Genomic DNA, 260,669 nt, shown 5'->3' with positions numbered 1-260,669 from the left:
AGTGGATCATATCAGAATTATACAAAATTAAAAAATCAACTTGTTTATATCTTACTGGATCATACATGAATTCAGGAGGAGCTTCCTTGAATAAGAGAGAAGATTTGTCTTTGAGAAACTGACAGCTATTTATTCTCCTCTCTTTTTTTCTTGTAAGCATCTAAATTTTATCTATCTCTCTGAAATTTAGCTCTGAGTTTAGATTAGTGCTGCCCACCAACCCTCTCAGGCCTCTCTTCAAGTTCAAAACAACTCTACTTTTGATGATGATCTTCAGTACAAATCTAATTTTCTCTTTTTGCTCTTTTTGCTCTTTTCATATTTGTTATTTTTAGTAGATGAATTGAATGTATGGTTGTTTATAAGGATGAAACGTGTGTTTGTTGTTTTTTCCCACAGTGAGTACACCAGCTCACTTTTGTTTCTGTTTGGCTTGCCCAGTTGAAACATGACCCCGTTACTTTTCAAAAAAAGCATCTTCAAAGTGCTTCTCTCCTTCAAATTTTGAACATTACCATAATGTTATGTTACAGTCCCAACCCAACCCATCCCTTTCTTGCTTATTTCAGTCCTGTGATGTTCCCTAGGGGCCAAATGAAGTTCTCTTTTGAATGTGTATGTATTTGGAATGGTTATTGGAAATAGCACTTCTAGAAAAAGAAAACACACACACACAAGAAAAGTGCTTCTTTAATATGCTAACACTGGTGATTCTTTTTTTTAATTAGTTAAAAGGATTAATAGTATGCTATTAGGTCAAGGAGAAACGGGTAGAAAGTGAAAGAAAAGGAAATAAGGTAGTTTAGTTTAATTAGTGCAAATATGTGATTGTATGTGATAGGAGAAATATTTGATTGTATGTATATTTATGGTTGCATAAAATGAATTAATAGGAAATGGAGGAATGTAGTGGAGTGGAGTGGACAAGCTGGTCAAATATTCCCATTTTAGTAGGAAATGGGAAGAACAAAGCATGTTTTTTTTAACTTTATTTGTTTGGAAAAGGGGTTATCAAGAAGTCTCATGAGTGGATCAACCTGCATATGCATGGGTTGATCTCTTTTCTTCCCGCTCCCTTTAACCTACTGTTATCATTAGATACCATTTTGCGCATAGCTAGCGAATAAAACACTTTTACCTCTCCGAAAAGATCACAGGTTCAATCAAACTACACGACTCATGAAAAAACAAGTAAGTGCTTGGAATTAATTAGATCATGATATTTTGAGTTCTTACCAATTCCTTTCTAATGAGCAATCGATGAATTAGAATTTAAGTTTAAGCTTGCCACCCCTCCCAATAAACACTTTAGAAAGAAAAAAAAGTGTCAAATGGGATGAGAAAATGAAAGTGTTTTAAGGCGTGAGGGAATATGTTTGGATCGTGGCATGCGAAGTTTATCTCCTCGAATAATGAGAGAGAGCGCGCGAGAATACTTTTGAACTTTTTATGAAAAGGGTGTTTTGTATTTCTCTAGATGATATTGTTTGTTGAATGAGGAGAAGGGGAACATTGACTCATGACTATAAAGGGAGAAGAGAGTGAAGGAAAGAAAAAAGAGTAATTATATAGGCAAAAGCCCTAGGACTGTGTCTCCTTGGTGCAGGGCCAAAGGCTGGTCTCTCTTTATAGCATGGGCCTTCATCTCCCATATACCCTTTCTTTCATTTGCTTCCAACTTGCTGTCTATAGGCTCTCTTTTTTCTTTTTCCTTTTTTTTTTTTTCCTTCCATTGCTCAATCAATCAAAATCGACGAAACTCACCGATCAAACATGGTTTTGTTTTTTTTAGTACAACTATTAGAGGTGTGAGGACTCCAAAGATATATGTCAAATATCGCTGAGCTAAAGCTACTGTTGACGATGTTTTTGGTGGATTCAGTTGGATAAAACATAATAAGTTAAAAATAGCCACAGTCGATTAGATTGTGATAACTAGGTTTCGTTGATTTTGATTAGTTTTTGTTTGTTGGTGTCGCATTATTCTTAATCTTCTTAAATATAGATAGATGAGTGAAAGCTAGTTTTTGGTGAAATTTTGGTTAAAAAATCAATTTACTTAGACCTCCAACTATGCGCTGAAATGAAGAAATTCTAACTTCGAAAGATTGTGAAAGGTGATGAAGATTTATTAGAGAGAATATAATATTGAAGTGCATGCGCAAATTAAAGAACTTTATTTTTGGTAGGTTTAGTGGGAAGGCTTTTGCAAAAATTTCAAAGTTGTGACACAATCAAGACCATATAGCCAAGCTATATATGATTATTTACATCTAAATCATTGCATATAAAATAATGTATGTCATTTTTATGAGCACTATTTTTAAAGTTTAGTTTCTGACCCCATTTCATCTCTATTTGTCGGTAAAACAGAAGGAAAGAAAATGTTCCAAAAGAGATCAACTCTCTAAATCATTATTTCCCCCAAAAAATTGAGTACTTTTAAAAAAAAAATTGATTCGACAAGTCAGCAGTTAAACACAATTACATAATGTGCCTTTTTTTTATTTTTTAGTTTTGAGAGATTATTAATTCCACGTGGCCGCAATATTTAGTAGATTAGTTGTTTTAACGTTATAGTTATAGATCTACCAACATGCTACATCAATATTTCATTCAGAAAAATAGTTAGATCCAAGAACCTAAGGTGTACTCAACATCGTTAAATTTTTTTCTTCCCAACATGAGCTTAGCTCAACATTGTTGTCACCTATTTTCAACCATGAGGTAATTGTGAGTTCAAATCTTCCGTCCCATTTGTATTTAAAAAAAAAAAAACAACAACATCACTCTTTTTAGAAAAATAATGTGAGTTGTCAATTTTCAATAGTTGTCAAAATAAGTAATAACTACGAGTGTAATTCACTAATATGTAAATAAAGTTTTCCAAATTTGAGAACCAAATTGATACAATAAGCGAGATAAACAAAAAAACCAAAATTTTTTCTTAGAAGGGAATCTAGTTATCAAATAGAGATTTTCTGATATCGCGAGACTCGATTCTTAATAATGAAGTATAGGGTAAGAAAACGGATTTAAAAATTCCTCTAGGGTCGGGACCGGAGACTACAACACCCCACCTCAATGCCATCTCTAAACCCTAAATATGACAAAAACATGTAAGATGAACAAGTTGAAATTAAATATATATGGAAAAAGGAGAAAAATAAAGTTATATTATAGATGATGAAAAGGGGATTTTTTGCATAAATTATTGAGGGAATCCAAACAAGAAGAGTGGAGTGGAGTATGGAGTGGGAGAGGGCAGGCAAAAGGGTCCCAAAGCCTGCAATCTTGAGAACCAAAAAGCTTGACATTAAAAGAAACTCTACTTTGTTTTTTGAAACATGGATTGTGATCACATTATTTCCACTTTTAATTTCTTCTCGGTGTTTATAAATGGACAAACGAGAATGAATTTTTAATATATGAACCACAGATTAGGATGAAGAGGAGGAGAAGAAGAAGATTCGGAGATAAAAAAGAAAAAAAAGAGCGATGTTGGTGTAGTTCAATCTGAAGGCCGAGTTTTGTTTTCGACCTAAAATTCTGTCTCTGATTGAGCCGCGCCAATATCACTTCATTATTCCTTCAATCTTTGCCATCTTCGCTCTCTTTATTTGGATCTCTCTTGAGATATATGCTGTTTGTTTTCTGTTTTTACTGTGCGTTAAATATTGTGCATTATGCATGGCAATGTTGTAATTTTTTTACGCTAAACTGCTTTCACTCTCCCTACTTCCAACCAAAATTACGATTGCCGAGTAATTTTTACAAGGAGAGAGACAAAATTTTGTATTCTAATTAACTATATATATAATTGTTTATTTTGAAACTTTTCAGGATTAGAGAAAATTTCTTTAAGCAAAAGCATCACCTTTTTCAGAATGTCAGACAGAGACAATGGGGAAGAAAAATGATGGCTGTTGGTGGCAACAAAGAGATCATATATACATATGTATATATATCACATATCATCAGGCGGCGCCCGGAAGTCCCCCACGGTGGCTCCGCCACAAGCACCAATGCTTAGTATCAAGTGATCTCCCATGCATTTCTCTCTTTTTTCTTTTTTTTTAGTATAACATGTTGGGGTGGGATTCGAACTCACACCCTCTTGGTTGAAGGTATATGTCAATTATCGTTGAGTTATGTTCACTTTGGCTCTCATGCATTGCTTTGCTTTTAAGATACCGTATAATATTTATTCCAACTATAAATATCATTTTCCAACCATTCCATTATTAATATAGGTGTTATCTTGGGTTGGTCCATTAGTTTAAAGGAACAAAGTAGAAGGATTGAGTTCAAATCATAGTGGCCGTTTATCTAGGATTTAATATGTTACAACTTTCCTTAGTAACCAAATATAGTAGGATTAGACAATTATCCCGTGAGATTAGCAAGAACTATGCACAAACTGACCCGAATACTCACAGTTATCAAAAGTAAAATTATTAATATATTTTAGTTAAATTGATAAATGGTGATGAATATTGAATAGTACTTAAGTATACTTTTTTTTTTTAGTACAAGTACTTAGGTATACTTACCGATTAAAAAAATATCATTTACTAACTATACTATTAGAAATGTGACAGTTATATATATATATATTTGTTTGAAAAAAAAAATCTCTCTACTTAAGTATTATTCGATTGTAAAACTCTCTTATGCTGTACCACTCCATGGGATGATTGGTTGATTTTTCAATATTTCGAAAGTATATACTCCTCCACTCACCGTTTGACACATCATTAAATAATATTTTATTCATTATGTATTATTTAATTCATTATGTATATCCTTATAGTATTATAAAATTTCCCCATTGACCTAGAGGCTTTTTTTTTTTTTTGGATAGAATCTGTGGTGATCATGGGAAAAAAAATCGAATAAGAACTTTTCTATTAGCTACCACTAAAAATTTAATAATCACCTTTTTTTTTTTTAGAAATATGCGTGTATATGTTTATCCATCCCCTTATTTTGGTTCACAAGTTTACATATCCATGTAAAAAGTTAAAAAGTTAAAAGTTAAACCTGATAATTTATTTGTTTAAGATAAATGGATATCTATTTCTCTAAGACATGGCCTTAAAAAGAAGAAATAAATTCAACCCATGTGACTAAATTCTAGCAAACTTTATGTTGGTCGTATGTTTACTAAATTCTAGCAAACTACGTGGATTTAGAATCAACAAATAACACTATAAGAAAATGTGTCTATTGCAGCAGGTAAACTGTCGCTGTAACATGTTACGACTGTATCAAAATCACCATCATAGAAGTCAAAAAAATGAGCGAGAGATCACGATATGTATCTCAAATTTGTATCCAATGGTTATTAGACCGGAGCAAACAATTTTGCTTGTCCATCAAACGGTTTATTAATGTAGCAACCTCAAAACGATGTAGTCCCAACCATCAAAACTTTGGTATCCAGTTGAAGAGAAAAGAGTAACATAATAAATGAGAAAAAACTTTGCAAAGAAAAAAAAAATAGTAAATGAGAAGAACCCGAGATTGATTGTAGATGATAGCCAGAAATATAAACCTATGGTCACAAGAAGCAGAATGGCCGATAATTTCAAACTCAGAGCAACTTTGTCATTCTTGAGGCTGCCAAATAATGATTTCTTAAGATTTCATTTATCAAAATAACAATAGAAAAACAGCCATATAATGAAATTCAAATGTTCCAAGTTGATGGTTAGCTTTCTAAGAAGAAGAATTTCATGTACCTTTCTTCATCCACCTCTACTTTCTGCTCTGAAGAACTCCAAGAATCAAAGTTCTTACAGCAGCCTACGACCAATCATCAATGTCGATGAATGACTCCGACATTCATGGGGGAGGTTCTAATGTTTTTCGGTTGAGTATATGTTAGCTGATGAAGTCCTTCCGGTTTCTTTTTTCGTCGACCTTGTTGCGACAAGCGAGAATGATATGTTAGGATGGCAAGGTCAGAAAGGTCCTGTAGCGGAACGAGAACCTTCACAACTTCATCCATGGTGGGGCGAGATTTTGGATCTCTACTGATGCAGTGAGAAGCTAGACGAGAAACTTTTTGAACCGCTTGCATGGAGTAGTTGAGCTCCAAGCGAGGGTCTATTATATGGTAAAGCTTCCTTTTGTCATCTAAATATGGCCTGGCCCATGACACTAGGTTCTGCTCTCCACTTGGACGTTTCTTGTCCATTGATCTCCTCCCCGTTAAAATCTCTAGTAGCACGACCCCAAAGCTATAGACGTCACTCTTCGATGTCAAGTGACCTGAAAAATAATTAGGAGCCAAAGAAAATACTCATAATGTCATAATCAATACAGTTAGAAGTATATAATAAGGGTGTTTTTCGAAGTGCTTTCAACAGGATTAAAAGAACATTTCTAAGAAAGAACCCGTAGAGTACTTAAAATTCAAGTGCTCGACTAGGAAGCACTCCAAAAAAGTGCTTTTAGTAGTGTAAAACCAAACATCAACTAGTACGTTGGTACTTTATACTTGAGTATTTATAACTCATGAAAAGGGAAAACTTTTGCTAAAAGCTCCAAGAGCACTCCAAAACACATCCTGAATGCTTTATCCACATCAAAGATTCATTTTATAACAATCCATTTCATTTAACTGTATTCTTATGTCTTGTTCACTATTTCTTTTCCCCTTTCTTTCTATTTTATTAATAAATTGACAAATCAAATTAAGTTCTTAGTTGTTTCATAATTCAATTTCTAATGAGATTTCCTTACCAGTCATTAGATACTCTGGTGCAGCATAGCCATATGTTCCAACTACTCTGGTGGAAACATGTGTTTTGTCTCCCTGAGGCCCAGCCTTTGCCAAACCAAAATCCGAAAGCTTGGCATTGTACTCCTGCAAGATTTTTCATGGTAAGATATATTACGCGGTTATCCAAAAGACTCGATTTTACCAGTAACGTAATGTTGATAAGTACCGTATCAAGCAATATGTTTGATGTCTTGAAATCTCTATAAATGACAGGTTCTGGACCATTGTGGAGGAAGGCCAAGCCTTTGGCTGCGGCAAGTGCAATTTTAATCCTATTTGACCATGGAAGAGGTATTGTCCCTTCAAAAGTTGTCAACACTATCAGCAATTTTTCTTTGAACAAATATGTAAAACACAGAACAAATATGTAAAACACAGTATCACAACATTCTACATGATCCAATCTAGCATATAAGAGAATAATCTCTACAAATATCCAACTATAGTCTTTATTACTATTAAAAAAATGCAGTAAGAATACCAGAGACCATTCTTAATTTATGGACTAATGTCATGTTTTTGGAGGATGCTTAAGTAGTTTTGTCATGACTAAAATGGAAGTGATTTATCTGTGCTTTTGGAAAAGGTCAAATGCACTTAAAAGTTGTTAGGTGAGACCCACTAGTGTCTTAAACCAAGTGGCCATTTAGAGAAGGGCTTCAAAGTGCTTTTAATTTAGAGTTTAGAATCAAATATCAAAATAATTTATCGTTAAGTACGAGTAAGCAAGCAAGTTATTAGCAAACTAACTGAAACCAACTAACAACTAAAAGCCAGCGAGCAGCAAAAACAGAATTACAAAATTACTCTCCTAATTACACTTAAATCACTACACAACCCAACTTACTCAGCTCTTTAGATAAACAAATAATTATCCTCAATTACTCTGTCATGTCACATATTTAGATTCATTCCTAATAAAAAAAGTTTAAATACTATTTTGGTCTCTATACGTTTAGATTTAGTTTAATTTGTTCCTTGTACTTTCAAAATGTCTATTTTTGGTCATTCTACTTCTAACTTTTATTCATTTTAGTTCTGGTACTTTTAAAAAGTGACTATTTTGATCCCTATTCGTAGAATTTTAGCACAAATTTTATACATGATAAAAACTCTTTAATACAAATTTATGAATCTATTTCAAAAAATTTAATGAGTTAAGTCTCATGCTAAAATTTTGATCGAAACAAATAAGATAAAAATGAAAATAAAGGAACAAAATAGTCTTTTAAAAGTGTAGAGACACCAAAACGAAAGTTCCACCAAAATAAATATTTTGAAAGTACAAGGACAAAAATGAAAACCAAAGCCGAAATAACAGGGACCCAAATAGTATATAAACCAATCACGAAAGATAAATAATCATAATGGTGATAAAGTTTAAACAGTAGCTGAATTCCACAATCTTCTCATAAAAAACTACACTTTTGGTGAGATTACGATAGCTTCCAACCACCATTTCTACAAAAACCACTAGAGAGGAATGAACAGTAAAAAAGGAAAATGAAGAGAAAAGTTTCTTTTGTAATTTCTCAAAAAAGGTAGGTAAAAGTAGGGAGAGATTTTACTGTTGTTCCAATAAATTTGTCCAAAGGACAACATCTCCATATGCCATAATTACAAGGTTAAAAGTGGATGTGTTGGTCTGAAAAAGAAGCAGTAATGCAAGAGGACAAAAGAAAGAAAAAAAAAGACTAGTAAAGATCCCACTTACTTCTGAAAAGATGGTTTTCAAGACTACCACGCGTCATAAATTCATATACAAGAAGCCTCTGATCATCTTCAATACAGTATCCAATAAGCTTAACAAGATTGGGATGGTGAAGCTGTCCAAGAAAGCTAACCTCAGCCTGCATTAATGGAGATTTATATCTATGAGTGTCCAAGCCAGTTTACAAACACCGTAAACTGAACTTATATCAATATATTTACATAATCATTGCTAACATGTGTTCTTCCTTTGATCGATGATACATGTGTTAACTAGTTGAGATTTGCTCTAGTTGGCACTCATCTATCCTCTTTTAAAATAAAATATGCTAAAATCATATCCTCTTTTAGAATAGTAGAGATTTATATTCGTGAGTGTTTGAGCCCATTTACGAGTACCTATGTTAGAAAAACAAAAATCATACCCATTCATCTACATAATCATTGCTAACATATCTTTTTTCAGAATAAAATATACTAAGATCAATCATTTGATTCCGAGTTTATAGACCATTTTGGAATTTCATGAGTTGATATTCATGCCTTTAGTTAATTTCCCTACTAATCAAAAGTTTCCATTTTTATCTTTAGACAGTCTCTAGTATCCTACCATTAAATCCTCTTTTCTTTATGGTTTGGGCATAATTTCGATTTCATCATTATGGTTTAGAAGTTTTAATTCAATAATTATGATTCGAGCAATTTAAAAAGGCTTCAATTTAGTCTCTATACTTTAGTCAAATCTCATCATCCTTATCGAGTGATAATGAGTTGATATTCTCTACTTCCTTAGTGTACAAGTAAAACATAGAAAAAATATATGAGTTTTCAGTGGGTAGGAAGTGGTTTAGGGATGATTTTGTGAATTTGTGAGGTTTAACGATAATAGGCATCAAATTGCAACTAGAGACTAAATTCAAACTTTTAGACCTACAGTGATCACGTTGAAATTAAGCTTGACCAACCCATATAGACCAAATTACAATTTAACTTAAAATTAAAATATTGTAATTAGCTCAAAGCAGGAAATAATTGAAAGATGAAACTGAAGAAAAAACATAAAAAGAAAAAAAAAAAAAAAAGGAAGAAGTTCAAATGCGAACCTCCCATTCTCTGTGCCCTTGTAGACCATCGGGTTTCAAGCTTTTGACGGCCACTGTGATTCCGGATCCAGGTTTGGCCGGCCCCGTCCCGTTCTCTTCTATCCATCCTTTGAAAACGAACCCGAACCCTCCTTCTCCGAGAATGCTGTCCGGTCGGAAATTTCCGGTCGCTGATCTTAGCTCCTGAAATGAAAATTTTAGAAGCTGCCGTTTACCTCTGTCCTCCAACGGCAGCGGCGGAGCACCGTCGAAGGATAGCCGAGCTTCGGCCGGGGCGCAAAAATCTCGGTTGCTGGCGTTTAGGTACCGCGTTTCGGTAGCTGTAAATGCAACGCAAGAATGACTAGTGTAAATTTATGTTATAAAGTACCAATAAAGACTAAAATAGCTATTTTTTTTTTGTTAATCCGGACATTTTAAAAATATACGGACGAAAATAAATTAAAGTTGAAACAATATAATCAAAATGAATCAAATCATACATTAAAATATCAAAATGGTATTTTAACAAATTATTTATTGATTGATTAACAATATTAAGTATGATGTGGGGTGAGTATTTCAACCTCGAATCGAAGATATATTCTATCTAGATGAACTATGTTAGCTATTACACTTATTGATTTTTTTTCTTTTTTTGTATAACAATTGAAAGTGTGGAAATTCGGACTCATAATTTATAGATAAAAAATAAGTGTCAATTACTACTAAACTTACCTGAACTCATGTTGGTTGCTACACTTAGTATAAAACAATTCAATTAGTGTAGAACAGTTAAGTTAGTACTATACTAATTGAATTATTTAAAGATTACATTGTTGGGATGATTTTAAGTAAATTAAAAAATTTTGTGGTACAAACATGAAGTGATTGAGTTAGCAGAAGAATTTCATTCAAGAATCAATATAAAAATATTTTCAAAGTATAAAGACTAGATTAGTCAACTTCATATTATACATTTATTTAAATTCGTATCAATTTAAGCATATCTTACTCAAAAAAAATAAAAAATAAAATAAAAGAGAAAGAAACGCATGAATTCCCACCCACCTTTGTTATATTAAAAAAAAATGCCAAATGAATAATTTAACCTATGCTGAGAAAAGAACACCGAAATTGTAACATCAAAATAGAAAGATTCACCCTAAATAACACTTTGACTAACAACATTTATGATGAGAATACAAACATCCATTAAAAAGTTGTATAAATTTTAGGTATATATGATCAAAGAACAGTATCTACACAACTACAGAGTTCCAAAAAATGTTGCAGCCTTGGCTCAGAATCTAGAGAGAGAGAGAGAATCATAGAATTTCAGTGTAGCAGCTTTAGATCAGAATCCAGACACACAGAATTAATTTTCTGAAAACTGAGATTTTCTGAAAATTCGATATATATACCTATAATCTTCTAATTTTACGAATCCTTCTACTATAATCTCTAATGTCAGACCCAAAAAAAAAAAAAAGAATAGTACTCTGTTTTCTGCCACCATTACAGAGCAAACCCAGAGAAAGAACTCTTCCTAAAAAAAACCCAACAAAAAAAAATCAAAAATCCATTTTTCCCATCATTCCCCCAGAATCCACACCTCCCCAATCAATAAAACCAAGAGAAAAAACAGAAAACAGTGGAATTTAAAAAAAGAAAAAAAAAAGAAAAAGAAAACAGAGCATTCTGAAAAGTAGGGAAAATTTGAAGTGGAAGTGTACCTGCATCGTATACTAAGGTAGCGCGAGGAATGGAGTGTTTGGAAGAAGCAGAGGATTTGGCATCTGAAACGCTGCGTTTAAGGACGCTCCAGCAGCCGCAGTTTTCGTCCATGGCCGTGCCTCTGATCTCTTCCTTAGAGGAAGCTCCTCTCATGGAGAGTGGCTATGGCGAAAGTGGAGACAGAGAAAAATGGGGGAATTTTAGATTTTTCTTTATTTATTTATTTATTATTATTGTTTTTCTTTTTATTTTCTCTCTTTTGGTGTTGGTGATTGCAGGCATCATCATCACCATCATCACAATTTGTGTACAAAAAGAACTTTTTTGGCCACCACTCCCTTTTTACTCTCTCTCTCTCTCTCTCTCTCTTTCTCACTCAATTTTGCCTTTGATATAATTGTTGAAATTTAGGCATATTCTTACAAATATAAATGCTAGAAAAAGATTGATTCACTCGGTTTAATTTATTGAAATTTGTGAATTTGGAGAGATTTTTACTGTATTCTTTTCAAATTTGTTGGTTGAAATTAATGGAAGGATGTAACTAAAGTTGAACAAGTGAAAAAAATTATCGGTACGTCATCTAAGTCTAAGGATTAATTTGATGAAATTGAAAATTAAAAGTAAAATTTGATTAAGCTTTTCGAGTTGGATGAATGGGCTCGAAAAGTGTTTAGGGCGTAGGTGCGGCACAAAAGGCTAAACATGTTAAGTATATGAGTCTAAGCCAGAGGGTTTTGAAAAAAATTGTGCGGGAAGTGAGTTTTAAAAAACTATTTAAACTTATGGGTTTGTCGAATAAATCCTAGACTTACAAATCTACTAAATAAATGATCTTAAATTAAACTCACCCAAATTCAAACCTCACGCGGAACACACGTTTAACATATTATGATTTTTGGGGTTGTGACACCTAGCATGAAGTAACCTAGTTAGTTATTTTGTATTCTCTTAAATTTGAAAACAACGAACTCATGCTTTTATCAATATGAGCTTAATTCGGCGCTAATTAGTATTATCTCTAGCTAAGAAGTAATAAGTTCGAATTTCCCACTCTCATCTAGTTTACTCAAGAAAAGAAGGCTTTTGAACAGTTTACATACATTTTCCATGGTATTAATATATATACCCAATTGCCCCCATTAATACTTTGGTTGGTTACGTACTCAAAAAAGGAAAAATAAATAAATACTTTGGTTGGTTACCAAACACGAGAATGAGATTTGTATACACAATAATCCAACGTATTTGATTTTCAATTTGGCTATGTTGTATTAATAATCAATCTTTCCCAAAGCAAACATAAATCAACACTAATTAGTATACACCTCCCATCAAGATGTTGTGAGTTCAAATCTCCTCCCAACCTGTTGTACTAAAAAAACAATTAATATCAATTTTAATTAGGTAACAAATTTATACTCTATAATGTTCAATATTTCTGAAATATATAAATTGGTTTAATGCCGCTAAATTGAACCTAACTCAACTAATTAAGTCAACTATCTTCAATCAAGAAGCTGTAAATTAAAAAAAAAAAATAACATTTGCTACAAAATAAATCAGAATTCTTGTGTTTGAACTGGACCAATGGTACAAATCATTCATGTAAATTATATTAAGATGCCATTGGTGGATGGGACAATTGCCCTGAAAGAATGTATTTTGATTGATGTGAAGTTGCTTGTTGACTATGCCTTCCACCACCTTAAATTTAGTGTATCTATAGTTACCCAAACCAATTAAATCAAGATTTTTGAATAATTTCATTTGTTCCTTCATACCCTTAAACAATTATATCAATATTAACATAAAATTATAGTCGATTCGATCAAATAATTTCAAATTAATTTGTCGAGTAAATTAAGAAAATTAATATACATAGTGCCTTGATGATCTGAGACACAATAGTTTTTTTCTTTGCCTATATTTAAAATATTTATTTGTGTATTGTCACTCTCTAAATCTATATTTTTCAATTCTGAATTTTAGGTCAAAACACTCCCTCTCCAAGCATTTAATTTGGGCTGGGCTTCTAGAAAGGAGCTCTAATTTGGGTTGGGCCTAAAGTCATTCCAGTCATCCCTTGAGGCCCAAATCACAAAAGCTTCATTAATATTCATTTAAATATGAGTAGAAAAAAAAAACCTGTCATATTTGACAATATAGCAAAAGATTTTCTAATTTTACAAACATCATAAAATTTTTTAAATCAAAATTTTGGTTTTGTTTGTTATTTCAATTTTTTCCGATATTATGTATATCAATTATACTGATATAACTGTATACATAATATTAGTTATATTAAAATATAATTGATACACTTCATTTTTTGTTGTTGTCAAAACGAACCTAACTTAGCGGTAATTGACAATTGAAACTAAATTTATATTTTTTACTATATTCATAAAAAATAAAAAGGTTGTTAGCTATATCTGCAATTAACTAGTAAGCCTTTAAATATTAAAAAATAACGGAATTAGAAAAATAGAATTTATTATTAATTTAATTAGTTTACGTATTCCTTTTTTATACCGATAGGGAAGAACGTACGTTCAGACTCGGGCAACAATATCCAGAATGTTAGAACCAATAAGAAGCGAACACGTGTCAAGCACAGGAGAAATTTCAAAACTTTCCTTCTTGCCGTTCGTACGACGTGTCGTTTTTTGAGTTGTCCGTTCTTTTTCTCCAGCACCTTACCTGATCGCGGAGAATATGCACCCCAAGATCGCACTCTTCGCAGCCATGAACGAGGAGGAGCCCAATTCTCAGAGCTTCGGATGCTAAAATTCCTCTCTTCCCGGAGAGAGAACGTGACAACGAAAGCCCTAATTCGATTTCGTATCTCGGAGGCAGAAATCCCAAGAAATTGAATTTTCAGTCTGTTGATTTGTTTATGGTCGCTGAAATCGAGAGGCGTCTGGACTAACCCCGATCGTTTCTCTGCTTTTTTTTTCCTCCGATTTTGCTAGATTGATATTTCTGAGTTTTATTGAATTGGAATTGTTGGCCATGTTTTGGTTTGGATCCGATCGAATTGCTGCATGAATTGGACGGAAGGTTTGGTTGCGGATCGAGCGCTTAGAGAGTAGAGGAAGCAGAGCAGCGGCGCTGAAACATGTCTGCCATAGTGTGCGGGAAGAGATCCTTATTTGAAGACCTGCCTACACCTCCCGTCTCTAAGAGAATTCGTTGTTCATCTTCTTCGCCTGTGCGGTTTTCGCCTCCGAGGTCATCGAATCAGTCTACTTTTCCTTTCCCCCCGACGTCCTCCTCACAGTCGGCTCATTTAGTCGATTATCTTAGTGCCATTTTTCCTGACATGGATAAACAGGTCTGTTCTGATAAGAACCTCTCTTCTAATGAGGAAATATGAATTCCAAATGCTTTAAGCATTTCACGCACTTTATTGATTTGAAATATCACGACTCTTGTTCGTTATGAATATAAAAATGAATGATGCAAATACTGTGAAGACATTTCTGATGAGGGATTTTTTACCCCCTTTTTAATTAAATGGAGTGTATACTTGAACACGTACCTAATTGCTTGGAAACTGAAATTCTAGCTTCTGGAGAGAGCACTTGAAGAATGTGGTGATGATCTAGATTTAGCCATCAGAAGTTTGAACCAGCTTCATTTGGGGTTCAATGACAGAAACTTGGGAAGTGCTTCAAACAGCGCCGACATAGCTTTGGAAGCAAATGTTCTACCTCGACCAGAAGGTTTGTATTTGATATCTATTGAACTTCATATTGGACTTAGTAATTATATTCTCGATGCTTGAAATTGGTTTATAGGGAATATTTTCTATTGTACAACCTTGACGTATTTGGAAGTGTTATATTTACTTGATAAACCTCTTGTGCATACAGACTCTGTACTTCTCATAGGAAAGGAATAATTGGGATTCATTATGCGAGTTCATAAAAAGGATGTTTGGGCTTATAGGTTAGATTTACGTTACCAAAATTTAGAAGTGAAACTTACATTTGGTATGTGAATTTGCTTGTAATGGGTTTATTAATTTTATAAACTACAAGCTCACCAATTCTATAGGCTGCATAAACTCAGTATACATAAATACAAATTTATGAAATTCATCTTTTATGCTGTATATTAACTTTTATGAAAACATAGGTTACATAAACCCAAGCTTCTATATCAAATTCATTTACACAATCCAAATATAGATTATACAAGTTTAAGTGTTCCAGTTCTAAGCTCCGTCAAATAAAATCTTATTAAAACCATGAACCAAAACCTCCTTAGATTGTGTATTTTTTTTTGTTTCACATTTCTCAGTACAGCTAGCTAGGTTTGTCTCATTCACTACAAAATCTGGATTTTTGCAAAATCTTTTAACTCTTTTCAATTTGAACCTTTGAAATTATTTTTATACTGCTTGCTTCATCAACTTGACCTGGATTACCAAATAGTGGTTCCATCCAAATTGATAACTAACTAGAAGGGAATTGCTGGGCAAAATGAGTGATCTTTTATTTCATTACCTGAAAATCCATGATATTAAAATTTTGGGCAAGTTAAGCATTTTTAGGTCGTTAGCACATTGACCGGGAGAAAGTCCAAGTTACTCGATTAAGTCAGCTTGGATTGGCATCACAGAGTGCCTAGGATCAACCTTGGTGATGTCGTATTGTCGTGTAGGCTTTCTCAGTTCTGACGATGTGATACATCGAAGATTTTTGTTTAAGCTCCTCTTTGGCAGAGGCAGATTCTTTCAATTGGAATAAGAACAGTACCAACATCATTCATGCAAAATTTCCTTTGATTTTTTTCTGGTGGAAGTTAGTTTGCTGTTGGGATGTATTTATCTCGAGCTTTATCTACAAATTGATTTTTATTTAATGTCCCATTGTTTATAATTTCAGTGGATTGGAGCACTTTTTTGTAACTTCCTTTTGCTCTTTGTCTTGGTTTTTCTACCCCCCACCCCTGTGCACTCATCTGCCTGTGATGAAGAGTACACTGTAGTGTAGTATTACCCCTTTGTCGATCTTTTGATTGCTTGTTTAACGAGAAGAAATGTTTTCTTTTCATATTTGTGCCTTTTGTAATTGATTTTTTTAATTTTTTTTAGAGATACTGAGACATTAATTTAGAAATAGTGTCTCTTGGCTCATAACCTAACCGTTTGCTTGGCTGCTTTTATGTAGGCTACAAGACACCTTCAATTTAAACTATAACCTAAACAATCGAAAAAAAATCTATATAAGCGGTTGCAGATATCTTCTGGTCCTCAAATTGGAATCTTCTGTACATTGTAAACAGATTATTAATGACAACAGTTTGAACTTTTTCCTCAGAAGAAATTCCAACAGTTTGAATTATACTTGCAAGTTTTCATCTTTAGGCCTCTGGTGCCCTTGGATCCACTTGTTAACTTGTCAGTTACATCTTGTGAATTTTATCTTTTTGTATAAAATGAAGCAGAAGCACAAGGAGAAGCTGCAATTGCTGGGGATGCAACAGCTTCTGAGAACCTTCCCACAAATGGGGCAGAATGGGTGGAACTCTTTGTCAGAGAAATGACAAGTGCCTCAAACATGGATGATGCACGAAGCCGTGCTTCCAGAGTTCTTGAGGTTCTGGAAAAGTCCATCTGTGCCCGTGCAAATACAGACGCAGCAAAAAATTTTCATCAGGTTTCCAAATGGTTACATTTCTGCCATTTTTTCCAATATTCTGCCACTAACTTTTTGCGGTTTTATCGTAGTTCTTATTTCGTTTACCTAATTCTCTAGGAAAACAAGATGCTTAGGGAACAAGTGGAAGCACTTATTCAAGAAAACACTATTCTCAAAAGAGCTGTCTCCATTCAGCATGAACGTCAGAAAGAATATGAAGGCAGGAACCAGGAGTTGCAACATCTTAAAGAATTAGTGTCTCAATATCAAGAGCAGTTGAAAACCCTAGAGGTTGGTTCCATAAATTCTCTAACCTGTTTTCATTCAAGCCCATTTCAGGGAAAAAGTTTACTGTTCGTTTTTAAACGCCATCATAAGAGGGTTTCTTTTTTCCAACCCCAAGAAAATATTCCAAGTCACACTCATAAAATCCTTCATATCATTAACATACTAATTTCTGTAGTGTGATATCCCTTGCATCTTTTAATGGAACTACCAGGTGAACAACTATGCACTCACAGTGCATCTCAAGCAAGCTCAACAAAGCAGCTCCATTCCAGGGCGTTTCCACCCTGATGTTTTCTAGTCAAGAATTGCTAGGTCGAAGCCGTGGCGAACTCGATCCTCACAAGACTTCTGTCCAATAAAAATAGTAAGATAATCGATTTGAACTTCAATCAGTAACATGTTTGTGGGTTCCACTTCTTATCTAGAAGGTATAAAAAGAGTAAAGGCATTTACTTCTCCATCCATCTGCACAGGGATTAATTCTATTCTCTCTTCTTCTTCTCTCTTTTTTTCCCTTTTTCCCGCTATTTCTGTCCTATTTTTGGACTGAATTTGATTCTCATAGATATTTTTATGTCCCATTTCCTGATTATAGTTCAAAACTGATTGGAATATAGAGAATAACACTCCAAAAAGATGAATGAAAAGTTGTACTACTTTCTTTCATATGCTTGTCTAAATATCTACTTTTCCGATTCCGAATTCTAGTTTGAAATATGCTCTTCCCACCTCCTAATGATAACAATGCATCTAGTTCATTCCTTTTCAACCAAATATGCTCTACTATGCCCAGGATCTATTAAATTCTGAGCATCACATGACCATAGTCCCTCTGATGAGTGCTTTTCATAAAACACAAGAGTGATCTTTATGCCATGCTTCATCATTGGGTTTTTGCCTTTTAACTGTATACAGCAACCTTCTGATGCTTGCTTGTAAAAGAAATTCTCCTGGGAAAAGCTTCTTCACAGCACCGCGATCTCGGTGGAGATAGATTTTCAACAGCGGTCTGGCGTTTTTGCTTTGAAACTGCAAGGTAAATAACTTCATGTTAGATTGTTTAACTAGCAAAGTTGATCTAAGATTTTATTTTGGGTTCGACTTTTCCTTTTTAAAAGAGAGTTGCAATGCCCCAATTGAATGAAGAACATCTCTGGAAGTGAATACAATTCTTAGATAGACATGAAAAATAGTGGCCAATATTTAATCTGCTCAATTTTATTTGATTTTGCTAAGAGTTTTTTAAACAATGAAATTATTTGTATCGAAAATCTTATTATTATTTTTTGTCTCAGTTAAAAAACAGTGAGTGTAGATTCAAACCTTCAATCTTTTGGTTGAGAATGTATGTCTTATCATCTTAGATGCTCGAGTCGGTAAGAGAGAGAGAGAGGGAGATATTTTAGACGCTGATTTAATAAACGGATTTTTCTATCTTTATATTTGGTATACCAACCCTTTGACTTGACATGTGAAGTTTATATAATATGAAACGACGAAGTTTGGAATAACTGAAAAAGATGCCCCAAAACTGAAACTTAAATAATGATGATGATATTATGATGGAACTGTAACATAATATGAAAAGACAAAATCAAATTGCGATATAGAAATTTCTTGATTTCGTCGGATGACGAATACAAGAAATGGAATACTCTTCAGTTTTTTGAAAAATAAGTTCTTTACATTTTCTGTTTAGAAAATTTATAAAATAGTGTAGTCAACAGCTTTAGCTGACGGCAAATTTTGTTTTGTTTTGTTTTGTTTTTTTTTTTTAAAGTTGAATCATTTGTGGAGGTAGAGTTTCAAATTCTCAAGATTAGGTCGTTTTAAAAAATTTTCTTTTTTAGTATGACAAGTGGCGTTGCATAGATTAGAATTCATGACGATCATATACAGATATCAATTACTATTGAGTTCACGTTGGTAAAAAAAAAAAGTTATTGGATATGACGAAAGGTAATAAAAGGTTAAACTTTCAAAATAATTTTCTCCCTTGTAAGGTATGAATAATAAATGTAAGATATATACATCTTACCGATTTGAGCTTGATTAAGACTTATATCTTCAATTAAAATGGTAGAAATTTGAATACATATTATTTGAACTAATATTGCAAACCAATATGAATAAAATATATCAATATTACAATGTAATAAACTAAATAAATAAAAAGAACTCACAACCCAATAAACTAAATAAAATATATCAACATTACAAAAGTACAAAAAAGACATTTTTCCGTTGAAAAAATCAATAGAAAAGAAAGAAAAAGACTATTAATACTTTTTAAAATAACTAATACATTTTCTATTCGTGGACATCCAAATAGCCATTAAAAGCTATTTCTTGCAACTATACTAACTATACTATACTTTTCTAGTAAACATTATTGACATTGGAGATAAAAAGTGACAAGTTTCTTCATCTACCTAACTATGTTGGTTCTTTTCAAAAAAAAAAAAAAGTCAAAATATCTATAAATTGTATTTATCGACAATAATAGTACTATGCTATAGGTTCAAATCATGGTGGCTGCATGCTTAGAAATTAATATTCTATAGGTTTCCTTGACAACTAAATATAATAGAGTTCGGAAGAATTTGTAAATAACTATAACAAAGTAGCATATAGAAAGAGTGTTTTGCCCACATAAATTTAATTCAACGATAAATTTTTTTTTTTTAGTACAACATGTCGAGGAGAGATTCGAACTCACAACTTTATAGTTTGAGGTATATGTCAATTATCGCTGAATTATGCTCGCTTTGACAATTCAATGGTAATTAACACCTTTCTCTCTCGTCAAAACATCATGTGTTTGAATTAGGAAGAGAGTATTTTTCTCAACCTATTACCAAAATAGGCATTGAAGACAACAATTTTGCTTTAATTGAGTTATAAATTCAATTTGGTATATATTAAAAAAAAAAAATTTCTTTTTGTGTAAATTCCTAAAAAGACATGGCTCAAGCTCCCTATCTACAATCGAGTCTTTCTTCCTTCTTCCATAAATGAAATCTGAAGCCAAAATCATACATCACCTCAACAATCTTCTTCACTTCTGAGAGGCAAAATTTCCATAAACCCATTTGCACAAAACTTCTATATCATTGGTAAAAATCCCCATTTATACAATTAGTTTCACAAAAACAAATTTCATAGAGAACAAAACACAACCATTACTCCTAAAAATCAGTAGAAAACTAGCCTGTTTTAGAGAGAGAGAGATTCAAGATTTTGGGAAAATGGAAGTTCCAGTTCCCCCATTTCTCATCATCCTCTTAAACTCCTCAAAATTGACCATTCCATCTCCATCCAAATCCACTTTCCTGATCATCTCCCTGCAATTCTCAGCCATTTTCCCTTCCTTGAGCCCCAAACATGACAGAACCAATCCCAATTCCTCCACAGAAATCACCCCATCTTTGTCCTTATCAAACACTCCAAAAGCCTCTCTCAGTTCCTCATCATCATCTTCTTCTTCCTCCTCTTTCTCCTTCCTCAATTTCTCCGCCAGAACACAGAACTCCTCGAAATCGATCAGCCCATCTCCATTTTCGTCCACCCCTTCGAACAATTCCTCTGCCTCCCTCTCTGCGATCCAGTTTCTCAGCGATTCCGTCAGCTCCTTTCTGGTTATGTAGCCGTCGTTGTTCTTGTCAAATGTCCGGAATATCTTCCTCAGCTCCGTCGGCGGCTGTGGGGGGGCGACGGCGGCGGCGACGGCGGCGGGCTTTGTAGGGCTCTGTTTGAGCCAGGCGGAGAATCGCTTGGTGGGGAAATACACGAGGAAATTGACGAGGCCTGCAACGAACAAAACTGCCAATAACAGAATGTTCATCATGGATTGCGATTCCATTGTTGGAGAAGAAAATGGAGAGAGAATTGATTGAGATTGGGGAAATTTGTTGGGTTGGGTTGGAGGAGAGGGTTTTAAAGGCGGGGACTGGAAGAAAAACTTGAAGAAAACGCGGTTTTGAATCTGCTTTTTGGATCCCACAAACCGCGTGGCGTGTATTTTTTTTAAAGCTCCATTTTCGCTCAACATTTTGAAAAAAGGTTCTTCACTTCTTCTTCGCCTTTGGTGTCATTGTGTGAGCGTGCTGCTTTGCTTTATCATGCCGTTTGCATTTGCCCAAGTCTTTAAATATGAAAATGATACCCTCACCTCAACAAAATATCATTATTTGGTCCGTCCGAACCCGAACCCGAAACCGAATCTGGCTTAGTAGATATGACATCTATTACTCTTTTTTTAAGGTTAAAGGTTCGATCTCCCACTTTACATCCGTGAAACTAGAGGAGAAAAAAATCACCGTTGAACTTGGTTGGGTAGTTGAGACATTCGTATAATTTCCTCTAGGAGAGTTTAGGAGGAACAAATTTCCACTCTATGTTTAGTTTTAATTAATAAATGAGTAATTTTTAGTATGTGAGCTAATGAGCTAACATGAACATGAGTAAGAGTTGCATAGAATTGACTGAAAGGGTTATTGGATGGATAGACGGATATTGGTTAGCAAAAATAGGGAATGGGAAAGACTCAAATGATTATTTTGTTAAAGTTGAGGGATTGAAATAGATATTTTAAAAGTTTAGAAACACGAAGGATTGTTTTATAAAGCTTGAGAATCAAATTTATGAGATCCAAACCTATAACAGAAAAGCTCATGGACCCGAAAAATAAGGGTTTTTAGTACAACAATAGGTAACGGTGTGGATTCAAATCCACGAATTTTTGGTCGAATATATATGACTTAACGAGTTGAATTATGTTGGGTTTGACAAACCCAAAAGACATTTGTATTCAGTTTTGATTTAAAGCATAGAATGTAACTAAGTAGTTGGGTGATGTTATCAAATAATTACGGTCAACTACTTTCCTTTACTTAGTTTTTCTCATTAGATAGATGAAAAAAAAATTCTTCAAATAGTTGATTTTTTCCTAAAAATAGATCTAAAATAATACTAAAATGGAAATAAGGAAGACTGAATATAACATATTTACCAAGTCTTATATTTATGTATGGATGCAAAGTATTGACTAATTTAGATGCCTTTCATTGTCTTTATAATATATGTTGAAAGGGAAGCCTAACTAAAAATTAATTTCTTACAACTAATATGTGTATATATTAGTGCCATTTGGAAGCATGTGGTGTTTGAGTGTACTTAGAGGTGAGATTAAGGCTAGACTTGGAAAACAAAATGATTTATTTTCTTATTTTACACCCGATCAGTATCCCACCCCACTACACTCCTTCCATTTACGAAGTGAATTATAACTATTTATTGAGAGTGTGAGAAAGAGATGTTTAGGTGCGAGATCAAATCAAGTCCGTTCGATCCATTTGAACCAGTTGTATAGATTGGTTTGATTTTTTAAGTTATAAAATTGACAAATAGTTGGTTGATTTAATTTAGATAGATTTTATCCATTTTTATCAGGGATGATTTTTCTAATTAACTCTTTTTGGAAGAGAAAAAAAGAAAAGTAAAGAAAGTAGAATCAACCTTTTTATAATCAATTAAACTAAATATAATGGATTTTTTTTTTTGGTGGGGAGATTTGGGAAAATTGATTCCAAAAACACCCATTTATATATTTTGTCTAGCTAGTTGTAGTTGCCTTTTTTTATAATTAATTTTTGGGAGGATATTCTAAACCACATATATATATATCTATACTATATTAAAAGGTAGGACGTAGGAAAAACATTTTTGGACACTTTTGCCCTTTACTAAATTTACAAATTACAAATTATACCATTAATATATTATTACAAATATTAAATTAATTATTAATTATTAATTATCCATACTATAAATACATGAAATATAAAAGGTTGGAATGCAACAAGTTTTCCAACAACATAAAATTAATTTTTTCTTTAATTAAAATTCATACTAGAATTTCAAGAGTTTTAGAATTTGAAAAGCTTTTGTAACGTTTTATCCTCTACTACTATAAAAATAGGTTTCTTCTACATGTTTTTCACAAGTTTCAATACTTTTTTAATCTTAGTTCCTTCAAACATCTCTCAAAGATGATTCAATCATGAAAACATCTCGAGATATTTGTGACATATTCATCAAGTTGCAAGGGAGGCATATGTTGAATCTACATATCTCGAATACTAGGTTTGTGACATTACCATTCCACAATTTTACAAAGTTGAATAATAGTATATGTCAAGCAATCTTCAAGAATGAGCATATTTACTCTAAAAGATGAGTGTATAGTAAGTATTTGGATTTTTTTTTTGTTACTATTGTTATTTTTCTAATTAGTGTGTTTTTTATTTGGAATGTTTCATTTTTTTAGCAATTTTATTTAGTTTAGTTTAGGATTTAGATTTTTCTTTTTGTTACTAATGTTTTTTTTATTGTTTAGTGTACTTTTTTTTATTTGGAATGTTTCTTTTTTGAGCAATTTTATTTAGAATATTTGTTTAAAATATAGATAATTACAAGCTCATGTTCTTATTGTTGAAAAAAAAAAACAATCATAGAAGTCAATACATAAAAAAATGTTTAATTAATAAATTAATTATAAACAATAATTTGTATAGAATCTTAAAAGGTGGAATATAAAACTTTTGGTCAATATAATTTGATGAATTTTTCTTTAATAATTTTAAAAATTAAATCAATAAAATAATTTATATTTAGTTAAAAAATTCAACATATATAACAAAATGTCAGCTCTAAACAAATATTTAATAAACAAACAAAATATTAAAAAAATAAAATAAAGGACCCTTAGGTTGAAATAATTTAAAAATAAAAATATTAAAATACCTATTTACTTTTCTATTAATATATAATTTTTTCCTTTACTTTTAATTTATTTATTTACAAAATATATCATTAACAATTAGATATAAATAGTATATTTAAAAAAAATTATAAATAGTACATTTTATTATTAGTAATTAGATGTCAATAATAATAAATATATATAAAAATTAATCTTAATTATTTTTAAAAATAATTATACTTAAAATATTTTACGTGAAATTATATAAAATTTAAGTTACCTTATAATTAAAAAAAAGTTGTACGTACATTGCACGTGGTAATACACTAGTATATATATATTCTAGATAGGATTTAAGATTCTAAACTTTTACTTCTTTTTTTTTCTTTTGGTGGAGAACATGTCTATCCTTTTTTATTCTTTAAGCATCTCATTCTTGGTTTTTTTTCCTCTACAAATCTAGAGATTGCTCAAGAGGAGTGAAACATGATAAAAAGAAATCTAATGAGAAAGGTTTACAACATATATTGAAATTTGGGTTCAAACAAAATATTTGAATTTATAAGGACCAAAATGAAATAGGATGGATAGTTCGAGAGCAGTAGTAATAATAATAATTTGCTAACAAATTATAAAGTTTTCTCCAAACATGATTTGATTTTTTTATGTATTTGTTTTTGAAAAGGAATATTACTTCTTGTTGTATTCTATGCTCTTGGCCACACGAGTCAAAATAGTTCTCCAAAAGTCTTTCTCCTACTCTACTCTTGGGATTGATTCTTTGTCCATTTAAAAAGGTCTCAAATGATTTTTGATTGAATAAATACATGACCATACAATAAATAAGAGTATACACTACAAAAAATTTTTATTTCTGGCGATTAAGATTTTCTTGATGCAAGACATTTCATCGAAAAAATTTAAGAACTGCCGACAGATATGAAATTTTATTGGCAGTTCTACTTTTTTGAATATAGGGGTGAGAATTAAAACTCAAGATCACAGATGTCTAAACTTGTTGAATTAATTTATGCTTAGGTTGCCGGTATCAAACTTTTGTGTGCGTGTTTTTAAGAAATTATAACACTTGTGTCATACTTTATTTATGTTTGGGCCTTTGGCCCATGGGCTTTTAGTATTGGTTTCTATTATTTTCAGATCAAAAGCCCTAATCCAACAAACGCAAACAATTTTGGGCTTCACTTGTAAATAATTCTCTCCATTTAATATGTTACAAAAAAAAACTCAAAACAAAAAAAGAAGAAAGAAAAAGAATATCGATTGGGGCAATGGAAGATATATCAGAAAAATAATTGTAAAAAGATAATTATATCAAGATTATAGACCAACCAATATTAACCACTTATTTAACTTTTAAGATTTAATTTTATGAAATGGAGAGGTTAAAATCAAAACTAATTACAATGTACAAGGATAAAAAGATCCCTTTTTTTTTTTTTTTTTTTTTTACAAAATAAGTGTATAACCCATTAAAATTCTAGGAAAAATAAATTACCCCAACGTTAAAAATTATAAATAAAATATATTATTGGGTGACAGCACACGAAAGTGACCGTCCAACGCTGCAACACCGTCCCCGTTCAACGTACAACTCCAATTATTCCGTCCAGGCTTTTATCACATGCACGCTCCATATACCACCTTATCGTGTTCCCTCTCGTTAAATTATAAGTTTAATCTCTTAAATTTTAACATCATGCCACACTAGTTAAATTATTAAACTTCTAATTTTATATCTAATCAAATTTTAAACTTGAGGTCTTTGAATAATTCTTTAATATTGTTGTCTCTACGTGATTGTAAAATTGGCTACCAACGAATTAAAATAACCTCTAATGTGCATTGGAAAGTTTTCTATTGTTGTTTTAGTGTTAATGTGACATGACAACTGATAATTTGACGTGACATGATAAAGTAGGTCCATTAAGTAAAATGAGATTGAATGGACTAAAAAATTTTGTGGGGTTTTTTAGCTGGATGGTATCCACCATAATGCCAAATCATTCTCACTCTTGTCAGTCTAATCGAAATACCACGTTTTTTAAGTAATAAATTGAAAATTAATAATAGACCGACACAACCACTAGATATGAAGAGTTAAAATTTTAATTTGTCGATATAAGGATAGTCCAATGATAAGTGATGCCTACTTTTTATTTCGAGGGTGGAGATTCTTTGAATCCCATCCTTTTTTTTAACTAAAAAAACTAAATTTTATTTAAATAAAAATAAAAAATAAACCCGGTGGTAATAAAGAGCAGCCCAAAGTGTATGTGGGCCAGAAAATGGACTGGTGGTAAATGGGCCCTCAAATGTGGGCTGGAAGGTGGCCCATGACGTGGATTTTTAGCGCCTACTGTGAGATGTGAAAGAAGCGACACAAAGATTTGTCACCTTCTGGTTTTGGCCTTTCTGTGCTGCAAATAATGCACATGCACCTCTGTTTTTTTTTTTCTCTTCATTCTTTTTCTTTCTTTTTAATAACTCTCTCTCTCCAAAATTGAAAAGAATATATTTAAATCTGAATATTTAAAAATTACTTTATTTGTATTTTAAAATAAAATGTTGTTTCAGATACCCTTCTGAATTCTCAATCGAAAAAGAGGTTGAGAATACATTCTTTAAATTTTTTGAGGATAAATTATTGGACTTGTTTTGGTAACAGTACTATTTCGTTTTGGTTGGAGATTCTTTAAACAATCTTTTTTTCTATACATTTTGGAACAAATGAAAAATGAAAAAGAAACTTGTTTTGGCGGTTGTAAAAATTTCTATACAATTTTGAAAATATTTTCAAAAAAAGAAAAATAAGAAACATAATTAGTTGCAACATAAAAATTAGAAACAAGAACATTATCATACGAGCCCTATATTATAGCTATCCTCCTAAATTCTTCTCTTTTTTACATCTAACGATATAAAACCGTCAGCTATATTGTGCCAATCCCAAATAATTTTTGATGATTGAAAATCTACTCTACTTTTTGGTAATTATAAAGGGTCAATAATAATTTTAATTACATAAAGTTCTAGACATAAGAGGGCGTAAAAAAAAAAAAAGTCAAAATAGTTAAATGAAATAGAAAAAAGAATTCAAATGGAATAATTAGAAACAAGAGTAAAATGCTATTCCCAAAAATAATTCTATGGAAATGATGGAAATTCATGTCCTTGTCCAATGATTATTATATTTGAGGTGGACCTTGCCTTGCAAGAACACAATCCACAAATTTCCCTATTGTAAAAATATACATAAAATTGTAATAATTCATTGATATTTTTTCTTTTTTATAAGTATTTGTTTGGGAGAATTATTCTTCAAGTGGATACAATTTCCTCTAATTACTTGGGAGAACCTTTATGAAACTAAAAAAATATGTAAAATATATACACACTGTGCAAAAGATGTCCAAAATTTAAAAATATTTCATTTTGGTAGGTTCTTTGGAGTGAACAATGTCATTTTCATTCTTTAATTTTTAGCATATTCCATCCTTTTTATTTATTTATTTTAGTATTATTTTTTTACCCTATCTGAGTTTTCTGGAGAAATTTCTAGTGATCTCGAACAGATTGCAACATTAGAAGATGGGTGCATTCTTCAGTACTTTACATTTAAATATTTAATTATCATTCCAACCATTTGAATAAAAAAAAGAATTTAAAGTGGCAAGCCAATGAAAATTATTTATTATTTAAAGTCTGTTTAATCATCATTTTATTATTTAAAATAATAAAATGAAATATTATCATTTTATTTCTTGTTTTCGAAAATTAAGTTAGTAAAATACTACCTCCATTTATGTATTTACAAAATCTAATCTAAATTTTGAAAGAAAAAAAAGTTATAAGAATTTTTGTTTTTGTTTTTTTAACTTAACTAAAAATCTTAAGTGCATTTTTAAAAAGTACAAACACGTATAAACAAACCAGCATAATTTTAAAAAATAGAATAATCATCAAATAGAACTCTAATATTTAATATCGTAATGATAGAGATTATAGAGAATAAGTTTCCTTACGGGATGAAATAGTGACAAAAATATCAGTATTGTGTGTTGTTCCGTCCAAACAACGAAAATCGATTATAAACCCTAATGATGATGTGATGATGTTGTAAAATATTGTAACGTGGAGAAAGGGGTACAATTCCATGTTACGTGATGTATCTTATCCCATGGCCAAAACACTATCAATTTGATAAATAATCATGTTTCCACCAATGAAAATTCCCCTCTTTCTCTCTCCCCCATCAAATCACATATTCAATACAATGATTATTGAACGTCTATATATTTAAAATTGTGTTGAAACCAGCATAACTCCGTGTTAACAGGTATTTATTATTTTCTCGAAGCTGTAAACTCTCATATTTTAAATTTATTGTACTAAAAGAAATTGTATATTTCTATAAAAACTTGTATTTCAACGCTTCGTTCGTTTTGTTAATACTTTTAAAATGTTAATTTTGATGATTGTATTTTCAAGTTCGATTTATTTTGATATGTGTATTTATACAACGTTCATTTTCGTCTATGTACTTTTAAGAAATTATTATTTGGGTCCTTATTTGCAAAAGTTTAACACAAATTCTATATACCATAGAAACTCTTTAATATAAATTTATGGACGAGACAAAAAATAAATGAAGGGATTCAAATTGTCATTTTTTAAAAGTACAATAACCAAAACAAAGACTTTAAAAGTACATGAAAAAAATGACAAAAATTTAAAATATAGAGACCAAAATGGACGTTTTGAAAGTGCCAAGAATTAATATGAAAAAAGAAGTACCAAATCAATGTTTAAACATCTTTTTAAGTATATACGAAAAGCAAGCACTCACTCGAGTAAGTTTAAGTGCTTTTCATTTAATTTTATGAGACACATCTAATCCAATCAATCTTTATTTTTTCAAGTACAACATTTAGGGGTGGAAGATCGAACTCACACCCTCTTGATTGAAAATTATGTTCATTATCACAATCTTTATTGTCAGAGAACTCTGCAAGATTTTAATAGTTTAAGTAAGATAGATCCCACAAGATTTTGAACTATCCGTAGATTAGAAACTTGTAAAATTAATTTCTTAATAGTGCATAGGGATTTTATTCACTAATATGTTAAGTCACCCAAAAAAAACTTCATATTATCAATATATTATAAAATCACGTTTATGCAATTGATATATATGAAACTCAAAAAGAGGTATAATGTCTTTAATTATTTTTTCTAAAAATGTGAAACAGGTCCAAAAAACTAGGGTTAACCGAGAATAAATGAGTTAAAATCTCATAATGGTCTCCTACTTTAGAAATTAATTTATATGCATTTTTCAGCATCAAATGTTGTAGGATTAGACGACTACCCGACCATGAGATTAGTCGAGATGCGTGCAAGCCGACTCGAACACTCATGATTTTTATTTTCTTTCTATCAATCAATTTAAGACGCGTAGGTCTAACAAGTTGTACCTCTTTATTACGTGTCATTGAAAAATTCAACAAATTTGATTTTAGGGTTAAAAGGGTCACATCACCTTTTCTTGAATTTTTTTTTTTTTTTGAAGAGTGGATTATTTTTATCTGTGTATTGCTTTCGTTTTTTATTTATTTCACTATACTATATATATAACACCCAAAAAAAACTTGCCAACGTTGAATAATAGTTAAGATTTATATATATTTTTTTCTATAGATTGAAGATTCAAATTGTAAAAGCTTTCTCAATAGTTTCATGTATTAATCTAATTCCCTCATTTTATAAGAGTGAACTCACAAAAAATACTGAGGAGATGTTTTATTTCACTTTAAGAATTAGATTTTGTTTATTCTAGATTATAAATTGCTAATCTACCAGCTACCATCAAAATATATGCTACACAAATTCAAACTTTTTCAACCTAGACTTAATTAGAGTTAAACTATCAGTCAAACACCAACATGAACGTAGCTCACGAACCATCATAGATTTAGCTACGATGACATGATAATTTGGATCATAAATGTGTTCACGTCTAGCTAAGACTAATATTTATTTATCATATATATATATATATATATATCGAGTTGAGTGCACCTTATTCATTCATGGCCCCAAAGGTAAAATGGGTTTCAAAATTGGACTCTTATGAAATAAATTGGATATATATACACCAAATATTATCAATTTTGGAAGTGGTTGGATGTTCTTTTACAAGTATGGAATGAGGAGTTTACATATACACACACATACCAAAATACAAGATTTTGGAATAGGATCATTTTGGATCTGTGCTGCCCAGATGGAATAATTTGGCCATACACAAAAATGACATTAAAATAAAGATGAGATTTGAGGGTTCACATGTTAGCATGTGGGCAAAAAGATGGGTTTTTTATTTTGTTTTATTTTTATTTTCTTACCATTTTCTTGTCTCTACGAGAGTAAAATAGAGTTATAATTTTTAGAGTAATATTTAGTTGCTTATGTGTGCTGACTACCAATAAAATTTCGAGATATATTGATTGTAATCAAGGTTCCTTTTCATCCCATTTGGATTCGGTTGCTCGTTTGAAAGTTTTGGACTCTGATACTATATTATTATTCATGGGGTTCCATCTCAAAACTAATTGACAATGAGAGTAGCCCATGTCTATTACAAGCGTAAGGTCAATTTTCTTTTCAATGTGGAATCCTTAACTGATGTGGATGCTACCGTAAATGCCGTAAGCATCTATTTACCTTTGTTTGATTTGATGTATAGACAAACCCTACCCCTCCTGAAAAGCAAAGAAAAACAATGAAAAATTTCTAATCCTTTTGATAACGTTTTCATTTGTTCTGAAATCTACTTCCAGAAACGTTTTAAAAACCCTAGCCCAATTCTAAAATCTAAAAAACTAAAAACAAAAATTGAAAAAACAAAAGTTATTTTAAAAGTGAAAAAACCCTATCATATTTTGAGATCTCTCTCACACCTCCTCTCTATAAAGCTGGCAAGCAAATGGTGTAATTTGGTAGGAGTGGTCCATATGGAATATCCTTTAATTTCTATGGGCTTTTTTTTACCCATTTTCCATCACCCTTCTTCCCTTTCCCTCTCTCTCTCTCTCTCTCTCTTTACAATGACACTATTCATGTTGTGCATGAGAGAGAATGGGAGAGATCTGAGATGTGAAATTTTTGTGTTGAGGTTCTAGCCATGCTTTTCCACAGCTTTCTTGAACTTTCTTCTCTGTTTTTTTTGTGATCTTCATGTTCTCAATCATTTCTCTGAAAATCTCTCCTTGAGATTGCAAAAGGAAAAAAACCCTTTGGAAGTTCAAGAAAGCTGTGGGAGAACATGGCATTTCTAGGCCTTTTATTGGTTCCTCCTCCATTGTTTGGGAAAGTTCAGTTTGCAGACAAAAAGGTATCTCCAATTCCACTTCTTTGGTGAGTAGAATTTAGATTTTGGTTACCCTTTTGCTGAATTATTCTCTCTCTCTAGGGTTCATGTGGGAAAAATCATGTTGTTATAATTTAGAAGCTTTTATCTTGAATTGGTGCTAAGATCATTTTTCATGGGAAAATTCTCATAATTTGTCTAGAAATATTAACTTCTGTTTTCTTTAAGATCTGAGTTTTCTGAGAATTTGGATAGTGAGATGGATTTATTTTCATCAAAGAAGAGAGACCCATAAGCTCTTAAAGTGAGAGAAAATTATTACTCTTAAAGTGAGAGAAAATTATTAATATTCATAGTATTTCATCTTATAACCAATAATTGACACTAAGAGAAGTAGTCCACTTATATTATAAACCAAAATTAGGTCCTTTATGAAAATTAAATTGCCTATCGAAAGTTTGAATCCAAGTATGATTTCTTGCCTATATTGAAGAATAAGTCCATTCAATGAATTGCAACCATACATGTCTTGGTTAAATTTTCATCTAACAAGTTAAATTTCGACACTGATTTTCAGACGAGAAGTTTGGTTCTGACCAAGATTAAGCTATACCGACCCGCAAATACGCTCTTGACAAGCATAGAAGAGAGATTCGAATGCATCAAATTGAGAATTTTTTCTTTTTCAAATTTGGTTGGAGGTTTTTTTTGTTTGAAAAAAAAAAGATGAAGCATTTTATTGAATGAGAATGGTGGGTTTGAGAGAAGATTCCTCACCTTTCCTTTTTATCATCAATGATGAATTCATTTCATTTTTCTTCATTAATCCCTATTGGCTCTTTTTGTTTTTTTGGTTTCCCATCTCCTACAATTCTGTGAAAAACGTTAAATTTTGTCCCTTTCTTACATCATTTTTTTAACCACTCCCTGTCTTTCTGACTTCATCTCTCTCCTCTCTCTCTCTCTTGTACAAATCAAAGCCTTAAATGCTACAAAAGAAAAAGAAAAAGAACATGTCACTGTCTCTGATTCTGCATTTATGACCTGTTTGTGTGCGCTTTAAGTAAATAATTCCAAGCTTTGTATTGCAGAGAGAATGTAAAATGGAAGACAGCAGCATTTATTTATGTTAGCTTTTGGAGAACTCAAACTTGGGTGTGTTGGATTGGATGTAGGTTTTATTATGTTCTTTCTTTGGAATAACCCATAATGATTATCAAAAAGTTTAGATCATGAGATCATCATTCACAACACATCTAATTATTGTGTGCTTTGATTTAGTAGATCTTCATCAAAGTTGTAAAAGGTCTGTTTCATATGTTTTGGGACGGGGAAAAATCGATTTTTACCTTAAACTTTTGACGGGGTGTATGAATTTTAACCCAAACTCTTGATTTCATCGATTCAAAATCTTAGATTCTTAAAAAAAAACAGGAGGCTTTCAAGAAAAACACTCCAATCGAGAGAAATGGTAACAATATCATAATTACAAAAATTGGGGAATATATATATATATATATTTTATATCGGTGAGTGTTCGGGCCAGCTACGCGCATCTCGAATAATCTCACGGGACAACCGCCTCACCCTAAAGTTGGGGAATTTTGAAGACCAAAGAGATGCGCAGATCTTTATATCATCCCAAAGACTGAACAGCGATTGTTGCACTCTAGCCAAATGTTCCATAAAATAGCACCAATATCATTGCTTGATAATACATGGCGTTGCCGTGTTAGTGGGGAAGAGAGACTCTCACATACGAAGTGATAAAAATTTAGAAAAATGCTGATGCTAGAGATGTATTTTTGTTGAAATTTGTGAGTTTTTGAAAGTTTATTCAAAATTAGATTTTGTTTCTTCATAGAAGTTAGTGAGTTTCAGGAGGTTTTTATTTTTCTAATTTTTTTGTGTGTTAAAAGCATAAGAGGACGATGAATGTAGCGCAGAAATGGAACTTAAAGGTAAAGATTGTAACACTTTAAATTTAAAGTTTAATGCGATGGAATTGAAAATTCATGATGAAAATTGATACACACGGTCAGTTTAGAGATAATTAATTGATTTTTTTTCCTTTTATTTATGAAAACAGTTGTGTTTGTTCGAGTGGTAAACTAAACTAATACAGGTTTGTTGTCTCTAATTATAAATATATGCTTCCCAAGCTTATCAATACTTCAAACTTGCAATTGTATTTTGTTTATTTGTATCTTGTGAACTACTTTAAGTTTTAATTTAATTATAATACAAATTTGTTGTCTTTAATTTAATTTAAAACTTTGTGCCAAAGCGAGCATAGCTCAACGATAATTGGATCCTTCCCCTAGAGTTCTTGTAATAATTATTGAGTAATAAAAGTTCCATGTTACGAGTAAAAGATAAAGAAATGACATCTCTCTTTATTGGATTCTTTAGCTTTTTGGTATCTTATTTTGGCCTATTTTGATGATATTTCCTCACATTCGAAAGGATCAAACATTTTACTATTTATAAAATGGAAAGAAATGATCAAACATTTTATGCGTGATCGAATATATATGAAAAATAATATGTTATTATGAAACAAGGTTTTTAAAGGTTATTATTTTGGGAGCTTGGCTTTACCCAAAAAAAAAAAAAAAAAAAAAAAAAACTTCCAAAAGCCATTTTAAAGAAATTTAGTTAGATGACATATAAATAAGGTTTATCGTATCAATTATTTACCTAGAAACAATTTCTATTAATAAGGGTTATCTGGTCGGAACAATATATAATTTAAAAAAAAAAACGAGATTTCTAAAATATAGTCCGTTTTATTATGGAGTTTCATCTCAAAACCAATTGGATGCAAAGTAACCCACTTATATTATAAACTCTTGTTGGGTCCCTTATTGCGTGAGATCCTTAGCATAGCGAAGATGGGTAAAAAAAAAAGAATTAACTTCATATGGTACCAACTATATAGGCAAAATTTAGAAAAAGTCCCATCTTTCCATCACTTTATGCTAGGTAAATAATTCTCTCCACATGGACAACCTAATTGGTAAAAAGCCAGTTGGTGCAAGTCAAAGTTCAAATTTCTCCACTCCCAATTATTTTTATATGAAAAAAAAAACTAGGTACTATTTGAGGGGAGGAATTAATTAATAGACTGTGCCATAAAATTTTGAAAAAGAAAAATGAATAATAATAGAGAGACCTTAGGCAAATGTAACACAAAATTTAATGTGATGAAAAGTTAGGTGCACCAGACATATATATAAAAGTTTGAAGAAGATATATGATGAACATATACTGAAGAGAGAGAGGGAAAAAATTCATTACCATATGCTTCATGTTGAAGCTTTTGGGACATTTTTGGGTCTCTTTTTTTCACTCTTTAAATTATTCCAACTATGGGTTTTTATTAATTTCTCTCTCTCTCTCTCTCTTAACTTTTAATTTTTTTTTTTTTTTTTGAAATTAAGTGGTAGGTAGAGAGACAAACTTTTGGAGAATAATGGCTTACTTTTCAAATAATTGTGTAGTACCCTAAGATGGATGGGCAATCAGAGTGGGGCTTAGCTCACAAAAACAAGACAACATATAAAAGATAAATTAATATATCCTTTCCTCTCCAATGGGTGGGAAGGCTTAACTTTTTGTGGTCAAAATACAATTTTTTTTTTCAAGGAAGGGTAAGAGAGGGAAAACAATATTTTAGGGTTTCCTTGAAAATCCCTTAAAAAGCAAAGAATGGAGTCTTCCATTCATTCTAGAGAGAGGGAAGAGATCCAAGTGTTGTTTGGCTTAGAGACTTTATTAAACTCAATATTTAAAGCTAGACCAAGATCATATGTAACTTTTACTTCCTTTAAATATAACACTAGTAATCAAATTCCAATAGTTTTGTGAAGTTGAGATTCATTTTGAGGTGTAATGTTATATGAGCTATTCTTTGGAACATCTGATTGGAGCGAAACAACCGCACCTTAAATTCTCATACATCTCAAGGACGGTTGCTGCACTTTAGTAGTTTTTGTTATCCAATCTGTTTTGTAATTATGATATTGCTACCATTTCTTTTAGTTGGATTGTCTTTATCCGATCAACCTCTTTTTGTTTTATATGTTTCTCACATGCTCGTTAATGAAATGATATCTCTTTTCTAATATTTCAGCAAAATCTCATATTATACCTTTAGAAAACCTATGGTTATTTCTTCATTGAAGGAATTTTATTAGAGAGGGGGCGTTCTAAAAATTCTAAGGGAAAGAAAAATGCAAAATCTTAAGTATTTTATATATACTTCTCAAATATTTGAGTTAAAGACGAACTAATGAGAGGGCATGCAGTTACTAGCTCCCTCTCATTCCTTCATCACCCCGCTCTAAAGTAGGGTACTTGAACATTAATTATATTGAATCGTGACGTTTTTGACAAAAGAGTAAATCGACGAAAATGTTACTACATGTACAAAATGCATATAATCCAAGCAATCAAGAGACAAAATGGTGCAAGTTGGACAACCAAGCCCTCACTCTAACTGTGAAAAAAATCCCTTGTTGCTTCTCTAATAGTACTTCTCACCCATGTGTTGGACTGAAACAATTGCATGGTCAAGTCGCTATTGGTACTTGAATTTTTACATACAAAACTCTCTCTTGTTTTTTGTCACACACACAAAATTTATATATATATGTGTGTGTGTAATACCCTCTGTGTCTTCATTGATCATCTGATGTGAAAGTTGGGAAATTTGTTGGCCAAACTGTTGTTGGTACTAAAAGTAAGAGAGAAGAATAATAATTGTTCTTACCCAAACTGACCCTTCTCACTGCAACCCTACAAAGATATGTAATCATCAACTCAATTTCACACTTGTTTTTGTTTGAAATTGTGTGTAATTTTTGTGGTATTTTTTTGAATTGGGAGGGTGAGAAGGAGAGCCGTTCATATTTACTTTTATACCTATTTCGTTTCAGTCGTCTATGTTTTCATCCTTATTAAAGCTCCCATGAAAAAAAGTCTTTTCAATCCCGATCGTTGATTTTTCTCCTTGTTCATTTAAGCAAGAGTTTAAATTTGTAAGGAAATTAAACTCGATGTTAAGGATCCCACGTTGAAATGATAAAGAACGACCTAGAGTTTATAATAGACATGAACTACTAATCTTATTGTAAATTGATTTTGAGATGAAACCCATGAATATTAATATGGTATAGTAGCCAAAAAGCTCAAGCGATGATCTGATCTAAAAATGGGATCCTGTCAAGATCGATGAAAAAAAAGAGTCACGATATTAAGGTGGCATATTAAGATTCCACGTTGAAAAAAGAAAGGACCTAGAGTTTATAATAGGTATGATCTACTTTTCTGTTTGCCGGTTTTAATATGAAACTGGCTTGAAGAATTTTGTTTGGTAGATTTTTATTGTATGTGATTTGGTGTGAAAAAATGGAAGGAAATAGAAGATTCTCTCCCAAGAGAGAAACAACCTTCGACGCAAATTAAAACAGTTTCCTAATTTCCTTCCTTCCTTTATTTACTCCTTTTGGGAGCTTTGAGATCACTGCCTAACATCTTGGCTCTTCAATTTGACTCTTTTGGATGAACAATCATTAAAAAAAAAAAAGTAAGATAAGAAAGATTGATTTGACATCAAATATGAAGAATTTTACTTATTATGTTTGACGCCTAGAATAAAAAGTGATATAAAGAATGATTTTATTTTGATCGAGAACTATTAATATGAATATATCTTAGTTTCTAAAATATATATATATATATATATATATATATATATATATATATATATTTATATAAGAGCGATACACCGTTCATTCAAAAAGTATGTGAGAAACATACAGGGAGATTAAGATAAAATACTCCAATTCAAAGAGGATGAAAATTATGTCATAATTACAAAAGAAAGTTGATTTCATGGATCAAGAAGAGGCAACTGTTTTTATGTCCTCCCACATATTTGCTATTAATTAAGGATGAATAAATCATCACAATTACGACAGTGCATGGGTTCAAACATAAAACCTCATGCTCTGATAATATGTTAAAGATCAATAAACCACTACTCAACTCAAAAGCTTAAGTTGATTGGATAAGTTTAATTCATTTATGAGTATCTCAACATTTGCCATTGTTCTAGAAATGTCTGTGAATAGACAATTATTTCTTTCCAGCTAAATATACCACCAAAGGATCGAGCAAAAATCATTACACCAAAGATATTTAATAACCAATTTTCTCCTTCTATTGCACGATCCAATCTTTTGCCTTTTTTTTTCATTTCTTAAAAAAAAATCAGAAACTATTCTCAAATTATTAATCCTAAAAAGTCACAAGATACATGCCTGATAAGTAGTTGTTTCTATCCCAAAAAAGAGAGTATTCCTCGAATGCAAAGTTTCAAAGCTCCTTTGAAAAAAAAAAAGAAAAAATCAAAATTGAACAGTCAATTAATATCTAAAACTCAGTTCTCTTCACGGCCACATTTGGGTAAAATATGAAAAATTATTGAATGAAACTGATCGTTACAAATAAAATAATATTATTAGTAGACTCTATAATATATAGTAATATATGTTAATTTATATAAACTACTAGCCACATTATGCTAGTAATTTTCATTCTAATTGATATGGGTCATGAAAAAGCACACTCGACCCCGAAATAAAGTCTTTTAATACCTTAAATTTCATACTAGTATCTTAAAAGAAAAAATGGAAAAAAAAAAGCTAAAGAAAAAGTTACAGATTACATAAATCGTGGATAATTTAATAAAGAAAACAGTTTTTTTTTTTAAATATTTATGAAAAACAAAAGGAGAAAAAAAAAAGACAGTAAATTAAATAGGACTGTGACTTGTTGCTACTTTATAGAGAGCTACATTTATATACAAAAGGATATAGTACAAGTACAGATAATATTAGCTCTACATATATTATATATCTTATAACATAAAATCAAAAGCCATACTTTTCCAATTCATCAATGCATAACTTTCTTCTTTCTTCTTCCTTCTTCTGTTTGTTTGTTTGTAGCCTGCAAATTGTGAAGGAACCCTACACATGGGGAAGCAGCAAAATAATAATAATAAATAATAAAAATTACATAGAAATGGAGAGGGGGACAAGAATATTCTAGTGAATTTATGTTTTTATTTTCATGATAATGGTTTCAAAAGTAAAGGAAACTATTTAATTAACTATAGACATTAAAAAAAGGAAAAAAAAAAACCCAAATTGACAGCTATTTGTGGGTGTTTCTCTGTTTGTTTTCAAGCATATACACAATAAGATTCAATAAATAAATAAAAATAGAACTTTGAAATCATGTTCCAATTCCATTATTAGGGTTTGCAACATTTTCTTGTTGTAATGTGATAATTCACATTGGAAATTCAAGGGGAGGAGAAAAAAAAATACCCTCCATTGATATGGGTTTTGGAAGCTATATCGGATTTAGATGGTACTCATTCTAATTACTAGATTCAAAAGGCTATTTGGTGTCGTTACCTCTCCGATATCAGGGTAATTTAATGTTCCGTCACCTGCCATCATTATAGTAGGCCACACTATCCCAAAGTTAAAAAATACCAAAGAAAATTGGAAAGAATATGAAGGGTTATACCGCAAATTATAAATTGATGATAATTCAGAGGTCGAGGAAGAAGTTTAATGGTGAATGGTGAATGGTGATCCTTTTATTGTATCTTCCCACAGCTTTATTGAACTGCAGCCATTGAAATTCAGAGCAAGAAAAAAAAATACCTTTTTTTTCCCTTCTGCGAGAGAGAAGAAGATGATGCAGTTCAAGAAAGCCGTGGAAGAATACAAAGAGGATCATATATATGAATGGATCATTATTTTTCAGAGCTCTTCTAGAGAAGCCTTCAACAACCAAAACCTGTTTGGCTGAAGAGAAAACGAGAGAAAATGGGAGGGAAAGTGATGGAAAATGAGTGTGGTTATGGGAGATGAAGGGCTGGTTATATAGCAAAATTTGAAGGATTTGAAGGGTTTTTGCTTTCTTCCCTTTTCCTTTGCTTTCTTCCCTTTTCATTTGGTCACCAATCCCTATTAGAATAATGGAATTGAGAGAGGAGAGAGAAATTCGTCAAGTTTTGTAAAAAAAAGAAATACTTGTGCACATTGTTCGTCTCGATGTGACCTATTTTATTTGTTTCAAAAAATTTAGTAGATTTAGTTATATGAGTTAAATAAGCAATATAAAAAAAATTTGTACTCTTTTTTATAACTATTTCGTTTTCTGATTTTTAAAATTAAGTTTAAAAATATTAATTTCACCCGTGTATACACTTGTTTGTTATATATAACTTTTATAAATATTTTCAATATCTAAGTTGAATTTACGAACGGTTTAATTTTGTTTTTGAAATTTGGCTAAGAATTCAAATGACCCCTGAAAATTAATAATAACAAACATAATTTTTAAAAACAGAAAACTAAGAACAAGATAGTTATCAAAGAGCACTTTAAGTCCGTTTGATAACGTTTTCATTTCTTATTTGTTATTTCATTTTTTTTAAAGAAAAGTAACTATTTCTTGTTTTTTTTTTCTATTAAAAAAAGGAAAAACTTGATTTTGTTGGAAACATAAACAAGAAATTTTTTTCAAAATTTTTAAAATAAGAAGCATAAATAGTTGTCAAACACTTAAATTTCTAATAAAACAAAAAAGTAAAAAACGAAAACGTTAACTAACGGGCTCTTGACTACCGGTTCACGAGCAATGATCCATGGTTCGATTTCACCAAGGGGTTAACTTTTTTGAAGTTCCACATTCCCATTTAAATGCTGACTTTGTAATTTGCTCCAAAATTTAATTATTATGGGAAGAAAAAAATAAGAAAGAAATGCGAGAAATTTAAGAAAAAGGTCATAAATGTACGTGCGGTTGGGATCTGACGGCAATGGTGGGCAGCACAGTTGGCCCTATTGGCTAGATCTGTCCCCTCTTCATTTCTCCCAAAAAAAAAAAAAAAAAACTCAAGCTGTATTTCAATAGTAAACCTACACACAAATATATATTCATTCAATAAATAATGCCTTAAATTATAGTATTTTGTTACCCATATTTTCAACATTACATTTATTTAGTCCGTATAACTTTGGTCCATAAGCCATAATGTAAGCAATATATGTGATGATATCCAATTTTCTTGAAGTTTGAATCAGAATATAAGCATATAGCTTATTGATGATTTGATAGGCAGTTGGACGTATTAGAAATAAATGTATCAGGTCAACCTGAACCTAGTTCAATGACTTAAGTCACTTATCTCTAACCCCACATATTGTATTAAAAAAATAAATGAATAGATGTGTCAGATATGATTCAGACTAATACATGGATTGATTATGATGTTGAAAATATATCCGACCGAGGACGAGAAACTTTGACGGCTCGTTCAATAGTTTGGTGCCCTTTCTCCAAAGATACACAAATTACGCATCAGTTTGAATATATCTTAATAGATAGGATACTCATCTATTACCTTCTTAGAGGCGTCCATGTTTATTAAACTTAGAGAAAAAGCTACACAATTCTCTCCACATATATCATCTTTTATAAGTCATTTGCAAGCTTCGCTTGTGTGTGCTTGATGTTGAAAAAGAAACACAATTATTTTTCTACATATAGCTTTAATTTCTTCTCTTCTTTTTAGTATTAGTATTAGTAGAGTAAAAAATTTTATTATGGACGGACAAAATTTTACCTGCTAACTTTTTATATATAATTTTTCTATCCTAAAAATTAATTAGGACAGGAACGTGTAATTATAAAAATCTTTAAGTATTTTATATTTACGATAAATTAAGAGAATAGCTAGGTACGACCAAAAATTTTAAATGGTTAAAAGTTTGTAGACTAGAAATCATGCTTTCACATGTATAACAATTTTTCCCCTTTTATTTTATAGTCTATCTTTTTTAGAAAAATATTGAAATCATAGCTAAATTTTAAAAATTTAAAAATAATTTTCAAAAGTTAATCGGTTGTTTTTGAAATTTGACTGACTGAATATTTAATAAATTGAAAATTCAGACAAAAAGTTATTAATAAATTAGATGACGTCTCATTTTGAAGATTGAAAATTAAAAACAAAATTGCTATAATTTTTATGTATTTCCGATACCAAATATTGTAGGGTCAAATGGTTGTCCTATGAGATTAGTCAAAGTGCCTATAAACTAGTTCGGACACTCACGAATATTAAAAAAACAAAAAGACAAAATTATTATAATAGACAGATTAAACTATTTCCAAACTTTTGAATTTCTTATCAACATAGTTATGAGAAAGGAAGGTGAATTCATTGAATTGGTTGGCATTCATTAATTTATAATATATTCCCATACTTTCACTAACCCATGTGTGCTAGGGTGTCAACTCTTTTATTTTACTTTTAATTTTTATTAACTGATTTCAACATATATAAAAATGGTTATTAGAAAATTAATGAAAATTGACCAAAGTTATTATTATTATTATTATTATTATTATTTAAATAAACTTTATTGAGGAAAATTAGCTAGATAGAAGCCATGTAAGGTTATATGGACGAAAAAAAGGTAGCTAAAACCCTAATATCTGAAATCCAGATTTCAATTTGATTTCCCATTGAATTTCTCCATTGATAAGGTTAATTTCTTACCGAGAATTCGACGGAAGAACAACATTATCTAATTCCAAAACATTTGGACAATCAAATTCCATCATGAATCGCAAAAATTGACCAATGTTATTGGATGTAGGTTTTTTCTTTCTTTCTTTCTTTTTTTTTTTTTGCCAAAATGTAATTGAAATTGATCCCAAAATAGCATCTAAGGACTCTTGTATAACGTGTTATATATTGCTTTTTATTTACTGTTTTTCATTTTTCATTTTTTGTTTTAATAAAGGAAAACAAGAACTGTCTTTGACCACGGTTTCTTCTTCTTGTTTTTTTTTTCTTTTTTTGAAAATAAAAATAAAAGTATATCTAGTAACCTTTCCTTCTTTTTTGTTTCTCCCCATTTTTAAATAAAAAAAGTTTGAAAATTGACTTTTTATATTAGATTTTCAAAATTCTACATTTTATTGTTTTTAAAAATATTTATTATACATTTAAGTCAAGAAGGAAAAAATACTACTTTCAAAAGTTACAAATATACATGCTTCAAAAAAATTGAAAAAGAGAACAAGAAATAAGAAAACGATGTTATACCAAACGGACCCTAAAAATTTTGAATATAATGCTATTTGTTATCGACGTTATGAAAATGGGTTCAATCTCAAAATAGTGTTTATAAATTTTTTTAATTTTTTTTATATTCGTGAGTGTCCAAACAAGCAAACTTGTAAGTCGACTAATCTTACGGGACAACTATCCCATCCTAAAGAAACTGCTAGAATATAAATCTTATGTATGTGGTCACCACGGTTTGAACCCTTCTTTCAAATTCTTTAGAATTTACCTCGGCTCATTTGAACCAATAGACTAATTCAGGATGGTTTGTGTTTTCGAAACTTTCGGACTCTAATCTATTTAACTATAGTAATCAGGTCCAAATCAATGTATATTTAATTATGGTAGGATCAATTAATTTTAAGACCCGAAAAAATATGAAATAGATATTTAACATTAAAAAAAAAGTAGAGAATGATATTTTTTTTTGTATCGCACTATTATTTTGTTATTTCTAAATTTAGGAATATGTCCTATCTCAATGACATCATAATATATTAACAACTTATTTCTATTGGGAAATTTTATCACAAAAAAAAAAGAATTTTGGAAGAAAAGAAAAATCAGAAAATGCTTAGAAAGTATATAGAATAGGGGCCTAAGGAGTGAGAGTGATAATTATTTTAAGTTACCAAAAAAAAAAAGAAGAACATGACAGCCAGCCATCCCCAAAGTTTTAGTGAGAGAAAATTCATTACTAATATCTTTTATAATTTATTTTTTATTTACCATTTTTGTTGGAGTAAAATCTTAATTCAATATGTTTATATTTTATTACTTGAAGAACATATGAATATAGGAGGAATAATTTCTTCTTCAAAGTATTATAATTTATAGAAATATTGGTGCAATATAATGTCAAAATATGAATACAAATACACTATTAAATGATTTAGATGAACCTAAGGTCTCTAACATTTTTTATAACAATTATCTTTTATTTCGCTTTTGTATTTCTAAAAATACTTTTGGTAACCATATTTCAAAAAAAAAAAAATCAAAATAAAATTTATCAACAAACCAGTAATCTTTTTAAAAAGCTTCTATGATTCTTCTTAGAATATAATAAACACAAATATAAATCATTTACATGTCCACAATATTTTTATGCTAAAATACAATTTAAAGTCTTAACTTAAAAAAAATGTAAATCTTTTAATTAGTTGAAGCATATATTCTCGATCAAGATGTAATGAATTCGAATCTCTCTTCTCACATGCTGTTGTATAAAAAAATAACATAATTCATTTAATTATCTATTGATATCTATATTAAAATTATAAATCTTAAATAATTAAAAAAAGAGTCATGTAATTCTTTTCTATTAATATCTGGTCTCGAATCGAAATTACATTTTTTCCCAACACTAAGAATCTAATTAGAAACGAGAGGATAAATATTAAAGACCATAACAATATATTCTAACTTATGTTACTATTTACAGGTTCGATATTTTCATCCACATCGATATTTAATTCGATTATAGCATCGGAGACATATGCACGGAAATGCATGTGTACTCGTTTTTCAGCATGCCAGTGACATTTTTCTCACCACTTTTTCATCCTACCCGACAAGATTGAAAGAGTTGTTTGTGTCTCTTTTGATTTAACCCATAATTTTGTCTCTCAAACCCACCATTTCTCTACTACTATTTTTCCCCCACTGTCGGGTTTGATGATTAATTAATTCAATTGTTTGAGATCAATTCCCATTGGTTTTTTAATATTACCTTAAAAAGTTTATAATGTTTTCATGGGATCGAGATTCATGCAGTCCAATGAAAAAATGGCAGCTCAAATTTATGGATTTTATAACAATTACACTCGAAAGAAGTTTTTTTTTTTAATGTATTTTTGACATTAGCGCCAGATCTAATAAGGGAATTTTTCTACTTGGTACTATATTTAATTTACATTAAATAAAAAAGCTTAAATTAATTACATGTTTTCTTTAGTATTGAATTTCAAACTCAGGATAATAACATTATAAATGTTTTGTTTATGGCCTATTTAATATTGTTTCTTGTTTTTTTTTTGTTTTTTTAATAAATAGAAAATAAAATTGTATTTGTTAATTGTTTCTTGATTATTGTTCCTTTTTTTAAATGAAAAGATAAACAGAAACATGTTTGATAATCATTTTTTTTAATTGGAAATGTTACTAACACTTATGTTTCTCAATAAAATTAAAATGAGAAATAAGAAACGAAAATGTTACCAAATGAACCAACGTTACATCGAAGAATAAATGGAGAGAAAATAAGAAAAAGTAAGTTTTGAGAAATATTGGACAAACTTATTTTTGCTTATTTTTTTGTTCTAAAACAGTTTTATATTTTAGTTGTCAAACTTACTATAACTCCACTGTTAATGATATTCAATGATCAAAAGATTAGGCATTTGAATAAAAAAAAGTCAATAAGGAAGAAGGATTTGATCGACCTTTAAAAAAGTAAATAATACCTTAACTAATTAAACTATGCTTGTGTTCGTTATCACAAACATATATTAAAGATAAAGTTATCCTAATCTATTGTAAAACTTGAAATTGCAGACTGAGCAAAGGTATTGCACCGGTTAAAAATGAGAAAGATCCCCTTGAAATGACATCTCAATTGTGCCCAAATGCCATTGGAGCACTCTCTGATATGACTACAAAAGCAACGAATTTCTCAACTATCAATCTCCTACTCCATCATTAGTTTATTAATGACAATATTTATATAGTATATGAAATGCATTGGGTATGGTATAAAAAGCAATAACTAAAAGTAGTTGTTAAACAAAACTTTTTATCGTAACTAATGTTCATGTTTCCATGATTAAGAGACCCCTGCGTTTAAGTTCAAATTTTCACTTTCATATTTGTGACGTGATGTTCTGAAAAAAAAAAGAAAAAAAAACATACTAATTCAATGGTTATTTTAATTGTGTTCGAAAGAGTGCAAATGGAAATGTAAATGAAGAAAAACATGATAAAAGTGAAATAATATGTAAAATATGAATAATAATGTCAATCCCGACCTATCTAAGTAGTTAGATATATGTAATTCGAATATGCATCTCTAATCAGAAAGGTAATATTAAAAAATAGTTTAGAGTAACTCACCATATGGGATGAATTTAAAAAATAATATAATTTTAAAAACGAACGTATATATCCAAACTAATTGACAAAAATAAAATAGTTTATGGTCAAAGTAAAAAATCGCACACCTTCAACATGATTTAAGGGGCCACGTATGATCTAACATGTAAAGTGTAGAGGTGAGCCAACATGTAAATTGTATGCAATTTAAGTGAAATCGCATACAAATACATGATTAATTTTTCCTCTTAAATTTTCATTTTATTTATTTCGATTTGGGACCACACTACACATGAGTTCGGTCAACGCATAGATTACACTAGATAAATCATGTTCATTGTTAGTTTCAACCGCATATGCCGTAAATTGTTTGCTCCTCAAATCGCCTTATTATGAACGCGATTTACATCAAAATCATATCCAATATAGGCAATTTACGGTAGCTACCCCATTTTCAAAAATGGTTTAAAACTCTCTGTAATTTATTTATAACGAAAGATTTTAAAAATCTCCCATCACAAATACACCATTTTTATAATTTTATTTTAATTTTTAAAAATAAAAAGCAAAGTTTGTTGGGCCTATTTATAAGTCCATCGCTTGTGGGCTCGACCTTTTTTGTGATCTAAAACTTAAAAATTAAACAAAAAAAAAAGTCTATATAATATTTATAATTAAAAAAAAAACAAATTGGACCCCAAAGAAAGAGTCCAATACGCCCCAATGCCAAAGGTACTGTCTTGATTTCGATTTTCCTTCCTTATCCCTTCTCCTTCGGTCCACTTAGCTCAAGCCCAATCTCTCTCTCTCTCTCTCTCTCTCTCTCTCTACGTCCCTTGTAAAACCCTAGATCTGAATCCATCGCCGGCCTGAAGCGCGGTCGCCGGGCTTCCGACGCTCCTCGCAGACTCCTCGTCTTCGTTTCTCTCCGTCTGAATTTCGGGTAAATTTTCTTCTTCCCTTGTCCTGTCGCTTGAGTTTTCTAAAATTTCGTCTGGGAGGGCCGGGATGAATCGAGGGCATTTTCCCCGTTTTCTTCGTTTTCTCTGCCTTTCGTTTTGTCGGGCAAACTGTATCTACATCGTTTCCTTTGTGTTTGTAGAAATTTGGTTGTTTCGGTGTTGATTTTGGGTTTGCGCGTTAGTTCGTAATGGTTTGTTTCATTATTTCGAATTCTGGATGGCTCTCCCGACTCTCTGTTCGTGGTATGATCTGGATTGTTTTTCTCGGCAGTGGATTTTCCTTTGATTCTGGGCTGTTTGCTAGAATCCTGTGAAGCCCAAAGTTCGATCGAACCAAACCCTAGATCGTAATTTGGATGACCTTTTTAGCCCGTCGAAGAAATTCTCGGAACCAAACCAAAAAAAAAGAAAAAAGAACCCTCATTTTGAGCTGTTCGGACCCATGTGGGCTCCACGGTGGGCAGGTGGAGTTGAGTGGCACTTGATTTGAAATTGTTAAAAATGGATCTTATTATCAGTTGTATGAAATTGGCCCGTTTAAGCTTTGTTCCATCTAAAATTGACACGTCATCTTCACTGGGGCCCAGACCCACTTGATGGCCCATTCTGAACCAAGTTCGTTCTTTTGCTTATATATTACACGACATCATTCCACCCATGCCAAATAAAATCAAAGTTTCTTACAAACTGAAATTTGTCATTTTTTCTTTTACAATTTGAAAAATGGTTGATTTCATTAAAGTAATGTGAAGTCTGCCTTTGTCAGCTGCATCGTTATCTTGCGGCTTCTAAATATAGTGGAGGGAGTCTTGATGGGATTCCCTTTTCTTAGTGCCACCCGACAAACTTTTCATAATGGGGTTTATCTATTTCATCTCGGGCTTCATTTTTTTAGTGGGATTTGAAACCAACCTTGATGAACCTATTTAGTCTGTTTAGAGGATGGCATGCTTGAATTGGATGATATATATTTTAAAAATTCTATAGAATCTATAGTAATCTTGATTTAAGCTTATGATGCCTGCCGTACGATTATTTATTTGGCTTAGACATAACTGGAGAAGTTTATTTGACTTTGCTTTATAGGAGACGGTGGTTTTCTTTCGTTCCTATTCCTTTGCTTGATATCTGTGAGAGGTTTTTTTTGGCTATGCGTGTTGGGTTCCAAGTTGACATTGATTGCTGTTGTTTGTACATTGATAATGTTGGTAGATGGATAATCTTTTTCTTTTCGTATGATTTGAATCTATGTGTTGCTGAAAATCGTTGAGTTCATATACATTGTAATTAAGTGAAGATAGTGCAAATTTGTTCTATCTTTGCGTATTATGTGAAAGAAAACCTTCCTTTGTTTTTCTTTTCTGTTCATTGAAAACTATTTCTTTTGAAGTTTTACTGCAGACTCATTGAGGCTTAAAATATTTTTTGGTCGTATGGAGAGGATGGTTTTGTTAAACCTAAGTCACATTCTCAGATGCATGCACGTTTTGTTTAACATTTCTTTGTAATAGATTGCAAGTAAAATTAAAATAAATTTTATAGAACTATATGTTTTGTTTTGTTTCCTTTAAGCCTTCTTCACTTTTTCAACCCCAAGTGACTTTTATATCTTTTCGGTACTGTTTTCCTAGATTCATCCAGAGGTTTAATTCACTGCTTATATAATTTTCTCGTAAAAAATTCTCCCGTCTGTGAGTGTGATGTGATATTGATATCTTGTATTATTTTCAAATGCAAGTAACCTCAAGGTCGATGCTATGTTTTAGTCAAACTAATTAATATCTTGTTGTTTGTACTCATTTGAAACTAAAAAGCTTCTGTACTCTGTTACCTCTGCTTTCCTGCCTGTTAGTTAATCTATCAGTATTTATGCTTTCCCGTGATCTCCAGCAGGAATTTTGCCACATCCTTTACTGTCTAAGTTTAGATGGTTACTATGTAGCAGGAATTATTTCTCCAAGTTGTAATGGAAACGCCTCATGAAATGATGTTAACTCCCTATGTGGAAAAGACGCCAAACTCTGATGAATATGGTGCGCTGACCAACACCGAAACACAGCCTAACAAAAGGAGGAAAAAGAAGTCCATAGTCTGGGAGCACTTCACTATAGAAACTGTAAGTGCTGGATGTAGAAGGGCATACTGCAAGCAGTGCAAGCAGAGTTTTGCATATAGTACGGGCTCGAAAGTAGCCGGTACCAGCCACCTTAAAAGGCATATTGCCAAGGGAATATGTGCTGCACTTTTACGCAATCAGGACAAAAGTCAGTTGACGCCGTCTACACCAGCTTCCAAAGGGAGTGATCCACCAAAAAGACGCTATAGAAGCCCCAACTCGTCTTACATCATGTTTGATCAGGAACGATGCTGCAACGAGTTCACTCGGATGGTTATAATGCATGATTACCAACCCAATATGGTCGAGCATCCGAGCTTTCTGTCTTTTATACAGAGTATTCAACCGCGATTTAACATGATGGATTTCAACCATTTCCAAGGGGATTGCATTGGAACCTACCTATCCGAAAAGCAAAATGTCATCAAATTCATTGAGAGTATCCCAGGACGTATTTGTCTTTCCCTGGACATGTGGACATCAAGTACAACGGTTGGTTATGCTGTAATAACAGGACACTTTGTTGATAGCGATTGGAAGCTGCACAGGCGGATTCTCAGCGTGGTCATGGAATCATGTCCTAATTCTGATACAGCTCTCAGTCATGCAGTTTCAGAATGTCTCTCTGATTGGAATTTAGAAGGTAAACTATTTTCTCTCACCTTTAATCACCCTGTCACTGAGTCTGCACTTGGAAATTTGAGGCCTCTGCTTGCTATCAAAAACTCCCTTATCCTTAATGGCCAATTTTTGGTTAGTAATTGCATAGCACGTACGTTAAGCAGCATTGCAAACGATGTGTTAGCAGCGGGATCGGATCTAGTTAAGAAAATTCGGGACTGCGTAAAGAATGTAAAGTTGTCTGGGTCCAACGAGGCAAAGTTTCTTGAGCTTAAAGAACAGCTTCAGGTCCCAACAGAGAGAAGCCTGTGCTTGGACGACCTAACACAATGGAACACGACTTATCTAATGCTGATTGCTGCATTCGAGTTGAAAGAAGTGTTTTCGTGCATGGATAATTCTGATCCTGATTACAAAGAAGTGCCGACAAGGGACGATTGGAGGCAAGTTGAGACTCTTTGTACATGTTTGAAAGTACTCTTTGATGCTGCAAGCATTCTCAGCACCGTAGACAACCCAACAGTGATTACCTTTTTTCACGAAGTATGGAGGATTCACTTGGAGCTTGCCCGTGCACTCACCAGCGAAGACCCGTTCACCTGCAGCCTCTCGCAAATGATGCAAGAAAAGATTGACAAATATTGGAAGGATTGCGGCCTGATTTTGGCTGCAGCTGTAGTTATGGATCCTCGGTTCAAGATGAAACTTGTAGAGTTCAGTTTCAATAAACTGTATGGCGAAGAAGCTCCTGCATATATTAAGATTGTCGACGATGGGATCCATGAGCTATTCCACGAGTACATCACACTTCCGTTGCCTCTAACACCGACTTATGCCGAAGAAGGAAATGGGGGAAGCAACATTAAGTCAGAAGGATCCCAGAGTGGAAGTCTTCTTTCTGCCAATGGACTCACAGATTTTGATGTCTACATTATGGAGACCTCAAGCCAACAAATGAAATCCGAACTCGATCAGTACTTGGCCGAGTCTCTGCTGCCCCGCGTTCAGGACTTCGACTTGTTAGGGTGGTGGAAGCAAAACAAGATGAAGTATCCAACTCTTTCGACAATGGCTCGTGATATCTTATCAGTACCAGTTTGTACCCTCCCCCCTGAATCCATATTTGACATGGAGGTTAAAGAGATGGATTCATTTCGGAGCTCATTGCGACCAGCTACTGTCGAAGCAATTATATGTACACGGGACTGGCTGCAATGTGGATTTGCAGAAGTTTCAAATGCACTTGTAAAAATGGAATATTAGAGAGTAGGCCTTAGTATCTTGTGTATTTTATAGGCTGTGGAATCATATATATACTCTTAGTCGCCATTAACATAGCAGCTTCCTTCTTCTGCACTCTAATTTTCTACAGATGGAATTAAGGTTGAAGAGAGATTGGTCAAGATGGTGAAATGCTTCTCAACGATCAAATGTTCTCTTGATGTTCTTTTCTTGAGCTGATTGGTTGTTGAATTGCTGCTGATAATTTCCCCCATTAAAAGTGATCTCGTAAAGTTGATGGAAAAGATTTTTTTGTACATGTTTTTTTTTTTCAATCTCATTCATAATGTTTTATAGGTTTTAATTTTAAAAGTTCCAATCTTCAATGCGGTGGTTAGTTTTTAGATTTATTTTTCATGTGACTTGGTTTACAATCGTTAACATTTTCTTTCCTTCTCTTTTTTGAGTTTAACGATCGAGAGTATGTACAAGGTGGGACCAACCACACTAATATTCCGACGCTCAAATTAGTAATTATTTGACATAAAGCTTTTAGAACGAGGTATTTGGTCTCACCTTTCAATTTGGTTATCAATCTTTTTTATCCTTATATCAAAATTTTCAATTAGATCACTCCCCCTGTAACAAAAAGTTATAAAACATTAAATTACTACTTTATTAATATATTTAGACATATAAACCTACCATTAGGTTGTATGATAGAGAGAGAAAAAACCTACCACAATGCTTGACACATGAAACATAATTCGTCCCTCAGTACAATTGAACGAGTTGATTAACAAAATTTATTTTTTAAATCGGTTATCCATGTGATATGCGAACATGTCCAAATATATTAATTAAACAATAATAGTAGATTAGCTTTATATTAACAAATCTTAACTTTTCTTTTTTAATGTAAGAATAGAATTTTTAATTCGTCAATGGTAAAATTGAAAATTTTTAAGATTTTTAAGATAAAATTTTCAAGTACCATTAATTCTATTATTTAGTCTAGTAAATATAAAGGTGAAGGACTTCATACTGCAAAAGGAAAAACTCTGCTTTCTCTCCCTCGCCCACCGGCCACCGCTTGCCGCCGCCGTCTTAGCCGGAAGTCAGCCGGGGAGCGGCAGATCATAGCAGAGCTGCGGTTTGCTCTCTATCTCCTCATCTCACAGAAGCCAACAGGAGCTGCAGGTCTGTGGTTTTTTCTTCGCCTTCTTCTTCCCTATAATACCCTTTCTTTGCCTTTTGTAAATTTCAATCTTCGTCTTCCGATACATTGTTGGGAGTGAATGCTTGTAATTTGTTTTTAAATTGTTCGGATTGGAAAATCAATCCCGCGGTGTTTTATTGCCCTTCCTAACGTAGCCATTCCACCATTAGAGCTTTTGGGTGTAAATAGCGAATTTGCTTTGAAAATCTGTAAAACCTTATTAGGGCTGGTGAAAGGTCATTTGTGCAAATGAATAGAGTAAAGAGCTCAGCGGAAATGAGTTCATTTCAGATTATGGCGGCCATGAGAGTAGTCTTCCGTGTAAACTGATGAAAAAAGAGTAATGGGACTTAGGAAATGGGTCAAATTCCATGATGCGAGACCTTGGACATTAAAATCTTTTGAATTCTCTTAGCAACCAAATATTGCAAATATTGTAGGATCAGAAAGTTATGGTGTGAGATCAGTTGAGCTGCTTTCGAGATCATCTGGACACTTACAAGTATCAAAATATGAATATAGAGAATGTAATTCTTTGTACATGAGCAACTTAGTTATCCCATTTCTACCGGTGACATCCGCTTGACACTTATATTTGCTTCACATGGTAGAAAGGATTGTTCTGGGTCAGTGTCAATGTTATTTGAAAGTTGGAGTTTATCTTTTTCTGATGACGTAGTTATCCTATGAAAGAAATTTCCAATACTCCACCCATTTTTTCTACTATGAATTGACGTAATGTTTTTTTTCTCACTAACGAAATACTCAGAAAATTGTGGATACAATGAATCTGTCTCCATTCAGGCTTGATATTGATGAGCTGATCACTGAATATGCTGAGGTAGCTCTTAACCACTTCGAAATTTTGTTGAATTCCTCTTTGTGCTAACTTGAATATTGAAAGATGTTAGTTTTTGAATCTCTAACCCATGGGTACAGGGTGGATATACATCTTTTGCGGATATGAAAAATGTATGGACTGGAAGAAAATTCACTTACATATTTGAGGCTGCTCCTTCCAACTTAGCATTCTTTATGCAGTCGATGTATGCGCAATCAATTGGTAGGCTCTAGCATAATCAACTTGGTCATTTATACATTAACTTGTTGGAAAATTGGCTGTTTCTTCTAAATTATGATGAACAAAGCTCTTTACTTCAATTTGTTGTTTTTCTTGAGGTGAAAGTTTCTACTATGTGTTACTAAGAAGAATCTTAACACTTCCTTTTACAGGCCACATGGTCGGTACTGCTTCTTTGTCACGCAGACTAGGTGGTTTTTATTGCCTTTACTGCCTTTACGAAACACAACCGTTTAAGCCCCCTTATAAAATCTACCTATCTATAGGTATGATTTTTCTAAATCAATATATATGTAAATTTTGCCTATTTCTTCTTTGGTTATTGGTTATTTTACTGCTCTCCCACATTTATAGGAGAGTTCTATAGGTATGATTTTTCAAAATCAATATATATGTAAATTTTGCCTATTTCTTCTTTGGTTATTGGTTATTTTACTGCTCTCCCACATTTATAGGAGAGTTGAAGAAACTGAAGGAACTTGTTGTTGATGCAAAAGAAAAGAATGTAAAAGTGGCATCTGCTGTGGCGAAAAGAATGTTAGAAAAGAACATGTTCCTCTTTGGGTCTGTGGACATGAATGAGAGCTCTGCTTTGGAAACTGTGAATCAACTCACAGAATTGCAAAATGCCCGCATTCAAGTCGCCTATAATAAGTATGTTAGACAAACCGATGATTGCTCTTTTTATTTGAGATATATTGTATTTTTCATGATATCTTTATAGCACTTCATCTCATTAATCCTCGATTTCTACTTTTGTCTAGGTTATTTTCGGATACCCCAATAGAAGATTATATCCATATGGACTTGGTAAGTGAAAAGTATAGAAATTTATGGCCCATTTAATGACGTCCTTGTTTCTTGTTTCTCATTTCCTCTCTTTTGTTCATCGTTTCCTTGTTTTTAATTAAGGAAACATAACTATGTTTAATAGGTGTTTCTTGTTCCTTGTTCTTTTTTTTTTCAAACATGTTTGGTAACCATTTCTTGTTTTCTTCTTCTCTAAAATTTGAGATTAAAAGAAGTAAAAGTTTTATATGAAATTTAATATTTCAAATTAAATATTTAAAACTTTTATGCTATATTTATTGTGTATTTTAAAATAAAAATGATAAATAATGCTTTTATCTATGTTTGGAAAAAAGATGAAAATAACAACAAGAAACTTGATTTTGTTGTTTCTAAAATTTCTACACAGTTTTGGAAAAGTTTCTTAAAAATAAGAAACGAGAAACATGAACGTTATTAAATGCTTATGTTTCTCAAACATTGGAAACGAAAAACAAGAAACAAAAAATAGGAACGTTACTAAACGGGTCTTTAGCTGCTTTGTTTCTGAACCACTAAATTTTAGTACTCGTTTAACTTACTTTGCGAACGCTCTATTATTCTATCTTTCTCTTTGAATTTTTCTTAACCTCATTAATACAGGGGATGGAAGTTGGTTTGAATGTATTAAAAAAGATGTCAACAGATTATTCAGAGGCTAAGAAGCTTGCATTATATGGTAATTTCTATCATCCCAATCTGTTGTCTCTCTATTGTCTGTTCTTTATGATCTTTGATGTAGATACTTCTTTCTGTATAAGTTTAACTCATTTTTTCCTCTGCCTTCTCCGTCTTGGCACCTAATTTATTTCTAAAGAAGCAAGTGACATCCTGGACGTCCAGGACATAAAGCACATATCAGAAGATGATAGATTGATTGGAGATACAGTAGAACAGATTGCTGAGAACTGGAATGTTCAAAGAGGAGTTTTTTATGAACAAACCGGACTTGACCGTCAGCTTGTTCCAGTCGAAGCACACAAAGAGAATCAGTTACTAGTACATCATGCCGATGAAAATTTTGACAAGGAACTTGAAAGAATGCTAACCGATATTTAATGAGGTACATGATCCTGTCTAATTCTTGCTTTGTCTGCTCGGTTTTCGAATTGCCAAATCTTGTTGCCTGATTTTCTGTAAGGAGCGTTATGACATTTAACTAGCTGAAGTCGCTAGACATCCGAAAGGGAGACAAAGACTTAACTCACGGTTCTTTTCAATGGGGAAGGCCAAAGTTAAGCCTTCTAAGCCACAGTGAATGTAGCACCATATGAATTACATCAAATGGCTTTGCTGGCCTATTTATCTTGAAATGCCTCTTAACTTTGGTCACTCCTTTGTGCATCTTCAAATACTTCTCTCCTGAGATAGCCTTCAAGATTGTTTTTATTTCTGTTATTTTTTGAACAGGTATCTGCACTGAAAACTGACTCCAATCTAGAACATCGCTGAATGGTAACGAATAATTATCGGAAATGATCACCGGAACACAACCACCATAAATGGCTTCCACCACCCTTGGGCTCGCCACTTCGTAGCCACTAGGGCAGAGGCAAAACTTGCTTTCTCCAATCAATTTGGTGTAGTTTTGAGTCTTTGGAAGGTACTCGTGAACTTGAACTTCTTTGTCTTTGTCCTTCCAATGCTGGATCAATACCTTCCTGATGTATCCATGAGCTCCTCCGGCGAAGAAAGCTAGAATTGGGCGGCGCTCTGGAGGCTGGCCTAAGTCTGGCGGCCCTAAAGTTCCGGGATGGATGTTAATTTCCGGGAGCGGAATGTCTAGGTTGGGACGAAAGCCTTCTGTGATGTTTGCATTGCATATTATCCTGATGAAGTTCTTGAACAGTTGAGGGTTGGCATCTGAGACATCTGGTGCCTTGAAATCACCATTAGAAGTTTAGAGGAGGAAGCATTTGAATAAAAAGTTGGCAATCTTAGAAACGAAAGACTTGGTAAATAGAATCTTACCCAATCATGACATGAAACCATAAAATGATCAGCGCCGCTGCTTCGATTCCAATATGGATACCTGTTGGCAACAAGCTTAACGTAATCAGTCGTAACGCGGTGCAGGCGATCGCGACTGTAGTCAGCAGGAGAGGTGATTGGTCTGTAAATGAAATGGATGATGTTGGTTATGCTCAAAGGAAGCAGAAATGCATGAGCTTGATCAGGATGGCTGGCTCTGAAGGGGCTCTTGCTGCAATCTAACTCATCTATGAATTGACCTTCAATGGCATATATGCTATTCAATGGACCGTCATGGACCAGAGGCTGTTCACCTTCTCTATAACTCCACACCTTGAACCTTTTAACCATCTCTATGTGGCTTCTGCAAAACACTTGGGAATAAATTGTAAGCATATTGTCCGATAACGATTTTGTTTTTTCGTTTTTATAAAGAAGATAGTTCGGTAATTTGTTTGTTTCTTTTCTTTTTCCAATCTTTTAAGAAATGTGTTTGAAGTTCTAGCCAATATTAAATGTTAGTAGCAAACAAGCCCAACAGTCGAACTCTAAAGCTGTTTGTTCTTTTTTCAGTTGGGAAACTCAACTGATGAAAAGCATAAGCATTCCTGTAGATGGAGCCTCTGGGAATGTAAGTTTCTTTCTTCTCTGAGGTGAAGTTTTTCCACAGAACTGCATTTCGGATCGATGCTCGAGCTTCAGCCAAACTTGCTTCAATCATCCTCAAGCTCGTTTTACTCTTCTGCTCCAAACAAAAACCGAAAAACTTGAAAAAAACCAACAAAAACAAAAAGCAATGAAAAGAATAACCTTGTTTTGCATGCTTACTTTGACAGCAGTAGCTTTCATGGGCTTGTTGCTTTCTCTCGTGGAGGTTATGGGAAGCAGAGAGGCAGCAAGTGGGAAAGCTTCAGTTGCTTGTGACAGTTCCAACAATGGCGGAAGAGAGAGAAACAGAATAAGAAAGAGAAGAAGAAGAAGGCTTGCTGGAAGTAACAAGCAAGGGAGATGGCATTTGAAGCTTGCCATGGCTGAATTAACTTCAAGCTCTCTCTCTCTTAAGCTTTTTCCTTTTCAAGTGCCTCAGGAAAGAGAAACTGAAGAGATTGCCAGTTGAAAAAAAGGTTTGATTTTCTTCCTTCCTCCAAAATCGATGTGATTTATTATTCAAAGTGTGATTAATTAATGCATTTAGATGAATGATATGGAGAAATCTGAAGAAATTGTTGCTTGGAAAGTGTGATGCTTGTAGACAACGATAACCCTCTTTCAGATTTCTTGAGCTTACAAATTCCATATAGTTTGAATATGTTTACAAATTTAGTCCTTTTTTAACCAACCCTGCATTTGACTCTTATTCATTTACCTTATAATAATATGTTTACATTGTCAAGTATTTGAAGTCATCTACGACACTTCAAAACAGATTGAGAGATCCTAACAAGATCATTTTCATTTTTCTTTTTCTTACCAGTAACAATTTAGATATAACAAATTAATGATGAGCGGTTATAAACTGTTTTTTCAATGACCTATAATAAATTCACATGATCTTAACTATTGACACTCTATGGTCAAGAGGTCATGAGTTTGAATTTTATGCTCCAATTGTTGTATTAAAAAAAATGAAGTGCTAAAGTCCAAGGATTAGAATTAATATTCTAAAAGTTAAAGGACCAAGATAGTAAATTTTGTCAACCATGTAAAAAGATGAAAATTCAAGTAAAGTAGAATAAAATTAGAGGATTTGTAGCTATTTTAGACGAAGTTAATGATTAATCGATTGATTAAGAAAATTGAAGCATTGACTTGAAAGAAATTAATTTCTTCAGCACCTTTATGTATTGAATATATATATTTTGTTGTTTGAAGCACAATATTTCATGTGGAATTGAAGTTAGGATCTTGGATCACACACTTTAATTGAAGTTCAAGCATTGTATAGAGATCCACAAAATTCTAGAGAGAGAAATCTAAGTGAATACAAACTTTGGAAATCACCATTTTTGTGAAAAATGTGATTTCTTTTCTTTTGATCTATACATTCTTAATTTTTCATTCATATATTTGAACAAAAATAAACTCATATAAAAAATAAATCCATAGTAGTTTATCTCTGGCTACTATATTCGGCACTATGATAATTTTTCTCATTTATTTAGCAAACGATTAATTGGTATATTATTCCAACACTAAACCAAATCCAAAGAATGAAAAAGGGGAAAATCAAAGCAAAAGATGAGTCGCTTCTAGAAAATATCTAAGATACTCTTCGCTGTTTATTTTTAAAAAATTATTTCTCGAACTAAATATTTTTTTCTAAAGAAATTTTTAATTATTTATTTATTTTCTGATGATAAAACTTCATTAACATGGTTTAATCCATTCCCCATCTCTCTTATATATATATATATATATATATATATATATATATATATATATATTTTTTTTTTTTTTTTTTTTTTTGAGTGGGTAGGTAAAAAAGTGAGACAGAACGGAGAAATGGGACGTGGTGTGTATTCCCCACACTATTTAGGCGCCTACAAGTAAAATGGACATCTCTTAGTCCCATGCCAAAATTCTATATCACATCTTCACTTTCTTAGTCGCTGCCGGCGTAGAGATAAAAGGAGTTATTTATCTCATGTCAAAAATAAAGAATATTTTATTTTTTTGAGTTCGAATATCTACGGTGGAAATTCAAACTTTGGATATTTTTATCGAGAATATATGCCTGATTAACTCTGTTCAGGTTAGCTCCAAACATATGATTAGATGTTCTGATCGTTTCTAAGCTAGTGGTTGTTCATCACTTGCTTTTTCGAGCCAAGCATCAATCCTTGTGTTAGAGCATTTCCTGAGTTAGAGCTATTTCCGATTCTGCTGCGCTAGAAGAATTTTCTCTTCAGGCAGAATTTGATTCTCAACCTTTTCCATCTGCTCTTCTCCAACAATGGATGCAGACTTAGAATGTAATCTGGCATGAAGTCGTGCCGAGTCAATACGCCAACCACGGGTGATCTCTGCAATGAGGTAGACAAGTTAGCATTGACATGAACTTCACGAGCCAAAAATCGTTCTTAAAATCGGAACTTTCAAAAGAGCGAATAGAAAACTTCAGGTTGAGAAAGTTACTCACTCCGGGGATCTTAGGTATCACTAGCATATGTCTTAAACCAGTTTCCCGAAAAATTTCAAGAGCCTTTGCTAATGACATTGTCTCTAGAACGGTACAAGGTGAAGTGTTGGTGAAGGGATGTAGATCAATGAACATCTCCATCTCCTCATCAGTCAATTGTACATCTTCTATCCTAGCAACGTCACCCGAATCCATCTTTGCAAAATCGTCAACTGAGAATAGCTTAAAGGCATCATCGCGTTCTTGTGCTGGTGCAGGAGCAGAAAAGAAAGCTTTCTTCTTTAACAACATAATAAGATGAGCTCTAAGAATTAGGCCATATAAAATAGGGAATTCAGAGAAAGGAGGCTCGTCAATGACAGGGAATCCGTGATGGCTCGTCCATTTGAGAACACTTACCACATTACGAACCTTCTCAATGCCATGTAATAGTTGTAGTGGACTCGTTAACACATCGGCGACAGTCAACTGCCTCATGTATGGCTCAACATGGCCTTCTAGATAAGGAAATCCTTTTGCTTTCATGATCGAGTTATATATATTACTGTTGAAAGCATCAGCTACAGTCTTGGAAACAAGGAGAACCAGCATTACCAAAGGCAGCAACAACAAATTATTGGTCAATTCAAGCATAATAACACAGAGAGAAACTGTTGTCCTCATCGACCCCCCGAGAAATGAAGCGGCACCCAAGATGGCGAAGAAGCCATGACTGAGGTTTGTGTATCGGCCGACAACCATTCCAACGAAACGTCCATAAGAAGCTCCAGTCACAATAACAGGGACAAAAAGACCAGCAGGAGCAACTATTCCATAACTGAGAATGCTCAAGGAAAAGCAGGTAATGAAAAATGTGAGCATTGATGAGAATTGAAACTCAGAGTCTGTGTCTTTGCTAAAGAGATTTTTTATGGCATCATCATTGGTGTTGAATATGAGACTTGCAAGATCATTGTAGTGACTGGGAGAACACTGAAACTTCTTGAAGTTTCCAGATCGGCCTATCGTAGGACAAATTTCTCGAGCACTCGATGGGCACGGTTGGCATGATGCGGACCACGGTAATCCAAAGAGAAGACAGGATGTGAAAATTGAGACAGAGCAAGCCAAAAGAATTTTGTAAACAATGCCTCTCCTGGAGATGGGTTCACAGTATAAGCTACATTCCAAGCTTATTATAAGACTCTGTAACATTTATAAAGGAGAAAATGGGGAACTCACTCGTGTATGAGATTGTAAACTCGAAGAACTTTGTTCAAAAGAAAATTATATAAGCTTCCAAGTATGCCCCCAAGAAAAGCAAGGGCAAGCACAGGAGGTAGATCACCAAGGTGATATGCAGGAAAGTCTGAGTAGGTATCAAATATTATAAGCCCCCCTTTACCAAATAATCCACATAAGCCATTCAAACAAAAATCAATCAGAGTACGTAATATCACAGCGACTATAGCCGTTGTGAAAAACGATCGCCACAGAAGGGCACTTCTCCACCTGTTACAACAGTCAACCCGAGGAGGTCGTTCAAATACACTAACACAGCATTCACAGCTACTAAGATTCAGAATGTATGCAGTTCAAATCACTACAAAGAAATAGATAATGATGCTAATGATGCAATAGCAGACTTATATAACAACATATTTATTCTGCCTGTGGCCATCACTTCTTCTATAATTGTCGGATGTTTTGAAGAAAGCTGGACATCAGATTTGGGTCAAAAGATTGAAAAGTAAGAATATTTGATCATACAGAAATTTCAAATTTAAAAGGGTTATATTCTTTTCCTTTTTTTTTTTTGGATAACAGGGTATCTTCTTGCATTCTGCCCACACTGAGGCAACACTCACCCAAAGATTAGAACTAGGAGACAACAAAGATTTTTAAATTATAAAGTTTTTGTTAGGCCTCCAATTACGACGGTATATTCTAGGAAGGGAGGAAAAGGGGTAGAGAAGCTGAGTTAAGTGGGACGTGAGGAAATTTTGTTAGAGGGGTGGGCCTAAGTTAGTTAGATAGGTGTTATAGTAAATAGTAGTATACGGTATATGAAGGTTGGAACGTGTGAGGTAAAGGTATCTTTTGTCTGCTTCTGTTAGGATATAGTGTGGATAGGATAGAGAGCTCTTGAAATCTCTATTGGCGCTTATAATTCCTCCTTGAACATAATAATATAATCGAAGTTCTATCAGTTTTCCAATTGAGCTTTGAACCTAAGAACTTAAAAGGGTATCTTCCAACATTCCAATAACTTGGAGGGTTATGTCCTTGTTAGTATAATAAACCTTTAACATGGTTATTGCAAATGCGACCCGCTAGTTCAGTTGACAAGGGTTTGGGGTCTCTTGGTCATACTAGTTTACAGGTCTCAAGTTTGAACCTTCTAGTGAGTTTATTGATGTCTCCTGAATTCGGGCTTTAGGGCAGGTGCGGATGCCTCTTGGTACAGGGGAGCAAAGCTCCAATATCCAGTTATTAAAAAAATGGTTATATCAAATGTGAAATTGTTGAGCTATTTCATGATAGAACATGCCTTTTTGACATTAGAAGAAGACCATGAATGTGAAAACAATACAACAAATAACTGAAAAGATGTGATTCCGTTGATATTCAATCAATTAAGGTGGAGGGAAAGCATGGAAAACTAAAGGGATCAAGGAAAATACCCAGCCATTAAACATACCAAGATGCCATCTCTTCAAAAGCAAACAGCACACCACCAACAGGAGCACGAAAAGCAGCAGCTATTCCAGCAGCAGCTCCACATGTTACAAGATCCCGCCGATCTCGATCATTCTTGAGATGGTGTAGCCATCTCCATGTTAAACCAAATACTTTGAAACCACCCTGACCTACCAAGGATGCAACACATGCCCCTGTGTGTACCATAGGTCCAGCTTTTCCAACGATCAAAGATGACGACACAATAGAAATGCTGCCAATAATCTGCAATCAGACCGTTATATGACTCCGGCTTCAAGAGGAAGATCACAGCATACCAAACTAGGGTATTTTAAGCCCTCAATGCCCAACTATTTTACATGTAGCAAGGTTTTTAAGGCTTCGGGATCCAAAGGTACCACAAAAGATGTCCTCAAACTAGGCATCCAGTTCTAACTTGAGTAGGGAATGAAGTTGAAAGGCAGCATAAGTGATAAAAGTAACCTACACTATATTGGCGTATCAAAGACTTTGATTAATCTACTAGCGGTTTGTTTTATTTTAATGAAGCCCCTAAAAGAATAGGCTTCCCACTGCTGATCAGTTTTAAAGAGGGAAATAAATCTGCATCTCTTCGATACGTCATGCCAAAAAAGTTTACAAAAGAGAAACCACCCCCGATTACTAGGTTCTTTGTTAAAAGGGCGTTGAGAGAATAACTTCAGAACTACATGGAATGATCAACAGATTCTCTAAAAATGGCAACAAAATGAGAAACATATTAAAACCAAAAATGTAATGTTAATCTACAGAACTGAAGAGAAAAAGGGGCATTTCGCATCTCAAAGCAAAGGAGCAACTCTACAACTAAAAAGTAGATGCACTGAAGAAATTAGATACAGAATTCTGGAACTCGAGAAAAGCTGTACAAGGAACTATATTACCTTCACCAACAGCGTCCGGGGCGATAATATCCCAGGGGCGTCCACGCCGTTCAAATAAGCCTTTACTTCTGGTATACCTGAGCCGGCTGCTTGGGGGCAGATGAATGCCGTAATGACAGATGCGAACAGGGTGAGAACTAAATTGGAAAAAGAGAAAACAAGAAAAGCCGTCCAATACCTGAAAGAACAGTTTTTCTTCCTCTTAACACAGTTTTCTTTCAAAACTAGAGCTTGATTTCAATAAAACTTCTGTTCAGAAACCAAAACTCTCTTCTTAGTAACATCAATCATATTCCTACATTAACCAAATTCCACCAAAACAGACAGAAGACTGGAAGATTTCAATTTTCAATCAACAGAAGCACAGAAGAAGACTGGAAGATTTCAATTTTCAATCAACAGAAGCACAGAAGAAGAAAAGGGAAGTCGGTACCTCCCCTCAAGCATCATATTTGAAGTGACCACAAACTTCTTCCCTGCAATATTCTCCACCGCCAGGTTGTTGAAAAAACCAACAAGTCCCATAATTAGACCAATCAAGAAGCATGACAGCCACTTCACAACCAAGTATTGAAATATCTGGAAATCCCCGCGACTTCTCCAATCTTGCATAAAGAACTCGTTATCAAAAATCCTGAAACAAACAAGACATCGTGAACTCATTTCAGAAACCCCACATCATTGGAAGAGGCAAAACCCCCAGAAGGGGGAATCAAAAGCAATCGCCCAAAAATGGAGGAAAACCAACCAAACTCACTTATACTCCTGATCAAACCCATGAAACAGAATACAAACCCCCAAAGGGGGAAAGAAGAAAACACAAACAAATAACTCAACTCACTCGTAATCAAGGCTCTCAATGGGGCAGACATTAGCACCAACAATGGCGACCTGTGAGGAAGAATTAGCAAGTGGCTTCTGAGGAGCGAGCAGGGAAGTGACAATGGACTCCTCGTCGCCATTGGAGGAGCCGGCGGGTGCCATGGCTATGGACTTCCTCTATTTTTCTGCAGAAGCGTCTCGTTTTGTGATTCTGACACAGAAACGTATTTTTATGAGATGGGTTTGCATTGATTGGAGGAATTCTTGTGGCATCGGTAATTATATCGTATTAATGGTGCAAAACCCAAAACTTTCCCAACTTGTCATTTCCCCATCCCATCTATTTTTTCCTATTCAATACATTTGAGAGAGAGAAGAACAGAACTGAAAAGTTTTCCAAGCGATATACAAAATACAAATATCTCCCAATTTTCTCCCCTCTACTTTCTCATTTGGAGGGAGGAACAGCAGAATGACAAAAACAAAGTTGGAATTTTTTTAAAAAGCAGAAATTTTCTGTACACATTCATCATCTTTGGATAGTCTGCCCTCTCGTTTTGAATGAAGTAGAGAAGTGATTACGAAAAAACTGAGTATTTAGCATTTATAAGTAATTTTTTTGGCTTAAATAAGCAGGTAATTTCTACAAAGTACAAACTAATTTGCATTGTGTATTACAAAAAAGAAAAAAATATATATATTTTACTTTTTGTGTTTGTTGTATTCCTTTTGGCTCTCGGTGGCCTTCACTTTTTCTCTGAAAAAGATATAACAGATACAGTCATTGTCTAGTGGGCGCTTGGAAGATGATGTCCATTGTATTTCAAACAAATCCTCTAAAAATGGCAAAAAATTACCAACAATGGTGAAATGTGTTTTAGATTTTCTTCTTTTTTATATATGATTGAGAGTTATGGTTGGCAGCAACTTTCTTTGGTAAGTTGGGATTAGGCCCCAAAATTTATTTCATGTTACCGAAGGTATATAATAGTTTTTTCTTGGGTTAAACTTTCGATACATAGTTAAGGTTAAATTATTTACACGAGATGTGATTCTAAACTTTCAAATTAATTAGTTTGAGTAGGAGATACGAATGACAATGATTTTTAAAAATTGAAAGACAAAAGTGTTGTTGTGCATCTGGTTAGACATTCGAAAGCAATATTTCAAGGAGAAACAAACGTTTTTTTAATACAACATGTGGGAGTAGGGATCGAACTCACAACCTTTTGATTGGAAATATATATCAATTACGACTAAGCTAGGCTCGTTTTAACATAAACAAGCACTTAAAGAGTGAAGGTCCATCCGTCCCTCTACGTGGGATGAAAATAAATATAATATGCTATCAAATTGCTACGGAACTTGATCTAATGTTGATTTTTTTTTGTCAATATCCCCTTATAATCAACCGCTTCACTAATGTTAATTGTGCTGTCATTGCTAATTAATTGTACATTTAAAATTTTTAATTACAATTTATTGATCATCAAATTTGAGTAGAGTTGATAATTGTCATATATCGAGACTGTGAGTTCAATCTTCCACCCCACATATAATGGGAAGAAATTAAATAAGCATTGTGATTGTCAAAAAGCAATTACAAAAATAGACGCAATCACTCTAAATTAAATTATATAGATATGATGTGAAGATTAAAGTTAAAATTGTACAGGTAGGTTTATTTCAAAAATTTTGATCTAAGAATGAGAGGATTCAAACACTCGATTGATACTTTAACGAGTTACCACTACTAATAAGGTTGACATAAACTTTGTTATAGATTTTATAGCTTTTTTGACCATTTGCTTGAGAGATTTTCGTACAACTATTTGTAGAAAACATCCGGAGGTTATTACAGAAAAAAACACACACACAAATAGATAAAAAAAAAAAAACAAAATTAAAAATAACTTTGATATAGAGTTAAGGTATGAGAGGGATGAAGTGTTAGGGGTCAAAATTAGTATAAACATGTCGCCCTCCCTCGTAGAGGCGTATGAGAAGTTTGATTGGCGAAAAATTTGCTAACATTCGGAGAAAGACTCTACTAAAGAGGATCTTTTAATTGTCGGTGGAAAACTAACAAACGACAAGTACGATCATCATTATAATATTAGAGGTGTTTTTCCTAATGTTTCCAAGGTAGAGTCCCACATCGTTAAAAGTACATAATCTCTGACATTCTACTTAAGTTCGGCTTAACATTAATTTGGACTAAGTATTAACTCAAATTGCATAGTATGTGTGATCGAGCACCATCTTGGTACAAGATTCTACTTGTAAGTTGTCAGTCAAACCCATATAAGATTTCATGTTAGTTACCTACCAACACATCATTTACGATGGTCTAATGGGTCTGCCCTTCTCGTGAATAATCATGGGCTACAAATAAAATTATGGAGGGTTTTCTTTTCTTTCTGGTTTGTCTAAAGAACAAAGGAGGTTAATTAAGTTATTGTACACATGGAATAAAATTTTGGGAAAATAATTTAATTAAAAAGTATATTGTTATTATTACATTTCCCATTAAATTGTTAAAGGAAAAAAAAAAGCAAAAAATATTGAATTTCTAGGTGAAAAATAATTCAACTGCCGTACCGGCTACCGCGTTAAAATATAAATAATAACGCTTTCCACCTGCAGCCAACGTGGCGGCGCCCACCAGCTTCCAGCTTTTATACAAACTCTATTTATTTATTTTATTTATTGTAAACATTACATGTGTGGCAAAAAAATAAAATAAAATATTACATGTGTGATTAAACCCATCAAACCAAATATAATCCAAAAAATCTATTTTCAATTAAATAATTGTGAGTTTCAATATTCCTTTTTTTAATATTACTATTTTAAATTTATTTCAAAAATGTGATTAAGGACCCAGCTGAGAAAATGATCTTTTGATATATTTGGTATTATTTTTCTCCTCTTATTCTTTTTATTTATTTATTTGAATATTTTTATTTATTCATTGGTTATTTTGATTATAAAATATCTTCACCTCCAATTTTCATCGTTTATTATTATTTTTCTTAATCTCACTAATATCGAACACTTTCCTTAAAAAAAATAGTTTAAAAAACACCCAAATATTGAAGATTAATGTGAACATTTTTAAACAATAAAAATTAAATTTAAAAAATATCAGACTAAACACATATATCTAGCCTATAGTTCATTTAATATATACACGTAAATCTCACTTTTTTTTTAATTGAATATAAACAAAACACGTAAAAGAAGTAAGAAATCCTAGTTTTTCAATGTGTTCATTCAAATTTTAGAAATAATACTTTTAATCACAACATTCTAAAATTTAGGCTTATTTTAGCAACGAAATTTGATTTTTTTTAAATTTTATTTCAAGAGAACAAATTTAACTTTGCCTTTTCTCTTTTTTTTTCCTGCTTTAATTTATTTTCTTCATTTCTAAGTTCCAACCTGAACCAACCACTCGAGCGGGACAAGGACATTGACTTCTCCATTGGTCTCACCAAGAAAAGATAATACCAAACTTGTAATATATATTAAAAATTTATATAATGTGTATATATATATCGGACGTCTCGTGTGTCGGACTATCTAGATTTTTTAGCGAAGTTAGGTCAATTCCAAGATGCCAAACCCTACAACTGATGAGAAGGCCCTATATAGGAATGGATGGTGATGAAGGTAACTAGAGGATGCGGCCGGTTACTAAGAACTGCAACGTTTAAAGGTTCCCTCAAATATAAAATATTACCTAACTAGAGGGAAGGTTATAAAAAATAATACCTTTTGAAAAATAGCCAAAAATATCAAATATTGTGATAGTGACTAATTTACGGTCATGATCCAATTCTTAGTTTTATTTATGACAGAGATGCCCTTGAAACCAAATGGCCAAAACTATAGTACGATTTTACATTTTATTTGAGACAGATATACCCTCAAACAAAAAGTTCATATACTAGCTTGATTTTAGGAACTTTCTAAGCTAACTTATACCTAAAAAACAAAAAACATAGATAATAGTTTAAGGAAACCAAATATACAGGATATTAAGGAAAAATAATGGTTGAGGTAATAATATAGATTATTAAGATAACAGTACGTATATACCTCATATAAATAGAAAAATGCATTGTTTTATATAAAAATGGACAATAGATATCCAAAGACTCTAACAAAAATAATAGAAAAAAAATTATATTTATTATGGAATAGAAACAACTAAATTTTAAATAATAATTAAAAGAAAAGTTACTAATTATTGTTAAAAGAAATAACTAATTTCATGTATGAACGGAGGGGATGTGGGAGGGGTATTTCCATAATTTTTGTAAATAAATATTGGTCATTATTGAGAATTATAAAACTTACCATCATTTTTTATTACCTTATTCTATATACGTAGCCATTACTCAGAATTTCAGAATTTCCAGAGCTTTGGTGTAGCCCAAAAAATCAATAACCATAATTGAACATACTTATTTTATGGGCTTCAAGAAATGGGTCGCCTTAAAATATAATAAATGGGCCTCAACTTGTTATTTATTGGGCCCAAATTCAAAATTTAAGATCACCGCACCCAATAATACCCCATATTATGAATTATGCGATGATAGATCGTAAATAGCGGTAATTAGTATATTTTCTTTTAATTGTAATATGCAATAGTTAATGTGCTTAATCATATTTATTTTAATTATATCTGATTGTTAATTTGGTGAAGACATTTTAATTATTTTAAAAATGTCAAGTAATTCACATAACCGTTTATTTGGAAGATAATCACTTTTTAAATAATTTATAGTGACCATCATGTAACAATCGAGCCAATATCCCATTCAACTAATAAGGCACTCGTGTCGTAATAATAAAAATAATAATAAAATAAAGAATTTGTCATGGTATATATCTTTTCATATGCGCGATGTGTCAAGTTGAGCCACTTCAATTAAATGGAATATCTCAGTGATCCTACCTTTATGATTCTTTATCTCTAGTTTAGAGTTATAAAGTTATGCTAAGGTGTGTACGATGCTTCCCAACCACTTAAGAAAACGCTCAATGAATGACCAAATTCATACTAGTCTCCACATCCAACATTATTTCAAGTGAAGATATAGGAATGACAAATCAATTTCATAGCACGTTTCAAATGTGGCAAAATTACCTCTCAACTATAAATAGCATGTCTCAAATCTCACTCATACTCTCTCTATTGGATGACTAGGAGACTATATGTCACTATTCATCTTTACTCCCCATAAAGAAAAAAAGAAGCCTAAAGTTAGGTCTCTTTCCTCTTTAAGTTTGTTTGATATGTACCAACGTGAATATGGCCTCCACCAGACAGACACAACACTTTAGTTAGTACACGGAAGTGTATACCATGATTATTCTGATGTGAAAATCTCAAGTGCGATTCTGTCGAGTGGCAGTAAGGGAGACTTATCTAAGGATGCACCACTCTAATCACCTAGTCAAGTGCTACATAGGGAGGTATTTGAATTTCCATGAACTTTGCCATATGGACTCGTCTAATCACCAACTATTTTTTCAAGACAAGAAGCCTTTTTAATAGGTTAAGGATTCCTACTCCATAATTTAGGACCTTAAATGTCCTATGTTATGTACCCTACTCAAATAATCTTGTTAGCTTCCCATTAAAAACACGCTCCTTTCCAACATCACCTTATACTATCTTACCAAGTTACTAACTTTTTTTGATATAACAAATGTGTGGTGAAAACTTAAATATGCTGCCATTTGATTGAAAATATATGGTTTAATCAATTAAATTATGTTTAGGTTGGCATTAAATCACTAACTTTATCGCTGTAATCAAAACCACATTACCGACTCCTAATGTCTTGGTCTATTTTATTTGCTTAACCATTTAATGAATTAACCTATCCAAACCCTTTTCATTAATAATTGATATTTTTAAGAAAATAAATGGAGAAATAAATATCTAACAAAAAAGTCAACATAAACTAATATAATTTCTCCACAAATAAAAGCTCCAGTTGACTTTTGTAGTCCAAATTACTTCTTAAATACTCAAGCTTTTACGTTTTTGTTTAATCGTTTGATTAACTATTCATCACCAAATCATTTTAGTACACAAACATTTAGCAAGATCCCCTTTTTATTGTGTTTTTTATTTTCCATACCTTTATTTGAGTTCGTGTTGAAAAAAAAAAAAAGGAAAAAAAGAAAAATGAAGAACCCAACAATTTATTAACAATGATTTAGCAGGAGAGAGATCCAATCCCGACGTTTTCGTGTCGGCACGGCAACGCGGTTTAATCGGCTGCCGGAATAGCGACACTCGTAAAGCACACTCTCTAGCGATTCGTCCGTCCAATTCCAGCTCGATTTCATCGACCACGCTCCAATTTCAGCCCCAAAATCATTTATAACTTGTTCAATAATCTTCCCACCTCTTCAATTCCCTCTTTCTCTCTTTCAATCCGTAATTCCGTATGTGTAATTTTGTGGGTTTTTGGTTCTTTGTCTTCTTGTTCCCCCATCGCGTTTTGAGCCCATAAAGTTCCCGTTCCCAAATCCTGATCCTTTGCCCCAAATGGCGTTTGTTCTTGGTCTTGTGCTCGGGATAGTGGTTGGGCTAGCTCTCGTCGTTGGATTTGTGAAGTCCGAGAATGCCCGGTCGAAGCGCCGGTCGGATCTTGCTGCTACGATCTCTGCTTTGGCCAGAATGACAGTGGAAGATTCGAGAAAGATCTTGCCCCCTCAGTATTATCCCACTTGGGTCGTCTTTTCCCAGAGCCAAAAGTTGAGTTTTCTTCTCACTTTTTCCTCTTATGGATGAAGGAGCAACTTAGTTTTCCTGTTCATGGTGGATTGACATTGGTTCCGTTGCTTCATTTTGCAGTTGACTTGGCTGAATCAGCATCTTACCAAGATATGGCCGTATGTTAATGAGGTAGATTTTTTTCATTTTTTTTTTCTGGGTTTTACTGTAATTGTCTGTTCTTGACGTGTTGGGTCTCCTTCTTAAGTTCACCTTATTAATTTTGTGCTATAGGCAGCTTCTGATCTGATAAAGGCTTCGGTAGAGCCTGTTCTTGAACGATACAGGCCTATCATACTGTCATCACTCAAGTTTTCCAGATTCACCCTTGGCACTGTGGCTCCACAATTCACAGGTTTGTTCAAGTTGGACATGAGGGAATTGATGATTATGTAGTTTGTAAACTTGGTTTTCTCTTTTTTTGCATGATATTCATTCCATTGGGTCGCTTTCTTTATTGTAATACACTTGCATTTCTATTAAATAACAAAGCTCGTGGGTGTACAGGGACTGGTATTTCAGCTTTTTGAGTATTGATGGAATAGTATAACTGGAGTCAAATCGTTACAGACTGACAAGGATCTTGCAAATTTTACGTTTCATATCTATGTACAAGTTTAGCATATCTTAAGGAATGCCCAGGTGATAAGAGCTAGGGATTGAAAAGACCCAAATCGTGATCAAGTCTCTAACTTTAGAAACTTAATAATTTAAAATCATTGTTGTCTCTTGAAACTGTAGTGGGTGGACAAATCCTTCCTAGAGATATTAGTTGGGCTGGTTTAAAAAGGCTAGCATATTGTCTCAAATGAAAATATATTTCTTTTCTATCTCCTGTTTTTTTTTTCTTTTCAAACTTTCCCTCCAAGTAATATTATCTGTTCTAAAGTTCATCTGAAGTTCTTATTGTCTTATTCTACTTGGCAGGAATTTCTATAATTGAAGATGGGGGAGCCGATGGTATCACCATGGAGTTGGAAATGCAGTGGGATGGTAATCAAAGTATAATACTTGACATAAAGACTAGACTCGGTGTTGCACTACCAGTACAGGTATTTTGAGCCTATTGTCCTTACTATTCATTACTCTTTAGCTTATTGGTTGAACAATGTCTACAGTCATTCCTCGGTCTATCATGATACAAGGAACTCTGAAGAAATTGTGGAATGAAAGGGGCTCCTGTGTAGGAATTCACTTTATACTTCCTAGTTTGCCTTTTAGAGTGGAGAATGACACATGTGAAACAACTTATTCCATCCTTGAAATAATATTGTTGCATTTGTTATTTCTCTACTCTGTCCAGGTGAAAAACATTGGATTCACAGGTGTTTTCAGGTTGATATTCAAGCCTCTGGTCGATGAATTTCCATGCTTTGGTGCTGTTTGTTTTTCTTTGCGGCAAAAGGTACCGCATAAATTTCTATTAGTAATTGAGCAAAAAAATCCTCGCTCATTATCAAGCAGCAAATATGATGAAACATTAACTATTTCTTAACAGAAAAAGTTGGACTTTACACTTAAAGTTGTTGGGGGGGACATATCGGCAATACCTGGGCTATACAGTTCAATTGAGGTGTGACCATTCTTCATCATTATATTCACTGTTTTCTCTTCGCATGCGAATGTTATATTGTACTCTTACAGATTGTCCACAGAGAATCAAGTTTCAGATTTCATTTGGAGCTAGATCTAACAGTAAGGTTTCTATGTTGTAACATAGGGAACAATTCGAGATGCCGTTGAGGACTCTATTACATGGCCTGTTAGGAAAGTTATCCCTATTTTGCCTGGAGATTACAGGTATGACTTTGGGAAATGATCTTGTGGCCTTTCCTCGCGACACTGGACTTGCATTTTTAAACTTGATGGTCAACTTTTATTGTTTCAGTGACCTGGAATTGAAACCCGTTGGGATATTGGAGGTGAAACTTGTGCAGGCAAAAGAGTTAACAAATAAAGATATGATTGGAAAATCAGATCCCTATGCTGTGTTATATATACGGCCTCTACGCGACCGAATGAAAACCAGCAAAATAATTGTGAGTCATATTACTCCTCTTTTGCTTCATCCTCTTTGGTCTCTTGGATATAATGTAAACTTCAACTGTTTCTTCTTTAGAACAATGACTTGAATCCAATATGGAACGAGCACTTTGAGTTTGTCGTTGAAGATGAATCCACACAACAATTGGTCGTGAAAATTTATGATGATGAAGGACTTCAGGCTTCTGAGCTCATAGGATGTGCTCAGATACGGTTAAGCGAACTTCAGCCCGGTAAAGTGAAGGATGTGTGGTTGAAGCTGGTTAAAGATCTGGAGGTTTACAGAGATAATAAGAACAGGGGGCAGGTAACAATACCGTTAAGACTTAATCCCACCCAATTTCCCCATCTATTCTATAGTTTTGGTTTAGCCTGAGGATCTAGTCTAAGCCGTAGAACCGAACCCATAGCCGTTCGTGGAAAACAATTGAAATTACTCGTTAAATGAATGTTTTGATTATTTGTGTCAATATCATTTATTTGTATGGGCAATTTCTGTTGTCTATTTCTAAGTGAGTCCATACTCATCCTCTTCATACTAGCTTTCTTGGATTATCTATGTTCAAAGTTCATATTGGTCATACCTCCATTAAGATTTTCGACATATCGTTTTCCCACCTAATACATGTCAGAGTAGATCGTAACGGTCTAAAGCAATCCCACGGTTCTGCTGAGAGGACTTCCTATTTCTCTGTGTGATATGTGCATTCCTTTTGTAACTTTCTGTTGAATGTATTTATTAGGTGCACTTGGAGCTTCTGTACTGTCCTTTCGGTATGGAAAACGGCTTTACAAATCCATTTGCCTCCGATTCCTCGATGACTTCCTTGGAGAGTGTACTTAAAAATCGGGTGAACGGAACAGAAACTACTGAAAATGAACAAGCTGTCACACAGAAGAGGAGAGAGGTTATTATTAGAGGAGTACTTTCTGTCACAGTAATATCTGCTGAAGACTTGCCTGCTACAGATCTGGTAGGGAAGTCTGACCCATATGTTGTACTCAGCATGAAAAAATCAGAAATGAAGAACAAAACAAGGGTAAGACTCCAGTGCCCGAAACTAATATCTACCGCGGTTTTTCTAACGAATGGATTTAAAAGAATGCCTGCTCTTCTTCCTTAATCCTGAGTTTCATTTTTCAGGTTGTGAATGAGAGCTTGAATCCCATATGGAATCAAACTTTTGACTTTGTTGTTGAAGATGGATTACATGATATGCTAATTATTGAAGTCTGGGATCACGACACTTTCGGAAAGGTAAGGCATCGCTCTATTAAAATCGGTTGGTTTTTCCATCTTGTTTCGAGCTGGAATCTAGTTGTGACTAGCTTGATAGAACATGTGCAGACGTTTTTTGCACGTCTAGAATTTCTAACTCGGTTTATATCCCGTGTCTTTTGACATGTAAAGCTTATTCTTGCCATTTCCTGTCAACAATATTCGAAATATAAAATGAGCTAGCTCTACTTCTTCATGTTATAGCGATCTCCACGTCGATGTATCTTACCATTGCAGCAATCTCAATAAGATAATACGACGCATCTAACATTGATTTCTTGAATCATTTAGGATTATATGGGGAGATGCATCCTGACACTTACAAGAGTAATACTAGAAGGGGAATACAAGGAATCGTTCGAACTCGACGGGGCCAAGTCAGGACGATTAAATTTACACCTCAAATGGATGCCACAGCCAATCTACCGTGATTCCTGAGCAGATCCCGGTACGGTAAGGCTGCAACTTGAGGATGTACAATACCTACTTCTGTGAACTGAATAATGAGTCTCACACCTTTTATATGTGAGAGAAACACCTGAAGAGTGAAGATTGTATATAAATGTTCCATACACATTGGGACTATGTAGACCACAAAGTTGTGAAGAGAAGGAATTACAAGCCAGATGAAAGAAATGGCCAAAGCTTTGGCTTCCTTAGATATTTATGGTATTTATGGTAGAACCTGAAACTGAAAGTCCTTTTTGTTGCAAATTCTGAAATGTTTTGATGTGGCTTATATTTGGTTTAGTAGTTTGAAATATCTAATTCTTTCTGAATCTAAGTTTTAATGTTACCAAGGGACTCAAATTACGACTTAGATTGAGTCCTGAACTTTGATATATAGCAATTTACTCTTATGTAATTTAAAATTTCTAACTTAGTTATATATGTATTAACAAACTACAAAGTTGTTGCGTAATAAAAATTGTCATTTAACTTTGATGAAATTTTTCACGGTAAAAATTCAAATTATAAATTCCAGAGACTAAATTACCTATCTAAAAGTATAGGAATACAATCATTACAGACTAAGATGATTAAATCGTTATTTTAATAAAATACTAATCAGATTTATTTGTTTCAACCATAAATGCAGTATTAGGCAATAATTTATTGATAGCAGAAGAGTTAATAATGATATATAATTAATTAATCAAAATTTGATTTTACTAAATCCATGATTAAAAATACTTATTTTACTACATTACCGCACAACTTTTTCTAACATTCAAATCAGTAGAGAACTTCTGCAACTCCTTTGATTAATGTGGGGCTATGTAAAAGAATCATACCAGCATTGTGATTCAGAGGCATTATGTCCTTGTGAATCAACTTTTCCCTTCTGATTCAGGTCTTCAAGATTGCTATAAGACACCAAAATCTATCAATCTTAGAAAGGAAAAAGTTCAAAAAATACAAAATTGGAATTTATTCTGGAAGTTTAAGAACAAAATCTAACTTCACCTATCGCTGTACAATTATCAACTCAAATTTTCCCCCAAGTATACAAACCTCTCTCAAGAACCGTTCGGCGGAAACGCCTGGCTCTGCTAGCAATCAGTAATGTACTTCTCTGGGAAAGCAATGGAATACAGACACAAGGAAAATTAATCATATTTGGGTCTCTGTGTGAACTGAAGACCAGTTGTTTTCAGTTCCAGGTTGCAGAGAAGTCATCTTTGAGTTCAAAATCAGCACAGATCATCCGAAACTACAGCGTTTCAATTTCCTTTCTACGCAGAAGGGCTCTGAAAATTGTAAAAGCAGAAACCAAGGCGATCTGCAAATGCTCACAGCTACTTGATTTTATGCAGATCTGACCCATTTTACGTGTATTTAAGTTGGCATTAACTGATACTCTCAAGCTTCGGCTAAGCCGAAACTCAGACCCGACGTTGCCACCCAAGATCATTTCCTTGTTGAAAGAGAGGACAGTCATTGTTAGACTGACATGGTCATCCCTCACTGGGTAGTCTCTACCCCTTAAAGTAGCTTCAATGCTCCCACCATATGCCACTTGACCTGGTCCTTCGATGCGACCTGCAGTTGCTACAAACTTCACTCTCTTACCTATATGTACGGTATCTTCAAGCTTGGCACCATAATAACAATTTCTCTTGAAAGATGTCATAGAAACTCCAATTTCAGGATGGTTATGCTTGATGCTCCTCAGCCTAGCATTGCTATGAACAGTGTACATCCTATCTGCACCAGAAGATTGAACATCTAGACCTAAAGTATAAGAAGATCCCCTGGAATCAATGTAAGAAGCAGCACACTCGGATTGAATGTTAAATACATGCTTATCCATGCTTAGCTGTCCAGTGATCGAGGTATAAACATTTTTGTTCATCTCCATGGCCGTTTCCAAATTTATCCCATCGAAGCCTACATCATGATCCCATCCTTGTGGGTCAAGAACAGGTCTGACAATCCACTGATCATCAGTTGCAATGCAACGATATCTGTGAGCAGGACAATCCGGGTCAAAACTGGGTGGAACAGCCATATCTGGTAACAGAACAGCCTCCGCCTCCGGAAATGCCTGCGAACCACCATTGTTATCATTGTGCACCAGATCTTTATCTTTTAAAAGCTTAATCTCCCTCCGCCTTTGATACTCTTCTCTCAACTGTTTCTTTAAATATAGTGTTTCCCTGTATTCCAGCTCATCGAGGTATTCCTTTTTCTGTGAGCTTGACAATTTCTCGAATTGGGATTTTGTCAGGATGCGAATAGAAGGTAGATCATCATACTCATCTTCTTCATTGTTACCAAGTAGAATAGCTTCAATGTCATAGTCCGCACCAGATGGACTAGACGTACCTCGGTGCTTTAGAATAGATGAGAGTAAGTGGGGAAGTGAAGGCAGCCGGGTATTAGCCAATGGCCCTAGCTCAATGCAATTTTGAAATCTCAATAGGGTACTAATGCTGCCCAAAACTTTAGTACAAATGCACAATAACAAGAAATGTGATCTCCAGACCTGTCCATTTGGTAAAACTTTTTCCCCCATAACATTTTTCTTACACTGAGGATGATTCTCAACCAAAAGAACGGGATTTTCAAGTCTCGAGTCAGACAATGCATGGTGTATATTTTGCTGCAAAAGCTCTGAGCAATGGGCGACATATGATTCAAAGGAGACAGGATATCCATCAGGTCCTTCCGGAAGAGCTGAGGAACAATGGGTCAAGACAAGGATGGTGTTAAACCAAATTGCAGAACCAAAGACCTCATTTATTAGCTTCATCAAAAGGTAATCAGCATGATTCTTATTTATGAGGTCAAGGCGTTCAAAGTACAGAACAATATCTGGTGGGGATTTCCTTATATATCTCTTCACAGAAAACATAATTTTCTTGTTTCTCTTCATACTCCCTGACGAGGATTGTGAAAAACCAGGGGTATCAATGATGGAGACTTTAATCCCATTAATTGTTCCCACAATCTCCTGAATACGATCAGTTGCAGGTTGAAATGCATTAGTTGCAGTTTTTGCTTGATCGAAGAGGGAATTTATCGTAGCACTCTTACCAACTCCTGTTTTTCCCAGTACAAGTATTCTAAATGCGAAGTTTGATTCTTGTATCCCAGCTGCTTCTTGTTCAGCTGCTATTGCTCTGGCTTTACCCCTTTCAAGGTTTACTCTTTTGAGATCCGATTCCCCTACCTGTATCAAAGTTGCTAGATGTATTCGATACAGAACCTTTTCCACTAGCAAATTGTTCTGTGTCTGTCCAATTCGCTGTAGAAGCCGAAAGAATTGAACTTGGAGGTCCTCAATCTTTGTCAACACATCCATCTTCGCCTTGTTAGAGCTATGTTGAGATTGGGGTGAATCTCCACTAGGAACCGGCTCCAGGGACAAATCATGTTGATTTTCCAAATGCCCACTGGAGACTGATGTATGAGGGCCACTAGGTGCTACAGCAGTGGTTGCATGTGCAACTACAGAAGAAAATAAGTTGTTATAGAATATACTTAGTTTGAGAACAAACCAAAAAGATTTAGAACAAAATTAACATTTTTGGTAAAATTACAATTTTAGTCATTTGAATTTTTATAATTGTATATAATAGGTCTTTGGTCTAATAGATTTCTAAATTTTCAATATTGTATCCAATGGATCTTTGAACTTTAAAAAAGTGGTAGATTTCTAAACTTAAACGACGTTGTACTGATTAGACATTTTTAATAATTCAAGAACTATTTGGCATCTAATATATTGGTAGGTTCAGACATTTTTAATAATTCAAGAACTATTTGGCATCTAATATATTGGTAGGTTCCTGAACTATATTGTACCAACTTTGAAAGTTCAAGGACTAAACTTTCAGTATTGTATCCAATAGATCCCAAACCTTAAAAAAGTGGTAGGTTCATGAACTTCAATTTTGTACAGATTAGACATTTTTTATAATTCAAGAACTATTTTGTGTATAAGTAGATTCCTAAATTCTAAAATATATCTGATAGGTCACACCTATTAGACACAAAATTTAAAGATCAAAGACCTACTAGACACCTTTTTTAATGTTTAAGGATCTATTAGCCACAACATTAAACGTATAGAGATATATCAAGCACATTTTTAAATTCAAGATTCTAAAACTCTGAAAATTCAAGGGCCAAGCTTATAATCCAATCTTTTTTTTTTTTTATAACTCGGTCCTAGGACCCTACTTCTTGCATTATGCTAACGCCTCATCCTTCAAATCTCGGGGAGGCTTCACCCTCTCCTGAGCTAGTTCTTAGAGGCAATAAAGACTTCATAAAGTTCTCTATCCGAAGCTTGAACCCAAATCCTTGAGAGGGCCTCCAAACATCCTGTACTCTTTCCACTGAGACCCTCTGGGTATATAATTCAACAGATAAAATGAGATACAACTTTTGTGAAGGAGTTTGAATTCCGGTTCCAGAAAAACGTCATAGACTTAAAGCTTTTAATCTATTATAATAATCGATTATGAAATCTATGAAAAGTGAAAGGACATAGAGCATCAATCCTTCACGAAAACAATAACCCTTCAAAGTTTAGAGCGACAACTGACAATGAATATTTTTATGCATAAGCATCCTTAAAAGAGATGTCCTGTTGAATAAGTAAACCAAACAAATTATAAATTTTCTTAAAGTCTGCCAACAAAAGATGCAGGAAAAATAGAATCTAGAACCAAGGCAAAAATCTTCATGTATACAGATATTTACCTTGATCATCTTGGTCTTCATCCATGTGTTCCTTGACTTCCTCACCAAAGAAACTGTCACTCCCCAGTAATGGTCTAGATGAAACCACCGACTTGGATACCAATTGAGAAAATAACCAGTCTCTAACACCCTTCATTCTGCCTGCAAAACATTGAAAAGATATGGATAAAAACACTTAAAACTTCCATATTTCCTACAGCGATAGTAACTGAAAATACTATAGTTCACGTGCCTGATCAATTGATCACATCCACCAGGTACATTAAAATGGGAAGCAAAATATTTATGAACTTATTCGTATAAAATGGCTTGGTTTCCTTGGGCAGGTCCAATCTTGTAAGGTACTTGTTGATTTCAAGCACAAAATCCAATTTTCATACCACATTGCAAGTGACCTAAAAAGGTGCTTAACTAGGTAAAACTTGATAAACAATCAATTCTCCTACTTCGAGTATGTTCTCACAATTTTCACAAAACATACAGGTTTTCACCAAGCAATTTCGAATCAACCTTGAATTAATGTGGAGGTCTGGAACATCCATGTTTCCTTCAATCAACTTCAAAAGTACATCCACCCTTTTCCATATCTTCCAAGTTCCCATAGAAATCATCAAAAAAAATTTCCTACCACAAATAAGAAGTGATACGAGAGAGTTCAGAGGATCTACAATCCACTTGAAGGAAATTCAGTACAAAGAGACCAAATACGTATTATATCCTCTTTTAATCCAAGACATCATGAAGCAAGACGACACCAGGGACTCCTCCAAACAGGACCAATAACAACTCTGCGGAGACGACTCAACATTAAGCGAGAGAGAAGACTCGGCATTTTCCCATAAACAAGCAGTTCTCTAACTATTACCACAATTCTCATTCTTTTTATCTTTCCTCACCCTCTATCCATGCTTCCAAGCTCATACAACACCATAAAGTATCTCCTAAACTGCAACCTAAATCCAGTTCTACTAAACTAGATACTCACCACCCTAAGATTTTTCTGCGAGAACAAAGAACATAAATTCAGCTATAAAGTGAAAGAAACAGATAAATTCCTACCTCGCATAAGAAATCTCTACTGAAACCAACCCGAATTCAATCAAACAAATCCTCGACGGAAATATATCATCAGCTTCACTTCTCCGAGAACCAAAATTGGACCAAGATTACAGTTACGTCCCGGCAATTAGAGAATTTGCCATCGGAAATCGGCCAAGGTTCCGGCGAATTGCGATTCCGATTCACGGGTGTGGTGATGATAACGAAGAGCGGGCAATTGCGAGGGCTAAGGCGAGAGAAAAGGGATAAGACAGAAACACAAATTTGGAAACGAAATGAAACTCGAAGCACAAGAGAGCCAACGTGGGAAATGCTACTCTACGGTAAAGACCATTATAGTGTAACCGTTAAACACGCCACGTGACCATTTTTGCATCTAACGGACGCGATGCTGCGAGTGCATATGGTTGAAATGATCCTGGCTCTACATGATAGATGTGAGGAAGGGTAAGGAATTGACACGTGGTAGAAGGAGAGAGGTTGATGCGATATGAGGCATCCATCTCACTTAATGACAAATAATTAATATGAACCAAAGTAGATGTTTATATTGACAAATATTTGAAAAAAATTGATTCTCAAATTTATTTTTTTGGTGTAATAAATATTGAGAGCGGAGATTTAAACCTCCCACTCCAAAGAAAATAGTTATATGCTTAAGTTATGCTCATGATATTGGTAATTATCAAATTCTTTTGTAGGAATCATAGCGAACCATGAAAATTTTGTTAGTAAATATCATAATATCGTAGCTTTCGTATCATTGAGGTATATCGTCCAATAATTTTTAATACTATAGCAGTACTTTATTATAATTTTTTAGTTTAACTATGTGAAGGTGAAGATTCAAACCACTAACTTCTAGATCGAAAATATATGTTTTAACCAGTTGAGTTATGTTCATATTAACAGTAACATACATTAATATTGAACCATTACGATGAAAACTTCCTTATCAAGGCCGCCATTGTTATGGTTGGATTTTGTTCTCTTTGTTATTTTTTGAAGGATTTTCCATTGTTTGAACTTTATTTTTTACTTTCCCCTCTCATTCTTATTGTGCTTCTCACATTTGCTTTTTAGTGGGCTCCATGTGATTTGTTATTTTGGTCTTTCACTCTTTTTCATTAGTGTCTATTTCAATGTTATTTTAAGTTTAATTTCTTGTTGTTTGAGTGTATTATAGGAAGATGGGAGTGTTTTGGTTCAATTTCTTCCCTTCTTTCAGTTGGGTATCATATTCATTACAACAAATTTGGCTATGAGCAATGTTTTATGAAAATTGAACAAACTTATTAACCATTTCAAATAGATGCGCTCTATTTTTTTTAAAACTAAAATGAGAATAATTTATTACTACTTATTTGAACTATTTGTTAGGTATCTCACCAATTTAAATACCAAAATTATCATAGGTGGGCTTTGGACCCGCCACGTGTGGACCACTCACCCGAGAACATGTATTTGAGTTTCAGCTCAGTTACGTCAAGGATGAAGTGAAATTGGCATAATCGTATGCCACCAACCTAAAAGATAACACAGTTCAGACCCGACTTGGGAAAGGGATACTCCAGCAAAAAATCCATTGAAAAATTCACTCGTGGCAAAGTTGTACTTCTCAAAACTCCTCTATAAAATGTGAAGTCCCACACTTCTAAAAGTACGTAATCTCTATACAACCTATCTAAACTCGACTCAATAGTAACTCAAAATAAATACTAACTTAAGCTTTGGAGTGTACGAGTCGAGCACTATATGCACTAAATACTTTCTTAAAACGAAACATGCCTAAAATTATCTACGAAGAAATACTCGAACATAGTTGCTCTAGAAAAATTCAATTTTAACATCGAAACACAATCATAAGAACCGACACTCACAAAAATCAGAAGCATTGTTTAGTAGGAGATGCATTTGCTTTGCTCTCAGCCATGACAGATGGCCTTTACTATGGTTAGAAATATTCAAAAAAAGATGTCCAAATTTTCTTCAATAATAGAAATTAAACACCATTTTTATAATGTATATTGTATATTTTTGTCAAATTTGCAGTGCTGCTAAAGAAATATGCTGGGCAAAATGGACAAAATTTGGACTTGCAGAAGTTCCTTGGCTTTGTTGGATTCTTTGTTTTCTCGCCCTATGGTGGCTAGGTGAGGAAACCGAAACACATTTTCGGGTAATTGGTTTTTTAGGAGCTATTTAATAAGGGTCCATTTCTTGTTTCTCGTTTTTAATTTCATTAAGAAATCTAAGCATTTGACAACTATTTATATTTTTTGTTTCTCAAGGTTTTGCAATATGGGATCTAGACCCTTTTCGCATTAAAAATGATCAATCAACTCAATCTGAACTGTCTAGATTATGAATATTATGAATTGTAATCAATATAAGTTTTTTTGTTTTTTGTTTTTGTTTTTGCAGTGTGGCCATTGACAGGTTTAGGCACAGAACCCAAGTTTGCAGTTCCCAAATCAGGCAAAGTGGTGGAAGCCATTGTTGCCAATTGCTTCCTTGGAAATTTTGTTGCTGATTACTTCTGGTATGATAGAGAGAGAGAAGAGAGAGAGAAGTCATCTTCAAAAAGTAAAGCTTGAATTTTACAGGGCATTGGGAGCCATTTGGACCAGCTCTGGTGGCTGCATTAGGTTCTTCACTCACCATTCCAATTGCAATGTTCACTGATATGATCATCCATGGCCGCCATTATTCTCTGCTTTACATTCTTGGATCCATTGAGGCAAATATCCAATCTCATTTTCTCCCATCCTTTATATTTAACCACATCACTGTTTGTTAACAATGGTATAGAAGTGTTCGTGTTGGTCACATTTGCGCAAATCGAGCACAATGAATAGCTAAAATTACATCGCTCGTGAAGGATTGATGGTTAGTTGTAGGGGTGAACAAATAAATCCAAAAAACCAACCGAGACAGACCAAACCACCGTTCCTCTCTCCTTTCTTCCTTTCCCTCTACTTCTCGAATTTTTTTTTCTCCCCCTTCCCTCTCCCAAGCTTTGCTGTTCGGCCAACACAGCATCTCTTCCTCTGACATTCACCAAAAACCGATCACAAACCAACCGACCATCTAACAAACAGGTCAATACAAAGCTTAAAATATTTCGAGTTTTCTACCGACCATCTAACAAACAGGTCAATACAAAGCTTAAAATATTTTGAGTTTTCTACCGACCGATGTTTCACCCCTGGTTAGTTGTTCTTCAAAATAGTTCTAGAAGTCCATTTTCACAAATTGTTTTCAAGAACGGTTAAATTTACAGCACACTGTTTCTACTCCGAACTCCAAACAAAGCTTTTTTAACTTTGCAACTTGGTCACCTCCGTTCTAAAAATATGTGAAAATGGTCGAGACTTTTTCAATTCTGTTCGTACAAATTGCTCTGAAAGAATGTAATATTCTCTCTTTTTTTTCAGGTTTTTGCAGGGTTCATAGTTGCCAACCTATCAGATTGGCTGACACCAAAGTTGAAATTGATATTCAGCAGAGCCCAGAAGTAACATTAGGAAGGGTGGATAGCAAAATTTTGGATATGTATACCAAAAAGTTAAGGCAGAGGAGGCTGCTGCTAAAAAAACACTTTCTTCACCAATAGCAAAATTTTATTTACCTACAACTTAATGATAACATTTTGCATACAAATTTCAACAGAGTCAGACTAAAAAAACATACATCTATTTAGATCAGTTCGGATGTTTGTTTTTCTCATAATTAGAATGTATATAACTTATCCCCACTCTAGTTTTGACCAATATAACTTGATCATTAACCCTGTCCATTCTCATTTTGGGCAGACTCGGTAAATAGATTAATAAGGGGGGAGGAGGGGAGGGGGGGTTTAGAGAGTGTGTCAAAGGAGACTAAAATTCAGTATAAATCACGTGTAATAAAAAAAGGCTGAAGCAGCCTGCCATTGTACCTGTTGCTGCACCAAATCCAAAAGGAGCAGCAGCCCCATGTGTTGCAGTTTCATGTTTGAATTAATAGGTGGTTCCACCAAAAAAAATCGATGGATAGATTTCAAAATCAGAAATCCGGGGGAGATGAAGAACCCACCCGGAACATATGGATATCTAGAGAGAGAGAGAGAGAGAGAGAGAGAGAGAGAGACAGCTCTAGAATTAGATTTTTCATACCTCTTCATAATATGTAGAGAGAGATCAGTTAATCTGCTGAGCCACAACTCCAAGTACTAAAACTCCATCCCAAGCCACCAACATTGCTTGAATAGGTAGGAAGCGATGAAAAGGAGTTAAAAAAGTATCAGAGAAGTTCCCTTCAAAAGGAACCTGAGTCTGCCTTCATGAGTAAATCTCACAATTACCATCCCCGAAAAGTGTTGGCTCGCCTATATCTTTGACTACAATGTGCAGGCACTCATAGTTCAGCTTGTTACTGACAAACAACAGCAATTACTGGCTTCCATGGCAAACAAAATATCGATGAAATTGATTGAGCATCAACCGATTTTGTCCTGTAATCAAGTTTCCCATCTAACGAAACGTTATGAAGCACTCTGTTTCTCACTTGCTTTGTAATAGAGCATCTTCTGCACATAAAACATCATGTATCCTTGTGCAGCCCTAACAATATTTTCATTGACTTGGGTAATCCAAGCGTCATCACACTTGTACCATTGATTACTCAGCCGCAAGTAGGTCACGTAATGACCGGCGTCCAATTTACCTTTGTGAGTGATGACAGCAAACAACTCAAACTCCGACGATGACTCATTGCAAGCATCTTGTTCATCTCCATCAAAAGGGAAAATCCTATTCCCAAATCGACTTCTCAAAATAGAAGATGAGAGATAGGGTGCCATGTCTAAAGAAAATGGAAACTGCAAATATCGGTCCACCTTCCTCGACATTTTCCGAACCGAAGAATGCTCAAATCTTTTAATGTGGAAACAAGAAACTAACGGAAGCTTTCTTATGGACATCTGTTTGAGAGATTCCTGCCGCACCTGACACTGTTGGCAGAAGAATTTCTGGTCGGACCCAAGTTTTTCGGGCCTAGTGAATTGGTCCAAGCAACCCACCAGGGAAGATATCCTGTGGTTTTGGCTTGAGTTCACACAATCTGCCTCACCATTGCAAGAAAGATTGGACCTTGTGGCTGCCATCTTTGCAGAACCCCCTAGATTTGGTTCCAAATCCAAAGAGATGTCTACACATGGATCATAGGTTGTCGATGTGAAACCACAAGCCATACACATGACATCAGACCGCAATATGCCGGAAAATACTCTATGAGCAATACAACAGTCTCCATTACCTGCACTGGAAAAGAGACAGGGATAAGTTATTCAATACTAAAGAAAAATGACATTCTAAAATCACAATTATTCTAATCCACCAAAATGAAAACTTAACAATTAAATGTATGCTAAAACTAAATCCAGAAGAAAATGGCAAATAAGTTTGTTCCAAGTAACCTTAACATCCAACCTTAATGTCAATAGTGGAGATCTGTTAAGGAAATTTTCCAGGATCCAGTGATTAAGCATTATCAAGAAAGTTGAGAGATGGTAGAAGGTGACAAGTTCATTAATTACCCTATGACTAAAAGGTTAGCAGGATCTTTCACCAACTGATTATGGAATGACCACTTCTTAACAAAAACATTTCCTCATGAGTAGGTTCACAATTTTCAATGTGGTTAATAATGCACCTTGGACTAAAGAAAGGGAGTTTTTTAACATGAAAAATATGAGAGGTGGATGATCCTACTTGTAACTCATAACCAAGTTGGTTGAGAAATAGTTGACTTACAAGTGAGAAGTAGAAAATACCATCAAGCCAGCAGGTTGAGTTTGGAAATTAGCCCTAAATCTTTGAGCACTTGTCAACTCCTAGAGCAATAGCAAGATTCCTAGACTCAAATCCTGCAGTTCCAACTTTATACACGTCACTATGAATTTATCTTGGCTTGGGAAAAAACACAAACTAATACACAGAAAATAAGGCGCTTTTTAAAAATCAGTCTAAGCGGATTGTCTTTTGTAAATGCAATGCAGCAAATTTCATTCACATTATATGCCTTGGGGTTATCCACCGACTGTTGGGGCTTTTCAAGTGAAAAATTAAAATACCCACTTTAGAAGCTGAGGATTTTCCCCCACCCAAATGTGACAACTTATGTTAGTGGTGAATTGGAGATGTACCAAGCTATTTAACAATGCAGAGTGATTGACCAGCCTTTACATGAAGAACTTATACAACTACAAAAATTTTCAGCTTCAGTTCATCTATGTGAATGTCTGGGAAGCCTAAATTCTAAATTAGAGCAATTAAGTGAAGATGGTCAAATGGCAGAACTGGATAAGCCAAATGGTCAAAGTGCCTGGAGATTATTAGTCTTTGGTCAGATGTCAAAAACAAGTGTTGAAGCACCAAAATCAGTTGAATTTCATTAATAGTAAAAGGACAAGAATATGGAACTCACAACTCAGTAACAAAGAAGCACACTTCTAGAAAGCGTTAAAAAAGACATACATTACACCTAAACTTCATGTGTAGCATTTCGTGCAATAACACTGTGTCCGAGAAATGCCTAAACATAAAATCCAAGCGCATAATACCAGTACTGGACCATGATATGACCAGTCATGTTTAGAAAATTCCACAAATAAATTGGTGATGCCAAGAACTAAATCTAAATATGACTCTGCTCTTTGACTTCCAACAAGCAACCAGTGCAAACATGGAAAACGGGAAACAATAACAAAAGGGGAGAAAGGAGAGAAAGAAAAGGTAAACATCACATGCACATTGTTTGAAAAAGATCTGAAAGCAAACAGAGCATTGGAAAGCAAGCAAGAATTTACCTTGACTGTAAGGTTTGCGCCGATCTTTGTCCACCTTTTCGTGGATGCCTTCAAGAATAGAGATGAAAAATTCATGAGCATCTTGTTGTTCATAACTTGCAAGGTTTGCAGCATGTTGCCACCAACTGTAATAAGACATAGATTTAGTGGGTCGGGAAAAAAAATGAAAGAATCATCTTTAGAAGGGAAATGACAAAAACAAATCAGTAGAAAGCAGAGAGCAAGGATACAAGTAGCGATCGAAATTGCAGAATCAAACATTCTACGAAAAAAGGAAATCGGAATCTTAATATCCATCGATTAAAAACCTGAATAAAAATTTTGCCGGGCTGTAAGGCGTCCGATCACCCGAGAAGACAGCAGAAAACATCGCATCCAGATCACAAGCTAGACAGATGCGCGAATTTTTACTGCCATTTCCATCATTAGAGTTGGAATTTTTATTGCCGACATTGACATTTCTCTGACAAAAATACCGATTATGTCGATCACTCAAGAAAAAGTTCCTCAATGGCGGAGTATGCAGCAATGCTTGCAAAACCGAATTCATAAAACACGTATTCCCCAAGTTGTTCAATCCCCGCAACCCCGAAGGCATCTCGGATTCGGATCCCATATTGGAATTGGCACCGTCAAGTGGACTCGAATTCGCACCCATCAAAACCCGTTCCCTCAGATCCGGTGTCCAGGGCTGGTAATCAACTCTACGCCGTTTCCTCAGATTCTCCGGCGGGAGCAGAGGCTGCGGCGGCGCTCCACTGGAAGACACCACATTTCCGCCGAGAGTCGAGGCGGTCGTTTGGGCCAACACGACGGCGGCGTCGAAGTCACGGTCGTAGACCTGGTCCCGGCAGGCGCAGCAGAAGAGCTCGGCACGGTCGACGTCGACGGCGATCTCGTGGCCGGGCGGCATTGATTCGGCGTGGGCGGCAGCGTGGGAGTGTGAGGGAGGCGCGTGGCATGACACAGCGGCGCACGTGACACAGGCGTAGAGCCTGGGAAGGGCGGAGTCGCCGCAGAAGCTGCATCGGGGTACCTCGTCGGGATCGCGGCGGATGGCGGCGCGGCCTCCGGGAGGCTTGACGCGGAGACAATCCTGGAGAAGGCGGAAGGATTTGGAGCCGTTGCGGGAGCGGAAGTCGGCGAGGTGGGGGCAGGAGGGGGGAAAGATCTGGGCGTTGAATGGGAGGTGGCGGTGGTGGTGGCGGTGGTGGTGGTGGTGGTGGTGGTGGTGGTGGATGTTGGACGACATGGGAGGAAGGTGAAAGCGATGGCGAATGGGTGAGAAGCGGAGATGATGATGATGATGGTGTAAGCCCTAGATTTCATAGACATAACCTTCATGGATTTCGGATATCAACGGCTCAGATTCGACAATGGCCACTGAGAGACCATGGTTCGCAATCAGGATGTGCCTTTTTTTTTTTTCTTTTTTTCTCTCCGTCACTTCTTCACCTTCTTCTTCTTCTTCCCAATTCTCATCTTCTTTACTTTATTTTCTTTGAAAAGAAAACATAAATATTCAAAATTTCTTTTCAAACAATGTTTTGGACAAGAATACATGTAATTTAATTATGTTTAAGTTCGCGGAAATTTATTAGTTTAGTTTCTTTCCAAGATCTAAAATGTTGCATTTTGTGAAATATTAGAGGCCAAAATATTATCATTAAAACAAGAGTAGAGTGAAGCTATAAGACTATACAAGTACAAAAAGAAATAAAAAAAAAAATTTCCTTGCAAAATAATAGGTTAAATACTATTTTAATTATTGTAATTTCAAATTTGGTTAATTTTCCATTTTTGTTGAGTTTAGTCCCTATAATTTCAAAAGTATGTTTTGGTCTCTTATTACTTTAATCTAATTTATAAAATTTTAACACAAATTTTATATAAATATTAAATTTTGTAATACAAATTTATGACTGTATTTTGAAAAAAATAAAGTGAAGTGCCGTGCTAAAATTTTGATTGAAATAAATGAGAATGAGGGGACCAAAATAGCCGTTGTGCAAAGATCAAAACTAAAGATGGACAAATACAAACAAAATTTCAAAGTATAGGAATAAAAGTAGACATTTTGAAAATATAAGAGTATTTAAACTAAAAGAATAATAGTTGGCCATTAGTTTAAAGCTTATAATAGGGTAGTGCCCTAATTTAAAAGACTTGTTTGAGTTTATAATATTCCCGCCCCCATTGCATTTTGTATCAAAAAAAGTATCTGCCCATATTTCAAAATTAATTACAATCCATCTCTTATTTAAACAGTCAATATACTTTTTTTTTTTTTTAATATGGTTGGGGAGAGAAAATACAGTCTTCCCAAACAGATTCTATATGATTAAATCACGTAGTCAAATATATTATAGTTATTATAATGTAATTATTCAAATCCTTTCTATCAAAGTTTGAGTTGACAAAAAAAAAAAAAGGTTTGAGTTGACAAAATCCACCAAGAAAATTATCTAAATTGGCATAATCAATAGAAATGTTCATAAAGTCCATTATGGGAATATTTTGCTGCTACACAGCAAACACCATAGAAAAATATATAATCAAGTTATTAAAGTATATACTATTCTTAATTTCCTCAGTAGTATTTGAAATTTGAAAAACTCACCTCTAAAGTATCAAAACCTTTCATCAAAAACATTAGGGTATACAAAATTTTTAAGTTTAAATATTATTTTAGTAAATATACTTTTGACACAATTTCTATACTATAAAAACCCTTTAATATAAATTGATGATTACATTTAAAGAAATTTAATAAGTAAAGTGTCATACTTAAGTAATTGTTGAAATAAATAAGATAAAAAATAAAAATTAAAAGACCAAAATAATCGCTCCTTAGAAGTATAATGATCCATTTCAAAAATACTTTAACTAAAATGAATAAAAGTTGAAAGTAGAAAGATTAAAATAGACATTTTGAAAATATATAGACCAAAATGAACCAAAGTCAAAATTAACAAAACCAAAATAATATTTAAACTAAAAAATTGTGGCATCATATTTAAATGTATTTTTCTACAAATCAGGCTTTCTGGATATTAAGTATCCAAATTACTCTGTTTGGGAAAAAAAGATTGAAAATTTGCACCTTAACAGTAAAAACTAAAATTTTAAAATTTTACAGAGAACTTGAGAAATGGAATGTAAAAAGAAAACAACCAATCATAGAGGGGCTGGAACTGGAAGCATCGACCATGATTCTGCCCAATGGTTCATGATTTTGTACTTGCTGTCTGCTTCTGTGCGCGACAATGGATCAAATGTCTTATGACTTTATCAGACGGTACAGGAACATAATCATAATACAACCATACCTGAATGAACTTTGAATATGCTTTCCTTCCCCTCTCCCCAATCTTTTCCTCCTTGAAACTTGAAGGTCCCTTCTTCACCATGCGAACCTTCAAATATAAGAAGCCAAAAGAAAAAATAATGGACATAAGAAGGACATGATACATGAATCACAAGTTTACAATATGGGGGTTGGGGAGAAGGGATCAGGCCGGGATCATCACAGGGTGAGAAACCCTCAGGGCGGGTCAATCTCATTCTGATTCCCATGTTGATTTGACGAAAATGAGCATTTCTCCAGAGTATGCAGGTAGAGATGATGGTGAGCAATTATAACAAAGCTATTGAATATCAGAAAGTAGGTAAATTTTAGTCCTCAGATCTCAAAGATATAAATTAAATACACATCCATAAACCTAAAGATGGTTTTTCTGTGTGCATGTGAAGCAACAGCAAATCAATTCGAAGGTTCAGATCTCTTTGATTAATAGAATAGAATGAGAAAGAGAAACAGTGTATATGAATCCAATGAGAAACATGGACATGAACTATTCCTCATGAATAAGATGGATTAATGTAATTAATGTACAAAACTTGTGAAGAGACAGCAGACTACATTTGAGATCATTATTAAAAGAAAAGGTCAAAAAGTATATAGCCTAGAGTCTGCTGAATTTTAATTGATATGCATCAGCATAAACTAATATAACATTCAGATTCAGGTCAGTGCCGGAAGAAACCACATCATTATAAAAGCCCATGTGGTGCATGAACTTTCACATCAACAACAGTCTTGGAAGCAATTTGGTCAAGGGATGATGATGTTCATAAATTTCCTCTTTGCAAATGCTAGCCACCATTTATTTGGAGTTCCATTGGCTCTATAGGCAACACTCAAGAGTCTCCCACTTGTTTCCTCTCTTATCTGCTTCAAATAGTTCCTGAATACATCTGCATATAAAAGTGGACATATATGAAGCTTATGGGAATTCCAATCTTAAGACAAGAAGCAGGAGGTTATTGCACAGAACATCAACTCATAATATCTGCATCAACTGAATTGGAAGATCATTTTCAGAATAATGAAGTACCAATGCAAATTGCGTGGAATGCAGAAAAAGGAACAAAGGGCATATACAATTGATCATTGCGAAGTGTAGCGTCTGTATATGTAAGCATTTCTAGTTGACAAATTGTAGTGATACGGGCAGATAACTGAAAACTAAGATTGAGCTTCACCTGCTTCCTCGTTAGATTGAGGAATAGGGAAGAGTCCAGGAAAAGGGAAACCCAACTCTCCAGGCACCGGAACATCCTCCAAACCCAAGTTAATTATTGCCTTGGTTCCTACAGCCAAAGTTCTGCAACCTTCAAGCCTCTTCAAAGCCACATTAATGTAGAATGTCAAATAGATGAGAAGCTTATCAGCAGGGCTCTTAATGTCAAAATTTCTAAAGAAGACATTTGCACGAAAGAATGTAATTGCTTCATCTACAATATCAGTCTTATCTGTGAATTTCCAACCAAGATAAATTTTAGTATCAAACATATGGATATAGGATATTTTACGAACAAAATAACGGATTGAAGTTAATCTAAACCTTCATCTGAAACTGGAGCAGGACCCTTTATATGACTTTTCAAAGGAAGTAAGGGGCAGCCACAAGCCTTGTTTACTCCTTCCTCATCCACAAAGCTAGAGTGATGAACCTGACATGAAAACCACCAACTCGGCTCTAATTTAACCCATAAAGAGAAAAATAACCATTTGAAATACGATTAAGTAATCTATTGCGATTGTCCAAAGGAATCAAAAACACAAATCAAGCTTCCTTTGATATCCTTCTCACTCTTAACCGTTCCAGCACTGCATTAAAACATCGAGAAAAGCATTAAAGCTTTCGAAAACTTGAAACCTCACCATTATTTCTCTCAATAATCAACGTCTTAAACTTCAATCCGAGCTCCGAATTCTTCCTAACTGCAAAGATCGCAGGAAAAAAGGATGAGTAAGTGGATCTATCTCTTCTAAGCAACAATTCGAGTCTCCAATACGTAATTTAGCTATCAATCCTATAATGATCAATCCAATCTGGCGAATTCGGATCATTTCAAAGCCAGAGGACCATATTTTCCGATGAATTTCGAAATCCGCAGTTCGATCGGCACTCACTGCAGTAAGCAGAATGACTAATTGTGATCCAATTGGACTTACCGGAAAACTCCTGTTCGGATGAGCGGATCGGAGCTGTAATAGCTACCGGAAATTTCAGGGGGCAGCGCTGAAGCAAGATTAGAGAAAGGGTTCGTTTCTGGTATTTCCATCACCGTCTTCTTCTTGCCATTTTTACTATTTCAATATTTGCGAGTGGAAACCGTATCCGGAAAATGTTAAAATTTAGGGAATATTTGGCTAAAGAAAATAAATATTGGGACTTTTTCAAATTTTATAAATTAGAACTACTCCTGAAGCAAATATCGGTGGAGAAAAGGGTTGGTTTGCAAATTATCAATTTGCAATAAATTGCTTGGCTTGGAAGGAAAGTCCAAAGTTTTTTTAGCTTAACAATTGATTATTCATTTTCTAATTTGGTTCTAAAGCTTTCAAATTTTTTATTTTAACCCTTGAAACCTCTAACTCCACTTAAAAAATTTTAAACCTCAATTTTGATTTTTAACTTTTCATTCAATTCTAGACTTTATCACTGCCATAAAAGCAATAATTATCTCTTCCTTACCCAAGTTCAAGCATCAAGTTTGACAACCCAAACAACGGAATCACCCCTCACGTGTTGTACGTCATAATGGAGTAACTCCAAACAAAAAAAAAGTGCTTTTTTATAAAAAAAAATTTGCCCTACTGGACAAAAATATTTTGGAGTATAAGAAAATTTAAATGGTATATCTTTGACCAAAATATCAGAGATTCGAATTCCAGAGTCGTTAAACCTAAAAAAAATAATAATAAATTGACACTCAGATGCCAAATTTTTCCACAACATTTTCTTCTTCCCCATTACACCCCTTTCAAGTGTGACAAGTTAATAATTAAAACATATGTCAACATCTCCTAATAAAAGCACAATAGGCTTTATGACTAATTTTTATTTTGTGGATCATATTTCTTGAGTATCTAGGATGGCAATAATGACTTTGAAGCCACCCATACTTAGGTCATCAAAATTTCTCATTAGAAGTCCAACTATAACATGTTAAATCAAAACAAAAATGGAGACGCCAATATTTAATTTAACTCAGCGATAATTGACATATTTCTCTAACTACAAGGTTATGAGTTCAAAATACTAAAAAGAAAAAGGAAAAATAGAGTCGCTAAAAATACTAAAAATGTTACAAATTTACAAAATGAGCCAACAACTTTCACATCACCCAACATAACCTTTTTTTTTTTTTGTGTTTAATTTTTTACAATTCGGAAATCATGGTAATATCCCTTACTTGACAAATTGCTAGAAGATACAAGGAGACTATCTATAGCTATACATGGCAATTCTAGCAGAAAAATAAGCTTTGGCAATGGTAAATATGTTGTCGTTGTAATCAATCAGATTAGGCCTGTAAACGACGATGTCAACATGTACGGGATGTTCGCCATTGGACCGCGCTGGCAGGCGAGCTCGTGGAGGTCCCGGACAATGTCGAAGACGGCTTCAGGTTGTGCTAGTTTGAGAGCATTCTGCGACATTGTGTGGAGTTCTTCTGTATTTCTACTGAACCATTCAGCAACGATTCTGGCTGTTTCTTTGGGACTTCTGGTGAACACTCCAGCTCCATTGTCTACCACATATGGAACATTTCCTTTTTCCTAAAGGAGAAAAGTTTTGCAATTTGTTTGTTATGGTAAATGTGGTCTAAAGCTTGATGCAAGTGTCAAGTTTAATCACTTACTTGCCCCGGTATGTAGTCGTTGAGAATAATCGGAAGCCCTCGAATCAAAGCTTCTGCAATTGTTCCAGGACCGGCCTATAAACGAAAAAATCAACATGATCCATTATCCATTTTGTTTATCTATACGTCACATGTATGTATCAATAGGTTACGTTACAAGTTTAGTCTTCAAACTTCCAGAATTGTGTCCATCAAATTCTTAAACTTTAAAAATTATCTAACAAAAGTGTTGAACTTTCATTTTGTATCCAATAGGTCATAAACTTATTAGACGTTGTTTTAAATTCACAGACCACTTAAACACAAAATTAGACACAAATTTGTTTTAGCTCAAGTATCCATACATTTGATTATAAACAACAAATTTTTAAGAGCATATCAAGAAATAAAGCAAAGACATACTTTGGTTATTATACAGTCACAAGCACCCATCCATTTCTCCATCTGTTTTTCGAAACCTCTCACCTGCAAAAGAGAGAAAAAAGGAGATGTAATGGATGCCCAAGGCCAAAAGAAAAGGAAAAGTAATGGACTTCCACTGACCTTAACTGAGATCTTCCATTCCCCAGCTTCAAGAGAAGATGCTAAAGCTTTGTTTCTTCCACAAATAACAACAATTTGCCCAATGGGCTTCTCACTGTTCTTATCAAAAAGGGATTCTGCAAGAGCTTTTGCTGTTTCCTTCACAGGACCCATCCCTTCACCTCCTCCCATCAGTAGCACTGCTGGTAGATCTGGATCCATTTCAAGTTCTTCTCTTAGTTGACCCTGTGTAGGAAATAAACGAAACCGAACAACCACCATGAGCGAATCAGACCTCCATCAAACTAAATCACATGTTTGTGCTGTATAAAAATGAAAAGATCTACCTTCTGGAGTACCGCCCGAGCAAAGGACGGCCTGATAGGTAGACCGTAGACACGAACTTGGGACTCTTCGAGGCCATCGAGTAAGGCTCTCTTGGCTACTGCATCTGATGGGCAGTAACATCTGTTGACTCCAGGATGAAACCTGGATTTATTTATATGGTGTTCAAATGTCAGCTAAAAAGAAGCTAAAAGATAATGGTATTAGTTGAAAATGGGGAATCAAATGGTAATTTGCAAACTAACCATGTTGGATGGCAGGTGTTTAGGTCTGTAATGACTGTAACAAACACCACTTTCTTCTGAAGGCCTTGCCATTTCAGAACCCATAAGGGAATATGTTGCATCAGAGGATGAACACTGATGATAATATCTGGCCTGTACTCCATCAGACCAGCCTCCACCTCCCTTCAACAGAAAAAAAGGTACTACAAAGTTAGAAACACCATTCTACATTCTACACACAATGTAAGTTACCTCATAACATCAATGGTTCATAGTCAAGATCTCTAGGAAGAACATTGTTCTATAACCGACTCCACTACTTGCATTATGCTCGTGATCGTCTAACTAATCCTCAGAGAGGCTTTAGGGGGACAAATAATTTTAAATTATTAAGTTTCCACCTGAGAACTTGAACAGTATTATCCCCAGACATCTCAAGCCCATACTAGAATTAAGTTTTAGTTAGTCAAACGGTTAATAAAACGAGTTTGAAATGATGAATCACCATGGCTCGCTCAAATATGATACGATCTACATCATTGTCAAAAGGGGAAGAAAATCAGAAGAACGTGTTAGAAAATATATTCAAAACATTACCCCAACGATTCGAGTTTTTGGTTTTAGCCGTTCAAACGTCAGTTCAAAGTTCAGCAATGTATTTCTTACTTCCTTCTCATTTGATATTCATATCTCACTTGTTAAATCTTGTAATAATAGTAGAGTATGGTGATAGTGTTCGAGAATATATTGAAAAGATTAGCCGAAGAAAGTGTGCAAGAGAAGGTTATATGTACTTTGCATAGTAGGCGGCAATTGCAGCAAGATAGAGTGAGTGAATCCACCGAGGGGAGGTGCTATGAAATGCAACCTTCCATAGCTGGACATGTTTTACCATAAATTTGTATGATCCCTCCATGTCATTCAAAGGCCAACCCGTGTACTCTTTCCAAACATCCTTCACAAATATCTGAAAAAGAAGAAAGATAGAAGAAGAAGAAAAAAGAAGTGAGAAACCGAGAGCCAGCATCATTCATCTCTTCTAATAGATCACTTGTACACAGTGAGAAGCAAGAATTACATAAGATAATTCCCATGATAAAAACAGAACACGTTTCTGCCTTTTTGATTGGCAAAACGTATTGGGAACTGTTCAAATTTGGCTCAGACAGAGTAACCAAGAAGTTATGAAGTGTAAATTGCAAGATCTTATACTTTAAGGACAAACATCAAATGGCACGTTTCCAATACTTCCACGTAAAACATAGGCGAGATAAAACAGAGAGGTGAATTAGAAGCCAAAACCGACCATCTTCAACATGATTTTCAGCAAATAATCAACAAATCTGACGATTAAACACAGCTTAAGGTAACAAACGAACATGAATCAAGGTGTAAGTTAGGAAAAATTCCAAAACCCAGAAGAGAAAATCATTGAGTTACTTGATACTCGTCTCCAAATTCAATCTGAAACGCATCCCGAATCGCCTCCGCAGATGCCCTGTGGCCACCCCCTGTATCACTCATCAAAATAAGAACATTCTTCGTCCTCTGCGCCCCAATCTGAACCAATTCCAAATTCCCATCGTCGTCATAATCCTCCTCTCTGCAACCATTCCCACATGATCTACGACTACTACCGCATTGATAATGCCCTCCCACCCTCTGAAACACCTTCTCTGTAACAGACTTCCGCGTTGCAACAGACATAACGCCGTCGGACCCCGATTTCCCGCCACGGAAATGGGGTTTTGCGGCGGAGGGGGGAAACGGAAGAACAAGAAAAGGGGGCGTTAATGGAGGAGAGTGGATTGAGGCCGGGCCCCTGCAATTAAAATGGAGGAAAGAGAGAGAGGATTTGGGTGTGTTGAAGGTTTGAGATGGCGGAGAGTGGCGCCATTGGATGCTTGAAATATGCAATGGAGGCATTCATGGAGGTTGTGGGGATTTCGATTTACAGCCGTCGGATTCGCATTTCGCTTGAGAATGTTCGTTGAGGAAGATTCGAATCTTCTTCGCCTTCTGAAATTTGAACAATAATTTAAATACGGCGCCCTTTCAACTTTTTCTATTTAGTATCATGCCCTTTGAGTTTTGGATATTCTCTTTTGCTTGCCTTTGAAAATACAAATAACTAGTCTACTAAAAATTAATTTTCATAATTGGATTGGTTTGTTTTTTTTTTAGTTTTTGTTGTGCTCCGACTGGTTGTCGTCTCTATAGTTCAAAGTTTTGCTACTTTTCTATTGTCAGGTCACTTTGATTTCTTTGTGCTCCGATTGGTTGTCGTCTCTCTTGTTAGAAGTTTTGCTACTTTTCTATTGTCAGGTCACTTTGATTTCTTTATGTCAATCTTTGCGAGTTCTTTTTTTTCCTTACAATATATCTAACATTTGCAAAATTAAAAAAAAAAAGAGACTAATTTACTATTTTCTTTCTTGTCGATATGAGTAAAACTAATGATATCTACTTCTTCTCTTGATGTCAAATGTTCAGATCCTCATATATAATATTTTTTATATTCTAAAAACATATATCATTTCCGTCTTCAAGATTGATAGTCCAATTACTTCACCTTACTGGTTTCAAAAAAATATATATATATATTACTTAACAAACTTAATATTGTATGCACTTGAGATAAATTTTTTGTTGAATTGGTGCTATGTGATAGATAGGTATGCATGTCACGCAATATTCCATTGATTGTATAACAATATGGATTATATATGACCAACGTGATCATAGTTCAACTGATCAAAACATTATTTGTCTCACTAAAGTTGGAGGTTCAAATATTTTCTATTTAATAAAAAAAAGTATGAAATTAAAAAAGTATTATGATTCAAAATTTTAGAATGTTAGACTAAATTCTAACCTATTTTAAACTACAAACCAAATTAGAAAAAAAAATATTTTGTTTTAAGAAAAATCAAAATCTAACAAATGGAGGGCATTCATAGAGAATTTAATAAATCCAATATTTAAGGGAAAAAAACATGGGTCAATCATTTTGTGTATAACCATGTGGTCATTCCATTAATATATATATATACATCATTAAATTATTGTTCACACAAGTTTATATATACACACACATATATTCGTGTTAAACTATCTTCAGTGAGCACAAGTATATTTTAATATTTAACGGAAGAAAGAGAATATATTTTAATGTTTGTCATTGCTCCCAAATTTAATATTAATGTTTTAAAAAAATATTTGCTTTGAGACATTTCTCTAAGAATTCACCAACATACGTGAAAATATCAATTTTTTTTCAATTTATTGTCTATATTTATAATTTTTTATGACGTTGGTATAAATTAATTATAATAACTTATTAACTTAGGAAGGATGTGAAGAAGAAATATGATAAAAATTCGAGGGCACGACAGGAAAAAAAAAAGCTATAAATAATACTAGTATGATTATGGGTCCATTGACATTATATTAGGCTGATACAAAAAAGGAGTTTTTTATTTTTATTTTTAAATGTTTGGCATGTAAGTGCGAGAAAGTCACGTTGTGGACCAAATGATAGCTCATTCCATTCATTTATGTCCCTTAATTACTTAATATCTCTTTTTGATATCATATCATATCATTATTGATATAAAAATAATTAAAATGAAATATTAATGTAAAGACAAAACTTTAAAATAAATCGAATTGTGTACTAATAGGATATATCAATATTATTGATAATAAAAATAGTTTAAGTTAAATGTGAATGTGAGGACAAAACGTTAAAATAAATAGAATTGTATACCAAATACATACTTCTGTCACTTGTCATTAACATTTCAATACGTGGGAAATAATCCTTTCATTGTTCTAAATTTTTTTTATGTAATATTATTTATAATAATTTTGAAAATATTTTTATTTGATTATCAATTATAATATAAGAATTGTACAATTTATATGCAATGACCTACCCTAACCCAACAAGATTTGAATAGAGAATAAACCATTTTTTATTTTATTTTTAAAGAGACCATCCATTTTATTTAGTAGTACTATTGTTTTTTTTTTAATAAGACCATATATTTTATATATATACATTTTGTAAATCCAAAATATCACTTGTTGAGAAGTGTAATAATAATTGGTAATAATATGATGATGAAAATATAAAAACTGATGAGGCCAATCCCATTACCCAGATATATTATTGACTATTTATTTAATTAAGTTTTGACATATAATCAATGATTTAATATTATTAATGATTAATTACCCAATTCTATATATTTGATGGATATTTTTTAGGTTTAAATATTATTTTTTCAGCTCTTATACTATTGTTCGACTTCCGTTATTTTGTCATTCTACTACTATGTCATTCATTTTAATCTTTGTACTTTTGACTCTTTTTTTTTTTCCATTTCAGTATCTATACTTTCAAACTGTCTGTTTTAGTTTGTGTACTTTTAAAAATTTACCATTTGAGTTTCTATTTGTAAAATGTTAACACAAAATTTATATATAATGAACACCGTTTAATGCAATTTTATGATTATATTTAAAAAAATGTGTTGAGTGAAATGTCGTGTAAAAAATGTGATAGAAAAAAGATGAGATAAAAAAGAAAATGAAACATTGAAAAGTATAGGAACCAAAGAATTTGATTGCCTGCCTCCTTTTAATGTGGGGAGAAACACAATGTGGAGCTAATTCAAACCCTTCAAGTAAAATAAGAACAACCCCACATTCAAACCACCATTTTTATCATTCACAATAGCTTGTTTAAGTTGCATATCATAAGAAACTCGAACAACCACCTCAAATAAAGTATAAGGAGTACAGGTATGAGAAAGTATCAATTGTGCAACCTCCATACCGATCCATAATACGATCAGTTCTTTTTCATGAATTTTCATAATTTTGTTGTACAAAAATAGAATATGCATTTGAAAAGAATGAATAGATAACAAATAAAAGTACAACGATCAAAATAGACCTTTTGAAACATCGGATTTCTCTCCCCGTTTTAGTACACCCTTTCGAGCTATCATCTTTTGCTTTGTTGGGTTTCTAGTGAGTTATCTTCTAATATGGCAATTTACCTCCTAGATCTTTTTATTTTTATTTATTTTTTTAGGGACGATTAAGGAATAATTTTATAGGCACGTAAGAGATTAAATGAATATGATTTGATTAAATGAATGTATATCTTCCAACTTTTCATATTCAATTCATCTAATCTTTTTAAGGTACATATAAATTGCATTATCTCAAAGTTTAGGTTACATTTTACTATTTTTAATATATCAATTAAAAATATATAAGTATTTATATATTCTAATTTTGAAAAAAAAAATATATTACCTAATTTAGGCTTTTTTTGTCATATTAATCTAAAATACTTTTCTAATATTTTTTCAGTAGAACAATTTGGAGATATGGAGATCGAACCTCCGACTTTAAGGAAATGATCGAGTACATGCCAATTATAGCTATGCTCATGTTGACTACTAAGATTTCTTTTTAATTAATATAGATGTATATATAGAGAATAGTAGAACTGTTTTAGTATATATATAAAAAAAATGAGGGCAGGGAGAGGAATGGGGACGGGAAACCCCTACAAATAGTTTCATTTTAAACGATAATCCCCCGCCTGGTTTAGGCGCGGGTTCCTGCGTGCCTTATCTAAAGGAAAAAAAATAAGCATCACTAATTCACATATAAAGATGCTTTTAAGGTTACATGGACCTTTATGTTGATAATTCAATTTTCTATTTATTGTAATTAGCATTGCAACTTATGATACAAATTCCAACAATATTCGATATATATAAAAAAAATTTATATTTTAACCCATTGGGCCGAGTTCTACATATTTTTATTTTTGTTAGTTGGACAACGTGGAAGTGAGAAATTTGAATATTCGACCTTTTATGACAAATGTACAATATCGACCTTTTATGGCAAAGGTACAATATTAACAATTTTATATTATTTAGATAGTGTCAAACTAATCAATAATAGGAACTAAATACCTTTAAAAAATCAGCTAACAAAATGAAATAAATCCAAAAGTGTGGACTAAAAAATGAGATTAGACCTTTTATCTATTTTCCACCTTTCAAATTATTATTAAAACATCTATTTTAGATTTTTAACTTTTAAAATATTTCTCCTTATTTTGTCTTCAATTTTCACGTGACTAATTAATATTATGTTAAAATAATTTCCTTTAACATAGGAGGGTTAAGTTTAAAAATAATGTAATTTGAAAAAATAATGTAGATTTAAAAGTAATAACAAAATAAATGTAATTTAAATAAAAAGTTACAAATTTAAAAATTAGACATCCAAACTATTGAAAAAAAATAGGTTGGATGTTAGTCAAAGCAAAAAATCACATACAATAGATGTGATTTATATGCCAACGTATCATAGATGAAATTGATATTGGGGGATGAATCAGCAGAGGCAATTTCAGTGGAAATGGCGTATGGTGCACGTAATTTCAATTTATAGAAGTTGCATACAATGTACGAGATTTCCATTTATAGAAAGTTGTGTAGAATGTAAGCGATATCCATTTATAGAAAGTTACATACTTGTACGCGATTTCCATTTAAAATAGTTATACATTCATCTATGTAGGTTTTTTTTTATTTTACATATAAAATGTTATTTATTTTTTAGTATTTAACTATTTTATATATATCTAAAAATATAGATTCACATCCAACATATTTTTCAATAAATCTCATATCATATAAGTACAAATATATAGTACAACAATTTAAAAAAATCACTATATAAAATGACAAAATAAAAATACTTAAAATTTCCATTAAATATTTTGCTTCAAAAGAGAAGAGTGGTAATTACATAGAGAATAAAATTAATTAAAAAAATACTAATTGAAATTGAGATATTTTTATAATAAATAAATCGAAATTGAAAAAAAAAAAAGAAAAATTGTTTGAACCCGGACAGCGAGTTCATAAAGAAATTGGAATAAAAAAAATAAAGAATGTCATGACAAGTATTGAACTCAAACAAGGAGAGTTAATGACTAAGGAGCTCACTACACAAGGAAAAAAAAAAGAGATGGAAAGAACGAACGCAAGGATCCAAAGTCATTCATGTACTTGCTAGCTGCTACACCTCCAAACGACTTTTGAAATATTTAAAATGGAAATCCAAATTGCAGTTGATGGATAAAGAAAAAGCACTATCAATGACTACGACTCCGAGTAAAAATCACGGTTACTGATTGCATCTTTGCTGAAATCGTAAATCGCTACGATTTCACCCCTTACTGCATTATTTATGTCATTAGTTTTTAAAATAACATTATTTATAAAAAAAAATTCAACTTAAAAAATAATTTATACCCCATGTGATTGTACTAGAAAACAATAATAATGACTAAAATAGTTGTATTATATATAAAAATAGTTTAATTAAAGAAATAAACATTTTACAAATTTTAAATAAATTAATAATATTACTATTAATATTATATCTATGTTTTATATTTTATTGATTTTTTTGGTGATATCGTGAAAAGATCAATTCAACTCTTATATTCACCTATCGATATGAACATATCTCAATAGTAATTGACATGTATTTTTTTTCTTTGAAGTTGGAGGTTCGATCACTCGTATCTTCAAATTATTGTATACTTAAAAATACACTTATATGGACATTGGACTTGCGCATGTATAGAAATTTCAACGAAAATGTCAGCATGTGAACGAAAATTTAATAATTTGTGAAAGTGTGGAAAACTTACCTAAATTGAATAAATACAAAATAAACTTTCAAGTATATATATATATTTAATTATTTGCTTTATTTTATTCAACAAAATTTTGAAAATGGCCCCACAATTCTGCCGAAAACAAAAAGAGCTATTAAATAAATGGCGAAAAGAGGGAGAGCCACGAAACCGAAGAATCTGATACTTCGCTGCACGTTCTCTCCAAATCTTCGAAACCCGTTTTCTCACGGCGGCGGACCGGACATCGCTTCCTCCATCGATGCTGTCGCCGCCTTCTCTCCGACGTCTCTCCCCGGCCGTCGCTTCCGTGCCTCCTCTCTCCCACCCCCGCCTCCGTCACAACCCTCTTCCCATTCTCCCCTGTCCTCGGTCTTTCTCCAGGCCTCTTCTTCGAGTTCGCGCCATTGATGCTGCTCAGCCTTACGACTACGAATCGAGGATGGCAACTCGTTTTCACAATGCCCAGAAGCTCAAAATCGCCATAATTGGTTTTGGGAACTTCGGTCAATTTCTCGCCAAGACTATTGTTCGTCAAGGTCATACCGTATTGGCTCATTCCCGATCGGACCACTCCGATGCGGCTCGTAAGCTCGGGATTTCGTTCTTTGCGAACCCGGATGACCTTGCGGAAGAGCACCCGGAAGTAATTCTGCTCTGCACGTCGATAATCTCGACCGAGAGTGTTCTCCGATCGTTGCCATTGCAGAGGTTGAAGAGGAATACATTGATAGTGGATGTGCTTTCGGTTAAAGAGTTCCCTAAAAGCTTGTTGATGGAGTTATTGCCTGAGGATTTTGATTTAATTTGTTCGCACCCGATGTTCGGACCCGAAAGCGGCGGGAAAGGGTGGAATGAACTGTTCTTCGTGTACGAGAAGGTTCGAATTGGGTTGGACGAGTCTAGGGTTTCGCGTTGCGAGAAGTTTTTGAGTATCTTCGAGAGGGAGGGATGCAGAATGGTGGAGATGAGCTGCGCTGACCACGATAAATATGCGGCTGGATCGCAATTCATTACGCATACTGTTGGGAGAATTTTGGATATGTTAATGTTGGAGTCTACACCGATTAATACTAAAGGATATGAAAGTTTGCTGGATTTGGTGCAGAATACTGCCGGAGACAGCTTTGATTTATACTACGGGCTGTTTATGTATAATAAGAATGCGTTGGAGATGATGGAGAGGTTGGATTTGGCTTTTGAAGCATTGAAACAACAGCTTTTTGGGCGGTTGCATGATGTGGTGAGGAATCAATTGTTTGGATGTGCTGAGAAATTGCGAACTTGGCCAGAAAATCCTCAAGACGGGGCTTCTCTTGCACTGACAACTTATTCAGAAGCTACCAGGCAAGGTCCCAAAGCCTTTCAGTTCAATGATATTTAGAGTATGCTTTTGTTCCTCGGTTCAACCAAAACTTTTGATGAGTTGGGTGTTGTATATTTGTGCTTTATTTGGTGTGCATTTTTGATATTAAGCCTTTGGGTTTTATTCTTTTTGCGTATGGATTTATGTGCTAATGGTGTGAAAATGTTGAATTTTGATCAGGAGGCTACCCCATAAACAGAAAGAAGGGGATTAATGGTGAGTCAGTAGGAGAGTTAGAGTTAGAAATCCTTTTTTAAGATGGTTAAAATTTTTGAAGTCGCTGGTTGATTCTATCCTCATTGATTTCCTGGATCTTTTGTGATATTTGTATCCTGATTCGTTTGAAGTGTGATTGGTTCATCAAGAGATAAGTAGAGAAAATGTTGTGCTGTTCCTTATAAGTCACGCTTCAGAAGAATAAAATCTCTCTCTATATATATTTCAGGTTTCAGGACTTTTCTCCAACTTATGACTACAAGGCTGCAAAACTTGAGGAAAATCCAAAGCTCAAAATTGCGATTGTTGGATTTGGTAACTTCGGTCAATTTCTTGCCAAAACAATTATAAAACAGGGTCACACTGTGTTAGCCTACTCAAGGTCAGACTACTCAGATGTGGCTGAAGAGTTGGGTGCTTCATTCTTTTCTGATGCGGATGATCTATGTGAAGAACATCCAGAAGTAGTTCTTCTCTGCACTTCCATTCTTTCAACGGAGAAAGTTCTCAGGTCATTACCCTTTCAGAGATTAAAGAGGAATACGTTGTTTGTTGATGTACTTTCAGTGAAAGAATTTCCAAGAAATTTGTTTCTTCAAGTTTTACCCCCAGATTTCGACATCCTATGCACCCATCCCATGTTTGGGCCAGAGAGTGGTAAGAATGGGTGGAATGATCTTTCCTTTGTTTATGATAAGGTACGAGTGGGAAATGAGGAATCAAGAGCATACCGTTGTGACTGCTTTCTTGATATATTTTCAAGCGAAGGGTGTCAAATGGTGGAAATGTCATGCTATGATCACGACCGGCATGCAGCAGGGTCACAGTTCATTACCCATACAATGGGGAGGGTTTTGGAAAAGTTGAATTTGAGCTCTACACCAGTTAACACCAGAGGTTACAAAACCTTGTTGGACTTGGTGGCAAATACTGCTGGAGATAGCTTTGATCTTTACTATGGTCTGTTTATGTACAATGCAAATGCCATGGAGCAACTAGAGAGGTTGGACCTGGCTTTTGAATCATTGAAGAAGCAGCTCTTTGGGCGTTTGCACGGTGTTCTTCGGGAGCAACTTTTTGAGAATACGAAAGACAACTTCATAGACACACGGAAAGTTCCCATGATAGAGCCATACCAGAACGGCACTGCTCTTTTATCCTTACCTGATTCTCGTGAGCTTCATTAGGAGTCAACTTTCCCTTTCACTTCTTGTAAGTAGTACATAAATTTACATAGTTATTTACCAAGAGGTCCATAATTTATATGTGCTTGTTCTCATTGTTCTCTATGCCAATGTGTCTGCACATGACCTTCCAAGTTTTGTTTTTCACTTTCCACTTCATTTTTAGTATTTGGGTTTGTGGGTTCACATCATCAACCCTGATGAAACATCTTCCTTGGTTCAATAGTCTCTTTTCCCTTGCTTCATAATGAGCCACCATGTCACACATTTTCACATGACTTTATGTTTACTCATTGAATGCAGTGTCATATTATAACAATGCAGTCTGCTTAATTTTCTCTGATATTAACTTTAGATCATGTACTCATTTTCCACGACCTTGAAAAAGAAATTATAGTTATTGCAATTGTATTTGGGTGACTTTTCTGAAATTCTTAGAAGTATCTGTCAACCACGATATTTCTTTGCTCATTTTAGGTTTGCTGTTCGCATACGCTTGCTTAAAGCCTTACTACGGAATCAGCCATGTCAGAGGCATGATTGGTGATAAGCAAACTCTTCCAACATCTCCATGGCAGCACGGCTACATTCTCATCCCCAGTCTGGTCAATCTGAAAACAAAAAGATTTGTCTCCAAGGACGCCCCGAAACTGGTATGTACCAATAAAGCCGCTGCAGGGAGAAAGATGAGTAATTAAGGTGCAATCTAGGAACTTTAGGAAAACTAGATCAGTTTGATAGTTTACAAATTGTCATCAGTCATCCTAGATGGAACAAGATAAACTAGAAATCATAGTAGGAATAAGTTTTGATTAGAAATTGAGGAGTTGTGGTTCATTTTTGGATTCTTTCTTCCTCCCTATGGTTGTCTTCAGTAAGATAGAAATTCATGTTGTACCAAATATCTATACAATAATCTTTTACTTCAGATTCCTAGTAAGTTGAGTTCCTTTGACTCTCTTTATTGTTTATGAGATTTTTTTTGCCCTAGTTTTGTAATCTTTCTGAATTCTCTGCCCCTATTTTGATTGTAAATTGCCAGTGGACTATTGAATAATGCCTCGACTAATTGCCCCCTATTTTCTTCTCTTTCTTCTCTTAAAAAGAAAGAGAAGAAAACTAATCGTAAGCATGCATATATAAAATAAGAATCAAATAATAATTGACACTTTAGAACAAATTGCAGTCTTAACTATTGAATATTCCTTGTCTCAAAAAAAGAGAAAAAAAAAAGAACTATTGACCATTCAACTATTTAAACAATCTCTCAGGTTCTTTTTATTTATTTAAAAGTCCATGTAAGTGCGGTAGGGCTCACTTAATCGGATACATGGAATTGAGATCTCTCTCGCATAGCTTAATATCAATAACGTGCTAATGCCACTTAACCGGATACATGGAATTGGTATCTCTCTCGCATAGCTTAATATCGATAACGTGATAATGTGATTAGGATAGAACCATTAAGAAATTTTGAAGTGACGTTATATATTTGGAGGTTAGAATCTAATAATGATGTGGTGCTTGTTGGAGGTGGAGGTCGAGTTGAACTATGTTCAACGCGACATGAGTCTTTCTTCTCCACTTCGTAGATTCGAATTTTTATCTAAGTCTACGTGTTCTCGTGAGAGTGATCGTCTTTCTCTTCCACTTTGCAGGTTTGAATTTCAATTTGAATCTACGTGTTCTCGTGAGAGTGATCCACCTATCATTTTCAATTTTACCCCATAACAAATGTTAATGAACAAAAAAATGAGATGTCCCTTCCTCCAAATTCACAAGAGAAGTATCTTAATCATTAATATAGAAAAAGACACGTAATTTAACTTTAAAATTAAAATTAAAAATATACATATATATGTTCATACTGGTGGGTCCCGTAAGGAATGAGAGAGTGTGGCATTCCACTGGTTCTAAATTCATGGGAGCCTCACAATCTGCAGACTTCCGTGGCCTCACCAGCTTCCTCCCATGGCCGCAACTTCACGCCACGTCTTTCTTTCTTCATCTTCCCCCTAAACACAAAGCCCCATCAAAACTTTACTCAACCCAACAATGGCGAAATTCTCGATTCGGCCACACAACACTCGCTTCTTTCTCTCCCACCCCACTAACCCCCACGCTTCAATTTCCCGCTCAATTCGCGCCACTCCCTCACTTTCTCGCCCGCAACTCCTGCGATTAAGCATCCGGGTTCGCTGTAGCATCAGAGAGAAAGAAAATGTCAAGCGAAACGAGGAGGTTCCCTCTGTGCTCTCGGGCCTCCGTGTCGACGAATCGGAACGAATCGGGTCCATTTCGAAACCCGAGGACGATTCCAGCTCTGGAAATGGAGTTGTTGAGGTGGGTTCCGATGCGAATTGGCCGCCGTGGAAGAATGTTCCCGAGAGGTATAAATTGATCGGCACCACGGCGCTTGCCTTCGTTATCTGCAACATGGACAAGGTCGGTCCTCTGTTACTCTTAACTTTTAATTTGATCGAACAAAATGTTGTTGGATTTCAATTTTTCGCCGCGATTTTCTGTTTGTTGGTAAAATTAGGATCTGGGAAAGGCGTTTGTGGGATTTATTTAGCTTGTTATTGTGTTACTGGGTAGGTGATGTTAAACCACTGTTAAACCCAAAAGCTTAACTTGATGCCTACGAGTTTCGATAAATTTAACTTTTTATTTGTATTTTAAATATTACCCTTCAATTGTAGGCTTATAACTTAGAAGTTAAAAAGATAACACAGAAAGAAACGAAATCACAGGAGTTCAAACATAAGACTTTAAGGTGGTGTCAGGGTAAATTTAATCTAATCAATCTTTTATTATTCTTTTAACAGGTGAATCTAAGCGTTGCTATAATTCCAATGTCGCACCAGTTTGGGTGGAATTCTTCGGTGGCTGGGTTGGTTCAGTCATCTTTCTTCTGGGGTTATGCTTTGAGCCAGTTGCCTGGTGGGTGGCTTGCCAAGATATTTGGTGGGAGGTCAGTTTTCATTTTCCGAGATCAATATTAGTCGGTCTATCATTTCTTTGGTAAACCTTGTAGTTTAAAAAACCTTCGTAGAGCAGAGTTTGAAAGTTAAATACAATTGTTTCAAGTTGGTTTACAGTGACAGTGAATAAGCTTTCTTCTTCATATAAAAAACCTTTGTAGAGCAGATTTTAATGGGTTTCCTGTCCTAACAATAGAATCTGAGCAAGAAATTTTGAAACTTCTGGTCAAAATGACTCGTCTCTTAACCCTTTTATCTTGATTTTTGTATTTTGAAAATTAAGTATAATAAATCCACCATATTTTTTTTTCCTCAAAAAATAGATTTTCACTTTTTAAAATATGGTTATAATTTTAAAAATAGTTTTAATTATGAAGAAAAATATTAGTAAATAAGCACCACCAAAACTGCAAATGTTATCAAATAGGTCTTTTGATGTTTATCTTGAATCTTAATATTTGGGTTGGTGTTTGTCGAAAGTCTCCTGATGTCCTGGTTGCTCCCTGGTTATCTTGAGCACCAAGTATGCTTCAATTCTCGTCATGATTGAACCATGTCCTGCCATACTGCCCCTTAACTTGTTTTACCTGCCATTCTCTGTTATATCATGTACTGCCAGTAAATGCCAATAGAAATCTAAATCCGACTGTTTGTAGAAAAGCAGCAGCTTTAGCACCATTCACTGCCTTCATTATCAGTAGCTTTCTTTATTGGAATGCTATGTGCACTCTTAACAATTTCAGTAGATCGTACAATAAGCTGATGGACAGGGTCATACTTATTGGTGACCTCTTTTTATCAGAAAAGTTCTGGAAATCGGAGTACTGACTTGGTCACTAGCCACCGCTCTCGTTCCATTTCTTGCTGGATATATGCCTGGATTAATATTATCCAGAATTTTGGTGAGTGAGAACACTCGTATGAGTAAAACACTTCCTGTGGTTTCTCTCTCTGTTTTGTTCTTGGCCAAGGCCTTGAAGTTTGCAACTTATTGTGGTGGGTCGATTTACTTGCATATTCTGTTTGGTTAAAAATCATCCCCCATGCTTTTCATTCTTGAAATTTGATTAGTAGTTAACCACTTATAACTTACCTGGAATTCACCTGGCCTTTGGAATATAGGTTGGCATCGGAGAAGGGGTTTCGCCATCGGCTGCAACTGACCTTATTGCGAGGCAGGATTAACTTCCTCAATTATTGATGAACATTTTAATCAGTTGTATTTTCTTATTCTCATTTTTCTTGGATTATTCTAAACGTTCATATTATTTTATACAGTATTCTTCTAATCAGTTATTAAATTTAACCAGGGTAGTAGTATTGTTGTTCCTTGATCTTTTTTATAAATTCCATTTTATGAATGGCCGAAATTCTAATCAGTTATTAGATTTAATTAGGGTAGTAGTATTATACTCCCTTTATTTTAGTTTAGTCTTTGGATGTCTCTAAACTTTCATCATGTATGAATACATTCAACTTATTCGACATTTTGATTGCTACATGTAGGTCAATCCCTCTGCAGGAACGCTCACGGGCAGTTGCATTTGTTTTTGGTGGGCTGAGTGTAGGAAGCGTTTCAGGGTATGTTCTATGTAGGAAAGAATGTGATTATGTGAATCTATGTCTCTTGATCCGACTTAACATAGACCATATTTGTATTTGCCTAATAATCCTTATTGTTGAGGAAGCTCCGGTTATTTAAGTGAGAAGTTTTCATGAGGAGTTGAATGTGAGATATGGATTAAAAAGAATATTTTTACAGTTCATTGAAGACAACTTGGACTTTACTGAGAATAACCCTGGAAATTAAGGGCATGTTTAATAAAGTGGATCAAATGGATTGGTATTTGGTTAGTCTGTTTTTGAAAATGAAATTTGAATGTCTCAATCCAATTTGGTTAGTCTGTTTCTGATTTTTAGATTTGAAATCTGATAACTTTGAAAACAGGGGGTTAGGTTTTAAGAAAGTATATCACGGACAAAATAGACTAATTTTGATTTATGTAGCATGTAACTCAGGAATATAGTTTCATGTTATCTCCAGTGGTTTCTTTGCAGTCATATATTAATAAATTGATTTCTTTGTTTTTTGGCAGCCTACTTTTGGCTCCTTCTCTAATCCAAAATTTAGGTTGGGAATCAGTGTTCTACATTTTTGGCATTCTGGGTATAGCCTGGTAAGTTGATGCACCAGTTATCATCTTTTCTTATGTCACTCCTACATTAAGTTATTAGGAAGAACTTATTCTTTTTCCATGGGGGTATTTATGATTTGGTTCTGGTTTTTTCCAAATCAATAACTGATTAATGGTATTTTAGGCCTTGTTTAATAAACATTTCATCTTTGTAAACTATGCTTGATTGCTTACAATTTCTTGGTATATTTTACCTTAAAAATACATTTGCGTTCCTATCCAAATTCAAAAAAAAAAAGCTTCAGAAATAACTTTTTTAGTATTGAAAACTTTTGCTAGATTTTGAAAACGTTTTTAAAAAGTAGGTAGCAAAACAGAATTACATTGGGTACACTATTGCTTACCGGCTTAATTTTCGAAAACAGAAAACTAAAAACAAAATGGTTATCAAATGAGTCTTTAGTTATTTTTGAAAACTGGTTAGAGATTATTGTGGTTGAAGCTAGGTTTGCAGGATTCCAGTTCCTGGATGGACAAGGACCAGCATCATCAACTGCAATCCCAGTTAAATCCAATTCAGGTGAGCATTATTTGTATTTTGTTAACAATAAAAGTTTGGTTAAAATACTATTTTGGTCCCTGTACTTTTAGCCTTAGTTCATTTTAGTCCCTGTACTTTGAAAATGTTCATTTTGGTATTTGTACTTTTAAAAAGTGATCATTTTAGTTCCTCTTTATAAGATTTTGACACAAATTTTACACATAACGAAAACAATTTAGTATAAAGTAATGTTTACATTGTAAGAAATATATTGATTATAATGTGGTGTTGAAATTATGATAGAAAAATGAGATTTAAAATAAAATGAAATGTCCAAAATGATCACTGTTTAAAAGTACAGGGACCAAAATGAACATTTTCAAAATACAGGGACCAAAATGAACCAAAGTAGAAAGTACAGGGACCAAAATGAATATTTTAAAAGTATAAGGACTAAATTGAACAAGAGCTCAAAGTATAGGGACCAAACTAGTATGCTAACCTAAAAGTTTTTTAATACATTAATTAATTAATTATATTTGTGTAGCATCCAAACTCAAACATCTACCTGCCGCCCTCAAGGTACACCATCGCTATCCACCACCTTATCTCTTAATATTTATTAAAAAAATATTTGATTATAAAAAAATTAATAAAGAAAAAAATTGAGTGTGTGTAGGAAGTACCATGGAAGGCGTTTATGGAGTATCCACCATTATGGGCAATGATATACACTCATTTCTGTGGGAGTTGGGGTCACTATACCTGTCTCTCTTGGCTTCCTACTTATTTTAGGTATTTCCCTTCTTACTTCTTCTTCCTCCTGTTCTTCTTCCATTAATGGTGGCATTCCCTTCTCATATTTCTTCATTTTCAGCGAGGAGTTGAACCTTAATTTGACTGAAGCTGCTTGGGTACGCTCTCTCTTTACGTCTCTATTTTATTTTTACTTTCATTACCCTTCTCCTATCATCATCATCACCACCATCTATCTCTATGCGTCTATGTCTATGTCTACCCAACACTAGAATTATAAATCAATCAAATACTATACTGTACTTACAATTACAACACTTACTATATATTTATCCAGAAAATGAAGAATAGACTGAAAATGTAAAAAACAATAATGAACTTCTTCCATCTTTGTTTCAACATTTATTACTCGATTGCAACTGCATTATGTGAAGATCTAGCCTTCTTAAAACTCCTAGAAACCATTCAATTCAGGTTTCCATCCTTCCGCCCCTGGCTTCAATTTTTGTAACCAGCATTGCAGCACAGTTGGCTGATAACTTGATTACCAACGGTGTCGATACCACGACGGTAGTAAAAGAAAACTCCAAAAATTTAATTTCAAGAAGAATTCCCTTCATAATTTGTTTGACCCCCTTCTGGTTCTCCTCTTATTATTATTGTAGGTAAGAAAGATTTGCCAAACCATTGCCTTTGTGTCCCCAGCAGTTTGCATGACTTTGTCCTCTGTTGATTTAGGATTGCCACCTTGGGAGGTTGTAGGAATTTTAACCACTGGCTTGGCCCTATCAAGTTTTGCACTGTCCGGTACAGTTTCATGACAATACTTCTTTGGTTCTTGAATTATTTTCCTCAAAGTTAGATTAAATTTCCTATTTCCCATCTGAGTATCAAGATAATTATCTGCTTTCTGCAGGACTTTACTGTACTCATCAAGATATGTCACCTGAATATGCAAGTGTCCTTTTGGTATGTAATCTTCACAAAGATCCCGATGCACATCAATCATGGTTTATCTTAGCCATTCTCACCTTAAAAATTCTCCACAGGGCATTACGAATACTGTCGGAGCAATACCGGGTATTATAGGAGTTGCTCTCACTGGCTTTCTTCTTGATTCAACTCATTCCTGGAGTGTAAGTTAGCACCTACCTTTTTATCTTTACGAATTGGTACATTTCAACCATACTCTCCGATTTTGTTGTGCATCTTCAAAATTTTCCATTTGTGATGTGTAGATCTCACTGTTTGCCCCGTCAATCTTCTTCTACTTGACCGGGACAATCATTTGGTTGGTCTTCGCCAGCAGTAAACCTCAATCCTTTTCGAAGAACGAAGAATGAATTGTGTTGAATACAATAGGAATGCTTCCATCACGTCATTGGTATAGCCATTGACTACATTTTACATATTCAAGTTCTTCAGTTGTATATTTATAGTGAACACATAACATGTATATTCCCCAATAGAGCATCATTCATTATCATTTAGATATTTTGTTTTCTAACCATTTTTAATCAGAGTAATCCTGCTAAAAGTCGCAAATATTCTGGAAAATTTGTATGCTCGCCTTATCTCACTATCAACTGATCAATTATCTGTTGGTAAATGTTATCGATTCAAAGAGACTCTTACTCCATATTTGTTGTTCACCTTGAAAAAAAGAATGAACCAAAAATTACAATTGTTTCCTTTTATTAGAAAATCACAAATCTGGAACTGATTTTCAGTTCCATGCGGTTGCCATCTATCTGCAAGCAGGGAGAACAATATTTGGTATGTGAATGAATACAATTGAGAAGGGATTCACCATTATTGGTTCAGATGAATTTACATACTGAGGTTCCAATGAAGGTATGTTCCCTGCTGAATTTACAGACAAAATCTTTCCGTTTAGCAGCACAGTTTGACTATGTAGGTTACCATCCTTGGCTGTTAAATGATATTCCTCTCTGAAGGCTTCGCTTCCGAAACCATGAGGTCGAGGTAGCTGAATAACCTTTGGTTTATGGTTATAGGATCTGTGTCTATGGTGCGACCCTTGGGTTCTGTTGAATGTGATCCCAGCACGTACTGTTGTGTTGCTATCTAGGTTGAGCAATAGTAATGTGATTCCTTTCTGTAAATTAAGAGTTAGATCAGAGTATGGAAACTGGTGGCATTTTTTTCATTTTCGAGTTTCAGCTTTCGGTTTTGTGTGTGTGTGTTATTGTTTTGTACTGTTTCAGAGACAAATAAGAAATAGGAAGAAAAACCAAATATTTATAGAAGGATTATCATGGTCTGCACTTCAACTTACAGATTGCTTAGAACAGTGTGCATAGGCTCGTATTTTCTTCATCCCGACGAAGCTTGTGGCCAGTACGTTTCTTCCCATCAAGCGATGCCATAGGAGTGCACTGAAATGAAGAAAGAAAAAGAAAAGGAAGGAATGAAGTGTATAAGGTCAGAAATATTGGTTCCAATGGAAGCTACTTAGGTTCAATTGAGCTATTTCTATAATCTTTCACCTGTAGTAGTCTGGATTTGGTTCAAAAGTAGTTGTGTTTAGTAAACCATAGTTTCCACCGATCAATGTTTGCCTGCAGTACGTTTTCGTGTCGAAAGCAGCTGACATACCTAGCTGATCCAAGTACCTGAATACAGTACACACACATAAGAGTGCTATTTACAATGGTCCAAAAAGAACCATATATGAATGTTTTCTCAGAGTCAGGAATTACCAGAAACTAAAAACGAATGCATTTGTGACCAGATTATGGCCACTGTTGTACGCTCCTCCAGCTTCGCCAACCCATGGTTTAGCTGAAGTTGGAGAGCTTTTAAGGATCTCATGAAGCCTGTAAAATGTATCGACCATCCCATCGAGATAGGACGGGTCGAGAATCCTTTCTACAAGATGCTCATCAACTCCTGTCAACAAGTAAAAGCTCCAGTCTGAACCCATATTCTGAAAATTGGTAATAAGGCGAAGGGTCTGGTCAATGGAAGGGAAAATACCTGGTCCAAGATTGTATATATGGTGTGTGATAACATCTGCAGATTGAGTTGTTTTGTCAATGAAATCTTTGAACCAATTTTCGTCAAAAAATCCTCCAGGTGCTATGATTAACGGCTTCGGTTCGATACCCTGATAGATACTTCGGACCATGTTCTGAAGAGCATATGTATCAGAAGCGTACTGATCTGCTGAAATTCTTGTTCCAACTCCATTTCCACTCAATTCATTTCCTGAGCATAAAGAAATGGATGATCAATCATACTTTAGAACAGAAGAATCCTCATGGACTTTCAAATATGAGAAACAAAGTCAATGGGGGATAAAATTGCAAACAGTTCAAGTTTGCAAAGTATAGAGAGAGCCCTGTAGTACAGTTCTTACCGAGCTCCCAACCATGGATTGTGTAGTTCTTCTTGACAGTATAACGAATGAAAGATTCAGCGTTTGTATAGTTCCAAGCTCCAATGGCAGACCCATCTGATGCAATTCTTCGTCCCGTGAGAGCGTTTAACCCGAAGATAATCTTAGCTCTGCAGGAAATTACGCAACTTAGCATTCAAACTTTCAAGGAATCTGACTTCAAGAGCAAAATGGGATGAGATTCATTACCCTCCCTTCTTGAAGAAGTCATTAAGTTGATCCCATCTATAAGTGGGCAAGCAACCTTGACTGAAACCAAATAACTCTGAGGTGTTTCTGGAAAAAGAAATGCAGGGTTGCTGGTGATCTTCAGTATCATATATGAGCTTATCTTGCAAACTACCGCCCAATCTGAGCTTAAGGGGTTTAAATTCTGCATCGTTCATGAACAGGTGTTAGATTTAGTTTACAAATTTGAATATATAGAGATTAGAGAAGACTTGGGAGATAGTTTGGCTCATAGTCGTACATGAATTTTATCAAAAAATAGTTGTACGAGACACATAAGATACAACGTGGACATGACAATGACACATTTATTGAAATATACATTTTTTTAAGTATATGCATTTTTATTCCATAAAGAAATTTAAAGTCAATAAGCTTGTGCATTTTTATGCTTAAAAACATGAGTTTGATGTATTTTCCTCTCAAAATTTATTATTTTGTCCTATATTATTATTTATGCTTATTTCTTATGCTCAACAAATTTTAGATACATGCATAACACGAGTTGGATCCATATTCACTTTGTACAATTAGCATTTCTTATGCTCAACAAATTTTAGATACATGCATAACACGAGTTGGATCCATATTCACTTTGTACAATTAGCATGTGACACACCTCTATTGAACTAACAAGTGTCCGATTCGTGTCAAATAAGTGTTCGAGTGTCCAACACAAACACGATACTCAAAATGAAGTGTTTATGCTCCTTATCAATTGAGTTATACTTGGATTTAACAAACACATATTACTCAAACTTAACCTTTCTAAACCCGAACCTCGTAAATCAAGACTCATTAACACTGTGACCCAAACAGTCTATGAGCTAAAGGAATTCAAACCTTTGACTGCATTTAATAGAATGTTGTTGTCCAGGTCCTGCAATTAAGAATAGGGAACGATTTAAATATCTAGGTACAGCCCTCAGATAGATTATAGGAAAGCATATTTAATAGCTGAGACCTTATAAGAATTAATTGTTTAAGATTTAATAGAACCCAGCAGAAAGGCAATAAATAATAGCTAAAATGCATAATTGAAGAGTGAGATGTGTGCAAAAGAAAGATCCAAAGGAATTTCTACTTTACTTATGCAATAAATACTCAAAAACCCATAAAGCAAACTTGAAGAAAAAGTTCAAATAATGAAAACCCAGATGCCAAAATCCATTAGCATTATCAAGAACACATCACTGGCCATAAATGTTGAAATCTGAAAGTGCTTTTCAAGAGAACTTACCAGATTCAGCAGAGAAGCTCGGCCCCAGCTACAGGTTCCATAATCGCATTTCTCAGGAGGCCACCAATCGAGAGTAGCACACACAAAATCTTCATCAATACCTGCAATGGCGGATTTGCCATCGATTAAAACCCTCCCTCTCACACACCCATCATCTTCCTCCACGCCCTTCGAGCTCACAGACGCAAAACAGAAGAAGAAACAGACCCAGAAACAAAAACCCATTTCCTTAAACTTTCTCAAATGGCGAAAGATCTGAATCTCCTTATAAAAACCACAGGGGAAGCCATGGAAGTCGATTACAGAGCTGGGGCCATTAATAAAGGCAGAAGACAGAGTGTAGCGAAAGGAAGAATATACAGTGGTGAAAACTGAAAAAAAAAATACTATACCAGTCTTGGAAACTAAGAAATGTGGGTTTGAAATGCTGTGCAATTGAAATTTGAATGGACCATTTAACAATTTCAATGTTGGATCTGCATTAAAGAAATGGCAGAAAAGGGAGCCCTTCTGTTTTTAACCACTTGAAGATTATTGTAAGTGGACCCTGATTGGCCTTTTCCTTCCTTTTTTTTTTTTTTTTTTTGGTTGATGGAGAGATTTGGAAGAATGCTTAGGAAACAGGCATTGTCTAAGGAAGGGTTTTAGTAGCCATTTGGTAGTCATTTACAAGCTGGCCTTGGTGGCTTTGTCTTCAACTAATTCCTCCATTTTTCTCTTCACTGTCCAAATTTCAACTCTCAAAAATTTGAACTAATCCCAATACTAATTTCAATGAAAGCTTTCATTTTCTATGCTTGGATTTGACCCAATGAGTTGAAATCAACCTCAAATGGGTGAAATTGGTATTCTTAATTAGTTAAGTTTTGGTCTTTTGAGCTTTTTTTTTTTTTTTTTTTGTTCAACAACATATATGGTCGGAGTTACGACCTCTTGATTGATAATATATGTGAGCTATGTTCAAGTTGGTGAGTGTTTCTTTTACCTACTCGATTTTGTGGTTAGATTCTAGTAATTTTGTAGTTGTGCTTTTATATTTATGTGGTTTGATTTTGAGTAATTTTTTGGATGATCTATTTGGATTGGTTCAAATCTTAATCATCCCATGTTATCTTTTTCTTCCTCTAAACAATAATCTCAAAATTTTAGTAGATAACTGCAAACCCATTAAGAGAGAAAAAGGCATTGCCATGATATTGCACTTGAAAAAAGACAATTGACAACTGAAACTACACTTTTTTGCACAAAACAAAAGTTTCAAAAGAGACAATTTTCTGAACTTAAAACCTACGAATAATGGAGTTTATCAATTCCTTCTATTTATATAGAAAAACCAAAACCATCACACTCAAACCGATAAAGAAATTCAGATTTTTAGAGCAACAAATTCAAGATTTTTTTAGATGTTTATCGATCAGTACTGATCTTTTGCTGACAATTCAAATAAAGAAAAGAGATATTTCTTTTGTTTTTTTTTTAAACTAAAAAACTGCAAATTTCTACAGCACTTAAGTATTGTTCAACAAACAAACTCTCTCTAGTGTTCTTGATTTTCATTTTTAGGGTTTGAATTGGATTCTCACCTTAAGAACAAAAGATATTTTATTCAATTGGGTTAGGGTTTTTGGATTAGATTGTGACCTTAGACCAGATATTTTGAGCCATGAACCACCATCCAACCAAAAAGAAAAAAGTTAATCACTTGAATGTCACTGTTCAAATTAGGGGGAAGAAAGAGAAAAAAAAAAAGGCTTTTTTAGAAGAAAGGTTGCAGAATAATTGAAGAAAGTAGCCAAACATGTGATTTTTTGTATAAATTATGATCAAAGGGACCAACTTGAACAACTACACAAATTTAAAAAAGTATTATTTTTTCCCTTTTTTGGTGAACCAAGCAATCAGGTTTTTTTTTTTAATGGAAGGATCAAAGTTCACTCCTGTCTCAAGATCAAGAGCTTGGGGCATTAAAATATGTAATATAAAAGTATGGTATTTTATTGACCACAAAGTTTTAAAAAATTTGCATGGAGCCCTAAAGTTTGTTTGATTAAAATATTAAACTTTGAAATCCATTTGGGGAAATCATATTGACCATCAAATAGTAGTTTATTTAGCAGTAAATTATTTGTTAATTCATTGCCAAAAGAAAATAATAATAATTACCCTAATGAAATCTCAATACCCATGTGGAATGGTGGGTTGATTTAGTTTGGGGCATATTCCATCTAGGGTTTTATTGTAAATAAAAAAGAGAAAAAAAAAGGAAATTATAACCCATTTAATTATCTTTTCTTTTCTGTTTTTAAAAATTGAACTTAATATTATTTTCAATCCAGGTTTTAAATGTTGATGTCGATGAAAATGTCGAGTTCTCAATTTAATGGAAATATCGATAAAGTATCTATGTCAATGGATATTTCTGTAAAAGTTAGAAAAATTAAAAAATCGTAAAAAATATTTAAATTAACAGATATACATTTTCCTATTTATAAACTAGTTAAAATAATTAATATTAATATATATATATAGTGGCATTTTGTTGATATTTTTCATATTTTGTCGATTTTATTGTAGTAGGATGGAAATGTTGATTTACCCCTCATGTAACCCATGAAAACATGAATATGTCGATGGAAATGTCGACATGTCAATGAATATTTAGAATCATGCTTCCAGCCCGATTTTGAAGGTCAACAAAAAAAAAGTAGTTTTCGATTTTTTATTTTTAAAATTTAGTTAAGAATCCAAATATGTTTCGAGAGATGTTTGTACAAAAACAAGCCTAATTTTTAAAAAGTAAAAAGTAAAAACGAAATAGTCATCAAAGGACACCTAAATTTTTTACGATTTCATAGGTAATCTCTCTCAACCAACTATTATGGTGATAATTGTAAGAGATAGGGTGGGTGACCTAACTCCATTGGATAAGAAGATGGGTCAAGATCTCTCTTTCTCACACCTAATTCTCTCTAACTTTTCAAAATTCCTTCAAGCTACTCCACTCTTAAAACATACTCCAAAAACCATGGATAATCTTTCGAATAATAGTAATTTAACTCTTTTAAGATATCGATATATGGTTGATACTTAAAAGGCTACTGATTTTCTAGAGACACAACTTTAACGAGATTACAGATATCAAAAATAGTAAATTGACTCGATTGATAAGATCCCACACGAAAACATCTCTTTTTTTTGCCCATGTTTACATGTAATTGATCTGATATATCCTTTGTACGAACTCCATTTTCGAGTTATTTAAATGTCACAATATAAATTCAATTAATGTCATGTATGATGTATGTACTATGTACCTTATTTATTAGGAGATAGGGCCAACATGGCATTTATAATCAAGGAGTGGCAAACATGTCCTATCTTTAACACATTGGCTTGCCTCTATTTTCCCCATTGAAGTCTTTGTACAAAATTTCTCCTTTGGCCCTTCTTTTTTCTTCATGAAATCTCATTTTTAAAACTTTGATATTCACTTATTGGAATGATTTATAAAAATGCATTCTAATATCTCTCGAATTCTTGATTTTCTATAAATTTCTCAACTTTAGCTCTTCGTCCATAACTTTACTAAGTCATTTTCCTCCATTTTTATTGTCTATTCATAAATGAAATGTTCTTAGACATTTTCGTTCCTGCAGAACCATTTATATCTATATGTATTAGGTTCTCGATTCGTAGATCTCTTGATTTGAGAAATGAAAATAAGATGATCAATTCAGTTCTTATCGTGTATATTTCATTATAGCCCTCGGATAATTTTGGATTCCATTTTTCGTTTTGTCATGGCCAATAGTTGAATTTTCCACTACCAAAGGTGAGTGGGGGATGGTGATAGCGCTGGCAAAAAGCAAAAGCAAAAGTGATATAGCGATATAGAACTAAACTTAGTGTCTCTAGTGGGAACGAACCCCACTTGAAATTGAGAGATCCACCACTCGTTTGGCCCTTAATAACAAATAGATATTTTCACTTTTCAAGTAGGAAAATGCATTAAAAAAACTCCACGATTCGCATCGATCCAATTTAACTCATATAATTTGAGTTGTGTTATAAATTTGTTTTGAGTCGGATTGAGTTCAACATGTGGAAAATGGAAATCGAACTCACAGCTTTTTTATTGGAGATATATACCGATTACCGCTAAGCTATATTTGACTTATGGGTTTAGTTGGTTTCATGGTTCATCTAAAATAAATTTGGATGGGATCTAACAAACTCAAACTTATCATTAATTTCTAAATCATTTCTTTTACTTACTATAAAATTATATATAGATACATTTATTTTATTCAATAATTTTTTAATGAATTATTTATTTAGAACAACTTTTTAAGAGTTTGGAGGATAATTTTTCAACATATAAATAAATATTGATTTACGGATTTTTATTACATATTAGAAAATATGTATATAAATGTTTAATATATTAATATTTATTTTTTTCTTGTTATACAATATGAATGACGGACTCAAATAATCCGAATTAACTCAACCCAAATATTTTATAGTTGAGTTTATTATTTAATAAAAATTATTTGAATTGAATAAATTTAGAACTCGAACAATTTGGTTAGGTCTAAAAAGTACTTCAATCCAATCCAACCAAATTCTTAGAGATCGTCAAAATTTTCCAACCTTTTTCTTTCTTTTGAGGTAAAACTTGGACTTCTCTCCCTTGTGTATGTGGTTTTTTTTTTTTTTTTGTTAAATTAAAAGCTCGTACTCTAGAGAGTAGTGTGTGAGCTTGTGTATTTGAAAAAGATTTTCATAAATCCTTTAATTCTTAAGGTTAAAGTTTGTAATAAGATCTTTTTTTTTTTCCTGTTAAAGATCAAGATCAACAATTTTGCGCTAAAGCAAACATAGTTTAGCTATTGACAAGATATTGACTTCTTCAATTTGAGGTCAAAGGTTTAAATCTCATCTTATATTTTTATTCCATGTACTAAAAGAAATTTGTTGTAGTTGTGATGTGAAAATCTCATTTTGGAACTCAATACTTGTTTGGTTGCTCTAGTTTAGAAAATATGAGTATAGGCTAACATTATTTCGGATGAACATGAACTCACACATATGCTGGATCCCGACACATGTAGAATAAGTCACGTGTATTATTCGTTAAGATTAACAACAACTTATAATGATACAGCATGTGGCATATGTATTATTCATTAAGATTAACTACAAACTTATAATGATATGGCACGAATCGACAAATTAGATATAAATAAGAAAAGGTAAGCTTAAAAAAAATCAATATAAGGTCAAGTGGAATACATTTTAAATCATTTTTATTCTACCCAAATACTTTTATTTTATCTTTGTGTCACTCATCATGTCATATCAAATCATCACTTATAAGTCTAATATTATTATTATTGACAGCATTGACTTAGTAGAAGTTTAACAAATAGTTAATGGTTTAAAATTTAGATACTAAAGAGATAAAAGTGTCAAAATTCATTAAAGCTAGGTTTTGTGTTTTAGACCAACTTCACTTTATCTTTGTTTTGTATTTTTGACCATCGAGGCCATTTTATGATAGTTAAAGATGTATTAAAAACCTTGTTTATGAAGAGAGAGAATCCAGATGTTTCGTTGGTGTATTATATAAACTAGAAATGGAATTTCAAAAACTTTCTCGGCCACAAATCCATATTTCCACTTATTCGACATCCATGTGAGATAAATTGACATTTTCACGGTATGACATGAAATTTGACAAAAACATTAAAAAACTATCAATAAAACACTACTAATACATAATATTAATATTAATTATTTCTAACTTGCTTAAAATGAGTAAAATACTTATTTGCTAATTTAAAATTTTGCTTTTTCATAATTTTTTCAAAAATATTAATTTAACGTCAACATTTTATCGATATTTTCATAAAATTAAGACGACAAAATTGGAATGATTTTACATGTTCACGACTTTTATGGCATCCGATATGCTGTCATTAATGTGGCTCCCAGACTGTTTATTCCAACTTTTTTCATTTTGAATTCTACATTTAGTACGAATTAATTTGTTCAAATAATTTTTTTTTTTTGGGACATAAAATAAATTTAACTTACCTTTAAAAAATAAAATGAACAAAACTATAATTCTTAACAATGTTGCTATGCCGTGTCCAAGAGAGAAGACAACTAACTAAAGATGCCTCGGACCTATTCGAGGTTAGAATTAAGGTTTCCGAAAAATAATCAAAATCGAAGTAATCAATCGAGTTAATGACCATCGTTGCTAAAGACATCTGTTTTCTAAACGACCTGCTTACACCCCTCGAACGACACTTTTACTATCTTCTTACCTCGATGAGATTTTGTTCAAAGCCAACAAATCTCAGCTTCTGATAACTGATAGAAGTAGCAACTATTTTAGCAAAAGAAATTGTTATATATAATATGGATCCACAACATCATAAACATAAGAAGAGAGAAGTTCATTACCAACAAGGCCGACAATGTTCCTACCCCTAAAGCCAAGGCTAACACTAGCTAAATTTCCCTCACTACTCCAAACTTCAAACTGCGGAAGACACTGTGGAGAACCAGTCAACATTTTCACTTCCTCTTCTTAGCTGGTGGCTGAGGTGTTTCGTCCTCGTCATCTTCATCCTCATCTTCTTCATCCTCATCCTCATCCTCGTCATCTTCATCTCCATTCTCCTCGTCGTCGTCGTCGTCGTCATCATCTCCTCCAGCTCTTCCGTCACCATTTGCTTCAGGGTCATCTTCTGGATCACCGTCTTCCCCTTCTTCACCTCCTGAGAAATCTTCATCATCATCGTCATCATCCTGGTCATTTGCATCATCGTCATCATCCTCCTCGTCATCGTCCTCTGTTTCACTGCCATCTTTGTTTTCCTGATCAGGGCTCTTCTTTTTGCTAAGTTCATTGAAAGGGAACCTAGGAGAGGAGTAAAAACCAGTGATCTCAGAACAAACCTAAAGATATTAAAGTGGAACATAAAAATGACATGAAATTTGATTGTAACCTTTCCTCAACTGTAGCTAATCCTGGTGGAGCATTGGTATCATTTAACAGAGCTCCTGCCTGAGAAAAACTTAAATTATGTTGGAAGGTGATTGAGGTCTCTCTCAAGATCATGTTCAGTGTAATCAATAAATCTAAAACTGTTACTTGTCTGAATTATCCCAAGCAAGAACAGGAAACTGCACACTAAATGATAAATTTCAAAAATCATTTGAGGCAACATAAGATTGAAAAACAGTACTTCCAGTTATGGATCGTTGAAACATCTCAAACTGCAAACAAAACTTCCAGAAATGGCTCCTCAAGCCATCCAATCAGAAAACGGCATTGTAATTAAGTTTTCCAAAAATTCTGGACAAAATCAGAAAGGTTATAACTAAAGGAAACATATATGGGAAGTGCGTGGAATTTGCGGTTCCTTATTGTAACGGGTTGATTGAATGACATGTAAGGAGGGGAAGATCTTAAGAGTTTTGAAATAACTGCATTTTAACTATCCTTGATTCCAAGTGCCAAAAAGGAAATGTCTCAGAAGAAATCATAAATCATAAGTGGATTAGACAATAAATTCTAGCGTTGTGAAAATGAACTTACAACAATAAACAGAACACCGACCGAACTTGCAACAATAAACAGAACACCAACCGAAAAGGATAGCTAAAACTTGATAAACAAAAACCACAATAAGTAGATAAGATTAAATATCAATAAAGCAACCCTAGAGGCAAAATTGGTCATTCTACACAGCAGCAAAGGCATTCTTCTAACATACTATCCCCAAAGAACCAGGGTTTACACAATTCAACACAGTTGGCAGAAAACCCAAAGGACTTGCACACGAAATATCAACTCTAATCTAAATACAGAATGCCAAAATCCAGACAAAGACGGCCAGTTCTTAGTCACAATGAGAGGAATAAGTTAACAAAACGTGAGAAAAAACTGTATTCCATCCACATTACCACTACAACAAACGCTTCTCTTCAAACACGGGTCAATATTCAACATTTTCAGCTAAAATTTCTCGAATGTAGCACCGAACAAAGAGTAATGACCAGGAAAGTAAACAAGAAAAGCAAAACTTTCTGAGCAACAAACACCACCAAAAAATAAAAGGAAAATAACACAAGAAGGAAATTTAAGCTTCGACAAGTAAGAAGAAGGAGTAAAACGAGTAGAATCTGTGAAAAAAACAGAACCCATCGGGGAGTAAGGTAAAAGGAAGGGTTTACCGCCGCCAGAAGGGAAGCAAGAGAGTTTGCAGCGGCAAAAATAGTCTCCACCGTCATAGCTTCTAAAACAGAGCGCACCCACATGTCTCTCTCTCCGTGCAACTCCATTGTGGCAAAAAGAAGCTCAAAAGTGAACAGAAATAGAGAACAGCAAGAACAACACAGAGGGGGAGAAGAAGAAGAAGAAAGTGAAAATGTGGGTTTTCTGGAAATTGGGAGAAAAGTTGGGTTTAGTCCGGTTAGGGTAAGCCCTAGGGTTTGGTCCGATTAGGGCTTTGTTTTCCTCTGCAACTGGAAAGAAAGAAAAATAAATAAATCAATTTAAATTTTAAAATGTTCAAATTTCAAAATATAATTTTAATATCTCAAGTTTGCCACATTCATCCCTAAGTTTAAAAAGTTTCCTTTTTAGTCCCTCGAATTTTAATAACTTTTTTCAGGTAGTCTTTTGTGTCATGATTGTTTTTTTCCCCTTTTTTTTGTTATCTAGGTAAGATATTAAATATTTGTCAGCATGTCGATTACGCTGATATTTTTATATATTTGTGGGTTTGACATCGATATTTCAATTGCGTCGTGAGAATTTTGACAAAATATAATAAATATCACTAATGTATACATAACATTAATATTAATAATTTTTAACTCACTTTTCAAATGGTGAAATATTATTTGCAAAGTAAATATAGTTCAGCTGTAATTGACATATTTTTCCAACCATAAGGTTGTGAGTTCGATCATCAACAATATAAAAGAAATTGTGAAATATTATTTTTAATCTAGATATTTATTATGAGTTTTTTGTTTGTATAATCTTTTTAAAAATATCTATCGACATCAACATTTTATCGATATTTTCATCAACATTTTCATAAAAGTGAGACCTCTATATTTTCATCAACATCCATATTAAAGCCTTGTGTCTAACATCTATAATCTTAATTTCTAAATAGATAGCTAACTTGAGTTACTCGATTAACGTTGAATATTTGAATCTATCATCTCAACATGACATTGCTATATCACCCAAAAATAAAAAATATAATAATTATTTAAAAAATTGAAAAAACTGAATAATGTATAATCTTTTCTTTTTTATGATATAAAGTTTTTTTTTGTTTTCGAAGATCAGAGAATATAACACAACAATAGTTGGAATGGAGATATGAATATATGATTTATACAATCTTAATAATGTTTTAATTGGTTGAGTTATGATCAAGTTGACATTTATAGTATCATCTCTGTATTATAAATTCTGTATAAAAATAAAATTGTTGGAACTCATTTTTCTTTGTTAATAACATGTGGGGGTGTGAATCTAACTCACAACCTCTTAATGGTAGATATATGTCAATGAACTGCTGAATTATGATCGTTTTAATCGTTGGAACTTAAATTTTAATAATAGATTGAAATAGATAATTTTTAATTTTTAAAGACTAACATATAAAATTTTTAAATGGTAATGAAAACTGATCAGTAAATGGTAGTAAAAAAGTTTAGAGTTCAGTGGAATTAGAAAATAATGAGCTGTACCTATCATTCTTGCTAATTACTTAAATAAAATAAATAAAAAACAGCAATGTTAGATTATTCTATGAGTAAATTATCATTAATATCTTTGTACTATTTTAACCTCTCCACTTTCTATTTTTGAGAAATGTAGAAATGTAAAAATATCAAAATAGATATTCTGAAATTACAATAACTAAAATGAATAAAAGTTTAAAGTGTATAACTATAATGGACCGTATTAAAAGTGCAAGGTCAAATTGAACCAAAATCAAAAGTAAGATTTCAAACACGATCTCTGATCTCAAGGAAAGAAACTAGATGTCTTAACAAACTAGGTGGATATTCAAATATTACTTTAATCAGGTGTAGTCCAACTCCATTCTTGATATTTAATAAGATATTTGAGTTTAGAAAAAATATTTAGATATATAAATTTTACATTATATTGCTTATTATTTACTCTTGCATTTTAAAAAGAGTAATACAACTAAAAATGTTGCCCGAGGATACATCAACAGTAATATAACGACATCTACCCTTACCCTTTTCCTCGTGGGAAGTTGAAATTTTCATACCCCACAAAAATGTTTCACTTGAATTTTCAACTCCAATAAAAAACTTCAAACTTAATACTATTCATCCTGATCAATTTCAACCTAACTTTTATTTCAACTTGTAATTTTTTAGTCGAAGATCGGTACTTTAATTAGTTAAACTAAATTTAAGTTGAAATCCTAACCTAAGAACGATTGTTACCATCTTAAATACATATCAACTTTATCATGTCATCAAAACAATGTACCATATAAGAAAATCGTTTAAATTTGGCAAAGACAATAACGAGTTTGAAAAATTAACCCTACCATAAGAGCTAGCTAGGCTATAATGTGAAACTTTTAAAACTATTGATACGCCAAATATAAACCAAGTAGAAATCCTACTTAATAAATCAATAATTTAACTTTAGCCAAATTTAACTGGTTATGCATGTATTGCTGCCGACCAAAAGGCAGTCACCTTGTTCTAAATAAAATAATTGAACTTTTTATTTTTTATTTTTTTCTTTTTTCTGTGAAGGAAAAGTAAATTTTTTTTTTATGATGAAATTCAAAAGAGAAATTGAGGTTTCGAAACTGTTTATGTTCTTGGCGAATCTTCGTTCCTGATATCTCTGCGGCTCCTTCGAAGATCGAAGGTGAGCACTAGCGAGATGCTGAGAAGACAACCCACCAAAATCGAGGTCAAAATCGAAGACAAGGAAGAACTTGAAGAAGCTCGTAAACGCGCCGCCGCCGCCATCACCACCACCACTGGCACGACCTCCGCCGCCTCTTCTCTCCTCCATAATCTCAACCGCAACAAAGATCCGGCCTCCAAAGCCCAACGCCTCGGTATATCCTCTTGAACGGGAGTACCAGAAATGGAGGTGGAGGTGAAGCTTCGCCTTCCCGATGCCGCTGCCCATGGTCAGGTTTCAACCCTTCTTTCGCCATTCCATGTCAAAACCCATCGCCAAGAGAATTTCTTCTTCGACGGCTCGTCTGGTGAGCTCTCGGTGCGCCGCGCGGTTCTCCGTATCCGATTCTACGACGGCGATGCCCGCTGTGTGATCTGCCTGAAGGCCAGAGCGGTTCTGGTCGACGGCGTTAGTCGTGTCGAGGAAGACGAAGAGGAATTGGAGCCGTCTGTTGGGCGGGCCTGCGTGGAGGATCCGGAGAGATTAAAAGCAGTGGAGTCTAGGATTTTGGGAAGAGTTAGAGATGAATTTGGGGCATCTGGATTTGTGGGATTAGGAGGGTTTGGAAATTTGAGGGGTGTGTTTGAATGGAATGGATTGAAATTGGAACTGGATGAGACTAGTTTCGGATTTGGGATTTTGTACGAGATCGAGTGCGAAAGTGCCGCTCCCGATGCAGCGAAGAAAATTCTCGAGGAACTGTTGAAGGAGAATGGAATTGCGTACTCGTACTCTGAAGCTTCTAAGTTTGCGATTTTTCGATCTGGAAAGCTGCCCTAGGTAGAGAATAAGTAAATTTGTTGCTGGTTTTCTTTTGGTTTTGAATTTTATCATCAAACTGTTATGTTCTTCTTCAATAATGGCATTTGGTAGAAACATAGCCAGAATTTGCAGGGGGGAAAACCTAAGAACTGTTTGAATCAGGAACAGGGTTAGCTTGCATTTCTTTGAATTGAATTAGAGGTGAAGTATATTGTAAAAGTTAACTGTTGATCCATGGAGTATGTTTTCTGCAAACTCAGTTTGAAGATATAGTTCGATTTTAATTCTATCCACTTGTTGCAAGAGTCAATTACAAGAAATCCCATATCAAATAATGTCAATCCTGAGAGCTAAAATAGAGTTCTTGTTTCTTAAGATATTGTTCGTGTGATACATTCTTATTGATCATTTTTTCCAGTTGTTGATTTTTGTATGAGTAGGTTCTCGAGCTGACTAGCACTATATCTTTACTGCTTCACCACCACGAACGAGAATATTAAAGGATTAAAGAATGCTGACAAGGGAAGAATGAAGCATTGATGCAGTGCTTGAAACGAGCTCTGGTAGTGTGTTCGACAAACATCACACTAGTTCTCAATTCTTCCATTCTTCCATTCTTCCCTTGCAAGCATTTCGTAGTCTTCTCCTTTAATATTCTCATTTGTGGAGGCCGGGGCGTGGCAAAGTGGAGCAAGTGAGATCGGGCAACTTCTGAATGAAAAATCAGCAACCAGACTTCCCCTGTAGTCTTTCATCGATTTACTGATTGTCATGATCCAGTTTTTGTATGATACGATGGCTGGCTAATGTCTTCCATAACTTTGTTATTTCAAAGATGTTAAATGTTAAGTCTTATACATTATCTTATCTATTCATTTACTTTTGAATTCAGTTCTTTAGTTCTTCCACCTTACGTGAAAAGGCAAGAGTAATTTGATATGTACTCCTTTGATATCTTTATCGTCTTTCTATGGTTTTAGTATATGAAAGATTCCCACTTCGTTCTTCTCATCATGAGCATGGCTACTGCTACTTATGATGTATAGAACTTTTGCTATTTTAGGAATTTAGGCATTTACGGACGTTTTTGGACCTCGGTGCCTACATCTTTAACTCAAACTTGTCAATGGCTTCTTCCTGTTTTTTGTTTGTTTAGGATATTGTTCGGGTGGCTCCGAGTGGGGACTGAGGACTGGGAGATCTTGCTGATGAAGCAAATGTTAATCTTTCTGTTTTTCATTTGATGCGATTGTCAGTGGTATTTTGTCTTACAGTTTCACCTACCTATACATTTGAACTATGATTTATTATTATATTTGGTAGAAATTAATGATTATGTTAAAAATATTATCTTTTTGGTTTCAAATATATATATATATAACTTTTTGTGGTATAAATATGCTATGATAATTCTTATACCAATTTGAGTGTTGATTAGTGGTTAAACGTTCCAATCTTCCTTATTTATGATGTAATATCATCAAAAAAAGAAAGTTAGATTGTTTTTTTAGTAGAATAGTTAGATTGTTACACTTATAATAAAAATATTACAAATTTCTAAAAATAAAATAAAGCAGTAGTTGCCTAAGGATGCTAAGCTAATATAGTTTATCCAATCAATTTGATTCACAACTATTGAGATATAAGTACTTTTTATTTAATGATGATTTTGTTTTTCAATTTTCTTAGCTAAATTCTAAAAACAAAAATTATTTTTTGAAGACTACTTTTAATATTAAACAGTGATTGTAAGTTTCATTTTCAAATACATAAAATTAAAAACAAAATAATTATAAAATTAAAAACAGAATAATTATCAACCGAAATATTCAATTTTTGGTATGACCAATGTCCAACAATTTTTATAGTTTATTCGGTCAATTTTAATCAATTCAATTTTTTTTTTCAAATCATCAATTTAACTTGTACAAAAATCTATTTTTCTATTTTTCTTAACCTGAAATGATAGTTATAAACAACCTGCTCACACCCATATATTCCCAAATGGTAAATTGCAAAATTATCAACTGTTATAGCAGAATAAATTGTTATATATAATGTGGATCCACAACATAAATATAGGAAGTTGATTAAGAACAAGGTCAACAATCTTCCTACCTCTAAATGAGAATGCTAACTAGCTAAATTCCCCTCATTAGTTACTTCAAACTCCAGACACAGTGGGGAAGATAACAACTGAAAACAGATGGGAAAAAAAAAAGAAAAAGAAAAAGAACCAATCACCATTCTCACTTCCTTCTCTTAGCCGGCGGTTCTAGTGTTTCCTCATCCTCATCTTCATCCTCGTCATCATCCTCGTCATCTTCATCTTCTTCATCATCATCCTCATCTCCATCGTCGTCATCGTCGTCGTCTTCATCTTCCTCCCCACCTTCAATTCTTCCATTACCACTTACTTCAGGGTCATCCTCTTGATCACCATCATCCCCTTCTTCAGCTGAGAAATCCTCGTCGTCATCATCGTCGTCGTCATCATCTTGGTCATTCGCATCATCATCATCTTCTTCTTCTCCATCATCATCCTCATCACCTCCAGCCTTTCCATTACCACTTGCTACAGGGTCATCCTCTAGATCACCATCATCCCCTTCTTCGGCTGAGAAATCTTCTACATCTTCCCCGTCGTCTTTGTCATCTGCATCATCATCATCAACTTCTTCTCCATCTTTGTCATCCTCTGTTTCACTGCCATCCATGTTTTCCTGATCAGGAGTTTTCTTTGTGCGAAGTTCGTCGAAAGGAAACCTGTGAGAGGAGTTAAAAATCAGTAATCTCAGAAACCAACTAAGAAAAGAAAAGTATTTCATAATAAATAACATGAAACTTCATTACCTTCCCTCAATTGCAGCCAATCCTGGCGGAGCATTGACATCATTTATTAACAGAGCTCCTGCCTGAAGAAAACTTAATAATGTTGGAAAGTGAATTGAAGTTTTAAGACTCGTTCAGTGCATTCAATTAAAGTAACACACTTACTTCAACACAATTAAGGAATTGCACACCAGGTGCTACTATTATAGATTTACAAAATCAGTTGAGGCAGGCATCCAATCTAAAAAGAAATTTCCAAATATGGCTCGTCGGAGAGTACAATCAGAATATTGTAACATACGAAATTAAGGAAAGATACATGGGAAGTGTGTGGAATTCGCAGATATTAAGGGTCGATTGAAGATATTGAGGGTTCTAAATTAACTGCATCTTACTTCCATTGATTGCAAGAACAAAAAAGGAAATTGTCCAGCCATAAGCAATCGTAAAGCATAAGCTGTGATGATAAGACAATAAATTCTAACTTAAGAGGAAAATGAACTTGCAACAAAAACCACTAAGCGCTAAGGATAGCTGACAATTGATAAACAACAACCACAATAGATGGAAAAACTTAAAAATAAGGATGCAGTACGGCCAAAGTCTAAAAGAACCAGAAGCAAAATTGGCCATTCCACACAGCAACAAAGGCGAATTCTGTACTCACCCATCAACATGGACCAAATAAATATAACTTCCAAAAAACAACAAATTCTCATTTCTAACGTATCTTCCCCAAAGAAGCGGGAAAGGACCAACTCAAACAAAGGCGGCATGGTACACAAAAGCGAATAGATTTTCACATGGAACATCGAGTATGACCTACATACGGAATGGGAAAGAAGTTGAAAAAGCGTGCAAAGAAGAAATTGCCTCCCATACAAATTAACCACTAGAACAAACACTTCTCTTCACACGCAGGTCAATGATTCAACATTTTCAGCTAAAATTTCCATCTCTGTAGCAATTTTAAGCAACTAATGGTTAACCAGGTTGCTTGTGAAAGAAACACAACCCAAAAGAAGAAAACAAACGAGTGAGCATAAGCAACAACTTCTAACAACAAAGGCACAAGCTTGAGAGCTACAAGCACCACAGAGGCAAGTGGCACAAGAAAAAAGTCAACAAAAATGCTGAGAGCCACTAAATCAAAGCTTCAACAAGTAAAAAAGTCAGAACTAAACACCAGTAGAATCCGTGGGAGACTAATAATGTCAGAGAAAGGGCATACCGTGGCCAGAAGCCAAACAAGAGAGTTTGCGGCGGTGAAGACAGTGTCCACCATCACAGCTTCCAAAACAGAGCGCAGCCGCATAGTTGTCGCGCCCTCCAAATCCATCGCCGCGAAAAACAAGCTCAAATTGGACAGAATCAGAGAAAAATAAGGAAAAACAGAGAGAGAAGAAGAAGAGAGAGAGCGGGAGGTGGCAGAAGAAGAAGAAGCGAATGGGTTTTGTGGAAATTGGGGGAAAAAGTTGGGTTTAGTGGTCCGGTTAGAATAAACCCTAGGGTTTGGTCCGATTAGGGCTTTGTTTTCGACTGCATCTGAAAGAGAAAAATAAAATAATAATAATTGAAACAGAGGGATGGTCCTATCGGAATTGTTTGGCTGATTTTTTAGGGTTTCTTTTCAGATTCAAAATATCGGAGTCGGATCTCGTGTTTGACTTGGATCTGGATATGGCTTCAGACCCGACCCGGTGGAGCACAGCCATTTCTTTTTTCTTTTCTTTTTTTTCCCTTTTGGTTAAATTAAAAAAGAATATCCCTGAACTTTGTCAGTATTATTGTTTCGAAATTATCTTACCTTTTATAAAGGTTTAAAAAATACATTTTGACCAAATATTTTGAATTAAGTTTGAAAAGAGATCAAAGGTAAAAAAATATATCACTTTGAAGAGGGGATAGAACAAAATTGGATGGACAATGGATAAGAAAATTCTACGAGGGCAAAGTTGGGATTTTAATTGTTATGTCGATCTAGATTTTGTCATGTCAACTTTTCATTTAAAATATTTTTTCTTTAATGAAATTTTCGTTCAAAATATTAACAGATTTTTGTTTCCATGAATATTTTTAAAACATTTGTGAAAGGTCAACAATAATATTAAGACTTTTTAAGGGTCCGGGTATTTTCAAATCAAATGACAAACTTCACGAATTTTTCTTGTAATTTAATTATTTTTTTAATACTCAAAGGTTGTATATGGTTTTTAATGTTAAATTACAAATTTGGATCCTAAAGTTTTAAAAATTTCGACCAACATGAATTTAGCTTAGCGATAGAGGTCATGAGTTTGGATCCTCCCACCTCACTTATACTAAAAAAAAAATGTTACAAATTTTGATTGGTCTTTTTGTCAATCTAATTATAGTTCCGTAGATAATAATTTATTATCATCTCATTGATGGTTCTTAACTAAAAAAAAACTTTTAATATAATTATAATAATTTCGATTGGAGTAAGCTAATGTTTTTTTATCTGCCTAACTGTGTTGGTGGACTCTATTACTATTTAGGGTTAAGTAAAAATTATAAGAAAATAAGTGAATTTTTTCAAGGGAGGAAAAGATATTCAAGAGATAATTTGTAATAGAGATCAGAATTTTAAAACTGAGAAAAAAAAAAAGAAAAATCAACCACCAACACTACAGAAACCAATTTTGTAGCCATTTTATTTTTAAAAAACAAATGTTCAATAAAAATATATTTGAAGTAAATTAGTCCACTCTTGCCATTTGAGTTATTTATTTCAAAATTATATTAAATGAATTCAATGTGCAAGTGAGCTAATTTTCATTCCATCATAATTAAAATAATGGAAGACCTGATTTTAAATATTTTTTCCAAAAGCTTTATTAGATTAGGTGTTTAGCACATGGCATTATTATTGTCATTTACAGTAGAAAAATTTGAAATTATACAAAAAAAAAATAGTATAATCCAAATCAATGTGTTATATTTAAAAAAAAAAATGAAAATTTTGTGATATTTGTTAAAATACATATTAAATTTATCTTATATAAGATAATTTCTAAAAAACAAATCATACTTTAAATTAAAAGTTCTAACTGTTGAGTACATTAATTTATAAACTTAAAAAAGTTTTAATATATGTTTTATGAACTTTAAATTACGATTCTATATCAAGTTAAAATTACTTTTGTTATATTCTAAAATAATTTGTATATCGTCGTACACATGTCTTTAATATTTCACCATGATATATAAGTGATTTTAGAAAACGACAAAAATGATTTCTCCAAAACATGTCTTAATTAGATATATTTATGACAAATGTTAATTGATTTGGCATGACATGACTCGTAAATGACATTAATAAGTAGGTAACTAGTCGATATATTATTTTAAGATAAATACGTGTTATATATTTGTAAGTTACAAGGGAATTACAAAAATAGTACGAAGAATACGTATTTATATATATAACATCAGGTTTAAATCGTACAAATGACATAAATAGCAAACTTATACAATCACGTAATATCAACTAAAGCCAACATTTCTTTCTCGCCATTTCTTGCTGATGGTTTGGCCAAAAAGAGGCTTTTTCACAATTCTTCTCTATTTTGAGATCTACCACCTCTTACCTGGTTATCGTGTTTACTCGATGATGATTTTCCTCCTATCTCTACCCATGTGCTGTCTTAATACAACCACTAAATTTCTCAAAAAAAAAAAAAAAAAAGACTAACCAAAACCAACATAAACTTAGTTCAGTAGTAATTGGCACATGTCCATGACAAAGATAGGTCATGAGTTCAAATCTCCACCCCACTTTTGTACATAAGACCAACAAAAAGTCACTTTTGTGACATTTAAAAAAGTAAAATGTAATGATATTTTTATAAATACATATTTATTTTATATCATTTATTGTAATTTCCTCGTAAGGGTAAGGTACAATCAAACCAACATTATATCTTAGATTTTTTTTAGTTCGACGACAACAATATGCGACCAACATGAACACAGTTCATCGATAATTGACATATATTTCTTTCTTCAAAGTAAGAGGTCGAACTCACAATTTATTGATTTGAGATGTATTTTAATTACTGCTGATATTGCTTTTGTTTAGTTCAACCAGCTAGTTTTTCTTTTTCCTTGAAAATGTTCAACCAACTAGCATTATAGTTTATTATCATACCCAACAATAATAATCAAATAAAAAAAAAACAAATCGGATTAAAATAATTGACATTACAATTTAATCCCTTGTAAGAGAATCAAAGTACATTATTTTGACCCTTTACCAACCGACAGATACTAATTTTATTTAGAAAATTTAGTTTTTTTGTTCACATATTTAATTTAATGAGTCGAATTTAATCTACAACGGATTAAAATATATACGATCAGAAAAGTATTAATATGATCAATTGTTCAAATCAAATATTCTTTTTTTTTTGACAAGGTTCACATTAAATATTTAATTCAGCATATCTATTTTCTTTAGGTTGAATATAAAGGCTAAATTACAAAAAAAAACCTAAAATTTATCATTTATTTAAAAATTACTCCTATCTGGATACGAATACTACCTTTCACATTTCATAGATATTTAAAAAATACATTTAAGCAAATATCCATTGATATTTTGAACAAAAAGTTAACGTGGCCGAATCTATGTGACAATTAATTAACGTCTCAATTGTGCCCTAAAAACTTATTTCTATATTGTCAAAAGAGTTTTGCTTCTCCATTGTCTACTCAATTTCATCTCAACAGTTTAAAGAAGAAAATGTCAGACATTTTCTCTATTTTCAAACTTAATCCAAACAAACTTCCATGTTATTTCAGATTACACCACGTTAACTTTTGGTTCAAAGTATGAACGAATATTTGCTCAAAATATATTTTTAAAACCGTTATAAAAAATGAAAGATAGTATTGAAACTTTCCAAATAATAAAAACATTTGTTAAACAAATGACAAATTCATGAATGTATATATATATATATATTTATATAATTTGAAATCCATGTGTTTTGGTTAAATTAAAAGTTGAGTCCTATTCCTAAAATTACACCATTCTAAACATTAAATCTTGTTTTTAATTAGATTATAATAAGTCTAATCAAAACTTTTAATTTTGTATCTAAATCTTAACCCACCCAATATTTTTAAAAGTTTACAAATTCATTAAATACAAAATTGATTTATATGTTTAATAGAACTTTGGCATTTCAATTCTTTGGGTAATAAATCCATAAATTTCAGAAAATGTTTCATTATTTTTGAAAATTAACTAAATGATAAGAGAACTAATAATGAAAAAGAGAAATGAATGGATATTGGTTTTCTGATAAAACTAGGCAATCCATAGACGGCTTGGATTTTCTCTCTCTATCTCCTCCGTTACACAGTCAACGCTGACGGACGGCGACGACCGGTCCCCTTGGCTTCCCCCCCTTGGCTTCGGCTTTCTCTCCCGGAAAAACCCTAAAAGCCCATCTCCTCAATTCCCATTATTTTGATCTTCAATTTCGTATCCAATCCAGCGAACCCATTCGTTCAAATCCTACCGATCTTGTGTGCCATCTCAACCCTACCCACCGGATTCATCATCCCAAAATTCCTAATTTATAACCTATTTTTTTTCATTGGAACATGTCTTCGGAGATAGAGGTCGTGGAGGAGGTTCAATCGCGGGATCACGAACCTTCGCAGACTGCTGCTTCTGCTTCTGCTTCTGCTTCTGCTTCCACTGCCAATGGGGAGGGCGACGAAAGCTTGCGGAACGATGTTTACACGGCTGCGGCTTACGGCGATTTGGAGAAGCTGCAGAGATTGGTGGAGTGCGAGGGTTGCTCGGTTTCTGAGCCCGATGGCCTTGGCTACTATGCACTTCAGTGGGCTGCTCTTAATAATCGCACTGCCGCTGCTCGTTACATCATTGAGGTGAGGTTTGTCTTTCCAATCTACGTTTTTTTTTTCTAATGTCCGTGACTCGATCTTTTCTGCCATTGGGATTTCGAGCAACTGTATTGTGTAATCGAGGATCGGCTTGCTCTTTTACTGCCTTTGTTTTATTTAAGTGAGTTAATGAATGGTAGTTTCTAGATCAAATTTTTGGGAAGTGTTGATTTTCGGTTGTCGACAAGACGAGCCAAAGATATGAATGGGGACTTGAGTTTCGATTTGCTATCTGGTTGCTGTGAACTTAACTTCGCTCCAGTTTGTATCTCCCCTCTGAAAAAGAATTGGGATCAGCGAGGCAATTTCAGGGACTTTAGAAAATTTTTTACACGCATTGAACGGAGGCACAAGATTTAAATTTTTTCTTGTCATTTATATCAATTGTCCAGTAAATTTGGTGTTGCATCATTTCCAGCATGGAGGTGACGTGAATGCAGCGGATCATACTGCACAGACAGCCTTACATTGGAGTGCTGTTCGTGGAGCCATCCAGGTTGCTGAGGTTTTACTCCAAGAGGGAGCTATGGTCAATGCTGCTGATATGTATGGCTATCAGGTTGGTTTTATTTCCTTTCCAGGAATGAAATGATTGTGTAATTTCTTTAATGTTCCCCCGTTCATGAATTTATAGGGTTAGGAAGATGCATTATAATATTTTCGTGCAACATAAAGCATTAGTATGGTCTCAGTGTTCAATAAGACAATAGTTAACACATGGACAGGAATCTGAGTTGTTGAAAATGCCTGCAAATTGTGTGAGAAATAAATAACCTTGATGTAAGAATAATTTTCATGCATTTTCAAGGTAGAAGGTTAATAGTCAGTACAAATGCAAGTCACTTTTCTTTTGAACTGGAAACGAGCAAGTCACTTTTAGCATACTGATTTCAACTATATGCACTTGATTGCAGACGACCCATGTTGCAGCTCAATATGGTCAGACGGCTTTTCTCTATCATATTGTTTCAAAATGGAATGCGGACCCTGACGTTCCAGACAATGATGGGAGAAGCCCTTTACACTGGTATTAGTTTTTTTACAATGCTTCAAGTTGTCAATGTATTTATGCATCAATATGGTGCTTATGAATATGATTTATGTCTTGATATTGTTTATGATATCTTACTTTCTATTGGGTTTTATGTTTCTCATCCTATTTGTTTCGTAGTTGTAATATAATAGGTAATCCTCATTTTGATACGGTCTTGAACATTTTGCTCCATTTGGTGCACTTGTTACTATTTCCTATCCAAACTCAATTAACGATGTGCTAAATAAATCTCTTTTGATACATATTCTTTCAAGTTTTTTTAGAAACTATAATTCTCCCCCTTTTGATTCTTTACATGGTTCTCTTAGGGCCGCGTATAAAGGTTTTGCTGATTGTATACGACTTCTCTTGTTTTTGGATGCATATCGAGGACGCCAAGATAAGGAAGGTAATGTTTGGGGGCTTAATAGGCTTCACTTAAGAAAATATCTATGCCTTCTAGTTTAAATATAATGTGAAAGCGTCCTTTTTAATTTTTTTTTTTTTTGAAGAACAACAGTTTAAGGCTCATGAATTCTTCTCTTTGTTATTTCAGGTTGCACTCCTCTTCATTGGGCAGCTATTAGGGGCAACTTAGAGGCATGCACTGTATTAGTACAAGCTGGAAAGAAAGAAGATCTAGTGGTGACTGATAATACTGGCCTTACGCCAGCACAACTTGCTTCTGACAAGAACCACAGACAAGTTGCATTTTTTCTTGTAAGTTGAAACCGAACCAGTTTCTTTCTTTCTTTCTTTTTTTTTTCCAAGTAACTTTAGTTACAGTGAAGTAGTTTCTTCATTTATTCACCATCCTTCTCACTATTCTTCTGCGGTGATTAAAAGCTTACTAATCTTGAAGTATTGTTCTTGATTGTTTTCACATTTGCAATTTTTTTTGTGTTTTCCGTGTGGAAACTTTAGATTTTTGATTAATTAGTTGCTAATATTTCTCTTGCTCTGGGATTACGTTGGATGTTGGGGGGGCATGCTTGTAATTGATATGACTTTAAAGACCACCATTTTGTCTCCTTTCACTCTTCTTAATATATCTGCCCTTTTTTCCTTTCTTAAATGGCATGGCCTATTACATGCGTGACTAGAGCTTATCGAAAAGAAAGAATTTTTTTTTTTACTTAATATCACTTTTTTTAAGATTAAAAAAAAGCCAATTATCCAGTCAATATAATATTGATTAAATGCTCGAGCACTCAGATACTTTCATGAGTCCGGATATAAAGTATCTTCCTCCTTTCCGTAACTAAAAATGAAATTAGATTCCCTATCTGTCTATTCAATCTAATTCAAGACCCAATCAGTAGACACTACATTAGTAGTCGAAGGGCTATCATATCAAGATTTAACGATTATTTTCTTTCCATTTATTTCTTTTTAAAATATTTATCTAGTTTGTGCTCGTCATTGTAATGTAGTTGTGTTCTGTATTATATCCAAAACTGTCGAATGTTAGTATGTTACAAGTTACCATGTTAATTTTTTATTAAGCCAGCTTTAGATATTGTGTTATAATGTGGGTATAAGACATAAAATGTTGGGAAATTCCAGCGCTGGCACGATGAAGAAGGAAATGGCTTCACAACTTGCAAGGTTAAACTAGAGTTCTTTGGTTGTAATATTTCTCTTGTTTTACAAATTTGGGGTTATTTTTATTTTTATTATTTTTTTTGAGAATTTTTCTAAAGCTTGAGGAGGGCTAAGAGAAGGGGTACTTCATTTGATTGTGCTATTATGGCAACTCTCTGGGGTACTTGAAACAGAAGAAAGTGAAGGATTTAGTTGAGATAGGTTTGATGTGTGGTCCAGACTCCCGAGTTCTTTTCTTGGCTTCCCTTTTGGTATGATGAGTATGACATAGTAGGCTAGTAGCTGAAAGATGGTTCTGTTTCAGTGGGTTTTTTAATCATTCTTAATTGGTGTGTACATATTTTAATTATTTCTTCTATTTATATAAGATTCCTTATCCTTCTTTTTCGTTTAAACGGTTTCCTTTGACAAAAATTAGTTTCTTATACAAAAAAGACTTGCATTTTTCTGCTTTTTGGATTCTTCAGGGAAATGCTAGAAGGCTGCTTGACAAACGTTGTGATGGAAACAGCCACCTCGGAAAATTTTCAAAACTGGGACTTGCCCCTGTACTTTGGGGTTTAATCTTTCTGTTGCTGGTGACATATATTCGTTCTGTCATTTTAGGTATTTCCAATAACTTTATGTGTAAGTCAAGTCTGTAGTCCTCTTTGTTTTTGTAATGAATTAATCTGATCTGTTTTGCATTTTTCCACAGCATCAAATTTGCCAAAGTTAACGGCTGGCTTTGGTTTTATTGCATGGATGGGCGTTTTTCTAGCAACTACAGGTCTGCTCATGTTTTATAGATGTAGCAGGTATGCGTATTTTCCCTTAAGAAAATCCTTTCTTTTAGTTATTATATAGGTATAGATTTTAACTGTGGAGCTCGATTTATGTTTGCTGATAACATGTTCATTTTGCTTGATTAATCTGCAGCAAAGATCCAGGTTACATTAGGACGAACGTGCATCATGACCATGATCCTCAGAATATGAAAGATGATGTGCGTTTATTTATTTTCCTCTAAGCCTCCGTGACAACAGTGAATTTTTAGAGGAACTATTATGTTTCGATGGCAGTTTAATTTACTGTCCATACTTCTTTCCACGTCTTTCTGCATTTGTTTCTGTTGAATAAAAGATTTCCTCTTATATTGTTACAATTATGCAATCTTCTTTCTGTACTTTTTTATTTATGACGAAGGTGAAAGCTGAACTTGTTTATGTTCCTAAATCTTTCATTAGGAGCCTTTGTTGAAGATTGAGATCAACAACCCGGCTTTGCTGGCTGGGAATTGGTCTCAGCTCTGTGCTACTTGCAAGGTGCAATCCGCTTCTGATTTCTCAAGATTGTGTTCTGATTTTTTTTCCTAATTTCTTTTAGAATAGTTGATTTTTTTTAAGTACATGTTTAATTTGATTTGGTACCTTGCCCAGATTGTGAGGCCTCTCCGTGCAAAGCATTGTTCAACTTGTAATCGGTGCGTGGAACAATTCGACCATCACTGCCCTTGGGTATCCAATTGTATTGGCAAGGTACATTATCAGTTATTACTGAATTTTTCCACGTTGGTTGCTTCATTTTAGTAGTGAAAAAGAAACCATAATTAAACTAAAAATAAAAGTTACAGAAGGATGAGGGGACCTCCCAACTAGCAGCCGAAGGAGCTACAAACAACCCCCTAATTGACTTGATAGTTATCAAGTAAAGATGTATCAAGATGAAAAATATAAAGAGCTAAGCTGCGGCTTTTACTTTCATGACCAGTAAATGAAAAATTTTACACGGGACGCTTTTATCTAAACTTAAAGTTTATCTTAAAGATTTTGTTTTATACACTCCAATCATAAAATCCAATATGAAGATTGCACTTTTTTTGAAGTTCCTTCTTCGAACCTCTTGAATCCAGAATTTCTTTTGTTTAGCTAAGTATATACTTATTCTGGATAAATTAATAATCGTAATCTGCGTGGTATAGTCTATAAAATAGCACTTGTGCAAATCAAAGAACTATTAGGAACAGATGCTTCAAATTCTCACCACCACTTTTGGAAAAACATTGCAGGGTGGCTGTCTTCTTCATATTTATGCTTTTAAATTCGATAGATTGATGCAATCTTTGGTTTAATTAGAATAATCATTATTTGATACAGAAAAACAAATGGGATTTCTTTGTATTCCTCATTCTAGAAGTTTCAGCAATGTTGATCACTGGAGCAGTTACTATAACAAGTATGTTTCTAAACAACTTTGAAGTTGAGTTATGTCTGTAATCAGTATGGTGAAGTTCCATGTGCAATGCTCATTATTTGACAATAAATAACTTTATCAGGAGTCGTAACCGATCCATCCTCTCCATCATCTTTTGGAGCTTGGATTAACCATACTGGTAATCATCATGTTGGTGCTATATCGTTTCTCGTTGTTGATTTCTTCCTCTTCTTTGGTGTGGCAGTCTTAACAATCGTCCAAGCATCTCAGGTATTTCTACATTTATGGATTTCTGATACGTGTAAAATTTGACATGTTTCTCGCGTGCTTTGCTTGTGTTTTTAATTCCATTTTGGTCCTTACTAATGGAATTTTTGCCTTGATGTCACCAGATATCTCGTAATATTACCACAAACGAAATGGCTAATGTTATGCGGTATAGTTATCTGCGTAGCTCTGGAGGTCGGTTTAGGAACCCATATGATCATGGGATCAGGAAGAACTGTTCAGATTTTCTGATTAAGGGATACAATGAAGACGTGGAGTATATCGAAGGATCGTCACATTCTGAGGAGATGGAAGCAATGGCTGTGCCGATGAATTCGATCCTGCAAAATGGGGATACTCATGCTCGTCACAGCACTGGAAACAGCCACATAGCAATAAATGTGAATTCTAAGAAAACAACTAGCCATCACGCCCATACTCATTCTTCAAATTGTAGTCACAGTAACCATGGAAAAGCTAAAAATGATGGTGCCCCATTGGGCTTAGGTCTCGGCCTTGGGCGAACGCGCTCAGTAGCAGCCTCATGATGCTTATTATTGTTTAAGTGATCCTGGAGTTAGTGCTTTGTATCATGTCAATATATTAAACATTAGATTCAAATGTCCAATTATGATTTTTCATGCTCCTTTCCTCGTGAAATCTCTGAAACTTATTGCAGAGTACTTGATTTCGGATACGCTGTTATTTATACAGGTTTTTGGCACTCGTGAGGTGTAAAAAATGGAAGGTATCTGGAATGGAACTTCTTCTGTGAAGATCATGGAACTGGCCGCTTGTATATAAAGTGAACATAATTTTGGCAAGGCTCCCATTCTGGTAATTTAGATTCCAAGTTCTACTTGTAGATGCCCTTCCATATCTAGGCATAACCTTTGAAACTGCAGATTTATTATTTGTTTGACAGGAATTTCCACTGGCATTTTGAGAATACCTTGGTTTGTTTTTTTAGATATGTTATTGTAATATTTTTCTGTGTATATTACAAGATGTGGTCCTACTTGGCCACACCTCTCTTCTCGATGTGAAGGAGAGCTAACAACTGCCTAATTGTTTAAAAGGAAACTTATAGTGGTATTGTTCTTGAGATACATCTTCCAATTCTTTTTTTTTTTCCTAATTATAATTGAAAAATGTATCTGTCTCTCTTTAGACCTTTTCACTATAGCGGCTTTCTGAAGAATATTTGGCACTTACTTGCTAGCATCCATTTTTTGCTGATCACCTTTAAATTGTTTATAGGTAGAATATAGAAATGTAAAAATTGAGTTATTTTTCTTTTCTATTTCTCGAAAAACTAAAGGTGGTCAGCACAAAAATGGATGCAGTAAATGCGCAAGTATTCCAATTGACTTCGATCAATATTCTGATCAATTACAAGATGTATATAATCTTATATCAATTTTCGATTGATCTTATGAATGAAATTGACTATCCATCTTACAAAATATTTGATATTGGTCAGTTTCGCAACTTATTGACAATCTCAGGGCAACGATGAGAATAATTCCCACGTTTTTTTCAATTCAAAGTTAGCTAATTGATATACATTACTAAATCTTGTTCCAGTTGCAGCCTAGAACTCTTCCAAGGATAGTTTCGTCTCTAAGTGGTACGTCTTTTACTAACAGGAAGCAAACCAAATTTAGAATCTAACATAATATTATTTACACCACATAAACCCTCCTAAAGCATTTCTTAAGCTTTCTCAAGATTCTCCACTGAATCCAAGAAAACCAAGTACTCGGTTATGGCTTCGCCTTCTTTTGTTACGTCCATGTCATAATCTGATACGGCAGTAGCACCATTGAGTTCCATGGCAAGTTTGCTTTCCATCTCCGAGTCTCGTTCTTCTTCAGCAGTGGAAGGGCCTTCCCCGTCATCAAAGTTGTCTAACATGTCTTCTTTTCCATCAATGTTTGAGAGGGAGGAATTTGCACCCTCAAAAGCCACGGCTGCAAAGGCAGAGTCGGGTTGCCCATCGACCGTAGTATTTGTCTCAGGAAGTGATAATAGATGAAGTGCTTGCTCTAAGGAACCAGCAGCCTGAGAGGCTGCAACGGCTGCACACAAATAACAAATTTAAAGTTAGAGCAGCATCACTAGTTCAATCAAACACATCCTGTCTTGAAACCTGTTAAAAATAACATCTTGTTCAGAGATAGAGACCTTTTGTTCTATCGAAACCCATGCGAACAAGTGTATCAACTGTAGAATCTGCAGTTTGACGTTGTCGTTTCCTTTTCCTCGACTCAATAGTGTTCTACAGAATCACAGATGACAGGGATTTAGCACTATGGAAGTTCAATAAAAAAAGAACAACTCACACTATGGATACAATCCAAAACTCAAGACACCTGTATAAGAGAGTTAGTTTCTGGATTTGTCAAATCGTCCAATGCTTTCTGAAAGTCATTCTCGTTTCTTCTCAGGGCCTCAGCAGCTAACTCCCTCTCATATCTGCAAAACCAAGTTAGTTTCACCTTGAATGATGACTACAAGAATGCTCATATTGAACATCTCAATTTCACCTCAATTGATGAAAGCTCTATCATAATGAATACCATGGTTTGCCAAACAATTTAATTTAAGAAGCTCAACGGTACAAAATATATATTGAAAACATCTGTCTGATGATGAGCTGCAAAGCCATTAAATTAAACCTCCCAAGTGAGCTGGAAAACGTATCAATAACATTAAGCATTAAGAAGTCTACCAGGTCAGGCTTCAACCCGAAAAAACCGAAATATCAAATGTATGTGCCGAGTCCCTTTCTAAAACCAAGATTTGCCTGCTTTAAAATGCATTGGCTCAAAATTACCTTGACCACCCACTTACAAGATGACCACGTTTAGTCAGAATTTGCTGTGCCTCCAGCTCCAAACAGACTATCCGGGAAGATAGACAAGATTCATTGTAGGTATAGAAAGACAAGTATTGGAGGAATCTACTAAAGATGTAATCAAACCTTGAATATTAGGCTCGAGTCTTGTCTATCTTACTGGCTGAGCATGTATCCATGGATATTTCAAGATCATGAAAAATAATATTAATGACATTTCCAAAGACATTTCCCTTCTGTAGAAAGGGACATATCGAATAAGAATCTGATGGCATTCTTCAAAACCAATCCATGATGCTCTAAACTCATAAGACTACCCAGCCTACCTTTAACTTTTCCTTGCAAAATACATAGAGAAGAACATTGTGAAACGGGCGAAAACGAGTGAAGCTAGAACCTAAAAGACTATGTAGACCATTTCATGGAAAGTCTTCATGAGAAGTAGTCACAACACGACTCTTACTAATCCAGGCCTTTGTTATCACATGCAAAGATCGTTTCTTCTGTCATTTTGAACAATATTGGTTAGTCTACTTACCCTATTATAGATACCAATTCTTTCAATCTCTGAAGATCAACAGCCTTCTTGGAGGGTGTCATTCCATAGCGTTTCTGCTCCCTGAAAATTTTATACTGGTTATTAATATTATAGATCGAATGTAACCTACCAGACGAAAATAGAAGTCAGTTTTGCTAAGAACACTTGCTCAATTTCCTTCTCGCGTTGAATATCTTCTTCCCGTTTTTTCTCTCTCTTTGCCCTTTCCCCAACAAGAAAATCAACAGCATTTGCTACATCTTGATGGCACATACGCAGTGCGCTCTTTGCTTCTCTTTCCTCAAAGCCCATACTCATAACAAGTGATAATGCTTCGTCTGGCACTTGTAGCTGAAATTTGAAGACAGTTTGTTCTTAGGGTCAGTGTTAGTTTGGGATGCTTTTGGAAAAAGTGTTGTTGAGTGAAACATTTATTTTGTAAGCACTAAATAAATGCTTTGTCTAAAAACGCTCGAGTATTTTTTATATGTGTTTAGAATTTTTCAAACTACTTCTGATTATCGAAAATTTTAGAAAGTATTTTAATGGGTTAAAAATTTAAAGCACTTTTTAAATTAAACCAAAACACAACCAATTTTTACAAGAAACACTTTTAATCCTCCACGTGGACTTTAAAAGACATGCCAAACACAACACCAATTGCATAGTAACACAAGAGGGCATCTGTAAATATCAAAATGAAACTATAGGTATTACTACAACTATAGTGCAGGCATTCAATAAAACCAAATTACCTCACATATATTATACCTCAGCTCGATCCAACTAATTCCGTAATGTGATAAACTAACCTGAAAATATTTTGCTTGTGCCGAGTTGATTGCCTTTTGAGCCTTATCAAACTGACAGCTATGGTATGCAGCCACCCCTTCCAGCAGCTCCAGTCTCAAATGTCTGACATGATAACAGAATGTGATTAGCTTTAATCTGGAAACCACGCCCTCCAACTATTGGCAATAAATGCAGTCACTTACAAGGCAAGCTCGGGATGGCAACCAGCTTGAAGGAGTCGAACACGGGAAGAATCCTTCCCATGAGCTCGTTCGATTCCTTCTCTAGCCTTCGCAAGGCGTAGTCCTGCCTCCGAGAGCCACTTGATGTCTTTTAGCATGAAATAGCACCACACCATGTCTATTTGGAGTATCGGGACGTTGTCAACAAACTGGTAGAAAGGAAAAGTCATAATTGTCAGAAAGAAAATCAAACATTCTCAAGGAGTTGAAAAACATTAAGAACTGCATTTAAGAAACCCTGATGGAAACACCACCTTCGGTGACATGGAGAAGAAAAGGCTATGGCTAACAACTACCCTAAATCATTAATTTGTATATTCTCACATAGCATCAATGCCTCAAATCGAATCACAACTGTAGACAGCACCAAAAACAGCCTCAAATTAACGAATAATAAATTTAAAAAGGTCTGATTCGAAATTTTGTTGAAATGTTATAAACGAATAGTTAGGGGGGAGGGGGGAGCAGAATCAATCAATCAGGGAAGAAAAACCTAACAAGGTTAAAGATTGAGTCATTTACCTCAATGACTTTTGGATTGCAAAGAGAGAAAGCCTCCTACAAGAAAGGAATTCACATTGATTAGTATTCTCTCATAACAAATAAAATTTAACTGATACCAATTATCTTGCATAACAACTTAGGATAATAAAACCATAAACCATGTTTTAGCATCTACAATTTAGAGGTAAAGAAAGAAAACAAAAGGAGAATTGATATTGAAAATCATTGCAAGCTAAATGATCGAACTGATCCAAAGTTAGAAAATGACCTTAAAAAATCAGTCATGGGAATTAGAATTTGGAACCATTGGTCAATAAATAAAGACCATTAAGGCAGAGCACTTCAAAATTAGTTGTCAACCATAACAGAAATAAAGAAATGTATGCAGCAGATCAATTATACTGTGGTGCTATATTTGATCTTTTCCTTTTCGTTCGAGGGAGGTGTCGATATTGATAAAAGCTTTAATCTTTGTGTTCGTCTTAAATTATTTCTGGATCTTCAAAAAGGGCGAAACAACTAAAATTTTTCATAGCTAATGCCTAACATCATTTAAAGTGATCAACCGGCAACAGACCTCTCCCATGACGAGTACTTCTAATGCTTCTTTGTAATTTCCCTTTTTTATAAGCTGTTTTGCGTTTGCATGAAGCATCAACCCCATCATGATTGCCCTGTAGAATGTGAATTCAATTTTGCCTCAAAATTTTAGGACCAAAGAAGACTTTAAATCCTCAGCAACAAATTAATTTCTTACATTTTATTTGACAAGAAGGAAACATGATTTTATCCCTACCTTTGGTCAGTTTCAGACCCCATATGAACTTTCTGTCCACTTTGATCCTCAAGTTCTATATTGAAATCTTCAACAGGGAGGAAACCATTAGCATGCCTCTTGGCTAGAGCAGTGGCAGCTGCCCTGAAAGTTTAGAGAAGATGCTAGCAGATAAGATAGAATCCAAACAAAGTATTAGACATTGAAATCAGAAATTATCATACAGCCTACATGCCTATCTACACTTGACATGAGTACAATATGAGACTGACAACCAGCTACCACAGAAGAAAATGTCCTTAAAATCTTCACAATTACTCATGGCCCTCCCATGGGGAAGAATATACTCCAAAAGTTGATTGTCATTTGATTAGCATTCTACCATATCCCAACTCTAAATGAAAATTACTTTTCATTGCTGAACTAAAAGCTTCCAAGATCAAAGCAGGTCTTAAAAAAAAAAAATTGAAGTTATAAAGAGAGCCAAAATCGTACAACAAAGCATATTGTTACACAACCACACCAGTCTTCAACTTCATAGGGAAGTTTAGGAGTCTGGTTTTATTCATACGTACCCAATATGATCTTTTACTTCGAGCAGTAATCCAAAATCCAACTTCCATTGTTATATTTTACAAAAAAATAGTTAAGAGATGACTGTGAAAAGCAAACCCATTTGACCCAAAAAGCTTCGACAAAATTTGACCAATTTCTTCATAGAAGTAACAAGCACAGGGACCGACCATGAAAATTCTAAAAACTAATCATCCCAAAATCAAATGAACACATAATGCATTGGTATCTGAATAAACTCAATTTTCAGTCAAATTAAGCTACAGGCATCCAATAAACGTCTTTATTGAAGTAAAAAAGTGAAAGAATTACTTGACTCGAGCGAGCCTGGTAGAGCGTTCTTCCTCAGCCATCAACTCATCCTTAAGTGACTTGCCCTCCTCAGTAGAGACCCGCCTGGCAAGAATCCTAGAGTTGTTCTTAACACCCAAATTGATCAGCTTCTCGCTTCCATCGCCATCTTTCAAAACTCTACCACCGCATATCAAATTAATCGACTCAATTCCACAGTTTGATCGCCTTGCTACTTCTTCCCTCAACATTGGCACAGTCCAATTGTCCAGCTCCACCTCCAACACACCAGCCCATGGCCCTGAAATCTTCAGTTTTGCCATAAAAATTGACGAGAATAATCGAGACTTGGGGGAGTGGGAAAATCAGTGACTGGGTGTTTGATCCTTTAGGAGAAAACAGCGAATAAACGCGAGAGAAGATGGCGAAAAATGAAGGTGGGTATGTGTGAGACTGAGAAGAGAGTTAAGAAGAAGGTACGAGGAACTTTTCTTTATCGTCAAGTTTTCGAATTTCCATGGAAATGGAATTGGGCCATTTTGATATTGCCCACTGCGCTGCGTCAAACCGCACCGAAGCCTATCCAACAATCTCGACTTCAATAAATATTCATCAGATTGCAAATTTCCATTTTGGATCGTTCTTTTCAAAGAAAATAAAATTTAACAAAATAAATAAATAAATCATTAAACTTTAGAAGGGAACTAATAACAAAGAAAACAATATCGAAATAAAATAGCGAGAGAATATAGAAGTAGAATTATATTGCTTTGAATTTTCTTCAATCCTATTACACACTTCATATACCCTATGCTTGCCACACATTGGTTTTTATAGTCCATTTGGACTTGTACAACAAGTCTCGGTACTTGAATATCAAGTTTAAATTCTTGGAGAAAAAGCTTGTGGACTCGGAGAAAGAAGTTTGGTTTGACTTGACGAGTAAGAATAGGCATCTAAACTAATATTATAATATATAATAAAATAGATTTAATAACTTTATATATCTAATAATAAATCTTTATACTTTATAAAACGTAAAATTTGACACATGTTTCTGACTTATAGGTCATGAGTTTAAATTTTGTATTAGAAAATAAATAAAATAAAATAAAACGTAAAATAGATCTAATAATTTTATATATCTAATAATATAGAATTATTAACTACATTATTCTAGTTCCTTTAAATAATTTATAGTATTTAAAGTATGTGCATGTAAGTTTACATATAATTCTGACCATTAACACTCATTTGGACTAAGCACAAAGGTAACACCCAATTTTTTAAAAAACTTATCATATAGGTAGTAACTTCAAAGTGGAATGGAAGGATTCCAACTGGTAGCTTCTCAATCAAATTTTTATTTATTTATTTATTATTATTATTTTTAAATAAGAATTCTTAATCTGAGTACTATTAAAAAAACATATATTTGATTTAGAATTTATTTTAAAACCAATCACTTTTCTCAAGGCACTATTTAAAAATGTGCAAAAAGAAAAAAAAAAGTTCTCATTTTTCGTACAAAGGTGAAAGGACGGAGAGATTCAATTTCAAAGTGACTTGTGTGCTTCTCTGTGCTACGCTTCGCCTCTTCGCCATGGCCGCCGGAGGAGTCGGCGGCGATAGGAGAGTCACCAGAAACGCCGCCGTGAACGCCGCCGCTACCAAAAGCAAGGCCAAGAAGTCCGACCGGCAGAGCCACCTGAACCAGCAACTGGTAACTCTCATCGAAACCACCATCTCTTCCGCTCACTCATTTCTCTCTCACAACGATCTCCACCTTCTTCCCTCTCAAACCCTCGCCCTTGAATCGCTCATCTCTTCTACATCATCCTCTCTCCAAGCCCTCGCTCCTCGCCTCCCCAAACTTGCCCTACATCCGCCGCCGCGGCCGCCTCCGCGGCTACCTCCGCCTCCACCGCCGCGGCAATGCTGGTTCCAGCGCTTCCTCTCTGCGACGTCGGAGGTGGACTGTGATCCTAGGTGGAATTTCTCCTTCCGCATGTCGAAATCGTCGTTCTCACTCCTCCTTCGTCTCCTCTCCCCGATTGAAAGCTCCTCGTCTCCTTCCGTTGCCCCCGACTGTGCTTTAGCCGCTGCGCTTTTTCGATTGGCGCATGGCGCGAGCTACAAGGCGGTTGGAAGACGGTTTGGGATCGATTCTGCCGACGCTTGCCGCTCGTTTTATGCAGTTTGTAAGGCTATCAATGAGAAATTGGGGCATTTGCTTGAGCTCCGGTCCGACATTGATCGGATTGTGGTGGGATTTGGGTGGATTTCGCTTCCCAATTGCTGTGGGGTTTTAGGGCTTAGAAGATTTGGGATAGCCGGCGAGATGCTAGGCAAAAACGGGTCGCTTCTGGTTCAGGCACTGGTGGACGCCGAAGGGAGGTTTCTGGATGTCTCCGCCGGGTGGCCGAGCACGGTAATACCTGAAACAATCTTGCGGCAGAGCAAGCTATATGCAGAAATTGAGAAATCTGGTGAATTACTCAAAGGCCCTGTCTATAATCTCGACGATGAAAAGCCCATTCCCCAATACCTGATTGGCGATTCTTGCTTCCCCCTTTTGCCATGGCTATTGACGCCATACGTGAAACTGAAGGAAGAAGAAAGCTCTGGTTTCCCGGAGCGAGCATTCAATTCCACGCATAACCGTGCTATGGGGTTAGTTAACACTGCATTTTGCAGACTCCAAGCTCGGTGGAAGCTTCTGTCAAAACCATGGAAGGAAGGATGTAGAGACTTTTTCCCATTTATTGTTTTGACCGGGTGTTTGCTGCATAATTTCCTCATCAAGTGCAGTGAGAAACTAGAAGGAGAAGATCGAGAAGGAGAAGAAGAAGCAAATTGTTTAAGTGAGGAGCAGAAGTTTCCTCTTTATGATGGCGAGATAGGAGACGATAGAGGAAAGGATATCAGAGACGCGCTTGCCGTGCATTTGAGTAGGCTGAGCTTCAGAAGATGATTGCTCTGAATTCTTGGTAAATTTTCATCTTTCATCTGTAATATATAATCCTTTCCAATCTTTTAGAACATTTTGTCCAGACTACAGATTGGAAATCCTAGTTCTCTAAAAAAACATTTTTTTGTCAACCCATTTGTCTCGTTATGATTTGATACTTCTTATCGTTCGAGAACGGATTTTTATACTTATTTCACATGAAAGTGACCTCAAAATCATTCATTAAATATATAAAATTTCAAATAACCTACAGTTCCATGGTTTGGGTCCTCTAGAATGCATTGATTTTGACACTTAATTATTCAATTTAGTGAATAGTAATCGCTTTCTGAATCAAATAATCTCAGCAAACTAATTTGAACCTCGTTTGGAATTGATTTAGCTCAACTTGATCTTGAATTTTAGTTGAAACTGAATGACTATGGCTGATCTAGTAATAATTCTTACACAAAAAGGACAGAAGAAGTAATGAGACTTTGTCCACTTCTGCAGCTACTGCAGGGGTTGATAGATGAAAAAATCCCCCTTTTGAATATAGTCTATTACTCGGGTGAGTTTTTGGTATAGCTTCTGAAAAGTATTTTTTAGTAAGCATTTTTAGAAAAACACGAGTTTGGCCACATGACTAAAAGTGCTTTTAGAAATTCTAAAGTCAAAACACTCTAAAGCACTTTAAAATATCAAAAAGAAGAAAAAAAATACATTCATTTCAAACTCACCCTTTACTTTATTTAAAAGCACTTGTCTTTTTGAGCTTTTCAAAACCTCTTTTGGCCGAGGCCTAAGGTAACTAAACATGATGAAAACTTCTAAAAGTATTTTTAAATAACTAAAACATTTTTAACCATTCTAAAAGTCATGACAAATCCACTCAAGAATTCCTATAGCTAGTTCTTCAGAATGTGTAAGGCTTTTGCAACTTCAGCATTCGTGTAGCTAGTTCTTCTAGCTAACAACTTTTCTTCTATATGAAATCACAGTTTGATTTACCTTTTATTTTATGTGCTCAAAACCTGAGGTCATGGACACAGTGCCATGTTGAACTCTGAGAAACAATTACAAGTGAATTATTATGGGACATAATTTGATTTCAGTTCTATTCAGTGGCAGCTTTCACCAGGTTTATAGATGAAATGAAACTCTCACTGTTTACTTAACTAAAGGGCACCAAATCTAGAGACTAACTATGCTCTATATACCTTCTTAGCTTTTAACTGTCATCTCATCTTCTTTGCTTCTCCCAATCTGAATGAACTTCTTGGAATCTGAATTACTGTCTTATTACATGAGAGGAAAAATAAGTTCATATTCACATGTACTTCTTCTATCTTGAGGACAACCAATTATTGTAGGACATTTTTACAGGTAAGGGGATTGGGATATTTTTGCAGATTTAAAGTGGTATTGGGGGAAAAAGAATTTAAAAGTGAGTCCTTTTCAAACGAACTAGAGTTTTAGGATAAATTATCTCTCTTCTGGAATGAATGATGTCCAACCAAAGCGCTTTTTCTGTTTGGTTGCCAGAAAAGTGACTTGAAAGTGTTGTAGATTTGCATAGAAAGGCTCCAAAGTTAGACTTTGTGTAAATTAAATGCAGCTTCATTCAAACTATTCAGCAAACACAATATCTGAAAGAGACTGACTATACAGACAGAAGAAGAAAGGATTCATTTCAAGAGTTCTACCACACCCAGCACAAAAATCTTCACTGAACACAAAAAAAGTGGTGAAATTTATCAACTTTCTTCTCCAAACCTAGATCATTTCCCAAACACAGATTTGATCCACCATATCCCTTTAGTATCTTCAGGACATTCATCTCCCCCTGGTGGAGGTTCAGTGTGTGTTGTCCTGCGAAGCTTGCTCACATCATAGCCTTGTTCCTTAGCTTTCTCCACCAGTTGATTATATATCTCATCATCCAAATGGGTCTGCCTGCACAATATCTGTCAAAAAAGAAAAAAAAAACACCATGAAATTAAAGAAAGAACCCTTCAGAAACCTTCCAATGTTATATAACTCAACAGCTGTTTCTCCAAGTTTTCAGGTTCCAAGAAGCAGAGGAAGGAGCTGGAAAATCAATGGCGTACCCAGAGGTAACTTCTGCTGGGCTGGCCAATGAGAGCATACTGGTAATCATCATCAAGATGTAAAACCCAGTAATCTCCAACAACAGGAATGATGGGCAGAAAGGGAGGAACATAGAATTTAACTTTGAGCTTGGCTTCATCACTGTCAGGGTCAGCCTTAAGGGCAGTGCCCTGAATGAAAGCCCTCTTGCCGTCGGACCAGGTCTCGTTTAGGACATCCACCGTCCGATCGTCTCTCAGCGTGTAGGTGGCCCTTGTGTTTGCGCCATTTCTGGGCTGGAACCTGGAGGGAAATGAGGCTATTTCGTACCACCGACCCATGTACCTTTTCAGGTCTACGCCCTTCATCACTTCCATCTCTGTTTTCTCCATTGTTGAGTTTCTGTGAGAGAGGTTTTGATTTGTTGGTGTTGGTAGATGGAGATGTGGAATGGAGGAGAAAAAGGGGTTTTTTCTTTTTTCTTTCTTTTGGGTTGTGTGGTCTGAAATCAGTGGAAGCCGAGTTGTGGGGGACAGGATTTTACCTTTCTATCGAATTCTTGCTTGCCAAACAAGCTAATGTGGGTGTCGCCATCATATTCATGGCATCACTTCTAAACTTAATGAGAGAGAAAATTGGCTTCCTCGTCGTCGAGGACGACGAGAATTGTAGAGGTCTTAATTTTATGAAAATATCGATAAAATATCAATATTTGTGGATATTTATATAAAAATTAGAGAAATTAAAAAATCGTAAAAAATATTTAAATTAAAAGATAAATATTTTTCTATTTCTAAATAAACTTAAAATGATTAATATTAATATTATGCCTCAATCAAACTTGGACTTAGCGTCGGGTCCAATTGAATTAATAAAAGAGTGAGAATGGAACGGAAATGAAAATGGGATGGTTAGGGCAACAATATCATACAAGATACTTGAATGAAAAACTGTATTGCGATTCTAAATTTAGAAATTATTGTATTACTATATTTGATTGCAACGAAATATTTCATAATTTTATTTCGAGTTACCAACTTATCTTTTTTTCTTTCTTTTTTTCTTCATTTTGGATCAGAGCTGCGTGAATCAAAAATCCAAGGGAGGTTCATGGCCAAGGATAAAAATGCCCGAGTAACAGTTATTTTGAAATGTACTCGTTGTGTTTGAAATATTGTTAATAAGGAATCAAGGAATCAATGAGGATTCCAGATATATTACTCAAAAGAATAGACATGATATGCCTAGATCTCTAAATAAGCTTAAAATGATTAATATTAATATTATGCATATATTAATGATATTTTGTTGATATTTTTCATATTTTGTCAATTTTTTGTTTCTTTTGTAATATGATAGAAAGATTGATGTTAAACCTATGAATATGAATAAGGACTAAATTGTAACAAATTTTAAAATATAGGACTAAATAGTTACTTTGTTCAAAGTTCAAGGACCAAATGTGTATTTTATCCTATTTATTATTATTATTTTCTGAGTTTGACAACACGTGGAGTGGAGATTCAAATTTTTTTGTTGTTACTGATTGAGTTATGTTCATGTTGAGGAATAAAATTGAGTAATTTTTTTTTTAAATTGTGGATTGAATTATAAATCAGATCTATAATTTTGATGATAACATCTTGTTTTTCATTAACATTGTTCATGCAATTTAGAATTTGATGATTTTATTAAGTTTTTTATTTTTATTTTTGTTAATATTGTTTCTTTTTTTAATATCGTGAATATTTGAGCTAGCTTAGGAGAGATCGTAGGATCATACGATGTTGGGAAAATACTAGAATTTTATCCTTGGCAGGTGGTTGCTACTATGAAATTTGAATCTTCACTCCCAAAAAACAATGCCTTGCTTATGAAGTGGCTGTGGCGTTTTACTCAGGAGGAGGAAAATGCTCTCTGGAGGAGAGTGATTGCTAGTATTTATGGTGTCGACAAATATGGGTGGTTGACAAAAGCTCCCAAAGGAAAGGCAAAAGGTAGACCTTGGTTGGATATAGCCAAAAATCTCTCTGCTTTTCAAGAAATGGTTGTGTTCAAAGCAAATCAAGGTGACTGGTTAAGTTTTTGGATGGACAAATGGGCTGGAAATTTGCCTCTTCTGCATGAATTCCCGGATATGTTTGCTCTTTCCTTAAAATAGAATGCTTCTGTCAAAGATTGTTGGAATGAGGAGAACTAGACATGGGACCTAGCGTTGAGAAGGGGTCTTTTTGATAGAGAAATGGAGAGTTGGGTGAAGTTAGTACAGAGGCTGGACTCTTTTGTCCTTGGCAAAGAACCAGATAAGATGGTCTGGCACTTTGAGGGGATGGTCAGTTCACAACGAAATTAGCTTTGCTGAAGCAAATGGACACCGACTCCCCAAAGCAAGCTCCCCTAATCAATTTTATTTGGAAAGACTCTATTCCAAAGAAGGTGACGGTTTTTCTTTGGTCTTTAGCTTACTGAGCTCTAAACACTTCCGAGAGACTTCAGAAGAAATGCCCAAATTGGTCTATTTCCTCGTTGGTGTGTTGCCTTTGTCTAAGGGAAGCAGAATCTTTAGATCACTTGTTTCTACATTGTACGTTTGCTTCTAAAGGTTGACAGATTCTGTTTGAAATTTTTGGGTTTACTGGTTGTATGCCGAGAAAGGTTGAGGATTGGATGATGGAAAGCTTTGCTGGTTAGCATCTCAAAGGAAAGGCATATTTTTTGTGGAAGTGTGCTTTTCGAGCGTTTCTTTGGAACCTATGGATGGAAAGGAATATTCGTCCTTTTGATGATAAGTCTAAGTCTTTTGATTCTTTTTGTAATAGTGTACATATTACAGTCTCTTGGTGGTGCCATATGAATACGAAATTCTTTTGTAACTACAACCTCTCCATGATCCTTCAAGATTGGAGAGCATTGTTTCATTAGTTTTCTTTTTGGAAGGGGTCTTCTCGTCCCCTATCCCTTAGGCTATTTTTGTGTTTCTTTCCTCTTTATCCAAAACAAAAAGTTATGGCGAATAGAATTGATATAAAATAACGATAGAGTGGTGAAAATTTTTTATTTAAAAAGAATTTCATTTGGCTTTCTTAATTTAATTTAATTATTATTATTATTATTATTTTATGAATGTTGTAAAGCGAAATTATTAATTTGTTAGTTTCAACGATGAGGTAATAAAAGAAGGATGTGAATGATAATAATTTATTAGAATAAAAATATAAAGATTTATTATTATTAGAATCAAAATCAACTAAAGAGATATAACAATGTTCAAGGGCTCTATTTATAATTTAACTAATAAAATTTTATTTTTGATAGTGGAGCTTTTTTTAAATGAACTTTTCAAACCATAATTCTTTGTCAAAGTTATTTTTTGAACCACTCTTAATTTAGATATAGTTTCTGGTGTTCTTCTTGAGAAAAATATGGTTTTTTAGGTTTGAGATTAAGTTTGTATAGTTTGGAGTTGTAAATGGTAGTCTACATTTGACACGTGAATTTAATCCATAAAAATTATAAATTTGTTTGGAGTTGTAAATGGTAGTCTACATTTGACACGTGAATTTAATCCATAAAAATTATAAATTTACTAATAACTTAGTTAATTCATACCTTGAATTACACATTACTTTTAAAAATTATAACTTTATAAATTAAATAAATTTATATAAATTCAACTTTCTATAACTTACTTATCCACCTGATCAAACCCAAGTCGCACCAAATTCAAACTTTACTATATTCATTAAAACGATGAGCCCATGAAAGGTTTCTTTTGAGCCATAACTTTATAAAATAGGGGTGTTTTCAATAACACGCTTATAAATTCAAACCCGAGGATGAATACCTACTCTATGAATTAATTTCTATAGTTTATGGGTACTAAATGTTATAGGATCAGATGATCGAAATGGGCGTAAGTTACTTCGGACACATGTGATATCAAAAAATCAACAAACCCATAGGATAGAGTTTCTAAAAAGAGAGAGGTGTTCACTTTTCTCTAATCTTAAAGATTAACGATTGTACTAAGCAGTCAGCACTCTTTAAAATGTAGATAAAGTAGAGTTTTGATTATTTTTTATGTAATGATAGAAAAAGCTTACAGAGATGAGATTTCCCTCTACTATCAGTTATCACCTCCATTCCATCCCCACACACCACTCCATTACAAAGCGTGATGCACATTTTACCTTGATATGACATAAAATGGCAGACTTTATATTCTTGTTGTTGAAAGAAAGTGAAATCTTTTGATTTTCTTTTATCTCATTCGCTGGCTTTTAGCCTTTTCTGTCAATGGGAACATTATTTTGCAGAGATATCTTCTCCTCCATGATCATCCAATGTTTGAACCTCAAAACCCCATTTCCATCAGGTGCTGACGAATACAAGCAAAAATCTCACTGATCTTCTACTGTTTTTTTCAGCATTTTTGGAGTTGGGAACCTTGAGAAGAAGGGGGGAAATGGGTCTAATGGGGGTTCTTCTCTTGGTGTTTCTGTACCCTTTGTCTATCATGGCATTTACAGTACCAATATTTTTCCCAAAACTCCATTCCCAATTTGCTTCTCTCAACCAAGCTCCAAGATTGAAGCCAAAGATCCCTTACGAGACCCGGTACTATCCTCAGCTGCTGGACCACTTCACCTTCACGCCAAGGAGCTCCAAAGGATTTTATCAGAAGTATCTGATTAATGCTCAGTACTGGCGAAATGGAGCTCCAATCTTCGTTTACACTGGCAATGAGGGAGACATCGATTGGTTTGCTGCCAATACTGGTTTCTTGCTCGACATTGCCCCCAAGTTCCATGCCCTTCTGGTTTTTATCGAAGTATTGCTCTAAAGAATACAATAGATGGGGATTTGGGGGTGGGGTTGGGGTTGGGGGGGAGGCGTTCTATTATTTTGTTTGCCATTTTCATAGCATATCTTATCATATTAACTGATTTTGCCTTCTTGAGACCTCATATTTGTGAGATTGATAGAAGTAGAGTTAATTTGTATTGTTTCTGGTTCTGGGTGTTTGATATTTTGTGAAATGCTAGAACAGAATTGCAGGATAGTTAACAAGAAGTGGTAAATATTTTGTGGAAAATGGTGCATTTGAATGGTGTTCATTCCTATTGTTTAGTGGAAACACAAAGCTTCTTTTGGGCATTTCATAGAACAATTTAGATTGGTTTTGTCCCTGTTTTATTGTTCAGCATAGATTTTATGGAGAATCGAAGCCGTTTGGAAACGACTCGTATAGCTCGGCAGAAACATTGGGTTACTTGACTTCACAACAAGCCTTGGCTGACTATGCAGTTTTGATTAGAAGTTTGAAGCAAAACCTCTCTTCTGAGGCTTCCCCTGTTGTTGTCTTTGGTGGGTCTTATGGAGGAAGTAAGTCAAAAAGTTCACCATTTTTAAAAATCTTAGTTCTCTTTGCTAATTATCTGATGGCATAAGTGAGTATACTTGTTGTAAGCCAAAATCAGATGTTACATTCAGTTCTTTCAATTTGATAAGACATTTTTTCACCCGAAATCTGTCTGTTTAACTGTATTCTATTTATATTTACCAAGACAAAGCATGTGTAATAAATCTCGGTGCTGGTTATTGTTAAGTGATTGCTTATAATACAATGGCTTAGTTATGATTGCTATACAGTTACTTTTTCCCCAGTGGTCGACAGTGAAAGTATGTCCTGGACTTCTTATGTACCAACATGTCAAAATTTTATGCTTTAATTGGCTTTTCTGGTTAAATATCTGTGGTCTAATGATAATCAGGAACACTATATGGTAAGATTACATGAGTTTAGGTATTGTTGTTTATAAAAAACTTCTGACACATTTACTAACAGTTTTGAAGAGATGGAAAAGACAATGGTAGATTTCGACAACTTACCATTTTTAATTCTCGACATCGAAACCTAATCTATTTCTTATTATAAATGGGTTGACCTATCAGTGCTAGCAGCCTGGTTTAGACTGAAATACCCACATATCACTATTGGAGCTTTGGCATCTTCAGCACCCATTTTGCACTTTGATAATATCATACCAAGGTCGAGCTTCTATGATGCTGTTTCCCAGGATTTCAAGGTCTCTCTCTTTCGTCCCTGCGGTGGATCTGCTCAAAGATACTCAGTTTCTTTTATGTAATTGCACTTCATCTTCTACTTACTCTTTCTCATTAGTTTTATGCTAGCAGGATGCGAGCTTGAATTGCTATGAAGTGATCAAAGGGAGTTGGGCAGAGCTTGAGCAAGCATTTTCTGAGGAGGGGTTGGCTGAACTAAGTAGAACATTTAGAACTTGCAAGTAAAAAGGAATTTTGTATTTTTTGAGTTTTGATAAGTTGCAGCCTCCCTTCTCCATCCCTATTTGAATAAAACTGTTAAATAACTTACTGTATGTTTGCTCCGTTCTGGCCCGGGAACTACAGGAACCTTCATTCGGTATCATCGGTTCGAGATTGGTTATGGTCAGCATTTGTTTACACTACAATGGTAGATTACCCAACTGAAGCCAATTTTATGAGGCCATTGCCAGCCTATCCTGTACAAGAGGTGAGGCTGAGATTTATGGAACTTGCACTCGTTCAAACTCTAAACTTTTCTCTATGAAAGTTTAAAGATATCTCAAAAGTTTTACCTTTCACCATTGCTTTTGATTGATGAAGATGTGTAAGATCATCGACGCATTTGCACCGGAAACTAGCAAGCTTGACAAGGTTTTCGCTGCTGCAAGCTTGTATTACAATTACTCACATGGAGAGAAATGCTTTAACCTGGAAAATGGACCCGATATGCACGGTCTTAGTGGTTGGAATTGGCAGGTATGTTTAGTTCAAAATTTTTTGCAACAATTTGATTGACTCGCACTCTTGCTAAGTATGCATTTCATCAACCACTGTAGATGGTTCAAGTGATTGCAAAACCAAATTTTACTTCAGCTTTAACTTAAATGCAGGCTTGTACAGAGATGGTGATGCCGATGATGTGTTCTAACGAGAGCATGTTTCCACCAAGCGAGTTCCATTACAAAGAATTTGCACTAGACTGCGAGAAGAAATATGGAGTTTCACCTCGTCCACATTGGATCACTACTGAATTTGGTGGCGAAGTGAGATTTCTACCGTTTACCATATTTAGATCTTGTTACTGTGTATAAGAACATGCACAAAACAAAAACAAAAACAAAAATGTAGGGATCAAGAGGCAATATTATGAATATGATATAGTTCCTTATGCTGATGATTAAGAGCAAGTTTCCATCATTTTTCAATGTCTGTTTTGTTGCAGAGAATTGAGCAAGTGTTGAAAAGATTTGGCAGCAATATCATATTTTCTAATGGAATGAAAGATCCATGGAGCAGAGGAGGGTTAGTTTTTATACAAACATTTTTTGCTTTTCGAACCGTTCTAATTGCTATTTTACGAGAACAACGAATGACGCATATGCAGGAAACTTTACTAAAACTGAGCTGAAGTTAAGATGGGATTATGTTTAGAAAGTGGCCTGTTGAATTTTTAGACTGATATTTGAAATATTTCACTAAATCTTTCAAGAAGGATGTGTTTACAATTTGCAAGATGAATGCTTTCTCCTTGATGACTAACCAAGAATGCCTGATTTGATGATTTTTTTTCCTTTCATCAATCATTGATCTAAGTGATGATAAATTAAACTTCTCTCTCAGGGTGCTGACAAATATTTCGACCAATATCGTTGTCATCGTCACAGAGAAAGGTATGTGAATTGGATGAGAAAACATTTCTCTCGACGATCATGTTGCAACTATTCAAGTAAAAACTTAACCAAAATGTCATTATTAGGAGCTCACCACGTCGATTTTCGGTCAGCAACAAAAGATGACCCCGACTGGCTTGTTGAGCAGAGGAGGCAAGAAGTGGAGATTATTCATCAATGGATCAATGAGTACTATGCAGACATAAAACAAGATAAGAAATTCATCTAACGCGAATCTTGTTGACTCAAGAGATTCGAGTTCAAGTAGTGAATGGATCTGATGTTTGTTAAGTAACTTTCTAATGAAAAGATTGAATCCCATAATTGTAAACAATGGTGGTGGAAGGTGTTCTCTTTACATCCTTCAAAACATTTGTGTGGTAAAAAACTCCAATGGTATCACTTCAATTCCTAAAATTTGGTGTGTAAGTATGTTTGATACATCTCAATTCATTTTTAAACCCTTACATTGTAATATAATCACAAATTTTCCTACCAAGTTTGAGGGAAATAGTTTAAAAATACTTGGAAGTGTAGGCTTAGAAGAGTTGGAGAATGATTTCAATACTATAGGAGTAATGGAGAAATTCAAATTATTTACCTAGCTCCTATGATTTTGTGTCACAGGAATTAACATATATTATTTTTCCCTTCTCTCTTTGAATTTCCAAAAAATAAGAATAATCACTTGGTATAAAATTATGGGAGGCAATATTAAGGGTGAAGTATCGAATTCATAATGTGAGATATATGTCAATTACCATTGAGCTAGGTTCGTTTTGGCAGTTTTGTTCATTTTAGTCATTATAATTTCAAAATGTCAATTTTGTTCCCTATATTTCAACTTCAAAATATCCATTTTGGTCTCAGGACTTTAAAAAGCAACACTTTTGGTACTTATTTGCAAAAAATTTAACATAAATTTTATACATTATGGAAACTAATTTTATTGCCAATTTGCTAACTTTTAAGAAATTCTGTATATGATGTGTTACGTTAAAATTTTTGATTGAAAGAAATGAGATAAAAAAGATCACGAAGGAATCAAAATAGTCACTTTTTTAAAAGTTCAAAGACTAAAACAGATGTGTTGGATGTACGTGACTAAAATAAACAAAAATTGAGAGTAGAGAGACAAAAATGAGCCAAAGCCGAAAGTACATAGACCGAAATAATATTTAAACTTAGAAAGCATTATAATTCAATTTCTTCCAGTTTATTGTAATAGAAATATAAACTATACTAGACAATATAATAACTTCTTACCAGTCAAAGTGAGCATATTGACATATATCTCCAACCGAATTAGATTCCCACATCCACATGTTGTATCAAAAAAAAGAAAATTCTTACTTTGTAAGAATAATTTTCATTTTTGATACAATATGGTGAGGAAATTCGAACATTTAATTCTTAGAAAGGTAAGTAATAACGTAATTCAAAAAAATTATTTATACTCTTGCCTTTAGTAAGTTTCAAAGCCCTTCAATCCCATGGTGAAAACTTTAACTTGGTTGAATTCGTTGAGTTGAATCATTTCCTTTTTTTTTGTCATATAAAAAAAAAAGAACTCAACTAGCTCAGAGAAATTTATGAAATAGCCCGAAGTATCAATTATCAATTATTTTAACAATATCATTTTTGAAAAAAAAAAGTATAAAATAATATCACATACACAGAGATGCAAATGGTGGGGTTAGCTTCAATTATTATTCTTCTCACAGCTAATGAATTCAACTGAATCGAGAGGAAAAAATGGTAAACTTTTTTGTGTTCTTCCTGCAGCCCATTAATCTTGAGACACCGACTTCTCAAAAAGAAATGCAAGCTATAGTTTTTATTTAATTTTTTTTCCTTTTCATTCTTCCATAGGTTTCAAACTTTCTGCTGCAGCTAGATCTCGCTACCTCACTTTCTCAGTAACGCGGAAAGAGAGAGGGGAAAATTAGGGAGAGAACAAGAAGCGAAAAGGGAGAAAAAAAAGGAAGAAAAAAAAGGAAGAAAAGAAATAGGCAAGATCAGGGTGAGAAATGTCACGCCGATCTGGGGCTTGCCTGCGTTGTTGTCTGGTGATTTTTGCTGTAGTTTCTGCGTTGGCTGTTTGTGGACCGGCTCTGTATTGGAGATTCAAGAAAGCTTTTCAATTGGGAGATTCCAAAATCTCGTGTCCTCCTTGCATCTGCGATTGCCCGCCCCCATTATCCCTTTTGAAGATTGCTCCTGGTATTGTAATCTTCTTTATCTCTATCTCTCAGAGGAATCAGTTTCTCTTCTGGGTTACTTTGCATTTCTGTTTTGTTCGCTTAGTTGTGAAATTTAGTGAGATTAACAGATACCCTTGTCAGAATTTTGCGGTTTGATCCGTTTCCATTGATGGTTCGGATTCTGAGCTATTTCTTTCTTGCTTGGAGAAGTTAACCCATCTTAGATTTAGATTTGTATTCCGTTTTTCCTGTCCTACTGGGCCTAATAAAGCTAGATTAAGGCCCGTTTCAGCTTAAACTCTTGGTTTTTGTTGGGAAATTTTCCAAGGATTTGTGCTTTTCTTTACCTGCCTTTTGGAGTGACAACACTCGGTTAACAGTTAGAAATTTACTACTCCTTTTGGATGCTATACTTCTGTAATTTCTTTTTTGTTGGTTTCTGACTGGAGTATATCTTTAGTGGTATTCGGTCTGAAATTATGAACTTGGATTTGTTTTTTACTTTTCACTTTGAGTTCTTTATTTCTGTTTCCCTGGCTGCTGACCCACTCTGCTATTTAGTAAATTTTCTCAAATGTGAAGTTCCTGTCTGTACTCTGTAGTAGTTACAAATATAAATTTAAAAAGAAAAACTGTACTCTAGTCATCAAAGAGCATGCAGTTGGGCATCAATTGTAAATAAGCTTAAATTTGTTATCATTCCTACATCGAATGAAATGGTAAAACCACCATCAATTGTTCTTTCTTTCTGTGTTTCTGAAAACATTTATTTAGGTTTTGTTAGGTCCTCTTCATATTTTGCAATCATAAATAGCTTTTGAAGTATCAATTTATTAGCTAGGAAAGAATTCTACAGAAGCTCAAGACCTTGTGCTAGACAAACAATTCTACATAACTCTATATATCATGCTTACTGTCTACCCCTGCCCCAGAACTGTTAAATTGGCAATGGCCATGTAGAATTGTATCTTAAATGAATATTATCATGAACCTATTCCTATTACTCAAAAAGAGAAAAACTAATTTTAATATAGATTGCATATAGCCCCCAAGAGCTAGTCTTGGTAGCAAGGGTTTGAGATATTTTGGATAAATTCCCTAAGGATCTTGTGTTCGAGCCCATAGGAGAAAGCTTAACATCCTGATGTCTCTTAGAACTAGTGTTAGCGCATGCGTCGTGTGAAGTTTCTCTGTGGAGTATTGGGGCAGGGCTTGATAACATGGATGTAAAAATAATATGTAGCTGCATATATTTACTCAAATCTTTTATTTGATTACCAAATGCAGATTCGTCTATTGAAATTGTCTCCTCTCTTGGATGGACTAGATTTGATTTCCTGTAGGCTTGATTTGTGTTCTTACCAGATTCATTGATGCTTCCTCACTAATACGTCTATTTTTCTTGATTTTCTTTTTATAGGTCTGGCAAATCTCTCCGTCACAGGTTAGAATTCATCCCTCCTGTTCAATTTGGCAATGAACTTGCTGTCTTTATGATGTGAAAATCATGATGCTTTACTTATTTTCCTAGTTTGTAAATTCTTGTTATGGTTTGCTGAACTGAACTATTTGTTCTTTCAATTTGACATTCTACACTTTTTCTATACAAGCGAGTACTGATGCTATGTTTGGGCTACTGAGGTGTGCTTTCTGTTTTCTGGAGAAATATGTGCAGCTTTCATCACATTTTTCTTCCACCGTCCATTTCCATGACATATGATATTATTAAGTTCAAATTTATTTGTTTCAGAACCTCTGTTTTCTTGTTCTCCTTCATTGTATAAGATAAGGGTTTGGGATTTTCTCTTTGAAACAACTTTGTGTTCTGCACTTCATCAGAGGGATTCTCTCTTGAACAACGTTGCTGTCTCATAGGCTTATATTGCTACTCCTTACATTATTAGTTGTAGGGTAAAATAAATTTTTGTCCAGTAGGTTTCTATTTGGTCTCTAATTTTAAAAAACTGACAGTTTAGGCATCAACCTTTAAGAAATAGTTTTAAGAGGTCTATAGAGTCAAATTGTCGTTAGTGTCACTCATAGAATTGGCATTTGCTAACGTGGGCTGCCAGTGATGATGGTCACCAAGTTGCTAACGGGATGGTTTCTTCCCAAAAAAGCAAGGGTTATTTGGAATTGCGCTACAAGAGCTCTTCTTTGGCATTTATGGGGAGAACAAAATCGTCGTATCTTTGAAGATATGAACTCTACTTTTGATTTTTTTTGTAGTTGTGTTCAGCACACTACTTCTTGGTGGTGCCTTAGCTATAGCAATTTTTTTTTGTAATTACAATCTTTCCACCTTCTTACACAATTGGAAAGCTTTTTATAGCTTCTCTGGGTGAGGTTGATTCTACCCCCAGCCCTTAGGCTGTTCCTCTTTTGAGTTATTCTAATTTAAGGTTTCTTATCAAAAAAAAAAAAAAGATGATGGTCACCAAGTTGCATGTTTTTCCTAGCTTAGGTGGAGATGGTCACCCTAGCTTCAATGGTCATGGATGATATAGGTGTTCCCAGTCTTTTCGTTTTTCCTTTTGTTCTCTGTTTTTTGTTTTTTTTAACTCAAATGCCACATCATTTAAAATTAACACATCAACAAATGTCACCTGGTCCCTCAAACTCTCACATCAACATTACGTGACACTAACAACAAATTGACTTTAGAGACTTTTAGAAATATTTCTTGAAGGTTGAGGATTAAAGGCCCGTTTGGTAATATTCCCGTTTCTTGTTTCCGTTTCTTCGTTTTTAATAAAGAAAAATAGAATTGCATGACCCTAACACCTATGAATTCAAGGAATGATCAAACAATATCTATATTTATGTTTTGCAAAGAGTTGGAATTGAAGAAACTTATTTTTATTGTTTCTAAAATTTATATACAATTTTGAGAATATTCTAAAAAAATGAAAAACAAGAAACATAATTAGTTGTAAAATACTTAGGTTTTTAGAGAAAATTTGGAAGTGAGAAACAAGAAATAAAAACGTTACCAAACGGGTCATAAATTGTCAATTTTGGAAAATATAGAGACGAAATAAAAATCTATTCTCAACTATAGTTTATAATTTTTCCCTTCAGAATAGTGAATGCCTATCTAGAAACTGTTTGGAATTTGAGAGTTGGAACTTATCTTTCTCAAACTTGGAACTTATTTTAATATTTTGCCTAAGCATGATTTTTGATAATTCTGTTATTTACAAACTCTGCTACAAGAAAGTGTTGCAGTTATTTAAACTGTTATAACTTGTAACATTTGCTTTATACTTTCCTTATCTTTCTTCGATACAGACTGTGGGAGTAATGACCCAGATCTCAAGCATGAGATGGAAAAGCAATTTGTGGACCTTTTGACAGAGGAATTGAAGCTTCAAGAAGCAGTTTCTGGTGAACATACTCGGCATATGAACATCACTTTATTTGAGGCAAAAAGGGCAGCTTCTCAGTATCAGAGGGAGGCTGAGAAATGCATTGCTGCAACAGAAACTTGTGAAGAGGCCCGAGAACGTGCCGAGGCATTGATGATCAAGGAGAGAAAGCTAACATCATTGTGGGAGCGGCGAGCCCGCCAAATGGGTTGGGAAGGGGAATAAATCTATAACTCTTGCAGGCCAATCTCTTAGCTCAACTAGTTGTCGAGTCAATCTACCCACGAGATCAATAGAAGAAGGCAAGCAAAGTGCTTGGTTCGTCGATTTCTCAAGGCATAATGTTCTCTCTTTTCCTCCATTAATTGTGTTGCACTGTTCCTGGAAACCTGTCAAATTCTACATCGTAATTCATACATTACAATGTTATAGATCCCACTCTTCTGCATTTGCTATATATATAAGATTATCTTCTCCTCAACCGTAATGGTGTGACTTGTTATCTAGGCATTTCTGATCAGTTCACGAGCCCGAATAGATCGTGTAACGTGTTCCCACACCGAAAAAACTATGTTCTCAGTTTTGGCACCGGGTTGATTCCCTGGTAAGTGATGTTAGTAAAATTGGGGGTCACTTTTGCATATTGGGAATTTTCAGCTTTCTATTTGATTTGCAGAAAAGTGGGTATTTTTCATCTTTCAACTTGGAAAAGTTACATGGTAAAAGCTATATATTTAAAATCCTTGAGGTTTCTTTATTAGTTGGACTGGCTAAAAATATGTTCTTGAAGTAATTAACTTCTAGATTTCAATATCATACATTAGATAAAAAATAATAATTCAATATCATTTTGCTAGACTTCAATTAACAAACTTTCAAAATGTAATTCTACAGAAACAAACAATTCCAGAATATGATCATTCTAAGGTTTTCCCAAGTTTGTTCCATTATTCTATACTGACAAAACATTACAAGACCTGCATAAATTTTGCATTATCATAAAGGTTCAGTGAATTTGAATAAACTACATGAACATTCCAATTCCAACTATCAATCTGCATAATTAGACACGGTATTCGCCAAGTCAACTCGACAAGTTGGCACGGTGCGATATTTCATTGAGTCGACAAGTAGATTGCAAACAGAACGAACTTTTTATTAATCGAAATGGAAGAGGGTTTCATATATAGAAGAATTGAGTGAGTTCTCCTGTCATTATTCTAGCAACAAAGCAACCAGGCAGAGGAAAAACTTCTTGTTGCAGAAAGGAAAATAGATTAATGATAAGAGAACTACATCATCAAACAAAGATGAAGATACAGTGTTGGGAGTCAGTTGTAAAGTCATTTCCATTCAGCAATCTAAGAGTCAGCTCAGCAGCAACTGAAGTATCATATACACGATGACCCGAGAGATTGAGCATCAAAACCAAATTCGTCGTTCATTTGAATAGATTGATCTTGTTCCTGCATCACGTATACCGAACTCTTAATGAACTCCATGAGCGATGAAAATCAGATAGAACTCGTTTATTTATTCACACTAAGAAACACATGGCTGAAGAAGAATCGGAGAGCTCCCTAACCCTCTTGAAAACCAACTACGACTTCAACGAATCCATCATCTAAATACTCTCTAACCACATACTATTCCTGCCAATCTAACAAACTAGTTACATTTGAACGTCGCGTCTATACACTTTTTAACTACAGGGGTCTATCAGCTACATGGAGGGGGAGCTATGCATCTCAAAACAGAATGGAATATTGATCAAGAAATCAGAATATAAACTTTGAGAATAAATTTACGGAAAGAGGGAAATGCCATAGATTAAGTAGGATATTTGACGATACCTGTTTCGACATAGCATTCACCAATTCCTCCAAGGAATTAAAACTAGCATTTTTAAATCCATTTTGTAGCTTTGTTGGATCCATGAGAATTTTTCCATCATAGTTCATCCAAGTGTCGATCGCAGATATCTCCGCACTGTGCTGAATGAAGGATGGAGCACCAGTATCCAATTGGTTAGTAAAAGAGCTACCGATTTTTCGATACTTCTTCTGATCCGTGCTCTGTCTCAAGGGATCTGCAATACCGTCAACAGAGACCAGAGACTTTCTCACACTAGAACTATGGTTGCTATTATAATCCTGTTTAGCTACTTCCCACTGTTGCTCTGGTCTTCCATTCATGGTTTCAACAACACTACCAATTAACTCCTCATAGCATTGTGTTTCCCCTCTTAAATCAAGCTGAGAACTTGAATCCACACTTGTTGAAGGAAAACCAACAGGAAAGTTGTCATTATCGGGCTGAGTCGAAGAAATTGTCAAATTAATGGTGGGCATTCCATCAGGAGGGTAAATTCCAGTGAGGGAGAAATTTGATGCAAGTTTAGATAACTGGATTGAACCCTGCCAGTTTCTGTTAGACTGACCATGGCACAAAATGTTAGAAAGGCCGGTGCTGCGGTCTAAGGATTCTGGATTGATTAGAGATACATTAAGAGGAGACTGATCTCCAAGTTCTCCGCTACCATGAATCTGTTGCTTATGTCCTTGTAACATTGACGGATGACTCGAAATACCCAAGTCATAATTGCTCGAACTACCAACAGTCACTCTAGCATCAGGGCAGCTGGTGGAAACAGTAAAACTCGAGGCATCATTTATCAAATTAAAATCTTTAAACTGCATGGTGTGTCTGTCCTGAAGTGGCTGGATGCAATCCGATGATGTTGAAATACCGTCGAATATGCTTGGGGGTCGGTTTGAAAGGAACAGAGCTGGATAGAGTTTCCCAAATGTATCTAGTAAGCTACTTGAGTTATGGAAAGTACCTTGTTGGATCATTCCAGAGGAAGCAATTCCATGTAAGCTCAATCCAGCAGTAGAATTTAATCTACCGACTATTTCTCCTGAGGGATACGACGAGAATGTCGTGTTTGAAAGCCTTCTTGTTCCAGTCATTGAAAATCCATTAAGTGAAGCCATGGGCGGCCTGAAGGAGGTGTCTTTACCTCCAAATGCAGCCATCATGTTATGTTGCTGAGCTTCCCGAGTACACATTTTTTTAAGGTATTGTCTGTATTTCTGCAGCGCAGCACGAGAAAGTGCAAGTTAGGGCAGCCATTATACCAATATTTTCTTGGCATCCGGAGTAGAGCTATTCGCCATCCCCCCACAGAAAATTAATAGTTAAACAGAACAAAAAGAAAAACAGAAAAGAAAGCAAATATTACTATTTGGTTATTAGACATTTGCAACATGTCATTTCAAAGTAGAGCTATTTGCAACTCAATCAAGTGATGCGTATGCAATGTCCATTCAAATCATGGCTGCCACAGCTATACAAAAAAACCTTCAACCTATAAGTGGAATTTGAAAAACTTACCATGCAGTTAATGGGTAGTTAATATGGGTTTCTAAATGGTTTTCAATACTTTTACCTTACTTTTGGAATTCAAACAGTCCCCTCACTCACCTAATACCAAGTTACCAACTCAATAAATAATACAAGTTACTGATCTCACAAGTCCATAAATAAATCATGGTGGTTTAAAGTGCAATGTTATTAAAGTTATTTTCAAAAGAAAAGGAAAGAATCAATGCCTGAAGATGGCTAGCCACATTTTCTCTTGTAAGTCCTTCAACATTCATCAGATCAAGGATCTTCTTAGGTACAGCCTCTGCATTATAAATTTATTTAAACATCAAGAAGAGAAAACAAAGTTCAAGACATAATAATTTCAAGGGAGACGATATGATAGAAACACCAAAAAGACTTACTTTCAATGCCCAAATGGTTAACAGCTGCAATAAACTTCCTGTGTAACTCACCATTCCAATCTACCCTTGGCTTTTTCTGGGTGGAGTCATCATTCTCATAAGAATTCTCTTCCTCACCCCCTTCCTCATTGTCGTCTTGGTCTTTCCGCCTCTTACCAGGTTTCCCATTACCAGCACCGACCACAGATGGGAAACCTTTGGCAACTTCAACAGTTTGACAAGAAGCCTTATTACCATTGGTGCACTTATTTTGGTTCTTAGCACTGAACTTGTCTCTCCGAAATACGTGTTGCCATATGTTCTTCAGCTCCTCAATTCGAACAGGTTTCAGCAAATAGTCACAAGCACCGTGAGTAACTCCCTTTGCTACAAGTTCGAAATCGCTATGCGCAGACATCACTAGAACCATATTTTAACAGAGAAGTGAAATCAAAACCAACTCATCAATCAATTTCAGAGGTCTTCAACTTAAACTAAATCATAACATAAAAACATCAAATAAGTAAATATATATACACATGTAACACATCAAAACCTGAATAATGTCGTTAAGACCCAGATAGTGTAAGAAAGAAATGATCAACTATTGTTCCGTTTGATAATGATTTCGTTTTTAGTTTTCTATTTTTGAAAATTATACTTGCTTCTTCACTATGTTTTTCACCTTTCTTATAATCATATTTGAATTCTTAACCAAATTAGAAAAAGAAAAAAAAATTAAAACTAGTTTTTTAAGAAAGTAAGATATCAGAAAAAAAAAACATAAGTGAAAATAGTGTTTATAAACTTAATTTTTTAAAAACAAAATGGTTATCAAATGTGGCCTAAAATGTCAAAGAGGAGAAGGGTTCATTCTCACTGATAACAGGAAGGTCCATTTCAAGGCCTACTAGCTCAAGGAGCTTAAAACCATCCATGTCTGGCATGTTTACGTCACTGATAACCAGGTCAAACTTGTTCCTGTTCTTCCTCAACATTTTAAGCGCCTCAGCTGCCTGATTGGTCGATGTAACTGCAATGGAAATAAACATAAGCTAGAATGCATAACAATGTCGAAGTCGATAAGTTATCCTTAGATTAAGGGTGAGTTTGACAAGACATTTGAAGAGGTGAAAAGTGCTATTAACTATTCAAAAGTAATTTTCAAAACTTCATGGTATTGGGCATACAGTAAAAACTAATCTTAAAGATTCTAAAAATAGCACTTTAAAGTGCGTTTTAGAAAAAGCACATAATTAGTACTTCTCCTAGAAAAAGTGGTCCATTTAGAAACACTACTCTTGAAATGATTACAAATTCACAATTAACTCCTCAAGACACCACAAAGTATCCATCAAAATCAGGTAAGTTTGAACTTGAACTTACTATTTCCAGACAGGTAAATACTTCTATGATTGAAATATTAAAAAAAAAAAAAACAACACCCAGAAGGAGTGTTTAGAAAACATACAATTCTATAAAAGATTCACAAAATGAGGGACCAAACATGACAACGATGGACCAATATTTGGGAAAACAACACAATATTTGAACAAAGTGAAAACCATCAAACAATTGAACGGCAGAAATATCCAATAAACAAAGAGGAGAAAGAAGGGGGAAAAAAACCATATGTCCAACCAAAACTTACCGCGATATTGACATTTACGAAGCAGATTCTCCAAGACTTTGAGGCAAATGGGGTCATCGTCAACAGCAAGAATACTCATACCAATTGGGAACTGGTCCACGTCCCCATTTGCACCCCCCAAATTAGCCCTTTTGTCCTCCACAGTCATGGCGAGCCTGAAAACCAACGACCCACAAGAAAAAAACGGCACCAAATGAAAAGGGTCAGAAAAAGAAAACCCCACAATTTCGAATGCGATAAAAGCAAATAAATGAAAAGGGCAATGATGAAGAATCAATGTCTGACCAAACAAACAAAACTGAAATTCCACCCTCTTTTCTTCTTCTTCTTCTTCTTCTCCTCCCTCTTGTGGGTATTTGTTTTTACCAAATTTTCTTGCACACAAGACAAGAAAAGCAAGTATTTTTTATGCGAAAATGTCAAATGGGGGCATGAATATCAGTGCTTTGTTTCCTTTTTATGTCATTCTTTTGCAGACTGCAGCCTTCGGTTTCCTCTCACCCTGTTTTTTATGGAAAAAGTCCCCTTCAAAGGCTCTATATTATTGGAGGCCCTTTGAAAAAGTTATGATCTTGTGCATCTCAAGTGCACGTTTGCCTCCCCTGCGTCCCATCTTTTTAGACATTAATGTTTGAAAATGCACACACCAAGAAACTTTTTAAAGTTTTACATTACTTGGAGTTAAGAGTCCTTCACGCAATAGTTTCCTTTTCTGTTCTTTATATTTCATTTATGACTTGGAGACTAGACCATTCCACATTTGAACCCAATGTTAACAAATTTGATTTTTTTTAATACAAATTCAAATTCACTAGGTCGAAGATAGATGCTTAAACGAGTTGAGTTAAGCTTAAGTTTGCAACAAATTTGATTTTTAACTTCAAGTAGAGAATCAATTTTTTTATTTGTTGGACCTCCCACTTTAATACTATGTTAAAGGAAGAATAAACCACCACTCAACCCAAAATGTTAAGTTGATGAGTAAATTATGGACACTAATTATTTAAATTAGGTTAAATATATTACTGAACTAACAAAAATACCACTCATTTGTTGCCTCCATAAAGTTTTATTACTCATCACGAATGAAATGATAGGAACAATAATAATACACGAAATTGAAACAAATATATACTTTTTTTTTTAGGGAAAATTGAAACAAATATTTAAAGCATAGGACAAAAATGTATTTTAACCTACGGCATTTAATTTTTTGATTTAATGGTGGAACATCAAAGAGCAGCAATCTCCTGTGGGAGTGAGACACATCTTTCCCTGCAACTGGGCCCACTCCTCAATCTCCAGTGGGTCCCACGAGAAAGAGAAACCGTACCAAAAGGAACGCAGCCTTCAACTTTCAAGCAAGAACGACATGTCGACCGCAGGATATCAGAATTTCTGGCCGTACGTTTTTATTTGGGACGACAAATCGGCAACGTTACTATCTCCAGTATTGACTTGATGGAAATGCCAACTGTGGAGGCATAACTAGAAATAGAATGAGCTCTTTGTAAAATCATTCTAAAAAAGTTTTTATTTTGATTTAATTTTTGGCTAATTTTTTTTAAGAAATACCCTTAAACTTTACTATTTGTTTAAAAAATACTCCTATCACTATAAAAATATTTGTTACTAAAGCGACAACATCCATTAATGTTTTAAGGAAAAGTTGACGTGAAGAGAAAAATAGACTGAGGAGACTTTAAAAATGATGACTTCTTTCACATCAATTGCCATATCATTCCAAATCTTGCAACATAAAAACTTTCCACTCAAAATATTAAAGAATGTTTGCTCAAAAATTTTTTTTGAAATATTTACGAAAAGTGAAAGGTAGTCTTAAAAATTTTGCAAGGATACAAGAACTTTTAAACCAAAAGCAAAATTTAGTGATATTTTTGGTAATTTAACCAAAAAAAAAAAGAACTACTCCTGAAGCAAATATTTCTGGAAAAAAAATGGTTGGTTTGCAAATTATCAATTTGCACTTTGCAGTACATTGCTTAGCTTAAAAATGAGGTACTTTTAAGGAAGAATATAAAGTTAGCAGGAGAGTAAATTCATATAAACAACAATTTACATTTACATCCCAAGTTAAAATTTTGATGGATGTACCTGTTTGTGAAGCCAGATTTCATAATTTATAAAATGTTCCATTTCTGCTTCAAAATTCCAAGTGAGAATCTTTATGCTGAAACCTCAATCCCAATTTGGAGGAAGCTAATGGCCACTTTTGTACATCACATGCTCTTCATCCAAGCATGCCTCATCCCCAACAACAGAGATCCAACTTTCACTAATCTTGTCCACCTTTCCATTTGAAATGTCAATTACAGTGAATGCCCGCTTGGTGCCTCTCGAAACGGGTTTGGAAGAGGAGGTTGCACTGCTCGTTAAGTTTCCTCCTCCATCGGCTTCTTTCCTGGAGTAACTATCAACCCTCGGAACGACAGCTCCGTTAAGGTAAATGGTGTTGTCGGCTGCAACGACTGTCATTTTACGACGACCGTGTCCATATGCGAGTTCTTTGTGCATATGCCCGAACACAACCAGAGGAGGGACATGAAACTTTCCGGTCTCTTTCAAGTGAGATATGGCTTGTGCTAGATCTATATCACAGCATTTGCTATTTCAGAACATACATTGGTATGATAAAGTTAGTGTCAACTGGTATAAATGGTGGCTCTTCGGGCAATTAGAATGGAAGAGAAAATTCTTAAGACAAGAGAAATTAGGCTATAAAGTATACTCTGGCATCTCTGTGGACCTTAATCTTTAATTAATGGAAATGAAAGTAGTTACCCTGAAGGGGAAAAAAAGAAAGAGAGAAAGGAAAACCATAGAGGGGATTATTAGGATTTTTACCTTCATCACCATTGTCTCCACCCCCAAATACCCAATCTTTTCCACAGATGTCATTTATACAAGAACCAAGGCCTGCAAAACAAGAACCAAGAAATCGTCAAGTTAATAAGAGCAATAGACGAACGTATCTGAAACAGAATTTTAATCGACTTTGGGCAGATAAGCCCACCTGTAGGGCCATTATGTGCAAGAAATATAACCAAATGATCTTCAGGCGTGCCTATCGCAGCTTCGTATATTTTCTTGGCACTTGTTTTCATGTCTTTGACACCATATCTAAGAAGAAAATCCAATTTTCAGATAGCATTAAGAGTTCAAACTTGTTCACAACCGATGAAGAGGCGAGTAGTGTGATGATAGGGTAGCTCTATGGGCAATTATCATAAATCAGCTAATGCTCTATGAAGAAAGAGTAATCCGACAAGTTATCAACGGTGGTCTAAGTACCTCGCTGAAAGAAGCTGTCTCCGAAACAACCCCGGTCCACCATGAGAAAAAGGTCGTCCACCAACAATGCTTAGTTTTTGCTGAGGAAAGTCCACACGTCGGTAAGCAACATGATTTTTGCCAAGACTGTTGACAGAGAATAAGAATTTTCATCATTAACCACCCCATGAAAACTAATCATGTAATTAACGTGTCGAAAAAAAGACAATTACAGAGAGAAGCACATTTTCCCCTTGTGCTTGACTGCTTGTAGTCTAACAAGCACTACTGCAGTCGTAGGACATGCACACATTTACCAGAGTATATATTATGAATATTTTTAATGACTTGGCTTCCACATCACAATCAACTAGAATTATAAACCAACAAAAAAGCCAACAACTCCAAGTGAATAGAAAAAACTCCTATAACTAACTGTGAGTATTTTAGCGAGCCTTCTAATTATATTTTTTTTCCCTCATAATACTTGATACTGATCCAAGTTGCAAGTTGTATTCGTCTCGCAACTCTTTGAGAAAATGATTTTCAACCAGGCTTCAACTTTCAACGACCTTGTTTTTATTTCCCTACATACTCGGAACAATAAAATATTAGGCCAAAGAAATACAGCTCTAGCAATTCGCCAACTGGATAGTAACTATGTTAACCTTCTTAGGCAGACTTCTGACAGTAAAAACCCATCAATCCATGCCATTAGAAAAATTATTTTTTAGAAATAGGCTCACCATTCTAACTGAAGTTGAACACCATCCTTCTCCCTGAAATTCACATTTAAATCAGGAGTTAATGAAGTAGCTAGACATCACACATCTAGAACATTAAACAGAAATGCTACATGGAGCGTATGCATCAACCTCATCTCTCACAAGCACACATCTGGACAGAGCATTACTCTTCATGCAGATATTGGAATCAGATCTCGGAATGCTTCATTTCCCAATGTTTTAATTGTAACAAAAAATGTTTGACTTAACGAAAATAATAACTTATAATAAAAGGGACATAGCTGTAAAAGCACTGGATGCAAACATACCCTTGAGAAAAACATGGCGTAAACCAAGCATCATGGTTTCCCAATATAGCTGCCTTTTCAAATTTAAGATCTGCAATACTTCGGACCAATTCAACATTCTCTTCACCAAAATCACCTGAAGAGAACCAAGATGGTGGAAGAAGATGATACGAAATGAGAAAAAACGTGGAAATTGGAATCATACGAAAGCAGATATGTGCGTTCTTTTAGACGGCATAGGATCCAATATCCTAAATTTGAAATACATGTGAACCATGCGTCAGAAAGAATCTAAAAGAGTTTTTAACAAAGTATGGAGCAAAAAAAATCTTTTATTACTGTTATTATCATTACTTAGCCACCAGTAAGAATGGGCAAAGTATGCAACACTCAGAGGGGGAAGGCATGAAACATGGAAACACAAGATAAAAAGAGGGAGAGAGAGAGAGAAGAACCTGCCTGTAAAGAGCACTAAATCTGGCTGCATTAAGACAAAAACCAACATTAGAATGGAAAGGAAAAAGAAAAACATTGAAGCAGACTCGAATAGGAAAAAAAAATTGAAGTAAACTGAAATGCAAGAAGAAAAAAAGTTTAGGATTGGGAGATCTAAGGGAATAGCTAGGGCTAGCTCTTGAGGCAGTTGATCCTTAAGGTTTTCAGGAGTTCGGAAAATTACATCTAAACCAGCATTACTATATAGATCCTCCAAGAACAAAAAGCATGGATTTAAAATATCATCCAATTTATTTGATAATCTGGAATCTGAGTTTCTAGGAACATAAAAACATGTATACTTAAAGCAACATTGAAGCGTTGATGGGTCTCACTTGACACAAGGACACTTCCAACTTCCAACATGCATAACACTCTTGTAAGCGGCTATGATCTCACCCTTTTAAAGACCAATAAAACATAATTATTCAATTTTCAGTCCGATTGCTTCGGTAGGCAGTCAGAATCCAGAGATTTCCATCTGAGTAGTCTTCAAAGTTCTTTCAGTGGGAAGGGATTTTCAAACAAGCAAGCAATTATATGATTTAGAAGTCTTGGTAGAAACCAGCCACCAATACTATTAAGGGCCTCAGTTTCTAATGTCAAATATGGTAAATTCAAACAATTATCATATGAGATTAGTCATAATGTGTGTGCAAGTTGACACGAACACTATAAATGTTAAAAAGTATATATTTATGTTGAAAGTTCATCATCATATATCGTTTCAAATTCATCTCATTAGCTTCAGTTGTACAAATTATAAATTACAGATTAATAAAGAAAAACGATTCAGATTCAGCAGCATAATTACTCTCAAGTCTCGACCCAAAACAACCAAACGAAAGTAGTATAATTTCTTAATTGATTGAGAAACAAAGAGAATAGGTTTCACTCAGACCCCAATTCATAGGAGGTAATGGTGCCAATACAGACCTCTAAAACAAAGGGCAATATCAATTCATGACATTACAAAACTCAATCAAACACATATATGAATAAATACCAGCAATAGCTGAAGTGCCCTCGAATCTTCTCGTAAATCCCAATGGCCATGCTAGAAAGATAATCGTAATTTACCGGAAAAAAATTCATGAGATACAAAATTTTTCAATCATTTCCCTTAATAGGAGTGCATTAACCAAGGGACGAGTTCTACTACTTAAAAACGAGCTCGAATGATCAAAATCTACAGTTGAAGAGAGAGAGAATGAAGCTTACAACGTCGCCCACGACTGCAATTCGAGCAAAAATAGCCATAACAGAGAAGCGATAGAAGTTGCGATTTGGTGCAGAGGACGGAGGAGGAGGAGCAGAGAGAAAACAAATAATAGGCGCGTGTACGAACGCGCCCAGCATTGGTCGCCGGTCTCGCGCCGGCGCCTTCTTTTTCTTATTTTTCCCTTCTTCTTTCCAATCTATACACCGACTTCGTCAAATAGTTTTCTTAAAAAAAAAAAAATAGAATGTTAAAATACCATTTTCACCCTTTTCGGACTCACGATCTAAAGATCGAAGATAAGTGTCTTAATAAATTGAAATAAGTTTAAGTTGACAATTAATCTCTACTATTAATTTATAATATTTAGTCTCTATTAGTATATTCCTAAGTAAATTTTAGAAACACATTCAAACGCTATATTTTTTCCAATAAAAAATTATTCTTTTTATTTCGTTAATCTAGATAAAACTTACCTTGGACCAACCTTGTAAGGACTGATTTTATAAGAATTAAATTTGGAAAATTGAAACTACATGCGATAAAATGGAATGAATTTTAAAGTACGGGACTAAAATGACATTTTAACCGTTACATAGACAAGAGTTGGTTTAAGGTTTAAGGCTTTTTCTAAAGCAATTAATATTTATTATTGGGGATAAAAAATAGCTACGTGATGTGGAGAATAATGGAAGCTCGGAGTTATCCATCCAAGACAAAGCACCTACCAAGACAATGTCAACTCTTCTTCTTTTCTCGTCGTATACTTTTTGAGATTTTTATCCATGAACAAGGGACACATGATTGCCTTGATTCTATTAATTAATAATTCAAACTTGTAGGGATTTTCTTTAGCAATATATTTGCACTTTGTTACTGATTTCTAAATAAAATCTCTGTCAAGGATAACGGTATCTCCATAGCCCTCACGACTTTGCTTTTGATTTCACTCGAAAGACCTCATACCATTGAATGGTGTCAAGGATAACGGTATCTTCGAAGATATACCACGAATCATGCTATCTTCCTCTGTCAATGTGGAACTCTGTTTGTATGCACCTTACAAATCCTACAAATCGACCATTTGTATATGGAATTAGTTAAGTAAGCGTGAAATAAATGTAATTAAGAGAAGGAGAGTGTAAATATGTAGAATATTAGGAGAGGAGAAAGAAAGAGAGAAACACAGAACAACATTACACCATATATATATATATCATCAGCTAGAAACTTTATTATTGGAAATACAGTAGTAATTGAGAAAGGGGAGACAATTAATTAATAGTGTGCCAAGAACCATCATCAAATTACAAGAACACACAGGTGGAGCATGCTTGGAAATTATATACTTTACTGATTAAGAATTGGCCCAATTGGATTTGGCAGCTCTAGCGAGAGTGTTGTGTTGGTCGTCGGCAGCAATGTTGGAGCCAAAGTAACCCAGCACATTCTTTGACTTTGCCAATGCAATTTTCATAGGAATAGTGTATTCACTTTCGTAGCCAATCCAGGTGGTATCGACAAAGGCGTAGGATATCCCAAATCTGTTGTCATTTGGGACAACTTCAGCTCGAGTCTCATGTATGAAGTTCTGGACGTCGTAGTAGTCAATTTTACCATCCAGGGAAATTTCATATTTTCCGATGGTGGACGCAGCAGCTGGGCCATTGGCCTTGGAAAACACGTCGTGCTCGAGAGGATCGGTGAGGTTCCAGGCCCACCCGTGGAAAGGAATTCCAAACACAATCTTGTTAGGAGGAATATTACCAAAGCTTCTTTGAATCCAGGACTCGATCCCAAAATTGGTGGACAAGGAGTTGGCCCTGCAGTTGAGGAGTGCAGAAGATGGTCCAGTGTAACCAGGGGAGGAAGTTGGGGTGTAAAAGTCGTAACAAATGAGGTTCACCTAGTCCAAGTTTTGTGTGATTGCTTTGGTTGGGTACTCAACGTTTAGTTGAATACAAGGTAAGGTCGACACCAAAGCCACTAGGATCCATGGGGTCCAGTTGTTGTCTCTAGCATCATCCTCAGCGGCCCGGCGCCACTCTCCAATCAACATCTAAAAGTTCTGCATATCTTCTTGTGAAGATGGGTACAACCAACGTAGATCCAGGCCATTGAACTCACCAGCAATTGCAGCCGTGATCGAGGATTTGATGAATGCGTCACGATTTAAGGGATCTCTTGCCATCTCAGAGAATACTTCTCTACCTCCTCTAATAGACAGCAGAGTTTTCACGTTTGGGTTGCTCTTTCTCACCTCTGAAGAGAATGAATTGATTATGTTATATTCTCCAAAAGAAATCATCACTTCATAATTTCGAGAGTCAATTCCTGCATATCGGCAGAACAAATGAGTGTAAAGCTTAGCATCAATTTTAGTGGGAGGAAGCTGCCCCACCGTGCTGAATACCCAATAACCACCATTCACAAAATTTGTCATCGTTGGTTCGGTTGAGAGATTTTCAATGGATGGATTCAACAGGGAAACAATGGAGCTACTCTCTAATATATAGTAATCGCTCGCTTTCTTGTAAATCCATTTCCATACCAATCCCATATATATATACACCTACATCTCAACCTTAATTATTCCTATTTCTTTATATTTCAATACCCATATTCACCTCTTCAATTCATTCATACAATACCATATTATAAACTATTTTCTATTTTATTATTCTAACTTATCCATCTAACTTCTTTTTGTCTTAATATTGTGACCACCTCTAAATTCTTGCTAAAATATAATAAACTCTCTTGCACCTTCCATCCACTTCTCTAATTATTCCTAATTATTATAGTCTTCTTTAATTAATATTGCGCGATCAATTTAATATCTATTGTTTAAAAATTTTAATCTGAGTCCCTGTTTAATTTTAACATTTTTCAGTAACACCCATGTCAAAAAAGAAAAAAAAAGGCTGTTAAAATTAATGAGCTGAATGATGGGTTTGTATGACATCTTATAAAAATCTTTTTAATATTTCAATATATTAATGACTAAAACATGATACATTTCATTTAGGCTAAATATATACAAGAGGATCTGATGTATTCTCAAATTACCTTTAATGTATATTAAAAATTCTTAATTGCGTCCTTTACTTAACAAAAAATTTGCAAAAAATTGTTAACACAATGTTGATAAATAATTAAATGATTATTTTGTTATGTTTAAACCGGTAAACACATCACTTGAAAGCTACATGTAAATCAACCCACCCACCAATGAAATCTGACCGACCGATTAAAAAGTTCATTTATTTCAAGGGACATGTTTATAACGTGGCATACTTACACATGTCCAAATATATTAATAAAACGATAATTTAATAACACATTAACTTTATATTAACGAATATTTGTAAGTAAGAACCTAATTATTGAGAATTTTTAATATATTGTCAGGTAAAATTGAGAATTTTACCGGACTAAGGATCATATTGGAAAAGAAAATCAAAAGGTAGAAATGATTATTTAGTATATTTAACTTTTTTTTTTTTTTTTTTTTTTGTATTAACTGGCTAGTCACTATCCTATTTGGGGATTATATATATATAAAAAAAGGAACTATCCTATTTTGGGTAGATTGTCATCACCATTTACACTGTTCATACACATAGTAGGAGGATCATTTTGACATGTTAATGGTCATTTTTTAAGTACTGTTATTCAAAGTAAAATCTATTTTCTTTGATTTGAATTTCTTATACCGATGGATTTAAGTCTTTTTTTTTTCTTTTTGTATTTAGAAAAGATATCTTATTGATTCTCATCATCAAAATACGCTACAAGAACTCTACTCTTCGTTATGTTTCACAAAAGACTCTGAATCTGACTTAAGCATCGGAATATGTGTGGTGCTAGTACCATATGATCTTTCTATTTTACCTTTTGATGGAAGATAGACGTATCAAATAATCGAACTATGCTAAGGTTGATTCGTATATATTTAATGGTTCTTAATTAGCATATTCTAAATTTCATATTAAAAATTGAATCTCTCCCCCTTAAATCTTTCTTACCCACCCTAAAATAGATGGACAAGCTAATAAGACAAAACAAGGTTAGATAGCAATGATTGGTGAAATAAATTAATATTATATCCAAGTATTTCTCATAAATTATACCTATTTCATCCAATGAATAATAAGCATATGGAAACGATAACGAACGGACCAATAATAATTTGAAGACGTTGGTCATTTTTAAAGTATATAATTGGGATCAATATAATAGTCAAAATAAAGTTAGATAGGAAAGTTGGGTGCCAAAGAATAAATTATTATTATTTAGTATTGCTCATCAATCTCCCATTTAGGTACTCAAAAGTAAATAAATAAATCTCCCATTTAGAAAATTCAAACCCATCAATTATTATATATTTGTAATAAGTAATAAATAAGCATACACTTAAAAAATAATAATACAAAATGATAATGAGTATAAACTAATATATAATGTGAAGTCAAAAAAAAAAAACTATATAATGTGAAGTTGTTGGTCAATTTTTCAGATGAGAGTGTCTTTTTGTAATTCTTCAATAGCTACCATTTTTCTCAACTAAATGACCTTTATATAGGGTTATTTTTTTGTTGTATATTTCTCACTTACCTATTAAGGAAATTGTATATTTTCTTAAAAAAAAAAGTTTTTCAATTGAGAGTGTGAAATAATAACACGAGAGTAATTAAAGAAATGAGTGAGAGGGGTACTTGATAAGACAAAAGGAAGTTAGATAGATAAGTTAGAATAATGAAATAGAAAAATATGGTCGTATCCATGAAAATTTTATTAATTTTCTTTTTATATTCGTGAATATTTAGGCTAACTTAAATGCATCTTGACTAATTGTGCAATCCTACAACATTTAGTACTGAAAAATATATAGGAATTAATTCCTAATGTAGATGGTCATCACGAAGATTTCATTTTTTAAATAGGTAATATGGCATGTATGAAGAGGTGAATACGCTTATGATTTTTGTTTTTTGTTTGTTTTTTCCTCTATGGGGTATGAGTGTAGTATAATATTGAAGGCATGATGAAATAGGAAGTAAGGCTGGGATATGTAGTGGTATTGTGTATATATACGAGACATTTACAAGGCAACAAGCCACATATCAAAGTGCATATCAAGGAGAGAGTAATTAATCCATCCCACTGAAAATGTCTCATCCAACAACGGTCGTGAAGGGTGGTTATTGGTTGGGCAGCACGGCGGAGAAACTTCCTGCTGCCTGTATTGATGCTACGTTGTACAGCCATCTATTCTGTGGATGTGTAGAAATCGATGCCACAAGTCATGAAGTGACGATTCCTTCCATGGAGACCAAGAAGTTTTCTGTAAATGTGAGATCAAGCAATCCGAACGTGAAAATTTTGCTGTCAATTAGAGGAGACAGTAAAGTATTCTCTAAAATGGCAAAGGAGCCTACACTACGCGATGCGTTCATCAAATCTTCGATCCACGCGACAGTTGCTGGTGGGTTTAACGGCCTGGATTTATAATGGCTGTACCCATCTTCTCCAATTGACATGGAAAACTTTGAAACCCTGATTAGGAAATGGCGAGCGGCGGCTATGGATGACAGCTAGAACCTACAACCGATCAAAGTTGATCCTGGTGGCTTTGGTGTCGAGCTTACCCTACATTGAGAAGGGTGTTGAGTACCCAGGTGAAGCAATCAAACAAAACTTGGACTGGGTGAACCTCATTTGTTACGACTTTTTCACCCCAGTTTTCCTTCTCTCGTTACACTGGACCATCCTCCGCATCGCAAGTTTCAGGATCGATTACTGGATTCGTCTAGTTCCTCCTAAGCAGATTGTGTTGGGAATCCCTTTCCACGGTTGGTCCTGGAAACTCGACGACGCTCTCCAGCACGACGTGTTTCCCAACGCCTATAGCCAACCTGCATCTGATGCGCCATGCCACGGCTACGACGACATCAAGAAGTTCATAGATGAGACTGAGGTTGAAGTTGTCCCAAATGACCCCAGATTTGTGATTGCTTACACCTTTGCCAATACGACCTGGATTACCTACGAAAGTGAATCCACCATTCCTGTGAAAATTGAATTTGCAAAGCAAAAGAATCTGCTTACACCTTTGCCAATACGACCCGGATTACCTACGAAAGTGAATCCACCATTCCTGTGAAAATTGAATTTGCAAAGCAAAAGAATCTGCCGACGATGAAGTCAACACTCTTGCTAATGCCGCCAAATCCAATTGGTAATTAAAATGGTATACTAAATTTCAGTTTGTGTGCAACACCACTTTACCCTTTTATTTCAACCTTCCAATAAAACATAAAACATATATATGTCTCTGTTGTGTCATGTCTTCTTTCAGTTCTTGTATTTCCTATCACTAAAATTGCTGGTGTGTTCTGTTTTTATATATCTACTTTCTTTTCTCATTTCCCTCCAAATAGGGTTTTAAGCTTACTCATGATTAATTTTGCTTCTAGATAATCTTAGCTTAGCTAATCATTTGGTCAAAGCATGTATTTTCGACTGAGAGTCTTTGTTCGAATCCCACCCCCACATGCAATACTAAGAAAAAAGTTGTGTTTAGATAAATCAATGAGTGGAAATGAGAGAATAAACGTATAGAACTTAATGCAAATATCATCCAAAATTGTTAAAGAAAAAATATATATATCAATGAAGAACTTAATTCCACCCGCTAAATCTGTGAACTAATTAAATTAAGTAATGAAGTTTGAACCACAAATCATCAATTCTATCTCAAAGTCAATGTCGAGGAAAATGGAGAAGAAATTGATGTGATCTTGTTTGATCACAAGCCTCAGAAATCCCTTTGGTTGGCTTTGAATACTCCCCTATATATATATATATATATAATTTCTTCGGTTTGTAAGAAAAATGCAAACAAAGTCTCATATTGGCTAGATAAGAGTATGATCCATGATATATAGACGATGACAATTATCTCCATTGATATGAGGTATTTTGGTTGAAACAAAAAACAAAGCTGTGAGGGCTATGCCCAAAAACAGACAATATCATACCATTGAAAGCGGCTGTTTTAACGTCGTCCCACAACACTGCAAATTGGATCTAAAAGTTTTCATGAATTTTTGATTGTTTCTCTCGAGCCAAAGGTTCCTAAAGAGTTGTACCATTGGATGTTCCTGCCATTAGTTGTTAGAAGTATTGTCTCCTCGGAATGGTGCAGTAACAAAGGTTTTGGACTTTGTAGTATATCACTTATCATGAAGGTTATGGATTTCAGTCCGTGTTGGTGTCATTGTGTTGGATAGTTCAGATAACAAACCTTGATTATGAGGATTCACAATGCAAGTCACGACATTGATTCTAGAAAATTAAAAAAAGAAAATTGTAGAAGTATCAAAGCTTTCCTTTATAAAATCACTTGGAAAGGGCAGGGATAAACTCAAAGAATCGAGAAAGGGGCGCCACGCCATGTGTGGGATGAGTAAGGGCAGTGAAGAAGTAGGTGGTCGATTGAGCTTCAATTACTTCTAATAGCACTTAAAATCAAATATCTTCTAGTAATATATATATATATATATATTTATCTTTTGAGTACCAATGTAGGGGTGAGAATCGAACTCACAATTTCTTGGTTGGAGATATATGTCAATTAGTGCTGAATTATGCTTGTTTTGGTTATATATATATATTTTTGGGTAAGCAAATAGAGATTTTAGTGTCGCTAAACACAACTTTAATTCATATCCATTATATTTATGTGCGATTTTTCTAACGTATAAAATTAACTAGCATTTGTGGGTTTATGGGGTATGGATGAGAGTAAATTTTTTTTAGTACAACACATGGAGGTGGGAGATCGAATTCACAACTTCTTGATTGGAGATATATGTCAATTACCGCTAAACTATGCTCGCTTTGACGGATGAGAATAAATTGAATCATAGAATTACATGTGAAAATGAATATTAAATGGAGAGAGAATTTAAATAAGACAAGAATTTGAAACACATGGCCTCCTCGTGTGATACCATTTTAAACTGTATCAACCCAAAAACTTTCTTTTAATACAACAAATAAGGACCGGACAATTCGAACTCATGACCATAGATAGGTGCCAATTACCTCTAAACTTAACCTCATATTGACTATAAACCTAGAAACTTAAGCTAATTGTTTAAGGTAAATTTAATCATCAATAGTTATCTCAAACACTTTCGAGAGCATATGATAATTACTTAATCTTTCAGACATATGATAATTTAATCATTCATAGTCGATTTCCAAAAAGGTCAGTTTTCGGAGTTGGTTTTGTCAATATTTGACCACTTAAATTAGATCAGGTCTTCATCTTCATGTATTTTGGACCTTGCATCTGTTATAGTTGAACATCAATTTTTTTTATATCCTTTCGACCCAAAATGTAGCCCATTTGATAACTACGTAAATAAGATACTTATTACCATATTAAATTATCAAATCTATCTTACAATTATTTTTCTTTTCTTTTAAGTACAACATGTAGGGTCGGGATCGAACTCACAATCTCTTAATTGGAATTATATGTTAATTACCTTCGAACTATGCTCGTTTTATCACAACTGTTTTTCTTTTTTAAAGGTCACACTCCAACCAAACTAGCATTATTATTGTTTAGATTGGGTATATCGTTGTTTTTTTGAAGAGACTACACATCCGTTCTTTTTTAAAGCCACATGGCTACATGTGGTCTCTTCTAGAGGCGATGACACACATGACACAACTTACCCTTGAAGTGGACTTTGCCATCTCTTCAAAAACCGACCTAGTGGTGGAGGAATTTCCAAATCATCATTTTTTGAATGAGTTTCAAGTTAGTATTATTTTTAAAATAAATTTAAATATTAGAAATACTAAAAAAGAATCCTAAATCAAGTGGACAAAATATGAGTGTGTGTAGGTATATATCATAATTCTCTCATTTGAAATTAGATTTCTTGGCCTTAAAAAACTTGGTCCAAACCCTAATACGCATTAGAGTTTAATAGGATTGTTTAATCAAATGAGTACCAAGTCGTGGATGTTTGTTGTCAAGAATATGTAATCGGCCAGCCTTTATAATATTCTAATCTCATCTTGTAACAAATTTTATTATATATATCTAACTTCCTTTTGTCCTTTTACCTTCTAAATTATTGATTGCAACATCCACGACTTTGGTACTCGTTTGATTAAACAAATTTAATTTATCAATTTAACTTTATTTTGTCCTACCAACTCTACGGGCCATTTGGTTGTAGGTTTTGTCAAATGAGAATAGGCATAAGTTAGCTTAAACCCATATTTGATTCACAGTTTTTAATACTTTACCTGAGAATCATGTATTTCCAAGCATCAATTTTTAATCATACAAGAGTTTCTTTGCACTTCAATCTTCGTGTATTTTTTCATGGATTTTGTGTCATGTCCCTCTTTGTTCTTTTCAATAATTTTTTTTCTTCTTCCTTTTGCCTCCAAGAAATAGTTTGGGTGACTTGGGACCTCAAAGAATGACCTTGAATTCGTGAGATTCAAGCCACATGGGACGCAACTTCTACTAAGCGATGACACCTGGGCTATGTACGGGTATGAGAACAATGCTCATACCCCTAGGTATAGGGGCATATGGGTAATAAAAAAAATTGTTTTTCTTTTGGTGTACTTTTTTATTTTATTTTATTAAAATTAATGAATCAAAATTAGTAAAAATATTTAAACTTAATTTATAATTAATAAAATAACATTAAAATTTATCTAATCTACTAAATTAATTATTCTATTGTAATTATAAATTTATTTATTAAGGTATCTACTTATTTAAAAAAAAAGGTAACAAATTGATGTAATTAAATGGGTAATATCATATAGTTCAATGTATATATTATATAACATAATATTTTAGTATATATAGCCATAACATATATATATTATATAACCGATTGAGCGAGTATATTATTATCATATTGTATGTTAGATTAAAAAGTGTATACTATGTAATTTAATAGTTTAGCATATACCAACAAAATATATTATATAATCTATTGGTGAAGTATATATTTATCATACTTGTATACTAGATTAAAATTGAAAATATATTAGATAATGGTTGCTGGAATTTTCGGCCGCCAGAAAATATGAATATGTCGTGTGAAAAGAGATGGATCATCGGAAAATATGGAGTTTGAGGTGATTTTTGGGCTTGAAAATGGCAATTGTGTAAGGCACTGGAAATATGTGAACCAATATAAAATGCCATCAGATGCTTGAAAAAAAATATTACAAAGCTACCAGAAATAGAAGCAAATCTAAACCATTGGAAAAAGAACAACTTAAAAAAGGTAATGAAAATTTTACCAAATTGCGCAAAGAAAAGGGAAATGGTGAGAAATTAATTACAAAATATAATAAAAACATAAGGCCATTATTCCATGACCATAATTGCAATATAAAAAATATATGTCATAATTGTAATATCCACGTATTTGAAAATAAATAGCTGAAAATTGTAACATAAATGTGACAAAATGGCATTAATTAAAAGCAATATTAGAAAAAAATTGAAATTGAAATCAAGAAATCTCTAGATTCGTATGATTTGAAGAAAAAAGAATGTAATTTGTGAAACATTGTTACTAAATTGAGTCATTTGAGATAATTTTTCTACACATATAAAATTGCAGTAAATGACTTAACAAATAAGCAAAAAAGTAATTAAGTTGGATTTTTATTTTTATTGTTTTTTTTTTGAGAAGACCTATACAAAAAAGGGAAGGCTAAAGAAGAAAAATGTATTGCATAGTTCCAACATCTAAGAATTAAAGTATCATAAAACAATCTTTTTATTAATGTTTTAGAACAAATTGAAAATGAGAAAGAAAAACTTGTTTTGGTTGGTTCCAAAATTTCTATACAATTGTGAGAATGTATTAAAAAAAAGAAGAAACAAGAAACAAAGTTAGTTGTAAAATACTTAGATTTTTTTAAGGATATTGGAAACAAGATACGGAAACTTTACTTAAACGAGCCCTACAATGTCTTCCCATAGGTTGGTCGATGATTTTTCTAACTCCGCGAAAGTGCAATTGTTCCTCTCGAGCCATATATGCAAAATGATCGAGGTGACTGCATTACTCCATAGGACTGCTCTCTTATTTGTGAGAGGGGAAGCAAGGCACTCCGTGATGAACAAATCTATGCGTCTTGGCATCAAGAAACTAATTTGAAAAATAGAGAAAAGTTTATACCAGAGGCCTACTGAGAATGAACAGTGGAGGAAAATGTGATACAGGACTCTGCATCTAATTTACATAAGTAGCACCATCCTGGACCGTTATATATATGTGGAACACGTTTCTATAGTTTGTCTTGGTTAAGGATCTCACATTGATAAAAGAAAGTACCTTACATAGATTTATAATTAGATATGAACTACTCTTCTCATAGTCAATTAGTTTTGATATGGAACCCATGAATATTAATAGTATGGAGTAAAGCTCGAGACCAAGTTAAAGACATAAAGCACGAATAACAAAATCAAGATCAAATCTTAGTGGCATTTGACCAAGCCTTTAAAGATCCACCAACGGTAATCTTCATCTATTTCTAGCAAAATATCTCAACCTTCTATGCAAATCAGTAAAGGCCCATTTTACTGTCCTTTCATCTTCCCATAAGAAAAGTTTGTCTTTATAAGCCGTTAGTCATTAAAATTAATTCCCACGAAATCCTTTCATTAATGGCTTCCGGGAACAACTTTCTTCTCTCTCTTTTTCTTCATATTTCTTTTGTGCACAGTTGTATAAAGCAGGGGCTTCAGCCTTCTTTGTTTCTTAAGAAATAATATTTTTACATTCTCAGAATATTGGCTCAATTCTTTATATGGTACAAAAACAGAAAGTTATGCAAGCCTACACTGCTATTTCTAAAGCTCCCTATTCAAATGTCCCAACCGTCTATGCCATATTGAATAGGGAGCTTTAGAAATAGCAGTGTAGGCTTGCATAACTTTCTGTTCTTGCTCTTCCAAAGCATATAAGCCTGCTGTTTTATGCCCTTTTCCCAAGATCTTCCCTGCTTATTCTTAATAATAAAGTTATCAGCATCAAAAGTAATAGAACAATTATTATCTTGAGTTAATTTGCTTATAGATAAAAGATTCTTTCTCATATTTGGAACTACTAAAACATTCTTAAGAATTAATTTGTTTGAATCACAGGAAGCATCATGAGTGCCTATATGTGTAATATTTAAACCTTCTCCATTTCCTACATACATTTTATCATTACCTTTATAAGACTTAAGAAGAGAGAGCTTACCAGGGTCATTTACCACATGAGCGGTTGCTCCTAAATCAGCATATATATTGGGCTCGATCGTCTCATTTAAGGTTAGAGCTGCCAATGCTTGAGGAATATCTTCTGCTTGGTAGGAATGATCGAACCGATTCCAACATTCCATGGCTGAATAATTCATTTTTCCACAAATCTGACATATAACTCCTTTATTTGGTTTATCGTGATCTCGAGGTGCACTTTCGTACGCAATCCAGGTAGTGTACAAAGGCGTAGGCAACCACAAATCTGGGGTCATTCGAGGTGTTTTTAGCCCCAGTGGCGTATATGAAACTTCGGACTTCTGAGTAGTCGATTTGCCATATGGGAAAATGATATAGCATTCACCAGACGCAGTTGGGCCATTGGCCTTGGAAAGCACTTTGTGGTGGAGAGGGTCGACGAGTTTTCAAGCCCAACAGTGGAAAGGGATCCCAACACAATCCGCTTAGGATCAAGGTGGTGAATCCAAATCTTGACCCCAAATTCTGCTGAAGAGTTCACCATGGGGTTGTGGAGTGCAGAGGATGGTCCAGTGTAATCGGAGAAGGGAGTCGGGGTGAAAAAGTCATAAGAAATGAGGTTGATCCAGTCCAAGTTTTTTGTGATAGCTTCTTCTGGGTACACAGCATTGTTCTGAAGATATGGCAAGTCTGACACCGTAGCGACAAGGATCCACTCTTCTCGATTGTAGTCTCTAGCATCATCCTTTGCAGCTTGGCGCCACTCCCCGATCAACGTCTCAAAGTTTTGCATATCTTCTTCTGAAGATGGGTACATTCAAGGTAGATCTTCTTCTGCATATCTTCTTTTTTATTAAATTATTAACCAAATCATGATGGACATTTTGTGTCATTGAAATGAACATTTAATGACAGATGTATAATGATGGACATTTAATAACAGACATGTTTATGGATGGACATTAAATTTAATGACGGACGATTACAATGACAGTGGAATAGATGTCGGTCCATGACCGACATCATAAGCAACCGTCATTGTAGGCTATAATAACGTATTCCCATCCGACGTAAACACTTACAATAACACTCGAAACGATGTCGGACGTCCCTTTAATCACGACCAATATCCAGGCTGTTGAACCCACCAGAAACTGTTGCCTCGATTGAAGATTTGATAAATACTTCGTGTGTTGAGGGGTCGCTTGCATTTGAGAGAATACTTCTTTGTCTCCTCTAATAGACAGTAGAGTTTTCATGTCTAAATTGCTCAGTCTCACATTATCAGAGAATTGATTGATTATGGTGACTTCCATCGTAGGAATCGTCACATTATATTCTGTGGGGTCGATTTCTACATACCCACACAACAGACGGGTGTAAAGAGTCGCATCGATACTGGCAAGAGGATGTTTCTCTGCCGTGCTGCTTAGCCAATGGCCACTGTTAACAGAAACTTTCATGGTTGGATGAGACCTTTTTAACAATGGAGGTACTCTCTGATCGCTCGTGGTGTTAATTTATTGTAAATCTATTTCATACCAATCCCATATACATATACAACTGCATCAAAACTCTAAAATTTCTCTTTTTATCTTTTAACTTTTCTTTTGCCAATTTTTTTCTTTTACCTCTCTAAAATTTCTCTTTCAAAAGTTTATTTCATATCTCTGAACTTATATTTTCATATCTCTATATTAGGGATGAAAAAAATTCCTACAGAATCGGGTCGCCGCTCCAAGAATAGAAAATACATGTCCTAACCCGGTTCCTATAATATATATTTTTAAAATAATTAATATATATTTTATTCACATATATACTAAATTGTGAATAAAATATTAAATATTTTTTAAAATTAATTATTCATACTGGTAAATAATAATTTTAAAAATAATCAATATATATTTATTACACTTTTTTATTTTTTAAATTCTAAAAAATAATTATAAAATCGGTAAGTTTTCATTCGAATATCCCATCCCCAAATAATGATTATTTAACTTGGATCTCGATTCCCAAATCGAAGAACAAGATGGAGACGCGGACTAAAATTTTTCACGAACACTAGAATTATTGGAGAGGACATCTCCACCTCCACACCATTGTCATCCCTACTTTAGACAAAATTTTCTCACTCTAGATATATTTTCAATTTTCTAACTTTTTAAAAACAGAAAATTAAAAATGGTTACAGTTTAGTTTTATGTTTTTTAAAAACAAAATATAGTTAGGAAACAAATATGATTTTTGTTTTTTAAAAAACCAAAAAAAAAAAAATGTGAAACGATCCCTAAGTTTGCAATTGCCTATTAATATATATATTTTTTTGCGAGCCAGTATATATTGCAACTGCCCATAAACTATCTACATAATTATGGTCACTCACATATATGATCCTTGTAGCGTACTTCAGTGCATTCTTTGAAACCTTTAGCAATATTTGCATTCAATTTTATCTTTGTAATTATTTTATCGATCTCTAGTTTCTATTAATTGATTTGTAATTGAAATTGAGGGTTTGTATAGCCGATCCGTTACTTGATGAGTAACCATTGAATAAATTAATTAAGAGAAGAACGCAAAATGAATATGTAGAATAGGAGAGGAGAATGAGTTAGAGAAGCAGAAAACAAACAAAAGGAAACTTTATTATTAGATAATAGGAAACACACAAGAAGATAGAAATGAAAGGAAAGACAGCATAAGAGAAGTGAGAAGGAGCCGAAAACAAAAGTAAGACACACAGACACATAGGTACGGTGGAGGGGCGCATGCATTTATTTTATTGGAAAAGGTTGGAAACGAAAGCAGAAGCAGCAGCATCATGCAATTGATCAATGCCAATTGGTTTTGGCAGCATTATAAAGAGTGTTGACGTCATCGTCGCCAGAAAGGTTCCAAGCAAAGTAACCCAGCAGCTGGTTTTGCTTTGCCAATTTAATTTTCTCAGGGATGGTGGATTCACTTTCGTACGTAATCCAGGTGGCGTTGGCATAGGTGTAGGCAATCCCAAATCTGGGATCATTTGGGATGTTTTTACCATTACCGGCGTTGGCGTCTATTAACTTTTTCACCTTTGAGTACTCTATTTGGCCTCCGGTGCCAATCACATAGCCTTCACCAGACGCAGCTGGGCCCACTTGCCTTCGAAAACACGTCGTGCTGGAGAGCATCTTCGAGTTGCCACGCCCACCCGTGGAAAGGGATTCCGAACACGATCTTGGTTGCAGGGACATATTTTTCCAGGTTTCGATCCCGAACCGTGCGAACAAGGATCTGTTCTTGCGGTTGAAGAGCGCGGAGGATGGTCCAGTGTTACCTGCGAACGAACCCTCGGCTGGGGTGTAAAAGTCATAACAAGCACGTAACAACACAAATAGATCGATTTAAAAGCCAAAAGAAAAGAAATTTTGAGATTTTTATCAGTGAACAACAGACAATGTTTTAGGATTTATGATTGTTTGAATCTATTAGTTGATAGAGTGAGTTAGTGAAATCAAATATGATTTCACAATATTGGCATGCATTTTATCTTTGTAATTATTTCATTGATATCTAGTTTCTATTAATTGATTTGTACTTAAAATTGAGGGTTTGTATAGCCGATCCGTTACTTATTGAGTAAGCATTGAATAAACATAATTAAGAGAAAAACACTAAAAGAATATGTAGAAGAGGAGAGGAGAAAGAATGAGAGAAACAGAAAGCAAACCAAAGATAGCCTTAATATTGGATAATAGGACATACACACCAAGGGAGAAAATGAAAGGAAAGCAGTGAGAAGGAACAGAAAACAAAAGTAAGACACACAGACACAGGTGGAAAGGAAAGTAGTGAGAAGGAACAAAAAACAAAAGTAAGACACACAGACACACACGTGGAGAGGAGCATGCATTTATTTTATTAGAAAATTAAGGTTTGGAAACCAAAGCAGCAGCAGCATGCAATTTATCACTGCCAATTGGATTGGGCAGCGTTAGCAAGAGTGTTGACGTCGTCGTCGCCAGAGATGTTCCAAGCAAAGTAACCCAGCAGCTGGTTTTGCTTTGCGAATTTAATTTTCACAGGAATGGTGGATTCACTTTCGTACGCAATCCAGGTGGTTTCGGCATAGGCGTAGGCAATCCCAAATCTGGGGTCATTGGGGATGTTCTTACTCACACTGGCGTGGGCGTCTATGAACTTTTTCACCTCAGAGTAGTCCATTTGGCCAGACGCAGCTAGGCCAGTCGCCTTCGAAAACACGTCGTGCTCGAGAGCATTGGCGAGTGTCCATGCCCAGCCGTGGAAAGGGATTCCGAACACGATCTTCTTGGGAGGAACGTATTTTGTCCAGGATTCGATCCCGAAGCGTGCAGACAAGGAGTTGGACTTGCGGTTGAAGAGTGCGGAAGATGGTCCAGTGTAATCGGGGGATGAACCTTCGGCTGGGGTGTAAAAGTCGTAACAAACAAGGTTCACCCAGTCGAGGTTTTGTTTGATTGCTTCACCTGGGTACTCAACATTCTTCTCAATGTATGGTAGGTTCGGCACGGAAGCCACCAGGATTCGCTCCGGTCGGTTGTTGTTTCTAGCGTCGTCCACAGCCGCCTGCCGCCACTTCACAATCAGGGTTTTAAAATTTTGCATATCAGTCGGAGAAGATGGGTACAACCACTGTAAATCCAGGCCGTCAAACCCACAATCAACAGCCGCCTTGATCGAGGAATTGACGAACGTGTCTCGTGCTGTGGGTACTTTTGCAATGTCTGAGAAAACTTTGCTGTCTCCTCTAATGGACAGCAGAGTCTTTACACTAGGATTGCTCACTTTCACTTTTTCGGAGAAGTGACTCACTTCTGTTGAAGGAATCGTCACTTCATGTTTTGTGGGGTCGATTTCTCCATATCCGCAGAAGAGATGAGTGTAAAGCGTAGCATCAATGTTAGAAGCAGGTAATTTACCGGCCGTGCTGCTCAGCCAATAACCACCGTTCACAATTGTTGGATGAGACATTTTCAATGGATGGAGGACCAACTCACTTCAACAACGGAGTACTTTCTCCTTGATATCACTCTCTATATGCACTTCAATCGCTTGTTGTGCCTTGTAAATCTATTTCATTCCAATCCCATATATATACTACTACTACATCTCAACATCTGAATTATTAATTCCTATTTAATTTCTTTCTATTTTTTATGTTATACTATACACCGGCCCATATATGCATGTCAACATCTTCATCAGTTCCTTTTTCATACATACCATATAACAATTTCATTGTTTTTTTATTTCATTATTCTAACTTATCTATCTAACTTCTTTTTGTCTTATTACATAACCTCTAAATTCTACGTTAATATATACTCTTAATTTATCCCTTCAACTCATATTCATTTAATTAGGTCCAATTATAGTATGTAATAAATTTTCATACTTTAACCTTCTTTAGTTAATATTTCACGCTATTTCTTTTTCTTGAAAGGAAAACCATTTCATTGAGGATAGATGAATAGCCTACATAAAAATGAGGCTATATATGAAATTGATATCTTTCCAAAAGGGGATTCCACCCATGGGTATTTCACAAAATTGACCATTGACTTCACATTATATATTAGTCTATTTTCATTATTATGTTTGTATTAATAGTTAGTTGAGTATATGCTTCTTTATTACTTGTTGAACAGATGTAGTTTATGGATTTGAATTTTCTAAATGAGCAATATTAGATACTAATAAATTAATTTATTTTTCACACTATGTTTTCCGATCTAACTTTGATTTGTCCTATTTAACTCGTTGATCTATTTTACGGGTTGTTAAGTTAGTTTAAGGGGAAGAGATTAAATTGTTAATATCGAATTAGGAATATCTAATAAGATAGTTACTCAAGAAGTTTCAGTTAAAACAAATTGACCGATCTAACTTCATTTTGTCCTATTAACTTTTAGGTATTGATTCTTTTTCTAAGCCCAAAAATCAAATTTCCAATGAGAATTATGTCACCCACTTTTATTTTGTCTATAATATGAACTTTTACAAAGTTTATTCTTCCTCAATATATCACTAATATATCTTAAACCTAAGATTATTGGTTTCCTAAAGAATTACCCAAATTAAACCATCTAACTTCTACCTCGTCAACTAATCTATTATTAATATATCAGGTTATAAATTCGATATTAGAATATGAATCTCTTCCCCTTAAATATTACAAAACCTAAAATTTATGGATAATATAATAAGACAAAACAAGGTTAAATAGAAATTTTCGGTGAAATAAATTATTAGTTTCTAGGGTCTTTTTCATAAATTATATCCATTTCACATCTAGCTAATAAATAAGCATACGAAAATGATATTATCGTTTTAGCTGATAAAGAATAGAACTTTTGTCGATATCTCCAAATATTGCAACCACCTTTGAGATGACATTTTTGTTTTAGCTTCTTTATGGTCTTCTAAATCTACTTTCTTTTGTAACTACGATATCTCATCTATCTCACTTGCTTAATTGGAGCGTTTTTACATAGTCTCCCATATCTTTATGTACGTATGTTTCTCACATATACTTCAATGAATGGTTTTAATATCTTTTTGAAAAAAAAAATTCTAGTATAGCTGGCCAATCTCCCATTTAGAAAATTCAAACCTGTAAGTTATGTCTATTTGCAAAGAAGCAAATACTTAACTAAATATTAATACAAAACCAATGATCATGAATAAACTATGAAGTCTTAGTTCAATGAGGTTTGTGAAATAATATAACCCGATATTAAATAAAGAAGACTAGTTGAAGAAAGTATATATTATATATAATTGGACATAATTAAAGAAATAGATGGAAGGAACTAGAAAGAAAATATATATTTGTTGAGATATTTGTATATGAATTAAATACCCAACTCATGAGCTTAATCTTTTAGGTTCATTGGTGGTTTAATCATATTTAGATGGTACGAGAACAAAATGTCTTACACTCAAACACTTGTATGTAAATTTTCTTAATAAGACGAAAAAGAAAAAAAAAATTAGATAGATAAATTAGAATAATGAAATAGAAAGTAATTAATATATCATATCATAGCCGTTGTCAAGTAATCATCTTAATACATTTTAATTTCAAAATAAATAAATAATCATCTTAATACATTTTTCAATTCACAAAATATTCTTGATCTATAATATTCACCTACTTGTTTGACTAAACATTAAACAAAAATATCTATCTAACTTCATTTTGTCCTATATTAGCTCTAATGTGTCTGGGTAGCATGCATTTTTTTCAAAGGCATTTATTTATATATATATATATATATAACACCATATAAATATATAAAATGACGTATATAATAATTATAAAAATAAGAGAAAATTTCACAAACCATCTTGGAACTTTAGGAATGGTTACCATCAGAGTCATAAATTTAATCAATCACCATCTAAATTACTTACAAAATTATTTTGCAATTAAACACAACTTTATTATAACATCATTAGTGATAATATTGCAAGTTGCACAAACTATACTTCTAAAATATAAAATATAAAAGTCGAACGTTATAATTCTGGGGATGCGCCAAAGTCCAACATTATAAAATATAAAAGTCGAAATTTCAGGAGGTTAAAATTCTGGGGATGCGTCAAAGTCGAACGTTGGCTAGGTAAAAAGAAGATAATGAATATATATATATAATTGAGGATAATATCTCCATTAGTAGGGGACAAAAAGCAAAAATGTGTAGAAAAACAATACCATTTTGGAAGCGTGTTATCTCTCTAACACACTAAACGTTTGATAATGGTTTATATCTCTTGTTTCTTATGTTAAGAAAGGTTTCCAAAATCTTATCGATAAATTTTAGAAACAACATGTTCGTATTTCTATAAAATTATTATTATATTTCTAAAATATATAGTAAAAATAATAAATTACATATCGTTTAGGATAGCAGTAATCCAAATTACTCCGAGTATCTTCAAATGGTATGATATTATTCATTTTGGACAGAATCCTAATGGCTTTACTTTTGGTTTCACCTAAAATGCCTCAAACTAGTGGAGATAATTGTTCTATTTTATATAACATGGATCACTTCCTTCTCTAGCCAACGTGGGACTTTGTTTACATTCGTCTTACAAACCAAAGAAATATAACATAAAATATTTTGTAAAAAAAAAAAATTAATTTCATATAAAAACTTTTATTTCTTTTTTTTTTCTGAAAAATAAAACCATTTCATTAGAATATGCGAGTAACATAAATAAAAGAGGGAAGCTCTTGAATTAAAAGAAATGGTAGTTACATCATAATAACAAAAAAGGAGACTTTAATATCCATTGAGATGCACAGACCTTTACATATCCTCAAAGGTTGAGAAAGGATTTGTATGAGTCTAAAAAAAGCCGATTATTCCGCTCCAACCAAACATGTTTCTTTCTTTCTTTTTTTTTCTTTTTTTCTTTTTAAGAAAAACAAGGATAAAGATTATCAACAACCTAACAAAGTACACCTCTCAAATCCATTTCTTTTTTTCCTTTTTAATTAAAAAAAAAAGGAAATGACAAATAATATCATGACCTTTATTAAGCTCTAGGCTTGTCCTAACCAGCAGTGTCACTAAGAATGTTAACCTCACTCAACTTCAACTTAAAATTTATATATATATTTTTTTTTTTGAAGAAAAAAGTGGGTGTCTCTTATACTACAAATGTTGTTATAAAGGGATACAATCGAACCCAAATAAGATCGTTACTAGCTATACATTTGAATGTTCAAGTATAAAATGTTAAAGAACTTTCAGTTAAAAGATTTAATTATACTCCTATATTATTTCAACAATTTTAAATTATTTTAAACGTTTATAATCTTTTCCAAAATACCCTTCAGTTAACATTTTCGTTAAGACCAAGACAAAAGTAAGATGTGCAGATAAATTGTAAAAAAGGAATAATACATGGCCATGAGCTATATAAAAAATAAGTTTCAATTATTCCCCAATATTTTAAAGACAATTTAATTTTAACACTTAACTTTTAAAATCATGTTGTCAAGGCGAATCTAGCTTAGCGGTAATTGACATATACTTCCAACCACAAGATTGTGAGTTCGAATCCCCTCCCTCCCTAACATTAAGTATAAAAACAAAAGTCTTTTATTAGCTTCTCTATTAATTAATATATAATGTTTAATTTAAAATTGAAACAAATTTACCAATCTAACTTTGTTTTGTCCTATTAACTTTGATGTATTGATCCTTTTCTAAGTCCAAAAATTAATTTCCAAATGAGAATTATGTCACCCACTTTTTTTTTTGATACACACTTTTATTTTTTCTCTAATATGTATTTTTCCAAAGTTTATTCTTCCTTAATATCACTAATATTTTAAACCTAAGATTATTGGTTTCCTAAACAATGACCAAATTAATAACCATCTACTTCTACCTTCTTTTCCAAAAAAAAAAAAAAAATACCTCATCAACTAATCTATTCATTAATATATCATGTTCTGGATTCGACATTAGAATATGGATCTCTTCCCCTTAAATACTACAAAAACCAAAATATATGGACAAGCTAATAAGACAAAACAAGGTTAGATAGAAATACTTGACTTTGGTGAAATAAATTATTAGAATCTATGTATTTTTCATAAATTATATCCATTTCGCAGCTAGCTAATAAACAAGCATACGAAAATGATATAATGAATAAACAAATAATTAATGTAAAGTCGCTGGTCATTTTTAAAGTATATAATGGGGCATAATTAAAGAAATGAGTGGAAGGGTAAGATAATATATAATTTTTGGAAAACTAATAATAATAATAATAATTTTTAGGGAGGTTGTTGCAAATATGACAAAAAAAAAAATTAAGAAAATAACAAATTAGCATCTCCATTTTAGTTGTACAAATATAGCAAAATTTTTGGTTAAAGCGGAGGTCCAAATAATAAAAGGTAAAATTTACTCTCGTAACACTACTATACCATTGATATAGCACTGATATATATCTGATATATACTTCATATACTCCTGATTTACTACTGGTATACAGCTGTTATATCACTCATATAACTATGAATATCTACTAATATAACTTCTTATATGATTATGTGATTTACTATTTATTGATTTACTATTGATATATGTGTGATATATACTTAATTTGTCTCTGATATATACTTTTTTGAAAGAAGATCACTATTCATTCAAAAGGTATATGAGAAACATACAATAAAGGGATGCTGAACGAAAGCACTCAATTTAAAGTGATTGTGGAGATGTCATAATTACAAAAAAACCTTGATTTAGATGACGTGATTCTTATATCATCCCATAGAAGAAATGCAAGTCTATATTTGTCTGAAAAGAGACGGTTGTTTCTCTCGAGCCAAAGAAACCAAAGGATAGAGCTAAAACCATTACAGCAAAGCACATTTCTACTATTTGAGAGAGGGGTATTTATGCATTCCTATATGAAGGCATAACACCAACGGGAAGAAAAATGTATATCTGGAAGATCTCAAAGAAATGCATCATAGGAAGGTTGAATATGGACAATGGAGAAATAAATGACCCATAGAATCACTATTTTGATTGCAAAGAGTGCAACGACTTGGGCTTAAGCACATGGAAGGAAGTCTAGCTTGGAGCCTATCATGAGTATTAATGCTCCTATGAAACACACACCATAGAAAAAATTTGGTTAAAAAACACTTTTGGTCCCTATACTTTGGCGAAGTAACAATTTAGTCCCTGAACTTTTGTTTGTAACGATTTAGTCGTTGTACTTTTATATTTGTAACAATTTAGTTCTTGAACTTTAATATGTAACAATTAGTCCTTGTATTTTAAAGTTGGTAACAATTTAGTCCTTATCGTGATTTTTTTTTTGTTAAGATTTTTATATATATAGATAGATAAACTAAAGAGGAACCAAATATGTAAATAACTAGAAAGATTAAATTGTTATATGATAAAATTTGACACTTAATTTTAATAAAATTGTTTATGATAGAGACTAAATTGTTAAAAATTTTAAACTACAAGAACTAAATTATTACAAATTAAAGTTTAGGAACTAAATTGTTACTTTAGAGTAAAAGTATAGGGACTAAATCGTTGCAAACTAAAGTTTATGGACTAAATTGTTACTTTAGTAAAAATACAGGGACCAAATGTATTTTTTAACAAAAAAATTTACATTTTTTAGGGACAAAATTTGCCCAAATCTTGGATGCCGAACGAAACATTAAATTCCCACTTTGGCCTGCTAACAGATATATGCCTTTAATATACTACTAATATATACTGATTTATAATTGATTTACTTCTGATATAATTATGATATCTACTAATATAACTTCTAATATTTTACCATTGATTTACCATTGATATACATATGATATAACTATGATTTCTACTAATATAAGTTCTGATATGATTATATTATTTCTCATTGATTTACCACGCTGATATATATATACTTGATAGCCTCTAGTTTACCACTTATATACCTTTGATACAACCATGATATCTATTGATATAAATATGCTATATATGTGTGGATATAATATTGATATATCCAATTTTTTTTTTTAAGCTGAAAGCAATGGTGCAAACAAAGGAAATGAAATCTAAAGTTATTGCATGAAAGATTAATTGGGACCATGGACGTCCAAAAATACAAGTTAAAAGTCTCATATAATTTATAAATTTAAATAATTGATATCCATTATTTGTAGTATCTAATTAATATTAATATAGATAAATTGTAGTGATATAACAATCAAACATATTGATAATATATTAGTATATTAATCAAAAATCGCAATAATAAACTACAATTTAAACAGCTGATATACCACTAAAAATTGTACATTTGATATACCTTATATTTAATATATCAGTTATAAATATATTTAGTACATAATAAATTAGAGGTACATCATATGTATATTAGATGTATAATATATATATCTGATGTATATCTAGGGCACATCGGGTGTACATCAAATGTATCTTGAAAGTATATGAGAGGTACATCAAATATATATTAGATATACATCAAATGGATGTATATCAAATAGACACTAAATGTATGTATCAGAGGTACATCGAAGGTATATCAGAGATACACTAAATGTATATCATATGTCATAAGGGTCAAATTGGAGTAATAAAACTTCTAAAAATAAAAAGTAGAATATCTTACCCTATTTGTAAAATACAAAGAGGTTGCCACTTTTGTAAATATGTATAAAAATTTAATTATCCAAGGCAATCTTACTAATTTTTATTTATTTATTATTATTATTATTTACAGTTTCTTGATTGAAACATCACGACTTTGAACTTGTTTGATTAAAAAAATTTTATGAATCTAACTCCATTTTGTCCCAATATATTCATTATCATTTTTGTATTAATGTTTATTTAAATGTATACTTATTTATAACTCTTCAAATGACCGAAATGTTTATAGCTTCGAATGTTGGTCCCTTGTTTAAAAAATTTCATGTTAGTAAATATTCAAATTAGCTGATGATAAATTTATGTGACATGATATTTAGTCAGTTTACACAAATATAGAGATTGAATTACGTGTTATATAGTCCCATATCATAAGACTTGATATATTACAATATATTAATAGTATAATACAATATACATATCATTTAGGCTAAATATATTAGAGGACGCTACTCCTTTTAGTAAATTCTAATCTAGTCCTCAGTCTAATTTTAAAATTGTCGAATATGTAGTAAAAAAAAAATCAATTGGGTCATTCACAAAAAATTTGTGAAAATTTGTTAAAATTTTTTTGATAAATATTAAATAATTATTTTATTAACCTATTTAAACCATGGGTATGCTACTCGAATACTACGACATAGAATATAACTTGCTCACAACAAAATAAAACCCAACCAATTAAAATTTTCATTTTTCCAAGTGCTAGGTTTATGTTGCATGCTCGCATGTCCAAATATATTAATAAAATGATAGTTTAACAATAACCAGCATGAGTTGGTCCATTGTTTCAAATGGACCAAGGTAAGTTCTAAAAGATTTAGAGAAAATGGGTTTAAATTAAAATTATTGTGGTCGGTTTATCTAATCAAATGTAGTAGCGTCGGACGACGAAATTAATAATAGAGACAATTTTTTTAGTACAATAAATTGGGAGTCGAAGTGTTGAACTTCCAACCTCAAAAAATAGAAAGTAGGTGTCATTTAGCTTGGCAAATAGATGGACACTCTTGAATATAATAAGACAAAACAAGGTTAGGTTGGAACATACTTGGTGAAATAAATTATTAGCATCTAGTATATTTCTCATAAATTATATCCATAATTTGCATCTAAATAAATAAGAATTCAAATACGATAATGAAGAAATTACCAATAGCAATGTGAAGTCGTTGGTTATTTTTAAATGAAGACCGTATATATTATAATTGAAGACCGAAGAAATTAAATGTAGTAGTATATATATGAGATTTGGATGAAATAGATTTACAATGTAGCAAGCGATCCAAGTGAATAGAGTGATTTCAAGGAGACCTTGTAGCTCCATTATTTCCTTGTTGAATCTATCCATCGAAAATATCCCAACCAATGACTGACAAATTTTGTGAATGGTGGCTATTGACTGAGCAGCACTGCTGCGCAACTTCCTGCTACCAATATTGATGCTACGCTAAAATTATGAAGTGATAATTCCTTTTGAGGAATATAACATAATCAATACATTCTCTTCACAGGTGAGATCGAGCAATCCAGATGTGAAAACTCTATTGTCTATTAGAGGAGACAAAAAGGTATTCTCTGATATGGCAAGCGACCCCTCAACACGCGATATATTTATCAAATCCTCAATCAAGGCAGCAGTTGACGGTGACTTTAACGGCCTGAATCTACGCTGGCTGTATCCATCTACGCAAGATGATATGCAAAACTTCGATTACCTGATAACTGAGTGGCGCAAGGCTGCTGAGGATGATGCTAGAGACAACAATTGAGCGTTGTGGCTCCTTGTGGCCTCGGTGTCGAACGCAACCTATGTTGGGTCCAATGTACATGTCGTGTACCAAGCTAGAGCAATCAGCGAGAACCTGGACTGGGTGAACCTTATTTCTTACGACTTTTACACCCCAACTTCATCTCCAGGTTACACTGGACCATCCTCTGCATTCGTCAACCGCAAAGCCAACTCCTTGTCCACACATTTCGGTATCGATTCGTGGGGTAAAAGTCTTGGCGATTTGCCTTTTGAGAAGATTGTGATTGGAATTCCTTTCCACGGGTGGGCATGGAAGCTCACCAACCCTCTCCAGCACGACGTGTTTTCCAAGGCTGACGGCCCAGCTGAGTCTACTGGAGAATATGAGATTGCTCCAGATGGTAAAATTGACTACTACGACGTCCAGAACTTCATACATGAGACTCAAGCTGAAGTTGTCCCAAATGACCACAAATTTGTGATTGCCTACACCTTTAATTCCGAGACGACTTGGATTGCCTACGAGAGTAAAGACACCATTCCTCACAAAATTGACTTGGCTAGGTCAATGATGACGCTCGGTTACTTTGCTTCCGACATTGCTGCCGACGATCAACTCAACACTCTTGCTAAGGCTGCCAAACCCAGTTGGTACTAAATTTCCATTTCTTATTTTAATTTCTTGTAAACTACAAGGTTGATGGTCGTCCTTATTGTCTCTCTTGTGTCTGTCTTCTTTCAGTAATTCCTGTATTTCCTATCATATATCCAATAAAATTGCTGGTGTGTTATGTTTTTATGTACCTAATTTCTTTTCTCATATTCGACATATATTATTCTTCCTCTTAGGGTTTTAAGCTCGACCAATTTTGTTTCTCGATAGCTTTGACTAATCCATTGGTTAAAATATATATTTTCGACGGAATGCTAATATGCTCGAATCTCACCCCATATATTATACTAAAACAAAAAAAAATTGTATTTAGATAAATCAATGAGTGGAAAGGAGAGGATAAAAGTAACTAATGCAAAGATCAAACACAATTTGTAATGAAAATGTGTATATGTATATATCTATTAAGAAAACTTGTTTAAATAAGCATTTGATTTCACCAACTAAATGTATAAACCAATTCAATTAAGTAATAAGAGGTTTGAACAAATCATCAATGCTATCTCAAATTCAAAGTCAAGGAAAACGGAGAAGAAATTGGTGTGGTCTTAAAGCCTCAGAAATCCCTTTTGTTGTCTTTCAATGGTCTCCTATATAATATATATGCCTTCTATATTGTCTTCTAGCGTTGTCTATTGTTATTGGAAAGAGAAACCATTTTATTCCATATTTGTGAGAGGTCGCTACAAAAAGAAAGCTAGAGGCTGAAAACTCTTTCACTCAATGATAGAGATATCATAACTAAAAAAGAATGTAATTTAGTAGATTAAGAGGAAGCGGCTACTTTGATGTTGTCTCCTAAAATGCTGCAAAATAGATCTGAAGTTTGATTGTTTCTCTACAACTAAAAGTTTCAAGAATTTAACTAATTTCATTACACCATATGTTGGAGGAAAAAATACATCATGACATGTGGACCAATCAAGTCAATTTCGTACGGCCAGATCCGTTAACCTAACTCAACGAGAAGACCAACCTATTCTTAGGATCGAGCTGAGAACCATAAACTGACTAAAGAATTGTTGTTCTCTACAACCGATCTAAGGACTCTGACTTCAAACTCGATAGTCGATCCTTGATGAGGCGACATACAATGCCACGTATGAGACGACTTGTTGGTCATCTCTTCAAGAAACAACCTAGTGGTGCAGGAAATTTCAAAGCATCATTTTTTTTAATAAGTTTCGAATTAACATTATTTTAAATGTAAATTTAAATATTAGAAATATTTAAAAAAAATCCTAAATTAGGTGGACAAAGTATATATATTATAGACAAAAAAAAAAGTGACATAATTCTCTTCATTTGAAAATTAGATTTATTGAAGCAAATGAAAGGCTTTCATAAAAATTCTCGTAGAATCGAGAATGAAGTTTTCATTCTGTACATGCCAGATCATGAATTAGTAACTGCATCCAATCTCCAAAAAAAATCCCAATGTTTCGAACTTTCTCTTTTTGGAATGGAATATTTACGGAATCCCATGAATAGGATCAAACCTTATTCCATGGTATTTACATGAGATTCCTCTTTGTTATTCTTAAGCAAGTCCCCGAGAGGGCTTGGCTTAGTTGATCCATGATTTATGTTTCGTCTTTCGTGTCCTTTTCGTTTGTTTCGAGAAATATATCGATCAATTCCGATTCTTTCTTTTTGATTAAACAAATTTATCAATCTAACTTCATTTTGTCCTATTAAACTCTAATGTGTTAGGGTTGGACCAAGTTTTTTAAGGCCAAGAAATCCAATTTTCAAAAGGAAATTATGTCACACTTTTATTTGTCTATAATATACACTTTGTCCACTTAATTAGCCCTAGCATCAGTATGATTTCTTTAATTAAAGTTAAATGACCAACGACTTCTACCATATCAATATCAGCTAAATTTTTTACCAAGTCACCAAAGCGAGTATAGCTCAGCGGTAATTGGCATATACAACCAAGAGGTTGTGAGTTCAGGTCCCCTCTCTAACATGTTGTACTAAAAAAAATACCAACTAATTTTTTCATTTTCATATTCGTATTAGTGCTAATTTTAATGTATACTAATTCATTACCTTGCAAATGACCGAAATGTTAATAGGTTTTAATTTGTGAATGAAAGTGATGATGGAGATACTGAAGGTTCATTTAGTTAGGTTTTGTTTATTATTTTTTGTTTCTAATTTTATTAAGAAATCTAAGCATTTGATAATTATTTATGTTTCTTTTTACTCATTTTTTATAAACATTCTCAAACTTGTATAGAAATTTTGGAACAACACAAATAAAATACTCTTTTGGTAATGTTCCTATTTCTTATTTCTTGTTTCTATTTTTTTTTGTAACATTCCCAAAATTATATATAAATTTTGGAAACAACCAAAACAAGTTGTTTTTTTCTTGTTCTCATTCCCAATTTGCCGCAAAACATAACTAAAAAAATTGTTTTTATCATACTTGAATTTTGGAACCATGCAATTCATTTTTTCTTTATTGAAAATGAATAAACAAAAACAAGAAACAATTACCAAACGGGTCCAAAGTTTCTTGTTTCCCATTTCCCGTTTCCATTTTCCATTTGTTTCAAAATATAAATAAAAACATTGTTTTATATTTTTGAGTCCAGGGGTAGGGAGGTTTTGCAATTCTTTTGTTTCTTTATTAAAAAATAACACAGAAACAAGAATCTTACTCATTGGACCCCAAGTAATTATGATATTGCTACTATTTCTTAATTATGATATTGCTACTATTTCTCTTAACTAGGTTGCGTCTATCTAATCAACCATGTTTTGGTCCGATATGTTTCTCATATACTTGTTAATCAAATGAATCTATTTTCTTAAAAACAAATCAACCTCAAGTATTTTTCTAACCCGAAATTTCTTATCTAACTCTATTTTGCCTTATTATTTTTATTGTTGTTATTATTATTATTATTATTTTTTGGATAAAGAAATACTATTGGATTAATATTTGTCACATTTTAAATTTTCTTTAAAGATTTTTCTAACCCGAATTTTCTTATCTAATTAACTCTATTTTGTCTTGTTAGTCCTAAGTATTTTTCTAACCCGATATATTTTTTTTCTATCTAACTCTATTTTGTCTTATTATTATTATTTTTTGACAGATTGTCTTATTATTATTATTGTTATTATTATTATTATTATTTTGATAAAGAGACTATTTGATTAAGAAGTATATGAGAAACCACAATATCATAATTACAAAAAATATTTGATTTGGACCACCAAATAGGAGATGCTAATTGTAAATTTTTGTTTTGTTTTGTGAAAAAAAAATATTTTTGTTTTGTCTTGTTGGCCATGTTAAGTATCCACGTTGAAAAGATTATTGGACTACTCCTCTAGTTATCAATTGGTTTTGAGATCGAATCTCATGAATAATATTTACATGGTATTAGAGCGGGAGGTCATGTGTTCATAGGCTACATTGTTATTTCCTCTCCAGAAAAGCTTGTCACATTTTAGATTTTTTTAATGTTAAATCATTTGTTGGGATAGGAGATCGAACCATCGACTTTCGAAGTAGTAATAAGTGCCTTATTCACTGAACTCCACGTTTTGGGTTGAAAGTATAAAAAGATCTTAATGTTCAATTTTAAATATATTTAGACGCAAGTAATTGTGTCGAAAATACTTGAAGACCTAGTCTAATTTAAGTGGTCAAATATTAATATATACTGTTATGATATTATATGTTATGACATATGTATATTTGAATGTGGTGTTCGATTTTGTAAGGATCATTAATTAACTGATAATTACCAATATTTATTTTAACCTCGACCTATTTTATCAATTGATAAAGAAAATGATAGGTACAACCGAAGTGTGAAAATGGCTTGGGAAATCAATTTGTTCTTTAATCTCTCACCCCTTTCAATTTTAATCTTGATGGGCCGGTTTTTCTTAATATAATTGCTTAATTAATTTAAATTGTCAATTTTATTCTTAATATATTACAATCATGTTGGTTATTGTTGTTTAAATTTCAAATATTTTTTCTATGATTTTAGAACGTAAGCCTAATACAAAGTTGATGGGGTTATGTACTTTTTTTTTAATGGAAAAAGGATAATAAAACCTACTACTTAAAAAAATAAATTTTATTTTTAGAAAATATCCTAATATACAAAATTGATGGGGTTATCTCTTAGAGTTATTTTCATGAGTTTAGAAAGTTTCTTAATTATTAGAGATGAATTTCTTAATTATTCTTGACCAATGATATCATTTATTTGCAAATTTGAGCGTTTGGAGTCAGAATTATATCATGATCTAATCTAAATATTGATGGACCTTAATAACAAATAGATAGGAAATGGCATAAACTACAGGAAAACTTTGGTTTTTTCTCCATTATGTGGATGCTGCCTTAGCAAAGAGAATCATCTTGATCGTCGGCTGCAATGTTCCGTACAAAGAAACCAAGCAATCCCAAGTTTTGTTTAACTCTTGAAATCTTGAATTTTATGGTTTCTTCATCTTCGTAGGCAAAGTTGAATCACTGTATGTGTAGGCAATTGCAAACCTTTGGTCCAAAGCCACATTATTGGCATCATTTTGAGCCTCTCTTCCATATAAGAGGGCGATGCATTTCTTATTAAATATTCAATTGGAATACAAATATTTTTATTCCACCTAAATCAAGTTGGTATCAGAGCCTACATCTTAAGAAACCCTAGTCTCTAAGAGTTGAGGAGTCGCCATCGCCACCTTCATCGCTGGAACCCTAGCCGTTGTCATCGAACGACGCACCCTACTTCCAGACGATCCCTTCGTGCGTGGGTTGCTTACTTCGACTGTTGGGTTTATTTGTAAATCGGGACTCTGTTTTGCCGGATCCGTTCCCATTCTCGCCGGTCACTAGTTCGAAAGATTCTCATCGTTCCGAGGATATCAAATTCGGCATATGTAAGAGTCGTCGCTCGGAGGACATTGAGATCCATCGTGCTGCCGTTCCGCTGCCCCCTGCAACTGTTCTGCCGTTCGTCGCAGGTCTGTGGTTCAAGTTCTCGTCATTCTATTCGTAAGCTGTGGAGTTGGTCAAGATTGAAGGTTTCTTTTGTCATACAAACCCTAGAGTGGTCCGATCCGGTTCGACAAATTGGTTCAACTCGGCCGATTCGGTTCGGTCCTATTCGATACTTTAGTTCAATTGGTTCGATTCGGCCCGATTTGGTTCATCTGACGGATCTGGTCTATTTTTTACTAAATTTGGCCTTTCTGATTATCTCCTCTCTTTTGTGGACTAATTAGATTTAGTTAACCCTTTTTTTTCTCTATTATGGTTGAAGAAATGGTTGGAATGGCTCAAAATTTGGCAGAATATGAAAGTGACCGAAAGCAAGTTCGCATGAATAGTGTCTGACTCAAAACCTTTTTGTAGAGAGTCTATCACAACAGCTAGAAACCAATTCGTCATTTAGTAATCTTTGTATTTCCTTGGCACAAACAGGTAATTATCCTAGAGCACTTTCTTGTTTTGGCTCATTTCCATGGATCATTGATTCTGGAGCTTCTGACCATATGACTAGCTCTTCTAAAATATTTGAATCATACTCTTATACGTATTGTAATGAAAAAATTAAGATAGCCGATGACAGTTTTTCTTCTGTTGCAGGAAAAAGGATCCATTAAAATAACCAAAAATATTACTCTTCAATCATTTCTTCATGTTCCTAAATTAACCTGCAATCTTCTATCAGTTAGTAAACTCTCCAAAGATTCTAACTGTCTTGTTACTTTCTATGCATCTCAGTGTGTTTTTTAGGACCAATCCTCGGGGATTGCTGGATGACCTCTACTACTTTGATGAGTCCTCTAGTAGTAATAAAATAACTTGGTGCTTTAGTAGTAACAGTTCTCTCTCTGTCAAAGAACAAATTATTCTTTGGCATTTTAGACTAGGACATCTTAGTTTCTTCTATCTCAAATACCTATTTCCCAATTTGTTTAAAAGAGTTGATTGTTCTCAATTTTGTTGTGAAAATTGCATCTTTGCAAAACATCATCAGTCTACATATTTGCCAAAACCTTATAAGTCCTCCAAACCATTCTACTTGATTCATAGTGATGTTTGTGGTCCTTCTAAAGTTTTAACTCATAGTGGTAGACGGTGGTTTGTAACCTTTATTGATGATCATACTCGCTTGTCTTGGGTTTATCTATCAACAAACAAGTCTGATGTGAAAAATATTTTCAAATGCTTTACAATATGATTGAAACCCAATTTCAAACCAAAATCAGTATCTTGCATTCTGACAATGGAACTGAATATTTCAATGAACATTTGAGTGAGTTTTTGGAAAATAAAGGCATTGTTCATCACTCCACTTGTCGAGATACAACTCAACAAAATGGTATCGCTGAACGAAAAAATATGCATTTATTGGAGGTTGCTCGAGCCATAATGTTTTCTATGAATGTCCCTAAGTACTTATGGGGGGAAGCAGTGCTCACGACTGCCTACCTAATAAATCGAATGCCTTCTAAAGTTTTGAAGTTGAAAACTCCTTTTGATGTTTTGAAAGAAAATTTTCCAACAACTCGTTTGAACTCTGATTTACCTCTCAAAGTTTTTTGGTGTACCACTTATATGCATGTTCCTAGTCCTTTCCGGTCACAATTAGAACATAGGGCTATTAAATGCATTTTCTTGGGCTATGATTTTAGGAAAAAAGGGTATAAATGTTTTGATCCTCAAACAAAAAAATTACATGTGAGTATGAATGTGACCTTTTTGGAAAATGAACCTTTTTTTACCCAAAATTATCTTCAGAGAGAGAAACTAAATTTAGAGGATGATAATTTTTGGGATATACCTATTCCTCTCCCTAATGTTTTAAGTTCTAACTTTACTAGTCCTAGTCCTCTCTTTACGAGTCCTTCAATGCCAAGTGTAGAAAACGAAATGATCAAATTGATCCAAATCCTAAGTTTAAGTTTTATACTAGAAGAAGACTCAATCAAACGAATGAGGACCAGATAGCTGACTCATCACAGACCCAATCTGAAACTCTGAGGGATAATTCTGAAACTCTAGGTAATCAATGTTCCATTCTTGTCACTTCAAATATTGAAAATGTCTCATTTGTTGTTTCTAATCTTGATGTTCCTATAGCCTTAAGAAAAGGAACTCGAACTTGCACCAAATATCCCATTGCAAACTATATCTCTTATGAAAAACTGTCAAGTTGTCATAAAGTCTTTACGTCTAGGATAAGTAACTTGTTCATGCCAAGGAACATACAAGAAGCCCTAAATGATCCAAATTGGAAACTAGCTGTTATAGAGGAGATCAATGCTCTAAGACAGAATTGTACATGGGATATAGTAGATTTGCCAAGAGATAAGAAAACTGTCGGGTGTAAATGAGTTTTTACAATCAAGTGTAATGCTGATGGGAGTGTTGAAAGATATAAAGTTAGACTAGTTGCAAAAGGATATACTCAAACCTATGAGATTGATTATCAGGAAACTTTTGCTCCTGTTGCTAAAATCAACTTCATTAGGATACTTTTATCTCTAGTTGCAAATTTAGATTGGCCCCTTCACCAAATCGATGTAAAAAATGCCTTCCTAAATGGAGACCTTGAAGAAGTATTTATGAGTTTACCACCAGGCTTTGAAGCTAATCTTGAAAAGGACAAAGTATGTCGGTTAAAGAAATCTCTATATGGACTCAAACAATCTCTAAGAACATGGTTTGAACGATTTGGTAAAGTAGTCATGAGCTATGGATTTCTTCAAAGTCAAGCTAATCATACCATCTTTTACAAGCATTCTTAAACAATAAAACTGCAATTTTGATTGTCTATCTAAATGACATTGTGCTTACAGGTGATGATGAAGTAGAACTGGCCACTTTAAAGAAAATACTCGCAAGTCAATTTCAAATCAAAGACCTAGGAACGTTATAGTATTTCCTAAGAATGGAGTTTGCGAGATCTAAGAAAGGTATCTTTGTAAACCAAAGAAAATATATTCTTGATTTACTTGGAGAAACAGGTTTGCTTGGATGCAAGGTAGCTGAGACTCTTATTGAACCTAATTTGAAATTGGAAGCTGCAAGAGAAGAAGTAAATGATAGGGAACAATATCAAAGCCTTGTGGGAAGACTCATCTACTTGTCTCACACAAGTCCATATATTACATTTGCAGTAAGCAGGTAGGCCAATTTATTCACTCACCAAGATCAGTTCACTTTGAAGCTGCCTATAGAATTTTAAGATATCTGAAAGAAACTCCAGGAAAAGGTATATTGTTCAAAAAATACAACCATTTGCAGGTTGAAGCTTATACCGATATTGATTGGGCAGGAAGTACGATAGATAGGAGATTTACTTCTAGTTATTGTTCATTTGTTGGAGGTAACTTGGTAACTTGGCGAAGTAAGAAAGAAAATGTAGTGGCCAGAAGCAGTGCTGAAGCAGAATTTAGGGCATTCGTCCATGGTATTTGTGAAGGGATATGGATAAAAAGGTTACTTAAAGAATTAAGAGTATTTCAAAAGGCACCCATATGAGTTTATTGCGATAACAAGGCCGCCATCTCCATATCCCACAATCCAGTTCAACATGATAGGACTAAGCATATTGAAATTGACAAACATTTCATAAAAGAAAAAGTTGACACAGGCGTTATATGTATCCCTTACCTCCCAACAATGGAGCAGACTGCCGACGTGTTGACAAAAGGACTACCGAAAGTACAATTTGATAAGATGATTGACAAGTTGGCAATGGAAGATATCTTTAAACTAGCTTGAGGGGAGTGTTGGTTTATCGTTTGTAAAATACTAGCTGTAAATTAGTTGTCAATATCAATTGTTATTTTATCTTTATTCCCTTTTTTGTTTGAGTTTCTCTTCTATATAAGAAGGCTATGTATTTCTTATTAAATATTCAATTGGAATACAAATATTTTTATTCCACCTAAATCAAGTAATGACTTATCTATCTAAAACTCTAACGTAGTGGTAGGGTTACAAGGTATTACCGATCTATTGATATGAGGTTTTTTCTGGTGAAGCCAAAAGCAAAACCACGAGGGCTATATTAACATTCATGGGATTTCATCTCAAAACCATTTGGCAATGAGAGGAATAGCCCATGTATATTATAAATCATTGTTAGGTCCCTTTTCTTTTCAATGTGGATATCAATAAGGGACTTAACAAGGGTTTATAATAGATATCAGCTACTCCTCTCATTGCCAATTGGTTTTGAGATGAAACCCGGTGAATATTGATAGACACGTGACCGATCTGTGGTAGCTCGGCAGAATCTTGCATCAACAACGTAACCATAATTGAAATATTACAACGGGTCTTGCTTTCGCTCTACAACACTCTCTAAATACCACGACAATGGCTAACTAGCTTCTAGGCACTATGACAATGACTGCTGTTCGCTTGGTCACAACTCAAGTGAAAGTCGGTGCAAGTGTACACCAAAATATTTAGTTGTAGTATTAAACAAGGTCGTTTCCACAGGAATTAACGCTTTACATCGAGTTTAACAAAAACGAATACCCAAAAGCAAAGTCAAATAAAATTGTTTAAAGTTGTATGAATATTGTAACTTAATTGGTAAAAACAGTTTATAGGTACGATAGGGTGAGCCGCCTCATCCCTGAGTACTCACCATCCTACTACAAAGAGAGGAATGTAAAGAAAATTGAAGCAAACATGCATCATAAAGACTTAATGAAGTCTCAAATGAGCTAGCAAACTTATAATAATGTTGGCCAAACAAAATCAGTAAGATAGGAAAATAATAACACTTCTATTAAATCAGCATTAAAAGCTACTAAAAAATAATTAGTTGAAAAGCTACAACGAGTTCATCCCTCAAAAATCTTCCCCTTCTCAAAATCTTCTTTGAACTTCATGCAAAAACGTTTAACGTGTCCCTTCTTGTGGCAGTAATAACACTCCACTTCCCCACTAGAACTCCCACTACCCCTGCTATATCTCTGCTGCTACTTCCCATTGTAATTCATCTTTTCCTTCCCTTTATTCTGAGCTACCAACGCTGATTCAACCCCGTCCTCTGCCCCTGAAGTAGATGCAGACATTTTCCCTAATTTTTTCCGGGCTTCTTCATATAAAGCGGGATCACAAATAGCCGAAAATTTCAAGCTATTTTCCCCTAGCGAATTTGACATCGTGGTCTTCATCGTATCCCAACTGTCAGGCAAAGACGTCAACACTCTCATAGCTTTCACCTCTTATTCAATCTTGACACTCATCCCTTCTAATTTGTTCAAGATATCGGTGAGCTCATTAATGTAGGAATTCACCGAGGTTCCCTTCTCCATGTGGATATTAAAATACTTCATCCACAGAAGTATTTTTGTATTGGCATAACGTTTTTCATACCATCTTGTAAAGCCTTCAATAACTCTTTCGCTGTAGTCTCTTTGGCCACCATACTACAAACATTTATCAATAACGATATTCTGATATTCACAAATGCCTGCTCATCCATCTCATTTCAATCCTTGCTCGTCATCCCTACTGGTCTCTCCCCTAAAGTCTTGTGTATCTTTTTGCACGTAAGAAGATCCTTTACCTTCCAAAAGCTGAAATTTTCTCTGGTGAACTTCAGAACCCTTTCATAGTAATGGTGTGCATGATATTGGTCTCCCATGATGCTGCAACCCTACAACTCTGATACCACTTGTATATTGACTCGAATAGTCATCTACTCCCGATTGGGAACGAGAGCCCGCTTCTATCTAGCACGTCCAGATAGAGCACTCGCTACACGGAACACCCTGTGGGAACACCTAGGGCCACCATCAATCTCATCCTCTCAAACAAGATATACCACTCTTCCTATCAGTCTACCCAACTATGATAGGCTTTCTATCAATCTACCCCGACTTGATAGGGCACATGTCTTGCTCGTCACCTGAGCACAGAACATGTCTTTGCTCGCCACCTCGAGCACTTTTTGTTTGATTTAGAGATTCATCCACAAGTTCCATAATGACTATTAGGCTTATACCACAATCACTCTTGTTCAGCCCCTCGAGGATTCCTCCCCTACACAGTTTGGTTTCCATGGCTCTGATACCACTTGTTTAGAAATTAATGGTCTTGTATAATTTCCCCTACCACATAAATATGCAAACACAACCAAAAATATGCAAATAGGAAGAACTCTATAAAAATACAAGAATAACGACACAGCAAATTATACTGGTTCACCACTAAAGGCTACGTCTAGTCTTCCACCCAGATGTGGGTAATTCAGTAATAATTATTTAAGGATTGGAATACAAAACTCTCCCCAAAAATATTCCCTAGAGGTCCCAACAAAAGCCTCCTAGCTTCTAAATATTATAACATACTATACTTAGGTATAGGAATGAAAAACAGTCACTAAACCCACGGGATACAGAATCCTTTGCAACACTGTCCACAACCACTCAAATCCCTTTTTATTTGGATTATGTACCAATGAAACCTTAACATAGGGGCTTTATTTATAGGAGGCCAAATATTCTAATTCTTATAGGAAAACAATATTATAATCCTTATAAGACAACAATATCTTACTCCCTGTAGGAATTGGTAATAGTATTGAAAATCATTTTCTTCATAAGATATGAGTTTCAAGTTTTGGCTCCATAATCCCAACATGAAAATCTTGCTCATTTATAAGAGAGGTATAGATAGAAAAGCAAACACCAAAATGGTGATGAAAATTTTAACCATTTGCGGCGATTATACATGTTAAGGATCCCATATTAAGAAAAAAGATCTAACAATGGTTTATAATAGACATGTGTTACTCCTCTCATAGCCAATTGGTTTTGAGATGGAACCTCATTATTCTTGATATGATGTCAGAGCTCAAAATGCTAAAACGAGCATCAGGTCCAAAAATGGGATCGGCCAAGATCTATGAGCCAAAACAGCCACGATCTTGAGGAGGCATGTTAAGATCTCACATTAAGAAAACAAATCTAATAAGGGTTTATAATAGACATGAGCTACTCCTCTCTAGCCAATCGATTTTGAGATGAAACCCTATAAATATTGATAATATACACCGAAAAGGAAATAAATGGGCAATGGTAAGAAATTATTTACAAAATATAATAAAAACATGATGTCATATTCCAATGGCCATATATAATTGCAATATATAAAAAGATCATTTGATATCCGATCCATTATTTGATGAGTAAGCATTGAATAAACCTATTTAAGAGAACACTAAAACATGTAGGATAGGAGAGGAGAATGAATTAGAGAAACAGAAACACAAAGAAAGGCAACTTTATTATTGGATAATAGGAAATACACAGTAAGAGAGAAATGAAAGGAAAGACAAGATAAGAGTAGTGAGAAGGAGCAGAAAACAAAAGTAAGACACACAGACACACAGGTACGGTGGAGGGGAGCATGCATTTATTTTATTGGAAAAGATGAAGTAGTAGAGTTGGTGTTGGTGTTGGCGTTGCAGACATAGAAAACCAACCAAAGCAGAAGCAGCAGCAGCATGCAATTGATCAATGCCAATTGGTTTTGGCAGCGTTATAAAGAGTGTTGACGTCGTCGTCGCCAGAAATGTTCCAAGCAAAGTAACCCAGCAGCTGGTTTTGCTTTGCCAATTCAATTTTCACAGGAATGGTGGATTCACTTTCGTACGCAATCCAGGTGGCATTGGCATAGGCGTAGGCAATACCAAATCTGGGGTCATTTGGGATATTTTTACCCTTGCAGGCGTTGGCGCCTATGAACTTTTTCACCTCCGAGTACTCCATTTGGCCGTCGGTGCCAATCACATAGCCTACATCAGACGCAGCTGGCCCACTCGCTTTCGAAAACACATCGTATTCGGGAGGGTCCGCCAGTTGCCACGCCCACCCGTGGAAAGGGATTCCGAATACGATCTTGGTTGCAGGAACATATTTTGTCCAGGATTCGATCCCGAAACATGCAGACAAGGACCCGTTATTGCGGTTGAAGAGCGCGGAGGATGGTCCAGTGTTACCTGCGGACGAACCCTCGGCTGGGGTGTAAAAGTCATAACAAACAAGGTTCACCCAGTCCAGGTTTTGTTTGATTGCTTCACCTGGGTACTCAACATTCTTCTCAATGTATGGTAGGTTCGGCACCGAAGCCACCAGGATCCGTGCCGCTCGGTTGTAGGTTCTAGCATCGTCCACAACCGCCTGCCGCCACTTCCCAATTAAGGTTTCAAAGTTTTGCATATCAGTTGGAGAAGATGGGTACAACCATTGCAAATCAAGGCCGTCAAACCCACTATTAACAGCTGCCTTGATCGAGGATTTGATAAACGTGTCTCGTGCTGTTGGCACCTTTGCAATGTCAGAGAAAACTTTACTGTCTCCTGTAATAGACAGTAGAGTTTTCACGTTCGGATTGCTCATTTTCACCTTTTCGGAGAAGTGACTCACTTCTGTGGAAGGAATCGTCACTTCATGACTTGTGGCATTGATTTCTGCATATCCACAGAAGAGATGGGTGTAAAGCGTAGCATCAATGTTAGAAGCGGGAAGTTTACCCGCTGTGTTGCTTAGCCAATAACCACCATTCACAATTGTTGGATGAGACATTTTCAATTGATGCAGGACTAACTCGCTTCAACAACCAAATAGTTTCTCCTTGATATCACTCTCTGTATGCACTTCAATTGCTTGTTGTGCCTTGTAAATCTATTTCATTCCAATCCCATATATACACGACCACTAAATCTCAATCATCTCAATTATTAATTCCTATTTATTTTCTTTATATTTTTAATATTATACTATACACCGGTCCCATATATATGCATGTTCACATATTCATCCATTCCTTTTTCATACATGCCATATAACAATTTCATTTTTTTTATTTCATTATTCTAACTTATCTATCTAACTTCTTTTTGTCTTATTACAAATTCTACCTAGTTAATATATACTCTTAATTTATCCCTTCAACCCATATTCATTTAATTAAGTCCAATTATATTATGTAATAAATTTTTACACTTTTAACCTTCTTCCACTCTCTTTCTTTTTCTTAAAAGGAAAACCATTTCATCGAGGTAGATGAATAACATACATAAAAATGAGGTTATATATGAAATTGATCTCTTCCCAGAAGACAATTGCACCATGGGTATTTCACAACTCTATCTTAAAATTGACGATTGACTTCACATTATATATTAGTCTATTTTCATTATTATATTTGTATTAATAGTTAGTGCTGGTTGCAAATAGATATAGTTTATGGATTTGAATTTTCTAAATGAGCAATATTAGATAGTAATAAATAATTTATTGTTCACACTCCATTTTTTTTTATCTAACTTTGATTTGTCCTATTAACTCTTTGATCTATTTTACAGGTTGTTAAGTTAGTTTAAGGGGAAGAGATTATGATTTACTACTAATATATTGTTGTTATATCACTAATATAAGTATGATATCTATTAATATAACTTCTTATATGATTATGTAATTTACTATTTATTGATTTGCTACTAATATATGTGTGATATATACTTGATATGTCTTTTATATATACTTGTTTGAAAGAAGATCAACATTCATTCAAAAGGTATATGAGAAACGTACAACCAAAGGGATGCTACAATTTAAAGAGATGGTGGAGATGTCATAATTACAAAAGAACCTTGATTTAGATGACGTCATTCTTATATCATCTCATATAGAAAATATGCATGTATATATTTATCTGAAAAGAGATGATTGTTTCTCTCGAGCCAAATAAACCAAAGGATAGAGCTAAAACCATTACAGCAAAGCACATATCTGCTGTTTGAGAGAGGGGTATTTATGCATTCCTGTATGAAGGCATCAACACCAGCAGGAAGAACAATATATATCTTGAAGATCTCAAAGAAAAACATTCATAGGAAGGTTGAATATGGACAATGGAGAAATAAATAACCCATAGAATCACTATTTGGATTGCAAATAGTGCAAAGATTTGGGTTAAGCACATGGAAGGCAGTCTAGCTTGGAGCCTATCATGAGTATTAATGCCGCCATGAGTATTAATGCCGCCATGCAACACACACCATAGAAAAAATTTACATTTTTAGGGATAAAATTTGCTCAAATCTTTGATGCTGAAACAAACATTAAATTCCCACTTTGGCTTGCTAACAGATATATCCCTCTAATATATTACTAATATATACTGATATATAATTGATTTACTTCTTATATAACTATGATATGTACTAAATATAACTTCTAATATAGTTTACCATTGATATATCATTGATATAAATATGATATAATTATGATTTCTACTGATATAAGTTCTGATATGATTATATGATTTATCATTGATTTACCACGCTAATATTTTTTTTGAAAGGAGAAACCATTTTATTAAGAGGGTATGTGAGAAACATACAAAAGAATGAGGCTATACAAAAGTGCTCCAATTAAGCAAAATGGTAGATAAATTATAATTAGAAAAAGGATGAGATTTTGAGGACAAAGTTGATGCCAAGACTATAATATCCTCCAAAAGCTGAGCAGAAGAGCGAGATTTGTCCAAAAAAATATTGGTTGTTTCTTTCCAGCCAAACCACGCTAATATAACACTTATATATCTATGATATATACTTAATATGCCTCTAGTTTACCACTTATATACATTTGGTATAACCATGATATCTATTAATATAAATATGCTATATGTGTGTGGATATAAAACTAATTTATCCACTATTTTTTTTTTCAGCTGAAAACAATGGTGTAAACAAAAAGAAATGAAATCTAAAGTTATTGCATGAAAGATTAATGAGACCATGGATGTCGAAAAATACAAGTTAAAAGTCTGATATACTCTATAAATCTAAACAGCTGATATCCTTTATATTTAGTATATAATGAATTAGAGGTAAATCAGATGTATATTAGATGTATAATATGTATATCTGATGTATATCAAAGGCACATCAAATATATCTCGAAAGTATATGAGAGGTACATCGAATGTATATTAGATATACATCAGATAGATGTATATCATATAGACATTAGATGTATATATTAGAGGTACATCGGAGATATATTAAAGATACATTAAACGGTATATCAGATGTAAAATTGGAATAATAAAACTTCTAAAAATAAAAATTGAAATATTTTACCTATTTGTAAAATACAAAAAGAGGTTACACGTTCGTAAATATGTATAAAAATTTAACTATCCAATGTAATTTTCCTAATTTTTATTTATTATTATTATTATTATTTACACGTTCTTGATTGAAACGTCCACGACTTTGAACTTGTCTGATTAAACAATTTTATGAATCTAACGCCATTTTGTCCTATAATGTTAAAGTTTGACGCCTTTCTTCGAGTCTAAGAAATCCAATTTCTAAATGAGAATTATGCACGCAGTTTTATTTTATCTATAATAATATAATATATCCACTAGTCTTTGATATCATCATGTCCCTAATATTTTAAACCTAAGATTTTTTTTTTAGTACAGTAAACCTAAGATTATTGATTTCTTAAAGAATGACAAGATGATGAACCTAATCTATCAATGCCAACATATGTACATAGTTCGGTGGTTAAAATATCTTGCTCATTCTCTAAAAGTCGGAGGCTTCATTTCCCATTCCAACATTTGTTGTACTAAAAAAACTAATATATTCATTATCATTTTTGTATTAATGTTTATTTAAATGTATACTTATTTATAACTCTTCAAATAGCCGAAAAATATTTATAGGTTCAAATGTTGGTCCCCTTGTTTAAAAGGTTTCATGTCAATAAATATTCAAATTAACTTAGGATAAACTTATGTGACATTTACAAAGTATGGAGATTGAATTAGGTAGTATATAGTCCCATATGATCTTAAGACTTTATATATTAATTATAGTAAAATACAATATCATTTAGGCTAAATATATTAGAGGACGCTACTCTTTTTAGTAAATTCTCAATCTAGTCCTCAGTCTAATTTTAAAATTCTCGAATATGCAGTAAAAAAAAATCTCAATTAGGTCATTCACAAAAAAATTTGTGAAAATTTGTTAACAACAAAATTATATAGATCATTATATTATTATTTTATTAACATATTTAAACTATGAGTATGTCACTCCCACATGATACATGGAATATAACTTGCTCACAGCAAAATCAAACCAAACCAATTAAAATTAAAATTTTCATCATACTCATACATGATACATGGAATATAACTTGTTCCCAGCAAAATCAAACCAAACCAATTAAAATTTTCATTTTCTCTAAGTGACATGTTTATGTTGCATGCTCACATGCCCAAATATATTAATAAAACAATAGTTTAATAATAATCATCATGGATTGGTCCATTGTTCCAAAAGGGCAAGGTAAGTTCTAATAAATTTAGAGAAAATGGGTTTAAATGTAAAATTGATAATAGAGACAATTTATTTTAATACAATAAATTGAGAGTTGGAGGGGTTGAACTTTTGACCTTAAGAGAAAAGGTAGATATCATTTAGCTCATGTTAGCAAATAAATGGACAATCTAGTAAGACAAAATAAGGTTAGGTTGGATTATGCTTGGTGAAATAAATTATTAGCATCTAGTACATTTCTCATAAATTATATCCATAATTTGCATCTAAATAAATAAGAATCCAAATATGATAATGAATGAACGAATAACACAATGTGAAGTCGTTTGTCATTTTTAATTGAAGACCAAAGTGAAAAAAGTACATATTATAATTGGGCACAACTATTAATTAAAGAAATGAATTGAAGGGTAAAAGAATATATAATATGAAAAATTAGATAGGATATAGGACAAAACAAAGTTACAGGGAAAACTTGGTGTGGAAGAGGAAACCCATAAACTATGTCTTTTTGAAATAAGTAATAAAAGATACATATACTTAATAAACTAAATTTTGATAAAAAATGATAAATGAAAATAAAATAAATCATCATCGGGTAGCTCATTAGTCCAAAGGAGTCCGATCCATTCAGGTTCTATATTTGTTCGAATAAAAATGCTTAGCTAATTCCATACGTCTAACAAAAAAATCTTTTCTTCTTCCAACTTTTCGATCTTTCCATTCATTACCCGCGGGTCCTTCTTCCCCTAATTCTTTCCATTCTACCAACGAATAATCTATAATAAGTCGCAAATCCAAATCGGCTAATTGTTCTCGATACCACCTACTGTGGTAGAAATTTCTCGATTTCGAAATGTATAGAAGCCTTGGGTAGTAAAAAAAAAGTGGGATGCTGTATTTCTAGGATTGGATTTCATATTCGAATGAACCCCGTGATCGTAAGAAAGTAGGTTTTTTATAGGAATGAGTTCAAATCCCATGATGGCCTACCTTAGAAATGAGTAATTCCTAAATGTTGTCCCGACACCAAATATTATAGGATTAGGCACTCATGGATATAAAAAATTAATAAGAAAGTATATTTTAACTAGAAAATATGAAATTATTATAGAGCATGTGTATGAACATACACCGCATTTGGGTGTATAGTATCATATTAAAAATATAAAGAAATTAAAATAGGAATTAATTAAGGTAGTTTTTTTTTCCGTGAGAAAAGAATAAGTGATAAGACTTGATTAAAGGCTAAAAAGAGTAGTTTTACATGCTTAGTTGGTAGTTAATTATGATGAAAAATGTATGTTCAAGCATATAATTTAGGGAAAATGTGCATAATTTGTGATTAGGGACTTTGGAATTGTATTATAGCTAAATGAAGGCTAATTTGTGTAAATTTATTTATTTTGTAAGGAAAATTGAAAATTGATAACTGCAATGGGTCAGGCACATCGCACGCCAAGTATTTCCAGATTATTAGAGGGATCCACCAGCCAATTGTTTTGGACATTCCAACTTTACAATGCTTCAGCCACATTTTATGCCTAAATTGTCAAAACGGGAATAACAACTTTGACCAAGTGGTCCAAGATTTGTTATTAGTTACTAAAATCTCTACAACCTCATTTTGTTCCAACCTCCCATGCATTTCTCAACATCTTGTTAAAGCCTATAAAAGGAGCTTCCAGCATCACTTCAAAGGCATCTCATTTTCCATAGTTTTGTTTTGTTTTCAATTATTTTTCTCGAATTACTCTTGTTTATTTTATTGCAATTCAATCTGTTCCATTTTGTACTTCTTTCCAATTCTAATTAAAATGCTTTCTTTTGTTATCTTCTCTTGTGTTTTAATTTATTTCAATTCCATGGGTAGGTAAATTGTTTCTTAACCCTCCTACGAGTTTAGTTCATCTATTTAAATTTCATCTATCAATGAGCATGGGGTATTACGCTCTCTTTTGCTTATCTTGATTGATCTAATTATATCCAGTTGATTTTCTTGTTAGCCATTGTTTAAATCACATTAGTTTGAATTTAATTCTGAAAATGTTAGAGTCAAACAAATCTCATCAAGGTGAAACGGAAAGTTACTTAGAAATAAAACAAGATCCTAGACATAGGCTCTCTTACCTGTTAAATGTAAGTTGGAACTTGATTTATTTAGGAATTTAGGATTCTAGAGTTGCATAGACATATGTAAACACTAGCCTAAGCTTGTAAACAAACCAAAAGCAGTATGAAATAGGAGTTGAACCAGTTTGCATAAATTGAGTTTAATTACGGACACACTTGATAGGTGTAATCCATCTTTTAGAACTAAATCTTATTAGGGGGTTGGTTTTTTTAATCTTTGTGTTTTTAAATTGTGTTTCCCAACAATTCCACCAATTTTTATTCCCAAACTCGATTGCTCATTCAAGCAGTTTACAAAATCAATTTTAAAAGAAAACGAGTCCCTGGAGACGAACTTGGAATATTTCCATATTATTACTTTTGACAGTGTGCGCACTTATCCTCTAACTATTAAGCAGATGCACAACAATAAGAGACTTTTATTAAGAATAAATAACGTCCTAGTTTGTCTAAATTTATTTGACTACCCACGTTATTTCAGTAAGATCATCGTCTTCCCTTCGCAACAACTTAGCCATTTCTAACGAGTCCGTCTCCATCTAAATAGGATGGAATCATAAACTGTAGGTGAGGACATCCCTCCCAGAATAGCCATAGCTTCCAACATCTTCACACTCCTACAATTATCCACGAAACGGTTACCTGCAAGAATGATGACGCCTTCCCAATTACGCAAGACTCATCCAAGTCTTCCTGTCTCTGCTAAGTCTTCGAACAAGCCACATCAGTATTCAGTGTCAGGTATACTGAGTGAGGAGTGGTCTAGGTAATTTTTGCCTCAATGACTCTGCTGTTATGATGGATGTTTCATTACACGGTAAGAGAGTATATTTTAGCTGTAGTTGAGAGGTCATTCATTACCGGCTGATGCGATAAAAAGAAGTTAGATAGATAAATTATAATAATGAAATAAAAAATAGGAAACTATTATAGGGCAATGTGTATGAACATACACCGCATATGGGTGTATAGTATGATATTAAAAATATAAAGAAATTAAAATAGGAATTAATTAAGGTAGTTGAGATGTATTAGACTATAGTAGTATATATATGTGATTGGCTCCGTTATTTCCTTGCTGAATCCATCCAATTGAAAATCTCCCAACCCAGCAATGATGACAAATTTTGTGAATGGTGGCTACTGGCTGAGCAACGAGGCTGCGCAATTTCCTGCTGACAAGATGGATGCTACGCTTTACACCCATCTGTTCTGTGGATATGCAGAAATCGACATCCAAAGTTATGAGGTGATAGTTCCTTTTGGGCAATATAACATAGTCAATGCATTCTCTTCCCAGGTGAAATTGAGCAATCCAGATGTGAAAACTATGCTATCTATTAGGGGAGAGAAAGAAATATTCTCTCAAATGGCAGGCAACCGCCTAACACGCGAAGTATTTATCAAATCCTCGATCAAGGCAGCAGTTGCTGGCAACTTTAACGGCTTGGATTTATGCTGGCTATACCCGTCTACACAAGATGATATGGAAAACTTCGATTACTTGATTACTGAATGGCGCCAGGTCGCTGAGGATGACGCTAGAGACAACAACCGAAAAGCGTCGTGGCTCCTTGTGGCTTCGGTGCCGAACGCACCCTATGTTGAGCCCAATATACATGTTGTGTACCCAGCTACAGCAATCAGCCAGAACCTAGACTGGGTCAATCTTATTTCTTACGACTTTTACACCCCAACTTCATGCCCTGGTTACACTGCACCATCCTCCGCATTCAACAACCACAAAGCCAACCTCTTGTCCGCACATTTCGGTATCGATTCGTGGAGTAAAATCCTTGGCGATTTGCCTTTTGATAAGATTGTGTTTGGAATTCCTTTCCACGGGTGGGCCTGGAAGCTCACCAACCCTCTCCAGCACAACGTGTTTTCCAAGGCCGATGGCCCGACTGAGTCTACTGGAGAATATGAGATTGCCCTAGATGGTAAAATTGTCTACTACGAGGTCCAGAACTTCATACATGAGACTCAAGCTGAAGTTGTCCCAAATGACCGGAAATTTGTGATTGCCTACGCCTTTAATGCCACTACCACCTGGATTGCCTTCGAGAGTAAAGACACCATTTCTCAGAAAGTTAACTTAGCCAGGTCAATGATGGCGCTGGGTTACTTTGCTTCCAACGTTGCTGCTGACGATGAACTCTACACTCTGGCCACCGCTGCCAAATCCAGTTGGTCCTCCTAAATTTCCATCTCTATTTTCTTCTCCTCCTTTCATCTGCAACACTACTTTTAGTTACCCCTTTCATTTCAAACTTCCAATAAAAACATATATATGCATATGTTTTTCTTGTAAACTACGAGGTTGATGGTCTCTGTTGTGTCTGTCCTCTTTCAATTCTTGTATTTCCTATCACATATCCAATAAAATTTCTGGTGTGTTATGTTTTTATGTATCTACTTTCTTTTCTTATTTTCTCTAGGTATATAGTTTCTTCTTCCGAATCATCAATTTTGTTTTTAGGTAGCTTTAGTTGATGAATTGGTTAAAATATATATTTTCGACCCAAAATTCTGGTTGAATTACTTCATCTCATGTATCGTATTAAAACAAAAACTTTTGTGTTTAGATAAATAAAGGAGTGGAAACTGAGAGAATAAACGTAACTAAATGCAAAGATCAAACACAATTGTTAATGAAAATATTTTTAACGATTAAGAAAATAGTTTAATTAAGCATTTGATTAATGCACCAAATGTATAAACCAATTAAATTAAGTAATGAGAGGTTTGAACGAATCATCAATTAAAGGCAAGGAAAACGGAGAAGAAATTGATGCCATCTGGAAGATACAATTTTTTCTTTTTTGGAGGTGGAAAACTCATTCAAAAAGTAGGTGAGAAACATACATGATAGGGAGACTAGATAAAAGCACTTCAATTTAAAGAAATGGAAAAATGACATAATTACAAAAGAAACGTGATTTGGTGGAGAGACAGCCGTTCCTATATCATCCCCAGAATGGCCGCAGGTCGATACTTGTCTGAAAAGAGATGGTTGTTTCTCTCGAACCAAATAAATGAGAGGACATGGATGCCGACAGAAAGAGCCATGGATATGTATCGTGACAAGTTTGAAAAACTGCCTCCAAAGAAAAAGCTGTATATATAGACAATGGAGAAATAGATGATCCATAAAGTCATTATTTAGATTGCAGAGAGTGCATCGGCTTGGACATAAGCACATACAAAGAAGTCTATCTTGGAGTCCATCGTGTGTATTAATACCCTACATAGAATGCACAAAAGAAAAAGTTTACATTTTTTAGGGACAGATGAGTGTTGTCCATATTTTAGCAACTGAATTGTTGGTACGTTTGGAAAGTCAGTCTATTGCCTTCCTTTTGTTGGTATGTTTCTCACATACTTCTTAACGAATGGTTCTTTTAAAAAAAATTATTTTAGCAGCTAAATATCGAAAATCAAGTCCCTGTTTTGGCCTGCTAACACATTCTTCATAGACTTGACAGTAAAAACTCCATCCTTTGTACCATTCCACAAGATGCAATCCTGGCCACCAGGATGAGGACAACTTGAGAAGTCTATAAAGAGACATTTCATTCCTAATTACAAGCCTCAGAAGTCCCTTTTGTTGGCTTTCACTGCTCTGCTATATAATATATGCCTTCTATATTGTCCTCTAGCGTTGTTTATTGTTCTTTCTCCAGTTTTTTCTCCATCTTTTGGGTGCACTCGAACCTTAAATTTGTAAGAATTTGCACATTTGCATCGAGGCACCATATGCAGTACCGTTAACAATCTTCATGTATTTTGGAACTTGTATCTTCATATGTTTATAATTGCAGTTAATTTCTTTCTAATATATCCTTTCCACCCAAAATGTGTGGCCACTTTCATAACTCAGTGAATAAACTTATTACCTCTTAAATATGGATGGTTTGATCACCAATCCCACAATTGTTTTTAAGGTTACTCCAACAAAACTAGTATTTATTGTTTAAAATAGGTATATTTTGTCTCTTGAAAAGACTGCATACAAGTTTTTTCTTAAAAAAAAAAAAAGTAACATGGTTGCATCTTTTCGTGGCTTTTTTCGTTCATCGATTTTGGTCGGATCCCATTTTTTGAACCAGACGTTTGAGCTTTTTCGCGCTTAATATCATATTAATATTTATGGAGTTTATCTCAAAACCAATTGACAATAAGAGGAGTAGCTGATCATGTCTATTATAAACCTATTTAAAGTTCACTTTCTTTTCAATGTTGGATCCTTAACGCCAGCACGAGATGACTTATTGTTGAAGTGGACTTGATCGCCTCCTCAAAAAACAACCTAGTGGTGGAAAAAATTCTAAAGCATCATTTTTTGAGTAAATTTCGAATTAGCATTATTTTTAAAATAAGTTTAAATATTGACCATATTAAAAAAATAATCTAAATTACGTTGACAAATTATATTAAAATTTAAAAAAAAAGTGACATAATTCTCTCATTTGAAAATTAGATTTCTTGACCTTAAAAAACTTGGTCCAACCCTAATAGAGTTTAATAGGACAAAATGAAGTTAGATTGATAAATTAGTTTAATCAAACAAGTAGTTGTAATCAGGCCAGCCATTATAATATTCGAATGGGGTCTTACTCAAACCTCTAGGAAGATATTTCATTAAAAGTATAAGCGAGGTCTAGATGAAAGCACTCGAGAGAAATGGTAGATATATTGTAATTATAATTTATGCATCATTTGATCATCTAAATGATCTCTTTTTTAATTACGATGCTTCTACCATTCATCTAAATTAGAGTGCTTTTATCTAGGTCTCTTCTTTTTTATATGATTCTAAAATGCTATTTTCCAAAATATATATATATATATATTCGAATGCGATCTTGTAACAAATTTTAAATATATATCTTAGTTTCTTTTGTCCTTTTACCCTCTAATATTCTAATATTGTATCCTTTAAATTATTGACTGAAACATCCACGACTTTGGTACTCGTTTGATTTAAACAAACTTATCAAGCTAACTTCATTTAGTCCTATATTAAACTCTAATGCGTTGGGGCTGGGCAAAGTTTTCTAAGGCCAAGAAATCCAATTTTCAAATGGGAATTAATGTTATATCACACTTCTATTTTGTACTTTGTCTACTTAATTTAGCCCTTTCTTAAAATGTTAAATGACCAACGACTTCTACTGCATCTTTCTTGGAAAATAGCCACTTCTACTACATCAATATGAACTAATTTATTCATTTTAATTTTCGTATTAGTGCTTTTGAATGTACGTATACTAATTTATTACCTTGCAAATGGCTGAAAATGTTTATAGGTTTGAATTATTTTGTAAATGAAAGTGATCATCGAGATATTAAGGGGTTGTTTGGTAACGTAAACATTTTCGTTTCTCGTTTCAATTTTAATAAGAAACTTTTAAGTATTCACAAATATTTATGTTAATTTTTACTCATTTAAAATTTCTCAAAATTGTGTAGAAAGTTTGGAACAACACAAAGTTTCTTGTGACATTATCATATCCAATTTATTTCAAAATAATTGTCTAATATTATTGAGTCCATAGATCATGTCATTCTTTTTTTGGTTTATTAAAAGAAGGTAAGAAACTTGAATGTTACCTGCATAAATTTGCCCTCCTAGGATCCCGCCAAATTTGCACAAATCTTCTAATAATAGATAACAAATTTTATTATACATCGAAGGTAGAACCTAATATATTAATAATAGATTAGTTGACAAGGTAGAAGTAGATGGTTTAATTGGGGTAATTCTTTAAGAAAGCAATAATCTTAGGTTTAAAATATATTAGTGATATTAAGGAAAGAATAAACTTTGTAAAAGTACATACTATAGGCAAAATAAAAGTGGGTGACATAATTCTCATTTGGAATTGACTTATTGGACTTAAAAAAAAGGATCAATACATAAAACTAATGGGACAAAATGAAGTTAGATTGGTAAATTTGTTAATTCAGACGGGTACCAAGTCAATGAGGTTGTTTTAAAATAATTTTAAAAGTAGAAGGCTTTTGTTTTGAAACATGATATTAATCAATAGAGAAGCAAATGAAACGCTTTTGTTTTTTAGACATAAATTTAAAAGTGGTGTTAAAATTAAATTGTCCTTAAAGTATAGGGGAATAATTGTCTTGTGGAATATTTCTACAACCTCCATTTTTAAAATTATTCTGTACATCGTATTTTTGTCTTGTCTTAACGAAAGTGTTAACTAGAGGGTATTTTGGAAAAAAATTATAAACGTTTAAAGTATTTTAAAACTGCTGAAATGACATAGGAGTATAATTAAAACTTTAATCCAAAGTTCTTGACATTTGGTACGTCAACATTCAAATGTCTAGCTAGTAACTATCTTATTTGGGTTCGATTTATCCATTTATTACTATATTTGTAGCATAAGATACACCCTTTTTGACATATAGGCTTCTTTAGATATACCGATGTTCCTAATTCCAATTTAATCTCTTCTTCTTAAACTAACTTAACAACCTGTAAAATAGATCAAGGAGTTAATAGGACAAATCAAAGTTAGATAGAAAAACATAGTGTGAAAAAAAAAATTATTTATTAGTACCTAATATTGCTCATTTAGAAAATTAAATCCATAAACTATTTCTATTTGCAACAAGTAATAAAGAAGCATATACTCAACTAACTATTAATACAAACATAATGATGATAATAGACTAATATATAATGTGAAGTCAATAGTCAATTTTTTAAGATAGAGTTGTGAAATACCCATTGGTGCAATCGCCTTTTGGAAAGATATAAATTCATATATAGCCTCATTTTTATGTATCATTTACCCTCAATGAAATGGTTTTCCTTTTAAGAAAAAGAAATAGCGCAAATATTAACTAAAGAAGGTTAAAGTGCGAAAGTTTTATTACATATTATAATTGGACCTAATTAAATGAATATGGATTGAATGGATAAATTAAGAGTATATATTAATTAGGTAGAATTTAGAGGTTATGTAATAAGAAAAAAGAAGTTAGAACAATGAAATAAAAAAAATGGCATGTATGAAAAAGGAATGGATGAAGATGTGAACATGCATATATCGGGCCAGTGTATATAGTATAATATTAAAAATATAAAGAAATTAAATAGGAATAAATAATTGAGATGATTGAGATGTAGTAGTATATACATGGGATCTGAATGAAATAGGATTTACAAGGCACAGCAAGCGATTGAAGTGCATATAGAGAGTGATATCAAGGAGAAAGTATTTGGTTGTTGAAGTGAGTTAGTCCTGCATCCATTGAAGATGTCTCATCCAACAATTGTGAATGGTGGTTATTGGCCGAGCAGCATGGTGGGTAAACTTCCTGCTTCTAACATTGATGCTACGCGTTACACTCATCTCTTCTGCGGATATGGAGAAATCGACGCCACAAGTCATGAAGTGACGATTCCTTCTACGGAAGTGAGTCACTTGTCCGAAAAGGTGAAAGTGAGCAATCCGAGCGTGAAGACTCTGCTGTCCATGAGAGGAGACATCAAAGTTTTCTCAGACATTGCAAAGGTACCCCACAACAGGAGACGCGTTCATCAACTCCTCGATCAAGACGACCGTTGATTGTGAGTTTGACGGCATGGATTTACAGTGGTTGTACCCATCTTCTACGGCTAATATGCATAACTTTGAAATACTGATTGGGAAGTGGCGGTAGGCGGTCGTGGACGATGCTAGAAACAACAACCGAGCGAAGTGAATCCTGGTGGCTTCGGTGCCGAACCTACCATACATTGAAAAGAATGTTAAGTACCCAAGTGAAGCAATCAAACACAACCTGGATTGGGTGAACCTTGTTTGTTATGACTTTTACACCCCAGCCGCGGGTTCGTCCGCAGGTAACACAGGACTATCCTCCGTGCTCTTCAACCACAAGAACGGGTCCTTGTCCGCACATTTCGGGATCGAATCCTGGACAAAGTATGTTCCTGCCAACAAGATCGTGTTCGGAATCCTTTCCACGGCTGGGCGTGGAAACTGGAGAACGCTCTCGAGCACGATGTCTTTTCGAAGACAAGTGGCCCAGCTGCGTTTAGTGAAGGCTATGTCATTGCCACCAACGGCCAAATTGACTACTCGGAGGTGAAAAAGTTCATAGATGCCAACGTAGGTAAGGGGTAAAAAACATCCCAAATGACCCCAGATTTTGGACTGCCTACGTCTATATGCCAACGCCACCTGGATTGCGTACCAAACTGAATCCACCATTCCTGAGAAAATTAATTTGGCAAAGCAAAACCTGCTGTTGGGTTACTTTGCTTGAAACATTTCAAAATTAATTTGGCCCTGCTGTTGGGTTACTTTGCTTGAAACATTTCTGTCGACGACAACGTCAACACTCTTGCTAACGTTGCCAAATCCAATTGGCATTGATCAATTGCATGTTGATGCTGCTGCTTTGATGTCTGTGTCTTATTTTTGTTTTCTACTCCTTCTCACTTCTCTTATGTTGTCTTTCCTTTCATTTCTATCTTATGGTGTGTTTCGTATTATTCAATAATAAAGTTGTCTTTCATGTGTTTTCTGATTCTCTAATTATTTCTCCTCTCCTATTCTACATGTTCATTTATTGTGTTCTTCTCTTTTCTTTTGGCTTTTAAATTGATTTATTTGTTATGTTATGTCCTTGAGTCTGATTATTAAAAACACGCTTCATTCGTCACTGTTCAACACACCTTTCATTCATCACTGTTCAACACACCTTCAGTACCATTTCATATCATATGCTTTTCGAATAATATAATGTTATTGAGGCCTTGTTTTGCATGCGTTATGCATAAAAGCTCTAGGAGGCTATATTTATGCCTCTTGTTGTAGGATCCACCTCCAAAACTTCTGCATGATATCGTTCTTCTGTGTAATTCTTGTACAAGTAAATTAAGTAGGCACTTTGATGGGGTCGAGATATTATTTTAGCCAAGGTAAATTGTGGCACTTTGATAGGTCAATTTTCTGTAAAATCCATGAAAGCTAGCCTTCATCTACATCAGTCTAATCCTCATAAGGATTTCTTCCCCAAGCTTTGGCGCCTTCCTTCCCCAAAAAAATGCTGATTCTTCCTCTGGGGCTTTAAATACCCTACGAGAAGATTCAAGCTCGGGTTCCCTCCTTATATATTAGTTCAAATTGGTGCGTTCTTGGAAAATCTTCAAATGAATCTTTGTTTCATCTATTTTTACACGGTCCATATTCAAAGGCTCTATGGACTCGTCTTTTTGATACTCTCCGTCTAGCTTATGTAGTGCCCACTCGCATCAATCATATTATCCATGAAAGTCTTTCCTGCTCGTTATCAAAGCAGAGGAACCTTCTTCGGTGCAATGCTATTGGATCTCTCTTGTGGAACCTTTGGTTGGAAAGAAATAGTCGTAAATTTGCAGATAAATCCAAATCTCACATTCATCTATGGAAGGATATCCAAGGTTATGGCATCATCTTGGTCTCAACATCTCCTCTTTTTTGTAATTACGATACTGTATCTATTTCTTTAAATTTGAGTGTCTTTATGTAATGGTTTTTTCAAATTGCTGCTAACTATTAACAAATGGCCTTGAATTTCTTCAATTATTCTTCTAGATTGAGAGAGATTACCTTTCCTTAAATTAACTACGCATCATTGATATGGAGTTCATTTTCTTTGATCATGGTCAACAGCTATTTTTCCAATGGTTTCCACACTCGACAGCCTATGTTTATATATTCTGAATCATGCTCAACACTTCTTATGTAATAGTGCCTATGAGCCAAGAGGTTAACAAAAGTCATCGTTGCCTATTCAAGCAATATATTGTGGATTGACAGTTTTCAACTAAGATGTATCTATATTTCGTTATTGGTGTCCGTAATATATTCTTCTGGTGGTTGATTTTCATAAAGGTGTTTCTCCACTCCCATAGTCCGAATGAGGGGCAAGACTTGAAATTTCCTCTAGAAAGAATTGTTAAGGTTCAACTTGATGGAAACTAGACTAGAACATTGATGAAAAAGTTGTATACATGGTGAGGTTGGTTTCTGATTCGGCTTGGGTGAATTTCAAGCTACAAATGATGAGAATTTATTGTGTAACCAAATCTCTGATACGATAAAAGAAATTCTCAATCAATATTACAGTAAAATTGAAAAGAGATGAGAAAATTGATGTTCTGTATTTTTGTACAAGATCAGATAAAAAATTGGTTTGATATTGGTTACCCAAAAAAGGCACAGAAGGGAAGGAATTTTAGGTCTAATAGCTAAATTATGCACCAGCTCATCTATTCCTAAATTACAAGGATTTGAAGATGCAAGTATGAAATTTGGTCCGAATGCAACAACCCAATTTTTGCTGATTCATCAAAATTACTCCTCAGTCTTTAGAAGGATATAAAGATCTCTCCATCTCTTTCGTCTCTAAAATCCCCTCAGTTTTGTAATTACGATGTTACCATTTCTCTCCATTCGAGAGCTTTTATTTAAAGCTTCATTTTTGGTATGTTTCTCACCTATTCTAATGAATGATACATATTTTCTGAAAAAGGATGCACCTATAGAATAATATAAATTTTAAGCAATAAAGTCATGTGTAAAAGTAAGGAAAAAGATAACCTACGATGAGAAAGTTGGAGGCTGTCAATTTAAGAAAAAATAAAGTGATGGTATCTTCTGCAATGGCGAACATATATCATAATAAGACCTGGACTAGGTACTAACCAGATCTAGGTAGGAAGCAAGCTTCAAAATTTCACTCTTAAGAGGAGGATCGGAGTTGGGCTCAACCAGAGTAGGACGCTTTTGATGTGGTAGAGAGTAGAGTAATTTACAAAGGATGTTTAGATTTTCGTACAACTTCATCAGTTCCTATTTCAATTAAAAGGAAGTATTATTAGACCAAATTTTGCAGACAACTCAAAAGTAAATCCATATCTTTTTTTTTTTAACAAAGCGACACATCATCCATTCAAAAAGTACGTGAGAAACATACAATATAGAAAGGCTAAGTAAAAGCACTCCAGTTCAAAGAGATGATGGAAATATCATAATTACAAAGAAGGTCGATGTCGTGGACCAAAGAAGAGGCAGTTGTTTCTTTCTAGCCAAATATACCAAAGGATTGAGCAAAACATGTTACACCAAAGCACATTTTTGCTAGTGAAGGGATAAATATTAATATATTCCAAAATGAGATCATCGATCTCGCTGGAAGAACTGTTGAGATATTAAAAATATCGAAAACCATCCCCAAAAAGTAAATCCATATCGGTTTAGTTTAAACCCAGCATAGAACCATTATTACAAAAGTACATTATCACTTGCTGATTGACATTCTTTTATTTAAATTATACGTAGAGTGATAAAGTCTCTTCATAGTACATTATCACTCGCTGATTGACATTCTTTTATTTAAATTATATGTAGAGTGATAAAGTCTCTTGATTGCGTTTGGGCTCCTGTCTTGGGAGCCCAGCATTCCCTTGTTAATAAAGTTTTGTAATGAGAACATTAAAATGTCTGAGCACACATACACATGCACATTTGTTTGGAGAACTAATGTGTTCTTTGGCTTGTAGGACGCTCAATTGTAAAGACTGATTGATTGAAATGTATGCCGTAGAAATGTGCATCCAATGGATGGACGGGAGACTTCTTTCAATGTATAAAACCTCGCATATTTGAAGAATTAGCAACTCACACACCCATGACGTGGAACTAAGTACCGCTAATCGAGGAGATAAAGACGTTTTAGTCACTCACATGAAGAAAAGGATGGCAAAAGAAGGCTGGCTAGCAAGCTTTTTCACACATCATGGCACATTATAAAGTTTTGTTATGAGAACATTAAAATGTCTGAGCACACATACACGGCACATTTGTTTGGAGAACTGATGAGTTCTTTGACTTGTAGGGTGCTCAATTGCAAAGATTGATTGTTTGAAATGTCTGTAGTAGAAATGTGCATCGTCCAATACATATACGGGAGAATTCTTTCAGTGTATAAAACCTCGCACATTTGAAGAATTAGCAACTCGCTCCCACAACATGGAGACTAGCTAGCTCTCTTTCACACACACCACACCATTCAACAAAATTATTTAAGATGAACAACAAAATAAACTAATTAACAACACAACCATGTATATTATATTATGCTCTTTTCCATGCCCAGGAAGCAGTGTTGGCCAGAGTTTGATCTCCATCATTAGCTTCAACATCCAAAGCATAGTAACCACGCAGCCCAGAGAAGTTGTTCTTAGCCTTGAAAATCTGGGACATTATGGATCCTTCACCGTTGTAAGCAATCGAAGTTACATCAAAATAGGCGTACTCCACCACCCAGTTGAAACTCAAGTTTCTGATACACCATCCATGGCTGTCTATGAATTTCTTGACATTCAAGTAATCGACGAGACCGTAGAAGGGAATACCAAATACTATCTTTTCAGCTGCTAAACCACTTTCAATCAACTCTTTTATATCTGTTCCAATCCAATCAGTTGCAACACAAACCAAACAATCTAATATTCAATAGTATTAATAAAGTCTAGTCAATCTATATAATTAACTCCCACTTTATCATTTGGTCAGGTCAACTATCAGCGTTATCTCAATTCAAAGATCCATTAGAAACTAAATTCAGACTTCAGTTTCCAATATGTTACGTTTTGAGACATCAAGAACTAAATAAAAATGAAGTACAAATCTCAGGAAGTAACTTGTCATAATTAAAACATTTTTGTATGTGTTTAGTTAGGTTTTCTTAATAGTGATTTTCATCACAAATCTGTTTTTGTTGTGCTGCATCTAAAAGGAATTCTACCAATATCAACAAATTAGGGTGTGTTTGAGAGTGATTTTGACATGGTCAAGACCACTTTTGCCAATGTCAAAATCACTTCCCTTTCAATTGCATCTCAATGGATATTAAAGTCTCCCTTTTTGTAATTATGATGCAACTACGGTTTCTTTTCATTCAAGAGCTTTCCTCTTTTTGTCGATGTTACTTGCATATTCTAATAAAATGGTTTTATTTTTCAAAAAAAAAAATTAAAAAGAAATAGAAGTTTTTATATGAAATTAAATTTAGTTTTTTTTTCTTTACAAAATATTTGATGTTATATTTCTTTGGTTCGTAAGACGAATGTAAACAAAGTCCCACGTTAGCTAGAGAAGGAAGTGATCCATGTTATATAAGATAAAATAATTATCTCCACTACTTTGAGGAATTTTATGTGAAACCAAAAGTAAAGCCGTTAGGGTTATGGTCAAAATGGATAATATCAAACCATTTGAAGATACTCGGAGTAATTTGGATTACTGCTATCCTAAACGATATGTAATTTATCATTTTAACTATATATTTTAGAAATATAATAATAATTTTATAGAAATACGAACATGTTGTTTCTAAAATTTATCGATAAGATTTTGGAAACATTTCTTAACATAAGAAACGAGAGATATAAACCATTATCAAACATTTAGTGTGTTAGAGAGATAACAAACTCTCTACGCTTCCACAATGGTATTATTTTTCTACAAGCTTTTACTTTTTGTCTCCTACTAATGGAGATATTATCCTCAATTATATATATAGTCATTATCTTCTTTTTACCTAGCCAACGTTGGACTTTGGCGCATCCCCAGAGTTATAACGTTCGACTTTTATATTTTATATTTTAGAAGTATAGTTTGTGCAACTTGCAATATTATCACTAATGATGTTATAATAAAGTTGTGTTTAATTGCAAAATAATTTTGTACGTAATTTAGATGGTGATTGATTAAATTTATGAGTGTGATGGTAACCATTCCTAAAGTTCCAAGATGGTTTGTGAAATTTTCTCTTATTTTTATAATTATTATATACGTCATTTTATATATTTATATGGTGTTATATATATATATATATAAATAAATGCCTTTGAAAAAAATGCATGCTACCCAGACACATTAGAGCTAATATAGGACAAAATGAAGTTAGATAGATATTTTTGTTTAATGTTTAGTCAAACAAGTAGGTGAATATTATAGATCAATAATATTTTGTGAATTGACAAATGTATTGAGATGATTATTTATTTAGTTGGATCTATCTACTTTTTTTTTTCATTTTTATCTTTTTAAGGACATTTGCACGGAGGGGTCACCTTCTGCTCTCATACCATCTAAATATGATTAAACCATCAATGAACCCAAAAACTTAAGCTCATGAATTGAGTATTTAATTCATATACAAATATCCCAACAAATATATATTCTCTTACGAGTCCTTTTATCTATTTCTTTAACTATGTCCAATTATATATAATATATACTTTCTTTCAACTAGTCTTCTTTATTTAATATAGGGTTATATTATTTCACAAACCTCAATCTTAAAAATTGAACCAAGACTTCATAGTTTATTCATCATTGGTTTTGTATTAATATTTAGGTAAGTATTTGCTTCTTTGCAAATAGACATAACTTATGGGTTTGAACTTTCTAAATGGGAGATTGACCGGCTATACTATATATATATATATATATATATTTTTTTTTTCAAAAAGATACTGAAACCATTGATTCAAGTATATGTGAGAAACATACGTACAAAAAGATATGGGAGACTATGTAAAAGCGCTCCAGTTAAGCAAGTGAGATAAGCAAGTGAGATAGATGATATATGGTAGTTGCAAAAGAAAGTAGATTTAGAAGACCATAAAGAAACTAAAACAAAAATGTCATCCCAAAGGTGGTTGCAAATATTTGGAGATATCGACAAAAGTTCTATTCTTTATCAATAAAACGATAATATCTTTTTCGTATGCTTATTTATTAGCTAGATGTGAAATGGATATAATTTATGAAAAAGACCCTAGACGCTAATAATTTATTTCACCGAAAATTTCTATCTAACCTTGTTTTGTCTTATTATCTTATCCATAAATTTTAGGTTTTGTAAAATTTAAGGGGAAGAGATTCATATTCTAATATCGAATTTATAACCTGATATATTAATAATAGATTAATTAGTTGACTGAGGTAGAAGTTAGATGGTTTAATTTGGGTCATTCCTTAGGAAACCAATAATCTTAGGTTTAAGATATATTAGTGATATATTAAGGAAGAATAAACCTTGTAAAAGTTCATATTATAGACAAAATAAAAGTGGGTGACATAATTCTCATTCGGAAATTTGATTTTTGGGCTTAGAAAAAGAATCAATACATAAAAGTTAATAGGACAAAATGAAGTTAGATCGGTCAATTTGTTTACACTAAAACTTTTAATTGAAACTTCTTGAGTAACTATCTTATTTGGGTTCGATTGTACTATCCCTTTATTACTATATTTGTAGTCTAAGATGCACCCTTTTTGACATATTGCTTGTTAGATGTTCCTAATTGGATATTAACAATTTAATCTCTTCCCCTTGAACTAACTTAACAACCCGTAAAATAGATCAACGAGTTAAATAGGACAAATCAAAGTTAGATCGGAAAACATAGTGTGAAAAATAAATTAATTTATTAGTATCTAATATTGCTCATTTAGAAAATTCAAATCCATAAACTACATCTGTTCAACAAGTAATAAAGAAGCATATACTCAACTAACTATTAATACAAACATAATAATGAAAATAGACTAATATACAATGGGAAGTCAATGGTCAATTTTTACGATAGAGTTGTGGAATACCCATGGTGCAATCGCCTTTTGGAAGATATCAATTTCATATGTAGCCTCATTTTTTTTTATGTTATTGACCCATCGTTTAATGATATGGTTTTCCCTTCAAGAAAAAGAAATAGCGCGAATTATTAACTAAAGAAAGTTAAAAGTGCGAAAATTTATTATTAAATGAATATGGGTTGAAGGGATAAATTAAGAGTATATATTAAGTCAGTAGAATTTAGAGGTTATGTAATAAGACAAAAAGAAGTTAGATAGATAAGTTAGAGTAATGAAATAAAAAAACAATGAAATTGTTATATGGCATGTATGAAAAAGGAACTGATGAAGATGTTGACATGCATATATGGGCCGGTGTATAGTATAACATAAAAAATAGAAAGAAATTAAATAGGAATTAATAATTCAGATGTTGAGATGTAGTAGTAGTATATATATGGGATTGGAATGAAATAGATTTACAAGGCACAACAAGCGATTGAAGTGCATATAGAGAGTGATATCAAGGAGAAAGTATTCGGTTGTTGAAGTGAGTTAGTCCTCCATCCATTGAAAATGTCTCATCCAACAATTGTGAACGGTGGTTATTGGCTGAGCAGCACGGCCGGTAAATTACCTGCTTCTAACATTGATGCTACGCTTTACACTCATCTCTTCTGCGGATATGGAGAAATCGACGCCACAAGTCATGAAGTGACGATTCCTTCAACAGAAGTGAGTCACTTCTCCGAAAAAGTGAAAGTGAGCAATCCTAGTGTAAAGACTCTGCTGTCCATTAGAGGAGACAGCAAAGTTTTCTCAGACATTGCAAAAGTACCCACAGCACGAGACACGTTCGTCAATTCCTCGATCAAGGCGGCTGTTGATTGTGGGTTTGACGGCCTGGATTTACAGTGGCTGTACCCATCTTCTCTGACTGATATGCAAAATTTTAAAATCCTGATTGTGAAGTGGCGGCAGGCGGCTGTGGACGACGCTAGAAACAACAACCGACCGGAGCGGATCCTGGTGGCTTCGGTGCCGAACCTACCATACATTGAGAAGAATGTTGAGTACCCAGGTGAAGCAATCAAACAAAACCTCGACTGGGTGAACCTTGTTTGTTACGACTTTTACACCCCAGCCGAAGGTTCGTCCCCCGATTACACTGGACCATCTTCCGCACTCTTCAACCGCAGGTCCAACTCCTTGTCCGCACACTTCGGGATCGAATCCTGGACAAAATACGTTCCTGCCAAGAAGATCGTGTTCGGAATCCCTTTCCACGGCTGGGCATGGACACTCGCCAATGCTGCCGAGCACGACGTGTTTTCGAAGGCGACTGGCCCAGCTGCGTCTGGCCAAATGGACTATTCTGAGGTGAAAAAGTTCATAGACGCGCACGCCAGTGTGAGTATAAACATCCCCAATGACCCCAGATTTGGGATTGCCTACGCCTATGCTGAAACCACCTGGATTGCGTACGAAAGTGAATCCACCATTCCTGTGAAAATTAAATTCGCAAAGCAAAACCAGCTGCTGGGTTACTTTGCTTGGAACATCTCTGGCGACGACGACGTCAACACTCTTGCTAACGCTGCCCAATCCAATTGGCAGTGATCAATTGCATGCTGCTGCTGCTTTGGTTTCCAAACCTTAATTTTCTAATAAAATAAATGCATGCTCCTCTCCACGTGTGTGTCTGTGTGTCTTACTTTTGTTTTGTGTTCCTTCTCACTACTTTTATGTTGTCATCTTTCCTTTCATTTTCTCTCCTGGTGTGTATTTCCTATTATCCAATAATAAGGTTATCTTTGGTTTTCTTTCTGTTTCTCTAATTCTTTCTCCTCTCCTATTCTACATGTTCTTTTATATATTAGTCCAAATTGATGTGTTCTTTGTAAATCTTCAAATGAATCTTTGGATCATCTATTTTTACACTGTCCATATTCAGCGACTCTATAGACTGATCGTCTTTATGATACTTTCCGTCTAGCTTATGTAGTGGCCGCTCGCATCAATTATATTATCCAAGAAAGCCTTTCCTACTTGTTGACAAAGCAGAGAAACCTTCTTTGGTGCAACGCTGCTATTGAATCTCTCTTGTGGAACCTTTGGTTGGGAAAGAAATCATACTTTTGCGGAGAAATCCAAATCTCACATTCATCTATGGAAGGATATCAAGGTTATGGCATCATCTTGGTCTTCAACATCCCCTCTTTTCTTTTTAAGCCTCCTTTTGTACGTTCCTCACATACTTATCAAATTGTAGTATCTTTTTTCAAAAAATTGTGGGATGGAGACTTTTAATTTACCATTTTCTAAAAAAAAAAAACAAAATCAAAATCAAAAACAAAAACAAAACAAAAGCCTCGTGATGAAACATCTTAGTTGTCTCATCTCATCTAATGGCTTTTTCAAATTGCTGCTAACTTGTCACAAATGGCCTTGAATTTCTTCAAATATTCTTCTAGATTGAGAGAGATTACCTTCCCTTGAATTAACTACGCATCATTGAGATGGAGTTCATTTTCTTTCGTCATGGTCAACGACTATTTTTCCAATGATTTCCACACTCAACAGGCTATGTTTATATATTCTGAATGATGCTCAACACCTCTTATGTATTAGTGCCTATGAGCCAAGAGGTTAACAATCCATCGTTGCCTATCCAAACACTATACTGTGGATGGTCAGTTTTCAACTAAGATGTATCTATATTCCGTTATTGCTGTCCGTAATATATTCTTCTGGTGGCTGATTTTCGTAAAGGTGTTTCTCCACTCCCATAGTCCGAATGAGGGGCAAGACTTGAAATTTCCACAAGAAATAATTGTTAATTAGGTTCAACTTGATGGAAACTAGACTAGAACATCGATGAAAAAGTTGTATACATGGTGAGATTGATTTCTGATTTGGCTCAGGTACGGTGAATTTCAAGCTACAAATGATGATAATTTCTTTTGTGTAACCAAATCTCTGATACGATAAAAGAAATTCTCAATACGATCTAACTAAAATGATTCCACATGAAAGAGGATCGGACAATAGCCTTCGTCGACAATATTACAGTAAAATTGAAAGGAGAAGAGAAAATTGATGTTCTGTATTTTTGTACAAGATCAGATAAAAGAAATGGTTTGATAGTGGTTACCCGAAAAAGGCATAAAAGGGAAGGAATTTTAGGTCTAATAGCTACATTATGCACCAGCTCATCTATTCCTAAATTACAAGGATTTGAAGATGCATGGAATTTGGTTAGAGCGCAGCAACCGATTCATCAAAATTACTCCTCGGTCTTTGGGAGGATGGAAGGATCTTTGCATTTCTTTGGTCTCTAAAATCCCCTCAATTTTGTAATTACGATGTTTCCATTTCTCTCCATTCGAGAGCTTTTCTTTAAAGCCTCATTTCTGTTTATGTTTCTAATATACTCTAATGAATGATACATCTTTTCTGAAAAATGATATACGTATAGAATAATATAAATGTCAATAAAGTCAGTGCGTAAAAGTAAGGAAAAGATAACCTACGATGGGAAAGTTGGACGGCTGTCAATTTAAGAAAAAATAAAGTGATGGTTGTTGTCGAAGAAATTTCGGCTAATCAGTAAATGACACGTCACAAAATTAAAATCATATTTAGGACCAATGATAAAATTACACGTGTCCTAAATTAATTTAAAATCGACGAATCAAATTATGCCACATGTCTCTCCTATGGTTGTCTGATGAAATCAACTAATTGGATCAAAACCCATGAGAGATTGGGCTCAAGCACATGACCCATTAAGCTCATGACCCATATATGACCCACAAAGACTCTATAAATAGATGTGTCACCCCTCATTTGAGAAGGGGAGAAGATTCGAAAAGATCCTGAAGCATTGGAGATTAAGAGCATTCTGAGCAGTCATCTACAACCATTCAGAATGTGAAGCATCTAAAACTAAGAAGACTCGAAGAACTGAAGCGGTAGACTTAAAGACTACGAGACTTCAAGAATTCTGAATCTTCTCTTTGTCAAGCAATGGACTGAAGAACTTCACAAGCTACAAACCGAATAACTCATGAACCAACAAGTACTTCATCAAGCTGCAGATTTCATCAAGCGAGCCGAAGACTTCATCAAGCCACAAATTTCGCCAAGCATCAAGCTTCACAGTCGAAGACTCTAAAGATTCTTCAATACGTTAAAAGCTGAATGCGCAGACTCATTAATTCGAGAATAAGCTTACAAACCCTCGAATTAAAGTTCATATTTGAGAGAATTAATCAGAGGATCATAATTAGAGATTGTAACACTACATTTATTCAATACAAATACAAGTTCATTAATTTTAATTTTCTCTTATTGAATTTCTCGTCCAACAATGGTATCTTGTGAAATGGTGATAATATATCACAATAAGACTTAGACTTCAAGCATTTTGTGGGCAGTAACCAGATCTAGGTAGAAATCAAGCTTCAAAATTTCTCTCTTAGGAGGAGGATCCGAGTTGGCCTCGACAAAAGTAGGACGCTTTTGATGTGGTAGAGAGTGGAGTAATTTACAAATGAGGTTTAGATTTTCGTACAACCGCATCAGTTCCCATTTCAATTAAAAGGAAGTATTATTAGACCAAATTTTGCATACAACTCAAAAGTAAATCCATATCTTTCCTTTTTTTTTTAACAAAGTGACATAACATTCATTCAAATAGTACGTGAGAAACATATTATATGGAAAGGCAAAGTAAAAGCACTACAGTTCAAAGAGATGGTGGAAATATCATAATTACAAAGAAAGTCGATGTCATGGACTAAGAAGAGGCAGCTGTTTTTATGTCCTTCCATAGATTTTCCACTGGCCTAGAAATGTTTGTGAAGAGGCAGTTGTTTCTTTCTAGCCAAATATACCAAAGGATTGAGCAAAAACTATTACACCAAAGCACATTTCTTCTAGTGAATGGAGAAATATTAAATATTCCAAAATGAGACTATCTATGTGGCAGGATTAAAAATATCGAAGAACCATCCCCAAAAAGTAAATCCATATCGATTTAGTTTAGACCCCGCATAGAACCATATTACCAAAGTACATTATCACTCACTCATTGAGACTTTTCTTTTAAATTATATGTAGAGTGATAAGGTCTCTTGATTGCACTTGGGCTCCGGAGCCCTGAGCTCCCTATTATATTAATAAAGTTTTGTTATGAGAACATTAAAATGTCTGAGCACACATACACGTGCGCATTTGTTTGGAGAACTTATGAGTTCTTTGACTTGTAGGATGCTCAATTGCAAACTCAATTGCAAAGATTGATTGATTGAAATGTTTGTAGTAGAAATGTGCATCCAATACATATACGAGAGAATTCTTTTAGTGTATAAAACCTCGCACATTTGAAGAATTAGCCACTCACTCCCACAACATGGAGACTAGCTAGCTCTCTTTCACACACTCACACACCACACCATTCAAGAAAATTATTTAAGACGAACAACAAAATAAACTAATTAACAACACAACCATGTATATTATATTATGCTCTTTCCCATGCCCAGGAAGCAGTGTTGGCCAGAGTTGGATCTCCATCATCAGGTTCAGCATTCAAAGCATGCTAACCACGCAGCCCAGAGAAGTTGTTCTTAGCCTTGAAGATCTTGGATACTATGGGTCCTTCACCATTGTAAGCAATCCAAGTTACATCAAAATTGGCGTACTCAACCACCCAGTTCATACTCGAGTTTTTGATACAACATCCATGGCTGTCTACGAATTTCTTGACATTCAAGTAATCGACGCGACCGTCGCCCGAGATGTCGGGACCTTCGGCTGCTCCTTGAGTTGCTGAAAACACGCGGTTTGGTTTAGGATCCTTGAGTCTCCATGCCCACCCGTAGAAGGGAATACCAAGTACTATCTTTTCAGCTGCTAAACCACTTCCAATCAACTCTTTTATATCTATTCCAATCCAATCAGTTGTAACACAAACCAAACAATCAATATTCAACAATAATAATAAAGTCTAGTCAATATATATAATTAACTCTCACTTAATCCGTCAACTATCTATTATCTCAATTCAAAGATCCATTAGAAACAAAATTCAGAACAAAAATTTTAGTTTTGAGACCTCAGGAGCTAAATAAAAATCAAGTACAAATTAATTTGTTATAATTAAAACTTTTTTGCATGTGTTTAGCTACATTTTCTTAACAGTGATTTTCATCACAAATCTGTTTTTTTTTTTTTTTCCTACTACATCTAAAAGGAATTCTACCAATATCAACAAATTCTATGGAGAGTTTGAAAGTGATTCAAAACCCATCACACTTTGAATAATTAATCAAGTACTTTCAAAGTATTTTTTAAACAAAAAAAAGTGTTTTTAAATAAATTAAATTTTCTCAAGAGTGTGTTAGAATTTCTAATAATATGGCCACACATGTAAACATTTGATGTGTTCTTTTCCTATTTAATTAGACCAAGAGAAGTGATCTTGTGTAAGTTTGTTTAATGGAGTAATTACAAAAAGAAATGTATAGATACCATCAAATAATTTCTAATTTGATAAAGGGCCAAATTGGAAATATAAAAACCATGTAATCGACTCGTGTTTTCATTTTGATCGGTTACATAGGGGTTATGGTTCCCAAGTTAGATACACGTTTCACAATATTCTCTCTATCCCTTGAGATAGAAACGATTCTCTACTTCTTCTATTTAATAGAGAAGAGATTTGAGAATATAATAAGTTGAATTGTGGGTTATCTTAACTTGGAAGATCAAATCCCATAAATTTGCTTTCACTATGGATTCAGGTACGCTTCCACTCATTTTTATTTAACTCTCTTGAATCAACATGGGATATAGATCCTGAACCAATATCAACAAAATACCATAAAGTTATTTGAGAGTCATCCTGAACCAAGTACTTTCAATGAAAAACAAAAGGTGTTTTTAAATAGTCTGTTGGCTAAAAAGTTATGAGTTCGAATCTTCTAGCTCCACTTGCTGTTATAAGAATAATGTTTTTAAATCAATTACATTCTCTCAAGATTCTTATAACTTACAAAAAAGAACGCTAGTCTAAAATCACTTAAAAAGCTTTGCACCTACCTGTAGATGCACAGGGGATGACAGTGGCTGAATGGGAGAATGCTGAGGATGGTGCAGTTTCAGTGATGCAATTAGTGGGAGTGTAATAATCATAACAAATGAGATTAACCCAGTCCACGCTTTTCTGGATTGCATCAATTGGATACTGAAAATCATGTTTTTGATGCCTCAAGTTGGCGACTGTAGCAACAAGCAGAAGTTGTGGTGTGTTAAAATTTACAGCATCATTAGCAACAGCACCGTTCCACTCAGTAAGCAGATCTTTAAGGTCGTCCATTTCTTTCTGAGAAGAAGGGTACAGCCACTGTAGATCAAGGCCTCTTTTTGCTGCCTCAATGGAGAAATAGACGAAGGGGGCACGAGAATCGGAGTCGCAAAGCTCTCCGCTTTCTCGTGCTCGACTCGAATTGATAGCAGAGTTTTCAGGTTCAGATTACTTCTTTTCACCGTTGAAGAAAACTTCTTGAATGTGTCTTGATCCAGAAATGTGACTTGATATGATTGAGATTCGAAATCGACATAACCACGGAAGAGATGGGTGAAAAGTTTAGCATCAATTTTGGGACCCTCACCCTCCTTGTGGTGCACCCAATACCCAGCTTTAACATCATTCTGATTCATTAACACAAATAAGATAAAGAGGAAACAACTTGATGAAAATATTTTGGAGAAAAATATATATATGTTGGTTAGTGATGTTAGGTTTAACAAAAGTTTTTAATGTATAAATCATTCATTACCGATAAAAGTGTACATAAAAAGTATACATAGCTTAACGGTAATTGACATATTTCTTTAATAAAGAGGTTATGAGTTCGAATCCCCACCCCATCCTACCTATTGAACTAAAAAAAACAAGTATAAATCACCTATCATCACTTCATTAAAAATAACTCCCTTTTGTCTTTTATAGTTTAGGATCTAGGGTTGGAAAGAACAAATTTAAGCAAAAGTCTATAAGGGGGCAAGGAGTGACACAAAGCTCTATGTGAGTTCAGCGCTATCTCTTACCAAATTAAAAAATGACCAATACTTTTTGTCAAACAAAAAGAAAAAGAAAAAGACCTGTTCTTTTTTATTAGCTCTATATTTAAGTATGAACAGTTCTATTGTAAAAATAATCTATTTCATATTTTAGGCTGACATCATTCACCTTTTTCTTTTCCTTTTGTTTATCTTTTAGATTCTTTTGTTTCTAAAGTTTCCAATATATTTAATTATATACCTCTCTATTACCCAAGTTCTTGATTAGCTGTCAAAGTAAGGATGAATCAGCGGTAATTTGCATATACTCGAGAGGTTGTGAGTTCAAATTCCCTCTCTAACATGTTATACTAAAAAAAAAAAAGTTCATGATTAGCTAATTAGCTTATTATATTGACATAGAGGAAGACATCAAACCATCTATCTAACTTTAATTTTCCTTTTTAGCTATATTATAAATGCCAGAATATAAATAATAAAATTAGGGTTCGATCTAAGACAAGTTAAAAGTCTCAATTGGAAGGCTGGAAGCATAATTAAACACAAAAATATTTTTGGATGACTTTAAGAGACAAGCAACGTCCGTTGGACTATAAAAACAATTTTTTAAAAGTAGTTTACAAAATAAACAAATTTGGGTTGTGCTAAAAAAATAAATAAATAAATTTGGGAAATAAACTTATTTTAAAAAACATAGAAATAATTATTAAATTGGATGACTTTATGTCAATATGAGGATAACTCAACCTAATTGATATGTCCTCCTTCCTTCAAGTTTGGAGGTTCGATCCCCCATATCTTCAAATTGTTGTACAAACAAAATGGGACAGCTTTACCCTACTGTATAGTACCAGAGCATGAGATCTTGTGTTTGAACCCTTTATTACAAGTGATAGGGAGTGTTGAGATATCTATATATATGATTAAGATTAAATTTACCCTAACCAATCCACTTAACATTTTTGGTTTAGTAGTTTAATCATGTTTAATAACTTCTATTTAAAATAGTGGTATTTTGGCAATGATGTTGAAATAATTTTGAACCACAACCTAAAATCATTTTAGAATGATTCTTAGACATGAAAGGTGATTTTTGGTACGTAACCAAATAATCACTTAAAATAAATTGATTTTGAGATGAAACCATGAATATTGATACAGTATCATAGTCTAAAAGCTCAAACCAGAGCATCCTATTTAAAAAATGAGATCCAACCAAGATTAGTGAACTCAAAATAGCCACCATATTCTTGAGAGAGGGCATGTTAAAGATATAGGCTACTCCTTTCCTTACCAATTGGTTTTTGAGATAATATCTTTAAAGGTCTGTTTTAGAAACTTATTTACATAAATGTCTAAAGTTTCCCAATTTTACAGTTTTAGATTTCTCACGTAGGATTTTTTTAAATATCGATTTTACCCTTATTTATTATATACACTTTTATTATAGTTTTTTATTATTTTGAAATTTAAAATATTTAATTCTATAATTGTAATCATATTCCTTTAATTATTGTGGACCTCATATAAATTTTCAACACTAATCCCTTAATTCACTCCTTCAAAAAAGATTTTTTCCTATAATTTACCATTATTATTAATTAAAAAAAATATCCAATTTTGATCCAACAATATTTTTTCATATGATTCTTTCCGTGTGAAGTTCCCACACAATTGACCACTCCAGTTTGAAATTGTTTGATTAAATTACATTGGAGCCAACCACACTATCAACTCTAGGGGTTTCCTTTCACAAATCCATGATGGTCTCATAGGTAAATAAAATAGCTAGAATTATGTATAAGATATATACCACATATACAATATGTTCTAATATTTACAATATATGCTGCTTCAGTCGATATATTCTCATATATTCCCATATATACAATATACGGTTATAACATATATTCTACTTGTACTTTTGAAATCTACTATTATTCACACGATGTAATTAACATTATGTATATACGTCTTTTAAGTAAGATCTAATTTACATATCACATATTATTATAGAATATTAACAATTAAGTATTCATTTGTATATTTTTATGATATAACGTATATACCGTGAAGACTTTTGAATTCAAATATTATTATGGATACGGTTAATATAATTTATATACCTTTTAATATTGTTTTATACTTTACAAACTATGTATTATTCAAACTTTATAGAGAATAATTAGATATCAATGTCAATGATTTGTATTTCTATAAATATTATGGAACTAAATGTATACACTATAAGATATATCCCCATATATCCCCATATATACTGATGACAAAGCGATGAAATCAAACTCACTATAAGATATATCCCTAGATATACACTAGTTCACACCTACATTTTGCACTACTGAAATCTAGGTGCGTACAAAAATAGAGCATTAAACTACACAAATTCATAAATTGAAAAAAAAACCATTGAATATATATGTGTATGGAAGGGGTTTAACAGTACAAAAAAAAATAATGAGTTTTCAACATTGTTCAAATCTAAAATAAAAAAAACTTGGAGGATATATTGGAATGAAAAATATATCATGGTGAGACAAAACTACTTTCCAATCGGCGAGATGAAGGAGACGACAAACGAAGACGAAGGAGCGCAGACGGCGAATGGAGACGAAGGAGTGCAGACGGCGGATGGAGACGAAGGAACAGACGGAAATCGAACGAGAGAGGAAGAATATAGGACTGCTCCGACGATGAAGAATAATGGAGACGACGACCGGAGACGAAGAACGTTGATGAAGCAGGAGATGGAGGAACGCAGACGGTCGGAGACGAAGAAGAAAAGTCGGAGAGAAGGAGTGCAGACGGCCGGAACGGAGCAGTCTTCGAACAAGAGAGGAAGGAAAAATCGGAGAAGGAGGGGTTTTCAAATTTTTTCAATTATGGAAGATTTTGGGAATTTGGTTAGTATTTTGGGATTTGGTATTTTTTACTTTTGGAAAGTCTTAATTAGGCAAAATTTAAGGGATTTAAATGGTAACCTCCCAATTTACTAATTTTAGATTTTAAAAATTAATTAATATTGAAGCATAGATACAAAAGGGTATACTAGTAAATTGGGTGATGGGTACCATCTTTAAATTGAGTTGTTTTATAACAAAAGTGTAAATTTTATACCTTCAATCCTTTTGTGTAATTATGATCTCTAAATAGCCTATCAATGTACTAATCTCTTGGTTTTTAGATGAAATTCCATGAATATTGATATTGTATTAGAGCCCAACACGCTCAAACGAGCACATCTGGTCCAGAAAATAGGATCCGACCAAGATTTATAACCCCAAAAGAGTCAACATCTTGAGTGGACAATGTTAAGGCCTTCCTACGTTTTTGAAAGATAAGAGGCCTAACAAAAGTTTATAATGTACATTGGCTAGTTCTTTTATTGTCAATTGATTTTTGAGACATATCGAGATGAATAGCAATCTGTATTATAATTTTTGAAAAGGAAGCACCTCTATTAATGGGACTTTCATAAAGGTTTTTTTTTTTTAATTTTTTAATCGAAGAAACTTTATGAAAGTTGACTCTATTTTTTTACGTGGAAGTGGAGATTTGAATTCACGACCTTTTAGCTGAAGATATATATCTTAATCGGTTGAATTATTCTCAAGTTTTTTTTTTATAGCTTTTTATAGAATATAGTCAAGTTCTTAAAAATTAAATATAGATGTGTGTGTATCTCTTGATTAACACAAATCAAGAAATCTATATTTAATTGATCAATATTGAATAGATTTTTTTATTTTTTATTTTGTATCTAATATGTCTATCAACTTTAAATTTTATGTCTAATATGATGTACTTGATATATTCATTATTGTTTTTTGAATTCACAAATTTATATCATACACAAAATTGAATTTTGTGTCTAACAAGGCTCTACGCTTTCAATTTTATATTTTTTAATAAGTTTGTGACATTTTAAAAATGCATAATACATTGGGATATATTAATACAAAATTGAAAGTTTAGAAATTTATTATACAATTTGAAAAGTTTAGGAACTTATTAAAAAGTTGAGGAATTCATCAAAGGGTTCGGCTTCTTGTTATCTTCGATTTGTCTCCACCGCTCCACGGTCACATCGAAGATTTCATCAAAGAAAAATGTTATCCCCATCTCCGAACAATTGCCGCAATACCCTTTCGTGCAACGTTGTGGGTTCTATATTATGGTCAGTTTGGTTGGAAATGAACAATAGAACCTTTGTAGATGTCTCTAAGACACTTAGTCATCTTTCAACCTTTGTAGATGTCTCTAAGACATTTAGTCATCTTTCAGATGATATTATTATTCTAGCTTCATCTTGTCATCCAAATCCAAGTTTTTTTCTTCCATTTCTCTTAATTGGATTGTTTTTATTTAGCCTCCCCAATTTTGTATGTTTCTCAAATACCTAATGAAATGGTTCCGATATCTTTTCAGAAAAAAATTACACTCATTAAAGGTGGAAGGAATGTGAATAAGTTGATCAATTATATAATATATAGTTGGTGTGTGTACGTTATAGAATAAATCTAAAAATCTCTCCCCAAAAGTTAATGTGTGACTAGTTTAACCAATTATATTACTTCAAATTTATTTGAATAAATGATAACTTAAAAGGTAGAAGGAAATAAATTAAAATGAAATGTAAGACGAAATGTTTAAAGATTCTCAATATCTCTATAATAACTTCAAGAAATTTAAATAATGAAAGAACATAAATTTATTCTTATACATGCCACACAAAAACCTTCAAAAAAGTATCTCAATCTTTTTTTTTGGTTAAGAGACACTAATAAAAAAAATGCTATAGGAAAGCAATCCAATTAAGTGTATGGTAGAAATATTGTAATTATTAGGGGGTCTTGGAAGATCAATTAGATGTTGAAACTTTGACATCCTTCTAAAGATGAGTTAACGGAGAAATAGTGAAGAACATATAAAAATGAGACCATGTGAAAGCACTCTAATTTGGAAAAAGGTGGACTGAGGAGATGTTATAATTACAAAAATATAAAATATAAAATATAAAATAAAAGGTCGATTTAGACCATCAAGAAAAGGTAGCTATATTCTAATATCGTCCCAAACAGATTAAGAAAAATTATTCAGCAACTTCTAAATAATAATTCTTGTTTCTAACATTTAATTATAAGGTAGAGATTATAGATCAACACAAAGAATTAACCATAAGGAGGAAAGCACAATACACCAGAAATTAAAAAAATGTTTGGAAGAAATTTTGATACGACCAAATTAGTTTGTCGTTGGCCAAAATCACATCTAGTTAAAAGAGTACTATTTGAAAATAATATACAAATTAGTGATTTCGAAGAAAAGAATGCAAATGAAATCGTTTATCTTTCAAAAAAAAAAAGAAAAGAAAAGAAAAGAAAAGAAAGAAAGAAAGAAAGAAAACGACAAACTCAAAAAAAAAAAAAATAATACCCAAAAACAAATAAGGAAGCGAGCAATTAAAAACCTACCCTAATTCTCCATTAAGCACATACGAAAGGCTGTATGAATTATGTAGCTGAAATCAAATTTCTTAACATCAAGCAAACCCATGTTTCATTTAAACACTCAAAAACAAGTCTCTAATTTGCATGTAGCTAGCAGCTGCCCCAAGCAAGCTAGCTACGTTATTTATATTACATGACATAATTATATTAAACGACACAAAATCAAAAATCATACAGTTGGTTTTCATTACCAACAATACCCGATCCCCACCTATTCATGTCGACATTAAAATTTTGACCGCTACTAATCTTTTTTGAAAAAACAAAAAACAAAAAGTCTCATTTTTAGCTATCAAAATTTTAACGATGGCCAAGAAGAGACGGATGTTGACTGAATATTATTCTTCGATGATAGTCTCTCAATCCTCCTTCACTGGATCAGCTCTAGCAGTCCTCATATTAGGAAAGATCTGCAACAATTTCCCCCTCATATGATGGAAGATCTGCAACAATTTCCCCCTCGCCGCGACAAGGAACAATAATATGACAGCAACAAAAGCCCAAGTAAGCCGAAGCGGAACCCCGAACAGTGAAGAAGCGACCAAGGAAGGGGCGGTGCGATGTGTTGGAGGCCTCTGCGGGCTCCAAAAGTAGGTGCGGTTAAAAGAACAAGTTTTTAGAGTTACATCATCGGAGCAGTTCTGAAGAGGACCGTAAAGAGTTACAGCAGTCCCAGGTGAGACGCACAACACCACTTCAGTAATTTCTCCGAAGCTGCACCGAAAAGCTGGCTCCGTCACGGTACGGCTATAAATGGCACGTTGAAGTTGGCGGAGGTCAACTTTTTTAGTGAAACTGGTGGTTGGAGCAAGCGTGCCTAGAATTGCATACAGGTCATATTGCTGCTTAAGAGCCAAAGCGGCTGCGAAATATAGTGCTGGGGTAAGACCAGAGCAAGTTCCATGCTTGCTCCACTGTGTACTCCAAAATTGGAAGTTATTCCAACCTTTTTGGAAAGTTATCCACTCCCGATCTAGTCCTGCTGTTTCATTCGTAATCTGAGATAAACATAAATTCAAGTGAAAGAAGATAATAAAAAAAAGGTACTATACTCCGTCCTGATTACGATGGTAATATTTTTATTTCTTGTTTCTCATTTCTCGTTTATTACTTATCGTGAGAGATATCATTTCATTTAAGTGGGATGAGAGGAAACAAAAACAAAAAGAGGCTTTAGATAAAAGCTCTAATTGAGAAAAATAGTGGATATATCATAATTACAAAATAGTGGACATTTAGGAGATCAAGACGGTGCTAGTATTCTTGGAATCATCTCATAAGTGAGGGTGAGATCTAAAGAAGATCCAAAAAGATGCAATTCTTTTATCTTTGTTTCTCGCTTTCTCTTTTTTATTTAAAAAACAAAAAACAGCTTTGGTGGTATTTTGTTGGTTGTTCTTTCTTTGTTTAAGAAAAAAGAAACATGTTTGGACTCTAAAATTTTGGATTAAAAAGAAATAAAAGGTTTCTATATAAAATTTAATTTATTTCTTTTTCAAAATTTGTATGTTATATATTTATTTTGTGATTTCTATTATGTATCATAAAAGTAAATAAATAAAAAGAGAAAAAGATTTTACGTACCTTTTGGAAAAAATTAGAAACATAAACATAAAAAATAATAAACTTAAGTTTTGTTGTTTCTAAACTTTTTAGATAACTTTATGTTTCTAAAAAACTAGAAACAACCAACAAAGAAACTAGAAACGATAGCGTTACAAAATTGGGTGTGGAAATTATTACCTCTTCTAGGGTGAGCTGATGTGTTGTACAGTGAGTTACCAGGTCTCCATTGTCTAGACTGGGCCAGTAGCCATGTATTGTGAACCTGGTGGTGGCCTGAGCCAGGGCTGTGTTGCAGTCGTTTGGGAAGGTAGCGCAATAAGCCGGTGGCCACTGCTGCACCATTTGGAACATTTGGAAGTTGGCTCCCCCTCCTCCAAACACCATCATCATTATTATTACATTCAATAACACTATCAAAATTTCTCTGTTTCTCCCCATCATAGATCACCTCTCAAAAGAAATATTTTTCTTTCTTTTTCCTTCTATATATATTCTGCAGCTTGCTCAGCAGATGGGTCTAGAGCTGCCTTTTTATAGAGATGAGAGATGATCCAATATCCAGGTTTCATGTTAATAAATCATTATATTGACCTTCACTTGCAAGGATCAGACTAACTTTTTATTTTTAGAAGGTGAAGGACGACCAAATCAATAATAATAATAAAACTTAAAGAGTAGGGAGACCACTTATATTATTATTTGGGGAGACAACTATTAATATTGACTTGGTTCCATCTCGAAATCAATTGACGACGAAAGGAGTAGCCCACTTATATTATAAATCCTTGTTAGGTGTCTTGTCTTATCAATGTGGGATCCTTAAAAACAACGAATTCGGTCTCTACGCCTCTATGATTTCATAATGATATTGTCCACCTTGTTTATAAGCTCTCAGGGCTTTTAGGCCTCAATAAAGATAGTCTCATTGTTTATAATTTAGGACTCTTTTTTTTCTGTTTTTGTTTATCTTTTCTTTTTTTTTTTTAATAAAGAACATATAATAGAATGGTATGACTCCACACTTATGGATTCATAAGAATGGATAAAACTATATTCTTATTTTTATGTTTTACAACAAAATGAAACAAGGGTCCAAAAACAAGAAAGTTATGATTGATTTGGTAACGTTTCTATTTCTTATTTTTAATAAAGAAAAAATAGAATTTTATGTCCTAATACTCGTGAATTACTCAAACAATATTTATATTTATATTTATGTATTGTAACAAATTGGAAACAGAAACAAGAAGCATAATTAGTTGCAAAATGCTTAAATTTCTTAATAAAATTTGGAAATGAGAAATAAGAAACATGCACGTTATCGAACGGGCCCTTTATTGTTGTTGTTTTCTAAAATTTTTATACAACTTTGAGAATGTTTTTTTTATATATAAATATGAGAAACAAGAAACATAAATAGTTGTCAAATGCTTTGATTTTTTTAATAAAATTGAAAACGAAAAACAAGAAACAGGAACATTAGCAACGAACCCTTACATATATTCAGTGATGTCTTCTCCTTATCATTAGTAGTTGTATTCCGAACATTTAACCTTTCATGGATTAGCTAGCTAACTAGTACCTATCCTATTTGGCATATATTTTTATCATAATTTGGAGTCTCCTCATCCCGAAAAAATGCAAATTATTTCTTTGGTGCCTTCTCCACAGAGGTCTCAATACAGCAGATAAGATACAAGCTCGATTTCCATCAATGGTAAGCTTTCCAAATTGGTGTGTTCTATGCTATCAAAATGGCGAATCCTTAGATCACTTATTTCTTCATTGTCCATTCACAACTGCTCTTTGGCTTGGCTGCACATCCTAAATATTTTCCAGATACAAATTACTTTCCCCAGAACTATTGACAAATTTATTACCGAGCTTTTGTCAAAGCCTATCAAAAGCCAGCGCGATATCCTTTGGAGTAACGCCATTGGATCTCTAATGTGGAACCAATGGTTGGAACGAAACACCGCATTTTTCGGAGATTATTAGGTCTAAGGCTTTGCTTTGGGAGGACATCAATATAAATGTCTCATCTTGGTCCTCCAAATCAAATCTTTTTTGTAATTACTCTATAACTACCATTTCTTGTAACTGGACAGCCTTTTTTAGGCTCTTCTTTTTTGTATGTATGTTTCTCACATACCTCTTAATGGTGGTGCCACTTTCTCGAAAAAAAATCATAATTTATTACCGTTCATAATACATAAAAGGATCATTTTGACACATATTTGTCCTTAATTAATATGTTCTGAAATTGATATTAAAAATTGAATCTCTTCCCCTTAAATATTACAAACCCTAAAATCGATGGACAAGCTAATATTTCAAAACAAGGTTACAAAGGAAAATGCTTGGTGAAATATAAATTATTAGCATCTATTATTTCTCATAAATTATATCCATTTGCATCTATATTAAATAAGCATACGGAAGAAATAATCATGAATAAATCAATAATAATGTAGAGTCGTTGGTCATTTTCAAAAGAAATATTAAAATGAGTGTACATATTATAGTTGGGCATAATTAAAGAAATGAGTTGAACGTAAGAAAATATATAATAGGACAAAATTAGATAGGGAGATAGGACAAAACAAAGTTAGACAGAAATTATTAGCTTGGTGTGAAGGGGAAATTATTATTATCTAGGTAATTGCTCATCACTTCCCATTTAGAAAATTCAAACCATAGATTATATCTGTTTTCAAATGGGTAATAAAGAAGCATATACTTTAACTAAGTATTTTATCAAAAGAAAAAAAAACTTTTAACTAAGTATTAATACAAAAATAATAAGAATAAACTAATATAATGTGAAGTCAAAATTACTCCTTAGTCTTGGTCTTCAAAATTGACATTCTTTTGTAATTATAATATTTTCATCATTTCTGTGAACTAGAGCGGTTAACCTCCTTTATTGCATGTTTCTCATATCTTTTCTTAATCAACAGTGTGTTTTCCTTTAAAAAAAAAAAAAAGTTGGAGTCGTTGGTCAATTTTTATTTTAAAATGAGGTTGTGAAATAATAGTGTGTGATATATATTCATTGGAGAAGACTAAAGTAAAAAAAAAATACATAATATAATTGAGAATAATTAAAGAAATAATTGATGGAAGGGGCAGGAGCATATATTAGCTAGAATTTAGAGATTATATATAAAATAATAGATACCCATTTTTTCCTTTTCTTTCTTTAATTTTTTTAGTTTTTTTTTGGTTTTTTATTTTTCACAAAAATGTTATTTTCTCACCTACAACATTTTATTTAAATTAATTTTTCTTACAACAAATAATAATATAATTATCCTCTTCTTAGAAAACAAATCTTATTCTCTTCATTTATACCTATGTAAATCAATAGTTCAAAATATATATTTAATTTTGATTTCAAAATAAGAATATTAACTTTCTATGAACTTATTCATGTTTAAAATTAGGAAATATATATATTTAATTTACCGTTATCATATTAAAATTTTAAAAAATAATCTATTTTCAAATTATCTATATTCTAATTAAGGAATGTAAATTAAATTTTATTTTGAACCTATGAAATTAAATAATATTTAATTTTAAATTATCCACGCTAAATAAATTATTTGATTTTTAACTATATGCAAAGTAACAAAACGATTATCTTTGAAACAACTAATATTCAAATACAAGCTTACATTATACTTTACATTCCCGAAATTTAAAATTAAATAATTAAAATTAAACAAATTTCTATGTTTGATAAATAAAAAAAACTTTAGAAAATGAAGTTTACAAACATGCTTTCAAAAATAGTTTGATGATATTTTCCTTTAATGTAATTATCTAGGCCACTTTCTAATGACTCTTAAAACTTTTTTATCATTAAATATTTTGTTGAATCTATGATATCCATGTTAAATTTTGCTCCAAATTATTGTGAACAAATTGATTGAGTTTAAAATTTAATTTGGGTTGTGAAAAAAAAGTAAAGAAAAATATGTTTAGAAAATATATAAATTAAGAGATACAAATTTCAAAACAGATGGATTAATTGCCTGTTACAAAATTACTTACAAATTTAATCGGATCAAATCAATGGTTGAACATTTTGCTAAATAACCGAAAAAAAAAAAACACGTAAACAAATCAAACAATCCAAATCCAGGTTTCGGGAGGAATATTTTGTGGAGCAAAATGTAGTTGGTTCTATTCTATGACATATATGGTTCGAGCCTAATTGCAAGATATCTGCAGCCTCTTCAAAATCTTTCTCAAATGGTTGGGAGGATATAAAAATCTCTCCATCCACCTGGTCTTCAAAATCCTCTTTCTTTTTTTTTCTTTTTTTTGATTATGAGCCTTTTTTTTTTTATTTTATGTTTCTCATATACCTATTGTAGTATTAATTTCCAAAAAAAAAAAATCTAGGTTACCAAACCTTCAAACACGGACTACTTAAATCAAAGTTATAGGTGCAATCCTGCATCCCAAACATAGGCTCCCTAAATCCAAGCTACACAATATTCTAAGATCAACTTTTGAGGCTTCCTAGATTCAAGCTACAAATGTCGAACCAATGAACCAAATGCACACTTACAATTTTTGAACAGCTCTGCT

At 33.8% G+C, this 260,669-nt stretch overlaps 30 protein-coding genes, 1 long non-coding RNA gene and 7 pseudogenes across 51 annotated transcripts; 17 read left to right on the top strand and 21 right to left on the bottom strand.

The window, feature by feature from the left end:
- Positions 1 to 5,319: 5,319 nt before the first annotated feature.
- Positions 5,320 to 11,552, bottom strand: LOC111013148 (serine/threonine-protein kinase PBL35). 2 transcript variants are annotated; one of them, XR_002601648.2, is made up of 7 exons: positions 11,319 to 11,552; positions 9,604 to 9,923; positions 8,505 to 8,640; positions 6,957 to 7,090; positions 6,751 to 6,874; positions 5,745 to 6,276; positions 5,320 to 5,622 (listed from the first exon to the last, which is right to left on the bottom strand). XR_002601648.2 is itself a non-coding variant. In XM_022287541.2 (6 exons), the coding sequence occupies exons 1-6, from the start codon at positions 11,470 to 11,472 to the stop codon at positions 5,822 to 5,824; spliced, it is 1,323 nt and encodes a 440-aa protein (XP_022143233.1). In that variant the 5' UTR covers positions 11,473 to 11,552; the 3' UTR covers positions 5,320 to 5,821. The 2 variants fall into 2 exon arrangements, 1 of the variants encoding a protein (XP_022143233.1); XM_022287541.2 differs by having other exon boundaries at positions 5,320 to 6,276.
- Positions 11,553 to 13,997: 2,445 nt separating this feature from the next.
- On the top strand, positions 13,998 to 18,587 carry LOC111013064 (Ubiquitin system component Cue protein). Of its 3 annotated transcripts, XR_002601641.2 has the most exons (6): positions 13,998 to 14,656; positions 14,891 to 15,047; positions 16,774 to 16,988; positions 17,088 to 17,261; positions 17,470 to 17,622; positions 18,174 to 18,587. XR_002601641.2 is itself a non-coding variant. In XM_022287425.2 (5 exons), the coding sequence occupies exons 1-5, from the start codon at positions 14,441 to 14,443 to the stop codon at positions 17,554 to 17,556; spliced, it is 849 nt and encodes a 282-aa protein (XP_022143117.1). In that variant the 5' UTR covers positions 13,998 to 14,440; the 3' UTR covers positions 17,557 to 17,924. The 3 variants fall into 3 exon arrangements, 2 of the variants coding, with proteins under 2 accessions (XP_022143117.1, XP_022143118.1); XM_022287425.2 differs by lacking the exon at positions 18,174 to 18,587 and having other exon boundaries at positions 17,470 to 17,924; XM_022287426.2 differs by lacking the exon at positions 18,174 to 18,587 and having other exon boundaries at positions 14,001 to 14,656; positions 16,777 to 16,988; positions 17,470 to 17,924.
- A 1,650-nt stretch (positions 18,588 to 20,237) lies between these two features.
- On the bottom strand, positions 20,238 to 21,356 carry LOC111012994 (calmodulin-like protein 3). The gene has a single exon (XM_022287313.2). It carries the CDS (start codon positions 21,307 to 21,309, stop codon positions 20,491 to 20,493), a length of 819 nt encoding a protein of 272 aa, XP_022143005.1. The 5' UTR covers positions 21,310 to 21,356; the 3' UTR covers positions 20,238 to 20,490.
- Positions 21,357 to 30,820: 9,464 nt separating this feature from the next.
- LOC111012998 (uncharacterized) lies at positions 30,821 to 33,444 on the top strand. Of its 2 annotated transcripts, none has more exons than XR_002601636.2 (2): positions 30,821 to 31,435; positions 31,989 to 33,444. It is a non-coding gene; the product is annotated as an uncharacterized LOC111012998 (long non-coding RNA). The 2 variants fall into 2 exon arrangements; XR_002601637.2 differs by having other exon boundaries at positions 30,821 to 31,458.
- Positions 33,445 to 46,448: 13,004 nt separating this feature from the next.
- Positions 46,449 to 50,869, top strand: LOC111013039 (zinc finger BED domain-containing protein DAYSLEEPER-like). 4 transcript variants are annotated; one of them, XM_022287371.2, is made up of 2 exons: positions 46,449 to 46,671; positions 48,636 to 50,869. In XM_022287371.2, exon 2 carries the CDS (start codon positions 48,657 to 48,659, stop codon positions 50,688 to 50,690), a length of 2,034 nt encoding a protein of 677 aa, XP_022143063.1. In that variant the 5' UTR covers positions 46,449 to 46,671; positions 48,636 to 48,656; the 3' UTR covers positions 50,691 to 50,869. The 4 variants fall into 4 exon arrangements, with proteins under 4 accessions (XP_022143063.1, XP_022143066.1, XP_022143064.1 ...); XM_022287374.2 differs by having other exon boundaries at positions 48,633 to 50,869; XM_022287372.2 differs by having other exon boundaries at positions 48,584 to 50,869.
- An 808-nt stretch (positions 50,870 to 51,677) lies between these two features.
- On the top strand, positions 51,678 to 57,143 carry LOC111013003 (Small nuclear RNA activating complex (SNAPc), subunit SNAP43 protein). Of its 2 annotated transcripts, XM_088127386.1 has the most exons (11): positions 51,678 to 51,848; positions 52,637 to 52,708; positions 52,807 to 52,930; positions 53,101 to 53,214; positions 53,404 to 53,602; positions 53,713 to 53,758; positions 54,380 to 54,455; positions 54,594 to 54,839; positions 55,187 to 56,135; positions 56,321 to 56,378; positions 56,587 to 57,143. In XM_088127386.1, the coding sequence occupies exons 2-8, from the start codon at positions 52,652 to 52,654 to the stop codon at positions 54,833 to 54,835; spliced, it is 858 nt and encodes a 285-aa protein (XP_087983512.1). In that variant the 5' UTR covers positions 51,678 to 51,848; positions 52,637 to 52,651; the 3' UTR covers positions 54,836 to 54,839; positions 55,187 to 56,135; positions 56,321 to 56,378; positions 56,587 to 57,143. The 2 variants fall into 2 exon arrangements, with proteins under 2 accessions (XP_087983512.1, XP_022143014.1); XM_022287322.2 differs by having other exon boundaries at positions 56,321 to 57,143.
- On the bottom strand, positions 54,831 to 56,707 carry LOC111013002 (putative glycosyltransferase At3g42180). The gene is made up of 4 exons (XM_022287321.2): positions 56,576 to 56,707; positions 56,335 to 56,489; positions 55,748 to 56,111; positions 54,831 to 55,655 (listed from the first exon to the last, which is right to left on the bottom strand). Exons 1-4 carry the CDS (start codon positions 56,594 to 56,596, stop codon positions 54,993 to 54,995), a joined length of 1,203 nt encoding a protein of 400 aa, XP_022143013.2. The 5' UTR covers positions 56,597 to 56,707; the 3' UTR covers positions 54,831 to 54,992.
- A 1,237-nt stretch (positions 57,144 to 58,380) lies between the features above and the next one.
- LOC111013000 (Voltage-gated chloride channel family protein) lies at positions 58,381 to 63,857 on the bottom strand. Of its 2 annotated transcripts, none has more exons than XM_022287319.2 (7): positions 63,330 to 63,850; positions 62,922 to 63,122; positions 62,489 to 62,666; positions 61,567 to 61,829; positions 60,108 to 60,377; positions 58,887 to 60,021; positions 58,381 to 58,770 (listed from the first exon to the last, which is right to left on the bottom strand). In XM_022287319.2, the coding sequence occupies exons 1-7, from the start codon at positions 63,470 to 63,472 to the stop codon at positions 58,636 to 58,638; spliced, it is 2,325 nt and encodes a 774-aa protein (XP_022143011.1). In that variant the 5' UTR covers positions 63,473 to 63,850; the 3' UTR covers positions 58,381 to 58,635. The 2 variants fall into 2 exon arrangements, with proteins under 2 accessions (XP_022143011.1, XP_022143012.1); XM_022287320.2 differs by lacking the exon at positions 58,381 to 58,770 and having other exon boundaries at positions 58,910 to 59,134; positions 59,286 to 60,021; positions 63,330 to 63,857.
- Positions 63,858 to 69,438: 5,581 nt separating this feature from the next.
- On the top strand, positions 69,439 to 74,216 carry LOC111013037 (synaptotagmin-5). The gene is made up of 12 exons (XM_088127431.1): positions 69,439 to 70,101; positions 70,201 to 70,247; positions 70,350 to 70,470; positions 71,043 to 71,167; positions 71,419 to 71,520; positions 71,614 to 71,688; positions 71,836 to 71,915; positions 72,004 to 72,154; positions 72,235 to 72,465; positions 72,902 to 73,198; positions 73,303 to 73,416; positions 73,729 to 74,216. The coding sequence occupies exons 1-12, from the start codon at positions 69,888 to 69,890 to the stop codon at positions 73,873 to 73,875; spliced, it is 1,704 nt and encodes a 567-aa protein (XP_087983557.1). The 5' UTR covers positions 69,439 to 69,887; the 3' UTR covers positions 73,876 to 74,216.
- A 352-nt stretch (positions 74,217 to 74,568) lies between these two features.
- TOC90 (Avirulence induced gene (AIG1) family protein) lies at positions 74,569 to 79,985 on the bottom strand. Of its 3 annotated transcripts, XR_015792785.1 has the most exons (5): positions 79,711 to 79,985; positions 79,162 to 79,275; positions 78,652 to 78,792; positions 74,953 to 77,391; positions 74,569 to 74,804 (listed from the first exon to the last, which is right to left on the bottom strand). XR_015792785.1 is itself a non-coding variant. In XM_022287419.2 (4 exons), the coding sequence occupies exons 2-4, from the start codon at positions 79,187 to 79,189 to the stop codon at positions 75,152 to 75,154; spliced, it is 2,409 nt and encodes an 802-aa protein (XP_022143111.1). In that variant the 5' UTR covers positions 79,190 to 79,275; positions 79,711 to 79,985; the 3' UTR covers positions 74,846 to 75,151. The 3 variants fall into 3 exon arrangements, 2 of the variants coding, with proteins under 2 accessions (XP_022143111.1, XP_022143112.1); XM_022287419.2 differs by lacking the exon at positions 74,569 to 74,804 and having other exon boundaries at positions 74,846 to 77,391; XM_022287420.2 differs by lacking the exons at positions 74,569 to 74,804; positions 79,162 to 79,275 and having other exon boundaries at positions 74,846 to 77,391.
- A 3,612-nt stretch (positions 79,986 to 83,597) lies between these two features.
- LOC111013026 (ubiquitin C-terminal hydrolase 22) lies at positions 83,598 to 88,077 on the bottom strand. The gene is made up of 3 exons (XM_022287346.2): positions 86,869 to 88,077; positions 86,561 to 86,685; positions 83,598 to 85,008 (listed from the first exon to the last, which is right to left on the bottom strand). The coding sequence occupies exons 1-3, from the start codon at positions 87,810 to 87,812 to the stop codon at positions 84,236 to 84,238; spliced, it is 1,842 nt and encodes a 613-aa protein (XP_022143038.2). The 5' UTR covers positions 87,813 to 88,077; the 3' UTR covers positions 83,598 to 84,235.
- Positions 88,078 to 90,325: 2,248 nt separating this feature from the next.
- ARPC3 (actin-related protein C3) lies at positions 90,326 to 92,269 on the bottom strand. Its single transcript, XM_022287347.2, has 5 exons — positions 92,082 to 92,269; positions 91,788 to 91,847; positions 91,468 to 91,576; positions 91,106 to 91,375; positions 90,326 to 90,817 (listed from the first exon to the last, which is right to left on the bottom strand). Exons 2-5 carry the CDS (start codon positions 91,788 to 91,790, stop codon positions 90,675 to 90,677), a joined length of 525 nt encoding a protein of 174 aa, XP_022143039.1. The 5' UTR covers positions 91,791 to 91,847; positions 92,082 to 92,269; the 3' UTR covers positions 90,326 to 90,674.
- A 983-nt stretch (positions 92,270 to 93,252) lies between these two features.
- MGD2 (monogalactosyldiacylglycerol synthase 2) lies at positions 93,253 to 96,866 on the bottom strand. Its single transcript, XM_022287345.2, has 8 exons — positions 96,307 to 96,866; positions 95,661 to 95,833; positions 94,888 to 95,049; positions 94,645 to 94,786; positions 94,319 to 94,543; positions 94,178 to 94,240; positions 93,776 to 93,850; positions 93,253 to 93,692 (listed from the first exon to the last, which is right to left on the bottom strand). Exons 1-8 carry the CDS (start codon positions 96,790 to 96,792, stop codon positions 93,432 to 93,434), a joined length of 1,587 nt encoding a protein of 528 aa, XP_022143037.1. The 5' UTR covers positions 96,793 to 96,866; the 3' UTR covers positions 93,253 to 93,431.
- Positions 96,867 to 102,767: 5,901 nt separating this feature from the next.
- LOC111013055 (arogenate dehydrogenase) lies at positions 102,768 to 106,307 on the top strand. The gene is made up of 3 exons (XM_022287412.2): positions 102,768 to 103,960; positions 104,425 to 105,407; positions 105,857 to 106,307. The coding sequence occupies exons 1-2, from the start codon at positions 102,876 to 102,878 to the stop codon at positions 105,380 to 105,382; spliced, it is 2,043 nt and encodes a 680-aa protein (XP_022143104.1). The 5' UTR covers positions 102,768 to 102,875; the 3' UTR covers positions 105,383 to 105,407; positions 105,857 to 106,307.
- Positions 106,308 to 107,304: 997 nt separating this feature from the next.
- On the top strand, positions 107,305 to 113,285 carry PHT4;5 (phosphate transporter 4;5). Of its 2 annotated transcripts, none has more exons than XR_015792829.1 (15): positions 107,305 to 107,824; positions 108,208 to 108,353; positions 109,166 to 109,265; positions 109,486 to 109,538; positions 109,870 to 109,944; positions 110,460 to 110,540; positions 111,005 to 111,078; positions 111,587 to 111,621; positions 111,719 to 111,834; positions 111,917 to 111,953; positions 112,270 to 112,460; positions 112,534 to 112,602; positions 112,712 to 112,764; positions 112,845 to 112,931; positions 113,034 to 113,086. XR_015792829.1 is itself a non-coding variant. In XM_022287339.2 (15 exons), exons 1-15 carry the CDS (start codon positions 107,435 to 107,437, stop codon positions 113,136 to 113,138), a joined length of 1,590 nt encoding a protein of 529 aa, XP_022143031.1. In that variant the 5' UTR covers positions 107,309 to 107,434; the 3' UTR covers positions 113,139 to 113,285. The 2 variants fall into 2 exon arrangements, 1 of the variants encoding a protein (XP_022143031.1); XM_022287339.2 differs by having other exon boundaries at positions 107,309 to 107,824; positions 112,270 to 112,365; positions 112,461 to 112,602; positions 113,034 to 113,285.
- Positions 113,286 to 113,462: 177 nt separating this feature from the next.
- On the bottom strand, positions 113,463 to 117,166 carry GUS3 (glucuronidase 3). The gene is made up of 9 exons (XM_022287338.2): positions 116,685 to 117,166; positions 116,288 to 116,324; positions 115,406 to 115,589; positions 115,178 to 115,326; positions 114,796 to 115,026; positions 114,519 to 114,708; positions 114,306 to 114,431; positions 114,095 to 114,194; positions 113,463 to 113,914 (listed from the first exon to the last, which is right to left on the bottom strand). Exons 1-9 carry the CDS (start codon positions 116,907 to 116,909, stop codon positions 113,543 to 113,545), a joined length of 1,614 nt encoding a protein of 537 aa, XP_022143030.2. The 5' UTR covers positions 116,910 to 117,166; the 3' UTR covers positions 113,463 to 113,542.
- A 5,918-nt stretch (positions 117,167 to 123,084) lies between these two features.
- On the bottom strand, positions 123,085 to 125,238 carry LOC111013147 (uncharacterized). Its single transcript, XM_022287540.2, has 3 exons — positions 124,938 to 125,238; positions 123,707 to 123,765; positions 123,085 to 123,618 (listed from the first exon to the last, which is right to left on the bottom strand). Exons 1-3 carry the CDS (start codon positions 125,043 to 125,045, stop codon positions 123,273 to 123,275), a joined length of 513 nt encoding a protein of 170 aa, XP_022143232.1. The 5' UTR covers positions 125,046 to 125,238; the 3' UTR covers positions 123,085 to 123,272.
- Positions 125,239 to 127,511: 2,273 nt separating this feature from the next.
- Positions 127,512 to 129,851, top strand: LOC111013128 (adenylate cyclase). Of its 3 annotated transcripts, none has more exons than XM_022287514.2 (2): positions 127,512 to 128,472; positions 128,895 to 129,345. In XM_022287514.2, exon 1 carries the CDS (start codon positions 127,876 to 127,878, stop codon positions 128,470 to 128,472), a length of 597 nt encoding a protein of 198 aa, XP_022143206.1. In that variant the 5' UTR covers positions 127,512 to 127,875; the 3' UTR covers positions 128,895 to 129,345. The 3 variants fall into 3 exon arrangements, with proteins under 3 accessions (XP_022143206.1, XP_022143203.1, XP_022143202.1); XM_022287511.2 differs by having other exon boundaries at positions 127,514 to 128,472; positions 128,873 to 129,345; XM_022287510.2 differs by lacking the exon at positions 128,895 to 129,345 and adding an exon at positions 129,611 to 129,851 and having other exon boundaries at positions 127,515 to 128,472.
- A 615-nt stretch (positions 129,852 to 130,466) lies between these two features.
- On the bottom strand, positions 130,467 to 132,849 carry LOC111012969 (uncharacterized). Its single transcript, XM_022287279.2, has 3 exons — positions 132,518 to 132,849; positions 131,308 to 131,369; positions 130,467 to 131,220 (listed from the first exon to the last, which is right to left on the bottom strand). Exons 1-3 carry the CDS (start codon positions 132,623 to 132,625, stop codon positions 130,704 to 130,706), a joined length of 687 nt encoding a protein of 228 aa, XP_022142971.1. The 5' UTR covers positions 132,626 to 132,849; the 3' UTR covers positions 130,467 to 130,703.
- A 3,760-nt stretch (positions 132,850 to 136,609) lies between these two features.
- On the top strand, positions 136,610 to 142,965 carry TIP1 (Ankyrin repeat family protein with DHHC zinc finger domain-containing protein). The gene is made up of 13 exons (XM_022287443.2): positions 136,610 to 137,211; positions 137,645 to 137,785; positions 138,141 to 138,253; positions 138,589 to 138,668; positions 138,816 to 138,979; positions 140,332 to 140,470; positions 140,562 to 140,661; positions 140,783 to 140,849; positions 141,091 to 141,168; positions 141,283 to 141,381; positions 142,000 to 142,078; positions 142,179 to 142,327; positions 142,450 to 142,965. Exons 1-13 carry the CDS (start codon positions 136,921 to 136,923, stop codon positions 142,870 to 142,872), a joined length of 1,923 nt encoding a protein of 640 aa, XP_022143135.1. The 5' UTR covers positions 136,610 to 136,920; the 3' UTR covers positions 142,873 to 142,965.
- An 851-nt stretch (positions 142,966 to 143,816) lies between these two features.
- NUB1 (ubiquitin-associated (UBA)/TS-N domain-containing protein) lies at positions 143,817 to 149,687 on the bottom strand. Its single transcript, XM_088127347.1, has 11 exons — positions 148,921 to 149,687; positions 148,057 to 148,179; positions 147,838 to 147,934; positions 147,279 to 147,314; positions 146,718 to 146,905; positions 146,535 to 146,637; positions 145,888 to 146,073; positions 145,723 to 145,799; positions 144,700 to 144,802; positions 144,512 to 144,605; positions 143,817 to 144,405 (listed from the first exon to the last, which is right to left on the bottom strand). Exons 1-11 carry the CDS (start codon positions 149,220 to 149,222, stop codon positions 144,041 to 144,043), a joined length of 1,674 nt encoding a protein of 557 aa, XP_087983473.1. The 5' UTR covers positions 149,223 to 149,687; the 3' UTR covers positions 143,817 to 144,040.
- Positions 149,688 to 150,363: 676 nt separating this feature from the next.
- On the top strand, positions 150,364 to 154,057 carry LOC111013124 (LOW protein: nuclease-like protein). Its single transcript, XM_022287502.2, has 2 exons — positions 150,364 to 151,889; positions 153,918 to 154,057. Exon 1 carries the CDS (start codon positions 150,389 to 150,391, stop codon positions 151,871 to 151,873), a length of 1,485 nt encoding a protein of 494 aa, XP_022143194.2. The 5' UTR covers positions 150,364 to 150,388; the 3' UTR covers positions 151,874 to 151,889; positions 153,918 to 154,057.
- Positions 153,442 to 154,466, bottom strand: LOC111013125 (temperature-induced lipocalin-1). Its single transcript, XM_022287505.2, has 2 exons — positions 153,961 to 154,466; positions 153,442 to 153,816 (listed from the first exon to the last, which is right to left on the bottom strand). The coding sequence occupies exons 1-2, from the start codon at positions 154,330 to 154,332 to the stop codon at positions 153,631 to 153,633; spliced, it is 558 nt and encodes a 185-aa protein (XP_022143197.1). The 5' UTR covers positions 154,333 to 154,466; the 3' UTR covers positions 153,442 to 153,630.
- A 3,582-nt stretch (positions 154,467 to 158,048) lies between these two features.
- On the top strand, positions 158,049 to 162,120 carry LOC111012978 (alpha/beta-Hydrolases superfamily protein). Its single transcript, XM_022287287.2, has 10 exons — positions 158,049 to 158,771; positions 159,145 to 159,325; positions 159,896 to 160,029; positions 160,139 to 160,248; positions 160,373 to 160,496; positions 160,610 to 160,765; positions 160,900 to 161,052; positions 161,232 to 161,311; positions 161,630 to 161,679; positions 161,766 to 162,120. Exons 1-10 carry the CDS (start codon positions 158,406 to 158,408, stop codon positions 161,906 to 161,908), a joined length of 1,497 nt encoding a protein of 498 aa, XP_022142979.1. The 5' UTR covers positions 158,049 to 158,405; the 3' UTR covers positions 161,909 to 162,120.
- Positions 162,121 to 163,300: 1,180 nt separating this feature from the next.
- Positions 163,301 to 167,732, top strand: LOC111013108 (uncharacterized). The gene is made up of 4 exons (XM_022287481.2): positions 163,301 to 163,437; positions 163,552 to 163,902; positions 165,304 to 165,327; positions 167,175 to 167,732. Exons 2-4 carry the CDS (start codon positions 163,710 to 163,712, stop codon positions 167,474 to 167,476), a joined length of 519 nt encoding a protein of 172 aa, XP_022143173.1. The 5' UTR covers positions 163,301 to 163,437; positions 163,552 to 163,709; the 3' UTR covers positions 167,477 to 167,732.
- A 650-nt stretch (positions 167,733 to 168,382) lies between these two features.
- On the bottom strand, positions 168,383 to 173,191 carry LOC111013065 (two-component response regulator ORR24). 2 transcript variants are annotated; one of them, XM_088127413.1, is made up of 7 exons: positions 172,983 to 173,191; positions 172,673 to 172,827; positions 171,902 to 172,054; positions 171,043 to 171,441; positions 170,866 to 170,942; positions 169,105 to 170,346; positions 168,383 to 168,717 (listed from the first exon to the last, which is right to left on the bottom strand). In XM_088127413.1, the coding sequence occupies exons 2-7, from the start codon at positions 172,818 to 172,820 to the stop codon at positions 168,643 to 168,645; spliced, it is 2,094 nt and encodes a 697-aa protein (XP_087983539.1). In that variant the 5' UTR covers positions 172,821 to 172,827; positions 172,983 to 173,191; the 3' UTR covers positions 168,383 to 168,642. The 2 variants fall into 2 exon arrangements, with proteins under 2 accessions (XP_087983539.1, XP_022143121.1); XM_022287429.2 differs by having other exon boundaries at positions 172,958 to 173,190.
- Positions 173,192 to 173,771: 580 nt separating this feature from the next.
- LOC111013066 (Calcineurin-like metallo-phosphoesterase superfamily protein) lies at positions 173,772 to 178,916 on the bottom strand. 5 transcript variants are annotated; one of them, XR_015793252.1, is made up of 10 exons: positions 178,713 to 178,916; positions 178,498 to 178,548; positions 177,456 to 177,477; positions 177,018 to 177,132; positions 176,710 to 176,742; positions 175,985 to 176,110; positions 175,707 to 175,813; positions 175,538 to 175,609; positions 174,788 to 175,281; positions 173,772 to 174,160 (listed from the first exon to the last, which is right to left on the bottom strand). XR_015793252.1 is itself a non-coding variant. In XM_022287430.2 (9 exons), exons 1-9 carry the CDS (start codon positions 178,848 to 178,850, stop codon positions 174,893 to 174,895), a joined length of 1,053 nt encoding a protein of 350 aa, XP_022143122.1. In that variant the 5' UTR covers positions 178,851 to 178,916; the 3' UTR covers positions 174,676 to 174,892. The 5 variants fall into 5 exon arrangements, 3 of the variants coding, with proteins under 3 accessions (XP_022143122.1, XP_022143123.1, XP_087984391.1); XR_015793251.1 differs by having other exon boundaries at positions 173,772 to 174,146; XM_022287430.2 differs by lacking the exon at positions 173,772 to 174,160 and having other exon boundaries at positions 174,676 to 175,281.
- A 1,151-nt stretch (positions 178,917 to 180,067) lies between these two features.
- Positions 180,068 to 181,192, bottom strand: LOC111012964 (class V chitinase-like; annotated as a pseudogene).
- Positions 181,193 to 183,882: 2,690 nt separating this feature from the next.
- Positions 183,883 to 184,955, top strand: LOC111013020 (class V chitinase-like; annotated as a pseudogene).
- A 5,681-nt stretch (positions 184,956 to 190,636) lies between these two features.
- On the bottom strand, positions 190,637 to 192,477 carry LOC111012963 (class V chitinase-like; annotated as a pseudogene).
- Positions 192,478 to 194,709: 2,232 nt separating this feature from the next.
- On the bottom strand, positions 194,710 to 196,115 carry LOC111013164 (class V chitinase). The gene has a single exon (XM_022287561.2). The coding sequence runs from the start codon at positions 196,004 to 196,006 to the stop codon at positions 194,963 to 194,965; it is 1,044 nt and encodes a 347-aa protein (XP_022143253.1). The 5' UTR covers positions 196,007 to 196,115; the 3' UTR covers positions 194,710 to 194,962.
- Positions 196,116 to 204,637: 8,522 nt separating this feature from the next.
- On the top strand, positions 204,638 to 205,753 carry LOC111012962 (class V chitinase-like; annotated as a pseudogene).
- Positions 205,754 to 217,968: 12,215 nt separating this feature from the next.
- On the bottom strand, positions 217,969 to 219,368 carry LOC111013163 (class V chitinase pseudogene; annotated as a pseudogene).
- A 6,932-nt stretch (positions 219,369 to 226,300) lies between these two features.
- LOC111013119 (class V chitinase-like) lies at positions 226,301 to 227,597 on the top strand. Its single transcript, XM_022287498.2, has one exon. The coding sequence runs from the start codon at positions 226,323 to 226,325 to the stop codon at positions 227,409 to 227,411; it is 1,089 nt and encodes a 362-aa protein (XP_022143190.1). The 5' UTR covers positions 226,301 to 226,322; the 3' UTR covers positions 227,412 to 227,597.
- A 4,883-nt stretch (positions 227,598 to 232,480) lies between these two features.
- Positions 232,481 to 233,622, top strand: LOC111012961 (class V chitinase-like; annotated as a pseudogene).
- A 7,730-nt stretch (positions 233,623 to 241,352) lies between these two features.
- LOC111013006 (class V chitinase pseudogene) lies at positions 241,353 to 242,705 on the top strand (annotated as a pseudogene). The gene has a single exon (XR_015792691.1). The product of XR_015792691.1 is annotated as a class V chitinase pseudogene (transcript).
- Positions 242,706 to 246,487: 3,782 nt separating this feature from the next.
- LOC111012960 (class V chitinase-like) lies at positions 246,488 to 248,610 on the bottom strand. The gene is made up of 3 exons (XM_022287273.1): positions 248,289 to 248,610; positions 247,990 to 248,169; positions 246,488 to 246,831 (listed from the first exon to the last, which is right to left on the bottom strand). Exons 1-3 carry the CDS (start codon positions 248,608 to 248,610, stop codon positions 246,488 to 246,490), a joined length of 846 nt encoding a protein of 281 aa, XP_022142965.1.
- A 5,913-nt stretch (positions 248,611 to 254,523) lies between these two features.
- On the bottom strand, positions 254,524 to 256,575 carry LOC111013123 (uncharacterized). Its single transcript, XM_022287501.2, has 2 exons — positions 256,245 to 256,575; positions 254,524 to 255,499 (listed from the first exon to the last, which is right to left on the bottom strand). The coding sequence occupies exons 1-2, from the start codon at positions 256,506 to 256,508 to the stop codon at positions 254,861 to 254,863; spliced, it is 903 nt and encodes a 300-aa protein (XP_022143193.1). The 5' UTR covers positions 256,509 to 256,575; the 3' UTR covers positions 254,524 to 254,860.
- Between the last annotated feature and the right edge of the window lie 4,094 nt (positions 256,576 to 260,669).

The sequence above is a fragment of the Momordica charantia genome, assembly GCF_013281855.1.
Source record: "Momordica charantia cultivar OHB3-1 chromosome 8 unlocalized genomic scaffold, Mcharantia_2.0 BLBB01000008.1, whole genome shotgun sequence".
NCBI lineage: Eukaryota > Viridiplantae > Streptophyta > Magnoliopsida > Cucurbitales > Cucurbitaceae > Momordica > Momordica charantia.
This window is presented reverse-complemented; position numbering and strand designations above follow the sequence as displayed.

Coding starts and splice junctions, on each gene's coding strand:
- LOC111013148 (XM_022287541.2), bottom strand. CDS start 11,472: ATGAGAGGAGCTTCCTCTAAGGAAGAGATCAGAGGCACGGCCATGGAC. Junction 8,641..9,603: donor AAGGGCACAGAGAATGGGAG/GTTCGCATTTGA, acceptor CCATTAATGCAG/GCTGAGGTTAGCTTTCTTGG. Junction 7,091..8,504: donor TGAAAACCATCTTTTCAGAA/GTAAGTGGGATC, acceptor CAACTTTTGAAG/GGACAATACCTCTTCCATGG.
- LOC111013064 (XM_022287425.2), top strand. CDS start 14,441: ATGTCTGCCATAGTGTGCGGGAAGAGATCCTTATTTGAAGACCTGCCT. Junction 14,657..14,890: donor TTCCTGACATGGATAAACAG/GTCTGTTCTGAT, acceptor CTGAAATTCTAG/CTTCTGGAGAGAGCACTTGA. Junction 15,048..16,773: donor TGTTCTACCTCGACCAGAAG/GTTTGTATTTGA, acceptor TATAAAATGAAG/CAGAAGCACAAGGAGAAGCT.
- LOC111012994 (XM_022287313.2), bottom strand. CDS start 21,309: ATGTTGAGCGAAAATGGAGCTTTAAAAAAAATACACGCCACGCGGTTT.
- LOC111013039 (XM_022287371.2), top strand. CDS start 48,657: ATGGAAACGCCTCATGAAATGATGTTAACTCCCTATGTGGAAAAGACG.
- LOC111013003 (XM_088127386.1), top strand. CDS start 52,652: ATGAATCTGTCTCCATTCAGGCTTGATATTGATGAGCTGATCACTGAA. Junction 52,709..52,806: donor TGATCACTGAATATGCTGAG/GTAGCTCTTAAC, acceptor CCATGGGTACAG/GGTGGATATACATCTTTTGC. Junction 53,215..53,403: donor TAAAATCTACCTATCTATAG/GTATGATTTTTC, acceptor CCACATTTATAG/GAGAGTTGAAGAAACTGAAG.
- LOC111013002 (XM_022287321.2), bottom strand. CDS start 56,596: ATGAAAGCTACTGCTGTCAAA. Junction 56,490..56,575: donor TGAAAGCTACTGCTGTCAAA/GTAAGCATGCAA, acceptor TGTTTGGAGCAG/AAGAGTAAAACGAGCTTGAG. Junction 56,112..56,334: donor AATGCTTATGCTTTTCATCA/GTTGAGTTTCCC, acceptor AGTGTTTTGCAG/AAGCCACATAGAGATGGTTA.
- LOC111013000 (XM_022287319.2), bottom strand. CDS start 63,472: ATGGCACCCGCCGGCTCCTCCAATGGCGACGAGGAGTCCATTGTCACT. Junction 61,830..62,488: donor CCCGGACGCTGTTGGTGAAG/GTAATATAGTTC, acceptor GTCTGATTGCAG/ATTATTGGCAGCATTTCTAT. Junction 60,378..61,566: donor TTTGAAGAGATGGCATCTTG/GTATGTTTAATG, acceptor CTGTTGTAACAG/GTGGAGAAGTGCCCTTCTGT.
- LOC111013037 (XM_088127431.1), top strand. CDS start 69,888: ATGGCGTTTGTTCTTGGTCTTGTGCTCGGGATAGTGGTTGGGCTAGCT. Junction 70,102..70,200: donor TTCCCAGAGCCAAAAGTTGA/GTTTTCTTCTCA, acceptor TTTTGCAGTTGA/CTTGGCTGAATCAGCATCTT. Junction 73,199..73,302: donor AAATGAAGAACAAAACAAGG/GTAAGACTCCAG, acceptor TTCATTTTTCAG/GTTGTGAATGAGAGCTTGAA.
- TOC90 (XM_022287419.2), bottom strand. CDS start 79,189: ATGTTCCAGACCTCCACATTAATTCAAG. Junction 78,793..79,161: donor GACCTCCACATTAATTCAAG/GTTGATTCGAAA, acceptor AATGTTTTGCAG/GCAGAATGAAGGGTGTTAGA. Junction 77,392..78,651: donor TGAAGACCAAGATGATCAAG/GTAAATATCTGT, acceptor TTTCTTCTGTAG/TTGCACATGCAACCACTGCT.
- LOC111013026 (XM_022287346.2), bottom strand. CDS start 87,812: ATGTCGTCCAACATCCACCACCACCACCACCACCACCACCACCACCGC. Junction 86,686..86,868: donor CCGGCAAAATTTTTATTCAG/GTTTTTAATCGA, acceptor GTCTTATTACAG/TTGGTGGCAACATGCTGCAA. Junction 85,009..86,560: donor GCGCAAACCTTACAGTCAAG/GTAAATTCTTGC, acceptor TTTCCAGTGCAG/GTAATGGAGACTGTTGTATT.
- ARPC3 (XM_022287347.2), bottom strand. Junction 91,376..91,467: donor TGCTCCAGTTTCAGATGAAG/GTTTAGATTAAC, acceptor GGAAATTCACAG/ATAAGACTGATATTGTAGAT. Junction 90,818..91,105: donor TCAATCTAACGAGGAAGCAG/GTGAAGCTCAAT, acceptor TTTTATATGCAG/ATGTATTCAGGAACTATTTG.
- MGD2 (XM_022287345.2), bottom strand. CDS start 96,792: ATGCCTCCATTGCATATTTCAAGCATCCAATGGCGCCACTCTCCGCCA. Junction 95,834..96,306: donor AATTTGGAGACGAGTATCAA/GTAACTCAATGA, acceptor CTTCTTTTTCAG/ATATTTGTGAAGGATGTTTG. Junction 95,050..95,660: donor ATTGCCGCCTACTATGCAAA/GTACATATAACC, acceptor TTTCTGTTGAAG/GGAGGTGGAGGCTGGTCTGA.
- LOC111013055 (XM_022287412.2), top strand. CDS start 102,876: ATGCTGTCGCCGCCTTCTCTCCGACGTCTCTCCCCGGCCGTCGCTTCC. Junction 103,961..104,424: donor ACTTATTCAGAAGCTACCAG/GCAAGGTCCCAA, acceptor TATATATTTCAG/GTTTCAGGACTTTTCTCCAA.
- GUS3 (XM_022287338.2), bottom strand. CDS start 116,909: ATGGGTTTTTGTTTCTGGGTCTGTTTCTTCTTCTGTTTTGCGTCTGTG. Junction 115,027..115,177: donor AATCCATGGTTGGGAGCTCG/GTAAGAACTGTA, acceptor CTTTATGCTCAG/GAAATGAATTGAGTGGAAAT. Junction 114,195..114,305: donor CCAAATCCAGACTACTACAG/GTGAAAGATTAT, acceptor TCTTCATTTCAG/TGCACTCCTATGGCATCGCT.
- LOC111013147 (XM_022287540.2), bottom strand. CDS start 125,045: ATGGAGTTGCACGGAGAGAGAGACATGTGGGTGCGCTCTGTTTTAGAA. Junction 123,766..124,937: donor TTGCTTCCCTTCTGGCGGCG/GTAAACCCTTCC, acceptor AGTTTTTCTCAG/GCAGGAGCTCTGTTAAATGA. Junction 123,619..123,706: donor TTAGCTACAGTTGAGGAAAG/GTTACAATCAAA, acceptor CTCCTCTCCTAG/GTTCCCTTTCAATGAACTTA.
- LOC111013128 (XM_022287510.2), top strand. CDS start 127,876: ATGGAGGTGGAGGTGAAGCTTCGCCTTCCCGATGCCGCTGCCCATGGT.
- LOC111012969 (XM_022287279.2), bottom strand. CDS start 132,625: ATGGATTTGGAGGGCGCGACAACTATGCGGCTGCGCTCTGTTTTGGAA. Junction 131,370..132,517: donor TTGTTTGGCTTCTGGCCACG/GTATGCCCTTTC, acceptor AGTTTTCTTCAG/GCAGGAGCTCTGTTAATAAA. Junction 131,221..131,307: donor TTGGCTGCAATTGAGGGAAG/GTAATGAAGTTT, acceptor CTCCTCTCACAG/GTTTCCTTTCGACGAACTTC.
- TIP1 (XM_022287443.2), top strand. CDS start 136,921: ATGTCTTCGGAGATAGAGGTCGTGGAGGAGGTTCAATCGCGGGATCAC. Junction 137,786..138,140: donor CTGATATGTATGGCTATCAG/GTTGGTTTTATT, acceptor ACTTGATTGCAG/ACGACCCATGTTGCAGCTCA. Junction 141,169..141,282: donor AGCTCTGTGCTACTTGCAAG/GTGCAATCCGCT, acceptor TACCTTGCCCAG/ATTGTGAGGCCTCTCCGTGC.
- NUB1 (XM_088127347.1), bottom strand. CDS start 149,222: ATGGCAAAACTGAAGATTTCAGGGCCATGGGCTGGTGTGTTGGAGGTG. Junction 148,180..148,920: donor ACCAGGCTCGCTCGAGTCAA/GTAATTCTTTCA, acceptor CTAAACTTTCAG/GGCAGCTGCCACTGCTCTAG. Junction 145,800..145,887: donor GCGAGAAGGAAATTGAGCAA/GTGTTCTTAGCA, acceptor ATTTTCAGGGAG/CAGAAACGCTATGGAATGAC.
- LOC111013124 (XM_022287502.2), top strand. CDS start 150,389: ATGTGCAAAAAGAAAAAAAAAAGTTCTCATTTTTCGTACAAAGGTGAA.
- LOC111013125 (XM_022287505.2), bottom strand. CDS start 154,332: ATGGAGAAAACAGAGATGGAAGTGATGAAGGGCGTAGACCTGAAAAGG. Junction 153,817..153,960: donor CCAGCAGAAGTTACCTCTGG/GTACGCCATTGA, acceptor CTTTTTTGACAG/ATATTGTGCAGGCAGACCCA.
- LOC111012978 (XM_022287287.2), top strand. CDS start 158,406: ATGGGTCTAATGGGGGTTCTTCTCTTGGTGTTTCTGTACCCTTTGTCT. Junction 160,766..160,899: donor TTAGTGGTTGGAATTGGCAG/GTATGTTTAGTT, acceptor ACTTAAATGCAG/GCTTGTACAGAGATGGTGAT. Junction 161,312..161,629: donor GATCCATGGAGCAGAGGAGG/GTTAGTTTTTAT, acceptor CTTCTCTCTCAG/GGTGCTGACAAATATTTCGA.
- LOC111013108 (XM_022287481.2), top strand. CDS start 163,710: ATGTCACGCCGATCTGGGGCTTGCCTGCGTTGTTGTCTGGTGATTTTT. Junction 163,903..165,303: donor CCTTTTGAAGATTGCTCCTG/GTATTGTAATCT, acceptor TTCTTTTTATAG/GTCTGGCAAATCTCTCCGTC. Junction 165,328..167,174: donor GGCAAATCTCTCCGTCACAG/GTTAGAATTCAT, acceptor TCTTCGATACAG/ACTGTGGGAGTAATGACCCA.
- LOC111013065 (XM_088127413.1), bottom strand. CDS start 172,820: ATGACTGTGGAGGACAAAAGGGCTAATTTGGGGGGTGCAAATGGGGAC. Junction 172,055..172,672: donor TCGTAAATGTCAATATCGCG/GTAAGTTTTGGT, acceptor TTTCCATTGCAG/TTACATCGACCAATCAGGCA. Junction 171,442..171,901: donor AATGGACCTTCCTGTTATCA/GTGAGAATGAAC, acceptor ATATGGTTCTAG/TGATGTCTGCGCATAGCGAT.
- LOC111013066 (XM_022287430.2), bottom strand. CDS start 178,850: ATGCTGGGCGCGTTCGTACACGCGCCTATTATTTGTTTTCTCTCTGCT. Junction 176,111..176,709: donor GTTCAACTTCAGTTAGAATG/GTGAGCCTATTT, acceptor CTCTGTCAACAG/TCTTGGCAAAAATCATGTTG. Junction 175,282..175,537: donor TGGAGACAATGGTGATGAAG/GTAAAAATCCTA, acceptor GCTGTGATATAG/ATCTAGCACAAGCCATATCT.
- LOC111013164 (XM_022287561.2), bottom strand. CDS start 196,006: ATGTCTCATCCAACAATTGTGAACGGTGGTTATTGGCTGAGCAGCACG.
- LOC111013119 (XM_022287498.2), top strand. CDS start 226,323: ATGATGACAAATTTTGTGAATGGTGGCTACTGGCTGAGCAACGAGGCT.
- LOC111012960 (XM_022287273.1), bottom strand. CDS start 248,610: ATGAATCAGAATGATGTTAAAGCTGGGTATTGGGTGCACCACAAGGAG. Junction 248,170..248,288: donor GGCCTTGATCTACAGTGGCT/GTACCCTTCTTC, acceptor TTGTTGCTACAG/TCGCCAACTTGAGGCATCAA. Junction 246,832..247,989: donor CATCCCCTGTGCATCTACAG/GTAGGTGCAAAG, acceptor GGATTGGAATAG/ATATAAAAGAGTTGATTGGA.
- LOC111013123 (XM_022287501.2), bottom strand. CDS start 256,508: ATGATGGGGAGAAACAGAGAAATTTTGATAGTGTTATTGAATGTAATA. Junction 255,500..256,244: donor ATCAGCTCACCCTAGAAGAG/GTAATAATTTCC, acceptor TGTTTATCTCAG/ATTACGAATGAAACAGCAGG.